Source organism: Coregonus lavaretus (genome assembly GCF_964263955.1).
Source record: "Coregonus lavaretus genome assembly, chromosome: 5".
Lineage (NCBI taxonomy): Eukaryota > Metazoa > Chordata > Actinopteri > Salmoniformes > Salmonidae > Coregonus > Coregonus lavaretus.
In genome coordinates, this window is record NC_139992.1 from 66,892,651 (window position 1) to 67,162,231 (window position 269,581).

Consider the following 269,581-nt stretch of genomic DNA (forward strand, 5'->3'; position numbering starts at 1 on the left):
AACCATATCTGCAGCACTCCACCAATCAGGCCTTTATGGTAGAGTGGCCAGATGGAAGCCACTCCTCAGTAAAAGGCACATGACAGCGCACTTGGAGTTTGCCAAAAGGCACCTAAAGACTCTCAGACCATGAGAAAGATGATTCTCTGGTCTGATGAAACCAAGATTGAACTCTTTGGCCTGAATGCCAAGCGTCACGTCTGGAGGAAACATGGCACCATCTCTACCGTGAAGTATGGTGGTGGCAGCATCATGCTGTGGGGATGTCTTTCAGCGGCAGGGACTGGGAGACAAGTCAGGATCGAGGCAAAGATGAACGGAGCAAAGTACAGAGAGATCCTTGATGAAAACCTGCTCCAGAGCACCCAGGACCTTAGACTGGGGTGAAGGTCCACCTTCCAACAGTACAACGACCCTAAGCACACAGACAAGACAATGCAGGAGTGGCTTCGGGACAAGTCTCTGAATGTCCTTGAGTGGTCCAGCCAGAGCCCGGACTTGAACCCGATTGAACAACTCTGGAGAGACCTGAAAATAGCTGTGCAGCAACACTCCCCATCCAACCTGACAGAGCTTGAGAGGATCTGCAGAGAAGAATGGGAGAAACTCCCCAAATACAGGTGTGTCAAGCTTGTAGCGTCATACCAAATAAATCTTGAGGCTGTAATCGCTGCCAAAGGTGCTTCAACAAAGTACTGAGTTAACATTTAAAGGTTTTGTCATTTAGCAGACGCTCTTATCCAGAGCGACTTACAGGAGCAATTACGGTTAAGTGCCTTGCTTAAGGGCACATCAACAGATTTTTTCACCTAGTCGGCTCAGGGATTAGAACCACCAACCTTTCAGTTACTGGCACAACGCTCTTACCCACTAAGCTACCTGCCGCCTACAGACCCTACGAGTTAAGGGTCTGAATGCTTATGTAAATGTGATATTTCTGTTTTTTTTATTTATAAATTAGCAAAAACTTCTAAAAACCTGTTTTTGCTTTGTCATTATGGGGTGTTGTGTGTAGATTGTTGAGGGAAAATGTAATCGATTTTAGAATAAGGCTGTAACATAACAAAATTTGGAAAAAGTCAAGGGGTCTGAATACTTTCCGCATGCACTGTATGTACACATCAATGTGATATTTGAGACTCTCTCTCTCACCAATTGATTGTACACAATGTATACACATATATTTTGGAGACGTTTATTTTCCGACATTATAAAGAAAATATTTTATAAACAATGGCAACTGCCATGTTGCACTGAGCCTTGCTGTTGGAAAACCACATCAGTGTCCGACTTTCGGCTGTTGCAGATGCACCTCCCCTGACTTCACTCCTCGACTTTCATCTACAGTCGGTTGCTTTTCCTTACCACTCAAACGAGCCCACTGTGTTCAAGTGCTTTTAAAGTTGGAACAATTCTTCAACCAATAAGATTTTAGCTAGCAGGATAAGCTTGCTAACATTGCTAATAATACAGTTAGCTAGCATGCTTAACATTGACAATATGGTCAGACTAGCTACTATCCATATTTATAAGGTTTTAACTCAAACATGTATTTGTTTTAATCTTTTGGTTGAAAAGGTAACAGGTCAGTGTTGAAACATCAAAACTCAGCAACTCTGGTAACAATTATTGGGCTTGTTCGACATTGCAGCCGACAGTGCAGGCAACGACAGTACAGTATGAAGACAGGCAAAAACTGCTTCTCCATTAGAAATCCTCAAACACACTTGTAGGCTTGTTGGCTACCCAGTTAGCAATGAGCACTCGGGAGGCCGGCATCCCTCCAGAGTGGTCGAGCGCCGTTCGACAGCTTTTTTTTCTCCCATCACCACATTCATGGGAACCCGCGAAAGGCCGCTTTATCAAGCGGCAGCCGTGCTCCTGCAGTTCATGTGCCGCTTTATCAAGCGGCAGCCGTGCTCCTGCAGTTCACCGACGATCCTACACCTGCCAGTCGGAGGCAATACGCTTTTCAGAGTGAAGCCAGTGGCGTGCCTACTCCCTTTCCCCACTTACTTTTATAGATTTATAGATTTTTATTATTTAAAGGAATATTTCGGGATTTATCTGTGTACTTCCCCAGAGTATGTCTCTCATTTGTATGTCTCTGTGTCCAGTATGAAGGAAGTTAGAGGTAGTTTTGTGAGCCAATGCTAACTAGCGTTAGCACAATTACTGGAAGTCTATGGGTATCTGCTAGCATGCTAGCAGACACCATAGACTTCCAGTCATTATGCTCACGCTAGTTAGCAATTGTGCTAGCGCTAGTTAGCAACTTCCTTCAAACTGCACACAGAGACATAAAAATGGCATCCTCGAGTTCATCTGACTCTGGTACTGTAAATGATTATGTGTGTGCAAAATATATCAGATGGCCTAACAAGGGCGAGTCCTGGTTCCATGGATCAACAGGTGACGACAAATAAATCCAGTCAAATCAAATTGTATTTTTTATTGACAGGCTTCTCACAGTGCAATGGCAACAAAAGGGACATAGTAATCAAAGTTTCATAGTAATGGAATCAAATAAGTGACATTGTTAAAAATAAAATAAAAAAGACTAAACTACACTGCTCAAAAAAATAAAGGGAACACTTAAACAAAACAATGTAACTCCAAGTCAATCACACTTCTGTGAAATCAAACTGTCCACTTAGGAAGCAACACTGATTGACAATACATTTCACATGCTATTGTGCAAATGGAATAGACAACAGGTGGAAATTATAGGCAATTAGCAAGACACCCCCAATAAAGAAGTGGTTCTGCAGGTGGTGACCACAGACCACTTCTCAGTTCCTATGCTTCCTGGCTGATGTTTTGGTCACTTTTGAATGCTGGCAGTGCTTTCACTCTAGTGGTAGCATGAGACGGAGTCTACAACCCACACAAGTGGCTCAGGTAGTGCAGCTCATCCAGGATGGCACATCAATGCGAGCTGTGGCAAGAAGGTTTGCTGTGTCTGTCAGCGTAGTGTCCAGAGCATGGAGGCGCTACCAGGAGACAGGCCAGTACATCAGGAGACGTGGAGGAGGCTGTAGGAGGGCAACAACCCAGCAGCAGGACCGCTACCTCCGCCTTTGTGCAAGGAGGAGCAGGAGGAGCACTGCCAGAGCCCTGCAAAATAACGTCCAGCAGGCCACAAATGTGAATGTGTCTGCTCAAACGGTCAGAAACAGACTCCATCAGGGTGGTATGAGGGCCCGACGTCCACAGGTGGGGGTTGTGCTTACAGCCCAACACCGTGCAGGACGTTTGGCATTTGCCAGAGAACACCAAGATTGGCAAATTCGCCACTGGCGCCCTGTGCTCTTCACAGATGAAAGCAGGTTCACACTGAGCACATGTGACAGACGTGACAAAGTCTGGAGACGCAGTGGAGAACGTTCTGCTGCCTGCAACATCCTCCAGCATGACTGGTTTGGCGGTGGGTCAGTCATGGTGTGGGGTGGCATTTCTTTGGGGGGCTGCACAGCCCTCCATGTGCTCGCCAGAGGTAGCCTGACTGCCATTAGGTACCGAGATGAGATCCTCAGACCCCTTATGAGACCATATGCTGGTGCAGTTGGCCCTGGGTTCCTCTTAATGCAAGACAATGCTAGACCTCATGTGACTGGAGTGTGTCAGCAGTTCCTGCAAGAGGAAGGCATTGATGCTATGGACTGGACCGCCCGTTCCCCAGACCTGAATCCAATTGAGCACATCTGGGACATCATGTCTCGCTCCATCCACCAACGCCACGTTGCACCACAGACTGTCCAGGACAGTCTGTGGTGCCACCACAGACTGTTCAGTCATTCACTGTTCCCATACGCCACAGCAAAAGTGTGTTATCCGGGGGGAAAAAGCAGTTATTCCCCGTAACACTCCGAAAAACTATTACAGACCATGATGTTTAAGGCTACACCAAAAAGAGATGTTCTTACCTGATTTCCCAGTAGCATTAAAGGTCCTTAGCATGGTAGCAACCTGCGCCACTTCTTCACTCAGTGATCTTATACCACCCAGACCTATAGAAAAAAAGAAGCAGGTAATCACTGTCACACTCCTGAAAACAATTATACACCAAAAAGAGATCTGCAAGTTGTTATGTTCTCACCTGTTTGCCCACTCCTTAGTACCTCAACTTCTTCCCGCAGAGCTCTGTTTTCCTGCTGGAGTATTTGCATTTCTGCCCTGTCTTCCTTCAGTGATTTGTTTTCGTGCCGGAGTCTTTTGATTTCTACCCTGAAAAATTCAACAAAATCAAAAAGGTTAAAAGTTACCCTCGTGGAAAACTACAGGTTGCTTTTTTATACAATTACACACTGTGCAAAACAGGACAGATTAGCATAGTCTCATCTGGGCTAAGTGAATGTGCTACATACTGTACCTCCATGTCTGTCATCCACATGCTGCTGTGGTGAATATGATGCTGGGGATATGATGCTGCTGTGGTGAATATGATGCTGGGGAATATGATGCTTGTCCTAATTGAAAGACAGATTACATGAATAAAGGGGCTTGTTTCTCCTCTGGAATTCCATCAATATTTACCAGGACAGAATATATCCTCCAATGGATTTTTTCAAGAATAACGCTTCACTTACTTGTATTCGGACTCTTGGGCCCCTCGAAGTGGTGTCCGTGTTATAGAGGAGACAACTAATTCTAAGAAGAAAAAAGAATAGGCCTAAGTACATTTGGAAAGTAACCATGAAAGCTGACTATGGTTCAGAAATGGAATGTCACATATAATCATGCATTACATTTTTTTATTTTACATACCAGCTCTAAAGTTCACTGGCACCTCAATGTTTTCATGGTGCAATAGAGGCTCCTGATTCGGTGGCAGTACCAAAAACACATCCTCGGGTCTAACGCCTCGATCACACACCAACAGACACATTGCGCAAAATGGTACGCGGTATCATCTGGATATGTGTGCAACAAAAGTTCAACATTCACCTTCTGCTACCATTTCTGTCAAACCGTCTACGGATCCAGTTTGATGCATACGTTCGATAAATCCAACAAATGCACCACACAGAACGCACTGCAACTGCCTCTGCAACCCAATGCTGCAAGGCAAACGCAACGTTCCACCTGAAATGAATGTACTTCTGGTGTACCAAAATGCAATGGCACTGTCGGTGTGATCGAGGCTTAACAGTCGTCTCGTGCCGAACTGTGCCGTCAAATCAAAGGCACTCCTTCGATATAAGGTTTTATTGACGAAAATGAAAACGTGTCAGTTTGTCACCTTCAACCAGGTTGGAGTAATAACATGTTCAACTACTTAAGACATTGTCTCGAATCTAGGTTGTGCCTTTAGATTTCGAGAAAATGAAAAACTAAGGAATAATCTTTCACTTATATCATTGACTTCTCAAATCCCAAACTCTGGCCTGGTCTGCTTTGCAAGCGTTCCTGGAGCGTGATTTGTAGATCAGTCAGTCAGTCACCATTTATCCACAATGCCTCATGGATTTGACGCTCACGAACACGGCCATTTTCTCTGAGTTTCCCACTTGTATTCATGGGTGCCAGGGGAAGCCAGGCTTCCCCCAAAAAATATCCATGAAAAAAAGAAAAAAACATACAAAGTAATGTCTCTTTGTCTCTCTGTGTTTCATACATTTCCTTCAATTCGCAAGAGGCTGAATGTAGCTCACCAGAGAAAGCATCTGAGCGAACGAAACAGCGCCCCTCTGTCTCAGTAAGTGTAGCCCATCTATCTGATGCTGTCTGGTCAAAAAGAGTATGACATTATTGCAGCCAGTATCATTGAATGCAAGGGAAGCCAGTGAGAATTTGGCCTCCCTTGATATTTAAAAATAATAATAATTGCCAATCAGTGTTGCGCTAAACTGAGTGAGCTTAGCTGTAAATGGTCCTGGTGCACCCAATAAAAAGTGTCAAGGGAAGCCAGTTTGGATTTGGCTTCACACCAATCTCATCACATCAGAAGCCAAACGTCATTGACAGAAATAACGTGAATTGTTGCATCTCCTTGTGTCGTTGACCTCCGGTGGCTAGCTAGCGATTTCCTAAATTAGCCATGGATGGAGATAGCGATTTGGACCTGTGGTTTTACTTAATTTGCGGTACTGGCCAATGATTATAACGGCGATTCTGATCCATCCATAAATTCATACGTTGTGCCCCTGGCCTGAAAGGATGGAAGTTCAACATGTAGCTAGATGTAGTAGGCTAATGTTAAATAGCTGGCCTGGCGCATCATTGCCCGTTAGCCAGGTAGCCAGGTAGCCTACCACAACAAAAACTAAAAGCGTGTACTGTATGACAGTCATAGACTGTTCAGGCATCATGAAAGAGGAGGATTGCATTGGCGTTTCTCTACAAGTAGGGTGAGTCAATATGTTTTTTTCTACTTGCATGCACACACACACACACACACACACACACACACACACACACACACACACACACACACACACACACACACACACACACACACACACACACACACACACACACACACACACACACACACACACACACACACACACACACAAATCAGTGCCATGGACAGCCACATCATATTTAGCTTAAGTTGATTGGACTAAATCGTTTTTGCTATCTTTTGTCACTGTATTAGACTAAGCATAGGTGATTAGACGATGTTGAGATGTTGAAGTTGAAATGGTGCTGGAATAGTGTCTTGGCCATAGGCCTATATATCACTGTGTCAAGGCATATGACCTAACAGGTTATAGAGCAAACAACGCAATTATCACAGCACATACAGTGGCTTGCGAAAGTATTCACCCCCTTCTCATTATTCCTATTTTTTTGCCTTAAAACCTGGAATTAAAATGGATTTGGGGGGGGTTTGTATCATTTAATTTACACAACAAGCCTACCACTTTGAAGATGCACAATATTTTTTCTTGTGAAACAAACAAGAAATAAGACAAAAAAACAGAAAACTTGAGCGTACATAACCATTCACCCCCCAAGTCAATACTTTGTAGAGCCACCTTTTTGCAGCATTTACAGCTGCAAGCCGTGTAGCTCAGTTGGTAGAGCATGGCGCTTGCAATGCCAGGATTGTGGGTTCGTTTCCCACGGGGGGCCAGTATGAAAATGTATACACTAACTGTAAGTCGCTCTGGATAAGAGCGTCTGCTAAATGACTAAAATGTAAGTCTCTTGGGGTATGTCTCTATAAGCTTGGCACATCTAGCCACTGGGATTTTTGCCCATTCTTCAAGGCAAAACTGCTCCAGCTCCTTCAAGTTGGATGGGTTCCGCTGGTGTACAGGAATCTTTAAGTCATACCACAGATTCTCAATTGGATTGAGGTCTGGGCTTGACTAGGCCATTCCAAGACATTTAAATGTTTCCCCTTAAACCACTCAAGTGTTGCTTTAGCAGTATGCTTAGGGTCATTGTCCTGCTGGAAGGTGAACCTCCGTCCCAGTCTCAAATCTCTGGAAGACTGAAACAGGTTTCCCTCAAGAATTTCCCTGTATTTGGCGCCATCCATCATTCCTTTAATTCTGACCAGTTTCCCAGTCCCTGCCGATGAAAAACATCCCCACAGCATGATGCTGCCAACCCCATGGTGTTCTCGGGGTGATGAGAGGTGTTGGGTTTGTGCCAGACATAGCGGTATCCTTGATGGCCAAAAAGCTCAATTTTAGTCTCATCTGACCAGAGTACTTTCTTCCATATGTTTGGGGAGTCTCCCACATGGCTTTTGGGGAACCCCAAACATGTTTGCTTATTTTTTTCTTAAAGCAATGGCTTTTTTCTGGCCACTCTTCTGCAAAGCCCAGCTCTGTGGAGTGTACGGCTTAAAGTGGTCCTATGGACAGATACTCCACTCTCCGCTGTGGAGCTTTGCAGCTCCTTCAGTGTTATCTTTGGTCTCTTTGTTGCCTCTCTGATTAATGCCCTCCTTGCCTGGTCTGTGAGTTTTGGTGGTTGGCCCTCTCTTTGCAGGTTTGTTGTGGTGCCATATTCTTTCAATTTTTTTATAATGGATTTAATGGTGCTCCGTGGGATGTTCAAAGTTTCAGATATTTTTTTATTACCCAATCCTGATCTGTACTTCTCCACAACTTTGTCCCTGACCTGTTTGGAGAGCTCCTTGGTCTTCATGGTGCCGTTTGCTTGGTGGTGCCCCTTGCTTAGTGGTGTTTTAGACTCTGGGGCCTTTCAGAACAGGTGTATATATACTGAGATCATGTGACAGATCATGTGACACTTAGATTGCACACAGGTGGACTTTATTTAACTAATTATGTGACTTCTGAAGGTAATTGGTTGCACCAGATCTTATTTAGGGGCTTCATAGCAAAGGGGGTGAATACATATGCACGCACCACTTTTCCGTTATTTATTTTTTTGAATTTTTTGAAATAAGTTATTTTTTTCATTTCACTTCACCAATTTCTACTATTTTGTGTATTACATGAAATCCAAATAAAAATCCATTTAAATTACAGGTTGTAATGCAACAAAATAGGAAAAATGCCAAGGGGGATGATTACTTTTGCAAGGCACTGTAGGTTGTAATATGGCTTGTTTTTCCTGGCTTCCCCAGTGATTTTACCCACGCACCTCTACTGCTTATAGACTAATTCCAGAGAGGAAGAGGAAGAGAGAGGCCCAACTCAGAGGAAAATCTGTCTCCCTCCAGCAGGTGCTTTTTTTTTAGTTGTTTCGCCCACCAAGCAAGGAGTTTTTGTATGGAGGTCAATAAGAGAGTTTTGAATTTTGTCAACAAAAACATTTATGGTTTATTTGCTACGTGAGGTTTATTTGATCTAATAGAAGTTGTTACGAGTGTACTGATATAAGTAGGACACGTGACATCCCGGCAACTTTGAGAAAAAACACTTTATATCGGAATTGCCTCAAGATGGCTATGCACATTCATGGCATGAGGCTAGTAGCATCTTTTTCCATTGAATACAGGCAGTTACGTCAACAACCCTCAATTAATATTCAAAGAAGGATTACAATATTGAGATGTATCCAAAGAAAGGATAGGCGAGAGCTAGACAGCCCGCCGTGTCACTTTGTGGAGAAAGACTCCAATTGTTAGGGCAGAGAGACATGTATCTTGTCAGTATATCCATAATCTTTGCTAATTACGACTTGGAGGGTCATTCAAGTGAAATGTCCCACTTGGAACTGGGAGCAGAAGAAGATATGGCAGTGGATGCACCGCAACCAGTTGCAAATGTTTTACGTCCATCAAGTGATCTGGATACACTCATTGTGAAGAAGGTGGATTTTGTAGCATAGTTATTAATTGTGTCCAAAAGTGTCCAAGAAGTACAAGAAGGTGGACATCATTGCAGCCGAAAAGTTTTTGGGGCTCCAAGGCTTCACGGCAGAAGCACTGCAAGGACTACTGTCACCAGAAAATGTCCTGCCCTCACAGGATCCTTCTGAGCCTGTGTACGGACCTGATTAGAATTGAGATTTTAACAGAAAAGCGAGTTGATTTAGCTTAGTTTAACTTTCTTTTTGATAGTTTGTATAAATATTTTTTACCCAGCCTTATTTCCTTTTTGGGATCTTTATTATCTACCCGCAGAGTAGATGGCGTAATGCACATCCAATTGTTGCGAAAGCCATTATACCAGAGAAGAAGAAGAAGAACTAGGATCTCCCATAACTCAAATAGCACGTGAACTCGGCACTTCTGTAGGCAACGCTGGGAAGACAATTGCATCAATGCTAGCAACTATAGCCAAATTATATATGGCCTATACTCTCAACTTGGACACAATTGTATATTTTAAAGTCAACAGTTTCAAACTTAGTGTATAAATACCTCATACCAGGCTAGTTGCTGAAGTGTGGGAAAGAGATTAGTGTATGAATGACAATGAAAAAGATTCATAATCTGTTCTCCTACCACATTTAATTTCAAGTGAAACTTTAAAGTGTTCATAAATAATTATTATCACTCATTCAGTCATCTTATCTGTTTTAATGCTAAATGTGTTATGTTATTGACAAAACATTGTAGTGGGATAAATTACATCTGCATTGCTTGCTCTTTGGGGTTTTAGGCTGGGTTTATGTAAAAGCACTTTGTGACATCTGCTGATGTTAAAAGGGCTTTATAAATACATTTGGTTTGATTTGACATAGCCTAGAAACACATTTTTCTGTAGAGTCTACACAAATTGTTTGTACACTGTGTTTAGTGCTGCAACCTGGTCTCAGAGCATTTCATATTATTCTGTACGTAAATCTGTGACACTCCATTTAGTATGATATGTTATGGTTCGTATGGTATGTATTCATTTGTGGATGTCCATCACCCATTTCGTATGACATGTTAAACATTTTCAAAACGTACAATATAATTTTGAATTCTGGCTAGGTAGCTAACGTTAGCTAGGCTAGGGGTTAGGGATTAGGGTTAAGGTTAGGCATTTGGTTAAAGGGTTATGGGAAAGGTTAGCTAAAAGGGTTAAGGTTAGGGCAAGGGTTAGCTAACATGCAAAATAGTTACAAAGTAGCTAAAAAGTAGTAAGCAGTTGAAAAGTTGCTAATTAGCTAAAATGCTAAAGTTGTCCGTGATGAGAGTCAAACTTGCAACCTTTGGGTTACTAGACATTTGTGTTATACAACCACCCATCCACCCTGGCCAACCACCCTACTTTCGTTTTTGCCTTAAGTAACCAGCTGTCGTATGTAACCATACCAACCGTAACATATATTTTACTATGCTACGTCTAGTCTATGAGACCAGACTGAGTGTTTGGGAAGCTTTCAAAACCATAGCCTCATGATTACAACTAAGACTTGCCTTGTTGCCGTGTGTTGCAAATTGCTTTAGTACACTGTCATCTAGTTGGCACTATATGAAGATACATTACTTCCTCAATGTGTGAGAGGCGTTTACTACAGTACTGTATACCTTCTATTGACCAATTCCATGTAGGCATATGGAACAATGGACTCAGAGGAATGAGTTCTGAGTGATCCTAGGTCCATGATGATACACCTGTGTAGTAGCCTATGCATTTCATTGTAAGTAGAAAAACAGACTCCAGGCTGCTACTTGTGAAAATAACTAGCTATGACTCCGTTACACAGCTGGTGGGATAGGTAGCTAGCTGGCACACTGGTAGACAGTTTACTTCGCCCCCGCCTGTCGGGCACTGCTTTCCCGCAGTTCTGTTAACGACAGCGATGGCAGGTGTTCGGCAGCCGTTAGCGAAGGACACTGGGTAAACAGCAGGCGGGATAGGCACAGTAGCTAGCTAGCACACCGGTAGACAGTGGCGTTCGTGCAGGAACAAACCAATGAGATGCAGGAACGCCTCTAATTGCGGGCAGCAATCACACACTATTGGCTGGGTGGGGATGTGCTTCTCAGAAAGAACAGTAGATGATGCTAGTAGCTCACTTACAGCAGGGATGGGTAGAAATACTCAAGATGTTACGGTACTCCTTCATTATGCAGTGAAAAACATCTAGCAATGGCTTTTCAGTGCTGCTTCATGTACTATTGTATACAGAGGAGGTTGTGGTTATTACTGCAAGGAACACGTTATTGCCCATTTCACTGGCACTGCACTTTCATAGCATTGTCATTTAGCCTACATACAGTTGAAGTCGGTAGTTTACATACACCTTTGCCAAATACATTCAAACTCAGTTTTTCACAATTCCTGACATTTAATCCTAGTAAAAATTCCCTGTCTTAGGTCAGTTAGGATCACCACTTTATTTTAAGAATGTGAAATATCAGAATAATAGAGAGAGATAATTATTTATTTCAGCTTTTATTTCTTTCATCACATTCCCAGTGGGTCAGAAGTTTACATACACTCAATTAGTATTTGGTAGCATTGCCTTTAAATTGTTTAACTTGGGTCAAACGTTTCGGGTAGCCTTCCACAAGCTTCCCACAATAAGTTGGGTGAATTTTGGCCCATTACTCCTGACAGAGCTGGTGTAACTGAGTCAGGTTTGTAGGCCTCCTTGCTCGCACAAGCTTTTTCAGTTCTGCCCACAAATGTTCTATAGGATTGAGGTCAGGGCTTTGTGATGGCCACTCCAATACCTTGACTTTGTTGTCCTTAAGCCATTTTGCCACAACTTTGGAAGTATGCTTCGGGTCATTGTCCATTTGGAAGGCCTATTTGCGACCAAGCTTTAACTTCCTGACAGATGTCTTGAGATGTTACTTCAATATATCCACATAATTTTCCTTCCTCATGATGCCATCTATTTTGTGAAGTGCACCAGTCCCTCCTGCAGTAAAGCACCCCCACAGCATGATGCTGCCACCCCTGTGCTTCACGGTTGGGATGGTGTTCTTCGGCTTGCAAGGCACCTCCTTTTTCCTCCAAACATAACGATGGCCATTATGGCCAAACAGTTATGTTTTTGTTTCATCAGACCAGAGGACATTAATCCAAAAAGTACGACCTTTGTCCCCATGTGCAGTTGCAAACCGTAGTCTGGCTTTTTTATGGCGGTTTTGGAGCAGTGGCTTCTTCCTTGCTGAGCAGCCTTTCAGGTTATGTCGATATAGGACTCGTTTTACTGTGTATATAGATAATTTTGTACCTGTTTCCTCCAGCATCTTCACAAGGTCCTTTGCTGTTGTTCTGGGATGGATTTGCACTTTTCGCACCAAAGTACGTTCATCTCTAGGAGACAGAACGCGTCTCCTTCCTGAGCAGTATGACGGCTGCGTGGTCCCATGGTGTTTATACTTGCGTACTATTGTTTGTACAGATGAACGTGGTACCTTCAGGCGTTTGGAAATTGCTTCCAGGAATGAACCAGACTTGTGGAGGTCTACAATTTTTGGCTGATTTCTTTAGATTTTCCCATGATGTCAAGCAAAGAGGCACTGAGTTTGAAGGTAGGCCTTGAAATACATCCACAGGTACACCTCCAATTGACTCAAATGATGTCAATTAGCCTATCAGAAGCTTCTAAAGCCATGACATCATTTTCTGGAGTTTTCCAAGCTGTTTAAAGGCACAGTCAACTTACTGTATTTAAACTTCTGACCCACTGGAATTGTGATACAGTGAATTATAAGTGAAATGTAAAGTGTATGTAAACTTCCGACTTCAACTGTACCCAATTGACATAGGCACTCAAGCAAGTGTTAATGCCTTTCATTGATAAAGGTGTGATACATTGTAGTGTCTACAGTGTGAGTCTACCAGTTTTTATACCAGTACTACCAGCATATGTACCATGATGTAATATTATGTTTTCTGTTAGGGCCCCATTTTTCCTGACCATGTGACCTGAACATAAACACACATCTTTATTCTACTACTGTGAACCAAATGTTTTAAATACATTTTGCCTTTTGTATTTCTCCTCCTTGTTTTATTCAGAGTGACTCTGTTATGTTTTGGTATCACAATTAGCAGTAAAATACTGTCTTGGTAGTGCTTATTAATTTAGCCCCTGACACATTACAAAATCATATAATTATAACTGATGTGTTTATATTCTATGAGAAACAAAGTGCTAATTATTGGTTAGCACTTTAAAAAAAAAAGTTTTAGACAATAATGATGACTGTGCTATTACAAGTATTGTATTTGCCTGTTAAAGATGTGTTTTATGTGTAGTACTATCTAAATGGTCTTTGGTCTAGCTGCCTCCGGGTTGTGTAACATGAGAGGTCTGAATAGATAAAGGATCCCACTCTGCTCTGGCCTATGCTGAATTATGCATCCCTCTCAGGTGAACAGAGGATATCTGGTGTCATTCAGTCACTGTTGTATGTACACTATGTATACAAAAGTATGTGGACACCCCTTCAAATTAGTGGATTCGGCTATTTCAGCCACACCGTTGCTGACAGGTGTATAAAATCAAGCACACAGCCATGCAATATCCATAGACACCTTTCCAACAGGTCAGTTTGTAAAATTTCTGCCCTGCTTGAGCTGCCCCGGTCAACTGTAAGTGCTTTTATTGTGAAGTGGAAACATCTAGGAGCAACAACGGCTCAGCCGCGAAGTGGCTCACAGAACGGGACCGCAGAGTGCTGAACCGTGTAGCGTGTAAAAATTGCCTGTCCTCGATTGCAACACTCACTACCGAGTTCCAAACTGCCTCTGGAAGCAACATCAGCACAATAACTGTTCATGAAATGGGTTTCCATAGCCGAGCAGCCGCACACAAGCCTAAAATCACCATGTGCACTGCCAAGCGTCGGCTGGAGTGATGAATCACCATCTGGCAGTCCAGCGGACTAATCTGGGTTTGGCGGATGCCAGGTCATGTAGTGTATATTGGAGACCTCTGTCATGGTCGTGCATTAGGATGATACCTCTACACTCACAGCAAGCAATGTCTACATTTAAAGTCATGCTGACAGGTACAGTATGGTCAAGTTGAAATATTGACATTGAAAGTATGTGATGTATTGTAAAAAGAGTCTTGAACACAGTAGAATTTCAGTGTGTGTGTGTGTGTGTATGTGTGTGCCCATCAGGTATTTTGTTCAAAGCCAGTCTGTTACCCCAGTCTGTTGAAAGAGACCTCTCAGATTTCATAGAAAGTGAAACCCTGTGGAGTGTACTGACCTGTGTCCTCCCCTCCCCCTACATGTAGCCTGTGTATGTGGACCAGGCCGATACAGTTCCCCAACAATGGAAATTCAATCAACCTGTATAAGTGAGTAGAGCCCCGACCACAAACGCTCTCGTCTCTCTCCAAGCCACAAGTGGCCACGGCCTATAATGAACCGGTTAAGGGAGAACTCCAAGTCAACAATAAGATGAGGGAGGTTCACAATTTCAGAAGTAAGACTGAATAATCCCTCGGCACAGCAGACTGTGAGTATGTTGTTATGTCATTCAATCAAATCAAATTACTATATATTTTTTTATCAGATTGTGAGACTCTATTCTGTATTGTCGATAAATTGTATAGATTTGATTTGAATAGTTTTATATAAACTCATTCATACATTCAATCTATGTAGATGGGGATATGGTATTCGGATCATTGTGTAGAAAAGCATTATGTAACTTGAGATATGCTGTATGGCTATGTCTCTATGTAAAGTACTGAGTGAATATGTTGTAAACATTTATGGAAATGTGTAATTTATATGCATGAGAGCAGCAGGCCCACTGGTACTGAGTGATACAGCCCAGCTCTTTGTTGTCTTTACACCATAAATAAAATAAAACATTATATCCTCTTTCATGTTTCACCTCTGGAAGAGTTGACAACATCCATCCCACCTTTCACAATAATAAGTACTTTAAATAAAAGCACTAGGGATAGTGCCAAAACCTGAGCAAGTTATGAGGTTACCTTAACAAAACATAACCGTTTTAAGTACACGAGTAGTACATTACTGCGTACGATCTTCGTTCAACATTCAAATACTCTCTCGCCTTCGCATCAAAAGTAGGATTTGATAATGTTACGTACAGCACTTGCTAAAAACATTTTCAGTGATTTGAAGAGATAAACAGGCAAAAGCACTCAGCGTCTCTGTGGGGTTTATGATGAATCATGACTATGAGATAATTGAAGGTAACTGAGGACCTATCCACTTAGATTTTTATGACTCATTTATTTCATGTGAACTATTATGATTCCACTGTAGCCTATCTGTGAGGATTGGCCAACATGCTCTTGGAACTTAGTCTACCCTGTGGCTGGTTGGGTCTCTGGTTTATTGATTTAGGTGAGAAATATGTTTCCTTCCTTGCATACTAATATAATACCTTGTGAGAATCATGTGTTTTCTCTCATGTTAGAGGTCGTTCAAACAGTCTGCTATCATTGGGTGCTACTCTTAAAATATAGAAATATCTGAATTATTGAATTCAAGTAACACAGCACTGGAAATGCACAGCAATGTTTGTGCTCTCGCTATGTATTCGCGACTCTCAAGAACAAATAATAAGATTTGTTTTAATGGCCAAAGATTCAAACTCAAAATATATTATTTCCTGCAAGGAAAAGCCATTTGACTCATAATGGATAAGAATAGGGATCTATGGATGAATCACCCTCTTGATACAGTATATGACCATTTAAAACATGACATCCACTTTGTTCAAGTATTGGGTGACCCTTCCCTTTCATTACTACTATGTGAGAGCAGTGTGGCGACTGAGGGAAATGGAAAGTTTAGGTCAGGCTTTGACTAGCTTTGTGGATTGTGAGCATGTGGCTATGAGAGGATTAGACTTGTCTTGATTTGTCTAACTGGGATATAGCTGGATTAGGACAGACATAACAGCATCCCAAATTGCTAGCCTAATGTTGCCCAGACCCAAACAAGTGTTCCTCTTCCTCCTCTGTAGGAAAGAGCCAATCCTCCCACTGTGTGAGATGGCAAAGCTCAGTGCATTCACGCACTCTCTCTGTCCTCGAGTGACCTGGTTAGTATGTCGGGGATGAATTTCTGCCACTTCTGTCTGTCTAATTTGCCTGAGTAATATATTTTGACCTTCCCTGTATTATAAATAATGAGTGTTAATGAAACATGCCCTCTTGTCATCTTCTTTACAGCCACTATCATGTCCCCCTCTCTGTCTGTTTGGATTGTTTAATTCACTTTTATCCTGAATCAGATTATTGCTGTGGTCTTGTTTGCAACAACGTGACCTGATATGAAAAATTATGACGTTGCACACTGTTGGTAATTATATTGGAGCAAATTGTGGCATTGGGGCTGAACTCATGACACTGCATTCTGTAGATTAGGGGATTCAAAAGCCAATCACAATGTAATTTGTGTACATCCCCCCCGACAAAGTCACAGCATGACTTTGTAACGTAACTGTTAACACAATGCAGGGCAATAGTCCTCATGGTTTTTACATGAACTAAAACAAAGCCAAGTCAATTGGGTAATGAATGTTTCTCTAATGTTGCAGATCTAACTCTGTTTTACATGATTAGTTATATTGTGCAAGAGACAAGACGATGGACATATAGCAGTCCAATAGCAAGACATGCATGATTACTAGCTTCTTCTTCTGCTAATGGAAGCCAATCTTGTTGTGTGTCAGCCATGTGTATGGCTGATGGAGCAGAGTGGCAGGATATTGGCAAGTAAATGACAATTGTATGATACTGTGCATGACAGGATCTCCATTGTTAAGCTAGCAGCTGTGTGGCAGTGCACGGAAAAGTAATGCCTCTCCTAAGATTTGTGTTTTCAATATAACTTTGAGTGATCCCTACCATGGCTGAAACTTGAACACTGTAAAGTGTTGTGTTGTATAATGAAATAGACGAGTTATTCTGTAACCAATTCAATCTGGGTTCAGTAATGGTGAAACTGCCATTTGTGATATTATAACAACAAATATTTTTTTCTAAACCCCCACCCCCCCTTTCCTCAGAAATCATTGCACATCATTGCGCGCATGATAGAACAGCAGAGTATGTATTGCATAATTTTTTTCTACAAGATGCTGGATGCTTCTCTTCTCATTTTCATAAACAAAACAAAAACAATAACAAATGTGCTGGGGCAAACAGTGGCGCTGTTTCCCCTAATGCAGATTTTAGGTTTTACATTTCAAATTTTGTATAAGATCTCTGCATTAGTCTTCAATAAAGTGTAATGTCTTGTCTCTGCCACAGAGTGGCAGCCAATACTCTACACACCAGGGGATTGAGCTCTTGCAAACTATGTCACAATGTGACAGACGTGTTCTGCTGCAGTTGCTAGATCAAGCAAATGTATTAACATGTATTGGTTGTTCTTCAATTTAGGTGTTGAGTACAATAAGTTTGCCAATCTTTTGCCAATACAAAGTATCTGTAAAAATGTAACATGTGAAGTTGCACTGTGCCAATATGTTTATCATAGCAGGATTTGACAGACATTTTTATGTTACATATCAGTCTCATGTTATTTCTGTCTGAGTTTGCCTCATAGCCCTTGTGAGTCTCTGGCTGCATTGCACAAAGCCTTTTGGTTTTGTCACATGTATACTCTCCCAGATACAGTAAATACCACACCCATGTCATCATGGCCTCCTGAGAACATGTTGTTTCATGTTCTGTACCTATACATAAGCAGTCATTTCAGGCAACACTCCCCCAATGAATGAGACATATTGCTTTACAGATCTATGTCTAACTGATCTCCGATCAGTGCATAAGCCTGAATTTTACTGTAAATTATACTAAGGGAAATGTATAGATATTGCAATTGGCTATTGGCAAACCATTAACCATAATTTACCCATGGGAATGTAGGTCAATGCTGTTGTGTCATCATGGCTCTTTTTTCACTTCAGACGGTTATTTTTAGCTTCTTTTTTGAGTCTCCGTCGTGGCTTTGGGGGTCTGAGATTGGATGACAGGCGTGACTGTGTGTCAAAGGACAAGCACAGGCTAAATATATGCGCTGTTGCCATGAATGTGGATGTTGTGCTCATCCATGTCCTGTGTGTGTCTGTTTGACAACCGCTGTATTTGCTGTGTATTTGACACCTTAAGATACACAACATGGCCAAAGGTATGTGGACAGCTGCTTGTCAAACATCTCATTCAAAATCATGGGCATTAATATGGAGTTGGTCCCCCCTTTGCTGCCATAACAGCCTCCATTCTTCTGGAAAGGCTTTTCACTAGATGTTGGAACATTGCTGCGGGGACTTGCTTCCATTCAGCCATGAGCATTAGTGAGGTCGGGCACTGATGTTGGGCGATTAGGCCTGGCTCGCAGTCGGTGTTTCAATTCATCCCAAAGGTGTTTGATGGGGTTGAGGTCAGGGCTCTGTGCAGGCCAGTCAAGTTCTTCCACAACGATCTCGACAAACCATTTCTGTACGGACCTCGCTTTGTGCATGAAAAACAGCCCCAGACCATTATTCCTCCTCCACCAAACTTTACATTTGGCACTATACATTAGGGCAGGTAGTATTCTCCTGGCATCCGCCAAACCAAGATTTGTCCGTCAGACTACCAGATGGTGAAGCCTGATTCATCACTCCAGAGAACGCGTTTCCACTGCTCCAGAGTCCAATGGTGGCAAGCTTTACACCACTCCAGTCGATGCTTGGCATTGCACATGGTGATCTTAGGCTTGTGTGTGGCTGCTTGGCCATGGAAACCCATTTCATGAAGCTCTCAACGGACAGTTCTTGTGCTGACGTTGCTTCCAGAGGCAGTTTGGAACTCGGTAGTGAGTGTTGCAACCGAGGACAGAGGATTTTTACGCGCTACGCGCTTCAGCACTCGGCGGTCCCGTTCTGTGAGCTTGTGTGGCCTACCACTTCGTGGCTGAACCGTTGTTGCTCCTAGACATTTCCACTTCACAATAACAGCATTTACAGTTGACCGGGGCAGCTCTAGCAGGACAGACAGTTGACGAACTAACTCGTTGGATAGGTGGAATCCTATGACGGTGCCACGTTGAAAGTCATTGAGCTCTTCTGTAAGGCCATTCTACTGCCAATGTTTGTCTATGGAGATTGCATGGCAGTGTGCTCGATTTTATACACCTTTCAGTAATGGGTGTGGCTGAAATAGCCGAATCCACTAATTCGAAGTGATGTGAAAACAACGTTTATTCAAATTTTTGCCCAGTGGAAAGCTTCTAGTAGATGAGAATAAAGTCATGGATGAATTGCTGACGGTGTAAGTGACGGACAGCTGTGTGTGTGTGGGCAGTCAGAACAGCCATTTATCTGTCCTGTTCCTGTTCCACATAATGATTAGGGGGTGAAGGTCATACCTGACATTCCATTTTAATGATGTGCCTGCTCAGGTAGAATATCCTCCAAATATTTTCTCAACCTCTGTGCAAACTTCCTATTGCATGTCATGTCACACATAGAGCAAAAGACATGATACTAATTCACAAAATATCTTCTTAATAGATTCTTCTTTTGGATTTGAAATAAGTACAGAATGTCACCTTTTATTTGAGGGTATTTTCATACATATCTGTTTCACCGTTTATAAATGAATGCACTTTATGTATCTCGTCCACCCATTTGAAGGTGTCATAAGTATTTGGAGAAATCAACTTATAGTGTATTACATTTAGTCAAAAGTTTAGTATTTGGTCCCATATTCCTAGCACGCAATAACTACATGAAGCTTGTGACTTTACAAACTTCTTGGATACATTTGGGCAGTTTGTTTTTGGTTGTGTTTCAGAGTATATTGTGCCCAATAGAAATGTATGGTAAATGATGTATTGTGTCATTTTGATGAGTGAGAAAGTTGGAGATGTACAAATATCATGCCCCCAAAACATGCTAACCTCTCACCATTACTAATAAGAAGGGAGGTTAGCATTTATTTATTTATTTTATTTTTTTGGGGGGGGGGGGGGGTTATGATATTTATGCCTCTAACTTTCTCACTCATCATTATTCATGATTCATTCATGATTATCTCTCTCGCTCTCAAAATTCAATTCAAAGGGGCTTTATTGGCAAGGGAAACATATGTTTACATTTCCAAAGCAAGTGAAATAAACAAGAAACAAAAGTGAGAAGAAACAAATTTAACAACAAAAAAACTATTATAAATTAACAGTTAACATTGCACTCAAAGGTTTAAAAAAGATAGACATTTCAAGTGTTATATTATCAGCTATGTACACTGTTTTAGCAATGTGCAAGTAGTTGTTGTAGTATTAATAAACAGATATGTATTGGTGGTGTTTACAATGTTCTTTGTGCTCCAATGGTTGCCCTTTTCTCATGGGGGGGGGTCTGCTAATACAGGACTAGTAAAGGCACTACTTTTAATTCTGATTTTTCAGGCGGTGCTGCAGCACCCTCAGCACCCCTACTTTCCGCGGCTATGCTGTCTTCTCTTGGGAGCCAGGTCAGCCCATGGTGACCTCGCTCAATAGCAAGGCTATGCTCACTGAGTCTGTACGTAGTCAAGGATTTTCTTAATTTCAGTCACAGTGCTCAGGTATTTTCAGTTTAGGGCCAGATAGCATTCCAATTTGCTCTTTGTTTTTTGGTTGATTCTTTCCAGTGTGTCAAATGGTTATCTTTTATCTTTCTAATAATTTGGTTGGGTCTAATTGTGTTACTGTCCTGGGGCTCTGTGGGGTCTGTTTGTGTTTGTGAACAGAGCCCCAGAACCAGCTGGCTGAGGGGACTCTTCTCTAGGTTTATCTCTCTGTAGTTGAGGGCTTTGTAGTGGAATGTGTGGGCATGTGAGAGTATGATTTGAAGGAGTCAGGCGCAGGAGGGTAAATCACAGAATACAGAGTTTATTCCGTAGTACACAGTTACGCTGGATAGCGTCAACAGTCCAGTGCGCAAAACAGGCGCACTGGAAAAAATACAGGCACATGTGGAAAATATACCACGGCAATACAAAGTACAGGTAGCTCCACCGAGCTACACTCATCACACATGAAACAATCACCCACAAGGACAAGGGGGCAGAGGGAACACTTATACATGTACAATGAGGGAAAAATGTATTTGATCCCCTGCTGATTTTGTACATTTGCCCACTGACAAAGAAATTATCAGTCTATAATTTTAATGGTAGGTTTATTTAAACAATGAGAGACAGAATAACAACAAAAAAATCCAGAAAAACGCATGTCAAAAATGTTATAAATTGATTTGCATTTTAATGAGGGAAATAAGTATTTGACCCCTCTGCAAATCATGACTTAATACTTGGTGGCAAAACCCTTGTTGGCAATCACAGAGGTCAGATGTTTCTTGTAGTTGGCCACCAGGTTTGCACACATCTCAGGAGGGATTTTGTCCTACTCCTCTTTGCAGATCTTCTCCAAGTCATTAAGGTTTCGAGGCTGACGTTTGGCAACTCGAACCTTCAGCTCCCTCCACAGATTTTCTATGGGATTAAGGTCTGGAGATTTGCTAGGCCACTCCAGGACCTTAATGTGCTTCTTCTTGAGCCACTCCTTTGTTGCCTTGGCCGTGTGTTTTGGGTCATTGTCATGCTGGAATACCCATCCACAACCCATTTTCAATGCCCTGGCTGAGGGAAGGAGGTTCTACATGGCCCCGTCCATCGTCCCTTTGATGCAGTGAAGTTGTCCTGTCCCCTTAGCAGAAAAACACCCCCAAAGCATAATGTTTCCACCTCCATGTTTGACGGTGAGGATGGTGTTCTTGGGGTCATAGGCAGCTTTCCTCCTCCTCCAAACACGGCGAGTTTAGTTGATGCCAAAGAGCTCCATTTTGGTCTCATCTGACCACAACACTTTCACCCAGTTCTCCTCTGAATCATTCAGATGTTCATTGGCAAACTTCAGACGGGCATGTATATGTGCTTTCTTGAGCAGGGGGACCTTGCGGGCGCTGCAGGATTTCAGTCCTTCACGTCGTAGTGTGTTACCAATTGTTTTCTTGGTGACTATGGTCCCAGCTGCCTTGAGATCATTGACAAGATCCTCCCGTGTAGTTCTGGGCTGATTCCTCACCGTTCTCATGATCATTGCAACTCCACGAGGTGAGATCTTGCATGGAGCCCCAGGCCGAGGGAGATTGACAGTTCCTTTGTGTTTCTTCCATTTGCGAATAATCGCACCAACTGTTGTCACCTTCTCACCAAGCTGCTTGGCGATGGTCTTGTAGCCCATTCCAGCCTTGTGTAGGTCTACAATCTTGTCCCTGACATCCTTGGAGAGCTCTTTGGTCTTGGCCATGGTGGAGAGTTTGGAATCTGATTGATTGCTTCTGTGGACAGGTGTCTTTTATAGAGGTAACAAGCTGAGATTAGGAGCACTCCCTTTAAGAGTGTGCTCCTAATCTCAGCTCGTTACCTGTATAAAAGACACCTGGGAGCCAGAAATCTTTCTTATTGAGAGGGGGTCAAATACTTATTTCCCTCATTAAAATGCAAATCAATTTATAACATTTTTGACATGCATTTTTCTGGATTTTTGTTGTTGTTATTCTGTCTCTCACTGTTCAAATAAACCTACCATTAAAATTATAGAGGGATCATTTCTTTGTCAGTGGGCAAACGTACAAAATCAGCAGGGGATCAAATACTTTTTTCCCTCACTGTACTAATGAGGGGAATATGAACCAGGTGTGTGTAATTGACAAGACAAGACAAATGGGATGATGAAATATGGAGCGGCAGTGGCTAGAAGGCCGGTGACGATGAACGCCGAAGCCTGCCCGAACAAGGAGGGGAGGCAGCTTTGGAGGAAGTCGTGACAGGGCATTGCGTCCTTTTAGGTGGTTGTAGAATTTAACAGCCCTTTTCTGGATTTTGATAACTAGTGTGTATAGTCCTAATTCTGCTCTGCATGCATTTTTTTTAATTATTTTTTTGTACGCAAAGTATATTTTTGCAGAATTCTGAATGCAGTCTCAATCGGGTGTTTGTCCCATTTTGTATATTCTTGGTTGGTGAGTGGACACCAGACCTCACAACCATAGAGGGCAATGTTTTCTATAACAGATAGAAGTATTCACTCTCTCTCTCTCTCTCTCTCTCTCTCTCTCTCTCTCTCTCTCTCTCTCTCTCTCTCTCTCTCTCGCTCTCTCGCTCTCTCGCTCCCTCTCAAACATCCAGCCCATGCATAATTCCAGCCTTTCCCATTCTGCCTGCCTGTGTGAATTCAAATTCGTCATTCTTCAAATTGTCAAACTGCCATTTGGTTCTTTCCAGTGAGGAGTTGTCTGTGCTGCTACTAAGCTTTACACAAATTAGAATGTTTAATCCACCCACATCCTTGTTATACACAGGCATCCTTGGTGAGAGAAAGCAATATGCTCTCTGCCTCAGAATTAATTATTCCAACAAAAATTAGTTTCTTCAGGCACACCCTGTCGCAGACCTCCACCACAATACAACTTATTAGATAATACAATCAGGGTTTTTATACAGTATGTGGAACATTGTTTGCTTTGTGGAATATATGTACTGTCCCTGGCCCTGCAGACATTGTAGACCATTTCTGCCACACTCCACTCCCTGAGATCCACAAGCATGTTAGTGTTGTGAGGAACATGTTTCAATTGCAAACCTCAGTAGTAGTATTGAGAAAGTAAGGACTAGGATTCTATTGGAACCTATTCATTCCTAATTTGATTGTTCGGGTAGAGTCGTGGATCCAGTTCGTTATACAGATAACTGCCAAAATAATAGAAACACTTGAGTAAATGAGGGAGACAATGTATATTGAAAGCAGTTGCTTCCACACAGGTGTGGTTCCTGAGTTAATTTATTTATTTAGTTTATTCGGATTTTTCAGGGTGTGCTGCAGCACCCTCAGCACCCCTACGTCCGGCAGCTATGCACAGCTGTCTTTCAAAGTAAAGTAAAAACACACTGGGTACACACTGGTTGAATCAGCGTTGTTTCCATGTCATTTGAACAAAATTACGTTGAACCAACGTGGAATAGACATTGAATTGACGTCCGTGCCCAGTGGAAAGGCATTTTCATAAATGGAGCCTGGTTTGTTGCCATGGCAAACTAAAATGAAGCTCTAGTGAAACATTCTCTGTGGGGAAAATAAATGGTTATAATGGGAAGGTAATTTGGGAGCATGCATCAAGTGAAGCATTACAGGAGGATGGTCTAATTGAATATTCCGGTCCAGGAATGTCTAGGTACCACCAATGTATTTCATCCACTAATTGTGACTTTTGCAAGATTAGGTTATTTTAAATACAAAGAACTAGTCTGTGCTAGTTTATCTACAGTTACCAGATAACTTAGATGTTTCAGCCATAAAGCAGTCTACACCCTGGGTTAAGAGACACACACAATGCTGCATCTCATTTTACCAAATAGTTGTAGTAGTAGTGTAGGGGAGACCGGGGTTCGTTGTCTCTGTGGTTGCTTGTCACAGTGCCCCCACTAAGATTGAAAAATGTGTTGGGAATATGTAGTGTGGAGAGAGTTTGCACATTGGGAAGACGTCGCCGAGACATCAGAATAGAATGTTGATGCCTGGATGACGTATAAACAACGTAGAACTGTAGAATTTAGAATGTAACGTTAGGTATTCTAAATGCATCTGTGAGTCTTGCATCATGTATACATCTGTTGGGCAGAGGTATCTGTGCTATCTGAGTTTGTTGCCTCTCTCTCATGCACACATTTTTTGTCACACAACCATACATGTACACATGCATGTGCAAACACATGTATACACACACAAATTTACACAAAATGTCATATGTTGTTCTCAAGGCATATAATGCTGAATTTTGTCAGGAATCTCGTTCGATCAAAGAAAGGCTATTTCTAACACTCTCTATATGCTATATTGCTTCATTTCCTGTTGCAAAATGAATAAGCTACTAGCAAACATTGTGACAACCAACTCCATACTGTGTGACAACCAACCCTGCGATGGGGCTGGTTGTCACAAGTGGACAGAGTGTGTTTGATGGCTTATAACGCCATGTTGGATTACGATATGAGGATGAAAAGGGTCACTATTTCAACCCAAGACCTTGGTCTTTCTATTGAAGTTTAAAAGAGTCTTGTAAGATAAACTGGTGCTGAGAAATACACACAAGATTAAAAAGTGGGACAGACAACTCCGGTCTCCCCTATAGCACAGATATTTCCTCTTAGGTGTCATCAACATCATCATGTATTGGCCCTGATATAGCAGCAATCACATGATCTCTATTTATATACTGTAACACTAAAGGCCACAAACAGTCCTCAGAATTCCACTCCGACAATCCCATAAGCCCAGTTAACCTACCCTCTCAGGTAGCCTGTTGTTCAGGCTGTTGTGTCTGAGACAGTGGCAGAGCTGTCTCTACAACTCCATGGCTGATGCATGTAGACAAAGCCAGGCTGTCCTCCTGACAAAGACTCCTGTGTTGGCTACACATCTCTCCAGTCATACTTCATCAGGACGGATGGACACTACACTTGTGTCTCCAATTACCATCTCTCAAACACACACACACACACACACACACACACACACACACACACACACACACACACAAGCATGCACATACTGTGCCTGGAGAAGAAGCAGACCTCATGCACGGTCCTTTGTCATCCCACCCCTCCTCTCACATCAGAAATAAAGAAGTTCTGTCTCTTTCTGCCTCTGTCTCTTTCTCCCTCTCCCTCATACAGGGAGGATAGTTGTGAGTCTGGCTGTGTTGAGTCTTGAAAGGCGAGAATGACTGGCTGCCTGTGCCTGCGTGGGCTGGCTGGCTGCTGGCTGCTCCAGGAGGGTCTGGTGATTTGTTCTAGAGGACACCTCCTCCCCCTGTGCTTCAAAGGCCCTAAGCCTAATGGGGGGAAGTGAGGGTCTACAGTGTGCAGTGGATAATTACAGTAGGGGAGAGTTGAGTAAGTTGAACCATTCTTTTTACATTCAGCATCACTCCATCAAGGGAAATATAGTATTTTTTTTCTAACAAAGATATCTACATATTTTGGGATGTTGTGTATCCCTGGAAATGATCAGAATTCATGCAAACATTACAGTTTTCAAAACATAGCTTGTCCAAAAAGTGTTCTCTTGGCACAACTTACTCCGTATATGGTTAAGTTGAACCGCGGCACAGGGTAAGTTAAACAGCCTACAAATTTCTGTACTGAATGAAATATTACCACTACCTTTTTAAAACCATGTATATCTTTATTTCCAAAACATAATTCAACACAATCACAATCGCTTTTTTGTCTTTTAATCATTTTAAGCATCTTTTGACACCGGCTTAACACCTAACAAACACTTTGTAATGTTTTAAACACTTTTAACATAGGCCAGGCTCTGTTACCTCATATCCCAGTGATAATGCCTTGCATTACACCTGGGAGGAAAACACTTCAATTTTCTCAACTTGCCATTGGCTCAACTTACCCCAAGGCAAACATGTTGACTATATTAGCCCACATAACTACAAGGACGCACTTTCATGATAGGTTTAGGAGCTCATATTAAATCTTATAGAGACCCCAACTGATGTGTGGAACAATCTTAAAATGATCTACTTTGATTTAGATACAAGCATCATAAAACCTCTAACACAATACATTTATTTGACTTGGTGGAAATCCTTTTTTTTAACCTAACTTGCTTACGACGTTTTCCATGTGGTTTCTTCCTTCACGGACTCCATGAAATGATGACCTCTTCCTATATTCTTGGTCAAATGATTCATTTTGTGTATGGTTTCCTAGAAACAAGGGTGGCTGAACTTACCTCTTCGGCTCAACTTACCCCACTCTCCCCTAAAGACATAGAGCATCATAGTGGTGCTCCAATGTTCATGCTAATGTAGATGCAAAAAAGAGACCTACGTACAATGACAGTTTTAGCTCAGAATCAATATGGACAAAAACTTCTGCAATGCTTGATGCTAGGTAAGTCACATGAAAGATACAGTGCATTCAGAAAGTATTCAGACCCCCTTTTCTAAATTTTGTTACGTTACAGTCTTTTTCTAGAATGTATCAAATCGTTTTTTTCCCTCAATCTACATGCAATACCCCATAATGACAAAGCAAAAACAGATTTTTAGAAAATTTAACAAATGTATTAAAAATAAATAACATAAATATCACATTTCCATAAGTTTTCAGACCCTATACTCAGTACTTTGTTGAAGCACCTTTTGGCAGCGATTACAGCATTGTGTCTTATTGAGTAAGCTTGCCACACCTGTATTTGGGGAGTTTCTCCCATTCTTCTCTGCAGATCCTCTCAAGCTATGTCAGGTTGGATGGGGAGCGTCGCTGCACAGCTATTTTCAGGTTTCTCCAGAGATGTTGGATCGGGTTCAAGTCCAGGCTCTGGCTGTGCCATTTCAAGGACATTCAGAGACTTGTCCCGAAGCCACTCCTGCGTTGTCTTGGCTGTGTGCTTAGGGTCGTTGTCCTGTTGGAAGGTGAACCTTCACCCCAGTCTGAGGTCCTGAGCGCTCTGGAGCAGGTTTTCATCAAGGATCTCTCTGTACTTTGCTCCGTTCATCTTTCCCTCGATCCTGACTAGTCTCCCAGTCCCTGCCACTGAAAAACATCCCCACAGCATAATAATAATAATAATATGCCATTTAGCAGACGCTTTTATCCAAAGCGACTTATAGTCTTGTGTGCATTCATTTTAACGTATGGGTGGTCCCGGGGATCGAACCCACTACCCTGGCGTTACAAGCGCCATGCTCTACCATTTGAGCTACAGAGGACCACCCACCATGCTTCACCGTGGGGATGATGCCAGGTTTCCTCCAGACGTGACGCTTGGCATTCAGGCCAAAGAGTTCAATCTTGGTTTCATCAGACCAGAGAATCTTGTTTCTCATGGTCTGAGAGTCTTTTAGGTGCCTTTTGGCAAACTGCAAGCGGGCTGATGTGCTGTTTACTGAGGAGTGGCTTCCGTCTGGCCACTCTACCATAAAGGCCTGATTGGTGGAGTGCTGCAGAGATGGTTGTCCTTCTGGAAGGTTCTCCCATCTCCACAGAGAAACTCTGAAGCTCTGTCAGAGTGACCATCTGGTTCTTGGTCACCTCCCTGACCAGGCCCTTCTCCCCGATTGCTTAGTTTGGCTGGGCGGCCAGCTCTAGGAAGAGTCTTGGTGGTTCCAAACTTCTTCCATTTAAGAATGATGGAGGCACTGTGTTCTTGGGGACCTTCAATGCTGCTGAAATGTTTTGGTACCCTTCCCAAGATCTGTGCCGCGACACAATCTTGTCTCTGAGCTCTACGGACAATTCCTTCAACCTCATGGCTTGGTTTTTTCTCTGACATGCACTGTCAACTGTGGGACCTTATATAGACTGGTATGTGCCTTTCCAAATCATGTCCAATCAATAAAATGTACCACAGGTGTACTCCAATCAAGTTGTAGAAACATCTCAAGGATGATCAATGGAAAGAGGATGCACCTGAGCTCAATTTCGAGTCTCATAGCAAAGGGGCTGAATACTTATGTAAATAAGGTATTTCTGTTTTTTATTGTGTGTAGATTGATGAGGAAAATAAATTGAATCCATTTTAGAATAAGGCTGTAACAAAATGTGGAAAAAGTCAAGGGGTCTGAATACTTTTCGAAAGCACTGTATATACTTGCAGCTTAATGTTCTCAGCTTTGATATCCATAAGACATCATTTTTCTGTCTGTGTTATCAACTGTTATCAACTGATCCTGTAATATGTCCACCTTTTTAAGCAGAAAGTTGATAGTATCAGCAGCAAAGACTTGACAGAGATTGCAACAGAGAAAGACTCAATCCAGAAAATAATCGTGCAAGGCAGTTATGCACAAAACGATGTGCCCGAGAGAGGGAGAGAGAGAGAGAGAGACCTGGAATTTGAATTGAACAATCCTCCGAACACAGCCACACATGAGCTGCCTCTGTCCGTCATCTTTTTCAAATGAGTCTTCCCCCAAAGGCTGGCCTTGCCAAGCTGGGAGGAAGACACAAATCCCTGGGCTTCCTATCTGTGGTGCTCAACAGTCTATAGCAGCACAGTGTTCATCTCAATCTGTCTGGCTGATCTGGGTAATCACAATTGGAAATCTGTTGGCACACTGCAAACAACTGACAGACAGATCCAAACTGTTTGATGCATGGTGGTGGTAGGAATGCTTTTCCCCAGGACTTGTTGACAGTGTTTGGTGAATGATAACATAGTGGCTGCACCATGAGTGTAGAATAAGAAATCTTTTAATTGTGCTGAAAAAACAAGCACACATAATACTTATAAAAAACATGTACATGAGTACAGTCATCGAGGATAACATACAATAAAGTCTGGGACTTACAGTATTTTCATTGTGGACCTCTTGATAGTTCAGATGGGTGGGTATATTGTCTGTGTATATTCAAACTGTTGTAGTTTAGAAGCGGAGGACTCATTGACTAGGTAGGTGTATATTTCAAACCTTGACTTGAAATACAAAACAATTAAGTTTATTATTGGACCTCAGATTACATGTTCATTCATTGGTAGCTTCAAGACCGGAACTACTTTCCGACTGCATGACAACCCCATATTACTATGTGCTTGTCATTGGTAGTATACGAGTGCAGTATTATATAACGGGTGGGTCTAATCCTGAATGCTAATTGGTTAAAACTGCATTCCAGCCAGTGTCTATTCCACAAGTTACCACCGGCTAAATCTATGACATTAAAATGCCTATTTACTCTGTTCCATCTGACTGCGCAATCCACTGTCTCATCAGCCCAGCCAGGCACTTTATAAACTTGATCTCCACTATAAAAAGCATCTAGACATTATCTCACAATTCTTTTAGACTAACATTTAGTTTTCAACAGCGGAGATTTGTATAAACCTTGCTGTCTGTCTCTCCGACATTTGCAACATTGTTTCAATATTCAAATTCGATCTCCAGCTGTCCCATAGTAATGAACGTGTCAGGAGTCGGGACGAGACAGACAGACAGGCAGGCAGCATTTCTCAGCCAGTCGAAATCATGAATCAGCTGGCATCATTTTTATGGATATATACCACGAAATGGAAATTGAAAAAAGGTCAAATGAAACGAAGTGCAGTTAGTTTGCAGTCTTTCCAGCTTCAGTTTGAAGTGATTGTGTTAGCTGTGTTGTTGGCTAGCTCCTCTGAACAACAGTGTCCTGATGAGTGAGCACATTTTCTATGCCAGGCGAAATCGCGCCTCATTAGCTCATTGTTATGGATGTATCCAAATAAATGTCACTAGAAAACAGCTCAAACAAATGCAAATGTGGCTACTTTGCTGTTATTCTGGCTGCACTGTTTGACGTGACTGTAAGTTAGCCGTAGTTGGCTAGCTAGCAAGCAAGGCATAAGAACGTTGCCAGTCAGTATGGCAATGGAACATTTACAACGAACGACTGGGTCACGTTCATAGATACAGAGCAAAAAGACTGAACGACTGGGTCGCGTCTCTGGCAACCGAACCAATAGAACGAACGAACCAGCCGGCTTGGTTAGCAACCTTAGATTTGTGGATGGATGAAAAAGTATTGTAATGACCCGGTATTGTGTTCTGTGTTCGTGGGTGTGTTATTGTTCTCATGGGTGCTAGCAGGGGTTAAATATGCCAGGACAGACGGAAAGGTTGGGGGGGTATGATGGGTAATCCCGCAGGGTTTTGAAATGCATAAATAGGGGTTACTGTCTCATCTGTCTCTCTTTCTATTCGGGATCCGGATCTGCTCCTATGAGTCTGCCACTTAACTTCACATTGTGTATTTGTGTACGTTCGGAATTTAGTGGCGTGGGCTGTGGCCTGAACAATAGCCCAGTTTAGGAATAAATCTGTGTTCTGCCCTGCACACCTGGTGTCCGTCTCTTTTTCCTTTATGACCCAGCCCGGGTCATTACATTGCCGTCAGAAGTGCTTTCGAACTACGGGACGGATCGAGATTAGGTGAGTTAGCTGTTTCAGTATAGGCCGTGGTTGGCTTTAGCGTGGCTCGCATCTACGGTCATGATGCTCGGGGCGAGGCGGAAAATGTAAGGAAGAGTCTGACAAAGTGTCCGTTGTGGGCTCGGGGGTACCCGGTCGGGAGGGTCAGGCGGCGACTGCTGTAGAAGAGCTGGAGGCCACATGGCAGAAGTTAAATTGTCAGTCAGCAAGATTGCAGAACTGGCGGGTTTTCCTTCGCACCGCTCGACCAGAGCAGACGTCACGGCGACGGGGATGTCAACGTCACCGGGTGCGGAAATGGCTGGGCCTGCTTATGTAAACCAAGATGGCAGCGCCCTATTGCCATTAGCCATGGTAGCAGCTAAACTACCAAAGTTCAATGGACAAGATAAATGGGACGTTTTTTTCACTCAATTCGAGTTGTTGGCTAGAGCCGAGAGGTGGTCTGACGAGACGAAAGCGTTACAGCTTGCCCTGAGCCTGGCAGAGGAGGCGTTGGAATGCCTGCTAATACTAGCCCCGGACGAGAGGGGCGACTACGGTGCGCTAGTGGAGGCATTGGGGGGCCGTTTCGGCAGCGACGCGCAGCCCAACATGCTGCGGATTGAACTGAGTAACAGAAAGAGACTTCTGGGGGAATCGTTAAAGCCGTTGGCGAGTGGTATTCTGAGCCTGACCCGGCGGGCTTATGCAACTATGCCGATTGGGGTGCAAGATGAGCTGGCATGGGACAGTTTTATTAGAGTGCTCTCTTCCACCGAACTGGGTAAGCATGTTCAAATGTCGGACCCAGCATCTCTGCGGGCTGCAGTGGAGATAGCCAGGAAGAGGGAGCTGATCTGGGGTGAGGGAGTGAGAGTGGAGGTTGCCAGTCAACCAGAGGTGAGAGCAGCGGCGGCCGGGGTGCCGGGGGTCACCAAACCAGAGTGGGTCGACGAGTTGGGCGGGTTAGTCAAGACCGCTTCGCTTGTCATTGAGAGGGGCTCCAGACAACATCGCAGTGTCAGCTCAACTCCCATTGTCTGCTGGGGTTGTGGCCAGCCTGGCCACATTCAGCGGGAGTGTGGCAGATTCTCCCGTCACCAGGGAAATGACAGCGGGTTCTCGCGCAGGGGGCAGTGCGGGCCCACCCCTCCGCCCCCGAACCCACAGTAAGCAGAAGAGGTACCCAGCAGCGCAGGCAAGAGGGTGGGGACCTGCTTCCCCAGGGTGTAGCTGCCACCGTGTTTCCTAGTCCGGTAGTTGTGGTGGGACGTACCACCATTGGGGACTTCTGCAATGTCATCGTCAAGGTAGAGGGGGTGGAATGTTTGGCCCTGGTCGACACGGGCTCTACAGTAACCCTGGTGAGACCAGACATACTACCTGTTGGGGTGCGGGTGGAGCCAACCCTTGTCCAGCTACGGACTGTCACGGGGGAGCTAGCCCCCATGTTAGGGAAGTGTCGGTTGTCTGTGACTGTGGGGGGGAGAACTGTGGGGTGTCCGGTGTGGGTAGCAGCGGTACAGGACCCCTGTATACTGGGAATTGACTTTTTGAAAAACTGTGGGGCTCAGTTGGACTTAGCTTCGGGCACTTTGAGGCTGTCGGGGGGGCCCACAGTGGGAATGTCGCCTTCGGGAGGGCCAGCAGGGGGCAGGGCTGTCCCTCCGTCTTCCTCCAAGCTTGCCGAAACTCCACCGGTCGTCCCGGCTGCTCCCTTGGTCGTTGTGCCATCCCAGCAGCTGTCTCCGGCGGCAACGACCTTCACTCCCCATAATGGTGCAAGCACAGGCATCCCAGTAGCCCAAAACACACTGGCTCCTTCACCCCATCAGCCCGACAGGGGGAAGGAGGAAGTTATCGACGCCGTTGAGGCTGTGTGGCTGAAAAACTGTCAAAGTCTGGATGAGAGACAACAGAGACAGTTAAAGCAGCTGCTGTTTGACTTTAAAGATAGCTTCGCTTGGAGGGAAGATGAGGTAGGGCAAACGCACCTGGTTCAGCACGACATCGACACTGGGGACAACCAACTATTAAAATTCGGCCCCGTCGCATTCCCCTTGCCAAGAGGGAAGCAGCAGCCACAGCTATTGCTGACATGTTGCGGGCTGATTTCATTAAGCCATCAGATAGCCCATGGTCCGCACCGGTCGTCATGGGGCTTAAGAAAGGGGGTAAACTTAGGTTTTGTGCGGACTACAGGGGCCTAAATTCTGTCACCACTAAAGACTCTTACCCCATACCGAGGATCGATGGGTCGCTAGACCACGTCAGAGGGTCCTCGTGGTTCTCTTCCCTTGATCTGCACAGTGGCTACTGCCAGGTGCCCCTCTCGCCTGGGGCACGTGAAAAAACTGCCTTCTCCACGGATAGGGGCCATTGGCAGTTCAAGGTGCTGTGCTTCGGGCTCTGTAATGCTCCTGCCACCTTTGAGAGGCTCATGGACAGAGTGCTGGCGGGGGTTCCGAGAGACGAGTGTGTCGTGTACCTAGACGACATATTGGTGCACGGCACATCGTTTGAGGGGGCACTGGGGGCACTTATGCGAGTGCTGGAGAGGATCTCGGGGGCGGGGCTAAAATTACACCCGGAAAAGTGCCATTTCATGCAAAGGGAGGTGGCGTTCCTGGGTCATCAGCTGGGTGGTGAGGGCATCAGCACGATGCCAGACAAAGTGGAGGCTGTGAGGGGGTGGCCAATTCCAAGGGGAAAAAAAGAGGTTAAGAGCTTCCTGGCATCCTACTATCGTAGGTTTGTGAAAGGGTTTGCGGGGATAGCAGCTCCTTTGAACCACCTTCTCAAGAAGGACACTGTTTTTCAGTGGACCGAAGAGCACCAGCGGGCGTTTGAGGCCCTCAAACGTGCCCTGGTGGAGGCCCCTGTCCTGTCCTCACCAGACCCGAACCGTCCGTTTATCCTGGACACCGACGCAAGCAATGAGGGCTTGGGGCTGTGCTGGCTCAGCGTGGTTCTGACGGGGAGCACGTAGTAGCTTATTACAGCAGAACTTTTGATAAGGCTGAAAAACGCTACTGCGTGACAAGGAGGGAGCTTTTGGCTGTCGTAGCAGCAGTACGCCATTTCAAGTACTACCTGGGGGGCCTGCCGTTTGTGGTGCGGACGGATCACTCCGCCCTGCAGTGGCTTCTCTCCTTCAAGGAGCCAGAGGGTCAGATCGCCCGCTGGTTGGAGGAGCTGCAACCCTACGACTTCCAGGTGGAGCACAGGGCCGGCCTTCACCACAGCAATGCAGACGCCTTGTCCCGCCACCCGTGTGCTGAGGACGGCTGTGGGTACTGCGCCAAACGGGTGGAGCGAGAGAGGGAACTGTGCATGGAGGAGGGAGTCACCGCCACGGTGAGTCAGCTGAGGGTGACAGAGTGCCGGGAGCTTGAGGCTGTGGAAGTCGGGGAGTGGAGGCGTCGCCAGGAGGAGGACGCAGAGCTGCGTCCTGTGCTGGGGTGGGTGGAAGAGAGAAGACGACCGCCGTGGGGGGAAGTAGCCCCTCTATCACCAGTCACCAAAGGACTCTGGGCTAAATTCTCAGTCCTTAGAGTGGCTGAGGGAGTGCTCCAGAGGGGGTGGAAAAAGCCAGCTACTGGAGAAATTACGTGGCAGGTAGTGGTTCCCAAAAGGCTGCAAGGGAGCGTGTTACAGCAGCTTCACGGGGGAGTAGGCGCAGGGCATTTTGGGGTCTCCAAAACGTTAAAGCGCGTACGTAAAGGCTTCTATTGGGCCAGGCACAGGAGGGATGTGGAGGACTTTTGCAGGCAGTGCGACGAGTGTGCTGCTAAGAAAGGACCTCCAGGTCAGTCACACGCCCTCCTACAACAATTCCCAGTAGGGGAGCCCATGGAGAGACTGGGGGTAGACATAGTTGGACCGTTTCCAACCACAGACAGCGGTAACAGGTGGATTCTAACTGCTATGGACTACTTCACCAAGTGGCCAGAGGCTTACGCTCTCCCAGACCAGGAGGCAGAAACAGTAGCTGATGCGTTGGTAGGGGGAATAATCAGTCGGTTTGGGGTGCCACAGTCTATACACAGCGACCAGGGGAGAAACTTTGAGTCACGGGTGTTCTCAGAGTTGTGTAGACGGTTAGGCGCGGAGAAGACGCGCACTACTCCGCTTCACCCCCAGAGTGATGGGCTGGTGGAAAGATTTAACAGAACATTAGCACAACAGCTGGCTATCGTTACCTCAAAACACCAGAGAGATTGGGACACCCACTTACCGTTTATTCTTGTGGCATGTAGGTGGGCTGTTCAAGAATCGACTACGTGCTCCCCAGCGCTACTAATGTTAGGTCGTGAGTTGCGCACACCAGCCGAACTGACGTTTGGCCACCCTCCTGATAACGACGACGGGGTTTTGCCTGGCCCGAACTATGTTCGTCGTCTGCAGAACCGGTTAGAAGCGGCTCACACCTTCGCAAGAGAGCAACTCGAGAACGCAGGAATGCGCCAAAAGCGCCACTATGACTCACGCGCTAGGGGGAGGCACTTTGGAGCGGGAGAACGCGTGTGGCTTCACAACCCCACGCGCAAGAAGGGGAGGTGCCCAAAGCTGGACAGTGCCTGGGTGGGGCCGTGCCTGGTGATAGAGAGAGTGGGGGAGGTGACGTACCGGGTGGAGGTTCCCCCACGGAGCAGGAAGGTGGTGGTCCACCGGGACCGATTGGTGCCCTACAGAGGGAGGAAAACGGTAGGGAATGGAAGTGAGGACTCTGATGTGAGCACACGGGGACAGCCTAGCGAGGAGACTCTAGCGCAACCTGAGCCTGGAACGGGGGCTGCCTCTTCGGAGGGCGCTGGAAATGACATTGGGGCAGATGAGTGTTCTGGGGGTCCACCAGTGAGAGTCAAGGGGAGGCACAAGAGACTGATGCGACCTCCGGGTCGTTTTAAGGATTTTGTTTTGTAACCCTAGGGGCTAGGGTTTAGAAAGGGGGGGGCTATGTAATGACCCGGTATTGTGTTCTGTGTTCGTGGGTGTGTTATCGTTCTCATGGGTGCTAGCAGGGGTTAAATATGCCAGGACAGATGGAAAGGTTGGGGGGGTATGATGGGTAATCCCGCAGGTTTTTGGAATGCTTAAATAGGGGTTACGGTCTCATCTCTCTCTCTTCTGTTTTGGGACCCTTGACTTGACATGTTATATTTGTGTATGTTCGAGGTTTAGCGGCGTGGGCTGTGGCCTGAACAATAGCCCATTCAGGAATAAATCTGTGTTCTGTCTGTACACCTGGTGCCCGTCTCTCTTTTACTTTATGACCCAGCTGGGTCATTACAGTATGATGAACTTCACAGGGTGGTGAAAGTGCAAGTTGATGAGTTTGATGCTCTTTACCAATAAATATCGAGGGTCTTATTCTGGTGACATGATGATCGATGCTTGGCTGCCGTTTGACAAATTGTCCATAATAATCTCACCGTGTACGCTATACTCGCACTGTACCTGCGAGCTGTTGTTTAGAGCGCCAATACCAGAGTGGGCACATACGCTATATAACACAACTGTTTTTGTGACAAAACAATCAGTAGAGTTGAAAATGCGATGGAAACCCATTTAAATTGTATTTTTTATTCAGTACATGGGAATTTAACCGCAAAAGTTATTTTTATGTGCACTAGGTGCGTATCCGCAAGAAGTCAATTAGATGGAAACGCATCTCTGGTGGAAAATGCGAATTGTTGTTGTTTGTCGCCAATTGGATGTAAACCTAGCTATTGTCTTTTGACATCTCATGAGAGAATGGACGGAATAAGGCTATAGGGTCACAGGTTACTAGCACTTTACCCTTTGGTGCTCAATCTTTACCGTCTGCTTACAAGGGAGTCTTTATACCTTACCGTTTACCAGTGGCTAGATTTCTCTTCCACTTGTGGTGCTTGTGATGGGTGAGAGCTCTGTGTTCTCACGTTTGTGTTCTGGAACTGTGGTGGGTGTGATGTGTGGCTCTTCTTCAGGTAAGTCAGTCTCAGTGTACATGTTTGTGTTGCTTGATGTTGCTCTCAGGTGTCTCCTGTTGCGTATGTACTGCTGACCTGATGATGATGCAATGGTGTAGGACCGTGTCTCACTTCTCTGGACCACGACTACAGCTGGACGCCATCCTTGTGGTGTCTCCAAGTGCTGTAGCACCTGGTTCCAGCCATTGAGTGGGTTTCAGCTCTGGGAGTGGTTTCGCACCTCCGTTGTAGTAGTGCTCTTGTCGCTCTTGTAGATGCTGCAGCGTTGTGTGGGCACTTTGTGGTATCGCAGGTTGGAGGACTGTGCTGGAGCTTGGAAGAGTGCTCCTGAGTACTCTACCCATGAGGGTCCATACCTGTCACAGGTGTATTTTTCAATTCAAGGTGGTGATCTGTGGCTGTTTGTTCAGCTTTCTTTAGCACGTGTTTCACTGTTTTGACCATTCTTTCAGCCTGTCCGTTCGATTGTGCGTAGCCAGGGCTTCAGTTTTATACCCGAGGCATTTGCAAAGCTTCTCATTTCAGTGCTTGCAAATGAAATGTGGTCACACATGAGTTCTCTAGCTTTCATTCTGCTGATGACTGTGTGATTTGCATGACTATTCTTATTGTTTTGGGAAATATGATTCTGTCTCCTGCAAGCAAAACTCTGTTTTGTACTGCCACTGTGTGTCCAATTGACCAGTATTGTTGCAGTCTTGGGTCAAGCTGCTTTCTGTGTTGTGGCCAACCTTTGCTGTGGACCTCTTGTATCAGTTGTAGTGTGTTGTCTTTCTGTGTTGCCTCACTGAGCTGTTTCAGCATGTCTTCACTCAGGGCGTCTGTTGCCTCCAGAGTATAGATGATTTTCTCATCTGTGAGTTCATCAGTCTGTGTGTTGACTCGAATCTCCACGACCGCTCGTGACAGCGTGTTTTCTGTGCTGCCACTAAGCTTCACTCAAGTTAGAATGTTTAATCCACCCACATCCTCGAGACCCAGGTATCCTTGGTGAAAGAAAGCAATTTGCTCTCTCCCTCAGCATGAATTATTCTAACAAAAAGTAGTATCTTCAGGCACACCCTGTCGCAGACCTCCACCACAATACAACTTATTAGACAATACAATCAGGGTTTTTATACAGTATGTGGACCATTGTTTGTTTTGTGGAGCATGTACTGTCCCTGGCCCTGCAGACACTGTAGACCATTTCTGCAACACTCCACTTGCTAAAATCCAGAAGCATGTTACCGTTGTGAGGAACATGTTTCAATTGCAAACCTCAGTAGTAAATGAGAAAGTAACTTTGGTGTAATAGCCCTCGTGTTGACTAGGATTCTATTGGAACCTATTCATTCCTAATTGGACTGTTCGGGTAGAGTCGTGGATCCAGTTCGTTATACAGATAACTGCCAAAATAATAGAAACACTTGAGTAAATGAGGGATACAAAGTTAATTAAGCAATTAACATCCCATAATGCTTAGGGTTATGTAAAAATAAAATTGTCTTTCAAAGTAAAGTAAAAACCCACTGGGCACATACTTACTGGTTTAATCAATGTTGTTTCCACGTCATTTCAATAAAATTATGTTGAACCAACGTGGAATAGACATTGAATTGAGGACTGTGCCCAGTGGGAAGACATTTTCATAAATGGAGCCTGGTTGTTGCCATGGCAAACTGAAATGAAGCTCTAGTGAAACATTCTCTGTGGGGAAAATAAATTGTTATAATGGGAACTGTGAAGGTAATTTCCGCAGCATGCATCAAGTGAATCATTATAGGAGGATGGTCTAATTGAATATTCTGGTTTGTGAATGTCTAGGTACCACCATTGTATTTCATCCACTAATTGTAACTTGCAAGATTAGGTTATTTTAAAAACAGTCTGTGCTAGTTTATCTAAAGTTACCAGAGCATTTAATGTTTCAGCCATAAAGCAGTCTACACCCTGAGTTAAGAGACACACACAACACTGCATTTCCTTTGACCAAATAGTTGTAGTAGTAGTTTAGGGGAGGCCTGGATGGTTGTCTCACGGGTTGCTTGTCACAGTGCTTATTACTCCCAATCTAGAGGGCGCTGTGTAATAATTTGAAGATGAAAATGTGTGAATTATTTGAAAGAACTCATCCACCAGGTCAGTTCATGTCAGCAGGACAAAACATTTAGGTGAGGGGAATTTGTGGTTTTCATAGCTGAAGAAAAAAAATATAATTAATAAATGTTTGAATTATGGGAGAATTATGTTGAAAAGCAACCTGGTCTCAGAGCATTTCATATTATTCTGTACGTAAATCTACAATACAAGATCCTCCATTTAGTATGATATGTTACGTTTCATATGATATGTATTAATTTGTAGATGTCCATCACTCATTTCGTATAATATGTTACGAATTATATTTTGTATTATATGTTACGAATTTGCAAAATGTACAATATGTTACGAATTAGCAAAATGTATGATATGTTACGTCGATGAGAATGGGGGCGTGCTCAGTCCTCTTTTTTTTCCTGTAGTCCACAATCTTCTCCTTTGTCTTGATCACGTTGAGGGAGAGGTTGTTATCCTGGCACCACATGGCCAGGTCACTGACCTCCTCCCTATAGGCTGTCTCGTTGGCAAACTTAAGGATGGTTTTGGAGTCGTGCCTGGCCATGCAGTCATGGGTGAACAGGGAGTACAGGAGGGGACTGAGCACGCACCGCTGAGGGGCCCCCGTGTTGAGGATCAGCGTGGCAGATGTGTTGTTACCTACCCTTACCATCTGGTAAGGTTAGGATTAAGATTAGGGTTCAGTTTTGGAGTTAGGTTAAAGGGTTAGTGTTAGGGGAAGGGTTAGCTAAAAGGGTTAAGGTTAGGGGAAGGGTTAGCTAACATGCTAAGTAGTTGCAAAGTAGTTAAAAAGTATTAAGTAGTTGAAAAGTTGCTTAAATGTTCAAGTAGTCCGTGATTAGATTTGAACTCGCAACCTTTGGGTTGCTAGACATTCGCGTTATACGCCGACACATCCACCCCGACCTACCACACTACTTTAGTTTTTTGCCTTAAGTAACCATCTGTCTTATGTAACCATTATAAATATGTATTCACTAACTGTAAGTCGCTCTGGATAAGAGCGTCTGCTAAATGACTAAAATGTAAAAATGTAAAATGTAACATATCATACTAATTTGAGTATTCCGGATTTACATTTACTATGTTACGTCTAGTCTATGAGACCAGGCTGTGAAAAGATGAACAGGAGAGCTACATTCCAAACCTATTTCTGAGTTGCTATGGCAAGCCATGTGGTAACAACTCCATTATAACCACATTGTTCGGGGACATTACCACTGCAAGTATATACAATAAATCCCAAGCTCTATTGTGCTGTTGCTATAAAGACCTCCCTTCCCAATAAACAAAAACACCTTTGGCCGACATATCAAAATGTGTTGGGAATATGTAGTGTGGATAACGTTTGCACATTGGGAAGACGTTGCTGAGACATCAGAATAGAATGTTGATGCCTGGCCGACGTATAAACAACGTAGAACTGTAGAATTTATTATAATAATAATAATATGCCATTTAGCAGACGCTTTTATCCAAAGCGACTTACAGTCATGAATTTAGAATGTAACGTTAGGTATTCTAAATGCATCTGTGAGTCTTGCCAATTAGCAAACGATGTCTAAACTGCATCTTCCTGATGCATCATGTATACATCTGTTGGGCAGAGGTATCTGTGCTGAGTTTGTTGCCTCTCTCTCTCATGCACACATTTTCTGTCACACAACCACACAAAGAAAGGCTTGGCTATTTCTAACACTCTTTATATGCTATATTGCTACTAGCAAACATTGTGACAACCAATCCAATACTGTGTGACAACCAACCCTGCGATGGGGCTGGTTGTCACAAGTGGACAGAGTGTGTTTGATGGCTTATAATGCCATGTTGGATTACGATATGAGGATGAAAAGGGTCACTATTTCAACCCAAGACCTTGGTCTTTCTATTGAAGTTTAAAAGAGTCTTGTAAGATATACTGGTGCTGAAAAATACACACGAGAGTACAACGTGTGACAACCAACTCCGGTCTCCCCTATAGCACAAATATTTCCTCTTAGGTGTTATCAACATCATAATGTATTTGCCCAAAACAACAATTTCAAAGATTTTACTGAGTTACAGTTCATATAAGGGAATCAGTAAATTGAAATAAATTAATTAGGGTTAGGGTGGATTTCACGACTGGGAATACAGATATGCATCTGTTTGTCACAGATACCTTAAAAAAAAGGTAGGGGTGTGAATCAGAAAACCAGTCAGTATCTGGTATGACCAGCATTTGCCTCATGCAGGGCGACACATCTCCTTCGCATAGAGTTGATCAGGCTGTTGATTGTGACCTGTGGAATGTTGTCCCACTCCTCTTCAGTGGCTGTGCGAAGTTGCTGGATATTGGCGGGAACTGGAACACGCTGTCGTAGATGTCGATCCAGAGCATCCCAAACAGGCTCAATGGGTGACATGTCTGGTGAGTTTGCAGGCCATGGAAGAACTGGGACATTTTCAGCTTCCAGGAATTGTGTACCGATCCTTGCGACATGGGGTCATGCTGAAACATGAGGTGACGGCGGCGGATGATTGGCCTCAGGATCTCGTCACCGTATCTCTGTGCATTCAAATTGCAATCGATAAAATGCAATTGTGTTCGTTGTCCATAGCTTATACCTGACCATACCATAACCCCTCCGCCACCATGGGGCACGCTGTTCACAATGTTGACATCAGCAAACCACTCGCCCACAATACGCCATACATCTGCCATCTGCCTGGTACAGTTGAAACCGGTATTCATCCGTGAAGAGCACACTTCTCCAGTGTGCCAGTGGCCATCGAAGGTGAGCATTTGCCCACTGCAGTCGGTTACAACGCCAAACTGCAGTCAGGTCAAGACCCTGGTGAGGACGACGAGCACGCAGATGAGCTTCCCTGAGACTGTTTCAGACAGTGTGTGCAGAAATTCTTCAGTTGTGCAAACCCACAGTTTTACCCAGTCCGGGTGGCTGGTCTCAGACGATGCCACAGGTGAAGAAGCCGGATGTGGAGGTCCTGGGCTGGCGTGCTTACACATGGACTGCGGTTGTTAGGCAGGTTGGACGTACTGACAAATTCTCTCAAACGGCATTGGATGTGGCTTATGATAGAAAAATTTACATTCATTTCTCTGGCAACAGCTCTGGTGGACATTCATGCAGTCAGCATGCCAATTACATGCTCCCTCAAAACTTGAGACATCTGTGGCATTGTGTTATGTGACAAAACTGCACATTTTAGTCTGTCCTTTTATTGTCCCCAGCACAAGGTGCACCTTTATAATGATCATGCTGTTTAATCAGCTTCTTGATATGCCACACCTGTCAGGTGGATGGATTGTCTTGGCAAATGAGAAATGCTCACTTACATGGATGTAAACACATTTTTGCACAACATTTGAGCTAAATAAGCTTTTTGTGCATAGCACTAAAGGCCACAAACAGTCCTCAGACATCCACTCCGACAATCCCATAAGCCCAGTTAACCTTCCCTCTCCCATGCTTGAACGGTGGTAAAGCCCTAGAAGCCAGTTCAATGCAGCATTCAGTCTGTGTCTGAGACAGTGGCAGAGCTGTCTCTGCAGCTCCATGGCTGATACATGTAGACAAAGACAGGCTGTCCTCCTGACAAAGCCTCCTGTCATCCGTCATCAGGACGGACGGACAGTACACTTGGACCAGAGTGTGTCTCCAATTACCATCTCTCACACACACACAAGCATGCACATACTGTGCCTGGAGAAGAAGCAGACCTCATGCACGGTCCTTTGTCATCCCACCCCTCCTCTCACATCAGAAATAAAGAAGTTCTGTCTCTTTCTGCCTCTGTCTCTTTCTCCCTCTCCCTCGTACAGGGAGGATAGTTGTGAGTCTGGCTGTGTGGAGTCTTGACAGGCGAGCATGCCTGGCTGCCTGTGCCTGCGTGGGCTGGCTGGCTGCTGGCTGTTCCAGGAGGTTCTGGTCATTTTTTTTCTAGAGGACACCTCCTCTAGCATCAAAGGCCCTCAGCCTAATGGGGGAAGTGAGGGTCTACAGTATGCAGTGGATAATTACAGAAGGGGAGAGTGGGTTGAGCCATTCTTTACATTCAGCATCACTCCGTCAAGGGAAATATAGTATTTTTTACAACAAAGATATCCCCCTGGAAATGATCAGAATTCATGTAAACATTTTTAAAACATAGCTTGTCCAAAAAAAGTGGACTCTTGGCACAACTTACCGCCTACAATTTTCTGTACTGAATGAAATATTACCACTACCTTTTTAAAAGCATGTCTAGCTTTATTTCCCAAACACAATTCAAAACAATCACAATCGCTTTTTTATCTTTTAATCATTTTAAGCATATTTTTAACACAGACTTAACACCTAAAAAAACACATAGGCTCAATTTACCCCAAGGCAAACATTTCGACTATATTAGCCCACACAGCTACAAGGATGCACTTTCATGCCAGGTTTAGGAGCTCATATTGAAGCTTTTAGAGACCCCAACTGACGTGTAGAACAATCTTAAATCTTAAAAGAACAATCTTAAAATAGTCTACTTTGGTTTACATACAAGCATCATGAAACCTCTAACACAATACTACATTTGCTTGACTTGATGGATATCTGTTTTTTGGACCTAACTTGCTTACCACTTCTTCCATTTTGTTTCTTCTTTCACAGACTCCATGAAATGATGACCTCTTCCTAAATATTTGGTCAAATTAATCATTTTGTGTATGGTTTCCTAGAAACAAGGGGGCTCAACCTACACCTTGGCTCAACTTACCCCACTCTCCCCTAAAGACATAGAGCATCATAGTGGTGCTCCAATGTTCATGCTAATGTAGATGCAAAACAGAGACCTAAGTACAATGACAGCTCAGAATCAATATGGACAAACACTTCTGCAACTCTTGAAGCTAGGTAAATCACATGAAATATATATACTTGCAGCTTAATGTCCTCAGCTTTGATATCCATAAGACATTATTCTGTCTGTGTTTTACTGTTATCAACTGATCCTGTAATAGGCCTGTTGAATATGTCCACCTTTTTAGGCAGAAAGTTGATACTATCATCAGCAAAGACTTGGTAGAGATTGCAATGATGAGCCTGAGAAAGAGAGAGAGAGAGAGGGAGAGAGAGAGACCTGGAATTTGAATTGAACAATCCTCTGAACACAGTCACACATGAGCTGCCTCTGTCCGTCAGCTTTTTCAAATGAGGCTTCTCCCAAAGGCCGGCCTTGCCAAGCTGGGAGGGAGAGATAGAGCTGCGAGCTGCTTCTCACACAAATCCTATCATCTGTGGTGCTCAGCAGTCTACAGCAGCACAGTTTACATCTCAATCTGTCTCGCTGATCTGGGTAATCACAATTGGAAATCACCCCAAACAACTAACAGACAGATCCACACTGTTTGATGCGTGGTGGTGGTAGGAATGCTTTTCCCCAGGCCTTGTTGACAACGTTTAGTGAATGATAACATAGTGGCTGCACCATGAGTGTAGAATGATAAGACATGTTGGAATTGTGCTGATGATTTTAATAATAATAATAATAATTTATATTTATATAGCGCTTTTCATAAGAATCTCAAAGCGCTTAGCTAATTAGCTATTTAGTCAAAACAAGCACACATAATACTTGAAAAAAACATACATGTACAGTGGGGAGAACAAGTATTTGATACACTGCCGATTTTGCAGGTTCTCCTACTTACAAAGCATGTAGAGGTCTGTAATTTTTATCATAGGTACACTTCAACTGTGAGAGACGGAATCTAAAACAAAAATCCAGAAAATCACATTGTATCATTTTTAAGTAATTAATATGCATTTTATTGCATGACATAAGTATTTGATACATCAGAAAAGCAAAACTTAATATTTGGTACAGAAACCTTTGTTTGCAATTACAGAGATCATACGTTTCCTGTAGGTCTTGACCAGATTTGCACACACTGCAGCAGGGATTTTGGCCCACTCCTCCATACAGACCTTCTCCAGATCCTTCTGGTTTCGGGGCTGTCGCTGGGCAATACGGACTTTCAGCTCCCTCCAAAGATTTTCTATTGGGTTCAGGTCTGGAGACTGGCTAGGCCACTCCAGGACCTTGAGATGCTTCTTACGGAGCCACTCCTTAGTTGCCCTGGCTGTGTGTTTCGGGTCGTTGTCATGCTGGAAGACCCAGCCACGACCCATCTTCAATGCTCTTACTGAGGGAAGGAGGTTGTTGGCCAAGATCTCGCGATACATGGCCCCATCCATCCTCCCCTCAATACGGTGCAGTCGTCCTGTCCCCTTTGCAGAAAAGCATCCCCAAAGAATGATGTTTCCACCTCCATGCTTCACGGTTGGGATGGTGTTCTTGGGGTTGTACTCATCCTTCTTCTTCCTCCAAACACGGCGAGTGGAGTTTAGACCAAAAAGCTAAATTTTTGTCTCATCAGACCACATGACCTTCTCCCATTCCTCCTCTGGATCATCCAGATGGTCATTGGCAAACTTCAGACGGGCCTGGACATGCGCTGGCTTGAGCAGGGGGACCTTGCGTGAGCTGCAGGATTTTAATCCATGACGGCGTAGTGTGTTACTAATGGTTTTCTTTGAGACTGTGGTCCCAGCTCTCTTCAGGTCATTGACCAGGTCCTGCCGTGTAGTTCTGGGCTGATCCCTCACCTTCCTCATGATCATTGATGCCCCACAAGGTGAGATCTTGCATGGAGCCCCAGACCGAGGGTGATTGACCGTCATCTTGAACTTCTTCCATTTTCTAATAATTGCGCCAACAGTTGTTGCCTTCTCACCAAGCTGCTTGCCTATTGTCCTGTAGCCCATCCCAGCCTTGTGCAGGTCTACAATTTTATCCCTGATGTCCTTACACAGCTCTCTGGTCTTGGCCATTGTGGAGAGGTTGGAGTCTGTTTGATTGAGTGTGTGGACAGGTGTCTTTTATACAGGTAACGAGTTCAAACAGGTGCAGTTAATACAGGTAATGAGTGGAGAACAGGAGGGTTTCTTAAAGAAAAACTAACAGGTATGTGAGAGCCGGAATTCTTACTGGTTGGTAGGTGATCAAATACTTATGTCATGCAATAAAATGCATATTAATTACTTAAAAATCATACAATGTGATTTTCTGGATTTTTGTTTTAGATTCCGTCTCTCACAGTTGAAGTGTACCTATAATAAAAATTACAGACCTCTACATGCTTTGTAAGTAGGAAAACCTGCAAAATCGGCAGTGTATCAAATACATGTTCTCCCCACTGTACATGAGTAAAGTCATCGAGGATAACATACATTAAAGTCTGGGACATACAGTATTTACATTGTGGTCCTCTTGATAGTTCAGATGGCTATGTGTATTGTCTGTGTATATTCAAACTGTTGTAGTTTTATGACCGGAGGACTCATTGACTAGGTAGGTGTATAGATGACTAGTGAACGAACCATGACTTAAATACAAAACAATGAAGTTTATTAGCAGACCTCAAACTACATGTTCATTCATCGGAAAGCTTCAAGACCGGAACTTCTTTCCGACTGCATGACAACCATGTATTACTACGCACTTGCCATTGGTAGTATAAGTTTGCCGTACTATATACCAGGGTTTCCAAAGCTCTGTCAGGACAGGCCTGATGGAAACATCACATTTGCTGGTAAACTTTACAAATGTCAACAAAACAAAATACGCTAGACAAGGTGGGATCTTTTTGTGTCGGTAAAATTAATTATGTGAGAAATGGCAGTGGAAAAGCTTTTATGCGCAAATATTTATATAATAACCATCATATCGAAGTAAACATGGAGTCACGCGATGACATTCACAGGGTGGTGAAAGTGCAAGTTCATGAGCTTGATGCTCCTTTCCAATAAATATCAAGGGTCTTATTCTGGTGACATGTAGCTATAGCACTTTGAATTAATTATTTTATGTAGTTTCTGTGTTTTCATGTTTTATGTACTGTCTTTTTGGGATAATAAAGTTGTTCTGATTCAGAATCTGAAATGATGATCGATGCTTCACTGCCGTTTGATCAGGGTAATCACAATTGGAAATCTGTTGGCTCACCCCAAACAACTGACAGACAGATCCACACTGTTTGATGCGTGGTGGTGGGAAGGCTCTTCCTCAGGACTGGTTGACAGCGTTTGGTGTATGATAACAGTGGTTGCACCATGAGTGTAGAATGATAAGAAATATTTGAATTGTGCTGCTATTAGTTCAGATGGGTATGTGTATTGTCTGTGTATATTCTAACTTAATGTTATATTACATTTATTTTAGGACAAACTGATTTAATTCAGTTAATTTAATTCAGTCCCAATTGGAATGTTGTTGCAATGGCTGCAAATGCTATTTACTTTTATAAATATGGATGTTTTCCTATTTAAGCATACAGTAGCCAGATTAGATGTTGGAAACCACTTTTTCGGTTGAATGAATTCAGTTGTGCAACTGACTAGGTATCCCCTTTTCCCTTTCCTTTCTACAGTGACCCAACACTGTAAGTGACCTAAATAAACTCAGCAAAATAAGAAACGTCCTCTCACTGTCAACTGTGTTTATTTTCAGCAAACTTAACATGTGTAAATATTTGTATGAACATAACAAGATTCAACAACTGAGACATAAACTGAACAAGTTCCACAGATATGTGACTAACAGAAATGGAATAATGTGTCCCTGAACAAAGGGGGGGTCAAAATCAAAAGTAACAGTCAGTATCTGGTGTGGCCACCAGCTGCATTAAGTACTGCAGTGCATCTCCTCCTCATGGACTGCACCAGATTTGCCAGTTCTTGCTGTGAGATGTTACCCCACTCTTCCACCAAGGCACCTGCAAGTTCCCGGACATTTCTGGGGGGAATGGCCCTAGCCCTCACCCTCCGATCCAACAGGTCCCAGACGTGCTCAATAGGATTGAGATCCGGGCTCTTCGCTGGCCATGGCAGAACACTGACATTCCTGTCTTGCAGGAAATCACGCACAGAACGACCAGTATTGCTGGTGGCATTGTCATGCTGGAGGGTCATGTCAGGATGAGCCTGCAGGATGGGTACCACATGAGGGAGGAGGATGTCTTCCCTGTAACGCACAGCATTGAGATTGCCTGCAATGACAACAAGCTCAGTCCGATGATGCTGTGACACACCGCCCCAGACCATGACGGACCCTCCACCTCCAAATCGATCCCGCTCCAGAGTACAGGCCTCGGTGTAACGCTCATTCCTTCGACGATAAACGCGAATCCGACCATCACCCCTGGTGAGACAAAACTGTGACTCGTCAGTGAAGAGCACTTTTTGCCAGTCCTGTCTGGTCCAGCGACGGTGGGTTTGTGCCCATAGGCGACGTTGTTGCCGGTGATGTCTGGTGAGGACCTGCCTTACAACAGGCCTACAAGCCCTCAGTCCAGCCTCTCTCAGCCTATTGCGGACAGTCTGAGCACTGATGGAGGGATTGTGCGTTCCTGGTGTAACTCGGGCAGTTGTTGTTGCCATCCTGTACCTGTCCGGCAGGTGTGATGTTCGGATGTACCGATCCTGTGCAGGTGTTGTTACACGTGGTCTGCCACTGCGAGGACGATCAGCTCTCCGTCCTGTCTCCCTGTAGCGCTGTCTTAGGCGTCTCACAGTACGGACATTGCAATTTATTGCCCTGGCCACATCTGCAGTCCTCATGCCTCCTTGCAGCATGCCTAAGGCACGTTCACGCAGATGAGCAGGGACCCTGGGCATCTTTCTTTTGGTGTTTTTCAGAGTCAGTAGAAAGGCCTCTTTAGTGTCCTACGTTTTCATAACTGTGACCTTAATTGCCTACCGTCTGTAAGCTGTTAGTGTCTTAATGACCGTTCCACAGGTGCATGTTCATTAATTGTTTATGGTTCATTGAACAAGCATGGGAAGCCGTGTTTAAACCCTTTACAATCTTTTTTTGCTGAGTTTATATATGAGACAAACATAGATATGGACATGTTCCTGAAACCCAGACTCCCAACTCCCGTTAAAATCCTGCACGCTTAATCCTGCCTTCAAACGCAGCACACGTCTATATGCATCAGCATTGATATGTCAGTAAGATATAGCACATAAATATTTTCTTTAACCTATTTGCAAGACGCAATAGAATGAAAGAATGGAGAACAATCTGTGTTATATTCTATGAGCTGCAGTGTTGGGTACAAAAGATCAGTGTCTTTTTGAGGTATGTTAAAGAGGGAAAGCAGGCGTTCTGAGGAAAGTCAGGAAGAAGGCAATAATTTGATCCAGAGGGAGGCTCCTCCTGAAGAGAGCTTCTTTCAATTCTGTTTTTCTTCTCTCTGACTGTTTAGTATTGCTGATCTTCCTTGGCTTAAAGGATTCCAGGCAGGCAACGCACAAAGCTTTACCAGTGAGGGTTGAGTTGCGGGTGCTGTACTGGTTGTTAGAGAGGTTTGGCTCTGTCTGCCGCCCCATTCTCTACCTAATCCCCCAGAGAGCCTGTTGGGAAGCGCTGTCAGGGGTGTATTTCATTTGCAAACAAATGTGAAAACAAAAGAGAGGTATTTCTATGCCCTGTAGTGCTGATTATCAGCTATGAATATATACTCAGCTTTAGCTTATCGCTTTTATACAAAAATATTTTATGTGTGATGTCTAGGGCTGTGTGACAGTCTTGTAATTTGAGGTTATGTTGGGGGGGTTTCTCTGCAAATTCACTATTACCATTACACTTCGTTATCAGTAGCATTTCATTATTATTATTCAAGTTATTACCTCTAAATATTAGTCTAGTATACAAATTAAGAAATGTCAAATTGGAGAGGAATTCCGAAAAAATACAACAAGTCCGGTGCATTTTTCCCTCCACTTTTCAGAACAATTTGTATAACATCACCAACGCTGCTGCGGTCCAATTGTCATACTTGAGTAAAAGTAAAGATATGTTAACAGAAAATGACTCAAGTAAAAGTGAAAGTCATCCAGTAAATACTAATTCAGTAAAAGTCATTTGGTTTTAAAAATTATTAAGTATCAAAAGTAAATGTAATTGCAAAAATATACTTAAGTATCAAAAGTAAATGTATAAATAAAAGTAAAAGTATATAAATTACAAATTCCTTTATATTAAGCAAACCAGACGGCTAAGCATTTAAAATGTAACGAGTACTTTTGAGGGTCAGGGAATATGTATGGAGTAAAAAGTACATTATTTTCATAAGTACAGATACCCCAAAAAACGACTTAAGTAGTACTTTAAAGTATTTTTGCTTAAGTACTTTACACCACTGGGCAATATGTTGAGTTCAAATTGGCTAGAGAGGATGCAGTAATGAGAGATAAATCAAATACAACTAGAAAAATAATATGCTACTGAAAATATTAGGATATAGGTTATGCATCCTATAGGATGAATCATGAAATGAGCTTGGCTACGTTTCATTCAGTTACATCCCATTTAATAAGAGCGGAAACGCAAGACTGGCACCTGTCGTCATTCCTCGCACATATGCTGACCCCCGTTTTTTTTTCTATCTGATTAAAGAGATGAAGTCCAGACAGGCTAGGCCTATTTTAGGAAACTTTTTGAATGGACATAGAGAATTAGTGAACTCATACACGCACACCCACCCACCTAAAATGATCCATCAATCAAATCTCACTGACACAAATCACATTTGTCCTTTCTCTCAGTCTTCTTCACTGTTCCCTTCTTGTGAAATTCATGCATCTCCACCGGCCTATCTCTTCCCCCTCTTTCTAGCTCTTGAATGAGTATGGGAGAACCAGGATGAAAGTAACACTTTGTTTTTTTCCTAATTACTCTGAGATCGATCGAGCTAGACACCATATTTTATGACAAACAACTTATATACAGTATGTCCTCTACCATTAGCAACTGTAATTTCATTTCTAGGGTAAATGAGTTGAAATGAAAAAGACTGAGAACAGAACTACTGCAACGTTACTTTTGTACCTGCCGGCGGGAGTAACACAGTGTTGGGACGGAATTAACAGCTGGCTAGAAGTGCACAATATCTGTCTTATCTCCATGTTTTTGGTTTGTAATGCTCTTTACTTTCAACAAATGTACTATCAGCCATAATTTTATGTTTGTGTCGATTTGAATAATTATTGCTATAGGTTAGACATTTATGAAAATGAACCATGCGTAACCATCGCAATGTTGCACAAACACAATATTTTGCCTTTGTCACGGTTTCGGCCGAGGCTGCTCCTCCTCCTGGTTCGGGCAGGCTTCGGCGGTCGTCGTCCCCGGAGTACTAGCTGCCACCGATCTATGTTTCATGTTCGTTTGGTTTTGTCTTGATGTTGTACACCTGTGTCTTGTTAGTCCTCGTTAGTGTCCTATTTAGTTCTCGTTGTGTGTGTTTGTCTTTGTGTGTGATTGCTCTTCTGTTTTGTGTTGGAGCTACATACTTCCCTCCAGTGTTTTGGAGAGGTTTTTCGCACATGTTAGTGCGCCGTTTGTTTGACGCCTGTGTGCGCCGTTATTTCGCCTTCGGGCTTATTGTGCTTATTTTCTACGTGAATATTGCACTAAAGTCTTTTGGACTGAGCTTCTGCGTCCTGCGCTTGATTCATGCACCACACCCACCTTCAGCACCCCTTGACAGAATCACACACCAAAATGGAATCAGCAGGATCTGCAGTTACGCCTGAGTCGCTCGAGGAGCATGTTCGCGGCCAAGATGACCAGATACGACAACTGGGGACCGCTCTACAGGACGTCATCAACACCCTGCACCGATGGGAGGCCAGCGGGGAACCCACACCTCCACCTACCCTGCCAACCCCATCGGCCGGTCCACCAGTCCCAGGTCCGGAACCCAAGGGGATTCGGCTCTCGCTCCCGAGGGCGTATGACGGAACAGCTGCCGGGTGTCAGGGGTTCCTCCTGCAGGTGGAGCTCTACCTGGCCACTGTACACCCGGTGCCCTCGGGACACGAGAGCGTTTCCGCCCTCATCTCCTGTCTCACGGGCAAGGCGTTGGAGTGGGCTAACGCCGAGTGGAGGAAGATGGACGCCAACACCATCTCCTACGCCGAGTTCTCCCGCCGCTTCAAGGCCGTGTTCGACCATCCACCTGAGGGCAAAGTGGCGGGGGAGTGTCTAGTCCACCTGAGACAGGGGAGGAGGAGCGCACAGGCGTTTGCTCTAGAGTTCCGGACTCTAGCGGCGGACGCAGGGTGAAATGAACGGGCCCTCATCGACCATTTTCGATGTAGCCTACGGGAGGACGTTCAACGTGAGTTGGCCTGCAGGGATACCCATCTCACCTTCGACCAGTTGGTCGATATGTCCATCCGTCTGGACACCCTGCTGGCCACCCGTGGACGTCCCGAGGGGGGTCCGTCCATTCCGCCCTCCGGCACCTCCGAGCCAAGCCCTATGGAGCTCGGGGGTGCCGGCGCTAGAGAAAGAAGGAGGAGGAGCCCGAGGGGGCCTGTCTCCTGCACCAAGTGCGGTCGTGGAGGGCACACTGCGGCCAGGTGCTGGGGAGGGTTCTCCGGGGGAGAAGACAACAGGCCACGCACTGGGGGGGCCTCCCAGGTGAGTAGACGTCCCACTTACCCAGAGCTTTCTGTTGCGCACTTTTGTATACCTGTGTGTTTTCCACAGGTTGCACCTCATTCCCAGCATAAGGCGCTAGTAGATTCAGGCGCAGCTGGGAATTTTGTTGATCGGAAGTTTTGTTTAGATTTAGGGATCCCTCTCCTACCTGTTGACAAACCTTTTCCCGTTCATGCCTTAGATAGCCGCCCGTTGGGGTCGGGGTTGATTAGGGAGATCACAGCACCACTTAGGATGTGTGCGCAGGTGGGTCATGAAGAGACTATACAGCTGTATCTGATCGACTCTCCTGCGTACCCAGTGGTGCTGGGAATTCCCTGGTTAAGCACCCATAACCCTGCTATTTCGTGGCAACAGAGGGCTCTCGATGGGTGGTCTGCTCAGTGCGAGGGGCGATGTCTGGGTGTTTCCGTGGGGGCGACTTCGGTGGAAAGTCCAAACCAAGTGCCCGCACTGCACATTCCGCCTGAATATGGGGATTTAGCTCTCGTGTTTAGTAAAATAAGGGCGACGCAGTTGCCTCCTCATAGACAGGGGGATTGTGCGATTGATCTCCAGGCAGGAGCAGCGCTCCCACGGAGCCACGTGTATCCTTTGTCTCAAGAGGAGAGAAAAGCTATGGAGACTTACATAGCCGAATCTTTGAGACAGGGATACATTCGGCCCTCCACTTCTCCCGCCTCCTCAAGCTTCTTTTTTGTGAAGAAGAAAGATGGAGGGTTGCGCCCGTGCATTGATTACCGTGGTCTCAATCAGATTACTGTGAAATACAGTTATCCACTCCCTCTGATTGCGACCATGACAGAGTCATTGCATGGAGCGCGGTTTTTCACAAAATTGGATCTCAGGAGCGCGTATAACTTGGTGCGCATTAGGGAGGGCGACGAATGGAAGACAGCGTTTAGTACCACGTCAGGTCATTTCGAATATCTCGTCATGCCATATGGGTTGATGAATGCTCCATCAGTCTTCCAATCCTTCGTAGATTACATTTTCCGGGATATGCAGGGACAAGGGGTGGTTGTGTACATTGATGACATTCTGGTGTACTCGTCTACCCGAGCCGAGCATATAACCCTGGTGCATCGTGTATTGAGGAGGCTGTTGGAGCACGACCTATATGTCAAGGCAGAGAAATGTCTGTTTTTCCAGGAGTCGGTCTCCTTTTTGGGTTATCGGTTGTCCGCGTCAGGGGTGAGAATGGAGGTGGATCGTGTGTCCGCTGTGCGTAATTGGCAAACTCCAACCACTGTAAAAGAGGTGCAGCAGTTCTTGGGCTTTGCGAATTACTACCGGAGGTTTATCCGGGGTTTTGGACAGGTGGCAGCTCCCATCACGTCCCTTCTGAAAGGGGGTCCGGTGCGCCTGCAGTGGTTAGCTGATGCGGACAGGGCCTTTAGGAGACTGAAGGACCTGTTTACGTCGGCTCCGGTGCTGGCGCATCCGGATCCCGCATTACCCTTTCAGGTTGAGGTAGACGCGTCTGAGGCTGGTATAGGGGCCGTTCTCTCTCAACGGTCCGGCACGCCACCTAAACTCCGCCCCTGTGCTTTTTACTCAAAAAAGCTCAGCCCGGCGGAGCGTAACTATGACGTTGGGGACAGGGAGCTGTTAGCTGTAGTTCAAGCCCTTAAGGTGTGGAGGCATTGGCTTGAGGGGGCTCAACACCCTTTCCTCATTTTGACTGACCATCGGAACCTGGAGTACATCCGGGCAGCGAGGAGACTGAACCCTCGCCAGGCTCGATGGAGTATGTTTCTCACCAGGTTCGTATTTAAAATCACGTACATCCCTGGGTCCCAGAATGGTAAGGCAGATGCGCTGTCCCGGCAGTATGACACGGAGGAGAGGTCCGTTGAGCCTACTCCCATACTACCGGAGTCTTGCCTTGTGGCACCGGTGGTGTGGGAGGTCGATGCCGAAATTGAGAGAGCGTTGCGTACCGACCCCAGCCCTCCACAGTGTCCTGAGGGTCGGAAGTACGTTCCGCTCGAGATTCGGGATCGACTCATTTACTGGGCTCACACGTCACCCTCCTCTGGACATCCGGGTATTGGCCGGACAGTGCATTGCCTTAGCACTAAATACTGGTGGCCCACTTTGGCTAGGGATGTGAGGGTTTATGTCTCCTCCTGCTCGGTGTGCGCCCAGTGTAAGGCGCCCCGACATCTGCCCAGGGGTAAGTTACAACCCCTGCCCGTTCCACAACGACCATGGTCCCACCTCTCGGTGGATTTTGTGACAGACCTTCCCCTCTCTCAGGGGAATACCACCATCCTGGTCGTTGTGGACCGGTTCTCTAAGGCCTGTCGTCTTCTCCCTATGTCGGGTCTTCCTACTGCCCTACAGACCGCTGAGGCCCTATTTACCCACGTCTTCCGGCATTACGGGGTACCCGAGGATATAGTGTCTGATCGAGGCCCCCAGTTTACCTCCCGTGTTTGGAGAGCGTTCATGGAGCGGTTGGGGGTCTCGGTTAGCCTTACCTCAGGGTACCACCCGGAGAGTAACGGGCAGGTAGAATGTGTCAACCAGGATGTGGGTAGGTTTCTGAGGTCGTATTGCCAGGGCCGGCCGGAGGAGTGGGCACGGTACATTCCCTGGGCCGAGATGGCCCAGAACTCTCTCCGCCACTCCTCTACCAACCTAACCCCCTTCCAATGTGTGTTAGGTTACCAGCCGGTTCTGGCACCTTGGCAGCAGAGCCAGATCGAGGCCCCTGCGGTGGATGATTGGATGAGGCGCTCGGAAGAGACGTGGAATGCTGCCCACGTCCACCTGCAGCGGGCCGTCCTTCGTCACAAGGCGAGCGCCGATCTCCACCGCAGTGAGGGGCCGGTGTACGCACCCGGAGATCGAGTCTGGCTCTCTACCAGAAACCTACCCCTCCGCCTGCCCTGCCGGAAGCTGGGTCGGCGGTTTGTGGGGCCCTTTAAAGTCCTGAGAAGATTGAACGAGGTGTGTTATAGGTTACATCTACCTGTTGAGTATAAGAATATTAACCCCTCGTTCCATGTGTCTCTTCTCAGGCTGGTGGTAGCTGGTCCACTCCAGGACAATGTGATAGGGGAGACTCCTCCGCCCCCACTGGACATCGAGGGGGCTCCGGCGTACACCGTTCGGTCCATCTTGGACTCAAGACGCCGGATGGGGGGTCTCCAGTATCTCGTGGAGTGGGAGGGGTACGGCCCGGAGGAGCGGTGCTGGGTGCCGCGGAGGGACATCCTAGACCCATCTCTCCTGTCGGAGTTCCACCGGGACCATCCCGCGCGCCCTGCTCCGCGTCCTCCTGGTCGTCCCCGAGGCTGCTCCTCCTCCTGGTTCGGGCAGGCTTCGGCGGTCGTCGTCCCCGGAGTACTAGCTGCCACCGATCTATGTTTCATGTTCGTTTGGTTTTGTCTTGATGTTGTACACCTGTGTCTTGTTAGTCCTCGTTAGTGTCCTATTTAGTTCTCGTTGTGTGTGTTTGTCTTTGTGTGTGATTGCTCTTCTGTTTTGTGTTGGAGCTACGTACTTTCCTCCAGTGTTTTGGAGAGGTTTTTCGCACATGTTAGTGCGCCGTTTGTTTGACGCCTGTGTGCGCCGTTATTTTGCCTTCAGGCTTATTGTGCTTATTTTCTACGTGAATATTGCACTAAAGTCTTTTGGACTGAGCTTCTGCGTCCTGCGCTTGATTCATGCACCACACCCACCTTCAGCACCCCTTGACAGCCTTACAATATTAATCGGACTAAAATGATCACATAATAGCTATATTAACCATAATGTTCTCATTTAACTTTAATGGGAATGTAGTAGATGTTTTTCACAATTTTCAATGAGTTCATTCTTAGCCCAACCAATCAGGTGCTCTCCGGCTGTCCTTGTCCTAAGGTTAGGTGAGGTTTGTTGTGGCTGTCTAAAGAAAGCTGAACCATAGACTACTTTCAGGGTGAGGAATCATCTAACATCAAGTTGTAAAATAGTGAACTACTCCTTTAAACATGTATTTTATTTTATTCCAGGTCATCAGTTTACATTGTGTTACCTTCATCCCACCCATCTTTACTGTAACTTCTCCCAGGCTAACACCCAAGACTAGCTTAGTCACTAGATGGGTTACCAAAATGACATATGCTTGGAACCTTAAACAACTAAACACAACTCTAGAAACTAAAAACAGTTCCGGGTACTTACATTGCTCAAAACCACTTTTTGTTGACATCTCAGAGAAACATGGTCAGACTGGGCTGTTTTTTTGCAAGGAGGTCTTCCTCCACATTAGGAACATGCTAACTTCACTACGTCATTCTAGCGTCTGTGTTATCTGAGAAAATGTGTGTGTTACTTTCGCCCCGTGTTACCTTTGTCCTGGCTCTCCCCTATAGACAATGAACAGCAATATAGTTTGAAGCTTATTTCAAGCAATTTAAAAATAATAATAGGCCTAGGCCTATTCGAGGAGAGAAGCATTGATCGATCCTCTTGCTTGTTGAATGGCTATAAAATAGGCTACAGAGTTGGCAATTAACTGGCAAGGAAGTTTAAATGGCAAGAGCGATGTGTACCCTAGCTCTGGTGTGATGTGATCACATTGTCTAAATTGATACCTTGCCGCACTGATGCGTTGCAAACGTAAAAGACAGGCAGAGAGAAATGTATTAATTCACACAACGAACCCACAGACCTGTCAGTTACAGTGTCCCAGATAACAATTTCTGTTGGTAAACAGCTTATTTTCGCTGGCGAAAAGACGCAAAATCCAACCTGTTCCGAAAAAATAATTTACGGATTGTGGAAGAACGATATTACGCAAATGGTGTGAACGGCGTCAAAATTGATTTTTTTCTTTTTAATTATTCGGACGAAAATAACGGACTTGGTGAGAAAGGGACTTTACTGAAAATAGGCCTTTTACACGATTAAATCATAACAGAGGCATTTGTTTATTTTTAAAGAGCGAGTCCAGACAGGCTACTTTAGGAAACTTTCTAAATGGACATATAGGCCTATAGAGAGAATCAGCGAACTCACACACACACCCCGGTAAAAGGACCCGTCAATCAAAGCCACCAGCGTATATCAGAGAAGAGCAAATATTTCTGCTTTCCTTGAAACGTATTCAAAAACCTAGGCTTACCGAAAGTAGGCTATAAGATAATGAATTAACAAGGAAAGTATGAAGGGGAAAGAGACAGCTATGCGATAGTAGCCTATGAAGATGAAATCGACAATCATTAAAATAGAAACAATTACACACACAACATGTCCATAGCCTATTTATCAGCATTGATTAGTCTATAAATTAAGAAAAGATTCTGTATCAAATTATACCATGCCAGGTTGGATTGTATTGGCGCATTGTCCATTCAACACAACATTAGCGCATTATAGGCCTCAGAGCCAGAACAACCTTGTCGACGGCTGTTGAATAATTTATGAATAGTCTGACACATCCAACCCGTTTTAAAAGAAGACCGATTTTATTGATATAATAGCAAGCAATGAACACGTGCATTGTATAAAAGAAAGTCCAAACATTAAAAAAAATGTTTACTGAAGTGCCATAGCCTGTAGGCTAGCGCCTCTACACCCTCGCCCATCTAGCAGATTAGCTGCTCGAGTGTCAAACGACAGTTGGAAAGAGGAGTAGATGTAGACAGACTAAGTTAGCAAAACAATTGCTTATAATCATTAGTAAATACTCCCGCTATTAGGTAGGTAAAGTTTATCTACATGAAAATAAAGTTAATAAAAAATAAATGAATGTAGGCCTATTTAAATTGTTTTGATGGTTATTTTATTTCCATGGCATCTTCATAGCGTCAGTTACACGGTTATTCAATTACGTCACAGCCCTAGTGATGTTACTTATCTCCTCTTCCATGGCAATTAGGATACAGCTGCCTCAGATCTGTTGCAGTGAAATGTTTCTATCCCTTTTGGGACATACTGCACAAAACCTGCTCCAAATTATGTATGGAATGTGTGTGGAATTTATTTGAATACAATTTGAACCAGTAAGTATTTGCAAAAGACCCATCTTGCAGCAGGATTTGATTATTTTTAGGGTATGCTGTTAAGGCGGGGAGCAAGAATAGCACTGTCATCATCACCCCTTGGTTGTCCTCGCCCCCATCTGTCTCTTGCTGCACTGGGACACAAATGTCAGACAGTACATCAGCCATTACATTACAGACATGGCAAGACGTGTCTGGCTTGCCTGTAGGTCAGAGGAAAAGACCACCTGTGTGAGAGATGGCTGCATCCCAAATGGCACCGTATACCCTACATAGTGCACTACTTTTGGTCAAAGAAAATAGGGTGCAATTTGGAATGCACACATGGAGTTAGTATGCTCTAGTGAAGACCTCAGTAGAGTTCAGTGCCAGGGCTCGCTTGGTCACCAAAACAAATCTGCATTATATTTAGAAAGCGTTCAAGTCATTCACCATAACTACAGATGAGATAGATACAGTACACTTCAGAAAGTAAACAGTTCATATATTGTCTTTATGAGTGTGAGGTTTGCAGGATTTCTTTACTGTTGTTTATATCCTCTAGGGAAATGAGCTTTTACAGACAAACCATGAAAGTATGTCAGGAAAGGAAAAGCAAGGGAGTTTGGGCATACAGTAGCAAGGGATTGATTAAAAATGAATGATTAAAAATGAATGACAACAGATTTCCTTATTGATGTCATGTGATGAATATGTATGTGCTGTTTATTTCTCGACTCGATGCAGAAAGCACAATATACATATTTGTATGTTTATTTTAAAAATATCATCATGTAGGCCAAATTAAATATTTAGCTAAAGGCTATTATTACCCTTTATACCCTTATCTAAAAAATATTTGAGTAGGCTACAGAACATTGCGCTTATATTATTTGATCTGTTAACATAACACTACTGGGCCAAATTTGTAAAATGTTTCCACCACTGCAATATTCCACCTTTTATACAAGTAAACAAGGGATAAAAACCCCAAAAACAATGAAACCAGAGGAAATATTTATTTACACTTAATTTTAAGATCAACTCAGTATATCTTGTAGTGATGAAAGTCCTGTATAGAGTATTTGATTTATAGGACTATCCTCCTAGTCACCTTGTCCTTCTAGTGACTGGGTGTGAAGACTGAGGTCTCAACGTTTTGGGATTTGGCACAGATTCCAGTGTGTCCGTGAGTTTGTGCGCACACAGCTGACCTAGTGTCATGCAGAATAACAGAGTCCTCCTCCAGCCATCCACTCAGAGCTATACAGTAGAGCTACCTTCAGCCCTCACAGCTGACTGTGTGTGTACATAGCACTTAGACACTGCACTAGCCAACTACACTACGACCATACATTACGTAGCAATCAGCCTCTCATAGACGGTACTTAGACACTGCACTATCGCAGGAACGAAGCATGTACTGTAAGTGTTGAGTGACCTGAGGCACTAGAGAGAGTGTCATTTGGTACTGTTTATGACTGATAATGTATTACTGATAGTGTGGTGTCAATCACAGTCATACAGTCAGATGTGTGTAATACTGTATAAACGAAGACACGTTGTAGTTTATTTTTCCATATCTAATAGCATCTCACCTCATTGTGATGCACCCCACCGTGGTATCTACTGTATCTGCCTCTTGTCTGCCTGCCCTGTAGAGCTCAATGAACTGAGCAGTAATGCCAGCGAACACACTCACTTCCAGACCAAGAATCAAAGCAGTTCTATTGCAGCAGCGATTGCTGTACAGATGCTGTGAGGAGGCTAGTAAAATAGCTCAATGTGCCGACCAGTCTGGTAGAGAGGCCATGGCTGGACGCGGGCAGTGAAATCCCTCTCTGAGGTGCCAGCTGTGGGCACTCTGTATTAGGCTGAAGTGGTGTTGATGGGCATGCTAATTCCTAACATGAGGGTCAGTTGTAGACCACCAGATGATGGTATCTCTGAAACCCTGGAATTGAAATGGGCAACTAATTCCTTGCTCAGACATTATCTGCAGTGTGCAGGATCATAACTCACTTCACATAAACCAGACAACGGAAAGAGGTGACATTCAGGTAACAGCAATAACACTAGTGACGGAATAGTAATTTCAGTTAATGTAGCTGATGGCAGGGCTATTTAATGAACACTGGCAACATTCTGCGTGATTCTCCAATGATTAAACTGTTGTACTAAAAGCACAGCAAGGAGGTTACATTTGCATTGTAATTTTAGAATGTCAGGAGAACATTAGCATTCAATATAGAACAACAGTTATTTGTAGACAAACATTAAACAAACAAATGGGGTTTTATTAGCTAGAATATGATTATGTTTCACAGCCGTAACATGATCATTACAGAGGAAAAGGCTGCTTCATGCCCATTTTCATGCATTTATAATTTGGTCTGCATCTAACTGTAAGCCAACTGTACAATTATGATAATAAAAAGACAATAATAAAATATAATTAACTAGGTTTTCTAGTAAAAGAAATCCCAGGGTGTTCAGTTAAATCGTGTACAGATTGAGACACTATTTGATGACTAACAGCATGACTTGTAATACATTAAAGAATACATTACATTACAAAAGGAGCAGAAATAAAGTGCTTCTCTCAGGCAAAGGAGATTGCGCCAGAAATACATGAGACAAAGCTATTTGGTGGCTTGTGTGAACTCTCTTAACCCTGTCAGTAGAACTGAACACATTGTGCTTTAACCAAGTGTCTGTTTATAGAAATATAACTTGAAGACATTGTTTCACTAGTCTCTCTTGAAAGGTACAGGAAATGTCAGTCTGTTTATCATCCCAAAATACTTTGCACAGAGCAGTCCTGGACCTTTCTCGTCTCCCTTGCAGATGTATTTTTTGTCACATAGAACATGTCCCTTATACATTTTCCCTCAAGCTCCTCTAGAAAGATGTATATGTCTTTGAAGATGTACATTGTCTTCTGTGCAGTAAATAGTCAACAGAAAAAATGTATATGTATAGGAAGATATGTAAAGACATTCCTGTATGTAAAAGGCAATGAATAAGCTCACGCTACAGTTTCTCTTGAGACCAGTTTAGATATTTTGCTGAGTTTTCATATGTAAGATATTATGCATAGTGTACTTATCTGTCCTCACTGGTAGGCTAATCTAAACATACACTTACGTAATCACTCGTTACCTACATTATGTACCCGAGGTCCTGATCTACTCTATACTAAAGCTGTCTGTAGACAAAAACGAACTCATAGTAGCATAATATCTGCGGGCAGCATGGAAGGCAGCATGGAAGACAGCATGGCGCTTCTCCCATGGAAAGATACTGTCTCTGAAACAGTTCATTATTCCTCCTGTTCTGTGACTGTGTCTTTCTCTTTCCTGGCACGCTTGGCATGTGTTCAGTGATATGTAAAGGCTCTAAGTGTCTGATGGAAGTCACTTCTTCTCTCCAGTGAGGGGCTGGGGATGGGTCCACCTGACAGGCTCTGCTGGCGGAATGGTACTGAGGCTGCTGTTGCCTCCTCTCCACCGCTCTGCATGACTTACCCCTCTGTTATGGATCAGAGAAGACAAAACTCGAAGCCGAACAAAAAGAGCTGCTATGAAAATAACATGTGGCCTAATCAATTCACTGAAAGTTGGCAGAATGTATTCACATTGCCAGTTCCTTTCACTCACTGAGATTGACTGGAAATACACCACCACCTCAGCGCCTCCCTACCCTTTAAGAGTAATCGGACTTGTTGATTGGACATTTACTCAAGCCACGAAGAGAGTCCTGTATCAAATTAATTCAGGCTGTCTCCATGATCAAGAATCATCAGAGAGTGTTGTGTTTCTGAAGGATCTTTTTGCGTTTCAGGCTTCCGTGTAGAGTGGTGGCGGTAGGAATGCGGCAGACGTGGTTCTTTAGGGCAGGTGACATATAGAGAGGCAGGTGTGGGTTACACATGGGGTAGACAGCACTGCAGTGATGCATGGCTGCCATGTCTGGCGTCCACACATCCCCGGCTTTCAGGGATACCAGAGTCAGCCTGGCGCCGCTGCTCTCCAGCTGGGCAAAAGAGGACGAGCAAGAGGAACGAGAGGAGCAAGAGCTCTCCGAGCCTCGGGTGTCTCTTGCAATGTCTGCCTTTAGTATTTACATCACCACTGACCCCATTCAAAACCCCTGGACGACACATCTCATTGGGCCGTTTTCTCTCTAACATTAACTGTCATCATTCAAATGAGCAGCAATTTCCTAGAATCCAGCAGCTCACACTGTGAGGGGTAATTTAAGACTGTAGAAGGGTAGAGATACCTAAAGCATTACATATATGACTGAATGTGTATGGTTTTGCAATATAAAGATGGGTCATGACAGCTGTAGTGGGAGAGCGGACAGTGAGCTATGATGGAATCTGTGATGATGAAACTGCAGTGATCTGATTTATTAGTAGAGTGGCCTGTAAAAGATGGTGGCCTACAGGAAGTATTCACATGTAGATATCTCAGACTTGACATGGAAGGTACGAAGGCCTCACCCTCTAAAAAAGGGGGGCGGGGGGTCTAAAATAAAATCAGCTTGTCACTGTCTGCCCCTTGGACAGAGGTGATCACGTACTGCTGGAGCTGGACTCCAACACAAAAAGGGATTTGACTTGTGGTGAGGAAAGACGTCCTGCGGGCCAGGGGTTTCAGTGGCCTTTCTGTGGGTTTCTATCGACTAAGTTGTTATATTTGTATTTTCTTCACAGACCTGGTAGGTGGCATCTTGGAGCAACTTTGCCTGTGTTGGTTGGGTGGCCTTTAACTTCTACATAATGTTGTTGTTCATAAGCTATTCAAAAGGGATTAATTGATACATGCATAAATTGCACTGTTTGCTACTCTTGTACATCATAGGCATTTTGACTCTTAATAAATGTAGCATTCATTGATTTCAGTCAATAATATGTCAGGAAGTGAAACAGTGGAATCCATATTTGCAGTGTAGAAATAACAATGTTCTTTGCAGATCTGAGTTCTCTTTTCCCATGGGTTCATTATGTGTCAGTATTTGATGATGTTATTTAATGCAAGGACATAATTAGTAGTTAGAAGGAGAGCTGAGGGGGGAGGTTTTGTTCTTGTGCTCTAAGAAAGCATTATTATTGTCCTCACAAAGCAGACATTGTTATGGAGGTCCTTGCTCTGGAGTAATACGCCAATCAGAAGTATTGTCATTTTACATTTTGGATTCAGACAGTAAGCTAATCTTGAGTAATGTAAACTTCATTTTTCTCTGGAAAATACTGGATTTCCCTCTGTAGCCTCATTGACTAAGTAGACAGACTGTCATTCCTTGTTTTGTAATCGCTGATAGCAGTAGCTCTGTCATAGACCACAGCTTAGTTCAATATAGCTTTTGAGCTCTGCATACCAAAAGCGAGGCTCCTGTCTGCCTGTAAACTGTTTCTCCGAAGGTTATTGCTGCCATAGACTACTGAAAGTGTTGAATGGCCAAAATAATTCAACTCACTTGACGAAATGGATGTAAGAACATTATGGTATGACCTCGGACGCCACTATCGGTGCACTAAAGATTTGTTATATTAAGCCCAAAGCAGGACAGAGTCAGGATTGTTGAACTGCGTCCTCCAATCTTAAAAAATCTTGTCCTCACATTTTGTCTCCAGCTTTTACTAAGAAATACGACTCTGCAGGCCAGCAACGTTTAAAATAGTATTGATTTATTTTTGCAGGTAGTTGGCGCCTACATTACTTCACTTTCCTGTTATGTGAGCTCTCAACTGAACATAACATGTCACAAGATATCCCAAGATTGTTGACACATTTCTGGGCCTCAAAGTTTCACACATTCTTAATGAACATTATGGCTGGTCTATGGTTGCAAAAGGCAATGGTAGACATTGAACTTTCTCCTACAGTATAAGAAACCATTTTCTTATGGCGTCAAGTATGTTGAAGCTACCAGGATTTATGGTTTTGGAGTAGGTGAAACCTATCTTATTTTGGGAGGTATCTATACTTGTCCCCCATCCCTCTTCACAGGCTGATAGGTTTACACTAGCATGCCGATCATGACAAAAAATAGGCTAAAATAGATGGTCAGAGACGGTTTTGTCCCAAGACAATCTTTTCCACACAATCCTATGATCCCGAGTGGCGCAGTGGTCTAAGGCACTGCATCGCAGTGCTAGCTGTGCCACTAGAGATCCTGGTTCGTATCCAGGCTCTGTCGCAGCCGGCCGCGACCTGGAGACCCATGGGGCGGCGCACAATTGGCCCAGCGTCGTCCAGGGTAGGGGAGGGAATGGCCGGCAAGGATGTAGCTCAGTTGGTAGAGCATGGCGTTTGCAACGCCAGGGTTGTGGGTTCGATTCCCACGGGGGGCCAGTATGAAAAAATAATAATAATGTATGCACTCACTAACTGTAAGTCGCTCTGGATAAGAGCGTCTGCTAAATGACAAAAAAAAAAAGTCAATGTAAAAAATATATGATGCTGTACTGATCAACAGCATCAACCACCAGCAGAACGATTTATGCCTAGCAGCATGTTTTCATTGTCCTGTTCAGTGATCAACTGTTTATAGACTCAAGTAGGTTTAGCGCACAAATGGGTACTAGTCACTGTTAATTTAAGAGTATACTTCTTTATTTGCGGCTGAAAAGCAGTAGGCCTATCCTTCTGTCACACCCTGATCTGTTTCACCTGTCTTTGTCATTGTCTCCATCCCCCTCCAGGTGTCACCCATCTTCCCCATTATCCCCAGTGTATTTATACCTGTGTTCTCTGTTTGTCTGTTGCCAGTTTGTTTTGTTTCGTCAAGCCTACCAGCGGGTTTCCCCTTGCGCCTGGCTTTCTCAAATTCCTGTTTTCTAGATTTCCCAGTTTTGACCATTCTGCCTGCCCTGAGCCTGCCTGCTGTTCTGTACCTTTTGGACTCTGATCTGGAATACTGACCTCTGCCTGCTCTTGACCTGTCGTTTGCCTGCCCCCTGTTTTTGTAATAAACTTTTGTTACTTCGACACTTTCTGCATCTGGGTCATATCCTGAAACGTGATACCTTCAGATAAAAAATGTGCTTGGAAGTGTTTTTAACTGATTTGACATGTTCCCATTGACTGAGAACTTCACAGCATTTAAAGCTATGAAATAATGTTTGATATAGGGATTCAATATTTGCTTTGCTGTCATAAATCATATGTAAGTGAAATATCATCTCCAGCCTGACTGTCTTTTTGCTGACGGTGTTCTGCAGTTTTCATTCAGTTTGATAAAGTAACATTTGCGGCTGTTCAGAGACCCCACTTTGTTTAATGCATGTTGAATCTGTTTTTAATTGTATTAATGCTGATTAGGCTTCACACCGCCTGTCAATTAAAAAACCTGAAATTATCATGAATGAGGACTTTGCTCTTAATGAGTGCCCCCTGCGTGATTCCAAAGCCTATGCTTTACGGCAGGGTTTCCCAAACTCGATCTTGGGGCACGTTTTCGTTTTTGCCCTAGCACTACACAGCTAATTCAAATAATCAACTAATCATCAAGCTTTGAAATTTGAATCAGCTGTGTAGTGCAAGGGCAAACCCCAAAACCGACTTTGAGAAACCCTGCTTTATGGTGCTTTGATAATGTATGTTCTACAAACCCAAAATCATATTTAGTGCTTCTGTAGTGCAATGTGAAACTGTACATGCATGCTTCCCTAAAACCAGAACACAAGAGCTGAGATGTGCCACCATACCATCACGTCATGAGGTGTCCATGCTGGCGTAGCACCAAGGCTAATGTGCACTATGCATGGAGAGTTAACAGTCTGAGGTGTCAGCGAGTCATTACCGTAACCATGTTTTACAGCACACAGACAAACAGAAATCTGTACTCTCCCACTGTTTAATTTGCCATCCACTGGGATGGCTGTAATTGATTTGAATGATTCTCCTGTGTTGGAGAGGGACTGTCTTATTCACTAGAGCACCTGCACTCATGGTAAATATATCATTGTGAATTCCCTTTGTGCTGGCTGTGTGCTGTCACTGTATAAGAAACAGTTACAATACAGAATGACCTCACCCACTATCCATCCTCACCCACATGCTGTTGATTACAGAACACATTAATAGTCTACTACAGGGTATCCCAAACTCTGTCCTCGGAACCCCAAGGGGTGCACGTTTTGGTTTTTGCCCTAGCACTACACAGCTGATTCAAATAATCAACTACTCATCAAGCTTTGATCATTTGAATCAGCTGTGTAGTGTTAGGGCAACAAAAAAAAACGTGAACCCCTTGGGGTCCCAAGGACCGAGTTTGCGAAACACTAGTCTACCTTCAATGTTAGATTTTAAAGATAATTTGACAGTCATTCATATGGATGTTTGTATACCCTTATTTTATATGAATGGCTGTTGGCAGCATGGCATTTAAAGCAAACATATATCTCTGCTTTCTAAGAATATACTGTAAACTCCTTGTAAGGTCTTCAGCTATATTTAAAACATAGTCGCCCCTTTGCACTTATGTAATGTATGTTTACAGTCGAAATCATGCCATGTGATTGCACTGTTCCAGTTCTAAATGTGCTCTGTAGCTGCAAAATAGATCTGCTTCTCTTAAATCTGTGTCCCCTATTTTAACTGGTGAGGGAGGTCTTGTTATTGTAGCCTCGCAAGCCGCCTGATCTCGCGAGCTTACATGAATGTTCGCTCCGTGCAGCGGTTTGCGAGGCTATTGATATTGTGCAACTCTATGTAATGCACCTCTTTTTTATAAGCATGTTTATAATTGCCCCCATGGCAACTCAATGCTGGTCACAGAGAACACTAGCTGTGTACAGTAAATGATCTACTGGTGATATAGGCTAGTCAAACCATAATATTGTGTAGCAGTGTTTCCCAAACTAGGGGTCACCTGATTTTTTTTTTGTATGGGGTCACGAGAGAAACTCCCCCCTAGTTTGCGCTTGGTTCATAGAACCGGGATTACGTCAGTATCCTCCGATAGAAGCTAATGCGGTTGTAATAAACAGAACATTTTCTGTTTTCTACCTACAGTGGCTCTATCTTCTGAACAGTTTAAGCTACAAAATAAAGATATATGAACGATAACACTCTCAAGAACAGATATGTGTCTTCTGTTTCCCTCTACAATGCCCACAAGCTGCGTAGGACTCATTAGAACAGGCTCTAAATCAGACTGGGGGGAAAAATAACATGATCAATGATGAGGTTTCTTTTCTACACAGAATATCATACAAAAGTATTGCCTGATGATAATCTGAACTTCCCAATACCTTTCTGATGCATTTCAGTCACTTCAAATCATACTTCCTTCAGATTGAAATACTGTCAAAAGTACTGTCAGACTGATTTGTAATAGACTGTCATAGTCCCAATTTAAAAAATCACTTTTGTTACATGGTGGGGCCGCAATAATATTTTTGGGGATCAGAATGGAGTCGCAGGCCAAAAATGTTTGGGAACCCCTGGTGTATAACATAGGCTGTGGGGTAAATGTTATAATTAATGACTGCTGTTCCCTTAGCTGCTGGCAGCGCAGGTGTAACTACCAGGGTAGGACTTCCTGGGGAAGCTGTGAACCCAGAGGAACAGGATTCACTCTGAAGACTCAGATCCCATTGACAGGACCACTGACACAACCCACTGGCACCGGGATTCACTGACACCAGGAGCCACTGACACCAGATCCCACTGATCGTACCAATGGCCATGTACCTGCAGACAGCTGTCTCCAAGCAGCAGGACACCACCTTCTCCAGCGAGGTAGGCAGACACACACAATACACTATGGATATGGTCATACATTTATCAATGTATTCTTCAATTACCAGTTTTAGGTCATATAGACTTACTGACAAACCTTCTAACCTTAGAAGCGTCTAACAATGTAGGAGATAAGATGAAAAAGAAATCATTTATTTTCGATGATTGTCCCAGTGTTTGAATGCTTTGTGTCCATTCTAATGAGCCAAATGCATATTTTTTATTTATTAATTGTGTGTTTCATCACAATTAATAACAGTGGGTCCTGTTAACACTGCCATGTCATGTGTGACTGTATGACCATTACATTTTTAATAAGGTTGCATAATACAGCTATTTACAGTAGATAATTACGACCATGTTTTACAGTAGTCGCTGTCAGGCAAAGAGTCAGAGTGGCGTGATTGTTGTGATAGCCACTGATGACTTTGTGGTGCTATATTAGTGGAAAGTGATGACAGCTGACTAGTGGGAGAGTTCAGTGGCCCTGCAGACCCAAGGAAACACGACTCCTCTCATGGGGCTCAGAGTGGAAATGGGAGCAGACAGGCAACACAATGGGGTATCTGTGCCCCCTGCAGGATCCCATTAGTCATGTTCTAGACCTCAAAGCTGTCAACTGGACTCTGCAGGGCGGGCAAAACAACTATCTGCCTAGACAACATGCTGTGTTGCACCACCCAAAAAGCAACCAACTAGAAAGATTGCTCTGCCATTGTGTAAACAAAATGCCACATGCTGTCTGGAGTCCTACATTGAAATGTGTGTGTGTGTGTGTGTGCGTGGCCTGCAGGCCCGCGTATGTGTGCGTAAACACACTGTAGTCTCAGTAATGGCTGCGCCAGTATTTTCTATTAACTTGCAGAAGTCTGTAATGAAACCCAAGCTCAATAGCCTATTAGGCATCTGTCTGATCTCAGGCCATGTAGAAGTGCAGGCAGCTAATGATGTTCCACTGCTTCATTAGGTCATGGAGGAGTCTGAGGTTTGTTCTGTGCCTGGGGGGCTCGCCAGCATCAGGGCACAATTCGAGAACCAGGAAACTGCAACATTGCACAACGTCTCCCAGTTCCACTTCCACCGCAGAGCTGTGCAGGTACTGTTTTTAATGCAGGCTAATGTCAGACATGCGATGCATGGGGGAACGTGCAGATGTAGTATGACCTAAGCTGGTCTAATTCCAGCCTACCATCCATCCACACCACTGTGTTCCTGCCCGCATAACTTCCCCTGCTGAGTGGAAGTCACTCACTCGGTGAGCAAGCACAAATCTTGGTGAATATTGAATGATTGAAGAGGCTGGGGAGATGCCCTCTACTACATTATCTTTCACCTTGCCGTGCTCCAAAGGCTCAAGTTACAGATGTTAGATTTAATTTGATGTACTGCTAGACAGAGCTGGCCAACATGGAGAAGAATACAGATCCCTGTAGGGTGTCTGTCAAAACCCCTGGATGTCCCACTCACATTGCTACTGCTTTGAATGCCACTGTTTATATAGTTGGGAATCCTCAGTTGAAGTGGCACAAAGGGGCATAAAACAAATGAAGTCTTTTTTTGTCCCTGTATGCATGGTGACAGCTGCTGTGTGTGATTAAGGTGAAACATCCATGGAATCGTCCCTCCTCGTCTGTCATCCTCCCTTTGTCTGTGATTAGTATAATTTGACTGCAGTAGGCCATCTAATTATCAAGCTTCTATCCCATATTGTTCTCAGTGAAACACACTATCTGCTGCAGTTTGAGCATTCATTAAACTCACTGCAGCCGCTTCTAGTGCTGGGCTGTCAATGAGTGGGAGCCATTCTGTCTGTCTGTCTGGTCTGTCTGTGTTTTTGAGTGAGTGCGTGTGTGTACCTGTATGTGACAGCCAATGTCTTCCATCTCACAGGAAGTTCAATTGAACTCTGACGTGACAATGAGGAGCAGTTCCAGGGAAGTCATCCCAGCCTCTCAGCAGGATATTTTCCATCAGGATGAACAGGTACATTTAGATATTTTGGATTACTCTGTTTCATCACACGATAGTAAAGCTGTGCTGACTACCCAGACATGTTTGTCTTAGCTATATGTGTTAACAATTGTAAATCATTGTTTTAATCAGTTGTGAGAAAGAGAAAGAGAAAAACTCTTTATTGACCACAGTCAGTACACTGACAACAAGATAGACCTAGTAGAGAGTGGATTAACTCTAAACAGCTTTATTCTTTCTTCAGATAATTGGCATTACATAACACAGATTCACTTTACATGTCCCCATAAGTTTCAAAGTAGGTGGGGATTTTTCTAATAGACGTGCCTTTCTGATTCAGGTCACACATGAAGAAAACAGCTTTGCCTCCAGCTATGAAAACAACCATAATGATGAAAGAGGTAGGATGTTACTTCATTATATGCTCATTATATTTTACACTATGCACCATTAATAAGATCAATAGCACTGCTCAAATTATTTTAAATGAAATCATATGAAGTAGATGGATGAATCTTTAGGATTCTATTGTTCTGCCCTTTTTGAATTTTTAGAGGAGGAAGGTCCTAGACTTACAACCAAGGAATTAAGAGATCACTTTGAGAGAACCATTGAAGAAGCTGCCCCAAGCAAGCCAATGAAGGTAATTGGACATGGTTAATTAACATGCTTGGTCTTAAACCCATTTTATTTCAATGGACAAAAACATGATCATTTTTGGTTTAGGTTACTGTTCACAAACCCTGCTGCTTTTTATCCCCATTGCTGAAAAAGTTATTAACTTTATTTGAATGGTAATTAGTAGCAATATAGCTAATCTGTAATTACAGCTTGTTAAATAACACTAAGATGTTTTTTCCCTTGTTAAAAAAAGTATAAAAATGATTCTATCAAACCATGTCGGCCACCAATCCCTCAGTTAATAACGATGAGATTGAATATTGACAATTAGTGATAAACAAAGAGTTGGCATGCTATACAAGCTATACATGTAATGTTTGCATTTAAATGTTGTTTCTTAAAACATGTCAGGGACCTCTAATGACCTCAATCATTATTTTCTTCCCAAAAAGATTGGCCGAGCTGACATCAATAGGTCTCAGTGGGCATCAAATATATCACAAAAACAGGTCTCATCAAGTGAGATACAAAATGTATCATCAAATGCAATACAGAATTTCTCTTCAAGTGAGATAAATAATGTCTCATCAAGTGATATATGGGAAGATTCTGCTACTGAAGCGATAGAGGACACATCTGCTATTGCAGTTGACTACGAGGACACAGAATGTTTCCCTCCACCACCTCCAGAAGATTTAGAGTACTTCCCACCTCCACCCCCAGACTTACTGCAGGTCCCATCAGAAAGTCCAGATATGCCAGTAGAGTGCTACTTATCACCTGAGCCCCCGGAATCAGCTTACCCCTCTAAACGTCCACTCAGTAGACAGGAATACTTCAGACAGAGAAACCAAAATGAGTTGAAGCGCCTTTACAAGCATATCCATCCTGAGGTTCGTAAAAACATAGAGATGTATAGTGATGCGGCTGAGTATGAGAACACCCAACAAGAGAGTCAGGAGGAGTTCACAGGGGAGACCAGGTATATATACGACGATAATGGTAGCAGCCCCAACGACTGCATTAGCCCAGAAGAAGAATACCTGGAATGGGATGAGATCCTCAGAGGGGAGGTGCAGTCAATGCGCTGGATGTTTGAGAACAAACCTCTGGATGCCATCAAAGATGATGCCTCAAATGAGGATGGAGACCAAAACATGGAACAGGAGATGATTGTTGGGAGTGATGTAAGAAGCAAAGCTTGGATGTTTGAGACCAAGCACATGGATGCATTGGGATCAGACAACATAGCTTCAACTAAATATAGACACAAATTCAATAAGTTGGACAAAGGAGATGTCCGTGCTGCAGCCTGGTTGTTTGAAAACCAGCCCATGGAGACCCTGAACAAAATGCATGGCGATGAAGAGCTAACCAAAGAGATAGTGTTTACCCAGGAAGATGGCAGCTCTACCATACACATGCTTGAATTTCAGTACATGGAAACTTTAGGTCATACTGAGACCATTGATGACAGTCACCTCCTGAGTCTGAGATCAGTGCTTGAGGAAATAAAGGGAGAAGTGAAGACTATCACAAGCACATTTGAGACTCAGTTTATGTGCGTCCTCATCGGACAGTCAGGCCAGATGTTGGAGATAACATCTATACGCAAAGTGGAGACTGAGAAGGGGGAAACTAAAACATCAACCTGGCTTTTTGAAACCCAAGCCCTGGACATGACTAATAAACCCTCTGCCCCAGTGAAACTTGTGTGTAGCCTGTCCATGGAAGACAACTATAAAGATGTTCACCGGGGTAGATGGTTGTTTGAGACAAAGACTTTAGACTCCATTAACAAAGATGAATGGGAAAGCTCAATGCTGCAAAAGGAAGAGATAATCGGAGCTGATGTTCGAAAACATTGCTTAGCGTTTGAAACTCAGCCAATGGATTCTCTGAAAGATGATGCAAATGCTGGACCCCGGACTATCGGTGGTAATGTTAGATCTGCAAGACACTTCTTTGAGACTAGTCCCAAGGCAGCTTTGAAGGACCTCAATGAGGTAGGGAGGCTCAAAAAGTTAGTGGCAACTGAAGAGAAGGGTGATGTAAGACACCAAAAATTGATGTTTGAGAATGAACGACTAGAGAACATAAGAGACGAGAAGAAGGAGATTATTCGTACTGTGAACTTCGAAAATCTCACTGAAGATCAAGGTACAAGCTACAATGCAGATGTCCATAGGAATTGCATGGTATTTGAGACTCAGGCAATGGATACTTTGAAAGATGATTCAAATGCTAGAGCCTTGTCTAAGGCGGAAATTGTCAGAGGTAATGTCAGATCAGCAAGACATTACTTTGAAACCGCTCCAGCTGACAATTTAAAAGACCTTGCTGAGGTTGGCAAACTACAAAAAATGGTGAGACTTGATGAAGAGAAGGGGGATGTGAGACACCAGAAATGGGTTTTCGAAAGTCAACCCCTGGAGCACATTCAAGAGGAAAAGAAGGAAATAATTCGAACCGTTAACCTGGAGGAAATCGATAAAGTGGATGTCTCAAACTACAAGCAAATATTTGAAACCACAGACTTAACCAGATGGGATGAATCACAAAAGATACTTGTGGAGGGTGTAACATGTGGCTCTGTGAAATCTAACAAACATCTGTTTGAGTCTACACCAATGTATGCCATGCAAGACAGCTCTGGCCATTACCATGAGGTAAAAACAGTGCATCGGGAAGAGGTTGTCAAGGGAGACGTAACTAGCTGCAAATGGATGTTTGAAACAAGCCCCATTGACCAGTCTGATGAAAGTATCACTAATTATCAAGTTATTAAGGGAATATCCAAAGAAGAAGTTGAGTCTGGTGATGTTAAAACTGCCAAGTGGCTGTTTGAAACACAGCCTCTTGATGCAATAAAATACTTCAGCAATATTGAAGACGAGGAAACTACAACTAAGGAAGGTGTTGAGATTATAAAAGGTGATGTTAAAACCGGTAGGTGGTTATTTGAGACTGAACTAATGAATGTCCCATATGAGAAGGATATGTTGAAGAGTGAAAATGAGAGTGAGGAGATACGCAAAGGAGATGTAAAAACCTGCACATGGTTGTTTGAGACACAGGCACTTGACACTATCCGAGATGAAACAGAAACTGTTCTACAAACATGCACTGTGAATCAAGAAGATGTCCAGGGCAAAGATGTACGCATGGCTCGTTTTCTATTTGAGACAGAGAATCTTGAAAACATCACAGGGGAAGGTGAGAGCTTTAAGAGGGTTACTGAGATAGACATTCAGTCAGGAGATGTCAATAGTATGAAGTATATCTTTGAGAATCAGTCCTCTGATATCATGACCTCAACATCTGAGGAGTTCATGCAAAGTCTCAAAACTACACAATCAACTACACAATCAGAGGACATCCAGAAAGGAAATGTGGTGAACTGCAAATGGCTCTTTGAGAACCAATCCATAGATGCCATACGTCATACCCAAGAAGAGGCTCTGGAGACCCGCACTGTGACTGATGTACAAGGAGGTAATGTGGACAAAGGTCGTTTCATTTTTGAGACATACTCCTTGGACAAAATCCAGGAGGTTTCCTCAGAGATAGATATTACAAAGTTGCAGAAAATAACTTGTGAGGAGGAAGAGAAAGGGGATGTGAGGAACTATACCATGATGTTTGAAACTCAGCCTCTTTATGCCATTCAAGACAAAGACGGCCATTATCATGAGGTCACCACTGTCACAAGCGAGGAGATATTGAAGGGTGATGTGATCGGGTCCCGGTGGTTGTTTGAAACCAAGCCTCTTGATTCTATCAGGGATAGAGATGAGGTCTATATCATCAAATCTGTCACACAGGAGGATGTTAAGAAAGGAGATGTTACTTCAGCCAAGTGGAGATTTGAAACACAGCCACTTGATAAGATTGCAGAGGACATAAAAATGTCAGTTAAAACTGTTGAAGATATTCAAGGAGGAGATGTTAGAATGAATAAACAGCGTTTTGAATCTGATGAGCTGTCACAGAAGTCTGTGCGAACAGTTAATGTGAGTGAAATCCAAAAAGGTGATGTCAGGACAGCAAAATGGATGTTTGAAACTCAAACAATGGATAAAATACATAGCCAGAGCGAAGAGAATTTAATAGAAACAGTCATGAAAGAGGAGGTGTTAAGGGGAGATGTTAGACAATCAGTGTGGCTCTTTGAACAGAATCCCCTTGACCATATAAAGGAGATAGATGAGGATGATACAGTAGTTGTTCAAGAGGAAATCCCCAAAGCCGATGTAAAGAAAACAACATGGCTGTTTGAAACAACTCCGTTCCATGACTTTAATGAGAACAGTGTTGAGAAGTCGGAAATCCTGGGTAAAAGTATCAAAGGAACCCTTGAGGAACTTTATAGCCAGAAAATTGTTAATTCAAAAGGAATACTCATTGAAGCAGATGAAATTGGGGACGTTAGAATGGCAAAATACCAGCTAATGAATAAGGATTCTCCAGAGATCCAAAGAGAGGAAATCATCAGCGGGGATCTGAGCAACATTATGATGAATCTTTTGAACTGTCGGGAAAGAATTGAGAGGGGGGTAGTGATAGAGTCAGAAGAGAAGGGTAATATCAGTACAACAGTGCATCAACTGTTCAACCAAGAGAGGGACGTAAATGTGGAAAAGGAGGAAATAGTAAGAGGTGACATCCAGGAAGCTGTAAACAATCTTCTCAAGGAGGGAGGATCTGCTAAACGTGGTATACTCCTTCAAGAGGATGAGAAGGGAGATGTGCGAATGACTATATATTCTCTTCTAAATAAAGAAGAGGACATCGATGTTGAAAAGGAGGATATAATCAAAGGCAATATAAGGAATGCACTCCAAAGACTATCCAACCCAGAAAACCAGGAGCAGACGAGGATAAAGGTGGATGAGAAAGAAAAGGGAAACGTGAACTTTTACTCCACCTGCATTGAATCTGGGGCGCTTGACTATCTCAAACAACTCCAGGTAGAGCCAGATGAGACACCACCTGAAAAGGTAGAGAAAGAGGAGATTATTAGAGGAGATATAAAGGGGACAAAACTCATTCTTGACAGTAATCGAGCACAAATTGAACGTACAGTAGATGAAGAGGACATAGTGCGCGGAGATGTTCACAACTCAGTCAAGGTTTTCATGACTGAACCCACACTCTCACTGGATGGCCTACAGAAAGAGGAAATTGTGAGGGGTGATTTGAAAGCAGCTATGAACTCGCTGTCTCAGTCTGTAAATCAGACAGTGGTTGTAGAGAAAGAGGAGGTGGTAAGAGGTAACATACACAAAGCCCGAAGGCACCTTGAATTGGCCCAAAGACGGCCCAAGGAGGTGGAAAAGCCAGAGATTGTCCGTGGCAACATCAAAGGGGCACTGAGGTCCCTAGAGAAATCTGCAACCTCCAAAATTGAAGTTGCCATCGAAGATTTTGTACCTGGAGACATCAAAGGGACCTTAAAATCCCTGGAGCAGGCAAAGCAAACAGTCAGGGAGATCGAGAAGGAAGAGATTGTAAAGGGTAACATTCATACAGCCAAGCAGTGTTTACAATATGCTTCTAATAACAGGAGGACAGGCCAACAGGAAATTGATGTTCAGGGAAATGTGAGAGGCACTATTGAGCTCTTATTGGAACCACCAGCTTCTCCAAGAATGGCACGGAGACCCAGCTTCGAGGGTGATGTGAAAATGTCCATTAAGTCACTCTACGAGACACATGAGGTGCATGAGACGGGGGAGGAACAAACTCAACCAGAGAAAGAGGAGGTGATAAAGGGTGACGTTAAAGGCACAATCAAATCCTTGCTGGAATCAGCACAGCGTGCAGCTCCTAAAATCAGAGTGGGAGCTAGAAGGGTCAAAGTTCCTGTGGGATCTCCATTGCGCTCACAGCAAGGAAGCCCTCTATTACGTTCACAGCAAGGTAGCCCTGATTGTTCTGTTATAAACAAAACTGAGAGTGAGACACTTAAAAATAGGTCTAAAAGCAATGAAGCACAAAGAAACTTACAAAAAATAAAGACGGCTAATTCAGTCAAAACTGAGAGCTCAACACAAGAGAATCAATCCCTCTCAACTCAAACCACAATCAATACATCTGAATCACAGACTACTCAACAATCAACGAAAGTAATGCAACACACAACCATCACTCAAAACCATGGTATTAAAACTTTGGAGACTAAGTTCCGTAACCTCAATTCAAGTAGAAAGGGTATGATCAGACTAGATAAAACCAAAGTGAAAACAAATGTTCTTACCCCAACACGGACATTGTCTGAGTCTGAACTTTCTCTTCCTCCCCCACCTCCACCATGTGATGATCAATCATCCCTAACCCCAGCCTCCTCTATCAATAGGCTGGACTTGGACCTTCCGCCTCCCCCAACTCCTCCTCCCCCACCACCTGTTGACTCTGAGCCTGATCATTTCCCTCCTCCTCCACCATTACAGGATTTCCTTCCACCCCCACCCTCACAGCATGAACTGGACTCTATGTCATCCCAGACACCTCATCAATCACTAGCAAAAGCCACAAAAGTTACTGTCAAAAAGGTGAAAGGTCCTGCATTGCACCAAGTGTCAAAACTTGAGCCAACCAGTCAGATTCAGAAAATTCAACAGGCAACCTCAGAGAAACATACAACCATAGCCAACAAATCTGTGGTGGAAATCAGCAAAACTCAAATCGAATCAACATCATTTTCATCAAAAACAGTTTCATCTGAAATCCCAAAACCACCAGAATCACCACGACCATTAAAGAAGGTTTATGTCGCCCCTATAAGATTTACTCCTCCACCCTCTCCTCCTCCCTTCATGAAATCCACTAGATTCAAAACTCCATTAATAAAGGCAGAGGAAAAATACAGAAAACAGAAAGTGGGTAGTACACCCCCTGCTACACCGAGTCCCATTTTCATGCATGAGTCAGTCACTGTTGCCCTTGAAATGCTCTCCTCTGAGGAGACCAGTATGGAGCAATCAAACAAGAGCATGATGTTTGGTTTCACTCAAGAGAATGCTGAAAAGACTGTGACCAATGTCAAGGTAGACACACAGTCATCTGATTTTTCCAAGCATGCCCAAATCTCAGATACTCCTTTAAGCACGACTTTGATATCTGCTGTGAATGGGCAAAATCTCCCTGAATCTGCTGTTATTTCTGCAACTAAACACCATATTGTCTCTAATGAGACATCCAAAGTCTCCTCCGTTCAGCACCAGACCACATCTATTTCCTCCACAAAGCAACAGACAGTTACTGCAACTAAACAACAGGTAACGTCAGCATCCACCGAGCAGTCACACTCTGCTGTAAGTAGCTCTCAAGTCCAGATCTCGACCAGTGATGCTAAAAAGGTTGAAAATACAAAAAGAGATGTCAGGAAAGATGTAAAAAACCTCAAAACCAACTCTCAAGTCCAGATCTCAACCAGTGATGCTAAAAAGGTTGAAAATACAAAACAAAATGTAAAAAACCTAAAAACCAACTCTCAAGTCCAGATCTCAACCAGTGATCCTAAAAAGGTTGAAAATACAAAAAGAGATGTCAGGAAAGATGTAAAAAACCTCAAAACCAACTCTCAAGTCCAGATCTCAACCAGTGATGCTAAAAAGGTTGAAAATACAAAACAAAATGTAAAAAACCTAAAAACCAACTCTCAAGTCCAGATCTCAACCAGTGATCCTAAAAAGGTTGAAAATACAAAAAGAGATGTCAGGAAAGATGTAAAAAACCTCAAAACCAACTCTCTAGTCCAGATCTCAACCAGTGATGCTAAAAAGGTTGAAAATACAAAACAAAATGTAAAAAACCTAAAAACCAACTCTCAAGTCCAGATCTCAACCAGTGATCCTAAAAAGGTAGAAGATACAAAAACAGACGCCAAGAAAGATGTCAAAAATCTAAAAACTAAAGATTCCCATAAATCTGAGGACAAGAAGAACAAGGATAATTCTGCATCCCATGGACCCGAAAAGGTTTCTGACCAGCCTACCAAAACAGAAAAGGTAACCCAAGAAACAATTGTCAAAGCAGCCAAATCACCCTCGGAAGACAAAAAAAGTGATAATTCTGTATCACAAGCACCTGAGAAAGTTCCTAGTCAGTCTATCAAAGTAGAAAAGGTAACCTCAGAAACGAATGTCAAAACAGGCAAAAAGAAGGCCAAAGGGCAAGAAAAGCAAGTAGAAGTAAAAGACACGAAACAGCCAGATGAAACTAAGAAGGAAAACATTTCACAGGTGAAGGATGTAAAGGTGGAAGTGAAGATGGAAGTGAAGGATGTCACTAAGGTGAAGGTTTCTAGTGAGCAAACACATCATGAGACTGAGGACAAGGTCAAGGAGGACAACAACCAACCAGCAACTCCAACTCCCGCAAGAAAGAAGAAGAAGAAGAAGAAGAAGAAGAGCTCAAAAGCTAAAGATGCGGCTGCCTCTGCAGAATCAACTAAATCTGTTTCTGAAAGTTCCACTCAAAGTCAGGAGATCACTGTAGTGCAGACACACAAAGCCCATCAAGAGGAGCACATTCAGGTACATAAGGAAGTGATTATCACTGAAAGCAAAGTTCATCAAAGTATCCAGGAACAAGAAACAGTTAAAGTAAAAAAACAAGTCAAGGCATGTCAAAAGAAGAAAGAGGTGACAGCAAACCATCAGATTCAAGAGAAACCAAAGGAGGAATACAGAAATGTTCCAGTGAAAGTGGAAAGTGAAAAAATGACGAGCCAGTCAGCACAAAAGGAACAGTGCTCAACAGGGAGCACTGAGGATTCTCAAAGACGTGAACATGTCCAGAAGTTAATCTCACATATAACAGAGTTAGAGGGAGCTTCAGGACAAATGGATTCTAAATCTGTGAAAACATTGCTCAATACTATTCCAGAGTGGCTCATTGGTTCAGAGGAAAATATTTATTTGGAGGGAACTGCAGTTGAACATAATATACAAAAGCTTACAGAAATTGTTTCATATGTGAAAATACTAGCAAACGCAAAGCTGTTGTGTTTAGAGGGCACCCACACTACTCTGGAGAAGCATGAGAGTGAACCTACTTCTGAAAAGATCATTGTTGGTGGTGCAACAAAAAAAATACGTAAGATAAGTATTAGCTCTTCGAAAGTTGAAAGTCAAAAGAAAGTTGTGGAAAGCAAAAAGACATCACATGAAAGCAAAAAGCAAGAGTTGAGTGCAAAATCTATTGATCATAGAGCACCGTCACCCTTACTACAGATGCGCTCACCCTCACCCAACTTTATTACCATTGAAACTACCCAGAGAACGGACTCACCTCGGAGAATAACCCCATCACCTATCCCAATGCACAGACCAGCCACTCTCCCAACACCTCCCCCTCGCATATTGGAACCTCCTACATCACGCATCAATAGGGCCACACCCTCTCCCACTTTTTCTAGAGCAGAGAACTTGGCACGGATAAAAGATACTACAGCCCAGCTTTCCCGTGGAGTGACGGCACCTCCAGTTCCTCTTCCTATGCAAGTCACAGAAAATACATCTGAGATTGTGGAATCCCCCGCATCATTCCATCAGCAGATCAAAATTGAGGAACAGGCTGAGGAAACTTCAGAAGTGTTAGCCAAGACAATTGTCACTGCCAAAAAACACAAAGACAAAAAACACAAAAAAGAATTATCTGAAGAGGCTCAAAAGGCTGATGTGAAGGTCACAGGTGGAAGATCATTCCATCAAATGGATAAAGAAGACATGGAAGCTTCAGAAATCTCAGAGTCTTTAATGGTGACTACATCAGTGAGAGACAAGAGGGAGTTTTTTGAAGAAGCTCAAAAAGCTGCAGAAAATAAGACCTATGTGCGAAAGGATCCCGTTGACATCCCGGAGCACTTGGGCCAAGACATGGAGGAGCCCAAAACAACAAACCAAGAGAGTAAGGATGAAACACAAAGCACATCTGAGAAGGTCACAGAGAACAGCACTGAAGTAGTGGGATCTACAGAGTCAACTGATAAAGAATTGATGGAAGCTTCAGAAATGTCAGAGTCATCAATAGTGACTAGATCAGTGAGCGACAAGAGAGAGTTTTTTGAAGAGGCACAAAAAGCTGAAATAAATAAGACTTATGTACGAAAATACCCTATTGATATCCTAGAGCACTTAGGTCCAGCCATTATGGAGCCCGAAACAGAAAACCAAGAGAGGAAGGAAGATGTACAAAACACAACTGAGCAAATCACAGAGAAAATCTCTGAAGAAGTGGGATTTATGTGGGAAGACCGGTGGGAGTCAGCTGCCATAGAGGCTATGGAAACTTCTGAATTGTCAGACTCATCAGCAGTGACATCAGTGAGAGACAAGAGAGAGTTTTTTGAAGAGACTCATAAAGCTAAAGTAAATAAGACGTATGTGCGAAAGGATCCCATTGATACCCCTGAGCGCTTGGGTCCAGACATGGAGGAGCTCGAACCAGAAAACCAAGAGAATGAGAAAGAGAACCTTCCAAAGGTTGACTTGTCTGGATTAGTCAACAAATTTGAAACACCAGAAGAGAAAGTTTATGTCAGAAAGCCTATCACAATGAGAGAAAGATGTGGGAGTGAGACGGAATACACAGAGTCTGACATAGAAAATACAGAAACTCAAGAGGAGGAAATGCCTACTTTTGACATCAAGGCTATTAAAAACGTTTTTGAAATGAGTGAGCAAAGTCCATCTTTCAAAGAAGAGAAAAATCAACTGGATGAGCTGGAGTCAAACCTGAGTGAAAACACAACAGACAGTTCAAAACAGGATAACACCCAGGAGACACAGAGGGGCTCCGGGCAGATCTCGCCCATGCCTTCCCAGAAAAAATTGCAACACATGTCAGTAGACCCAACAGACTTTTCTGAAACCAAGTCAGTCACACAGCATTTCTCGAGCTTCGATGAATTCGTCAACAAGACAATTGGATCACTGAGCAGCACAACTGTGTCCCAGCACTCAAAGAGCGTAACAACCCACCGTGCCCCCTTCTCAAATGCTGACATGGTAAAAAAAAAGGTTTCTCAGGTGACGCTGTCTGAAACCCCTGATGAGGCTTTCCACAAAACATGGCCGGAGAGTGAGAGTGTTTTCAAGAGTCTCGGCTACAGTGTCTCGGAGGAGAGAACATCACATGTTGTGTCACATCAAACGAAGACTGTTGTTACTGGTAAAGAGTTGTGCAGCCTGCATGATGGGACTTGAAACTAACAGTAAATAATGGCATGTAAAAATGCCCCCTCTGATTTTCAATAAGACCTAACATATTTACATGTGCCTGCTTTGACATAGAGAGAGATTATAACAAATGATTCAATGAATAAAACATGGCACAAGAACAAGACCTAAGCATGTTACGATGACATGCGGGGAATAGCATCTCACACATACAATATATTGTAATGATCCTATTTAAATGCAACCGTTCTCATTTTTGACCTTCAAAACCAACACAAAGTACAAGATTGGGTCAATACTGTTTGTTATCAGTAAGTAGTGTATTTTTTTATTGCACCAATAATGTGATTGTGCCTGTTTGATGATTTACTATACTACGCATGGTCATGTAATTATGCCTTGATAACATTTCTTAATAACTGAGTCATTGTATGTTGTGATAAAAAAAAAGGCTATAATGATGTTCACTTTTCTCTGGCAGACTCAAGTTCCCAAGTCGGAGCTTTGCACTGTATGTCGGAGGAGGGTCTATCCGATGGAGGCTCTAATAGCGGACAGAAAAAAATTCCATAAATCTTGTTTCTGCTGCGAGCACTGCAGAAATAAATTAAGGTAATGTAAATATCACCCAAACCAAGGTGAATTCAAAGTACTGTAAGTGGATTTTTGCTGTGAACTGGTAAACAGTGCTTGAATGGTTGTGGTCCCAACAGTTTGTTGCTGCACATAAGACACCAATTCTATTGTGCTATGTTTGCAAATTAAGCAGTAAAAGGTTTGACATGTTTGTGGAATCTTGGAATTAATTGTATCCCTTCTTCACACTGTTTTGCATAATAATTTGTTCTGTCTCCTCCAGCCTTGGCAACTATGTCTCTCTCCATGGACATTTGTACTGTTTACCCCACTACAAACAACTATTCAAGTCCAAAGGGAACTACGATAATGGATTTGGTCAGACATTTCCCAATGAAAAGAACGTCAACGAAAGTGGTCGACTCATCACCTCATCAGAGCGACTTGATTGGAGGTATTCACAGAGCAGCATAGGCTCAACAGAAAAATACACCCTTGAAAAAGAATTTATGAAATCAATTGATGAGAACAAAGTAAATAGTAATAAGATATCTGTTGTGTGGCCTCCACAAGCCCAATCCCCACAGAAAACCTTTAAAGTAGAGGAGGACGTAAAGCTGATTAAGCCACAATGGCCTCCGCAGGACAATTCCCAAAAGTCACCCAAACAACAACATAGAAAAGCTATTTCCAGGAGCTTTCTTTGAAAGAGAGCATTCCCACCACAATCATATATGCCACAGAAAACAGAAGAAGCTTCAAGCAGTCGATGGTAAGGCAACCCATGAGGGCAAAGAGACAGTTGGAATTGGGAAAGGTCTGACACTGAAGGACAAAAGGACAAGTGCAGTAGTAATGATGGGAATACATGGTAGAAATGGTGTATATATTTATGGTGTGTGAGAGTGGAAGAAGATGGTTAGGAAAGTACTGAGGGTCAGATGGAAAGAGGAGTAGAATGACAGATGGAAACATGGAATGTTATGGAATGTTATGCTTAGAAATGGCACAGCCTACCTCATTCGTCTTTCAAGTTTGATCATTGAAAACATTAGCTCTAGATTTCACATGGAATTGACTCACATTAGTCATGCTTACTTGATCTCTAAAATATAATGTTGCTGTGTTCAATGGGTCTCAGAAATATTTGACTAATATCTTTAGGGTAATATAGTTTAATTTGTTAAATTTCTGTTCAGTCATCTATCAATTAGTTTAAGTCCATGGAGAGAGTATTGTAGATTTCAAACACAGTCATAATTTTGTCTTGGCTTTTTCTTTCAACATACGGTATCAACATTTTTACATTTACCTTTTTCTAGCACCTGGTGTGCAGCCTATGATCTTGGAAATAATTTCTTTATAATATATATACAGTATATATCCTATTAACTGGTATTAATCATGTTTGTTTTGGACATTTGTATCCTATTTTAAAGAGCAAATATTTTGCAATGCACATTAGATTCTTTAGATTAGACTACCTTGCTTTGTACAAGAGAATTCCTGATACTTTCATCCTGTCAGGCTGGTTACTCAACAACAATTCTTTCAAATGTATTGCTGATCCAAGGGCAATAAAATCATTGAATTGGACATTCTCAATTGCATTATTTTACATTTTACACAACATTCATACTGAATCAGTATAGAAACATACTGTATGACAAACTGTTTTTTTAGAAGTTAAGATTTCTCCATACATACACATTTCGTGAAGCTTAGATTTACACTGTATATACAAAAGTATGTGGTCAACCCTTCAAATTAGTAGATTCGGCTATTTCAGCTACACCCGTTGCTGACAGGTATATAAAATCGAGCACACGGCCATGCAATCTCCATAGACAAACATTGGCAGTAGAATGGCCTTACTGAAGAGCTCAGTGACTTTCAACATGGCACCGTCATAGGATGCCACCTTTCCAACAAGTCAGTTCGTAAAATGTCTGCCCTGCTAGAGCTGCCCCGTTCAACTGTAAGTACTGTTATTGTGAAGTGGAAACGTCTCGGAGCAACAACTGCTCAGCCGCGAAGTGGTAGGCCACACAAGCTCAGTGCTGAAGCGCGTAGCGCGTCTGTCCTCGGTTGCAACACTCACTACCGAGTTCCAAAGTGCCTCTGGAAGCAACGTCAGCACAATAAATGTTAGTCAGGAGCTTCATGAAATGGATTTCCATGGCCGAGCAGCCGCACACAAGCCTAAGATCACCATGCGCAATGCCAAGCGTCGGCTGGAGTGGTGTAAAGCTCGCCACCATTGGACTCTGGAGCAGTGGAAACACATTCTCTGGGTTTGGAGGCTGCCAGGAGAACGCTACCTGTCCGAATGCATAGTGGCAACCGTAAAGTTTGGTGGAATAGGAATAATGGTCTGGGGCTGTTTTCATGGTTCGGGCTAGCACAAAGCGAGGTCCCTTAGTTCCAATGAAGGGAAGTCTTAGAGCTACAGCATACAATGACATTCTAGATGGTTCTGTGCTTCCAACTCTGTGGCAACAGTTTGGGGAAGGCCCTTTCCCCTGTTCAGCATGACAATACCCCTGTGTACAAAGCGAGGTCCATACAGAAAATATTTGTCGAGATCGGTGTGGAAGAACTTGACTGACCTCAACCCAATCGAACACCTTTGAGATTAATTGCAATGCCGACTGCGAGCCAGGCCAAATCGCCCAACATCAGTGCCCGACCTCACTAATGCTCTTGTGGCTGAATGGAAGCAAGTCCCCGCAGCAATGTTCCAACATCTAGTGGAAAGCCTTCCCAGAAGAGTGGAGGGTGTTATAGCAGCAAAGGGGGGACCAACTCCATATTAATGCCCATGATTTTGGAATGAGATGTTCGACGAGCAGGTGTCCACATACTTTTGGTCATGTAGTGCATGTGTAATCAAAATGTAACTGCTGAAGAATCTGCCTATAAACACTTAACTGATCGATAGTGCACTTTACTCCCAGACAGCCCAAATAATATGTTATCTGCTACAGAGGAACTCACATATTATGTCAGCTAATGACAGGTTAAATGTTTGCTGTAGGAAAGTGTGCTTTAACAAGAGCTCCTCCTGTAAATTAACGTGGTCCATACTGTTTTGCACCTTTTACATTCCCTATAATGTTTGTAATCACATTGATTGATTAATTGATTGATTACTAGCCTACTATCATCAAATAATGACTATGTTAAACCTATGATTCAATCCACTCCAGACAATACAGGCTTTAAAGGCATGGGGGTTGTTAAGTTGTTATCCATTTTGGCAGTTAACCTATGTGATTAAGTACAACTTGAAATCAATCCCCAAGTGTGCCTGAAAGTTGTTCAAGGTAAGATGTCACTCCCCTTAAGGAAAAACGACATGATTTCACATCTGGAAAATCACATGTGAAAACGGGTTTTTGGAACACTTCACGTGACATTTCACATGTGAAAACGTGTCTTTGGAATGCTTCATATGTGACATTTTAAATCGTTATGATACACACACACACACAGTGCTTTTAACACAGTGTTTTCATCTTACATATTTGACACACTTGAACATGTATGACTACAGTGTGTATGTTTATTTATACAGTAATTCTTATTCAATGTGTCCTCACCTGGGATTTGAACTCACAGCCTCTTGGTTCACAGAATTCGGATATTTCTGCTACACCGCAGTCTGTGTCGATGGCTGATTTCACCTGTATTCCGACACTTTGGATTTCAAAGTACAGTGCCTTCAGAAAAGTATTCACAACCATTTACTTTTTCCACATTTTGTTGTGTTACAAAGTGGGATTAAAATGGATTTAATTGTCATTTTCAGTCAACAATCTACACACAATACTCTGTAATGTCAAAGTGGAAGGAAAATGATAACATAAAACAAAATATGAAAAATAGAACACTAATATATCTTGATTAGATAAATATTCACCCCCCTAAGACAATACATGTTTAAAACACCTTTGGCAGTGATTACAGCTGTGAGTGTTTTTGTGTAAGTCTCTAAGAGCTTTGCACACCTGGATTGTACAATATTTGCCCGTTATTATTTTTTAAATTCTTTAAGCTCTTGTCAAGTTGGTTGTTGATCATTGCTAGAAAGCCAGATTTTCAATTAGATTTAAGTCAAAACTGTAACTAGGCCACTCAGGAACATTCAATGTCGTCTTGGTAAGCAACTCCAGTGTAGATTTGGCCTAAGTTATTGTCCTGCTGAAAGGTGAATTCGTCTCCCAGTGTCTGTTGGAAAGACTGAACCAGGTTTTCCTCTAGGATTTTGCCTGTACTTAGCTGAATTCCGTTTCTTTTTATCCCCCCAAAAAACTCCCTAAAATACTAACCTAAATGACGGAGTGAAAAGAAGGAAGCCTAAAATATATTCCAAAACATGCATCCTGTTTGCAACAGGGCACTTACTGTAAGTAATACTGCAAAAAATGTGGCAAAGAAATGAACTTTATGTCCTGAATACAAAGAGTTATGTTTGTGGCAAATCCAACACAACACATCACTGAGTACCACTCTTCATATTTTCAAGCATTGTGGTGGCTGCATCATGTTATGGGTATGCTTGTCATCGGCAAGGACTAGTATAATGTTGTTGATCCATCCTCAAGTACAGGGAGTGCATTTAATGATAAATAAAACATGGAACAAAACAAGAGTAGTGTACAGACAGGAACAGAGTAACATAATCAATAACACCTAGGAAAGGAACCAAAGGGAGTGACATATATAGGGGAGGTAATCAGGAAGATGATGGAGTCCAGGTGAGTCTGATGAGGCGCTGGTGCGCGTAACGATGGTGACAGGTGCGCGTAATAAAGAGCAGCCTGGTGACCTAGAGGCCAGAGGGGGAGTATACGTGACAATATCACAACCATTAAACTCTTGTTTTAAAATCACCATTGGCCTCATGGTGAAATCCCTGACCAGTTTCCTTCCTCTCCGGCAACTGACTTAGGAAGGACGCCTGTATCCTTGTAGTGACTGGGTGTACTGATAAACCATCCAAAGTTTAATTCATAACTTTACCATGCTCAAAGGGATATTCAGCGTCTGCTTTTTTTTTTCTCCTACACATCTACCAATCAGTGCCCTTCTTTGTGAGGCATTGAAAACCTCCCTGGTATATGTGGTTGAATCTGTGTGTGAAATTCACTACTCGATTGAGGGACCTTACAGATAAATGAATGTGTGGGGTACAGAGATGGGGTAGTCATTCAAAAATCATGTTAAACCCTATTTTTGAACAAAGAATGAGTCCATGCAACTTATTATGTGTTTTGTTAAGCACATTATTACTCCTGGACTTATTTAGGCTTGCCATAACAAAGGGGTTGAATACTTATTGACTCAAGACATTTCAGGTTTTCATTTTGTATTCATTTAAAAAAGATTCTACCATCAAAATTCCACTTTGACATTATGGGTTATCGTGTGTAGATCAGTGACACAAAATCTCAATTTAATACTTTTTAAATTAAGGCTGTAACACAACAAAATGTTGAAAAGGTAAAGAAGTGTGAATACTTTCTGAAGACACTGTCAATCTCAGTTTGTTTAAAAATACACACAAAAAAATTCTGGAGTAACATTGAAACAGAATAATATGCCCCACCAAGATTAGACAACTTTACAGAAAACCCTCAAATTGTAGAAACAATCAAATGAAATCAATGACGAGAGAATAGTCAGAATAACTGTTAACTAAAATAGCAGTGCAGATGGCACTATTTTGCTATGTGAAGAGATGTGTATTATAGGTAATGAATGTGTAGCGTACTGCTACAGACTTTGTGGTGCAGCATTAAGATCAGCACACGTCAAATCCAGAGGCTGAAATGTCAAATTCCAGGTGGGGTCATGTTTTTTATGAACAGTGTACCACTTACTTTAAAACCACCATATCATTACTTTACTTATAATGGTTTGGGACCATCTGGGACCATCATGTGAGGTCCTGACGACTGGTAAAACAAATATCTTGAGAACGTCTTACAAAAATGCTAACATGGTCCTCACCCTTATGGGAAAAACCACATGAATTTCACATGATCACGTGTTCCACATCTCATGTGATCACGTTATATGTGAAGTGATAACATGACATGTAAAGCAACATGTGATAACATGAAACTAAACATGTGAGCACGTGAAAACATAGAGTGAGTTTTATTAACCTGAGCCGCAGTGCACCTGGCTATGGCCTGTGACGTGATCGGGCAAAAACGCTGAGGGAGGAGCACCCTTCTCAAATCGAACAGTAATCTGCGCCGCTCGTTCATGTTGTCAACAAGGGAGCATGGTGCATCATCCACAAACATACATCTATTTTCCATCAAATATACAGTACCAGTTTTTCTTTATTTTTACTATTTTCTACATTGTAGAATAATAGTGAAGAAATCCAAACTATGAAATAACACATATGGAATCATGTAGTAACCAAAAAGGTGTTAAACAAATCAAAATATATTTTATATTTGTGATTCTTCAAATAGCCACCCTTTGCCTTGATGACAGCTTTGCACACTCTTGGCATTCTCTCAACCAGCTTCCCCTGGAATGCTTTTCCAACAGTCTTGAAAGAGTTCCCACATATGCTGAGCACTTGTTGGCTGCTTTTCCTTCACTCTGCTGTCCGATTCATCCCAAACCATCTCAATTGGGTTGAGGTCGGGGGATTGTGGAGGCCAGGTCATCTGATGCAGCACTCCATCACTCTCCTTCTTGGTCAAATAGCCCTTACACAGCCTGGAGGTGTGTTGGGTCATTGTCCTGTTGAAAAACAAATGACAGTCCCACTAAGCCCAAAGCAGATGGGATGGCGTATCGCTGCAGAATGCTGTGGAGCCATGCTGGTTAAGTGTGCCTTGAATTCTAAATAAATCACAGACAGTGTCACCAGCAAAGCACCCCCACACCATAATACCTTCTCCTGCATGCTTTACGGTGGGAACTACACATGCGGAGATCATCCGTTCACCCACACCGCGTCTCACAAAGACACGGTGGTTGGAACCAAAAATCTCCAATTTGAATTCCAGAGCAAAGGACACATTTCCACCGGTCTAATGTCCATTGCTCGTGTTTCTTGGCCCAAGCAGGTCTCTTCTTCTTATTGGTGTCCTTTAGTAGTGGTTTCTTTGCAGCAATTCGACCATGAAGGCCTGATTTACACAGTCCCCTCTGAACAGTTGATGTTGAGATGTGTTTTTGCCTTGAACTCTGTGAAGCATTTATTTGGGCTGCAATTTCTGAGGCTGGTAACTCTAGTGAACTTATCCTCTGCAGCAGAGGTAACGCTGGTTCTTCCATTCCTGTGTCGGTCCTCATGGTTTTTGCGACTGCACTTAAAGAAACTTGAAACGTTTTTGAAATGTTCCATATTGACTGACCTTCATGTCTTAAAATAATGATGGACTGTCATTTCTCTTTGCTTATTTGAGCTGTTCTTGCCATAGTATGGAATTGGTCTTTTACCAAATAGGGCTATCTTCTGTATACCCCCCTACCTTGTCACAACACAACTGATTGGCTCAAACGCATTAAGAAGGAAAGAAATTCCACAAATTAACTTTTAAGAAGGCACACCTGTTCATTGAAATTCATTCCAGGTGACTACCTCATGAAGCTGGTTGAGAGAATGCCAAGAGTGTGCAAAGCTGTCATCAAGGCCAAGGGTGGCTATTTGAGGAATCTCAAATATAAAATATATTTTTATTTGTTCAACACTTTTTGGTTACTACATGATTCCATATGTGTTATTTCATAGTTTTGATGTCTTCACTATCACTCTACAATGTAAAAATAAAGAAAAGCCCTTGAATGAGTAGGTGTGTCCAAACTTTTGACTGGTAGTGTATGTTAGAATTTTCTAACTAGTTTTCATTGGAAGGCAGTAAAGCATTTTTATCAAAAGCAATCACTTTTGCATGTGAAAATACAGAATCCTACTCATTTCTCCATGTGCTAAATCTACGTCACTTTGGTTTTGAGCCAACTTCGCCGTGGGCTTTGAACGGGGAACCTGGCTCACGCCCAAGAGGCAGCTCGGTTCCAAAACAAATGCAATCACTTTTTAACTTTTCACCCGGTGCAAACTCCTCCCACCGGGGCAACCCATGCCAGATAATCGAATCCCCTCAATATCTCATGTGAAGTCTTACAAAAACACGCTTGCACATGATTTCACATGTGAAATTTCACATGTAGTTTTATGGTATCACATGTTGAAATTTTGCATCCCCATGTTGTCATAATTATTTAACATGAGATCATGTTCTCACGTGGTCACATGTTGTCACATGTTATCACATTAACTTCACATGTGATCACACGGGATCACATGTTCACATGTGGAATTCATGTGGTTTTTCCCATAAGGGTCACACTCAGATTAAAAAATATATCTTTAGAGGATTCAAGAAAGGCAAGATATTTGTGAGACATGCATGTGCTGTGTGGATAGCTCATCATATAGCCAACACCCCTGTCTTAAAATACATGCAACTACCATTTTAAAATAGATTTATGACCAAATGTAGCAGGTCATCCACCCTCTTACACTCCGCTACCTCCTTTGGAATGACTCCATTTGTGGACTCCACCCTGTTGAGCCATTCCATCCACTCCAGTCAATGTGCAAATCCGTTTCTATATTTCAACACCCCCAAACCTTTGCTGTGGTGGTACATGTATCATATATCTGCTTCTTCTTTGAGTTTAGTCTCTACATCAATTGAGCATTATCTAATTGACACATTTTACACAGGCTATTATACTCAATGTTATTATAGCCTAGTAATTTTTACTTCTACAGAGTTTAAGCTCTTTTAATATAGGCTATTAAATCTAGCTGAATATAGGCTATTCTTACTTGTTACAATAGACTATTGTATATGAGTTTTTTTCCCCAGAAGTTTTTCCCATGCTAATCTTTGGCTTTTCGAGCAGTTTCTTGCCTGCCTGCCCTGCAGGTTAAATGACACATTTCTGGCAGGCTGCATTTATGTGTCATTAATCCTGTCTGGGGATGAGCATTGAGCACTGTGTGTGCTGAGAGGTCTGTAATGCGGGTGCCACTGGGGTACAGAGAGGAAATTGAGGATTTGTTTCACCACATTTTTACGCTTAAGGAATAGGAGTGAATATAATTTCCCTCTTATGTAGTTATTTTTTGTTTATAGTCTTGTTATTTCTTTAAACATACAATTATCCAACAGTTTATCCCATAAGCAAGTAGGCTAGCCTAGCCAAGTGGTGTTACAATTAAAGAATTGGGCTATAAAGTCAGTCATTCTGCAAATTCATAACAATTGCTAGTTGAATGGAAATACTCTTATAACGTCAATCTACCTTGCTACAGTATGTAAAGTAGCTTTCTTTCTTTCAAGTGGATTGGCTACAACTCCATCGTATTACTCTCTGATTGGACCGGTCTCTTGTCAATGTATGAGCTCCAACTCAAGGCGCTACGATCTTTTCTCTTCGAGACAAATAACGTTTCACTTTAGGATGCTGGAGGCGCCGCTGTCGCATCAGGACCAGAAGTCTGAATGGGATGGAGACGGTAAAAGAGGTAGGCTCAGCTTGCTTGTTTCTGCCGTCTATTGTATTGTTTTAGAGGCACTTTAATCAGCTGTTTAGTAGCCTATGATGGTGATTTGACTCTCCCATTTATAACAACCATGTAAATGAGTTTACCGTAATATTTACACGGTTGCGTTCACGGTCCCAACCAGCTGATATCAGGCTACTGTTCAAATCGTCTCGAGGTATTTCCTTAATTAACTCCTAAAAATCCCCGGTGTAGCTCTAGCATATGCGTTTTCCTGTGCCATCCGCTGGACGTGAGCCCACTGATAATAGATTTAGGATTTCTGCTCAATTGTGCAGCACTGGGCATCTCTTGTGATATGATGGGAGCTATTTTGATAATTACAGTGGACTAGCCTGCTTCAAAATGAACTGTCCGTGGTTGAAATAGCCTACCACTTTTTGGAAGCACTCACCCCCCTCATAGTACACCTCGTTTTGGCGACTAGAAACTTGGTGTGAAGAATTCTTCTTGCAACTTTTTTGGTAATAACCAAAAGAAACTGGCAGGTTGTCTGCTCTGAGCCCTGTTCTAGGCACTGTTGTCTATGTGGCATGCAGTGTCTGTGTAGTTTCTTCTGATAGCTCTAAAACTCCTGCTGTCCTCTTGGCAATACAGAGGCATATTCATCTTATAGTCCCATCATGTCTGTTATATCTCCCTTCCTATGTACAACCTCCAGAAAGATGAGAAGACTGAAAGACAGGAATGCCTATGGGCCAATGTTAGCCTAGACACAGGTATAGGAGTTACTTCATATAGAGTGTTACCATAAAGTTACATACTCTGTGTCTGTGTACAATACATTATGGCAATTTGGCTAAATTATATTGCGTTGCAGTTGAGTCATTTTAATAGTGTGTTTATTCAATCGTGATGTGCCCTCACACACACAATGCATCCCATATGGCCATGCATATGATTATGCGTTTTAGGCTTTCTATAGCTTAGGTACATGATATACGCTAATTATCTCTGCATGGTTTGTCTGATACTAAAAAGCATAACTGTGATTTGGAACATAACCATGAGAATGAGATAGGCAGCATATCAACAGTGCAAATGCATAGCTCTTCAGTTTCTGTGCTTGATAATACCAATCTAGCACTGGCACAATCTTATTTTGGCAGATTTAGGTGTTTACAGAGAAAATGAAAATGTCAGCCTTTGGAACCAATCACTTTCATTTACGTAGTTTTGTGCTGCTGTCAAAGAGTGCTGTTCCCTTACACGTTGAGAGCCTGTAGGTCTCTCTTCAGTGCCATCAATGTGACTGCCTCCTTTCAACAGACGCTCACAGGCTCATATTCATGTTGAATGTGCTGAATCCTTGGTTTTTGCCTTTTTGACCTCAAATATGTGGTGAATTTGTTCAGCAAATCTATTATATTATATGAGATTCCTCTTGAAGTCTACACCAGAGGGGGACTGCATATTTCAAAATATATAAATGTTCTTCTTTTGGCTTTTCATCCCTGTCAGTCATGTACTGTAGGTTCTGCCTTAACTTTGATGTGGAGTGTGTGGTGTCCAATTCCCTCCAGGTATTGGTTTGGTATCTAACAAATGCTACTGTGCACCTCATCCATCTTCCTTAGAGCTCCACTGTAATAATCTTTGTCATTGCCATTTTGCACTGGATTGGATTACATCCTCCCTTTAGCCTTTCTTTACATTTCTTTGGATTACATCACCCCTTGCCCTTTAGGCATCCATACAAGGGAATCTATTGCTCATACTGGCACACATGCACCCACAAAACATGCAGATCTGCAGGACATAGAGACACAGGTGTGTGAAGAAATCCTGCCGTGCACAGCCGCTATCGTATTCCCATTTCTACCTTATGTTTTAATTACAGCTTTGAATCCAGTTCCTTGACATTGATATATTGATTGCGGCTTCAATAGACGTGGGAGTTAATTGATTCAACTGTTTGCATTGACATACGGTGACATTTGCTGCACCAGAAGGCCAAACAGGGAACCACACAACCATGAATTTGAAATGTATTCCAAGGAATGATTTTCAAAGTGGTTGGGTTCACTACTCCCGCAGAATTTCTAATGCCAAATAAATAATTTAAGTGGGTGAATATTGATATTATTGAATATTGATAATAATGATATTCTTCTTTCCCAAACCAAGGCTAGTATTTGATGAAAGATGGGGGCAAAAGAAAATAAGTATTTTTGCAGGAATGGGTATTTTTGCAGAGCTATAGCAGTTGCCTTCCCCTGTTCCCTTTGGGAGGTGCAGTATATATTTAAAGCCCATTCATGAAGAGGCACTGGAGCTATAATTGTGATTCTCTGAGGGATTTTTTTGGCTCTCAAGGCCGACTGGCATGGTCATTGTGGAATGCGGTGTTCCACAGCTCTTGGTCAAGTGGATCACAGAATCAATGTTATCGGTAGAACGAATCAGTTAGACGGGCATTTGAGTTCTATAGGCGGGCACGTATATTTTCACAGGACCTCCTATGTGTGCCAGTTTCTTTTAAATGGATGTTATAGTAAAGACCATAGGCGGCTCGTGAGTTTCAAGTTTGAGGAAGCTTAGCATTTATCCTACCATTTCTACCAATCTGCATGCCAGTTATGATTATTTTGATGAACATTTTCATGGAACAGTTTAATTTCAATAATAATGTTTTCATTTCTCAAAATCATTGTCACATGGTTAATCATACAAATCTGAAAGAAAATGCTAAAAATCTCAAAGTTAAGGCAGCCTCTGCCTTGCCGTATGGACATATTAGTACACCGTGATCCATTGGAGGCTAAAGAAATGAGCGCATGGAACTCAGAGATAGCCTATAGGCCAATGCAGCAGTAGGCATATAACTTCCATCGTCAGCTAAGGAAAATACATTGGCCTAAAGCAGACAAAAAAAACAGTAGAAAAATCCTGATGAAAATTCAGGTTCTTTCAATCGCATTAATCTCTCTACTCCGCCTGTCTGCCTCCCTTTCTATCTGTCTTGACTTGAGCTATCACTAGTGAAGTACAACGTTGTAGGCTATCAAATCAATCGACTGGGTCCGGACCGAAGCTGTCACTAGCGAACTTGCAACATTGTATCAACTAGCCTATTCCGGGCCCTCAGAGTATCCCATGCCATTGACCTCGGGACAGATAGCTGTTTTTTTATTATGATTCCACTGGATATACAGTTGAAGTCGGAAGTTTACATACAACTTAGCCAAATACATTTAAACTCAGTTTTTCACAATTCCTGACATTTAATCCTAGTAAAAATTCCCTGTCTTAGGTCAGTTAGGATCACCACTTTATTTTAAGAATGTGAAGTGTCAGAATAATAGTAGAGAGAATTATTTATTTCAGCTTTTATTTCTTTCATCACATTCCCAGTGGGTCAGAAGTTTACATACACTCAATTAGTATTTGGTAGCATTGCCTTTAAATTGTTTAACTTGGGTCAAACGTTTCGGGTAGCCTCCCACAAGCTTCCCACAATAAGTTGGGTGAATTTTGGCCCATTCCTCCTGACAGAGCTGGTGTAACCGAATCAGGTTTGTAGGCCTCCTTGCTCGCACACGCTTTTTCAGTTCTGCCCACAAATGTTCAATAGGATTGAGGTCAGGGCTTTGTGATGGCCACTCCAATACCTTGACTTTGTTGTCCTTAAGCCATTTTGCCACAACTTTGGAAGTATGCTTGGGGTCATTGTCCATTTGGAAGACCAATTTGCGACCAAGCTTTAACTTCCTGACTGATGTCTTGAGATGTTGCTTCAATATATCCACATAATTTTCCTTCCTCATGATGCCATCTATTTTGTGAAGTGCACGAGTCCCTCCTGCAGCAAAGCACCCCCACAGCATGATGCTGCCACCCTGTGCTTTACGGTTGGGATGGTGTTCAACCCCCTTTTTCCTCCAAACATAACGATGGTCATTATGGCCAAACAGTTCTATTTTTGTTTCATCAGACCAGAGGACATTTCTCCAAAAAGTACAATCTTTGTCCCCATGTGCAGTTGCAAACCGTAGTCTGGCTTTTTTATGGCGGTTTTGGAGCAGTGGCTTCTTTCTTGCTGAGCGGCCTTTCAGGTTATGTCGATATAGGACTTGTTTTACTGTGGATATAGATACTTTTGTACCTGTTTCCTCCAGCATCTTCACAAGGTCCTTTGCTGTTGTTCTGGGATTGATTTGCACTTTTCGCACCAAAGTACATTTATCTCTAGGAGACAGAACGCATCTCCTTCCTGAGCGGTATGATGGCTGTGTGGTCCCATGGTGTTTATACTTGCGTACTATTGTTTGTACAGATGAACGTCGTACCTTCAGGCGTTTGGAAATTGCTCCCAAGGATGAACCAGACTTGTGGAGGTCTACCATTTTTTTTCTGAGGTCTTGGCTGATTTCTTTTGATTTTCCCATGATGTCAAGCAAAGAGGCACTGAGTTTGAAGGTAGGCCTTGAAATACATCCACAGGTACACCTCCATGTCAATTAGCCTATCAGAAGCTTCTAAAGCCATTACATTATTTTCTGGAATTTTCCAAGCTGTTTAAAGGCACAGTCAACTTAGTGTATGTAAACTTCTGACCCACTGGAATTGTGATACAGTGAATTATAAGTGAAATAATCTGTCTGTAAACAATTGTTGGAAAAATGACTTGTGTCATGCACAAAGTAGATGTCCTAACCGACTTGCCAAAACTATAGTTTGTTAACAATAAATGTGTGGAGTGGTTGAAAAATGAGTTTTAATGACTCCAACCTAAGTGTATGTAAACTTCAACTGTATGCAGTGGTGTAGTGGAGGGTCTTTTTCAGTGGACATTGTGTATACACACTATATAAAAAATACAGAAACCTGTGAATTGTTGACAGCCTAATTTATCTGTTTCAATAGTAGGTCCTACTATTAGCCTACTTGCACAGTACAGCTTGGGTTGGCATGACTGCAAAAGACCAATATGGAATTTATCATTTTAGCTCATTCCAATTATTCATACTCCTTGACTTTTTCCACATTTTGTTGTGTTACAGCCTGCATTCAAAATGGATTACATCAAGATGTTTTGTCACTGGCCTACACACAATAGCCCATAATGTCAAAGTGGAATTATGTTTTTTATATTTTTTTCTCAAATTAATTACAAATGAAAAGCTGAGATGTCTTGAGTCAGTAAGTACTCAACCCATTTGTTATGGCAAGCCTAAATAAATTCAGGAGTAAAGATTTGCTTAAGTCACATAAAATGTTGCATGGGACTCATTCTGGGTGCGATAATAGTGTTTAACTTGAATTTTGAACAACTACCTCATCTCTGTACCCCACACACACAATTAAAGTATCTGTAAGGTCCCTCAGTCGAGCAGTGAATTTCAAACACAGATTCAACCACAAAGACCAGGGTGATTTTCCATTGCCTCACAAAGAAGGGCACCTATTGGTAGATGGGTAAAAAAAAGCACACATTGAATATCCCATTGAGCATGGTGAAGTTATTAATTACACTTTGGATAGTGTATCAATACACACAGTCACTACAAATATACAGGCATCCTTCCTAACTCAGTTGCTAGAGAGGAAGGAAACTGCTCAGAGATTTCACCATGAGGCCATTGGTGACTTTAAAACAGTTACAGTGTTTAATGGCTGTGATAGGAGAAAACTGAGGATCGATCAACAACATTGTATTTACGCCACAATACTGACACCCTGATCTGTTTCACCTGTCTTTGTGATTGTCTCCACCCCCCTCCAGGTGGTGCCCATCTTCCCCATTATCCCCAGTGTATTTATACCTGTGTTCTCTGTTTGTCTGTTGCCAGTTCGTTTTGTTTCGTCAAGCCTACCAGCGTTTTCCCCCGGGGGAGGTAACCCCACTTACCTCCCTGGAACGCTTCGCTGGAGAGTTGGGAACCTGTCAGGCATTTCTCGCTTAGTGTTCGCTAATCATCGAGCTGCAGCCCTCCTCCTTCCCCTCGGAACGCTCTAAGATAGCGTACCTCATCATGCTGATGTCCAGGAGGGCTCTCGCCTGGGCTACGGCAGTGTGGGAACAACAGTCGGCCGTATGCTTCAGTCTGGAGGAGTTCATGCAGGAGGTAAAGAAGGTTTTCGATGCTCCATTGTCCGGGAGAGAGGCTGCCCGGAAGTTACTCCAGCTTCGGCAAGAATCCCACAGTGTGGCAGACTATGCAGTAGATTTCCGCACGTTGGCAGATGAGTGTGTCTGGAACCCGGAAGCGCTGTTCGTCACGTTCCTGTACGGAGTATCAGAGGAAGTAAAGGACGAGCCTGCAGCCCGGGAACTACCAACGGATATCGACTCGCTCATCGCCTTGACCATTTGGATCGATGGGCGACTACAGGAACAAAGGAAGGAGAGGAAATCCGATTCACTCGCCCGCCCAAGGATTCCACCTCGAGCTCCGAGGCTTCCCGGAAGTCCCCGACAGCTCCGTTGCCGAGAGAACCCGAGGCTACATGAGTTCCCCCGAGAGTCTCCGAAGTCTGCCGATTCACCTCTTCCCTAGCCGATGCAACTAGGCAGAGCTAGGCTGTCTCCAGCCGAATGGCAATACAGGCTTCACACGAAGAGTTGCCTGTATTGCGGGACTACTGGTCATTTTGTGTCCACCTGTCCACTAAAACACCAGGCTCACCGGTAGGAGCGAGTACTCTGGTGGGCCATACGGATAACTTTTCCTCTCCCCTTACTCGCACCCCCTTTCATGCCATATTGCTGTGAGGGAACCAGTCAAAATCTCTCCGGGTACTCATCGACTCTGAGGCCGATGAGAGCTTTATGGACGCTACCCTGGCATCCGAGCTGGGCATCCCCACTCAGCCCCTCTCCATTCCCATGGATGTTAGAGTGCTGGACGGGTGCTCTATTGGCTGGGTCACCCACAATACCACCCCCATCAACCCATGAGTATCAGGGAACCACAGCGAGACAATCCAATTCCTGCTAATTAAGTCTCCTCAGGTTCCTGTGGTATTGGGTTTCTCTTGGCTCCAGCGACACAACCCCTTTATTGACTGGTCTACTGGTGCCATCGTGGGCTGGAGCCCGTTCTGCCATGCTCATTGCCTGAAGTCAATGCAGCCTGCCCCGGGACGTCTTCCTGGGGGCTCGGAAGTTGCCTTGGACCTCTCCGCCATTCCCGCGGAGTACCAGGACTTCCAGGAGGTGTTCAGTAAGGCCCGGGCCACTTCGCTTCCGCCGCACCAACCCTATGACTGCGTAATCAACCTTCTCCCAGGCACCACTCTGTCCCGGGGACGAATGAACTCGCTGTCGGGTCCAGAGACCAAGGCAATGGAGACCTACATTGAGGACTCCCTAGCTGCCGGGTTCATCCGTCCTTCTGCCTCCCCCGCCGGGAAAACCCTGCGCCCATGCATCGACTAGTGAGGCCTCAACGACATCACGGTGAAGAACCGCTACCCGCTACCACTCATCTCCTCGGCCTTCGAGCCGCTCTAGGGGGCCAACTTGTTCTCCAAGCTGGATCTACGGAACGCCTACCACCTGTTGCGGATAGGGGAGGGGGACGAGTGGAAGACTGCCTTCAACACGGCCAGCAGTCACTACGAGTATCTGGGCATGCCATTTGGCCTTACCAATGCTCCAGCTGGTTAATGATGTTGTCCGCGACATGTTGAACTGGTTCGTCATCCTCATTTTCTTCCACTCCGCGGGGGGGGGTGCAGATAACCAGATGTTTGTTCCGAAGTGGGCCCACTCCTCCAGGCTGGCCTGCCACCCGGGCTCCCGTCTGACCCTGGCCTTTTTGCGACAACGTTTTTGGTGACCTACCATGGTTCCTGACGTCTCCATGTTCGTCGCTGCCTGCACGATATGTGCGCAGAACAAGACTCCTCGGCAAGCTCCAGCTGGTCTCCTCCAACCTCCTCTGCCTGTTCCTCACCGTCCCTGGTCTCACATATCCCTGGACTTTGTCACTGGTCTTCCCCCATCTGATGGCAACACCGCCATCCTGACAGTTGTGGACCGGTTTTCCAAAGCCGCCCACTTCATTCCTCTCCCCAAGCTACCCTCCGCCAAAGAGATGGCCCAGCTCATGGTGCAGCACGTCTTCTAGATCAATGGACTCCCAGTGGACATAGTCTCCGACCGGGGTCCTCAGTTCTCGTCCCGGTTCTGGAAGGCATTCTGTACACTCATTGGGTCGTCGGCCAGCCTGTCCTCTGGTTTCCACCCTCAGTCCAAAGACCTGGAGACGACTCTGCGCTGCCTGGTCTCTGCCAACCCCACCACCTAGAGCCTTTGAGTGTTCCCTGGGTTATCAGCCCCGGAGCAAGAGGAAGATGTTGGCATACCCTCGGCCCAGATGTTTGTCTGTCGCTGTCGTCGTACCTGGAGGAGAGCCCGGTCGGCTCTTCTCAAGACCACCTCCAGGTATCGACGACAAGTGGACCGCCACCGGATCCCGGCTCCCCGGTATCGTCTCGGGCAGAATGTATGGCTGTCCACCCGAGATCTGCCGCCCCCCCGGGTGGAGTCCCGCAAAATTTCCCCCCGGTTTATCTGCCCTTTCCCCATCTCCAAGATCATTAGCCCCTCTGCTGTTCGTCTTCTGTTGCCCCATACCCTCCGTATACATGCCACTTTTCATGTGTCTAGGATCAAACCCATGTCTCACAGCCCTTTGTCTCCTGTCGCCCATCTTCCCTATTATCCCCAGTGTATTTATACCTGTATTCTCTGTTTGTCTGTTGCCAGTTCATTTTGTTTCGTCAAGCCTACCAGCGTTTTTCCCCTTGCTCCTGTCTTTCTCAAGTTCCTGTTTTCTAGTTTTCCCGGTTTTGACCATTCTGCCTGCTCTGACCCTGAGCCTGCCTGCCGTTCTGTACCTGTTGGACTCTGATCTGGATTACTGACCTCTGCCTGCCCTTGACCTGTTGTTTGCCTGCCCCCTGTTTTTGTAATAAACTTTTGTTACTTCGACACTGTCTTCATCTGGGTCTTCTCCTGAAACGTCTGTTTGCAACACAAAAGTAATACTACAAACAATGTGGCAAAACAATTAACTTTTTATCCTGAATACAAAGTGTTATGTTTAGGGCAAATCCAATACAACACATTACTGAGTACCACTCTCCATATTTTCAACCATAGAGGTGGCTGCATCATGTTATGGGTATGCTTGTAATCGTTAAGGACTGGGGAGTTTTTCAGGACAAAAAAGAAACGGAATGGAGCTAAGCACAGGCAAAATCCTAGAGGAAAACCTGGTTCAGTCTGCTTTCCACCAAACACTGGGAGATGAATTCCCCTTTCAGAAGGACAACAACCTAAAACAAAAGGCCAAATCTACACTGGAGTTGCTTACCAGGAAGACGTTGAATGTTCCTGAGTGTCCGAGTTACAGTTTTGAGTTACAGTGAGGGAAAAAAGTATTTGATCCCCTGCTGATTTTGTATGTTTGCCCACTGACAAAGGAATGATCAGTCTATAATTTTAATGGAGGTTTATTTAAACAGTGAGAGACAGAATAACAACAACAAAATCCAGAAAAACGCATGTCAAAAATGTTATGAATTTATTTGCATTTTAATGAGGGAAATAAGTATTTGACCCCTCTGCAAAACATGACTTAGTACTTGGTGGCAAAACCCTTGTTGGCAATCACAGAGGTCAGATGTTTCTTGTAGTTGGCCACCAGGTTTGCACACATCTCAGGAGGGATTTTGTCCCACTCCTCTTTGCAGATCTTCTCCAAGTCATTAAGGTTTCGAGGCTGACGTTTGGCAACTAGAACCTTCAGCTCCCTCCACAGATTTTCTATGGGATCAAGGTCTGGAGACTGGCTAGGCCACTCCAGGACCTTAATGTGCTTCTTCTTGAGCCACTCCTTTGTTGCCTTGGCCGTGTGTTTTGGGTCATTGTCATGCTGGAATACCCATCCACGACCCATTTTCAATGCCCTGGCTGAGGGAAGGAGGTTCTCACCCAAGATTTGACGGTACTTTGCCCCGTCCATCGTCCCTTTGATGCGGTGAAGTTGTCCTGTCCCCTTAGCAGAAAAATACCCCCTTAGCATAATGTTTCCACCTCCATGTTTGACGGTGGGGATGGTGTTCTTGGGGTCATAGGCAGCATTCCTCCTCCTCCAAACACGGCGAGTTGAGTTGATGCCAAAGAGCTCCATTTTGGTCTCATCTGACCACAACACTTTCACCCAGTTCTCCTCTAAATCATTCAGATGTTCATTGGCAAACTTCAGACGGCCCTGTATATGTGCTTTCTTGAGCAGGGGGACCTTGCAGGCGCTGCAGGATTTCGGTCCTTCACGGCGTAGTGTGTTACCAATTGTTTTCTTGGTGACTATGGTCCCAGCTGCCTTGAGATCATTGACAAGATCCTCCCGTGTAGTTCTGGGATGATTTCTCACTGTTCTCATGATCATTGCAACTCCACAAGGTGAGATATTGCATGGAGCCCCAGGCCGAGGGAGATTGACAGTTATTTTGTGTTTCTTCCATTTGCGAATAATCGCACCAACTGTTGTCACCTTCTCACCAAGCTACTTGGCGATGGTCTTGTAGCCCATTCCAGCCTTGTGTAGGTCTACAATCTTGTCCCTGACATCCTTGGAGAGCTCTTTGGTCTTGGCCATGGTGGAGAGTTTGGAATCTGATTGATTGATTGCTTCTGTGGACAGGTGTCTTTTATACAGGCAACAAGCTGAGATTAGGAGCACTCCCTATAAGAGTGTGCTCCTAATCTCAGCTCGTTACCTGTATAAAAGACACCTGGGAGCCATATATCTTTCTGATTGAGAGCGGGTCAAATACTTATTTCCCTCATTAAAATGCAAATCAATTTATAAAATTTTTGACATGCGTTTTTCTGGATTTCTGGATCTCTCACTGTTCAAATAAACCTACCATTAAAATTATAGACCGATAATTTCTTTGTCAGTGGGCAAACGTACAAAATCAGCAGGGGATCAAATACTTTTTTCCCTCACTGTAAATCTGCTTGAATATCTATGGCAAGACCTTCAAATTGTTGTCTAGCAATGATCAACAACCAATTTGACAGAGCTTGAAGAATTTTGAAAATAATAATGGGAAATGTTGCACAATCCAGGAGTGGAAAGCTCTTAGAGATTTACCCAGAAAGACTCACAGCTATAACCGCTGCCAAAGGTGCTTCTACAAAGTATTGACTCAGGGGTGTGAATACATAATGTATGTAAATGAAATATTTCTGTATTTAATTTCCAATAAATTAGGAACATTTTCTAAAAACATGTTTTCATTTTGCCATTATGGGGTATTGTATATAGATGGGTGAGATTATTATTATTTTGTAATCCATTTTGAATTCAGGCTGTAACACAACAAAATGTGGAATAAGTCAAGGGGTATGAATACACTGTATATACAAAAGTATGATGACTGCCCTTCAAATGAGTGGTTTTGGCTATTTCAGCCACACCCTTTGCTGACAGGTGTATAAAATCTTGCACATGCAATCTCCATAGACAACATTGGCAGTAAAATGGCCTTACTGAAGAGCTCAGTGACTTTCAACGTGGCACTGTCATAGGATGCCACCTTTCCAACAAGTCAGTTCGTCAAATTTCTGCCCTGCTAGAGCTGACCCAGTCATCTGTAAGTGCTGTTATTGGAAAGTGGAAAGGTCTAGGAGCAACAACGGCTCAGCCGTGAGTTGGTAGGCCATACAGAACGGGACCGCCAAGTGCTGAAGCGCGTAGTGCGTGAAAATCGTCTGTCCTCGGTTGCAATACTCACTACTGAGTTCGAAACTGCCTCTGGAAGCAACGTCAGCACAATAACTATTCGTCGGGAGCTTCATGAAATTAGTTTCCATGGACAAGCAGCCGCACACAAACCTAAGATCACCATGCGCAATGCCAAGCGTTGGCTGGAGTGGTGTAAAGCTTGTAGCCATTGGACTGTGGTGCAGTGGAAACGCGTTCTCTGGAGTGATGAATCACGCTTCACCATCTGGCAGTCCAACCGATGAATCTGGGTTTGGCGGATGCCAGGGGAACGCTACCTGTCCGAATGCATAGTGCCAACTGTAAAGTTTGGTGGAGGAGGAATAATGGTCTGGGGTTGTTTTTCTTGGTTCGGGCTAGGCCCCTTAGCGCCAGTGAAGGGAAATCTTAATGCTACAGCATACAATGTAATTCTAGACGATTCTGTGCTTCCAACTTTGTGGCAACAGTTTGGGGAAGGCCCTTTCCTGTTTCAGCATGACAATGCCCTCGTGCACAAAGCGAGGTCCATACAGAAATGGTTTGTCGAGATCGGTGTAGAAGAACTTGACTGGCCTGCACAGAGCCCTGACCTCAACCCCATCGAACACCTTTGGGATGAATTGTAATGCTGACTGCGAGCCAGACCTAATCGCTCAACATCAGTGCCCGACCTCGCTAATGCTCTTGTAGCTGAATGGAAGCAAGTCCCCGCAGCAATGTTCCAACATCTAGAAGAAAGCCTTCCCAGAAGAGTGGAGGGTGTTATAGCAGCAAAGGGGGGACCAACTCCATATTAATGCCCATGATTTTGGAATAAGATGTTCGACGAGGAGGTGTCCATATACTTTTGGTCATTTAGTGTACTTTCTGAAGGCACTGTATATCACTGTTTTGCATCAGATTTTTCACACAGGGCACCTTTCCTTCACTGGTCGGCCTTTTTATGAAATTATTGGCAAAATGTGAGTATACCCACTTCTCCAGGCACCACTACATCACTGGATATGTGGGAGATCATCAGGACAATCAGAAATCAGACATCCCCAAATGGGCACTTTCCTACATTTGCGCTCAGCAGGCAAGGTAGGCCTACTTCTACGCTTGCTCAGGCGCACGCGCTCCCTCAACGTTATCAGGACAGAGAAACCAGACAAATGCTTATTGCTCACATGGAGCTCTCCAAACAAAAGACATTGAAAGAATTGACAAAACTCATAAATGATGCTTATGAAATGAACCAAAACTTGTTTCTCACAAGTGTAACAGGTTGTCAACTCTGCAAACAATATTTCCGCTCCGATAATGACAACAGCGAATGACTGTAAGTAATACATGCATTAATAGAAATGAATGTAACCAAATGATGGAGATTAACTGTACATTTACTAGGCCTACTGGTGACATATGTAATGGGGAATTGATAAAAATAAACAAAGGGCAAACAATTCACACAATGAAACAATGAATGTATAATAACTGGCAGGAGACAGCTGCGCACATTCTGGAGAGCTGAGTGTATGCATTCTGAGAAAGACGCCATATCTTCGCCACACACCCCTCCCCTTCTTCTTGTTGCAACATTTTAAATTATACTCAAGACACATTATCTTCACACATACAGTATTTTAGATACTTTTCACTGAGAGACGCAACTCAATAATCAGCTAAGACAATTGCCACGCGTGCTGCCCAAATTGCGGGCTTCCAAATGAAATGGGCATAGGCTTACCACAGCTATTCTTTTTAAAAAGAAGCGAATGATCCTCTGTGGTGAAGTCATGTTCTCCGGTGAAGTATTTTGAATAATTTTATTTAGACAGGAGTAATTATATTATTTTGGCAAAACATACACTACCAGGCAAAAGTTTTAGAACACCTACTCATTCAAGTGTTTTTCTTTATTTTTTACTATTTTCTACATTGTAGAATAATAGTGAAGACATCAAAACGATGAAATAACACATATGGAATCATGTAGTAACCAAAAAAGTGGAGGCCAGGTCATCTGATGCAGCACTCCATCACTCTCCTTCTTGGTAACGCCGGTCCTGATAGTTTTTCTAATTACACAGGCTATTCCAGCCACCCCTTAAGTCCTCTCAGGATATTTGTCAGAGCTGAACATCTCAGCATGTCTCAAACTGGTTTGCTATGCTTAGATAAGATACACTGAATTTGTGTCTTTCCTGATTACCAGTGGTGTAGTGGTGCCTGGAGAAGTGGGTATATTCAAATTTAGCAAAATAACTAACAAACGGCCCACCCGGCGAAGAAAAGGCGCCCTGTGAGACAAATTCCATTAGAATAAGTGACATACAGTGCATTCGGAAAGTATTCAGACCCCTCGACTTTTTCCACATTTTGTTACGTTACAGCCTTATCCTAAAATTGATTAAATTGTTTTTTTTCCCCCTAATCAATCTACATGCAATACCCCATAATGACAATGCAAAAACAGGTTTTTATAAATGTTTGCTAATTTTTAAAAATGTTTTAACGGAAATATCATATTTACATAAGTATTCAGACCCTTTACTCAGTACTTTGTTGAAGCACCTTTGGCAGAGATTACAGCTTCGAGTCTGCTTGGGTATGACTCTACATGCTTGGCACACTTGAATTTGGGGAGTTTCTCCCATTCTTCTCTGCAGATCCTCTCAAGCTCTGTCAGGTTGGATGCGTAGCATCGCTGCACAGCTATTTTCAGGTCTCTTTTCAGGTCTATTTTCAGAGATTTTAGATCGGGTTCAAGTCCGGGCTCTGGCTGGGCCACTCAAGGACATTCAGAGACTTGTCCTGAAGCCACTCCTGTGTTGTCTTGGCTGTGTGCTTAGAGTTGTTGTCCTGTTGGAAGGTAAACCTTTGCCCCAGTCTGAGGTCCTGAACGCTCTGGAGCAGGTTTTCATCAAGGATCTCTCTGTACTTTGCTCCGTTCATCTTTCCCTCGATCCTGACTAATCTCCCAGTCCCTGCCGCTGAAAAACATCCCCATGATGCTGCCACCACCATGATTCACTGTAGGGATGGTGCCAGGTTTCCTCCAGAGGTGACACTTGGCATTCAGGCCAAAGAGTTCAATCTTGGTTTCATCAGACCAGATAATCTTGTTTCTCATGGTCTGAGAGTCCTTTTCGGTGCCTTTTGGCAAACTCCAAGCGGGCTGTCATGTGCCTTTCACTGAGAAGTGGCTTCCGTCTGGCCACTCTACCATAAAGGCCTGATTGGGGGAGTGCTGCAGAGACGGTTGTCCTTCTGGAAGATTCTCCCATCTCCACAGAGGAACTCTGGAGCTCTGTCAGAGTAACCATCGGGTTCTTGGTCACCTCCCTGACCAAGGTCCTTCTCCCCCGATTGCTCAGTTTGGCCGGGCGGCCAGCTCTAGGAAGAGTCTTGGTGGTTCCAAACTTCTTCCATTTAAGAATGATGGAGGCCACTGTGTTCTTGGGGACCTTCAATGCTGAAGAGATGTTTTGGTACCCTTCCCCAGATCTGTGCCTCGATACAATCCTGTCTCGGAGCTCTACGGACAATTCCTTCGACCTCATGGCTTGGTTTTTGCTCTAACATGCACTGTCAACTGTGGGACCTTATATAGACAGGTGTGTTTCTTTCCAAATCATGTCCAATCAATTGAATTTACCACAGGTGGACTCCAATCAAGTTGTAGAAACATAACATCTCAAGGATGATCAATGGAAACAGGATGCACCTGAGCTCAATTTCGATTCTCATAGCAAAGGGTCTGAATACTTACACTACCAGTCAAAAGTTTGGACACAGCTACTCATTCAAGGGCTTTTCTTTATTTTTACTATTTTTTAAATTGTAGAATAATAGTGAAGACATCATAACTATGAAATAACACATATGGAATCATGTAGTAACCAAAAAAAGTGTTAAACAAATCAGAAATTATATTTGAGATTCTTCAAATAGTCACCCTTTGCCTTGATAATAATAATATGCCATTTAGCAGACGCTTTTATCCAAAGTGACTTACAGTCATGCATGCATTTTTGTGTATGAGTGGTCCCGGGGATCGAACCCACTGCCTCGGCGTTACAAGCACCGTGCTCTACCAGCTGAGCTACAGAGGACCACCTTTGCACCTTGATGACAGCTTTCCACACTCTTGGCATTCTCTCAAGCAGCTTCATGAGGTAGTCACCTGTAATGCATTTCAATTAACAGGTGTGCCTTCTTAAAAGTTAATTTGTGGAATTTCTTTCCTTCTTAATGCGTTTGAGCCAATCAGTTGTGTTGTGACAAGGTGGGTGGGGGGTATACAGAAGATAGCCCTTTTGGTAAAAGACCAAGTCCATATTATGGCAAGAACAGCTCAAATAAGCAAAGAGAAACGACAGTCCACCATTACTTTAAGACATGACGGTCAGTTAATATGGAACATTTCAAGAACTTTTAAAGTTTCTTCAAGTGCAGTCGCAAAAACCATCAAGCGCTATGATGAAACTTTACCTTTTACCTTTTAGTCATTTAGCAGACGCTCTTATCCAGAGCGACTTACAGTTAGTGAGTGCATACATTATTTTTTTCATACTACCACACTTAACCAAACTCATTAATTAATTAAGCCATTACAAACATCAAAGCCTACATTTTCCACTCAGCTAAACATATCATGAATTATATTTTTTACCTTTGCAATTGGTTTATCATTTACAGAACCCCATCACTACTGGCACGGTGTCTTCCAATATCAATCAATCAATTTTATTTTATATAGCCCTTCTTACATCAGCTAATATCTCGAAGTGCTGTACAGAAACCCAGCCTAAAACCCCAAACAGCTAGTAATGCAGGTGTAGAAGCACGGTGGCTAGGAAAAACTCCCTAGAAAGGCAAAACCTAGGAAGAAACCTAGAGAGGAACCAGGCTATGAGGGGTGGCCAGTCCTCTTCTGGCTGTGCCGGGTGGAGATTATAACAGAACCATGCCAAGATGTTCAAAAATGTTCATAAGTGACAAGCATGGTCAAATAATAATCAGGAATAAATCTCAGTTGGCTTTTCATAGCCGATCATTAGAGTTTAAAACAGCAGGTCTAGGACAGGTAGGGGTTCCATAACCGCAGGCAGAACAGTTTAAACTGGAATAGCAGCAAGGCCAGGCGGACTGGGGACAGCAAGGAGTCACCACGGCCGGTAGTCCCGACGTATGGTCCTAGGGCTCAGGTCTCTCAGTTGGCTTTTCATAGCCGATCATTTAGAGTTGAAAACAGCAGGTCTGGGACAGGTAGGGGTTTCGTAGCCGCAGGCAGAACAGTTGAAACTGGAATAGCAGCAAGGCCAGGCGGACTGGGGACAGCAAGGTGTCATCATGCCCGGTAGTCCTGACGTATGGTCCTAGGGCTCAGGTTCTCAGAGAGAAAGAGAGAACGAGAGAATTAGAGAGAGCATACTTAAATTCACACAGGACACTGGATAAGACAGGAGAAGTACTCCAGGTATAACCAACTAACCCCAGCCCCCCGACACATAAACTACTGCAGCATAAATACTGGAGGCTGAGACAGGAGCGGTCCGGAGACACTGTGGCCCCATCCGAAGAAACCCCCGGACAGGGCCAAACAGGAAGGATATAACCCCACCCACTCCGCCAAAGCACAGCCCCCGCACCACTAGAGGGATATCCCCAACCACCAACTTACAATCCTGAGACAAGGCCGAGTATAGCCCACAGAGGTCTCCACCACAGCACAAACCAAGGGGGGGGCGCCAACCCAGACAGGAAGATCACGTCAGTAACTCAACCCACTCAAGTGACGCACCCCTCCCAGGGACGGCATGAAAGAGCACCAGCAAGCCAGTGACTCAGCCCCTGCAACAGGGTTAGAGGCAGAGAACCCCAGTGGAGAGGGGAACCGGCCTGGCAGAGACAGCAAGGGCTGTTCGTTGCTCCAGCCTTTCCGTTCACCTTCACACTCCTGGGCCAGACTACACTCAATCATATGACCTACTGAAGAGATAAGTCTTCAGTAAAGACTTAAAGGTTGAGACCGAGTCTGCGTCTCTCACATGGGTAGGCAGACTGTTCCATAAAAATGGAGATCTATAGGAGAAAGCCCTGCCTCCCGCTGTTTGCTTAGAAATTCTAGGGACAATTAGGAGGCCTGCGTCTTGTGACCGTAGCGTACGTATTGGTATGTACGGCAGGACCAACTCGGAAAGATAGGTAGGAGCAAGCCCATGTAACGCTTTATAGGTTAACAGTAAAACCTTGAAATCAGCCCTTGCCTTAACAGGAAGCCAGTGTAGGGAAGCTAGCACTGGAGTAATATGATCAAATTTCTTGGTTCTAGTCAGGATTCTAGCAGCCGTATTTAGCACTAACTGAAGTTTATTTAGTGCTTTATCCGGGTAGCCGGAAAATAGAGCATTGCAGTAGTCCAATCTAGAAGTAACAAATGCATGGATCAATTTTTCTGCATCATTTTTGGACAGAACATTTCTGATTTTTGCAATGTTACGTAGATGGAAAAAAGCTGTCCTTGAAACAGTCTTGATATGTTCGTCAAAAGAGAGATCAGGGTCAATATGCCCATTCACATGAATGCGCCATTCGGGACAAGCACTACAAAGCCAGCCCGATTGTCTAGCTTGGTGCCTAATGGGTGAGGGTAACCAGAAGTGGTCTTAACTTAAACTGGCTCTCATGAGGACCACCACAGGAATGGAAGACCCAGAGTTACCTCTGCTGCAGAGGATACGTTCATTAGAGTTACCAGCCTCAGAAATTGCAGCCCAAATAAATGCTTCACAGAGTTCAAGTCACAGACACATCTCAACATCAACTGTTCAGAGGGGACTGTATGAATTAGGCCTTCATGGTCGAATTGCTGCAAAGAAACCACTACTAGACACCAATAAGAAGAAGAGACCTGTTTGGGCCAAGAAACACGAGCAATCAACATTAGACCGGTGGAAATGTGTCCTTTGGTCTGGAGTCCAAATTTGAGATTTTTGGTTACAACCGCTGTTTCTTTGTGAGACGCGGTGTGGTTGAACGGATGATCTCCACATTTGTAGTCCCACTGTAAAGCATGGAGGAGGAGGTGTTATGGTGTGGGGGTGCTTTGCTGGTGACACTGTCTGTGATTTATTTAGAATTCAAGGCACACTTAACCAGCATGGCTACCATCTCATCTGGTTTGGGCTTAGTGGGACTATCGTTTGTTTTTCAACAGGACAATGACCCAACACACCTCCAGGCTGTGTAAGGGCTATTTGACCAAGAAGGAGAGTGATGGAGTGCTGCATCAGATGACCTGGCCTCCACAATCCCCCGACCTCAACCCAATTGAGATGGTTTGGGATGAGTTGGACCGCAGAGTGAAGGAAAAGCAGCCAACAAGTGCTCCGCATATGTGGGAACTCCTTCAAGACAGTTGGAAAAGCATTCCAGGTGAAGCTGGTTGAGAGAATGCCAAGAGTGTGCATCAAGGCAATGGGTGGCTACTTTGAAAAATCTCAAATATAAAATAGATTTTGATTTGTTTAACACTTATTTGGTTACTACATGATTCCATAGGTGTCTACGTCTACAACGTAGAAAATAGTAAAGGTGTGTCCAAACTTTTGACTGGTACTGTATGTAAATAAGGGATGCAAAAAATTCTAAAAACCTGTTTTCACTTTGTTATTATGGGGTATGGTGTGTAGATTGATGAGGAAAAACATTTCTTTAATCAATTTTAGAATAAGGCTATAACGTAACAAAATGTGGAAAAAGTCAATGGGTCTGAATACTTTCCGAATGCACTGTATTGCATATATCCTCTATTACACCACTGCTGAGTATAGTTTCAGTAACACATCTTAAGTGCTTTCATGTTTTTGGTATCCAAACAGAAATACAAGTTCTGTAAATGTGGCAAATCCTAGCGGGTTGTCTTTGTGGTTTTCCTGATATTGTCATTTTGATTGTATCGTTCTCTAAATTTGATGTCACTCATTGTGAATCGACTCTCTGAGCTTATGTGGCACATTATCACCTTACTGATTAGCCCTGGTCTCATATCTTGATTCCATAGTTGGACCCAAAACCTGATTAGGAAGTATGCATTGTATCTTCTGATAACATCATCTGCTTAGTTTTTATCTCATCTGTATGCAGGATAGTATTTTGCATTCTCAGTGTTTCATCTATTTTGCGCAATCTACAGTTTCATGGGCAAGTGAAATTTCACTTGAGATGGAATCCCAGATTCCCAGTTTAGCCTTGTGTGGTACTTTGAATCACTGCACAGAACTGTTTTTAGTAATTTTGATTTCAATAACGTTTAAATATTTTAGTACATGTTTTTAAAAATGAAAATGTTGAAATGCAATTATTCATAGGAGATGCCTTATGTATAATATGTTGAGAGGTGTTGGAGTGCATTTAAGTCTTGCTATAAGAATCCATCAGTGCGTGGCTCCTGTTCGTATGAAATACCCATTTACTAAGCCATCCAGGTAAATGGGACCTCAAGATACGTCTAGGAATTCAGATTTTGATTAGGCAGAGTACGCAGGTTTACAATGTTGAAATGTACCATGCTATGTTACTAACAGGACATAACACAACATATACAGTATATAAACCCAGGGAATTTACAAACATAAAAACAAACTGAAAGAAATGTGTTTGAATTGTAGGTTTAGTGTCCTGCCTTTACTTGATTTACAGTGGGGGAAAAAAGTATTTAGTCAGCCACCAATTGTGCAAGTTCTCCCACTTAAAAAGATGAGAGAGGCCTGTAATTTTCATCATAGGTACACGTCAACTATGACAGACAAAATGAGAAAAAAAAATCAGGAAAATCACATTGTAGGATTTCTAATGAATTTATTTGCAAATTATGGTGGAAAATAAGTATTTGGTCAATAACAAAAGTTTCTCAATACTTTGTTATATACCCTTTGTTGGCAATGACACAGGTCAAACATTTTCTGTAAGTCTTCACAAGGTTTTCACACACTGTTGCTGGTATTTTGGCCCATTCCTCCATGCAGATCTCCTCTAGAGCAGTGATGTTTTGGGGCTGTCGCTGGGCAACACGGACTTTCAACTCCCTCCAAAGATTTTCTATGGGGTTGAGATCTGGAGACTGGCTAGGCCACTCCAGGACCTTGAAATGCTTCTTACGAAGCCACTCCTTCGTTGCCCGGGCGGTGTGTTTGGGATCATTGTCATGCTGAAAGACCCAGCCACGTTTCATCTTCAATGCCCTTGCTGATGGAAGGAGGTTTTCACTCAAAATCTCACGATACATGGCCCCATTCATTCTTTCCTTTACACGGATCAGTCGTCCTGGTCCCTTTGCAGAAAAACAGCCCAAAAGCATGATGTTTCCACCCCCATGCTTCACAGTAGGTATGGTGTTCTTTGGATGCAACTCAGCATTCTTTGTCCTCCAAACACGACGAGTTGAGTTTTTACCAAAAAGTTATATTTTGGTTTCATCTGACCATATGACATTCTCCCAATCCTCTTCTGGATCATCCAAATGCACTCTAGCAAACTTCAGACGGGCCTGGACATGTACTGGCTTAAGCAGGGGGACACGTCTGGCACTGCAGGATTTGAGTCCCTGGTGGCGTAGTGTGTTACTGATGGTAGGCTTTGTTACTTTGGTCCCAGCTCTCTGCAGGTCATTAACTAGGTCCCCCCCTGTGGTTCTGGGATTTTTGACCCCACGGGGTGAGATCTTGCGTGGAGCCCCAGATCGAGGGAGATTATCAGTGGTCTTGTATGTCTTCCATTTCCTAATAATTGCTCCCACAGTTGATTTCTTCAAACCAAGCTGCTTACCTATTGCAGATTCAGTCTTCCCAGCCTGGTGCAGGTCTACAATTTTGTTTCTGGTGTCCTTTGACAGCTCTTTGGTCTTGGCCATAGTGGAGTTTGGAGTGTGACTGTTTGAGGTTGTGGACAGGTGTCTTTTATACTGATAACAAGTTCAAACAGGTGCCATTAATACAGGTAACGAGGGGAGGACAGAGGAGCCTCTTAAAGAAGAAGTTACAGGTCTGTGAGAGCCAGAAATCTTGCTTGTTTGTAGGTGACCAAATACTTATTTTCCACCATAATTTGCAAATAAATTCATTAAAAATCCTACAATGTGATTTTCTGGATTTTTTTTCTCAATTTGTCTGTCATAGTTGACGTATACCTATGATGAAAATTACAGGCCTCTCTCATCTTTTTAAGTGGGAGAACTTGCACAATTGGTGGCTGACTAAATACTTTTTTCCCCCACTGTACTTATTTATAGCTGCCCTAATATCTCATCGCAGGGAGAGTGCAATCAATGCTCAGAGAGTTGCATAGTGCTTAAGAGATGGAAAACAAACCCTGTGCCAGCATCCCGCTCCATTTCTGACACCTCCCTGCTACAATATTGGGCAGCGCAATTTATTGGGAGGTACGTGTGGAAGCAGGAGTGGTCTTAAAATCATAGAAATACCTCTCTGTGCACAGCAGAAACAGGCTACGAATATTTCCCAGCATCTAAACAACATTTCAGGCTCACTCGCTCTCAGCTGTTTGTATGGCTGGCTGGCTGCTGCATCCTAGTTTTATGCTCATGTTGTTGTTAGCATTCCAATCCCCCTGCACAGGCCTCATTACTTGTCTCTTCCGTCTTTAACGGAAGGTCTCTGAAGGAAACATTAGCAATCTGGAGCATACACCACAGGTGTTCCTCTCAGTGCATACTGATGAGCTGCTGCTAACTGACTGAAACACTGCACTTGTATACTGCTATTCAAAAGGGCAACAGTTAAAGACATGGTGTTGAGTGTGAACTTTGTTGTTACCAGTAAGTGTCGTATGGGAGAGATGCCTAGTTATCATCCATGGAAACGTTTGGATGGTTGTTTACCTCAGCACTCAAAGTCAGTAAACAAAGCTTGGAGTAGACACTATTTTCCTGGTCCTTATGATTGAATGTCATCCAAGTCTAGATGTATCATTCTTTTGTAATAAGCCACTGTATATGCTGTTTGAAGCCGCAACATGCAAAACATAATTATTGAAATGCGTGGCCTCTCCCCAAAATGGTGTATATTATGTAGAGAGACTTAAATCATTGATCATTGTTTACCTCGCTTTGTTTTTCTATGATTTTAGCTATTCACGAAGATGATTGACAACCAGTTTTAGAAACTGCACGTTAGTATCACTTGCAACCCGTTTATTTAGTAATCACATTTTCCACAGAATTATGTATGCACATTTCCTTCCGTCTCCAGTCAGTGATAAATATGCAAACGTTCATAAAGGATTTAAAGGAAAACAATATGGGAAAGAGCACTTGCAGAATATTGATCTGCCTCCCTCCCTGTCCCAGCTGCCTGATAGGAGAAGAGTGGGTCTGAGGCCTCTTGAGAATTTTACTTGATTTCCCTTGTGACCAGGGCATGTTTTCAGTGATTTCACTAAGCTTTCCCTTCCATTTTGTCAACTAAACCCAACTGAAACCATGACCTTGAGATGACAGGAAGTCTAAAAGCAGCCATGAAAAGTAGGGCTGGGAATTGCCATGGACCTCACGATACGATATTATCACGATACTTAGGTGCCGATACGATATTTATTGCAATTCTCACGATTCTCACAATTCTATATGTATTGCGATTCGATACTACGATGTTATTGCGATTTGATGTTCCAAACATATTGCTCACTATATGTCTGCTGCAGAGAGACAAGAGAGCATGAGAAAACGAGTTTTGATCAGTCATGGAATTAAAAGTGCTGAAAACATGTTGGCTCACTATTTAAAAAGAAGATTGAGAACAAGCTATAGGATAAAAAATACCTAGCCATTTTTGGAGTCAAAGTATCGATATTGTATAATCCAAAATAATATTGCGATATTTAACTGTAGCGATTTTTCTCCCCACCACTGTAATAAATTAGCAATGTGACAAAAAGGCATTCCGTAAGAAAAGCACAGCAAGTGAAATACTATAATAAACCCATTTTAGGGGGTAGATGAGAGAAACACAGATGTTGTTGTTTATGCTCTGTTCTTTCTGCTGGCATTTTAGACATGCTGCTAGAGCCCTGTATGTGGAATAAAGGGCTGTGAAAGACAGGATACATTTTGTGCAGTGCACTGCACACATAATCATGTAAATCTCAGTCTGACGCTTGCTGTCTGGCTGTTTAGGATTAAGCTGGGGAATCCAGCTTGCTTTTCCTCCTTTTTTCCCCCCTCAAAAACCTACCTTTTAATATTGAAGTCCTTTTACACTATCAATAACCTTAGTCATGTGCCTATATATGCCTATATAATTTTCTACTTTTTAAAACATTACTCAAAAGTAAATGTTTCCAGTTTCAGGTGGTATTCTTGTGTAGAATATTAAAGGTGTGCTTCTAATCGGCCTGTTTGTATACACATCTGAACGAAGCAGCTGCCTTATTAAGGATGGAGCCTAGAATATAAGTGATGTCACTAGAGGAGCCCAGTGGGAAAGATAGGACTGAAACTGAAATTATCAAAGGGAAAAATGACAGAAATCAATCAAAATGTTGATCCAAAAAAATTGCATTTGACATTCTATTTGAATACTGTAGGTGCTGTTGACAATTTAATTAACTCCAGGGATTTGTGTAATAAAAAGAAACAGTGTGCCAATACACATGCTGTAGCTTTCTTAATCATTTTTGAGGGGTTGGTAATTTATATTGGACCACAATTAGTGAACTACAGTACTATTTTTCTTTGAGTAACAGCTGAATTCTTGTATAGTGTATGTGTTGTTTCCATTGCAAGAGCTAGGACTACAGCAACCTCATCTATATGTCTTCACAATTGATTACGACACTTCAATAGAATGATAAGTATTTCACAAATTAATTTAAAGGTCAATGGTTGAATTATGCAATCATGCTCATTTAATCTATAACTGATGTCCAGGCAATGATGACAATTACTATTTTTATTTTAATATCCTACCGGCCTTGCTTATAGGAATCTGCGTATGGGTCTTGTTATACAGTGTGCCTTTAGACTTACTAACAGAGCCTTGTTGTAATCCCCTCTAGATTCAACTTTCTCTTGCTGACAATCTGTCTCAGTCAGATGAGCAACTTCCCAGCCCTCACTGTCTGAAAGCTGAATTTAAATCTGATTTATTCTGTCCTCCCAGTGCTCCCATTTTGAAATGCCTCAAAAGTCGATTCACCAAAACTTTACTAAATCCAGGCATCTCAAGAGAATAAATATTTTTCACTGAAAAATCTACTTAACGGATTATACTGTCAATTTGTTTAGTTCCCCTGTAAACAACCAAAATAAATGTGCATTCTCTACAGTTTAAAGCGATTGAATAACATTGACTTGGTTTTTAAATACTTGTCTATAGTGTCATGCCAGTATACTGATGATAATGGTTTATTTTTATGTTTGTCATAGAGCTACAGGAAGTCTATGTGGGATTGGAAGAAGAGCAGTAGCTCTATTGATAGTGTCCTTCTGCTTAGCCTGTTTTATGTTTTGCCTCATCATCAACACAAAATGATGCTTTAGGCAGCTGTATGCAAACAACTCCTCTGTACAATGAACAAAGTAACACAGTTAATTTTGATCTTCCATTGCATAACTGTGCATAGGACGACCCTACATATGTAGGATTTTAATTTGATCGCTCTTTTGTTGCAGAGAGCTTTGTGATTTACATAAATTCACTGAAAACCCACACAGTTATATTAACAGTATTGCACTTTTCATGTAGCCTATTTTTGGCCAGCTAATAGCCCAACCACCGATCAAGCAACATTATGGACTAAACGTTCAAAATCTGTTGCTGCAGGATTATTCTGCTGTGACAATATAGGTCAAATTAAGATCCTACATCTGTATCACCGCAGGGGACTGGGTTGGCGTTTTCAAAGTGGCACTGTACCCACATCTAGAAGTATAGAAATAATTTTTGCTGAGATAGATATTGTTTAGTCCTGTGTAATGATCACATTAGTTCTTGCTGATAGTCAGACTGATATCTTCAACATAGGGTTGTAAAGGGATGGTATAAAACTGGACATTTCGAAGTTTACCAGTAAACTACCAGAATTTCTGTAACTTTCAAGGATTTTATGTAATTTATCACAATACATCTAGTGGGTCTTTTGGGTACTTCATATTATCTCAGGTGTCTGTAATTATGTATGGCCCTCATAAATTATCATAAATGTAAACCATCAATTTAGTGAATACCATTTGTGTTTAATTTGAGAGTTTCAGCATGAAATATCCTTTATATTGTTTTTTCACAAAAAAACTATGTCATTATGTCTTTGATGTACATATTTTAGCGAGTAACTGGTAGCAGTTGTGAAAAAAGTGAATAGTTATTTTCTCTTGAACCATGTGGTCTATCCACTAGAAACTCATGGACAATATGGACACAATTATGAATACTATATAGGAATACATTTTATACTGTAGTATTTTCAGTTTACTATAGTATAAATACTGTAGTAAAAATCAAATATATTTATAAAGGCCTTTTTACATCAGCAGATGTCACAACATGTTTATACAGAAACTCAGCCTAAAGCCCCAAAGAGCAATCAATGCAGATGTAGAAGCACGGTGGCTAGGAAAAACTCCCTAGAAATGCAGGAACCTAGGAAGAAACTTAGAGAGTAACTAGGCTCTGAGGGGTGGCCAGTCCTCTTCTGGCTGTGCCCGGTGGAGATTATAAGAGTACATGGCCATTAAGGCCAGATCGTTCTTCAAGATGTTCAAACGACCATAGATGACCAGCAGGGCAAATAATAATCGCAGTGGTTATAGAGGGTGCAACAGGTCAGCACCTCAGAAGTAAATGTCAGTTGGCTTTTCATAGCTGAGCGTTCAGAGGTCAAGAGGGAGCGAGAGAGCGAGATAGGGAGAGAGAGGGTCGAAACAGCAGGTCTGAGAAAGGGTAGCATGTCCGGTGAACAGGTCAGGGTTCCATAGCTGCAGGCAGAACGGAAGAAACTGACAGAAGAAACTGGAGCAGTAGCATGACCAGGTGGACTGGAGACGGGGACAGCCAGGAGTCATCAGACCATGTAGTCCTGGGGCATGGTCCTAGGGCTCAGGTCCTCCGGGAGGGGAGAGAGAAAGCGAGAGAGAGATGGGAGAATTATAGGGAGCATACTTAAGATCACACAGGATGCCAGATAAGACAGGAGGATTACACCAATTAGGACAGACTGACCCTAGCCCCCCGGCACATAGACTATTGCAGCATAGATACTTGCGACTGAGACGGGGGTCGGGGGACACTGTGGCCCCATCCGACGATACACCCGGACAGGGCCAACCAGGTAGGATATAACCCCACCCACTTTGCCAAAGCACAGCCCCCACACCACCAGCGGGAAATCAACAGACCATCAAATTACTAACCTGACACAAGGCGGAGTATAGCCCACAAAAATCTCCCCCAACGCACAAGCCCGAGGTGGCGCAAAATTGGACAGGAAAATCACGTCAGTGACTCAACCCACTCAAATCGAGTATAGCGGGGAAAAGCCTGGCACGACATGATGCACCCCTCCTAGGGACGGCATGGGAGAGCACTAGCAAGCTAATGACTCAGCCCCTCAGTTAGCCCTCAGAATACCAGTGGAGAGAGGGGAGCCGGCCAGGCAGAGACAGCAAGGGTGGTTCGTCACTCAAGTGCCTTGCCGTTCACCTTCGCACCCCTGGGCCAGATCATAGGACCTACTGAAGAGATTAGTCTTCAGTAAAGACTTAAAGGTCGAGATGAAGTCTCCGTCTCTCACATTGATCGGCAGACCATTCCATAAAAATAGGAGAATGCCCTGCCTTCAGCTGTTTGATTAGAAATTCTAGGAACAATAAGGAGGCCTGCGTCTTCTGACCGTAGCGTACGTGCATTTATGTACGGTATGACCAAATTGGAGAGATCGGTAGGAGCAAGTCCATGTAATGCTTTGAAGGTTAGCAGTATTTTTTATATGTTCGTCATAAGAGAGATCAAGTTCCAAATACCGTAATTGTATTTACTAGTGTTTTTGCGGACTATAGTATGGTATATTGTATTATTTACTGTAGTGTTTTTGCCAACTGTAGTATACTGTAGTATTTACTATAGACTTTTTGGAGATATTACTGTAGTATTTACTAAAGTGTTTTTGTTTGAAAATCGTTGACGTAGAAGTCAGGGGCTTTCTCCTTGAGGAAACCTACTGGAGAAATAGGTAAGACTGGGTTCTGAATGGAGAGTTCAGAGCTTCTGCTCTTTTCTATAACCATAGGGAACACAATATATGGTCTGTACTTGGCATGTAGGTTTTTCAGTTATTGGGGGCACAAATTGGGATATGGGGGAGGGAATTGGCAGGGTAAATGCAAATGAAATGCCTGTACCTCACTAGTCCCTATGAGGTGTCTAGTGATACAGGTTATGGGCTCTATAGGTGATTAGTTGCTGGTAGCGGAGTCGAGGGAACCAGCAGGGTTGGACATGACCACGCTATTATCCTACATGCAGTCTCTGTGGTTCATATGAGCCCCCAAATGAGCTGTCTGTCTCCAGCTCAATGCTTTTCATTCCTGGGAATTAGATTCAATTACAACTAGCCCCTGTCTGTTACCACAGAAAGGGTCAATTTTTCAGAGCTATCTGTCCCATTCCCAGCTAGGTTACAAGGGGCTTTGTCACCAGTACCAACGACTAATCGGTAGGGTGACCTCCATGATAAAGTTTTTTCCCTGGGTCTATTTTGCTGCTGTCCAGCGCTGGGTGACAACAGTACCCCCAAGTGGCACAGCCAATTGTTTAGGCAAACCTTGGCACTGTTTTTTCAACTGAGTTCCACAGTGTTCACAGGTGTTAAAAGTGTTGTCTTCCGTATGTGATATCAATGAAAAGTGTTCCTTCTCCATGTTCAGAAACACGGTTGTCAAGAGTGGTGGAAATGGAAGAAGGACCAATTTCTCCCAGTCCACAAAGTGGCGTCCCGCCCCTTCAGATGGCACTTCACGGGAGTCTCGCTGTCTGCTCTGACCAATGGCACGCATGCGCAGTGTCGCCCTGGATCATGTGAACAGTGACGTCAGGGTACAGGTTACAATTTGTTGTGCGTCCCCCACGCTTCAGCAGCGTCATCCTGTTGACTGTTCCCGAGGCCTCAGTGCCCATTTTGAGGGAGGAAATATCCTCCCGTCTCCAGAAGCAGGCAATTCGAGTTGTTTCTATGTCGAAGATCCGGGACTGCTGGTACAGCTGGTATTCCTGGTTACGAAAAGGGATGGTACTTTGCATCCGACTCTAGACTTACAGTACCAGTCAAAAGTTTTGGTCGAGAGCCTGACCCGATCCCCCAGTACGAAGACCGGGGCCTCACTGCAGTGGCGGTCAGCGTTGGCCTTCTGACGACGCACGGCGCTCTGGAGGTGAACGTGGGCAGCGTCCCACGTCTCCTCCGCGCGCCGAAACCAGTCATCCACCGCAGGAGCCTCGGTCTGGCTCTGGTGCCATGGTGCCAGAACCGGTTGGTAACCTAAAACACATTGGAATGGCGTTAGGTTAGTAGAGGAGTGGCAGAGAGAGTTCTGGGCATATTCTGCCCATAGCAAGAACACCGACCACTCCCCGGGCCGGTCCTGGCAGTAGGACCGCAGGAATCTACCCACATCCTGATTTACCCATTCCACCTGTCCATTAGACTCGGGTTGGAACCCAGAGGTCAGGCTGACCGAGATCCCCAGACGTTCCATGAACGCCTTCCAGACATTGGACGTGAACTGAGGACCTCGGTCGGACACTATATCCTCTGGTACCCCGTAGTGCCGGAAGACGTGTGTAAACAGGGCCTCCGCAGTTTGCAGGGCCGTGGGGAGACCGGACAGAGGAAGGAGGCGGCAGGACTTGGAAAAGCGGTCCACAACGAACAGGATGGTGGTGTTACCTTGGGGAAGATCAGTCAAGAAATCAACACTTAGGTGAGACCATGGTCATTGTGGAACTGGTAAAGTTTGTAACTTACCCGCTGGGAGGTGCCTAGGTGCCTTACTCTGGGCGCACACCGAGACATACACCCTCACGTCCTTAGCCAAGGTAGGCCACCAGTACTTTCCGGTCAGGCAGCACACTGTACGACCGATACATTACATTTTAGTCATTTAGCAGACACTCTTATCCAGAGCGACTTACAGTTAGTGAGTGCATACATTTTTCATACTGGCCCCCCGTGGGAATCGAACCCACAATCCTGGCGTTGCAAGCACCATGCACTACCAACTGAGCTACAGGAGGCTACAGGATACCTGTGTGACCAGAGGAGGGTGACGTGTGTGCCCAGTAGATCAGCCGATCACGGATAAGAGCAGGCACGTACCGCAGCCCAGCTGGACACTGAGGTGGAGATGGATCTGTGCGTAATGCCTGCTCTATATCCGCGTCCATCGCCCATACTACCGGCGCCACAATGCAGGAGGCCGGGAGTATGTGGGTGTTGTCTCTGGGCCTCTCCTCTGTGTCATACAGCCGGGACAGTGCGTCTGCCTTCACGTTCTTCGTACCCGGAATGTATGACAGTGTAAAATCAAACCGGGTGAAGAACAGGGCCCACCTGGCCTGGCGAGGATTCAGCCTCCCCGCTGCCTGGATGTACTCCAGGTTACGGTGGTCCGTCCAGACGAGGAAAGGCTGTTTCGCCCCTTCGAGCCAAAGCTCGGACAACAGCCAACAACTCCCGATCACCAACATCGTAGTTCTGCTCCGCCGGGCTGAGCTTCTTAGAGAAGAAGGCACAGGGGTGGAGCTTGGGTGGCGTACCCGAGCGATGAGATAGGACAGCGCCTATCCCTACCTCGGATGCATCCACCTCCACTACGAACTGTAGTGATGGATCAGGGTGGGCCAGTACCGGGGCTGAGGTGAACAGACCCCGCAGTTTACTGAAGGCCAGGTCAGCCTCAGCAGACCAGCGGAGCCGGGACGGCCCACCCTTCAACAAGGATGTAATGGGAGCTGTGACCTTGCCAAAGCCCCGGATAAACCTCCAATAGTAGTTGGCAAAGCCAAGGAAGCGCTGCACCTCCTTAACCGTGGTTGGAGTCGGCCAATTACGCACGGCTGAAATGCGATCTCCCTCCATCTCCACACCTGAGGTGGTAATGCGGTATCCGAGGAAGAAGACGGACTGCTGGAAAAACATACACTTCTCTGCCTTGGCATAAAGGTTTCCAACAGTCGGGCCAGTACTTTGCGTACCAGGGACACATGCTCGGCGTGCGTGGCGGAATACACCAGGATGTCATCGATGTAGACCACTACACCGCGACCAAGCATGTCCCGAAATACCTAATTCACAAAGGACTGGAAGATGGTTGGAGCATTCATCAAACCGTAGGGCATCACCAGGTATTCATAATGCCCCATGGTTGTGCTGAATGCTGTCTTCCACTCATCCCCCTCCCGAACACGCACCAGGTTGTATGCACTCCTGAGATCTAATTTGGTGAAGAAGCGCGCCCCATGCATTGACTCAATCACTGAAGGAATGAGGGGGAGAGGATAACTAAATCTTATCATCTCCTTGTTCAGTGATTGATAATCAATGCACGGGCGCAGACCGCCGTCTTTCTTCTTCACAAAGAAGAAACTCGAGGAGGCAGGTGAAGTGGAGGGACGTATATACCCCTGGCCCAGGGACTCTGTGACGTATGTTTCCGTAGCCTCCATTTCAGCCTGTGACTGGGGATACACATGAGGTAGGTACAGCGTCTACCCAAAGGTTTATCGCGCAATCCCCCGCCCGATGAGGTAGTAATTTTGTCGCCTGCGTCTTAGAAAACGTGTGCACCAAATCGAGGTATTCGGGGGGAATGCGCATGGTGGAGGTACCGTCTGGACTTGGTTGCACCAACGGAAACACCTAGACACCTATCCTGACATTCTCACAACCACCCCGTTAGAACCCTCTGCGGCTATGAGAAGGTGGGGTTGTGGAGTGCTAGCCAAGGGATACCTAATACCACAGGGAAAGCAGTAGACTCAATAATCGAAAAAGTAACCTGCTCACAATGAGTCTCCTGGGTGATCATGGTGACTGGTACAGTAACTTCCTTAACAAACCCGGACCCTAATGGTCGACTATCAAGTGCTCTGATGGGGAGTGGAATGGATAGGGGAACCAATTAAATGCATTGACGGCGTGAGAATGCCCTGTCCATAAAGTTCCCAGCTGCGCCTGAATCGACTAGCGCCTTACACTGGGGAATTACCATGTGATTGGGAAAGTAGATAGGTAGGGTACAGTGCGCAGCAGAGGGCTCTGAACGAGTGTGGGTGTTTGATACCTGGGGTGATGCGAGGGTGCCCTACCTGCCGCCTCCAGACCCAAAAGAGCGTTGACGATGATGTGTGGTGTACTGTCCCTTCGTGCCACCAGAGTGGCACTGTCGCTGTCATCCTCCGCTCTCTCAGACGGCGGCTCCACCCAGCTCCATTAGCTCGGGATCCGAGTTGTCCGGGGTGGAAACGGGCAGACCCCTACCAGGACGTCCTCTGGCTGCCAGCAGGTTGTCCAAACAGATGGCCATGTCCACCAGTTGCATGAAGGACAACATGGTGTCCCGGCAGGCTAGCTCCCGTCGGACGTCCTCCCGCAGATGGCACCGGAAATGGTCGATCAGGGCCCGCTTGTTCCACCCGGACCCCGCTGCAAGAGTCCGAAACTCCAACGCGAAGTCCTGCGCGGTCCTCGTCCCCTGCCTCAGGTGGACCAGCCGTTCGCCCGCCTCTCGACCTTAGGGCGGGTGATCAAAGACAGCCCAAAAGAGGTGAGCGAACTCCCCGTAGTTCTCCAACGCGGCTCCTCCTTCGTTCCAAACCGCGTTGGCCCACTCCAGGGCTTTCCCCGAGAGGCAAGAAACGAGGACGGACACCTTCTCCCGCTCCGATGGGGCCGGCCTGATGCTGGAGAAGTAGAGCTCCAGTTGGAGGAGGAATCCTTGGCAGAGCGTCGCCGTCCCGTCGAATGCCCGTGGTCGGGATATCTGGATCCCTCCGGGTGCTGGGGTGTAAGTGGCTGTATTCGGTTGGCCAGCTGGTCTCGACAGATCGGGTCCTCTCCTCTCCAGGCGTTGGACGACCTAAAAAACCCGATCCATCGCTTCCCCCAAGCTGGCCAGCATCGTGGAATGCTCCTGGACCCGTGCCACGACTCCAGGCATGCGCTCCTCTCCCGCTGACTCCATAGCAAGGTGGGTGATTCTGTGATGAGTGTGATAGAAGGAGTCAGGCGCAGGAGGGTATATCACTGAATAGAGTTCATTCCGTCATACACAATTGCGCTGGATAGCGACAACAGAAAACAGGGGAAACCATCTACCCTGGCAATACAAGGTACGAGTAGCTCCACCGAGCTACACTACTCTCACAAATAAACAATCACCCACAAGGACAAGGGGGCAGATGGAACACTTATACACAGACTATTGAGGGGATAAGAACCAGGTGTGTGTAATTTACAAGACAAGACAGATGGAATGATGATATATGGAGTGGCAGTGGCTAGTAAGCCGGTGACGACGAACGCCGAAGCCTGCCCGAACAAGGAGGGGAGGCAGCCTCGGCGGATGTCGTGACAGCCTTGATGACAGCTTTGCACACTCTTGCTATTCTCTCAACCAGCTTCACCTGGAATGCTTTTCCAACAGTCTTAAGGAATTCCCACATATGCTGAGCACTTGTTGGCTGCTTTTCCTTCACACTGCCGTCCGAGTCATCCAAAACCATCTCAATTGGGTTGAGGTCGGGGGATTGTGGAGGCCAGGTCATCTGATGCAGCACTCCATCACTCTCCTTCTTGGTCAAATAGCCCTTAAACAGCCTGGAGGTCTGTTGGATCATTGTCCTGTTGAAAACAAAAGCCCAAACCAGATGGGATGGCGTATCGCTGCAGAATGCTGTGGTAGCCATGCTGGTTAAGTGTGCCTTGAATTCTAAATAAATCACAGACAGTCACCAGCAAAGCACCCCCACACCATAACACCTCCTCCTCCATGCTTTACGGTGGGAACAACACATGCGGATATCATCTGTTCACCCACACCGCGTCTCACAAAGACACGGTGGTTTGAACCAAAAATCTCAAATTTGGACTCCAGACCAAAGGACCAATTTCCACTGGGTCTAATGTCCATTGCTCGTGTTTCTTGGCCCAAGCAGGTCTCTTCTTATTGTTGGTGTCCTTTAGTAGTGGTTTCTTTGCAGCAATTCGAGCATAAAGGCCTGATTCACACAGTCCCCTCTGAACAGTTGATGTTGAGATGTGTCAAATCGAATCAAATCGAATTTGATTTGCCACATGCGCCGAATACAACAGTGAAATGCTTACTTACAAGCCCATAACCAACAATGCAGTTTTAAGAAAATAAAAAAAAGTGTTAAGTAAAAAACAGATAAGTAAAAAAATACAAATAGCTAATAATTAAAGAGCAACAGTAAAATAAAAGAACACTAGGGAGGCTATATACAGGGGGTACCGGTACAGAGTCAATGTGCTGGGGCACTGGTTAGTCGAGGTAATTGAGGTAATATGTACATGTGGGTAGAGTTAAAGTGACTATACATAGATAATAAACAGAGTAGCAGCAGCGTAAAAGAGTCCGGGTAGCAATGATTAGCTCTTCAGGAGTCTTATGGCTTGGGGGTAGAAGCTGTTAAGAAGCCTTTTGGACCTAGTCTTGGCGCTCCGGTACCGCTTGCCATGCGGTAGCAGAGAGAACAGTCTATGACTAGGGTGGCTGGACTCTTTGACCATTTTTAGGGCCTTCCTCTGACACCACCTGGTATAGAGGTCCTGGATGGCAGGAAGCTTGGCCCCAGTGATGTACTGGGCCGTATGCACTACCCTCTGTAGTGCCTTTTGGTTGGAGGCTGAGCAGTTGCTATACCAGGCGGTGATGCAACCAGTCAGGATGCTCTCGATGGTGCAGCTGTAGAACTTGTTGAGGATCTGAGGACCCATGCCAAATATTTTCAGTCTGCTGAGGGGGAATAGGCTTTGTCCTGCCCTCTTCACGACTGTCTTGGTGTGTTTGGACCAAGGAACTTGAAGCTCTCATCCTGTTCCATTACAGCCCCGTTGATGAGAATCGGCCAGGTCTCTGACCTCCTCCCTATAGGCTGTCTCATCGTTGTCGGTGATCAGGCCTACCACTGTTGTGTCATCTGCAAACTTAATGATGGTGTTGGAGTTGTGCCTGGCCATGCAGTCATGGGTGAACAGGGAGTACAGGAGGGGACTGAGCACGCACCCCTGAGGGGCCCCCCTGTTGAGGATCAGCGTGGCAGATGTGTTGTTACCTACCCTTACCACCTGGTTCGGCCCGTCAGGAAGTCCAGGATCCAGTTGCAGAGGGAGGTGTTTAGTCCCAGGGTCCTTAGCTTAGTGATGAGCTTTGAGGGCACTATGGTGTTGAACGCTGAGCTCTAGTCAATGAATAGCATTCTCACATAGGTAGTCCTCTTGTCCAGGTGGGAAAGGGCAGTGTGTAGTGCAATAGAGATTGCATAATCTGTGGATCTGTTGGGACGGTATGCAGGTTATCTTAGTGTTCTTGAGCACAGGGACTATGGTGGTCTGCTTGAAACATGTTGGTATTACAGACTCAGTCACGGACAGGTTGATAATGTCAGTGAAGACACTTGCCAGTTGGTTAGCGCATGCTCGGAGTACACGTCCTGGTAATCAGTCTGGCCCTGCGGCCTTTTGAGTGTTGACCTGCTTAAAAGTCTTACTCACAATGGCTACAGAGAGCGTGATCACATAGTCATCCGGAACAGCTGATGCTCTCATGCATGCTTCAGTGTTGCGTTCCTCGAAACGAGCATAGAAGTGATTTAGCTCGTCTGGTAGGCTTGTTTCACTGGGCAGCTCACGGCTGTGCTTCCCTTTGTAGTCTGTAATAGTGTGCAAGCCCTGCCACATCCGAGGAGCGTCGGAGCCGGTGTAGTACGATTAAATCTTAGTCCTGTATTGACTCTTTGCCTGTTTGATGGTTCGTCGGAGGGCATAGCGGGATTTCTTATAAGCGTCCGGTTTAGAGTCCCGCTCCTTGAAAACGGCAGCTCTACCCTTTAGCTCAGTGCGGATGTTGCCTGTAATCCATGGCTTCTGGTTGGGGTATGTACGTACGGTCACTGTGGGGACGACGTAATCGATGCACTTATTGATGAAGCCAGTGACTGATGTGGTGTACTCCTCAATGCTATCGGAAGAATCATGGATCATATTACAGTCTGTGCTAGCAAAACAGTCCTGTAGCTTAGCATCTGCGTCATCTGACCACTTCCTTATTAACCAAGTCACTGGTTCTTCCTGCTTTAGTTTTTGCTCATAAGCAGGAATCAGGAGGATAGAATTATGGTCAGATTTGCCAAATAGAGGGCAAGTGAGAGCTTTGTACGCGTCTCTGTGTGTGGAGTAAAGGTGGTCTAGAATAATGTTTCCTTTGGTTGCACATTTAACATGCTGGACTCTAGGTCGTCCGTTCCTGTGGCGGTCCTCATGAGAGCCAGTTCATCATAGCGCTTGATGGTTTTTGCGACTGCAGTTGAAGAAACTTTCAAAGTTCTTGACATTTTCAGTGTTGACTGACCTTCATGTCTTAAAGTAATGATGGACTGTCGATTCTCTTTGCTTATTTGAGCTGTTCTTGCCATAATATGGACATGGTCTTTTACCAAATAGGGATATCTTCTGTATACCCCCCCTACCTTGTCACAACACAACTGATTGGCTGAAACGCATTAAGAAGGAAAAAATTCCACAAATTAACTTTTAAGAAGGCACACCTGTTAATTGAAATGCATTCCAGGTGACTACCTCATGAAGATTGTTGAGAGAATGACAAGAGTGTGCAAAGCTGTCATCAAGGCAAAGAGTGGCTATTTGAAGAATCTCAAATATAAAATATATTTTGATTTGTTTAACACTTCTTTGGTTTTTACATGATTCCATATGTGTTATTTATAGTTTTGATGTCTTCACTATTATTCTACAATGTAAAAAATAGTAAAAATAAAGAAAAACCCTTTAATTAGTAGGTGTGTCCAAACTTTTGACTTTTGCCCCCAACAAGCATCTCAGAGTCTACAAACTCAGAATGCTCACGAGCTTCCGGCTATTACATCGATTGGCTGGTGGAGGAGGAGTCGAGGCGGCAAGCAGTGTTACACACATCCATGGTACTGTCCCGTATTCAGTCTCTAGGCTTAATAAGAAACCAGAAAAAGAGCTGTCTGACTCCATCTCAGCGCATTCCGTTTCTGGGTCTCATGCTAGACTCATGCTTTTCTATCCCCATGGAGCGTGTCTGGGTTCAAGCTCTGCTTAGCCAAATTTTGGCTGGGTCACAAAGTGTGTTTTCGCCAGTGCCTATGCCTACTTGGGATGATGGCTTCTGTGATGGAAGTCGTTCCTGTGGGGCTATTGTTGATACAGCCCTTCCAGCGCTGAGACTTAGCCGCTTACCTGAACGCATCTCCCAGCCTAATCCAGTCGCGTCAGGTGTCCCTGTCAGGCCTACGGGCCATGGCCCAGTGGTGGGACCCTCTGCTATTGTCAGGGGGCTCACATGGGCTGAGTTGTACCCCGCAAGGTGATCACAACAGACGCATCCCCCCGAGGGTGGGGTGCGCTGTACGAAGGCAACTTGATCCGGTGCTAATAGACACTGGTGCTGAGTGCACTGCAAGTCAATTAGTATCTGGCGCTCAGGTCCTTCCCCCAATATGTTAGTGGTTGGCGTGCATCAACAGATGGGGAGAGACTCTGTCTCTCTCCCTCCTGATCTTGGCTCGCTCCCTATTGCTGGGGAGCAGTGTGCACATGCTTTCGCTTTGGGCGACGCACGTCCCTGGTTGCCTCAACTCGGGTGCAGATCTTTTATCCAGGTGTCGGACCCTCTCTCTCAGGAGTGGTGGCTCTTCCAGGAATGGGATATTTTCGGCAGGGCCGACGTAGATCTTTACGCGTCGCGAGAAAACGCTCAGTGTCGTCTATTTTTCTCGACCAGGGACCCGATTGCCCCATTGGGAACGGACGCTCTGGTGCACCAGGGGCCTCTGACGCTCCTTTACGTGTGAGTGCACCAGGAGGGCTTACCATTGATTCGTGTGGCTCCCCATTGGCCCAGGCAGCATTGGTTCGCCGAGATCATTCGCCTTTTAGGTTGGGACCCGTGAAAACTCCCGTTGCGTAGGGACCTGTTGTTCCTATATGCCTGGCCACTAAGAGGGCCAATCTGATGGCTAGAAGTCTACCTCCGAATGTTATTGCTACCATTCAGTCTGCAAGGGCATCCTCCACGAGAGGGATTTATGCGTATAAGTGGCAAGTGTTTGAGCTCTGGTGCCAAGATAAAGGACTTTTCAGTGCTCATTGCTTTGGCCTCTGCTGAACGTGTTGGGGACCTCCACGCGATATCCGTACACCCTTCCTGTACTCAATTCAAATCAAATTGTATTTGTCACATACACGTGTTTAGCAGATGTTATTGCGGGTGTAGCGAAATGCTTGTGTTTCTAGCTCCGACAGTGCAGTATATCTAAAAAGTAATATCTAACAATTTCACAACATATACCCAATACACACAAATCTAAGTAAAGCAACGGAATTAAGAATATATAAATAAGGATATATGGACGAGCAATGTCAGAGCGGCATAGACTAAGATACAGTAGAATAGTATAGAATACAGTATGTACATATGAGATGAGTAATGCAAGATATGTAAACATTATTAAAGTGACTAGTGTTCCATTTATTAAAGTGGCCAGTGATTTCTAATCTACAGTGAGGGAAAAAAGTATTTGATCCCCTGCTGATTTTGTACGTTTGCCAACTGACAAAGAAATGATCAGTCTATAATTTTAATGGTACGTTTATTTGAACAGTGAGAGACAGAACAACAACAACAAAAAAATCCAGAAAGACGCATGTCAAAAATGTTATAAATTGATTTGCATTTTAATGAGGGAAATAAGTATTTGACCCCCTCTCAATCAGAGAGATTTCTGGCTCCCAGGTGTCTTTTATACGGGTAACGAGCTGAGATTAGGAGCACACTCTTAAAGGGAGTGCTCCTAATCTCATTTTGTTACCTGTATGAAAGACACCTGTCCACAGAAGCAATCAATCAATCAGATTCCAAACTCTCCACCATGGCCAAGACCAAAGAGCTCCCCAAGGATGTCAGGGACAAGATTGTAGACCTACACAAGGCTGGAATGGGCTACAAGACCATCGCCAAGCAGCTTGGTGAGAAGGTGACAACAGTTGGTGTGATTATTCGCAAATGGAAGAAACACAAAAGAACTGTCAATCTCCCTCGGCCTGGGGCTCCATGCAAGATCTCACCTCGTGGAGTTGCAATGATCATGAGAACGGTGAGGAATAAGCCCAGAACTACACGGGAGGATCTTGTCAATGATCTCAAGGCAGCAGGGACCATAGTCACCAAGAAAACAATTGGTAACACACTACGCCGTGAAGGACTGAAATCCTGCAGCGCCCGCAAGGTCCCCCTGCTCAAGAAAGCACATTAACATGCCCGTCTGAAGTTTGCCAATGAACATCTGAATGATTCAGAGGAGAACTGGGTGAAAGTGTTGTGGTCAGATGAGACCAAAATCGAGCTCTTTGGCATCAACTCAACTCTCCGTGTTTGGAGGAGGAGGAATGCTGCCTATGACCCCAAGAACACCATCCTCACCGTCAAACATGGAGGTGGAAACATTATGCTTTGGGGGTGTTTTTCTGCTAAGGGGACAGGACAACTTCACCGCATCAAAGGGACGATGGATGGGGCCATGTACCATAAAATCTTGGGTGAGAACCTCCTTCCCTCAGCCAGGGCATTGAAAATGGGTCGTGGATGGGTATTCCAGCATGACAATGACCCAAAACACACGGCCAAGGCAACAAAGGAGTGGCTCAAGAAGAAGCACATTAAGGTCCTGGAGTGGCCTAGCCAGTCTCCAGACCTTAATCCCATAGAAAATCTGTGGAGGGAGCTGAAGGTTCGAGTTGCCAAATGTCAGCCTCGAAACCTTAATGACTTGGAGAAGATCTGCAAAGAGGAGTGGGACAAAATCCCTCCTGAGATGTGTGCAAACCTGGTGGCCAACTACAAGAAACGTCTGACCTCTGTGATTGCCAACAAGGGTTTTGCCGCCAAGTACTAAGTCATGTTTTGCAGAGGGGTCAAATACTTATTTCCCTCATTAAAATGCAAATCAATTTATAACATTTTTGACATGCGTTTTTCTGGATTTTGTTGTTGTTATTCTGTCTCTCACTGTTCAAATAATCCTACCATTAAAATTATAGACTGATAATTTCTTTTTCAGTGGGCAAACGTACAAAATCAGCAGGGGATCAAATACTTTTTTCCCTCACTGTATGTATATAGGCAGCAGCCTTTAATGTGCTAGTGAAGGATATTTAACAATCTGATGGCCTTGAGATAGAAGCTGTTTTTCAGTCTCTCAGTCCCAGCTTTGATGCACCTGTACTGACTTCGCCTTCTGGCTGAACACGCACCCTTGTGGGGTCCCAGTGTTGAGGATAAGCGAAGTGGAGGTGTTTTGTCCTACCTTCACCACCTGGGGGCGGCCCGTCAGGAAGTCCAGGACCACGTTGCACAGGGCGGGGTTCAGACTCAGGGCCTCGAGCTTAATGATGAGCTTGGAGGGTACTATGGTGTTGAATGCTGAGCTATAGTCAATTAACAGCATTCTTACATAGGTATTCCTCTTGTCCAGATGGGATAGGGCAGTGTGCAGTGTGATGGTGATTGCATCGTCTGTGGATCTATTGGGTCGGTAAGCAAATTGAAGTGGGTCTAGGGTGACAGGTAAGGTAGAGGTGATATGATCCTTGACTAGTCTCTCAAAGCACTTCAGGATGACAGAAGTGAGTGCTACGGGGCGATAGTCATGTAGTTTAGTTACCTTTGCTTTCTTGGGTACAGGGACAATGGTGGCCATCTTGAAGCAAGTGGGGACAGCAGACTGGGATAGGGAGAGATCGAATATGTCCGTAAACACACCAGCCAGCTGGTATGTGCATGCTCTGAGGACACAGCTTGGGATGCCATCTGGGCAGCCTTGCGAGGGTTAACACGCTTAAATGTCTTACTCACGTCGGCCACGGAGAAGGAGAGCCCACAGTCCTTGGTAGCGGGCCGCGTCGGTGGCACTGTATTATCCTCAAAGCGGGCGAAGAAGGTGTTTAGCTTGTCCGGAAGCAAGATGTCGGTGTCGGCGATGTGGTTGGTTTTCCTTTTGTAGTCCGTGATTGTCTGTAGACCCTGCCACATACGTCTCGTGTCTGAGCCGTTGAATTGCAACTCCACTTTGTACCTATACTGGCGTTTTGCCTGTTTGATTGCCTTGCGGAGGGAATAACTACACTGTTTGTATTCTGCCATATTCCCAGTCACCTTGCCATGGTTAAATGCGGTGGTTAGCGATTTCAGTTTTGCGTGAATGCTGCCATCTATCCACGGTTTCTGGTTAGGGTAGGTTTTAATAGTACAACATCTCCTATACACTTCCTGATAAACTCAGTCACTGTGTCAGTATATACGTCGATATTATTCTCTGAAGCTACCCGGAACATATCCCAGTCCGCGTGATCAAAACAATCTTGAAGCGTGGATTCCGATTGGTCAGACCAGTGTTGAATAGTCCTTAGCACGGGTACTTCCTGTTTGAGTTTCTGCCTATAGGAAGGGAGGAGCAAAATGGAGTTGTGGTCAGATTTGCCGAAAGGAGGGCGGGGGAGAGCCTTGTATGCATCCCGGAAGTTGGAGTAGCAGTGTTCGTGTATTTTAAGCAGTGCTAGTACTACAGTCGATGTGTTGATAGAACTTCGGTAGCCTTTTCCTCAAATTTGCTTTATTAAAATCCCCAGCTACAATAAATGCAGCCTCAGGATATGTGGTTTCCAATTTGCATAAAGTCCAGTAAAGTTCTTTGAGGGCCGTCGTGGTATTGGCTTGAGGGGGGATATACACGGCCGTGACTATAACTGAAGAAAATTATCTTGGGAGATAATACGGTTGGCATTTGATTGTGAGGTATTCTAGGTTGGGTGAACAAAAGGACTTGAGTTCCTGTATGTTATCACAGTTACACCATGAGTCGTTTATCATAAAATATACACCTCCGCCCTTCTGCTTCTCTGAGAGATATTTATTCCTGTCTGCTCAATGAACTGAGAACCCAGCTGGCTGGACCGACTCGGACAGTCTATCCCGAGAGAGCCATGTTTCCGTGAAACAGAGTATGTTACAATCCCTGATGTATCTCTGGAAAGAATCCCTCGCCCTGAGCTCATCAACTTTATTATCCAAAGACTGAACATTAGCAAGTAATACAGTGAGGGAAAAAAGTATTTGATCCCCTGCTGATTTTGTACGTTTGCCCACTGACAAAGAAATGATCAGTCTATAATTTTAATGGTAGGTTTATTTGAACAGTGAGAGACAGAATAACAACAAAAAAATCCAGAAAAACGCATGTCAAAAATGTTATAAATTGATTTGCATTATAATGAGGGAAATAAGTATTTGACCCCCTCTCAATCAGAAAGATTTCTGGCTCCCAGGTGTCTTTTATACAGGTAATGAGCTGAGGGAGTGCTCCTAATCTCAGCTTGTTACCTGTATAAAAGGCACCTGTCCACAGAAGCAATCAATCAATCAGATTCCAAACTCTCCACCATGGCCAAGACCAAAGAGCTCTCCAAGGATTTCAGGGACAAGATTGTAGACCTACACAAGGCTGGAATGGGCTACAAGACCATCGCCAAGCAGCTTGGTGAGAAGGTGACAACAGTTGGTGCGATTATTTGCAAATGGAAGAAACACAAAAGAACTGTCAATCTCCCTCGGCTTGGGGCTCCATGCAAGATCTCACCTCGTGGAGTTGCAATGATCATGAGAACGGTGAGGAATCAGCCCAGAACTACACGGGAGGATCTTGTCAACGATATCAAGGCAGCTGGGACCATAGTCACCAAGAAAACAATTGGTAACACACTACGCCGTGAAGGACTGAATTCCTGCAGCGCCCGCAAGGTCCCCCTGCTCAAGAAAGCACATATACAGGGCCGTCTGAAGTTTGCCAATGAACATCTGAATGATTCAGAGGAGAACTGGGTGAAAGTGTTGTGGTCAGATGAGACCAAAATCGAGCTCTTTGGCATCAACTCAACTCGCCGTGTTTGGAGGAGGAGGAATGCTGCCTATGATCCCAAGAACACCATCCCCACCGTCAAACATGGAGGTGGAAACATTATGCTTTGGGAGTGTTTTTCTGCTAAGGGGACAGGACAACTTCACCGCATCAAAGGGACGATGGACGTGGCCATGTACCGTCAAATCTTGGGTGAGTACCTCCTTCCCTCAGCCAGGGCATTGAAAATGGGTCGTGGATGGGTATTCCAGCATGACAATGACCCAAAACACACGGCCAAGGCAACAAAGGAGTGGCTCAAGAAGAAGCACATTAAGGTCCTGGAGTGGCCTAGCCAGTCTCCAGACCTTTAATCCCATAGAAAATCTGTGGAGCGAGCTGAAGGTTCGAGTTGCCAAACGTCAGGCTCGAAACCTTAATGACTTGGAGAAGATCTGCAAAGAGGAGTGGAACAAAATCCCTCCTGAGATGTGTGCAAACCTGGTGGCCAACTACAAGAAACGTCTGACCTCTGTGATTGCCAACAAGGGTTTTGCCACCAAGTACTAAGTCATGTTTTGCAGAGGGGTCAAAAACGTATTTCCCTCATTAAAATGCAAATCAATTTATAAAATTTTTAACATGCGTTTTTCTGGATTTTTTTGTTGTTATTCTGTCTCTCACTGTTCAAATAAACCTACCATTAAAATTATAGACTGATCATGTCTTTGTTAGTGGGCAAACGCAGTAAATCAGCAGGGGATCAAATACTTTTTTCCCTCACTGCACGCCTCCTAAGTCGGACTAGAAGACCGCTCCTAGTACCTATAATATAAATATATAATATGCCATTTAGCAAACGCTTTTATCCAAAGTGACTTACAGTCATGTGTGCATACATTTTTACGTATGAGTGGTCCCGGGGATCGAACCCACTACCCTGGCGTTACACGTGCAATGCTCTACCAATTGAGCTACAGAGGACCACTCTCCTCCGGCGTTGTTTTTGGTCAGCCTCTGGAATCGGTTCAATTGCCCTGGGGGGTGCGGACAAAGGATCCGCTTTGGGAAAGTCATATTCCTGGTCGTAATGCTGGTAGTGCTGGTGAGTTACCGCCGCTCTCATATCCAATAGTTCTTCCCGGCTGTATGTAATAACACAAACAATTTTGTGGGCTAATAACGTAAGAAATAATACATAAAAAACGAAATACTGCAAAGTTTCCTAAGAGCTAGAAGCAAGGCAGCCCTCTCTGTCGGCGCTGGGCGACTCTAAGGTGACTTTGCGTCCAAATGCAGCCTTCGCCCTGAAAGACATGGCTGTGTTGTACAGGTCCTTAACTTTTGAGCTATTACCCTTTTTCGCCTCCTCCTTTTGCTTTTGAAGACAGAGCTTTACACACGTACATTGAACAGACCGTTGATATCCGGTTTTGTGAGTAAACTTTTGTCTGTTTTGCTAATCCAGCTAGCGGCAGGGTGCTCTCTAAGCAGCGTCTCTCCTACTGTATTGTGGAGGCTATCTCCCTGGCATATAGCAGCAAGGGGCAAGGGTTACCTAGTGATGTACGCGCCCACTCCACCAGGGGTCTGGCAGCATCTTGGGCGTTGTTTAAAGGGTTGATTATAGGAGATATTTGTGCTGCGGCGAGTTGGGCATCACCACACACTTTTGTTAGGTTTATCGCTTGGATGTCACTGCTCCCAGTATTGCACACAGTGTGCTTACAGCTGGGACAGGGGAAAGTCACTAGACAGCGCACCATGTGCGCAATACTCAGAATGCTGCATCTGTGGGGTCAGGTCTGGTTTGTCTGCCATGGGCCGTTTCATTTAGTATCCATTGGGGTCGGCTTGGGGCGTGATTATATTTCCCCATAGTGTGTTGTACTGAAGTTGACTGACTGAAAGGGAACGTAACTTTACGTTATGACTATAAGTACTGTTGTCAAGGTAGATGTAGGTGGGTGTGGTGGTGGAATCAGGCGCAGGACGCAGAACGTTAGTCCAACAGACTTTAGTAGATGCACACAAAAACAATCACGAATAAATGCCCTGAGGCGAAAACTCTGCACGTAGGCGAAAATAACGGGCGCACTAACAGGTGCGACAAAACACTCCAAACAATATGGAGAAATAGCTCAACCGAGCAAACAGTAGAATAACAGCCTACCGGCACGACAGTAAAACAATAACACACAACACTAGACAAACACAACGAGAACTTATAGGACACTAATCACACTAAACGATAACAGGTGTAACAACAATCAGACAAAAGCAAACGAACATAGAAACATGCAACGGTGGCAGCTAGTATTCCGGAGACGACGAACGCCGAAGCCTGCCCGAGCAAGGAAGAGAGGCAGCCTCGGCCGAAACCGTGACAGTACCCCCCCCTTGACGCGCGGCTCCAGATGTGCGCCGACTCCGGCCTCGGGGACGACCAGGAGGACGCGGAGCAGGGTGCGTCGGGTGCCCACGATGGAATTCCGTCAGGAGAGACGGGTCCAAAATGTCTCTCCTCGGCACCCAGCACCGTTCCTCCGGGCCGTACCCCTCCCACTCCACTAGATATTGGAGACCCCCCATCCGACGTCTCGAATCCAAGATGGACCGCACGGAGTACGCCGGTGCCCCCTCGATGTCCAATGGGGGCGGAGGAGTCTCCCTGATCTCACTTTCTTGGAGTGGGCCAGCTACCACCGGCCTGAGAAGAGACACATGGAACGAGGGGTTAATACTTTTATACTCAACAGGTAGTTGTAATTTGTAACACACCTCGTTCAACCTTCTCAGGACTTTAAATGGCCCTACAAACCGCCGACCCAGTTTCCGACAGGGCAGGCGGAGGGGCAGGTTTCTGGTAGAGAGCCAGACTCGATCACCAGGTGCGTACACCGGTCCCTCACTGCGGTGGAGATCGGCGCTCGCCTTATGACGACGGAGGGCCCGCTGCAGGTGGACGTGTGCAGCGTTCCATGTCTCCTCCGAGCGCCGCACCCACTCATCCACCGCAGGAGCCTCGATCTGGCTCTGCTGCCAAGGTGCCAGAACCGGCTGGTAACCCAACACACATTGGAAAGGGGTTAGGTTAGTGGAGGAATGGCGTAAGGAATTCTGGGCCATTTCGGCCCAGGGAACGTACCTGGCCCACTCCTCCGGCCGGTCCTGGCAGTATGTTCTAAGAAACCTACCCACATCCTGGTTCACACGTTCCACCTGCCCATTACTCTCCGGGTGGTAACCCGAGGTGAGGCTCACCGAGACCCCCAACCGCTCCATAAAAGCTCTCCAGACTCTGGAGGTAAATTGGGGACCTCGATCAGACACAATATCCTCGGGTACCCCGTAGTGCCGGAACACATGGGTGAATAGTGCTTCGGCGGTTTGCAGGGCAGTAGGAAGGCCCGGCATAGGGAGCAAACGACAGGCCTTAGAAAACCGGTCCACAACGACCAGTATAGTGGTATTCCCCTGTGAAGGAGGAAGGTCAGTGAGGAAATCCACCGAGAGGTGAGACCATGGTCGTTGTGGAACGGGCAGGGGTAGTAACTTACCCCTAGGCAGATGTCTAGGCGCCTTACACTGGGCGCACACCGAGCAGGAGGAACCATAAACCCTCACATCCCTCGCCAACGTGGGCCACCAGTACTTGGCACTAAGACAGTGCACTGTCCGGCCGATACCAGGGTGTCCAGAGGAGGGTGACGTGTGAGCCCAATAGATCAATCGATCCCGAACCTCGAGCGGAACGTACTTCCGACCCTCCGGGCATTGAGGTGGACTAGGGTCGGTGCGTAACGCCCGCTCGAGTTCAGCATCGACCTCCCACACTACCGGTGCCACCAGACAAGACTCCGGCAGTATGGGAGTGGGCTTCACGGACCTCTCCTCCGTGTCATACCGCCGAGACAGTGCGTCTGCCTTACCGTTCTGTGACCCAGGGATGTACGTGATCTTAAATGTGAACCGGGTCAAAAACATATTCCACCTCGCCTGGCGAGGGTTCAGCCTCCTCGCTGCCCGGATGTACTCCAGGTTACGGTGGTCCGTCAAAATGAGGAAAGGGTGTTGAGCCCCCTCAAGCCAGTGCCTCCACACCTTTAGGGCCTGTACCACGGCTAACAGCTCCCTGTCCCCTACGTCATAGTTTCGCTCCGCCGGACTGAGCTTCTTGGAATAAAAAGCACAGGGGCGGAGTTTAGGTGGCGCGCCGGACCGTTGCGAAAGCACGGCTCCTACACCGGCCTCTGACGCGTCCACCTCTACCTGAAATGGCAAAGAGGGATCCGGATGCGCCAGCACCGGGGCCGAGGTAAACAGGTCCTTCAGCCTCCCAAACGCCCTGTCCGCCTCGGCTGACCACTGCAGACGCATCGGACCCCCCTTCAAAAGAGACGTTATGGGAGCTGCCACCTGTCCAAAACCCCGGATAAACCTCCGGTAGTAATTCGCAAACCCCAAAAACTGCTGCACCTCCTTCACAGTGGTTGGCGTTTGCCAATTACGCACGGCTGACACCCGGTCTACCTCCATCTTCACCCCTGACGCAGACAACTGATAACCCAAAAAGGAGACCGACTCCTGGAAGAACAGACACTTCTCTGCCTTGACATACAGGTCATGCTCCAACAGCCTCCGCAACACTCGGCGCACCAGGGCCACATGCTCGACTCGGGTAGGCGAGTACACGAGAATGTCATCTATGTACACGACCACCCCCTGCCCCTGCATGTCCCTGAAGATCTCATCCACTAATGATTGGAAAACTGAAGGAGCGTTCATCAACCCGTATGGCATGACAAGATACTCGTAATGGCCCGAGGTGGTACTAAAGGCTGTCTTCCATTCATTGCCCCCCCTAATGCGCACCAAGTTGTACGCGCTCCTGAGATCTAATTTAGTGAAGAAACGCGCCCCGTGCAATGACTCCGTCATGGTCGCAATCAGCGGGAGTGGATAACTGTACTTCACCGTGATCTGATTGAGACCACGGTAGTCAATGCTCGGGCGTAACCCCCCATCCTTTTTCATCACAAAGAAGAAACTCGAGGACGCAGGGGAAGTGGAGGGCCGTATGTATCCTTGTCTCAGAGATTAGTCTATGTAAGTCTCCATAGCTCTCTTCTCCTCCTGAGACAGAGGATACACATGGCTCCGTGGGAGCGCAACTCCTGCCTGGAGGTCTATCGCACAATCTCCCTGCCTATGGGGAGGCAACTGCGTCGCCCTCGACTTACTGAACACAATAGCCAAATCCCCATACTCAGGGGGAACGTGCAATGCGGGCACCTGGTTTGGACTTTCCACCGAGGTAGCCCCTACGGAAACGCCTAAACATCGACCCACACACTGGGCAGACCACTCCATCAGAGCCCTCTCCTGCCACGAAATAGATGGGTTATGGGTACTCAACCAGGGCATGCCCAGCACCACCGGATACGCAGGCGAGTCGATCAGAAATAGCTGGATCATCTCCTGATGACCCCCCTGCGCACACATCCTAAGTGGCGCCGTGACCTCCCTGATCAAGCCCGCACCCAACGGACGGCTATCTAGGGCATGAACGGGGAAGGGAACGTCAACAGGGAGAAGGGGAATCCCTAAGGCTAAACAAAATTTCTTATCAACAAAATTCCCAGCCGCGCCTGAATCTACCAGCGCCTTATGCTGGAAATGAGGTGCTACCTGTGGAAAACGCACAGGCATACAGAAGTGTGCAACAGAGAGCTCTGGGTGAGTGGGGCGCCTACTCACCTGGAAGGACTCCCCAGTGCGGGACCTGTCGTCTTCTCCCCTAGGAGGCCATCCCCAGCACCTAGCCGCGGTGTGTCCTCCCCGACCACAGTTGGTGCAGGAGATGGACCCCCTCGTCATCCGACCCCTCCTCTCTCTAGCGCCAGCGCCCCCGAGCTCCATGGGGCATGGCTCGGAGGCGCTGGAGGGTGAAATGGACGGACCCCCCTCGGGACGTCCGCGGGTAGCTAGCAGGGTATCCAGCCTGATGGACATGTCGACCAACTGGTCGAACGAGAGGCTGGTGTCCCTACAGGCCAGCTCCCTACGGACGTCCTCACGTAGACTACATCGGTAGTGATCGATGAGGGCCCGCTCATTCCACCCTGCATCCGCCGCTAGAGTACGGAATTCTAAGGCGAACTCCTGGGCACTCCTCTTCCCCTGCCGGAGGCAGAACAGACGCTCCCCCGCCGCTTTCCCCTCCGGGGGATGGTCAAACACCGCCCTGAAGCGGCGGGAGAACTCGTCGTAGGTGATGGTGGTAGCGTCGATTCTCCTCCACTCTGCGTTGGCCCATTCCAACGCCTTACCGGAAAGGCAGGAGATCAGGGCGGACACGCTCTCGTGTCCCGAGGGCGCCGGGTGCACGGTGGCCAGGTAAAGCTCCACCTGGAGAAGGAATCCCTGACACCCGGCAGCGGTCCCATCGTAGGCCCTCGGGAGCGAGAGTCGAACTCCTCTGGGTTCCGGAGCGGGAATGGGCTGACTTGCCGATGGTGCGGGCAGGGAGGATGGTGGTGGAGGTGTCCCTCGGGTCTCCCAGCCTCGGATGGTGGTGATCACCTCCTGCAGTGCGGACCCCATCCGCAGGATCTGGTCATTCTGCTCGCGGACCCGGTCCTCCAGCGTCGCCTGTGCTGCTGCGGCTCCTGCTGATTCCATTCTTATGGTGTGTTATTCTGTCAAGGTAGATGTAGGTGGGTGTGGTGGTGGAATCAGGCGCAGGACGCAGAACGTTAGTCCAACAGACTTTAGTAGATGCACACAAAAACAATCACGAATAAATGCCCTGAGGCGAAAACTCCGCACGTAGGCGAAAATAACGGGCGCACTAACAGGTGCGACAAAACACTCCAAACAATATGGAGAAATAGCTCAACCGAGCAAACAGTAGAATAACAGCCTACCGGCACGACAGTAAAACAATAACACACAACACTAGACAAACACAACGAGAACTTATAGGACACTAATCACACTAAACGATAACAGGTGTAACAACAATCAGACAAAAGCAAACGAACATAGAAACATGCAACGGTGGCAGCTAGTATTCCGGAGACGACGAACGCCGAAGCCTGCCCGAGCAAGGAAGAGAGGCAGCCTCGGCCGAAACCGTGACAACTGTACCCTGAATGAGGGAAAAGAGGTACAACACCTGTTTGGCCCTGCACAGCCCATTCCTGGGCTCGGTGAAGAGCGGTATTAAATTTAAGGAATTAATCCGAACCTCACGCTTATCACCTGTGGAAGACAGGTATTCACATATTTCATTTGCCTTGTCAGGCGTGATTGTATATCCTTCAACCGAAGTCGTAAGAGTGCGACTCCCCAATAGTATGTCGTACCTTGTTTCCCTCCTTCTGGGAACAGTAGTTATAGTCATAATGTTAAGTTTCTGCTAACTGTAGTGTTTTTGCGGACATTTCTGTAGTATTTACTACAGTGTTTTTTAAATAATACTGTAGTATTTACTATGGTATTCTACAGTATACTATAACATTAAAAAGTACTACACATGATCGAGGGATACTACAGTACATAGTATAGTATTCTACAGTATACTACAGTTTACTACAGAATTCTATAGTATTCTATTGTCTATTGTAATTCTATAGTGTTTTGTTATGTGGGCATGGTCAAGAACGTTTTTGATTACTAACTTACGTTTGTCTTGCCACCTTGTGTAGATTTCACCCTATTGACACATTTCTCTACCAACTCAGAGTGTTTGCAGAGGAACTGTGTAGAAGAAAGGGTACCTTCAAAGCAGGACCAATGCTTTCCTAGGCAGTGTTTGTATGATCCTGGCTTGAGGCAATTGGCTTTGTTTGAAACTTTTGAAAACAGACCCCTAACCTCTACTTGGGTGCAAGCAGCAGGCGTGAGGGTCCGAATAACCCTTTTAGTTTCTCTGTTTACACAGCAGTTCAACAAAATATACAATAAAAAATAAAGCAGTGAGCAGCAATGAACGGGGTTCACAGGATGACAGAAAGGACACAAGATCAGTTGGATAACAAAGCAAGCACTCTATCATGTAGGAGCTATCTTCCTTTATGTGCAATCAGTGAAAGCATCACCTCGTTTATCTCTCAATACCACAAGGATGACGCAAGTGAAGTTTAGTCTAGTTTGTGTAAATGATTTAAATCTTAGTTGGTACACTCCACATTAGCATTCTAAAATACTTCAACTATACTCTCACAGCTGTGATACGATGACAAGCAAGCGGCAGGACTTCCGGTTTCTAATTTTCCTGAATAAAATATCCACTTTCACTATGTTCAGACCACATAATATGGCAACAATATGTAATTATACAGATATACAAATCACAATATTTCACATTGTTTGTCTGTATAATATAAATCTAACATTAATTTGCATGAGACAAAGTCCACTTGATCAATAGTTATTTCTCTAGTATCCTATGGTGCCACTGGTGCCAATGACATCTATAGTGCCACAAACTGTTCTGGTGCAGCCATTTTTTAAATTTTTAGTCATTTAGCAGACGCTCTTATCCAGAGCGACTTACAGTTAGTGAATAAATATATATATTTTTTTCATACTGGTCCCCCGTGGGAATCAAACCCACAACCCTGGCGTTGCAAACACCATGCTCTATCAACTGAGCTACATCCCTGCCAGCCATTCCCTCCCCTACCCTGTACAACGCTGGGCCAATTGTGCGCCGCCCATGAGTCTCCCGGTCGCGGACGGCTGCGACAGAGCCTGGATTCGAACCAGGATCTCTAGTGGCACAGTTAGTACTGCGATGCAGTGCCTTAGACCACTGCGCCACTCGAATTTATATTCACACAGCTTCTAAGGACATATACAGTACCAGTCAAAGGTTTGGACACACCTACTCATTCAAGGGTTTTTCTTTATTTTTACTATTTTCTACATTGTAGAATAATAGTGAAGACATCAAAACTATGAAATAACACATATGGAATCATGTAGTAACCAAAAAAGTGTTAATCAAATCAAAATATATTTTATATTTGAGATTCTTCAAAGTAGCCACCCTTTGCCTTGATGACAGCTTTGCACACTCTTGGCATTCTCTCAACCAGATTCACCTTGAATGCTTTTCCAAGAGTCTTGAAGGAGTTCCCACATATGCTGAGCACTTGTTGGCTTCTTTTCCTTCACTCTGCGGTCCAACTCATCCCAAACCATCTCAATTGGGTTGAGGTCGGGGGATTGTGGAGGCCAGGTCATCTGATGCAGCACTCCATCACTCTCCTTCTTGGTCAAATAGCCCTTACACAGCCTGAAGATGTGTTGGGTCATTATCCTGTTGAAAACAAATGATAGTCCCACTAAGCGCAATCCAGATGGGATGGCGTATCGCTGCAGAATGCTGTGGTAGCCATGCTGGTTAAGTGTACCTTGAATTCCAAATAAATCACAGACAGTGTCACCAGCAAAGCACCCCCACACCATCCCACCTCCTCCTCCATGCTTCACGGTAGGAACCACACATGCAGAGATTATCCATTCACCCACACTGCATCTCACAAAGACATAGCGGTTGGAACCAAAAATCTCAAATTTGGACTCATCAGACCAAAGGACAGTTTTCTACCAGTCTAATGTCCATTGCTCGTGTTTCTTGGCACAAGCGAGTCTCTTCTTCTTATTGGTGTCCTTTAGTAGTGGTTTACTTTCAGCAATTCGACCATGAAGGCCTGATTCACGCAGTCTTCTCTGAACAGTTGATGTTGAGATGTGTCTGTTACTTGAACAGTGTGAAGCATTTATTTGGGCTGCAATTTCAGAGGCTGGTAACTCTAATGAACTTATCCTCTGCAGCAGAGGTAACTCTGGGTCTTCCTTTCCTGTGGCAGTCCTCATGAGAGCCAGTTTCATCATAGCGCTTGATGGTTTTTGCGACTGCACTTGAAGAAACTTTCAAAGTTCTTGAAATATTCCGGATTGACTGACCTTCATATCTTAAAGTAATGATGGTCTGTCATTTCTGTTTGCTTATTTGAGCTGTTCTTGCCATAATATGGACTTGGTCTTTTACCAAATAGGTCTATCTTCTGTTTACCAACCCTACCTTGTCACAACACAACTGATTGGCTCAAACGCATTAAGAAGGAAAGAAATTCCACAAATTAACTTTTAACAAGGCACACCTGTTAATTGAAATGCATTACAGGTGACTACCTCATGAAGCTGGTTGAGAGAATGCCAAGAGTGTGCAAAGCTGTCATCAAGGCAAAGGTTGGCTACTTTGAAGAATCTCAAATATAAAATATATTTAACATTTTTTTGTTAGTACATGATTCCATATGTGTTATTTCATAGTTTTGATGTCTTCACTTTTATTCTACAATGTAGAAAATAGTAAAAATAAGGAAAAACCCTGGAATGAGTAAGTGTGTCTAAACGTTTGACTGGTATTGTACATTAGGTTTACATATAAAATTTCATGGCCCGCCTTACACAGGAAGCGGCACAGGTCCTAATCCAGGCACTTGTCATCTCCCGTCTGGATTACTGCAACTCGCTGTTGGCTGGGCTCCCTGCCTGTGCCATTAAACCCCTACAACTCATCCAGAATGCCGCAGCCCGTCTGGTGTTCAACCTTCCCAAGTTCTCTTACGTCACCCCGCTCCTCCGCACACTCCACTGGCTTCCAGTTGAAGCTCGCATCTGTTACAAGACCATGGTGCTTGCCTATGGAGTTGTGAGGGGAACGGCACCTCTGTACCTTCAGGCTCTGATCAGTCCCTACACCCAAACGAGGGCATTGCGTTCATCCACCTCTGGCCTGCTGGCTCCCCTTCCTCTGCGGAAGCATAGTTCCCGCTCAGCCCAGTCAAAACTGTTCGCTGCTCTGGCACCCCAATGGTGGAACAAGCTCCCTCACGACGCCAGGACAGCGGAGTCACTCACCACCTTCCGGAGACATTTGAAACCCCACCTCTTTAAGGAATACCTGGGATAGGATAAAGTAATCCTTCTACCCCCCCGCCCCCCCCCTAAAAAAATAAAAATAATAATAATAATAAAACAATTGTAAAGTGGTTATCCCACTGGCTATAGGGTGAATGCACCAACTTGTAAGTCGCTCTGGATAAGAGCGTCTGCTAAATGACGTAAATGTAAATGTAATGTCCATCGGTTCAGTTCTTATATCTCTGGTGTGATATGGTGCCATCTAGTAGTGTAGCATGGCCCACGTTGAGTGCAGCAACTAATCATTCTCAAATTCATAAGAGTCTATGTACCAAATCTGGAGTCAATCTGATTTATGGTTCATGAGAATATTCTTTAAGTATTTTTAGCATTAGCATATGTGCTAATGTGCATCTGTAGGTACAGTGCAGCCATATTTGAATGCAACAACAATTATTTCTCAAAACCATTAAAGACTGAGTCTAAATACAAAATCTGGAGTGAATCTGACCTATGGTTCATGAGGAGGAGATGATTGCAGATGATTTTGAGGATGTGTTACTGTACATATGCAAATAATTAGTTGTTAATAGTTTAATTGTTTGAGATATAAATACCAAATTCAGTGTGGTTCATCTTAGGGACGTCCATGATATTGATGACAAGTTTCAAGTTGATAGGACACTGTGGAGTGGATGTACAGTGCTTTAAATGGAGACTTAAAATTGGATTTCCTGATTTATCAATAACTCAGCCTTCTCTCAAACAATCCATTAGCTTTTCTCAAACTGGTGTTATTATTTGGACGTTTTTCAAAGGTTTTCAAAAATGTCCAAGATGGAGGAAAATCTATCCTGATGGACCTTATGGATCCTTGAATCAAATGTGTTCAACATGAGGAAAGACACCTACATACAAAGTTTCAAGTCTCTAGATGAAACGGGGCAGCAGATATGAGGGTTTAAGTGAGACTGCTTATAACAGCGCCATATAGACCAATATGTGCCATTTCTTTTTGACCAAGTTACTCATGGCCAGCTTCGCTGTGAACTCCTAAATATTCCAAAAACTAAATTGGTCATCCGAAAATGGAGTCACTCCGAGAATGTAATCACATTGTCAAATAGTGGTTTACTCATTGTTTAATCTCTATTCCTATTGGTAAACAAAACATTTCTTTGTACTTTTTTTCTCCCCAATTGGTAGTTACAGTCTTGTCCCATCGCTGCAACTCCCATACGGACTCGGGAGAGGCGAAGGCCGAGAGCCATGCGTCCTCCGAAACACGGCCCTGCCAAGCCACACTGCTTCTTGACATACTGCTCGCTTAACCTGGAAGCCAGCCGCACCAATGTGTCGGAGGAAACACTGTACAACTGGTGACCAAAGTCAGCGTGCATGCGCCCGGCCCATCACAGGAGTCGCTAGAGCGTGATGGGACAAGGACATCCCGGCTGGCCAAACCCTCCCCTAACCCGGACGACACTGGGCCAATTGTGCGCCTCCTCATGGGTCTCCCGGGCGCGGCCGGCTGCAACACAGCCTGAGATCGAACCGGGGTCTGTAATGACGCCTCTAGCATTGCGATGCAGTGCCTTAGACCGCTGCGCCTCTCGGGAGGCCCCCCTGTTGATAAACTTTTGTTCCCTCTGTAGACGTTCAGACCATCAACACACCACTTCAACCAAGTTATTGCAGTGGGCCATTTTCATTGCTCTGAGATTAGGTCTAAGACACTTTGCCAATCTCAATCAGTTGATATAGGACAGTAATCACACAGAGCACCTTTTGATGGCACTAAAAACCTACCTTTATCACTACTACAGTGGGCACTGTGAATGTGACACTGTTGCAGTCAGTGACGTGCCAGAGCCTGTATGTACTCTCTGTACTGTAATTGATATTCTCAATGATCCCTAGCGAGTTGCCGATACAGAGGCTTGGCATGTCTCAGAGGGGATGACAGGAGTTTTGGTCAGGTGACATATGATGTGCTTTAAAGCCAACATCATCTCAGTTGTTTAAGTGGTTACCCATACAGAATGCACAGTGCCTTCAGAAAGTAAAATTTAACCCTTGACTTATTCCACATTTTGTTGTGTTACAGCCTGAATTAAAAATTGATTAAATTGATGTTTCTTCTCACAAATCTACACACAACACCTCATAACGACAAAGTGAACACATGTTTTTAGACATTTTAGCTAATTTATTGAAAATTAAATACAGAAATATCTAATTTACCTATGTATTCACACCCCTGCGTCAATACTTTGTAGATACACCTTTGGCAATGATTACAGCTGGGTAAGTCTCTTTCTGGGTAAGTCTCTAAGAGTTTTCCACACCTGTATTGTGCATAAATTTGCCCATTTATTATTTTCAAAATTCTTCAAGTTCTGTCAAATTGTTGATCATTGCTAGACAACCATTTTCAGGTCTTGCTATAGATTTTCAAGTAGATTTAAGTCAAAACTGTAACTCGAACATTCACTGTCTTCTTGGTAAGTAACTCCAGTGCATATTTGGCCTTGTGTTTTAGGTTATTGTCCTGCTAATATGTGAATTAATCTCCCAGTGTCTGGTGCAAAGCCAAAGCCTTTAACGACTACAAGCATACCCATAACATGATGCAGCCACCACTATGCTTGAAAATATGGAGAGTGGTACTCGGTAAGGTGTTGTATTGGATTTGCCCCAAACATAACACTTTTTATTCAGGACAAAATGTTAATTGCTTTGCCAAATTATTTGCAGTGTTACTTTACTGCCTTGTTGCAAACAGGATGCATGTTTTGGAATATTTTGATTCTGTACCGGCTTCCTTCTTTTCACTTTGTCATTTAGGTTAGTAACTACAATGTTGTTGATCCATCCTCAGTTTTCTCCTATCACAGCCATTAAACGCTATAACTGTTTTAAAGTCAACATTGGCCTCTTGATGAAATCCCTGAGCGATTTCCTTCCTCTTTGCCAACTGAGTTAGGAAGGACGCCTGTATCTTTGTAGTGACTAGGTGTATTGATACACCATCCAAAGTGTAATTAATAACTTCACCATGCTCAATGATCATGTTAAACACTATTATTGTACACAGAATGAGTCCATGCAGCTTATTATGTGACTTGTTAAGCACATTTTTACTCCTGAATTTATTTAGGCTTGGCATAACAAAGGGGTTGAATACTTATTGACTCAAGACATTTCAGCTTTTCATTTTTAATTAATTTGTACAAATTTCGAAAAACATAATTCCACTTTGACATTATGGGGTATTGTGTGTAGCCCAGTGACAAAAAAATCTAAATTGAATCCATTTTAAATTCAGGCTGTAACACAACAAAATGTGGAAAAAGTCAAGGGGTGTGAATATTTTCTGAAGGCATTGTATATCCTGCAGTGTGGGAGCTGTCACAGTCAGGGTTGCTTGAAACATATATTTTTGTACAGGCGTGAGTGAAAGACTGATTGCTGCTATGAGGGCCAGTGGGGATGTTACTGAAGAAAAGACGTCCCTGCGCCACATGATCACTCCCCTCTAGTGTTCGTCAAGTGTGGCTGTGCATTGACATGTTTTTTGTCTTTAGTAAAATCCACACTCCAGTTGTATCTTTTAAGCCCTATATTAGCATGTCAATTATGTCGAATGTAAACGTAATGTATATTATTTATCCAATTTCTCTTGAGCTTTTTACATGATTAAAAAACCTGAGCAGAAAGATTGATGTCCACAGAATTTGTTTGGCAACACCTCTCAATACTGAGACAATTTCACACAGGAGAGAAGAAAATCCAAAAGGTACTGATGAGTTGAGGTTATGTTTATTGATGGGTGGCTGGCTATATCACAGACAGAAACCTCTATCGGTCTTGTCAAGCTGCAAGAGTAAATGGCTCTCCCGTTAGGCCAGTTTAATGAGAAAATGTGATTGGTATTAGCTGGGACCTGGAGTAGCTATTGATTTGTCGTGGGAGACTGTAGACTTGCAGTCAGAAGAATGTGTTGTTTCAGGTCTGTCCACAGAAAATCTTAAGTAATGTGTTAGGCTGGGATGTTCTAATCTAAAACATGTGGAATACAATCACTGCACAGCGTTAACCACACTAGAACAGCTACTCACCCAATGATCAGAAAGCCATGTAGTCATTAACAGGCTGTGTACATTAAACAGGCTGAGTGTGTACATTGTTGATCTGCCCCTGTGGTGTGGTGTTTATCCCTCATCATAACGCTATCCTATTTTCAGCTATTCTCTCAAGGTAGGCCAGTAATTGCATCAATTAGCAGGGATAATGAAACAAAAACACAACAATAGATAATGGTGGCATTTTCAAAGATGGAGACAGAGAAAAATGCACTGGATGTTCCAGCTCCATTAACACCCATTTTAGCCCTGGATTAAAGAGCGTCTCGCGGAGGGTCTTGATGCCTGGACCAGGGTAATATTGGTCAGGAGTGGATGAAAGGATCAGAGGTAGAGCGAGAAAGAGGAAGAGAGTCAGAGAGCAAGGCAGCCCTGCAGTGATGGAAACTGATGAAGATTGAACAGCCTGTAGTCTGGTGAAGAGGCCGCTCCACAGACAGTGAAAGTCGCAGCAGCAGAACAGACCTGCTTTTGGGAAATCAAAGGAATTTTAATCAAGGGATTGATTTGTCGTGGGAGACTGTGTGTCTTTTTATCTCTTAACTATGATAAGGTATGGTGCTAATGGACGTGGAAGAAGGCCGCTGTAGACACAGGCAGTGGAAGAACGAGCAGGGTGTGGATCTATTGGAAACTAAGGGAATATATATATTTATCACTCTGGTGTCTGCCTGAGATGTCATTAGTCAGAGCAATTCAATTCAGCCATATACTTTTAGGGAAAGGGGGAAGGGATAGGGGACACCTAGTCAGTTGCAAAAGTTAATTCATTCAACCGAAATGTGTCTTCCGCATTTAACCCAACCCTTCTGAATCAGAGAGGTGCGGGGGGCTGCCTTAATCGACGTCCACGCCATCGGTGCCCCAGGGAGCAGCCTTGCTCTTATTTGATGTATGCATGCTGGGTTCCAATTGGAGGAAAGAAGTATAGCAGCAATAATGAGATTTTGCAGATTATTTTGTTCTGTTCAGATGAAAGACAGATTTCTTCCTCTGGGTTTGGTGTTCTTCTCAGAAGCTGCATGTGACTATGTCAGTGGGTGTTCCCTGTCTGGGTCCTCCTGAGGGTGGTGGGTGGGTGCTCCATATGGGTATGGAAATGGTTGGTTTGATATTTCTGAGACTCACACGTTAAACTAAATGACACCTGTAGAATAGTATTTGCTACTAAGAAAGATATTTGCTTTACTGAGTCTTGCATAGCACATATACACACACCGGCCAGTTTATTAGGTACATCACCCCATTCACGAAAATGGTTCGCGCCAACAAACAGTGAGTCACGTGGCCATGGCTTGCTAAATAAAGCTTTGAGCCATTCAGTTACTGTTCGATTGAACGTTAGAATGGGCAAAACAAGTGACCTAAGCGACTTTGAGTGAGGTATGATCGTCAGTGCCAGACGCACCGGTTCCAGTATCTCAGAAACGGCAAGCCGTCCTGGGCTATTCACGCACGACAGGGTTTACCGAGAATGGTGCGACAAACAAAAAACATCCATTCAGCGGCAGTCTATGGGCAAAAACAGCTTGTTGATGAGAGCGATCGAAGGAGAATGGCAAGAATTGTGCAAGCTAACAGGGGGGCCACAAACAGACAAATAACGGCGCAGCACATTTACATAAACATTTTAGTAAGCAGTGGTGTGCAGAACGGCATCTCGGAACACACAACTCGTCGATCCTTGTCACAGATGGGCTATTGCAGCAGACGACCACACCGGGTTCCACTCCTATCAGCTAAAAACAAGAACAAGCGGTTCCAGTGGGCATGCGGTCACCAATACTGGACAATTGAGGAGTGGAAAAACATTGCCTGGAACATGACAGTGAGTTCAGTTTACTTGAGTGGCCTGCACATTCCCCAGACCTCAACCAATAGAGCATCTTTGGAATGATATGGAACGGGCTGTTCACAGCATGAATGGAACGGGCTGTTCGCAGCTGTCCAATTTGCAGCAACTGCTTGATGCTATCGAGTCAGCATGGACCAACATCTCTGGAACGTTTCCGACACCTTGTAGAATACCCTGAAGAATTCAGGCTGTTCTGGAGGCAAAGGGAGTCCGACCCTGTACCAGATGGGTGTACCTAATAAACTGAGTGTATATGTTGCAGATATTACAGACTCAAAAGTAGCAACAGTTGATGTTAAAATGGCAGAAATATGTCTTAAATCTAATCATACAAAAGTACTGAGACATATTTACACTCGTACCCGTATACGGGTTGAAAATGGCTGAATTGGACACTGATAAGCACCTAAATCGGAATGCAGTGGCTATACAGCAGAGTTCCCCAACTGGCGGCCAGGGTGGTTTTATTCCCCCCCCCCCCCCCCCCCCCTGAGCAAAAAAAAAATATTGTAAAAATACCAGGAAGTGATTTAAATTTTCTAAATCTGTTCCCAAGTATTCCCATGCATAATAGAGAGACACATGATCATATACAAATGTAAGCAAAGTTTGAAATTATTATGTTTTAGTCAAATATTATATCTGTTTGGGCTTCTTGATGTCAATTTGCAGTCTACAAATTATTTGTAATTATGTTCCGGCACCCCACCATCCGCTCAAGAAAGAAATCAGCTTGTGGCTGAATCTAGTTAATGATCCCTGCTGCAGGGCTAGCGTTATGGACAGACCTTAGGTGGCCTTGGCCGCCCTACCGTACCTCCTTGCCCGTCCAAATAAAATATTGAATTATTGATAATTTATTTGACCAATACGCACACCGACAGAAAGATGCATCAATCTCAGATAAATCCGAGCGAAACAGCATCCCTCTGTCTCAGTATGTGTAGACCATGTATCTGATCTTGTCTGGACAAAAATAGTATACAGTGGGGGAAAAAAAGTATTTAGTCAGCCACCAATTGTGCAAGTTCTCCCACTTAAAAAGATGAGAGAGGCCTGTAATTTTCATCATAGGTACACGTCAACTATGACAGACAAATTGAGAAGAAAAAATCCAGAAAATCACATTGTAGGATTTTTAATGAATTTATTTGCAAATTATGGTGGAAAATAAGTATTTGGTCACCTACAAACAAGCAAGATTTCTGGCTCTCACAGACCTGTAACTTCTTCTTTAAGAGGCTCCTCTGTCCTCCACTCGTTACCTGTATTAATGGCACCTGTTTGAACTTGTTATCAGTATAAAAGACACCTGTCCACAACCTCAAACAGTCACACTCCAAACTCCACTATGGCCAAGACCAAAGAGCTGTCAAAGGACACCAGAAACAAAATTGTAGACCTGCACCAGGCTGGGAAGACTGAATCTGCAATAGGTAAGCAGCTTGGTTTGAAGAAATCAACTGTGGGAGCAATTATTAGGAAATGGAAGACATACAAGACCACTGATAATCTCCCTCGATCTGGGGCTCCACGCAAGATCTCACCCCGTGGGGTCAAAATGATCACAAGAACGGTGAGCAAAAATCCCAGAACCACACGGGGGGACCTAGTGAATGACCTGCAGAGAGCTGGGACCAAAGTAACAAAGCCTACCATCAGTAACACACTACGCCGCAAGGGACTCAAATCCTGCAGTGCCAGACGTGTCCCCCTGCTTAAGCCAGTACATGTCCAGGCCCGTCTGAAGTTTGCTAGAGTGCATTTGGATGATCCAGAAGAGGATTGGGAGAATGTCATATGGTCAGATGAAACCAAAATAGAACTTTTTGTTAAAAACTCAACTCGTCGTGTTTGGAGGACAAAGAATGCTGAGTTGCATCCAAAGAACACCATACCTACTGTGAAGCATGGGGGTGGAAACATCATGCTTTGGGGCTGTTTTTCTGCAAAGGGACCAGGACGACTGATCCGTGTAAAGGAAAGAATGAAGGGGGCCATGTATCCTGAGATTTTGAGTGAAAACCTCCTTCCATCAGCAAGGGCATTGAAGATGAAACGTGGCTGGGTCTTTCAGCATGACAATGATCCCAAACTCACCGCCCGGGCAACAAAGGAGTGGCTTCGTAAGAAGCATTTCAAGGTCCTGGAGTGGCCTAGCCAGTCTCCAGATCTCAACCCCATAGAAAATCTTTGGAGGGAGTTGAAAGTCCGTGTTGCCCAGCGACAGCCCCAAAACATCACTGCTCTAGAGGAGATCTGCATGGAGGAATGGGCCAAAATACCAGCAACAGTGTGTGAAAACCTTGTGAAGACTTACAGAAAACGTTTGACCTGTGTCATTGCCAACAAAGGGTATATAACAAAGTATTGAGAAACTTTTGTTATTGACCAAATACTTATTTTCCACCATAATTTGCAAATAAATTCATTAAAAATCCTACAATGTGATTTTCTGGAATTCTTTTTCACATTTTGTCTGTCATAGTTGACGTGTACCTATGATGAAAATTACAGGCCTCTCTCATCTTTTTAAGTGGGAGAACTTGCACAATTGGTGGCTGACTAAATACTTTTTTTCCCCACTGTAAAATCAAATCATATCAAATGCTTACTTACAAGCCCTTAACCAACAATGCAGTTTTAAGTAAAAAATAGATAAGTAAAAAATAATCATAATTAAAGAGCAGCTGTAAAATAACACTAGCGAGTCTATATGCAGGGGGTACCGGTACAAAGTCAATGTGCATGGGGCACAGGTTAGTCGAGGTAATTGAGGTAATATGTACATGTAGGTAGAGTTAAAGTGACTATGCATAGATAATAAACAAAGAGTATCAGCAGCGTTAAAGAGGGGGAACAATGCAAATAGTCTGGGTACCCATTTGATTAGCTGTTCAGGAGTCTTATGGCTTGGGGGTAGAAGCTTAAGAAGCCTTTTGGACCTATACTTGGGGCTCCGGTACTGCTTGCCGTGCGGTAGCAGAGAGAACAGTCTATGACTGGGGTGGCTGGAGTCTTTGACAATTTTTAGGGCCTTCGTCTGACACCGCCTGGTATAGAGGTCCTGGATGGCAGGAAGCTTGGCCCCAGTGATGTACTGGGCCGTACGCACTACCCTCTGCAGTGCCTTGCGGTCAGAGGCCGAGCAGTTGGCATACCAGGCAGTGATGCAACCAGTCAGGATGCTCTCAATGGTGCAGCTGTATAACTTTTTGAAGATCTGAGGACCCATGCCAAATCTTTTCAGTCTCCTGAGGGGGAATAGGCTCTGTCGTACCCTCTTCACGACTGTCTTGGTGTGTTTGGACCATGATAGTTTGTTGGTGATGTGGACACCAAGGAACTTGAAGCTCTCAACCTGCTCCACTACAGCCCCGTCGATGAGAATGGAGGCGTGTTCGGTCCTCTTTTTCCTGTAGTCCACAATCAGCTCCTTTGTCTTGATCACATTGAGGGAGAGGTTGTTATCCTGGCACCACACGGCCAGGTCTCTGACCTCCTCCCAATAGGCTGTTCATCGTTGTCGGTGATCAGGCCTACCACTATTGTGTCGTCGGCAAACTTAATGATGGTGTTGGAGTCGTGCCTGGCCATGCAGTCATGGGTGAACAGGGAGTACAGGAGGGGACTGAGCACGCACCGCTGAGGGGCCCCCGTGTTGAGGATCAGTGTGGCAGATGTGTTGTTACCTACCCTTACCACCTGGGGGCGGCCCGTCAGGAAATCCAGGATCCAGTTGCAGAGAGAGGTGTTTAGTCCCAGGGTCCTTAGCTTAGTGATGAGTTTTGAGGGCACTATGGTGTTGAACGCTGAGCTGTAGTTAATGAATAGCATTCTCACGTAGGTGTTCCTTTTGCCCAGGTGGGAAAGGGCAGTGTGTAGTGCAATATAGATTGCATCATCTGTGGATCTGTTGGGGCGGTATGCAAATTGGAGTGGGTCTAGAGTTTCTGGGATAATGGTGTTGATGTGAGTCATGACCAGCCTTTCAAAGCACTTCATGGCTACAGACGTGAGTGCTATGGGTCGGTAGTCATTTAGGCAGGTTACCTTATTGCAAAGGGACTATGGTGGTCTGCTTGAAACATGTTGGTATTATAGACTTAAGTCAGGGACAGGTTGAAAATGTCAGTGAAGACACTTGCCAGTTGGTCAGCGCATGCTCGGAGTACACGTCCTGGAAATCCATCTGGCCTTGTGAATGTTGACCTGTTTAAAGGTCTTACTCACACCGGCTATGGAGAGCGTGATCACACAGTCATCCGGAACAGCTGATGCTCTCACGCATGCTTCAGTGTTGCTTGCCTCGAAGCGAGTGTAGAAGTTATTTAGCTCGTCTGGTAGGCTCGTGTCACTGGGCAGCTCGCGGCTGTGCTTCCCTTTGTAGTCTGTAATAGTTTGCAAGCCCTACCACATCCGTCAAGCATCGGAGCCGGTGTAGTACGATTCAATCTTAGTCCAGTATTGACGCTTCGCCTGTTTGATGGTTCGTCGGAGGGTATAGCAGGATTTCTTATAAGCGTCCGGGTTAGAGTCCCGCTCCATGAAAGCGGCAGCTCTACCCTTTAGCTCAGTGCGGATGTTGCCTGTAATCCATGGCTTCTGGTTGGGGTATGTACGTACGGTTGCTGTGGGGACGACGTCATCGATGCACCTATTGATGAAGCCAGTGAATCCCGGAACATATTCCAGTCTGTGCTAGCAAAACAGTCCTGTAGCTTAGCATCTGCGTCATCTGACCACTTCTTTATTTTCCGAGTTACTGGTGCTTCCTGCTTTAGTTTTTGCTTGTAAGCAGGAATCAGGAGGATAGAGTTATGGTCAGATTTGGCACTCTCTTTGTGGAGTAAAGGTGGTCTAGAGTTTTTTCCCTCTGGTTGCACATTTAACATGCTGGTAGAAATGTAAGTTTCCCTGCATTAAAGTCCCCAGCCACTAGGAGCGCCACCTCTGGATGAGCATTTTCCTGTTTGCTTATGGCCTTATACAGCTCATTGAGTGCGGTCTTAGTGCCAGCATCGGTTTGTGGTGGTAAATAGACAGATTACATTTTTTTACATTTACATCATTTAGCAGAGCGACTTACAAATTGGTGCATTCACCTTATAGCCAGTGGGATAACCACTTTACAATATGTGTTTATTTTTTTTGGGGGGGGGTGGGGTAAGGGGGGGTAGAAGGATTACTTTATCCTATCCCAGGTATTCCTTAAAGAGGTGGGGTTTCAAGTGTCTCCGGAAGGTGGTGAGTGACTCCGCTGTCCTGGCGTCGTGAGGGAGCTTGTTCCACCATTGGGGTGCCAGAGCAGCGAACAGTTTTGACTGGGCTGAGTGGGAACTGTGCTTCCGCAGAGGTAGGGGGGCCAGCAGGCCAGAGGTGGATGAACGCAATGCCCTCGTTTGGGTGTAGGGACTGATCAGAGACTGAAGGTACGGATGTGCCGTTCCCCTCACAGCTCCATAGGCAAGCACCATGGTCTTGTAGCAGATACAAGCTTCAACTGGAAGCCAGTGGAGTGTGCGGAGGAGCGGGGTGACGTGAGAGAACTTGGGAAGGTTGAACACCAGACGGGCTGCGGCATTCTGGATGAGTTGTAGGGGTTTAATGGCACAGGCAGGGAGCCCAGCCATCAGCGAGTTGCAGTAATCCAGACGGGAGATGACAAGTGCCTGGATTAGGACCTGTGCCGCTTCCTGTGTAAAGCAGGGTCGTACTCTCCGAATGTTGTAGAGCATGAACCTACAGGATCGGGTCACCGCCTTGATGTTAGCGGAGAACGACAGGGTGTTGTCCAGGGTCACGCCAAGGCTCTTTGCACTCTGGGAGGAGGACACAACGGAGTTGTCAACCGGGATGGCGAGATCATGGAACGGGCAGTCCTTCCCCGGGAGGAAAAGCAGCTCCGTCTTGCCGAGTTTCAGCTTGAGGTGGTGATCCGTCATCCACACTGATATGTCTGCCAGACATGCAGAGATGCGATTCGCCACCTGGTTATCAGAAGGGGGAAAGGAGAAGATTAGTTGTGTGTCGTCTGTGTAGCAATGATAGGAGAGGCCATGTGAGGATATGACAGAGCCAAGTGACTTGGTGTATAGCGAGAATAGGAGAGGGCCTAGAACTGAGCCCTGGGGGACACCAATGGTGAGAGCACGTGGTGCGGAGACAGATTCTCGCCACGCCACATGGTAGGAGCGACCTGTCAGGTAGGACGCAATCCAAGAGTGAGCCGCGCCGGAGATGCCCAACTCGGAGAGGGTGGAGAGGAGGATCTGATGGTTCACAGTATCAAAGGCAGCAGACAGGTCTAGAAGGACAATAGCAGAGGAGAGAGAGTTAGCTTTAGCAGTGCGGAGAGCCTCCGTGACACAGAGAAGAGCAGTCTCAGTTGAATGACCAGTCTTGAAACCTGACTGGTTTGGATCAAGAAGATCATTCTGAGAGAGATAGCAAGAGAGTTGGCTAAAGACGGCACACTCAAGAGTTTTGGAGAGAAAAGAAAGAAGGGATACTGGTCTGTAGTTGTTGACATCGGAGGGATCGAGTGTAGGTTTGTTGAGAAGGGGTGCAACTCTCGCTCTCTTGAAGACGGAAGGGACATAGCCAGCGGTCAAGAATGAGTTGATGAGCGAGGTGAGGTAAGGGAGAAGGTCTCCGGAGATCGTCTGGAGAAGGGAGGAGGGGATAGGGTCAAGCGGGCAGGTTGTTGGGCGGCCGGCCGTCACAAGTCGCAAGATTTCATCTGGAGAGAGAGGGGAGAAAGAAGTCAAAGCATAGAGTAGGGCAGTGTGAGCAGGACCAGCAGTGTCATTTGACTTAACAAACGAGGATCGGATGTCGTCAACCTTCTTTTCAAAATGGTTGATGAAGTCATCCACAGAGAGGGGGGGAGGAGGATTCAGCAGGGAGGAGAAGGTGGCAAAGAGCTTCCTAGGGTTAGAGGCAGATGCTTGGAATTTAGAGTGGTAGAAAGTGGCTTTAGCAGCAGAAACAGAGGAAGAAAATGTAGAGAGGAGGGAGTGAAAAGATGCCAGGTCTACAGGGAGTCTAGTTTTCCTCAATTTCCGCTCGGCTGCCCGGAGCCCTGTTCTGGGAGCTCGCTATGAGTCGTCAAGCCACGGAGCAGGAGGGGAGGACCGAGCCGGCCGGGAGGATAGGGGACATAGAGAGTCAAAGGATGCAGAAAGGGAGGAGAGGAGGGTTGAGGAGGCAGAATCAGGAGATTGGAGGGAGAAGGATTGAGCAGAAGGAAGAGATGATAGGATGGAAGAGGAGAGAGTAGCGGGAGAGAGACAGCGAAGGTTGCGATGGCGCATTACCATCTGAGTAGGGGCAGAGTGAGTAGTGTTGGAGGAGAGCGAGAGAGAAAAAGATACAAAGTAGTGGTCGGAGACTTGGAGGGGAGTTGCAGTGAGATTAGTAGAAGAACAGCATCTAGTAAAGATGAGGTCAAGCGTATTGCCTGCCTTGTGAGTAGGGGGGGACGGTGAGAGGGTGAGGTCAAAAGAGGAGAGGAGTGGAAAGAAGGAGGCAGAGAGAAATGAGTCAAAGGTAGACGTAGGGAGGTTAATGTCACCCAGAACTGTGAGGGGTGAGCCATCCTCAGGAAAGGATCTTATCAAGGCGTCAAGCTCATTGATGAACTCTCCAAGGGAACCTGGAGGGCGATAAATGATAAGGATGTTAAACTTGAATGGGCTAGTGACTGTGACAGCATGGAATTCAAATGAGGAGATAGACAGATGGGTCAGGGGAAAAAGAGAGAATGTCCACTTGGGAGAGATGAGGATTCCTGTGCCACCACCCCGCTGACCAGATGCTCTCGGGGTATGCGAGAACACATGGTCAGACGAGGAGAGAGCAGTAGGAGTAGCAGTGTTTTCAGTGGTAATCCATGTTTCCGTCAGTGCTGAGATGAACTCTGCCTTGTTGGCCGCAGAACGGCAGTTCCAGAGGCTGCCGGAGACCTGGAACTCCACGTGGGTCGTGCGTGCAGGGACCACCAGGTTAGAGTGGCAGCAGCCACGCGGTGTGAGGCGTTTGTATAGCCTGTGCGGAGAGGAGAGAACAGGGATAGACAGACGCATAGTTGACAGGCTACAGAAAATGGCTACAATAATGCAAAGGAGATCGGAATGAAATGAACTAAACATCTGGGAAAGCGAGAGAGCGGGGCCTCCCTCACTTACGTTTCACTGAAACACCCAAATATAACTCTCCCAACTTCCACCTCAGAAACTATAATTGTTGTAAACTACAGCGGTTCAATGTTTTCTAGGAATAGACTAACTTAGTTTATTCAGCTAGCTAACTTGGTACAGTATTCTTCCGTGAATACCGTCCAGGGCACCGAATCCTATGACGCCACAGCCAACTAGCATGCCAGCCTCCAACAACACGGTTTAGCACCAATACTCGGCCACAACAAACCACCAGTGTGTCAACACGCCAAACAGATCATTTGTGTCCGTGTCTAACGTTGTGTAAAGTTCTGGGTTAGTCCCGACAGCTTGAGCGAGTCCGTCGTCAACTTATTCAGCCAGTTAGTTAGCTAGAATAGTTAGCATACTAGCTAGCCATTGTTTTCTGCCAACAAAAAAAAACCTCCTCCCACGGCACGAACACACAGAGAGAGCCAAGCTAACGTTAACTAGTCACCCATGTCCCGAAATCCCTTGAACGACTCTGGTTACCAGTATGTAAAAACAAAACACAAATGTAGGTTATAACTTACCCCTAGCAGCTACTGTTAGCTAGCCAAGTGCAAAGCAAGCCACTGAATCGACTCAGCCAGTTCGCGTCTGTTCGCTAAGTCGTTCCAGCTATTGTTTAGTTAGCTATCCAGGTAGCAACAAGCTAGCTACATTTCGAGCACAGTAGCACTAACTACCTAACGTTAACACTTCAGACAATGAGGTTAGAAAAACAGCTGAATGGTAGGCAGCTAGCTGGCATAATTACAGGTACTCTCAAGTGTGAAACAACTATCCACAGTTGCTAATAGTTACCAGTAGCTACCCGCTAGCTAGTCCAGGTAGTGGGTTAGCTAGCCTCGTGCTTCACCGGGCTCAGTTGAATACAATAATTACCTACAATAATTACATACAATAACCTACGATAACTACAATAACCTACGATAACTACCTACAATACCTAACTACAATCTAAATACATAGTTTAAGCTTTACTCGACACCATATAAGCCATATAAGCCAAGCTTACCTCCCGCCAGAGAGAGACACAACCTCACCCGACGACTTCCAGTCCAGTTCCAGATACGAAAAATATAGATGAAAACTCTCTTGGTAAATAGTGTGGTCTACAGCTTATCATGAGATACTCTACCTCAAGCAAGCAAAACCTTGAGACTTCCTTAATATTAGATTTTGTGCACCAGCTGTTGTTTACAAATATACACAGACCGCCACCCCTTGTCTTACCGGAGGCAGCTGTTCTATCTTGCCAATGCAGCGTATTTCCTGCCAGCTGTATGTTATCCATGTCGTCATCAGACTCAACTCGGTGAAACATAAGATATTACAGTTTTTAATCTCCGTTTGTAGGATAGCGGTGATCGTAGTTTGTCTATTTTGTTATCCAATGATTGTACATTGGCTAATAGGACTGATGGTAGAGGCAGATTACCCGCTCGCCGTCGGATCCTTACAAGGCACCCCGACCTACGTCTCCGGTATCCCCGTCTCTTTCTCATGCGAATGACGGGGATTTGGGCCATGTTGGGTGTCTGAAGAAAATCCTCTGTGTCCGACTCGTTAAAGAAAAAATCTTTGTCCAGTACGAGGTGAGTAATCACTGTCCTGATATCCAGAAGCTCTTTTCGGCCATAAGAGACGGTGGCAAAAACATTATGTACAAAATAAGTTACAAAAACGCGTAAAAACACACACAATAGCACAATTGGTTAGGAGCCCGTAAAACGGCAGCCATCTGGCATGTCTTACTATTTTTAGCCAAACAGCATCAGATACATGGGATGAATATAGTAAGACGGGGGGAGCTGTTTCTCTCGCTTGGATGCTTTGTCTGGTGAGATAGTTTCACCAGAGAGGAAGAGGCGAAGCGAGAAGGCTCACTCTCACCAAAATCTGTCCGGAATAAGCCCAATGCATTTCCATAGGCTTAATATGCAGAGCTAAGCTTGTCGCCTGCCTTCCCGCTTTTGGGACAACGACTCCCATTGTTAGGGCAGAGACATGAGCATCTTGTCATTATATACAGATCTCTGGTTTCAGGCTGCCACTTGCGAATTGGAAAGGAAAGTTGGCGTGTGCACAGTTTACTGTTCGGATGCTAGCTTTCACTAAAGTAAATGTATGTTTTGCCAAATTTATATAATTGCTCCTGTCTAAATAAACTAATTCATAATACTTCACCAGAAAGCATGACTTAGCCACAGAGGATCATTAGCTTATTAAATTGTTTTAATAGCTGTGGATTGTTTCAAATCACAAGCGTGTAGGCCTATGCCTATTTGGGAAGCCCGCGTGGCAATAGGCCTAGCTGACTATTGAGTTGCGACTGTCAGTGAAAAGCATCTAAAATACAGTGTCTTCGGAAAGTGTTCAGACCCCTTGACCTTTTACACATTTTGTTACATTACAGCCTTATTCTAAAATTGATTAAATATTTTTACAAATCCTCAGCAATCTACACACAATACCCCATAATGACAAAGCGAAAACAGGTTTTGAGAAATGTTTGCTAACGTATTAAAAATATTTTAAAAAATACCATATTTACATACAGTGAGGGAAAAAAGTATTTGATCCCCTGCTGATTTTGTATGTTTGCCCACTGACAAAGAAATGATCAGTCTATAATTTTAATGGTAGGTTTATTTGAACAGTGAGAGACAGAATAACAACAAAAAAATCCTGAAAAACGCATGTCAGAAATGTTATAAATTGATTTGCATTTTAATGAGGGAAATAAGTATTTGACCCCCTCTCAATCAGAAAGATTTCTGGCTCCCAGGTGTCTTTTATACAGGTAACGAGCTGAGATTAGGAGCACACTCTTAAAGGGAGTGCTCCTAATCTCAGCTTGTTACCTGTATAAAAGACACCTGTCCACAGAAGCAATCAATCAATCAGATTCCAAACTCTCCACCATGGACAAGACCAAAGAGCTCTCCAAGGATGTCAGGGACAAGATTGTAGACCTACACAAGGCTGGAATGGGCTACAAGACCATCGCCAAGCAGCTTGGTGAGAAGGTGACAACAGTTGGTGCGATTATTCGCAAATGGAGGAAACACAAAATACCTGTCAATCTCCCTCGGCCTGGGGCTCCATGCAAGATCTCACCTCGTGGAGTAGCAATGATCATGAGAACTGTGAGGAATCAGCCCAGAACTACACGGGAGGATCTTGTCAATGATCTCAAGGCAGCTGGGACCATAGTCACCAAGAAAACAATTGATAACACACTACGCCGTGAAGGACTGAAATCCTGCAGCGCCCGCAAGGTCCCCCTGCTCAAGAAAGCACATATACAGGCCCGTCTGAAGTTTGCCAATGAACATCTGAATGATTCAGAGGAGAACTGGGTGAAAGTGTTGTGGTCAGATGAGACCAAAATCGAGCTCTTTGGCATCAACTCAACTCAACTCAACTCTTCCCTCAGCCAGGGCATTGAAAATGGGTCGTGGATGGGTATTCCAGCATGACAATGACCCAAAACACACGGCCAAGGCAACAAAGGAGTGGCTCAAAAAGAAGCACATTAAGGTCCTGGAGTGGCCTAGCCAGTCTCCAGACCTTAATCCCATAGAAAATCTGTGGAGGGAGCTGAAGGCTCGAGTTGCCAAACGTCAGGCTCGAAACCTTAATGACTTGGAGAAGATCTGCAAAGAGGAGTGGGACAAAATCCCTCCTGAGCTATGTGCAAACCTGGTGGCCAACTACAAGAAACGTCTGACCTCTGTGATTGCCAACAAGGGTTTTGCCACCAAGTACTAAGTCATGTTTTGCAGAGGGGTCAAATTCTTATTTCCGTCATTAAAATGCAAATCAATTTATTACATTTTTGACATGCGTTTTTCTGGATTTTTTTGTTGTTATTCTGTCTCTCACTGTTCAAATAAACCTACCATTAAAATTATAGACTGATCATGTCTTTGTCAGTGGGCAAAAGTACAAAATCAGCAGGGGATCAAATACTTTTTTCCCTCACTGTAAGTATTCAGACCCTTTGCGATGAGACTCGAAAATTGAGCTCAGGTGCATCCTGTTTCCGTTGATCATCCTTGAGATGTTTCTACAACTTGATCGGAGTCTACCTGTGGTAAATTCAATTGATTGGACATGATTTGGAAAGGCACACACCTGTCTATATAAGGTCCCACAGTTGGCAATGCATGTCAGAACAAAAACCAAGCCATGAGGTTGAAGGAATTGTCCATAGAGCTCCGAGACAGGATTGTTTCGAGGCACAGATCTGGGGAAGGGTAGCAAAACATTTCTTCAGCATTGAAGGTCCCCAAGAAAACAGTGGCCTCCATCATTCTTAAATGGAAGAAGTTTGGAACCACCAAGACTCTTCCTAGAGCTGGCCGCCCGGCCAAACTGAGCAATCGGGGGAGAAGGGCCTTGGTCAGGGAGGTGACCAAGAATCTGATGGTCACTCTGACAGAGCTCTAGAGTTCCTCTGTGGAGATGGGAGAACCTTCCAGAAGGACAACCAAATCTGCAGCACTCCACCAATCAGGCCTTTATGGTAGAGTGGCCAGACGGAAGCCACACCTCAGTAAAAGGCACAGCCCGCTTGGAGTTTGCGAAAAGGCACCTAAAGACTCTCAGACCATGAGAAACAAGATTATCTGGACTGATGAAACCAAGATTGAACTCTTTTGCCTGAATGCCAAGCGTCACGTCTGGAGGAAAACTGGCACCATCCCTACGGTGAAGCATGGTGGTGGCAGCACCATACTGTGGGGATGTTTTTCAGCGGCAGGGTCTGTGACACTAGTCAGGACCTCAGACTAGGGCGAAGGTTCACCTTCCAACAGGACAATGACCCTAAGCACACAGCCAAGACAACGCAGGAGTGGCTTCGGGACAAGTCTCTGAATGTCCTTGAGTGGCCCAGCCAGAGCCCGGACTTGAACCCGATCGAACATCTCTGGAGAGACCTGAAAATAGCTGTGCAGCAACGCTCCCCATCCAACCTGACAGAATTTGAGAGGATCTGCAGAGAAGAATGGGAGAAACTCCCCAAATACAGGTGTGCCAAGCTTGTAGTGTCATACACAAGAAGACTCGAGGCTGTAATCACTGCCAAAGGTGCTTCAACAAATACTGAGTAAAGGGTCTGAATACTTATGTAAATGTGATATTTCAGTTTTCTAAAAACCTGTTTTTGCTTTGTCATTGTGGGGTATTTTGTGTAGATTGATGAGGGGGGAAAAACAATTTAATACATTTTAGAATAAGGCTGTAACGTAACAAAATGTTGAAGAAGTCAAAGGGTCTGAATACTTTCCGAATGCACTGTGTGTGTGAAGATAATGTGTCATGAGTATAATTTTAAATGGTAAGACAAGAAGACGGGCAGGGGTGTGTGGCTAAGATATGGCACACCTCTCTCCAGAAAGCATATACTCAGATCTCCAGAATGCGCTCAGCTGCCTCCCGGCAGTTATTACGCATTCATTGTGTGAATTGTTTGCCTCTTTGATTGTTTTATAAATTCTCCATTACATATGTCACCAGTAGGCCTAGTAAATGTACAGTTAATCACCGTCATTTGGTTACGTTAATTTCTGTTATTAATTAGACTACAGTCATTTACCTCTCCCATTCTCGGAGTGGAAACATTTGCAGAGTTCACAACCTGCTACACTTGTGAGAAAGAAGTTTTGGTTTGTTTCATAATCATCATTTATGAGTTTTGTAAATGTTTTCATAGTTTTTTGTTTGGAGTTCTCCACTTGAGCAATGAGCATGTGTCTGGTTTCTCTGTCCTAGTAATGTTGAGGGAGTGCGTGCACCTGAGCACGCATAGAAATACCTGGGCTGCTGTGCACAAATGTAGGAAAGTGCCCATTTGGGGATATCTGAGTTCTGATTGTCTTAACTCACCAAGTCCACCACTAATAAACTGAGCTTCTCACTCATTTTTCTTCACCTCACACAGTAAGTCAAGTCTTTTTATTTATTTATTTTTACATCCATTGCGTTGTTTGGATTCAGTCTCGTGTCAGGTGAACTGTTGTGTCCTCACCTTTAGTCTAATAATTTTCCCACCATCTCCAATCTCTTCCCTTTTAATTGCTATTATGTTTATGCATATGCTTTCCATATTTCTTTTGTAAGAAACATTTCAATTCAGCCCTATCCATATAGGCCAATTCCCACGAGTGTAAGGGGTTTTAATAATTGCTCATGGAAATACAACACATGGACATTTTGGGCCACATCTCGGAAAAAAAGGGCTCCTTTTTCATTTCTTGGTCAATGTTGAGGTGTATCATGCCTGTATGTCACGCCCTGACTCTGGGGACTCTTATTTGTTGAGCCAGGGTGTGATTTTCTATGTTTGTGATCTGGGTTTCAAGCCCAGGTTGGGGCAAGGAGATGATGGAAGGACTGAGAGGTGACCTGACGGTGCTGATCAACCCTGGCTATCAGCTTAGCCTAAGTGTAATTAAAAGTTTCCTGAATACCATCCACTGTAAGGCTGGGAATTGCCAGGGACCTCACAATACAATATTATAACGATTCTTAGGTGCCGATACGATGTGTTGCGATTCTCACGATCTATATGTATTGCGATTTGATATTGCGATTTGATGTTCCAAACAAATTGCTCACTATACAGTATTTCTGCTGCAGAGAGACAAGAAAGAGCACGAGAACTAGTTTTGATCAGTCAGGGAAATAGAAGTACTGAAAACATGTTGGCTCATTATTTAAAAAGAAGATGGAGAACAAGCTATAGGATGAAAAATACCAGTTTTGGTGCAAGTACAGCCGACTAGCGCTAACTGACGCAACCTGCAGTAGCAAAAAAAAAAAAAACTTGGAGTCAAATATCGATATAAAAATATATCATCCAAAAATATTGCAATATGTAACTGTATCAAAAAAAAATTCCCCCCCGTCGCTAATCCACTGGCTTCAAGGGGATCTAGTCAAGTGGTCTAAAGCCACAGAATTAACCAATGGGGTACAAATGGCTTAAGTGACAAATGTCAGTGTCTTTTCAACCAAAAATACGTATTTTCAACGTCTTTTAAATGTCTTCTGCTCATAGGGAGCTTAGATTTAAATATATTTGACAGAACATAGGCTACATGGTGTTCCTACTTGTTTTAATGTCCATTCTTGAGAGCGTCTTTGCACTAATGATGTCTGACAGGCTTTTGTGGGGACATTTTGAAACTGAAGGTTAATGGATGTGTATCCTAGAGCTCTGAGAGGACCAGGTAGTATCTCTTTCTGCTGCTCTGCTGCTCTTTGAATTCAGAAACCGTATCCACAGTTACCTATTTCTCACTATAATTGGTGTCCAGGAAGCTATCGTTTCAGGACTTTTAGACAAAATAATGACTGATGTCCCTAATTGAAGACAATGACACATAAAATCACATTTTGTTGCTTATAAGTCATTATTATTGATCATATGTTATGAAAGAAGTGGAAATGCACGTTTATGTATGAATGTATTAATTTATGTATTAATGCAAAGCTATGCAAATCTGTTTAGTTTATTGTTTATCCCTCTATTTGGCATGGGCAAATGTAATTTAGTTTTCAGTCAATAATTGCTGGAACACTTAAGATGACTGAGAAGGATGTTAATTTGGACTTGAGTACTTAATTGCCTAAAGAACCTGTCAATGTATTTCAATTTTTAAGCCCTCGTGTCCAGCAGTGTTTTGGAAGGGAGAGTTAAGTGAATGAAGTGTAGCAGAAAAATGCTGGTGAAATCTGTTTTTTCTGCTACACTGAGTTGGGCTTCCAAAGCAGGCTTATTAAGGGTATTACAGTTTTTCTCAATCGCATACAAGCATTTTTGGGATCTGTGTTGAAACGTATCTATAGCAGAACAACAATGGTCAAATGCTCAAATACATTTACAGAACTTCTGATAATTTTATTGCCTTTGTACCCGAGTTCCATATCTTAGACCCCCATTTACAAAACTTTAAATAGAAATGTCATCAGTGAATACAAAATTCACTGCTAAGTGTTTTCTTCACAGAATATGAACACATTGTTTTCATCAGAAGAGAAATGTGTACAATTGTGTTCACTGTTTTCAGCAGTCAGTAAATACTAGTGCACAAAAAGTATATCACCAAATCCGTGTCATACCATGTAAAATATAGGCAAAGATCTAGGCAATGGGGAATGTCTGATTGTTATGATTTTTTACATGCAGAGATCCAGAAAATGAAGTTGGGTTACTCCTAAGTCATCAACTCCAACATTGTGACCTTCCAACATAGAGCTTTGCTTTGGTGTGGATTGAGGCCTATAAATTCATATCAGTTGTGTTCCTCCATTGTATTCACCTTTCCTTATTTCTATTGTTTGATTGTGTTTCTATGTGCCAATGGAAAGTCTACAAAACTATGCGCAAACCAACCAATGTATTGAATACATGGAATTGGATTGTGATGAATGAATCCTGCACACAATGTGCTTATTTTTTAAAATCAGGAATAATATTTAATTTGATGTGTATGAAATTGTTTGGTGAAATATGCATAAAAGGACAGTAATTGCCCATAATTCTGTGCCTTTGGATAGTTGTACTTCCAATTTTGATCATTAGGATTTAGTGACTGCAAAGAAAATGTATTGATCTAATGGGATTTTAAAAGAGAAGTATTAGTGTGTTAATCTTTTTGCAGACAGCTGTGTTCTTTTTATGAATGTATTTGAAATGTTGAAGTTATAATATAGTTGTGATGGATGTATTTATGTTTTGAGAAGGTAACTACATTTTGAAAACACATTTACTGTTTTGCAAAAGGCCACAGAGTTCTGTGTCTTGTGGTCTCTGTTTTGAAAATCGACAACATTGTTCCAAAAAATGCTTGTACGCAATTGAGAAACTGTAATGCCATGCATTAACATCAAGTGCCAAGCTACAGTGGTACACAAACTATGCATATTATTCACACTAATCTTTACAGTTTATGTGGGAAGGTGAATTGAGATGTTCTTGATTTGCTGTCTAATATGTTGCTAGGTGAAATTAAAGGGATAGGGATTACTCACATATTTCACAGAGTAGCAAATCCACTATTGTCATTGTATTTTTCCACCATAATAAGGTGTCAGGTTATTAGGAACATTCAACCCCACAAACTCAATTTCCACCTTCATTTTCTGTAATGAGCACAGATATTTGGTTATACTGGGGAAAATTGACTGGTAAGCACAACTGTGTCAACACTGGATTGGAGTAATATGGAGTTCGTTTCATTAATGGCCCAGGGTGTACACTTCTGAAAAGTGAGAGGTGATCACTGCATGATTGGTCAATTTACCTCTGACCTGGGGCATATGGTTCATGGGAGATATATACGACCATAGGCCACCTGTCACATTTACACTGAGTGTTTAAGTGTGACAGGCCACCTATGGCTATGGCCCCTTAGATTGCTATTGGCCTTTTGGGGATTTGCGAATCAGACACCGTCAGCTAAAGGGGACTGTGCTTCAGCGGGGCTCAGAATGATTATTCTCTACTTCGGCCTTTGAGTGTGAATAGAATAATTCCTCTCAGTTAACAAACATTGTCCTACACCTTTTCAGCCGCTAGTGAAATCCAGGGCTGCAATGGCATGTCATCTCTCAGCTGTCTGGGCTCACCCAACGAACTGCTCACCAGGATTACTCTCTCTCACTCACACACACTCACTCACTCACTCACACACACACACAGATAATGATTATACTCTGTACTTTAGGACAGTCTTGTGCTGCTGCTGTTTGGTCTTCAATAAGTTCTCCTCTCAACTCTGGCAGGTGCTTGAGAGGGCATTATGTAAACATCCACCCTGGTGAATAATCTAGCAGTTTGCTATTTACCTACTGATGTGATGCTGAGAGAGAAGCTGTACTGTCTTCTCATTGCCACTTTCTCTCAATCTAGATCTGGAGCTGAGAAACATGCCATGAGTCAGAGTATTGCAGTTCTGTATCTGAGAGGTCTTAGAGCAAACCAGCCAGGAACCTGACATCAAAAGAGTGCACACAAGGTACCAAATGAATATTATTAAGAAAAGTGTAAACACTGTTTATTGTGTGTAACCTCCATGTCTGAATTGCGGTTCCATTTCACTAGTCATTAACTGTCTGCGTCAATATCTGTAGAATGACTCATTCTTTTGGCAAAGTTAAATATTGAAATGTGGCCTAGTGGAAATGCTGGGTTGTTGGATAACAACATAATTTACAGCTGATGTCTTCCAACTAACAAATACAATCTGTGTTGTCTCGTATGGTCAAAGCATGTATTTTCATTGACAGAAGGCTTTCATACAAAGAGCTTTCATGGCAATCAGATGACACATGTTGAAATGCACAACAGCACACAAACTCTTGATGATATCTTCAATATGGGAGGATAAGATGACAGGCCCGATGGGTATATGAGTAAACACATTGCCTTTCACAGAACCATCTCAATTCGTTAATTCTCTTGAGCTGGATTGTCAAATCCATTGATAAGTGAATAAATATAAACACTGACGAGTGGATTTGATGCCTGTCAATGCTGTCAACCATGGAAACATCCTAATATCCCATAGAGGAGCATGCATCAGTACGTTTACATTTTACAGTACCTTGGCTAAAAGAGAAGCGAGATGCTGCCACAGTTTTGAAAATAAACCATTTATAGCAATTACAGAGCATGTTCTGTAATTAGTGTCAATTAAGATTTGGACGAGAGGACAATATCAACCTTAGTGTATTCTTTAATTATGTATTCATTTAGTAGTCAATATTACAAACTTAGGCTAAAGTCTACCTACCTTGTAATATGATTTAGAATCGCCTGATGATGAACAGTGTATAGTATGGGCCAAGAACAGATGCTTATGCAGAGTTGACCTTCAAATTGTGACATTAGTGCATCTGTGCAACAGAGTGGAAAGGTTACTCATGTACTGGCATCAGTGTAAATTCAAGATGCATTATATCCTCCTTCATTTTGTAATACAGTGGAATTACCACTAGGCAATGAACAGACCAGCTCCCATTGCACACAATTATTGTTTCCCATCGTGAAACATTGAAATTATGTTATTGAGTTAAAGGCTATGTGGTGAACATTTTCCACTAGTGATATTTTAATTGCCTTATAATGCCTAATGTTCTTTAATTAACATGCTGAATTAATGAAGTTTCAATAATAATGAATTGCATTGCTAATTCATATATCAATGGTCTGGCTAACCCTTAAGGTCTTCTATAATTAATTTGTGACCATTTAGCAATAACGTGATAGCACATAAATTATTTTTATTGAAAGAAAAAATAACACATGTTATGTGTTTGTGGTAAAGAGTCTGACGAATTAGTCTGTGGTGAATTTGCCTTGATCTGATAATTCTCTCAAGTATGAATATACATTCTGCCTGAGGATCATGTTGGAGTTTGATCTCTGCTTCAAATAAGGAACTATTTGCATTCATCACAACATCAATTACTTTTTAGCTTGTGATCTATAATACCTGCAATGAGCTCCGATTTCCCTGTTTCTGTAAATAGTGGGGAGAACAAGTATTTGATACACTGCCGATTTTGCAGGTTTTCCTACTTACAAAGCATGTAGAGGTCTGTAAAATATCATAGGTACACTTCAACTGTGAGAGACGGAATCTAAAACAAAAATCCAGAAAATCACATTGTATGATTTTTAAGAAATTAATTTGCATTTTATTGCATGACATAAGTATTTGATCACCTACCAACTGTCACACCCTGGCTCTGGAACTCTATTTGTTGAGCCAGGGTGTGTTTATTCTATGTGTTCTGTTTCTATGTTGGGTGTTCTAGGTTGTGTTTTTCTATGTTGGCCTGAGTGACTCCCAATCAGAGGCAACGAGTGTCAGCTGTTTGCTGGTTGTCTCTGATTGGGAGCCATATTTAAACTGTCGGTTTTCCTTTTTTGTTTTGTGGGTTCTTGTTTCGAGTTGGTTGTGTTATACCGTGTACTGTCACGATTCCGTCTTTTGTTGTTTTGATATCGTTTCACTTAATAAATGAGTATGTTTGCCTGCAACGCTGCGCCTTGGTCTACTCCTTACCCTGACGATCGTGACAGAAGAACCCACCATACCAGGACCAAGCAGCGTGTCCAGGAACAGGCAGCCTGGACGTGGGAGCAGCGTCGGAGGGTCGAGAGGCAACCCCAAAAAAAATTTAGGGGGGGGGGCACACGGCAGGGGCGACTGGGCAGCAGGAGGCTGCCACAGGGCGATTAGGTGAGGAGGCCACCAGGTTAAGGGGGCTACTGGCGAAGAGGGAGCAGGAGTTAGTGTTGCAGAGGATGGAGCTATTAGAGGCGATTAGGGAAAGGGTGAGAAATGAGGCACGGCGAGAGGAACTCGGTAGGCAGCTGAGGGAGCGGAGGGTTATGATGAAACCCAGTCCCGCTCCTCACACCAAGCAAATGGTGTGCGTCACCAGTCCGGTCCGGCCCGTTCCTGCTTCCCGCACTAAGTGTACGGTGCACGTCGCCAGCCCGGCCCGGCTCGTTCCTGCTTCCCGCACTAAGTGTACGGTGCGCGTCGCCAGCCCAGCCCGGCCTGTTCCTGCCTCTCGCACCAAACCTACGATGTGCGTCGCCAGCCCGGCCCGGCCTGTTCCTGCCCCTCGCACTAAGCCTACGGTGTGCGTCGCCAGCCCAGCCCGGCCTGTCCCTGCTCCACGCACCAAGCCTACGGGGTGCGTCGCCAGCCCAGCCCGGCCTGTCCCTGCTCCACGCACCAAGCCTACGGGGTGCGTCGCCAGCCCAGCCCGGCCTGTCCCTGCTCCACGCACCAAGCCTACGGTGTGCGTCGCCAGCCCAGCCCGGCCTGTCCCTGCTCCACGCACCAAGCCTACGGGGTGCGTCGCCAGCCCAGCCCGGCCTGTTCCTGCTCCACGCACCAAGCCTACGGTGTGCGTCGCCAGTCCAGCCCGGCCTGTTCCTGCCCCTCGCACTAAGCCTACGGTGTGCGTCGCCAGCCCAGCCCGGCCTGTCCCTGCTCCACGCACCAAGCCTACGGGGTGCGTCGCCAGCCCAGCCCGGCCTGTCCCTGCTCCACGCACCAAGCCTACGGGGTGCGTCACCAGCCCAGCCCGGCCTGTCCCTGCTCCACGCACCAAGCCTACGGGGTGCGTCGCCAGCCCAGCCCGGCCTGTCCCTGCTCCACGCACCAAGCCTACGGGGTGCGTCGCCAGCCCAGCCCGGCCTGTCCCTGCTCCACGCACCAAGCCTACGGGGTGCGTCGCCAGCCCAGCCCGGCCTGTCCCTGCTCCACGCACCAAACCTACGGTGTGCGTCGCCAGCCCGGCCCGGCCTGTTCCTGCCACTCGCACCAAACCTACGGTGTGCGTCGCCAGCCCGGCCCGGCCTGTTCCTGCCACTCGCACCAAACCTACGGTGCGCGTCGCCAGCCCGGCCCGGCCTGTTCCTGCCACTCGCACCAAACCTACGGTGCGCGTCGCCAGCCCGGCCCGGCCTGTTCCTGCCACTCGCACCAAGCCAGGGGTGCGAGTCGCCAGCCCGGCCCGGCCTGTTCCTGCCACTCGCACCAAGCCAGGGGTGCGAGTCGTCAGCCTGGTCCAGCCTGTTCCTGCCACTCGTACCAAGCCAGGGGTGCGAGTCGTCAGCCTGGTCCAGAACGTTCCTGCTACTCGCACCAAGCCAGGGGTGCGAGTCGTCAGCCTGGTCCAGCCCGTTCCTGCTACTCGCACCAAGCCAGGGGAGCAAGTCGTCAGTCCGGTGAGGCCCGTTCCGGTTCCACGCACCAAGCCAGGGGTGCGAGTCGTCAGTCCGGTGAGGCCCGTTCCGGCTCCACGCACCAAGCCAGGGGTGCGAGTCGTCAGTCCGGTGAGGCCCGTTCCGGCTCCACGCACCAAGCCAGGGGTGCGAGTCGTCAGTCCGGTGAGGCCCGTTCCGGCTCCACGCACAAAGCCAGGGGTGCGAGTCGTCAGCCCGGTCCGGCCAGTTGCTACTCCACGCACCAAGCCAGGGGTGCGCATCGTCAGGCCGGTCCGGTCCATTCCTGCTCCACGCACCAAGCCAGGGGTGTGTATTGTCAGCCCGGTTCGGCCAGGTGCTACTCCACGCACCAAGCCAGGGGTGCGCATCGTCAGCCCGGTCCGGTCCGTTCCTGCTCCACGCACCAAGCCAGGGGTGCGTGTCGTCAGTCCGGCTCCGGCCAGCGGGGCTAGACCGGACCAGGGGCGCTATGGGGGGTTGATTGGAGGGTGGTGGGCAAGGCCGGAGCCAGAACCGCCGCCGAGGAGGTATGCCCACCCAGCCCTCCCCTGTTTAGCTCTTATTGAGGCGCGGTCGCAGTCCGCGCCTTTAGGGGGGGGTACTGTCACACCCTGGCTCTGGAACTCTATTTGTTGAGCCAGGGTGTGTTTATTCTATGTGTTCTGTTTCTATGTTGGGTGTTCTAGGTTGTGTTTTTCTATGTTGGCCTGAGTGACTCCCAATCAGAGGCAACGAGTGTCAGCTGTTTGCTGGTTGTCTCTGATTGGGAGCCATATTTAAACTGTCGGTTTTCCTTTGTGTTTTGTGGGTTCTTGTTTCGAGTTGGTTGTGTTATACCGTGTACTGTCACGTTTCCGTCTTTTGTTGTTTTGATATCGTTTCGCTTAATAAATGAGTATGTTTGCCTGCAACGCTGCGCCTTGGTCTACTCCTTACCCTGACGATCGTGACACCAACTAGTAAGAATTCCGGCTCTCACAGACCTGTTAGTTTTTCTTTAAGAAGCCCTCCTGTTCTCCACTCATTACCTGTATTAACTGCACCTGTTTGAACTCGTTACCTGTATAAAAGACACCTGTCCACACACTCAATCAAACAGACTCCAACCTCTCCACAATGGCCAAGACCAGAGAGCTGTGTAAGGACATCAGGGATAAAATTGTAGACCTGCACAAGGCTGGGATGGGCTACAGGACAATCGGCAAGCAGCTTGGTGAGAAGGCAACAACTGTTGGCGCAATTATTAGAAAATTGAAGAAGTTCAAGATGACGGTCAATCACCCTCGGTCTGGGGCTCTATGCAAGATCTCACCTCGTGTGGCATCAATGATCATGAGGAAGGTGAGGGATCAGCCCAGAACTACACGGCAGGACCTGGTCAATGACCTGAAGAGAGCTGGGACCACAGTCTCAAAGAAAACCATTAGTAACACACTACGCCGTCATGGATTAAAATCCTGCAGCGCACGCAAGGTCCCCTTGCTCAAGCCAGTGCATGTCCAGGCCCGTCTGAAGTTTGCCAATTACCATCTGGATGATCCAGAGGAGGAATGGGAGAAGGTCATGTGGTCTGATGAGACAAAAATAGAGCTTTTTCGTCTAAACTCCACTCGCCATGTTTGGAGGAAGAAGAAGGATGAGTACAACCCCAAGAACACCATCCCAACCGTGAAGCATGGAGGTGGAAACATCATTCTTTGGGGATGCTTTTCTGCAAAGGGGACAGGACGACTGCACCGTATTGAGGGGAGGATGGATGGGGCCATGTATCGCGAGATCTTGGCCAACAACCTCCTTCCCTCAGTAAGAGCATTGAAGATGGGTCGTGGCTGGGTCTTCCAGCATGACAACGACCCGAAACACACAGCCAGGGCAACTAAGGAGTGGCTCTGTAAGAAGCATCTCAAGGTCCTGGAGTGGCCTAGCCAGTCTCCAGACCTGAACCCAATAGAACATCTTTGGAGGGAGCTGAAAGTCCGTATTGCCCAGAGACAGCCCCGAAACCTGAAGGATCTGGAGAAGGTCTGTATGGAGGAGTGGGCCAAAATCCCTGCTGCAGTGTGTGCAAACCTGGTCAAGACCTACAGGAAACGTATGATCTCTGTAATTGCAAACAAAGGTTTCTGTACCAAATATTAAGTTCTGCTCTTCTGATGTATCAAATACTTATGTCATGCAATAAAATACAAATTAATTACTTAAAAATCATACAATGTGATTTTCTGGATTTTTGTTTTAGATTCCGTCTCTCACAGTTGAAGTGTACCTATGATAAAAATTACAGACCTCTACATGCTTTGTAAGTAGGAAAACCTGCAAAATCGGCAGTGTATCAAATACTTGTTCTCCCCAATGTAGCTCTTTAGTCCACTGGATTGATTTACATGCATTTTCGGTGAAAACTGTGAATCTCCTGGAACAATTCATAGGATAATGTTTGACTGCTCACCACAAAGACTCAGGTCTACAGATGAGGCTTTATATTTAATTTATGTGTAGTAACTTTTCTAAATGATATACATTAGGCCTACTAATATAAATCATGTAAATTGATACTACTTTATATTTTGTAAAAATCTGAATAATGTTTGTGAGGCTCAGTACAAATCAACCCAGTGTCACTCAAACCTGGCAATGAAACTCTGATGAATAACTTTGACCTTAAGGAATGACTATGATAATACAGTGTAATCAATGCAGCCTATAGAGCAGGATAAAAGGTCAACAGTAGCTAGGTTTCCATCCAATTGGCAACAGATCTTCATGCGACTGTTCTAAAATAAGCAGATTTTCCCAGCTGTGGTGTGTTTCCACCAAACGGACTTGTTGCCGATAACAATCAGTGCGTGATGACGTAGTGCACACAAAATGTACTTTTTCGCTTACGTTTTAATATACCCAAAACAAATTCTGTGTGTTTCCATCGTATTTTCAACTCTACCGATAGTTTTGTCACAAAAACTGTTGCGTTAAATAGCAAATGTGCCTACAGCTCGCAGGTAGGCTGCGGGTAGGCTGTGCAGGTAGGGTGGTCTACATGATGAGATTATTATGGATAAGCGCGAGAATATTTGTATTTGTCAAACAGCAGTCAAGCATCAATCATCATGTCTCCAGAATAATACCCTCAATATTTATTGGAAAGGAGCATCAAGATCACCGTTCACCACCCTGTGAAGTTCATCATAACTTATTTCATCTGTAGCCTAATAAACTGCTTGGTTTCCCGAGTCATAGTGGGAGGACCACACACCATATAATTGCGTGACTCCAAGTTTACTTCGATGTGATGGTTATTATATCAATATTTGCACATAAAGGCATTTCCACCACCATTTCTCGCATAATACATTTTTCCGATACAAAAAGATCCCACCAGGTCGAACGAACAAATTATTTTATAAAATTGTACCGAAACTACCTGTTTCCATCACAGCTGTCGCAATTTTTTTTTTTATACAGTATGACTTTACTTGCATAAAAACTGTGTATGGAAACATGGTTAGTGTTTTCGAGATTTGCAAAGGCCTTTTGAAGAATATTCAAAACTGTATTCAAATTCCATGTGCAATTAGTGTCTCTTCCATAATTATTGTCATTAAGGTAACATTTCCTCAACAGAAATATTGATTATCCACATTTTGTGTAGTTACGAGTTGAATCCTAGTGTCTAATGTTGCTTGGAAATCTTCTACCAGTGCATGATTTACATTACTGTTCAAGTCCAGTTAGGATTCAGCCCTACAGTTTATGAATGGTCATATTCCATCTGTCTTTTCTCTAGACAAAGGTGTCAGGACAATTGAGTGATGGCCCAATCAGCTAGGAAAGGCTTCTGTGCGGCAGTGGTTCTCCTCAAGCCCAAGTAAAGCTCAGCTAAAGGAGCCACCGGAGCTGCTAAATTAATGACCTTTTTACCACAGCCTTCCTCATTTTAATTAATCATTATCACCAATCAATCGGGTCTGAATTATAGAGGGTAATTAAGAAGACGCACAATTAACACAGGCCTCAGGGACTCCTTGTAGCTAGAGGGTGGATAAAGCTTGGTTGCCCACAAATGTGTCCTTTAGCCTAAGCCTACAAGAATGACTAGTTCAAGGGTTCATTTGTGGGATGTGGCTTACTGCTGTAATGAATTAATTATAGAGAGAAAGAATGGAGCTATATTTATTACATGTTAGTCATTTAGCAGACGCTCTTATCCAGAGCAATTAGGGTTAAGTGCCTTGCTCAAGGGCACATCAACAGATTTTTCACTTAGTCAGCTCGGGGATTCAAACCAGCAACCTTTCGGTTACTGGCACAAGCTCTTAATCGCTATTAGTCTGGTGCTGCTGTCCTTACATATTGCGTTTTGCAAAGTCACAATATCTCTCTACTTCATCTCCCTTACAAACAACAAAAAAACATGTCAAATTTGCAGTTTCACATGTGAAAATCGTATATTCACATGTGAGGAGAATAACATGTTTTCACCTCACATGTGAATGTGCAGTTTCGCATGTGAAATTTGCGGTTTCACATGTGAAAAACATTCCAGTGAAAATCTCACTTTCACATGTGGAATTGCAAGTTCACATGTGAAAATCAAATTGCAGTTTCACATGTGAAAATCGCATATTCACATGTGAGGAGAATAACATGTTTTCACCTCACATGTGAATGTGCAGTTTCACATGTGAAAAACATTCACGTGGAAATCTCACTTTCACATGTGCAATTGCAAGTTCACGTGTGAAAATCAAATTGCAGTTTCACATGTGAAAATCGCATATTCACATGTGAGGAGAATAACATGTTTTCACCTCACATGTGAAATATGCGGTTTCACATGTGAAAAACATTCACGTGAAAATCTCACTTTCACATGTGCAATTGCAAGTTCACGTGTGAAAATCAAATTGCAGTTTCACAAGTAAGAACTCCACATGTGAATCTCACATTTGCAGTTTCATATGTGGAAAAACGTGATTGTTTTTCACATGAACTTGCAATTCCACATGTGAAAGTGAGATTTTAACATGAAAGTTTATCATATTTGAAACTGCAATTTTGATTTATACATGTGATTGTTTTTCTCATGTGAACTTGCAATTCCAGTGAAAATCTCACTTTCACATGAAATCAAATGTTATTTGTCACATGCACCGAATACAGCTGGTATACCCTTTACCGTGAAATTCTTGCTTACGAGCCCTTCCCAACAATGCACGAGGAATAAAATAAAATACACAAGAATGGAGCTATACTGTATACAGGGAGTACCAGATCAATGTGCAGAGGTATGAGGTACAGAATTTGAGGTAGATACTGTATGTACATGAAGGCAGGGTAAAGTGACTAGGCATCAGGATATACAGTATAATAATATGAGTAAAATAAAGAACAGTGTAAAATTGAGAATGTGTGTATGTACAGTATATGTGTTGTGTCGGTCTGCGTGTGTGTGTGCAAAGTGTATGTGTGTGGGAGTGTCAATGTAGTGTGAGTGGGTGTGTACTGTATATGGTTTGTGTATATATATAGTCTAGTGAGTGTGCGTAGGGTCAGTGCAAGATAGTTTGGGTACCATTAATTTATTAATTATTTAGCAGCCTGGCTATTTAGCAGTCTTATGGCTTGGGGGTAGAAGCTGTCTCGGAGCCTGTTGGTCCAAGAGCCGATGCTCCGGTACCGTTTGCCGGACAGTAGCAGAGTGAACAGTCTATGGCTTGGGTGGCTGCAGTCTTTGGCAATTTTTATTGCCTTCCTCTGACACCGCCTGATGTAGAGGTCCTGGATGGCCGGGAGCTCGGCCCCAGTGATGTACTAGGCTGTCCGCACCACCCTCTGTAACGTTTTGCGGTCAAGGGCAGTGCATTTGCCATACCAAGCGGTGATTCAGCCAGTCAAGATGCTCTTGATGGTGCAGCTGTAGAACCTTTTGCCAAATCTTTTCAGCCTCCTGAGGGGGAAGAGGCACTGCCGTGCGCTCTTAATGAGTGTGTGTGGACCATGTTAGTTCCTTAGTGATTTGGACGCCAAGGAACTTGAAGCTCTCGACCCGCTCCACAACAACCCTCTTTCTCCTATAGACCACGATCAGCTCCTTGGTCTTAGAGACGTTGAGGGAGAGGTTGTTGTTCTGGCACCACACTGCTATGTCTCTGACCTCCTCCCTGTAGGCTGACTCATCTCCGTCGGTGATCAGGCCTACCACCATCGTGTCGTCAGCAAACTTGATGGTGTTGGAGTCGTGCGTGGCCACGCAGTCTTGGGTGAAAAGTGAGTACAGGAGGGGACTAAGCACACAACCCTGAGAGGCCTCCGTGTTGAGGGTGGCGGATGTGTTGTTGCCTACCCTCACCACAGGGGGCTTTCACGCAAGGCACAGTGTTATATTCCTCGAAGCAAGCCCTATGGGCTCCCGAGTGGCGCAGCGGTCTAAGGCACTGCATCTCAGTGCTTGAGGTGTCACTACAGACCCCCTGGTTTGATTCTAGGCTGTATCACAACCGGCCGTGATTGGGAGTCCCATAGGGCGGCGCACAATTGGCCCAGCGTCGTCCGGGTTTGGCCGGTGTAGGCCGTCATTGTAAATAAGAATTTGTTCTTAACTGACTTGCCTAGTTAAATAAAGGTTAAATAAAAATAAATACAAAAAAGCCATTTAGCTTGTTTGGGAGTTCTGCAATGCTGGGCAACTCATGGCTGGGTTTCCCTTTGTAATCCGTTATCGTCTGCAAGCCCTGCCACATACAACGAGCGTCGGAACCGGTGTAATAGGATTCCACCTTCCTCCTATATTGTCCTTTTGCATGTTTGATGTCTCGTCGGAGGTCGTAGCGGGCTTTCTTATATGCGTCCATGTCCATGTCCCATTCCTTGTAAGCGGTAGCTCTAGCCTTTAGCCCAGCGCGGATAATGCCTGTAATCCATGGTTTTTGGTTTGGATATGTTCTTATAGTCACTGTGGGAACAACATCATCTATGCACTTATTGATGAAGCCCGTGGCTGTTGAGGTAAACTCCTCAATGCTATCGGCTGAGTCCCAGAACATATCCCAATCTGTACTAGCAAAACAGTCTTGTAGCCTCGCGTCTGCTTCCTCCAACCACTTCCGTTTGGGCTTTTTTTTGTAAACAGGAAGCAGGAGAACGGAGTCATGGTCAGATTTGCCGAAGGGAGGACGAGGGAATTGCAAGTTCACATGTGGGGTTGAAATAATGTGAAAAGATGGCGTTAATATGTTGCAATGTTTCCACCGGTAGAATTAGGGTGACCACATCTACAAATCTCAAATGCGGGACAAGGAAACGATTTTACGGGACATTCGCGGAACAGTGGACAGAATAAATTGATTAATGGATCACGTTCAAATGGTGACATAGTTCTGCTGTATGAGGGTCACTGTCTGTTAAAAGGGCAATCCTTAGTTACTACATAAATTTTGTGATTTATAAATGAATGATATGTACCCATTCATTCTTGAATATAACATATAAATGCCTCATGATCTTTTTTCAACAAAATAAATGTAAACAATAGCCTAAAAACATGGTTAAAGCTATCATTTTGACATCATGGATGATCAGTCCTTGCATCCATAGCATAGTATATGGATTTGAAAGTGGTTGCATTTCTCCAGCCCCATCCCTCAACTTGTTAGTGATACTGTAGTGGGGAGAACACTTTGTTAATGTTTCAATTAATTATTGCTGCTTTGAACACCTTTAAGTAATAGTGTTATTATATGGGGCAATCCTCTAGTGATTGAGTTACTTTTGTTACATTAATATCAAGCAAAACTTCTGAAGTCGAGAACAAAATTCTTAGCATTCCGAACAAAAATAATGATATTGAAAGCAAAACATAAACGCAAAAGTATTGATATTAAAACAGAATATTGCAAGGAAATAATTTCAAAACGCAATAACAAATTAATTGTAAATGGATGCAAAGAAATTTTTTGCGATTAGGCTAAATAAAATGCCTCCCTCTTTCCTGCAATGTTCCCTATATTTGGTTATGTTACCCTGGCCTTTGCTTTTGCTGCCTTTTTTTTTCTTTTCAGTTGCACATTTTGGCCCGTTCATTCCAGCAACATAGCACCCTGCATCCATCCCACTGCTGGTTTGCCTCTGAAGCTAAGCATGGTTGGTCCTGGTCAGTCCCTGGATGGGAGACCAGCTGTAGCTGTAAGTGGTGAAAAGAAATGTTTGACACTAACATGTGTCCGAAAATCACGTGTCTGACCCATGTCAAGATTAAAAAATCACAATAATAAAAACATGTTTTTTTCACTTTATTTTTTTATTATATATATATATTTTTAAGGGCTGTCTTATATTCCTATGATAACTCAATGTTTTTTTATGAGGCACTTGCAGCCAGGCATTTTGTGATTGACAGACTCGTATGTTTATTGGAGCTCATTCATTTTTGCAGTAGCTAAAGGCTCTGCATGTAGATGTGAGAGAGAAATCGTTTTTCACTCGGTAACTGTATGACGCTGCTTTTGCATTTACTGTGCCAAGTACAGAGCCAACATGGACAGTCTCTTAAAATCACTGAGGTATAACGTTTATGGTGGACAAAAACTCTTAGCTAAGCTATTGGTGGTTTAAGCAAAGTAGATGCAATTCAATGAAACTACAAGTGCATCATATTGGGAGTTGTTGATTAGCAAAAACATTATGCTAGAAGCACTTTGCTGACCAGTAAGACAATCCACAGTGACGAAAATTATGTTTACATTACAAATCAATACCTACATTTATTTGCCAAAGACTACTGTGATAATGAATGGAGATGAATTCTCCATCCCAAGCATAATTCATACCTAGCATTACAAGTTTATCACTAAGTAGTAGCGTTAAATGGTAGCAACCGCCATAAGATCAACCAAGGGTCAAGCCCATTACTGAGGTTAATAGTTGTCCAGAAAGCATTAAATAGCTAAAACTGCTACAGCGGCTCACATGATGTAATGGTATTATAAGAGAAAATTGCTGCTGGCTCAGCGCAGTGCAGTTGGTATTTTGCAGAGCATTTAGGAAATGTCTGGGGTTTGATGTGTACCATATCTTTACTGTTGGAGTTGCTTGTGTAACATTAAAGATAATTGTCATTGACAGCATCTACTTTCTTTGTTTTCTGAGTGCCTCACAGCTAAAGGCAATGCTGAAGAGGAGCAGCAAGAAGACCATAGACCATGACAAGATGAATAGTCTTAAAACTTAAGTGAAAGAATAAACAAACAAAGATATTTGAAATCACCAACATCTATTCATGTCTGTTGAACTCCTCAGGCACTATCTTTTTCATTTTTTACTGAAGGAATGCTAGGGTTATACTTTTATCCCTCATCCAAGAGAAAATGGAGTGAAACACATGGATTTGGATGTACCATTTACCGTGTCCTCCCTCACATCCCTTTCCATTCATCACTTGAGAACGTGTGTCCATTGAACTGAATATGGGGGCTGAACAAAGCTCGAGACGTTATGAGGTCCCTGTGATGCGGTGAACATAAATCACTGTTTGTTGACGTGCCACCGAGAACAAAAATAGTATTGATTTTATATAAAACATTTTAGCTAGCAGTGTTTCGCTCCATGAATGGAATGAATAGCTTTCAAATGATCTCTGGAAAAATATTTTTTCAAGGCCATGCACTCTTTTAAAGGATTATGTATGCCTGTGGTGCTAAAGTAGTTGGACTGTTGGAGGGACAGTATTTTTCCCATTCCTGGGGCACTGCCTCATCACATGCCCCAAATGCAACTGCCCATCTCTCTACTGCTGGCATAGGAGTTGGAGCTGTTCCAGCTTTCCCACTCTGCAAAAAGTTTCCACATCATTTCAACCCCAAAATGTAATGTGATGACATTGAATCAATGTGGAAAACTGATTGGATTTGCAAAAAGTCATCAACGTAAGGGAATTTCATATTTTTTTCACCCCTTTTAACCTAAATCCAATGACAGGGTGACATTTTTGGTTGATTTCACATTGAATCAACCAAAATCTCAACCAAATGTAAATCCAAACTAGACTTTGAACTGATGTCTCTGTCCAGTGGGCTGCCTTGGTTGCTGTGGCCATCTGTTAATAAAGAGGAGCCAATCAATCAAAAGACCGACCAGTGAAATAACATGATTAGTGTACTTTATGTAAATTATACTGTACCTTGCCATTATTACAGTGCATTTGGGAAGTACAATATTTGAATTGATGTGTTCATATTAACATATATTGTACAACCAATCACATTATTATGCAACTCTGGCTGTGAAGCTTTAAACTCTGGCTAAAAGTGTCCAACTTTCCACATCTAAGCAAACTTTAGGTCCCATTTCCTGTCCCCTAACTCACACATTATTTCACAGTACTGTGATTTGGCTGTAAGTGAAGTTTCACCAAAAGTGCTTTGAATTTAAGCAGGGATACATTTCAGCCTGCATCACTGTCACGATCGTCAGGGAGAGAAGTAGACCAATGCGCAGCGTGTTGAGCGAACATGTTTACTTTATTAAATTCAAGCACGAACAAAACAACAAACGACTCGTGAAGTCCACGGTGACAATGACCGAACACGGAACAAAAACCCATAAACACAAAGGGAAAACATACAGTTTAAATATGGCTCCCAATCAGAGACAACCAGCCAACAGCTGACACTCGTTGCCTCTGATTGGGAGTCACTCAGGCAAAACATAGAAATAGACGAACTAGAACCCCCAACATAGAAACACACCACATAGAACAAACACACCCTGGCTCAACAACTAGAGTCCCATAGCCAGGGTGTGACAGTACCCCCCCCTAATCTCGACCGTCCGACGCTGACACTGCTTACGCCGTTGCTCCTCTCTCCGTCGCCTCTCAACTGTCTCACTCCATGGCCGGCGATCCATCCCGGCCAGGATCTCCTCCCAGGTCCAGGACCCCTGCCCGTCCAAAATCTGTTCCCACGTCCAGGCTGCCGATTCCTGGACACGCTGCTTGGTCCTGGTATGGTGGGTTTTTCTGTCACGATCGTCAGGGAGAGAAGTAGACCAATGCGCAGCGTGTTGAGCGAACATGTTTACTTTATTAAATTCAAGCACGAACAAAACAACAAACGACTCGTGAAGTCCACGGTGACAATGACCGAACACGGAACAAAAACCCACAAACACAAAGGGAAAACATACAGTTTAAATATGGCTCCCAATCAGAGACAACCAGCCAACAGCTGACACTCGTTGCCTCTGATTGGGAGTCACTCAGGCAAAACATAGAAATAGACGAACTAGAACCCCCAACATAGAAACACACCACATAGAACAAACACACCCTGGCTCAACAACTAGAGTCCCATAGCCAGGGTGTGACAATCACCTCATTTTACCCTGCAATGCTTTAGGAGCTGGGTCCTTACAGATGTCGGATCTTAACTTGATCACTCTTTTTTTGCGGATAATTTCCCTGGAATTTTCCAGGAAATTCAAATGAGCCTCGTGATTGGCTAAAAATGAGCAGTTCGCTTTCTCTCTATTTGGGGGCAGTCGAGTCATTGGGATCCGGGTTTGCTATCTTAAAATAATGTTCTCTCTCGCTCAAACGCTGTAGGCCTAGGTCCTATTACTGCAACATTCAAATGTTCAAAAATGTATCTGAAATGCAGCCATACACATCAACAACCATCATTTTATATAGCTTAATAACACAAGATAGATATTGGTCTCCACTAGGCTATGACATACAAGTGTCTAGTGTATCCTAAGGTTACAGTGGGGAAAAAAAGTATTTAGTCAGCCATCAATTGTGCAAGTTCTCCCACTTAAAAAGATGAGAGAGGCCTGTAATTTTCATCATAGGTACACGTCAACTATGACAGACAAAATGAGAAAAAAAATTCCAGAAAATCACATTGTAGGATTTTTTATGAATTTATTTGCAAATTATGGTGGAAAATAAGTATTTGGTCAATAACAAAAGTTTCTCAATACTTTGTTATATACCCTTTGTTGGCAATGACACAGGTCAAACGTTTTCTGTAAGTCTTCACAAGGTTTTCACACACTGTTGCTGGTATTTTGGCCCATTCCTCCAAGCAGATCTCCTCTAGAGCAGTGATGTTTTGGGGCTGTCGCTGGGCAACACGGACTTTCAACTCCCTCCAAAGATTTTCTATGGGGTTGAGATATGGAGACTGGCTAGGCCACTCCAGGACCTTGAAATGCTTCTTACGAAGCCACTCCTTCGTTGCCCGGGCGGTGTGTTTGGGATCATTGTCATGCTGAAAGACCCAGCCACGTTTCATCTTCAATGCCCTTGCTGATGGAAGGAGGTTTTCACTCAAAATATCACGATACATGGCCCCATTCTTTCCTTTACATGGATCAGTCGTCCTGGTCCCTTTGCAGAAAAACAGCCCCAAAGCATGATGTTTCCACCCCCATGCTTCACAGTAGGTATGGTGTTCTTTGGATGCAACTCAGCATTCTTTGTCCTCCAAACACGACGAGTTGAGTTTTTACCAAAAAGTTATATTTTGGTTTCATCTGACCATATGACATTCTCCCAATTCTCTTCTGGATCATCCAAATGCACTCTAGCAATCTTCAGACGGGCCTGGACATGTACTGGCTTAAGCAGGGGGACACGTCTGGCACTGCAGGATTTGAGTCCCTGGCAGCGTAGTGTGTTACTGATGGTAGGCTTTGTTACTTTGGTCCCAGCTCTCTGCAGGTCATTCACTAGGTCCCCCCGTGTGGTTCTGGGATTTTTGCTCACCGTTCTTGTGATCATTTTGACCCCACGGGGTGAGATCTTGCGTGGAGCCCCAGATCGAGGGAGATTATCAGTGGTCTTGTATGTCTTCCATTTCCTAATAATTGCTCCCACAGTTGATTTCTTCAAACCAAGCTGCTTACCTATTGCAGATTCAGTCTTCCCAGCCTGGTGCAGGTCTACAATTTTGTTTCTGGTGTCCTTTGACAGCTCTTTGGTGTTGGCCATAGTGGAGTTTGGAGTGTGACTGTTTGAGGTTGTGGAAAGGTGTCTTTTATACTGATAACAAGTTCAAACAGGTGCCATTAATACAGGTAACGAGTGGAGGACAGAGGAGCCTCTTAAAGAAGAAGTTACAGGTCTGTGAGAGCCAGAAATCTTGCTTGTTTGTAGGTGACCAAATACTTATTTGGTCACCTACAAAAATGCTCATTTTGTCTGTCATAGTTGACGTGTACCTATGATGAAAATTACAGGCCTCTCTCATCTTTTTAAGTGGGAGAACATGCACAATTAGTGGCTGACTAAATACTTTTTTCCCCACTGTATGTATGAACTGTCAAAATTGAGTTCAGTCGTGGCCTGGGTTTGTCTAGGGGTTAGGTCCGCTGCCTTCAGTGTCGGCATGGGTTCCATTCCGGCCCATCTGGCACAAATAACGCAATCTCCCAATTGACTTGCTGTAATAACACATTTCAAATATGGACAGTCCAGGCTTATTATACCCCCGATCTTGATAAGAAATGACCATACAAGATACGTTTGGATAACATAAATAGTAAACAAAAAAATAACAGTACAGCAACATTTAGTTTCCATTCATACAAAGTGTCAGTGTCACGATTGTCTGAAGGAGGAGACCAATGCGCAGCGTTGCGAGTGAACATGATGACTTTATTAACTTAAAGCAACCACGAAGAAAACAACAAATGACGATACGTGAAGTTCTAAACTGAAATACGACTAACAGCAACAAAGAAACAATAACCCACAACACAAAGGAGAAAACATACAGAATATATATGGCTCCCAATCAGAGATAACGAGCCGACAGCTGACACTCGTTACCTCCGATTGGGAGTCATCGACCAATCACCACATGACACAAACAAAATGAAACTCACCCATCCCCAACACCACCAAATGAAATACACCCAAACACATGAAAATGAACAACCCTGGCTCAATATAAACGTCCATAGAGCCAGAGTGTCACAGTACCCCCCCCTAAAGGTGCGAACTCCGGGCGCACCAACATCAGGACTAGGGGAGGGTCTGGGTGGGCGTCTGTCCATGGTGGCGGCTCTGGCCCCGGTCGTGATCCCCACCCCACCACAGTCACAACCTGCTTCGGTAGCCTCCTCCTAATGACCACCCTCCACCTAACCCCACCTGGACTAAGGGGCAACCCCGGACTAAGGGGCAGCATCGGCCTAAGGGGCAGCACCGGGATAAGGGGCAGCACCGGGATAAGGGGCAGCACCGGGCTAAGGGACAGCACCGGACTAAGGGGCAGCACCGGACTACGGGGCAGTACCGGACTAAAGGGCAGTACAGGACTAAGGGGCAGCACCGGGCTAAGGGGCAGTACCGGACTCAGGGGCAGCACCGGACTAAGGGGCAGCACCGGGCTAAAGGGCAGCACCGGACTAAGGGGCAGCACCGGGCTAAGGGGCAGTACCTGACTAGATGGCGGATCCTGGCTGGCTGGCTCTGGCGGATCCTGGCGGGACGGCTCTGGCGGATCCTGGCGGGACGGCTCTGGCGGATCCTGGCGGGACGGCTCTGGCGGATCCAGGCTGGACGGCTCTGGCGGATCCTGGCGGGACGGCTCTGGCGGATCCTGGCTGGACGGCTCTGGCGGATCCTGGCTGGACGGCTCTGGCGGATCCTGGCTGGACGGCTCTGGCGGATCCTGGCTGGACGGCTCTGGCGGATCCTGGCTGGACGGCTCTGGCGGATCCTGGCTGGACGGCTCTGGCGGATCCTGGCTGGACGGCTCTGGCGGATCCTGGCTGGACGGCTCTGGCGGATCCTGGCTGGACGGCTCTGGTGGATCCTGGCTGGACGGCTCTGGCGGATCCTGGCTGGACGGTTCTGGCGGATCCTGGCTGGACAGCTCTGGCGGATCCTGGCTGGACGGCTCTGGCGGATCCTGGCTGGACGGCTCTGGCGGATCCTGGCTGGCTGACGGATCTGGCGGATCCTGGCGGGCTGACGGATCTGGCTGCTCATGGCTGGCTGACGGATCTGGCTGCTCATGGCTGGCTGACGGATCTGGCTGCTCATGGCTGGCTGACGGATCTGGCTGCTCATGGCTGGCTGACGGGTCTGGCTGCTCATGGCTGGCTGACGGGTCTGGCTGCTCATGGCTGGCTGACGGATCTGGCTGCTCATGGCTGGCTGACGGATCTGGCTGCTCATGGCTGGCTGACGGGTCTGGCTGCTCATGGCTGGCTGACGGATCTGGCTGCTCATGGCTGGCTGACGGATCTGGCTGCTCATGGCTGGCTGACGGATCTGGCTGCTCATGGCTGGCTGACGGATCTGGCTGCTCATGGCTGGCTGACGGGTCTGGCTGCTCATGGCTGGCTGACGGATCTGGCTGCTCATGGCTGGCTGACGGGTCTGGCTGCTCATGGCTGGCTGACGGGTCTGGCTGCTCATGGCTGGTTGACAGATCTGGCTGCTCATGGCTGGCTGATGGTGCTGGCTGGGAGGCTGGCGGTGGAGGCGGACCCCAGCCTCGGATTGCAGTCATCACCTCCAGCAGGGCGGCTCCCATCTGCAGGAGCTGCTCTTTCTGGTTCCGAACCTGAGCTTCCAGTCTGATATGGGCTGCGTCGGCTCCTGCTGATTCCATAGCAGGTGTATGATTCTGTCTGGCGGAAGGCTCTAGCGGCTCCTGTCTGGCGGAAGGCACTAGCGGCTCCGATCTGGCGGACGGCTCTGAAGGCTCATGGCAGACGGGCGGCTTTGCAGGCTCAGTACAGACGGGCGGCTTATGCAGCGCTTGACAGACGGGCAGTTCAGACGCCATAGGGCCGACAGGCAGTTCAGGCGCCGTTGGGCAGACGGCCAGTTCAGGCGCCGTTGGGCAGACGGCAGACTCTGGCCGACTGGTGACGCACCCCGTAGGATTCGTGCGTGGAGCAGGAACAGGCCGGGCTGGGCTGGCGACGCGCACCTTATCCCTGGTGCGAGTGGCCGGAACAGGCCGGGCCGGGCTGGCGACGCACATCGTGGACCTGGTGCGTGGAGTAGGAACAGACCGGTCCGTACCGGGAACACCCACCACTGGCCTTAACTGGGGATCAAGAACGGACCGGACCAGACTGGGAACACACTTCAGTCTCTCATGCCGTGCCACAACAACTTCCCTCCCTCTACTCGCCAATGGCTCCCGTAATCCGATAGCCTTCTCTCCAGCTCTACCTGTGGCAGCCTCCTGCTGCCCAGGCGCCCAAGCCATGTGCCCCCCCCCAAAAAAATTTTGGGGAGTAACCACGGGCTTCCAGCCTCGACTCCGCGCTTCCTCTTCATACCACCTCCTCTCGGCTGCAGCTGCCTCCAGCTCTTCACGAGGGCGGTGATATTCCTCCTCATACCACCTCCTCTCGGCTGCAGCTGCCTCCAGCTCTTCACGAGGGCGGTGATATTCCTCCGGTTGTGCCCAAGGACCCTTTCCAGCCCGAATCTCCTCCCATGTCCAAAAGTCCTTAGGAGGCTTCCATAAATCCTGCGTAGGTAGGTCCTGTTGCCGCTTGTTACGCCGCTTGGTCCTCTTGTGGTGGGTTATTCTGTCACGATTGTCTGAAGGAGGAGACCAATGCGCAGCGTTGCGAGTGAACATGATGACTTTATTAACTTAAAGCAACCACGAAGAAAACAACAAATGACGATACGTGAAGTTCTAAACTGAAATACGACTAACAGCAACAAAGAAACAATAACCCACAACACAAAGGAGAAAACATACAGAATATATATGGCTCCCAATCAGAGATAACGAGCCGACAGCTGACACTCGTTACCTCCGATTGGGAGTCATCGACCAATCACCACATGACACAAACAAAATGAAACTCACCCATCCCCAACACCACCAAATGAAATACACCCAAACACATGAAAATGAACAACCCTGGCTCAATATAAACGTCCATAGAGCCAGAGTGTCACAGTCAGATAAATTGCCACAGTAGATTGGCCGTGGTAAATTAGAAAAATACATTATTTCTGTTGTACAGAATGCATGTCAAATAGATAAATCGCCCTTAGTCTGTTCAAAAAGGACTAAGTTGTTCCCATGACAATACTAACCAGAGGGCGAACATATCTTGAAAGACTTTGGTTGCAAGTAGGACTAAGTCAGAGAGGAAGAGGCCAAACGAGAGGGCTCACTCTCGCCAAAATAAATCCAGAATAAGCCCAATGTGTTTCTATGGGCTTAATATGCAGACCTAAGCTTGTCGCCTGCCTTCCTGCCATTGGGACGACTACCATTGTTCGGGCGGAGACATGAGCATCTCATCATTATGCACAGATCTCTGACTAAGGTAACATCGACGTCATCTTTTAGGGAGAGGAAGATGTGACCAATAATGGTTGCAATTGAGATCAGCAGTGCGGGTGAATTTAGCGCATATTGATGGTTTAACAAGACATCAATTGGCGATAATCTAGTGCCATCGATGGTTGCAATAGGCACTTGTTAAATTATTATATAGAGTACCACAGTATGAGTCATAATATCCATAAAACCTAGCGGTCAAACAGGGAAATGGTTCCAATCGTTTTTCCACCATTCATTTTTCCCATAGAGGATTTTAGAAACACTTAAAATAAGGGCTGTGTTTTGTGTAGGCTTACCCTGGCATGACGTTTTGATAACAGTGTAAATCTCTCTAGGACAAGGTGACTTTTAGAAAACTACTTAAGTACTAGTTACAAATTTTGTTTGGTAATTCTTTATACCTTATGGTAAACTGTGAAAGCAAACAAAAAGGATAACAACTTAGTGCAATTGATTTGACATTAATTTATTATTAAAGCCTGCCAGCACCATCTTGCAGATGTCCCCCTGCACAGGTAGTCTCCAATGGAGACTGACATCAAACAAAGTCCATTGGCTGTACAGTTTCAATAATGGTAATTCAATGTTGACATATCTATTAATGTGCACAATTTCGTAAAAAGGTATATGGTACTCGAGACGTTGGAATCATTTTACAATTTCAATAGCATTAATGAACATTTATTTCACATGATCATTTCAAGTACATGTGATGGTAAATGCATTCTAAGAAGATTTACACCAAGTGTGATGTTTATTTTTCACTCAGAATGAACAGGTAAGTGAAACAACAATCAATACCAAAATGTCACTATCAATCATGTTACTTGTATGCAAATCAGACATTTTAGCTAACCCTAACCCTTTTCCTAACCTTAACCTACCTCTCCTAACCTGCTACATTAATTATCCTAACCTGCTACGAATTGTTTTTTTGTTGACAAAAGCTCTGTCCCTTCTAGACAGAACCGGATTTACCCTCCATCCTCCTTCTCTTCCGAGCCTCTCCACAATTTTAACAGCAGAATTATATCTTAGAAATACAATATCTTACTCCAGAAATATATAATATTACAAAGGCAGAAGGTAATTAAAGTGCAACTTAACTCTGATCATGTCTGGCTGAGAACCCAAGAACAAAAAAAAATCAGCAGGAATGAGGTGCGCTTCACTTCAAGAGCTGTGGAGCAGATACAACTGGGTTTGACAGACAACTTTGAGAGCCAGTGGACTTAAGAGTTTTGATGACAAGCTACACTATATACAGTTGAAGTCGGAAGTTTACATACACCTTAGCCAAATACATTTAAACTCAGTTTTTCACAATTCCTGACATTTAATCCTAGTAAAAATTCCCTGTCTTAGGTCAGTTAGGATCACCACTTTATTTTAAGAATGTGAAATGTCAGAATAATAGTAGAGTGATTTATTTCAGCTTTTATTTCTTTCATCACATTCCCAGTTGGTCAGAAGTTTACATGCACTCAATTAGTATTTGGTAGCATTGCCTTTAAATTGTTTAACTTGGGTCAAACGTTTTGGGTAGCCTTCCACAAGCTTCCCACAATAAGTTGGGTGAATTTTGGCCCATTCCTCCTGACAGAGATGGTGTAACTGAGTCAGCTTTGTTGGCCTCCTTGCTCGCACACGCTTTTTCAATTCTGCCCACACATTTTCTGTAGGATTGAGGACAGGGCTTTGTGATGGCCACTCCAATACCTTGACTTTGTTGTCCTTAAGCCATTTTGCCACAACTTTGGAAGTATGCTTGGGGTCATTGTCCATTTGGAAGACCCATTTGCGACTAAGCTTTAACTTCCTGACTGATGTCTTGAGATGTTGCTTTAATATTTCCACATAATTTTCCTTCCTCATGATGCCATCTATTTTGTGAAGTGCACCAGTCCCTCCTGGCGGTTTTAGAGCAGTGGCTTCTTCCTTGCTGAGTGGCCATTCAGGTTATGTCGATATAGGACTTGTTTTACTTTTGTACCTGTTTCCTCCAGCATCTTCACAAGGTCCTTTGCTGTTCTGGGATTGATTTGCACTTTTCGCACCAAAGTACGTTCACCTCTAGGAGACAGAACGCATCTCGTTACTGAGCAGTATGACGTCTGCGTGGTCCCATGGTGATTATACTTGCGTACTATTGTTTGTACAGATGAACGTGGTACCTTCAGGCGTTTGGAAATTGCTCCCAAGGATGAACCAGACTTGTGGAGGTCTACAATATTTTTTTCTGAGGTCTTGGCTGATTTCTTTAGATTTTCCCATGATGTCAAGCAAAGAGGCACTGAGTTTGAAGGTAGGCCTTGAAATACATCCACAGGTACACCTCCAATTGACTCAAATGATGTCAATTAGCCTATCAGAAGCTTCTAAAACCATTACATCATTTTCTGAAATTTTCCAAGCTGTTTAAAGGCTCAGTCAATTTAGTGAATGTAAACTTCTGACCCACTGGAATTGGGATTATAGTGAATTATAAGTGAAATAATCTGTCTGTAAACAATTGTTGGAAGAATTACTTGTGTCATGCACAAAGTAGATGTCCTAACCGACTTGCCAAAACTATAGATTGTTAACAAGAAATGTGTGGAGTGGTTGAAAAACTAGTTTTAATGACTCCAACCTAAGTGCATGTAAACTTCAACTGTATACAAAAGTATGTGGACACCCCTTCAAATTAGTGGATTCGGCTATTTCAGCCACACCCTTTACTGACAGGTGTATAAAATCTAGCACACAGCCATGCAATCTCCATAGACAAACATTGGCAGTATAATGGCCTTACTGAAGAGCTCTGACTTTCAACGTGGCACCATCATAGGATACCACCTTTCCAACAAGTCAGTTCGTCAAATATCTGCCCTGCTAGAGCTGGCACGGTCAACTGTAAGTGCTGTTATTGTGAAGTGGAAACGTCTAGGAGCAACAACTGCTTAGCTGCGAAGTGGTAGGCCACACAAGCTCACAGAACGGGACCGGCGAGTGCTGAATTGTCTGTTTCCGGTTGCAACACTCACTACCGAGTTCCAAAATGCCTCTGGAAGCAACATCAGCACAAGAACTGTTTGTCGGGAGCTTCATGAAATGGGTTTCCATGGCCGAGCAGCCACACACAAGCCTAAGATCACAATGCGCAATGCCAAGCGTCGGCTGGAGTGGTGTAAAGCTTGCCGCCATTGGGCTGTGGAGCAGTGGAAACGCATTCTCTGGAGTGATGAATCAAGCATCACCATCTGGCAGTCCGACGGACAAATCTGGGTTTCTTGTGGATGCCAGGAGAACGCTACCTGCCCAAATGCATAGTGCCAACTGTAAAGTTTTGTGGAGGAGGAATAATGGTCTGGGGAGTTTTTCTTGGTTCGGGCTAGGCCTCTTAGTTCCAGTGAAGGGAAATCTTAACGCTACAGCATACAATTACATTCTAGACAATTCTATGCTTCCAACTTTGTGGCAACAGTTTGGGGAAGGCCCTTTTCTGTTTCAGCATGACAATGTCCCTGTGCACAAAGCGAGTTCCATACAGAAATAGTTTGAGATCGGTGTGGAAGAATTTGACTGGCCTGCACAGAGCCCTGACCTCAACCCCACCTTTGGGATGAATTGGAACGCCGACTGCGAGCCAGTCCTAATCACCCAACATCAGTGCCCGACATCACTAATGCTCTTGTGGCTGAATGGAATGTAATGTATTTTGAATACATTTCATTGGTCAAGGGGTTGTGAAACGTTCATACAGACGTAGAGGAACATATAAAATAATATGAAAATCACCAAATTTGGTTAGGAGGTTTTCACCTGACAGCGACGATGTAATAATATCAATCTATGTAACTGAAGTGATTTGGTAAAATGTAACAGAGTAAAAAGTAAGTTACTTCCTTCAGAAATTCCTTGAGTAAAAGTACAATTACTGCCCACAGAGAGTAACTAGAAAAGTACTAGTTTCTCTAAATATTCAAAGGTCAGTAGTGGGATGGATTCGAACCCATGGCATATGTGTGCTGTTTTCAGCAGCAGTACCCGCAGGACCACACAGGCGCTGATAAACATTAATTTATTTTGCCTAATGCTTGCCTTGAACATATAATAAAACAATTGAGCTAAAAAAAAGGCTTTTTCCCTAACAACAAATACATCTACCCTCAACAAATATTGTCCATTTATTATAATCCACATAAGAATCCACACGAGAAACGCTGTAGCCTGCACGTAGCTTACATAGGCTACTTGAACTGTGACGCACAGTGGACAAGTTATTGTATAGCATACAAACCCCACTTCCAGCTTCCCCCTAGCAGTGCTTCTAAATATTAAATATCCTTTCAAATCCTCCTGCTGCAGGATTATTTTCCTCCTGCGACGACATGGGTCACATTAAGATCCGACATCTGTACATCATCCCACAGCAGCCCAAACTTAGTTGGAGCTCCGGTTCCTCCAGAGAGAAACTTGTCCTCTGTCAGTGTCCTGCGATGTGACAGTGAGGAATGGCCCCTGAGCTGCGGACTCACAATCCTGCAGCCCCCCTGCCTCTCTGGAATGGCTCTGTTGTGGCCTCGCAGCTCTCACTGCTGATCCATCATCTCTCTGACACAGCACACACACACACACATAAAAAGTTAGAGGGCAAATTTAATGGAGCATTTGGAAATGTGTCATCTAAAACAGAGACAAAAAAAATGTGTCATACTGTCTCATTGTCAGCCCCCAACTTTCTATGATAATGCCCTTCAATTATCTCTAATGAGTCATTCCATGTTTTCAAAAGTGCAATAGTGTAAGTGAATATTATTTTACCCACAAACATAGCAGAGCAAGCCTGGAATGAGAGGGGTTGATTTGAGAGAGGGGAGTGGACAGGGGAGGGGGAGGGAAATGGGGAGGCATGTAACTGTAAAAGTGTCTCATCTTCATAGGCTGGTGATTAATGGAGACAAAAGGTCTGAGCAGGTGACAGACTGACTTGCGGTGGCCCACTGTAATTGTGTTTGCTTCACAGCTTTGCCTGGAATCATACATTATAGAAGGAAAGCTGTTTGCATGAAAAGGGTCAAGGAAAATAAAGCAGGTTTTATTACATGGGAATGGCAGAGGGAAAAGGCCTTCTTCTGCCATTCTGTTTTTGATCCCTAGCCCCTAAAACATATTGACTCAAAGCATATTTCATCACAGCATTTGGGAGAGAGTGAGAAATTAAAAGGTAGAGGAGAGGAACACTTTGAGAAGGCTGCAGGCACACACACATAACAAGTGTGTGAAGCAGGATCATTGCAGTCGCGTGATTGGGGCCAAGTTTTCTCTCTGTGCTGTAACATATACTGTATTTGTCTATAAAAAGTGTATTAAAATCACACCTCTTGATTTGTGATCTCAGTCACTAAAGAATTACCTACTTTTGTTCAATTTCCTATATACCAGTTGCTCATCACTAATACTGATTATTGCTTGCGAGTTTAGATTTGGAGAGTTTTTAATAGTTTATGACAGGGAGCTTTATGTGAGTCAAACCTTTATTGAATGTGAACTGGGTATTATAGTACCGGTATTCTTTTCGACTTTGTTTTGAAATACACCTCTAGTCATTATTGCCCTTTAAGTGCTTGCATGTCTTAATGTCTATTGCTTATTGCCGAAGGCTGGCTACTGGTCTGTATAATATCCATGTGCCATAAACAAGTATCCATGTGCCAAGATTAATCACAAAGGTTCTGTAATGGCTTATCCTCTGTGAATGGCAGCTTTTATCCCACACCAAGGGGAATTGTATCTTAGCAGAAAAACATTGATAGAATAAAAGATAAGAGTTATGCTTAAGATAAAATAAGACTTATCATTCTAAGATAATTCTAATCTAGAGTAACTTTAACTTTGTACTGAATTTTCTGCTTGAGTATGCAACATACAAATCAATTGGTTTCTATGACACAAATGCCAGGAAATGCAGAATGATATAGTATGATGCATAAGTTGTTGAAACATATGGACCCTTCGCACATACAGTGAGGGGAAAAAAGTATTTGATCCCCTGCTGATTTTGTACGTTTGCCCACTGACAAAGACATGATCAGTCTATAATTTTAATGGTAGGTTTATTTGAACAGTGAGAGACTGAATAACAACAAAAAAATCCAGAAAAACGCATTTCAAAAATGTTATCAATTGATTTGCATTTTAATGAGGGAAATAAGTATTTGGCCCCTCTGTAAAGCATGACTTAGTACTTGGTGGCAAAACCCTTGTTGGCAATCACAGAGGTCAGACGTTTCTTGTAGTTGGCCACCAGGTTTGCACACATCTCAGGAGGGATTTTGTCCCACTCCTCTTTGCAGATCTTCTCCAAGTCATTAAGGTTTCGAGGCTGACGTTTGGCAACTCGAACCTTCAGCTCCCTCCACAGATTTTCTATGGGATTAAGGTCTGGAGACTGGCTAGGCCACTCCAGGACCTTAATGTGCTTCTTCTTGAGCCACTCCTTTGTTGCCTTGGCCGTGTGTTTTGGGTCATTGTCATGCCGGAATACCGATCCACGACCCGTTATCAATGCCCTGGCTGAGGAAAGGAGGTTCTCACCCAAGATTTGACGGTACATGGCCCCGTCCATCGTCCCTTTGATGCGGTGAAGTTGTCCTGTCCCCTTAGTAGAAAAACACCCCCAAAGCATAATGTTTCCACCTCCATGTTTGACGGTGGGGATGGTGTTCTTGGGGTCATAGGCAGCATTCCTCCTCCTCCAAACACGGAGAGTTGAGTTGATGCCAAAGAGCTCCATTTTGGTCTCATCTGACCACAACACTTTCACGCAGTTCTCTGAATCATTCAGATGTTCATTGGCAAACTTCAGACGGCCCTGTATATGTGCTTTCTTGAGCAGGGGGACCTTGCGGGCGCTGCAGGATTTCAGTCCTTCACGGCGTAGTGTGTTACCAATTGTTTTCTTGGTGACTATGATCCCAGCTGCCTTGAGATCATTGACAAGATCCTCCTGTGTAGTTCTGGGCTGATTCCTCACCGTTCTCATGATCATTGCAACTCCACGAGGTGAGATCTTGCATGGAGCCCCAGGCCGAAGGAGATTGACAGTTCTTTTGTGTTTCTTCCATTTGCGAATAATCGCACCAACTGTTGTCACCTTCTCACCAAGCTGCTTGGCGATGGTCTTGTAGCCCATTCCAGCCTTGTGTAGGTCTACAATCTTGTCCCTGACATCCTTGGAGAGCTCTTTGGTCTTGGCCATGGTGGAGAGTTTGGAATCTGATTGATTGATTGCTTCTGTGGACAGGTGTCTTTTATACAGGTAACAAGCTGAGATTAGGAGCACTCCCTTTAAGAGTGTGCTCCTAATCTCAGCTCGTTACCTGTATAAAAGACACCTGGGAGCCAGAAATCTTTCTGATTGAGAGGGGGTCAAATACTTATTTCCCTCATTAAAATGCAAATCAATTTATTTTGACATGCGTTTTTCTGGATTTTTTTGTTGTTATTCTGTCTCTCACTGTTCAAATAAACCTACCATTAAAATTATAGACTGATCATTTCTTTGTCAGTGGGCAAATGTAAAAAATCAGCAGGGGATCATACTTTTTTCCCTCACTGTAATCACTGTTTTGTGTATGGAAATTATGGGGAAATCATATTGTCATGGTAATATGTATCTCAAACTTGATGTATTATAGTAAACTACAATGTGATAAATGTTTCATAAAATCATTTCAACCTATTTTTATGTACTGTTTCATATTTTCAATAATGAGTCGGGTATAATTTATTTTGGCCATGCATTTAGAGGCTGGAAGGGGAGACGTTGTAAGCCTTTAACGGTGTGCAGAGATGAGTAACTTTGGTTAATAGAACCTTAATTACCTTCCCTCCCATCTCCAGGTTCCATGGCTGCTCTTATTCTGCCTGACGATGCATCCTGCCTGGGTTTATCAACTACACATTAGCTGACCCCAATGAACCTGTGTATGAGCAGCCCATTAGGCCATTGATTAACCAAGATTGCCCAATCACATCAATAGATCTTTGATTTGTGCCTTTGTCAGACATGCGCTCTTAAATGGACTTAGTTGGTAGTCTAATGTCCAGATGTGATCATCTGTTGTCTGTCAGTATGTGATCATCTTTACCCTGCACTTTGTGTGTACTCTTCTGTGATCATCAATTGGAGTTGATATTATAATGATGGCTTGAATTGCTTTAAGGCAATATGGCAACTGTATAACAACACACTGTGCCTTTGGTGGCATGTTTTAATAACGGGTTGACGTTTTTTGGGATGAGTCTTGTCTTGGAAGCAGAACGATTTCCGCTAAATGGGCCAGCTGCAAAGTCAAAATTGTCTATAGTGTAAAAATGTGCTTTTTGGTCTTCATTTAAAGTTAGGGTTAGGCATTAGGGTTAGCAGTGTGGTTAAGGTTGAACATTTTATGAATTTGTGGCTATGCCGGCTAGTGATCGCTCTGCAGAGCTGCCTCTTGAACAAGATTCATGACAAAAAAATGCTAACTCGCATTTTAATCACAGTCTCTTTGCCAGAGGAAGTTGTGTCATACTGATATTCACTTTGATGAAATGGTGGTGGCTACATCTTATCATACCTATCATCTTCTGGGTTCTTTGTGTTCTCCCCTCTCAAATATTCCCTTTGATGATACTAATGGGAGAACCAGAATCAAACAAGTGCACAATTCCACTTTCAAAGTTCTGTCTGACATTCCGCCTATTCAGCTAATGAGAAGGTGTTCTTCAGTATCACAAACCTTTGTCTATGTTTCTTTCATCTCTTATTGGGGTGTGTCTGGATGATGTAGGGTTGTAGTTGGTCTTTGTTCACCTTTAATGACCAATTGTTTATGAGTGAAAGGACAACCTAATCAGTGAGCTCTCCTGAACATTTTTCATTTTGGTTTTCAAATTATATGCAGTTAAATTGTTTTTAATGGGGTAGAAAATCTATAGGAATGTTAATTTAGAACAAATTACAGAAATATGTGGTTAAAACATGTTTAAAGTAATGTGTTTTAAAAGTCACACTGTCACAGTCCAATGAAAAGGCTCTGAATACAACATCAACTGTGAGTTTTCTGAAAATAATTGAGGGCGCTAAATGGAGAAAGAAAAACAAATGCAAATATAGCTGCAAGCAGCCATGCCGGGGTTCAAGCTTTGGCCCCACAGTGCCACCATCAGGACAGATTGGACACATCACCCTTGGATATGCTTCTTACCACGTTTGCCAAATATCAGAACTCAAAACCAAACAGATCATGCAATATACTTTTGATGGATTTTGGACAATTGTTTAAGATGTTGACTACTTTAAACGTATTCTACTCCAGAACCGCTTGACCGATTGGCACCAAATGGGGTATATAGCATCTTTATACAACGGGTGGGTCTTAATCCTGAATGCTGATTGGTTCAAACTGAATTCCAGCCAGTGTCTATTCCACAAGTTACCACCGGGTAAATCTATGATGTTAAAATGCCTATTTACTCTGTTCCATCTGACTGCGCAATCTACTGTGTCATCAGCCCAGCCAAGCAATTTATAAACTTGATCTCCACTATAAAAAGCATCTAGACATTTTCTCACATTTCTTTTAGACTAACATTTAGTTTTCAACAGCGGAGAATTGTATAAACCTTGCTGTCTGTCTCTCCGACATTTGCAACATTGTTTCAATTTTTAAAATTTGATCTCCAGCTGTCGCATAGGAATGAACGTGTCGGGATGAGACAGGCAGGCAGCATTTCTCAGCCAATCGAAATCATGAATCAGCTGGTATCCTTTTTATGGATATATACAAAAATGTCAATTGAAAAAAGGTCAAACGAAACGAAGTGCAGCTAGTTTGCAGTCTTTCCAGCTTCAGTTTTAAGTGATTGTGTTAGCTGTGTTGTTGGCTAGCTCCTCTGAACAACAGTGTCCTGACGAGTGATTACATTTTCTATGCCATGCGAAATCGCGCCACATTAGCTCATTGTTATGGATGTATCCCAATAAATGTCACTAGAAAACAGCTTAAACAAATGCAAATGCAGCTACTTTGCTGTTATTCTGGCTGCACTTTTTGACGTGACTGTAAATTAGCCGTAGTTGACTAGCTAGCAAGCAAGGAATAAGAACGTTGCCAGCCAGTATGGCAATGGAACATTTAGAACGAACGACTGGGTTGCGTCCATAGGTACAGAACAAAAAGACTGAACGACTGGGTCGCGTCTCTAGCAACCGAACCGAAAGAACGAATGACCAGCCGGCTTGGGTAGTAACCCTAGATTTGTGTCGGAACTATATCTTATAAATAAAGTTTAATGAAAATATGTCAATCATTATTTTAATGTTGTAACCTGTTGTATAAAAGTGATAATGCCCTTGAAGCCGGTGTTTGGAGGATATATTGGCACGGTTTGCCGGCCCGAGACGAAAAAACACCCGTGCCAATATATCCTCCAAACACCGGCTTCATGGGCATTATCACTTAAATAGACCCACACAATATTTCCCAAGTCTCTAGTTAAAACAACATGGCCGTTATAAGCCAATGAACTTGCATGAATGGTTGCTCATGTCCAACAGCGCCACCATGAGGCCAAACAGAACCATGCTCTACAGGTTAGCTAGACTCACATTGCTAAGCATGTGTGCCAAATCCGCTGAGTCAAATAGATCAAGAGATATAAATATGTGCCTGTTATAGCGCCACCATGTGGTGGATCTTATTGTTCTTGCATACAGTGGGGAAAAAAAGTATTTAGTCAGCCACCAATTGTGCAAGTTCTCCCACTTAAAAAGATGAGAGGCCTGTAATTTTCATCATAGGTACACGTCAACTATGACAGACAAAATGAGAAAAGAAAATCCTGAAAATCACATTGTAGGATTTTTAATGAATTTATTTGCTAATTATGGTGGAAAATAAGTATTTGGTCAATAACAAAAGTTTCTCAATACTTTGTTATATACCCTTTGTTGGCAATGACACAGGTCAAACGTTTTCTGTAAGTCTTCACAAGGTTTTCACACACTGTTGCTGGTATTTTGGCCCATTCCTCCATGCAGATCTCCTCTAGAGCAGTGATGTTTTGGGGCTGTCGCTGGGCAACACGGACTTTCAACTCCCTCCAAAGATTTTCTATGGGGTTGAGATCTGGAGACTGGCTAGGCCACTCCAGGACCTTGAAATGCTTCTTACGAAGCCACTCCTTCGTTGCCCGGGCGGTGTGTTTGGGATCATTGTCATGCTGAAAGACCCAGCCACGTTTCATCTTCAATGCCCTTGCTGATGGAAGGAGGTTTTCACTCAAAATCTCACGATACATGGCCCCATTCATTCTTTCCTTTACATGGATCAGTCGTCCTGGTCCCTTTGCAGAAAAACAGCCCCAAAGCATGATGTTTCCACCCCCATGCTTCACAGTAGGTATGGTGTTCTTTGGATGCAACTCAGCATTCTTTGTCCTCCAAACACGACGAGTTGAGTTTTTACCAAAAAGTTATATTTTGGTTTCATCTGACCATATGACATTCTCCCAATCCTCTTCTGGATCATCCAAATGCACTTTAGCAAACTTCAGACGGGCCTGGACATGTACTGGCTTAAGCAGGGGGACACGTCTGGCACTGCAGGATTTGAGTCCCTGGTGGCGTAGTGTGTTACTGATGGTAGGCTTTGTTACTTTGGTCCCAGCTCTCTGCAGGTCATTCACTAGGTCCCCCCGTGTGGTTCTGGGATTTTTGCTCACCGTTCTTGTGATCATTTTGACCCCACGGGGTGAGATCTTGCGTGGAGCCCCAGATCGAGGGAGATTATCAGTGGTCTTGTATGTCTTCCATTTCCTAATAATTGCTCCCACAGTTGATTTCTTCAAACCAAGCTGCTTACCTATTGCAGATTCAGTCTTCCCAGCCTGGTGCAGGTCTACAATTTTGTTTCTGGTGTCCTTTGACAGCTCTTTGGTCTTGGCCATAGTGGAGTTTGGAGTGTGACTGTTTGAGGTTGTGGACAGGTGTCTTTTATACTGATAACAAGTTCAAACAGGTGCCATTAATATAGGTAACGAGTGGAGGACAGAGGAGCCTCTTAAAGAAGAAGTTACAGGTCTGTGAGAGCCAGAAATCTTGCTTGTTTGTAGGTGACCAAATACTTATTTTCCACCATAATTTGCAAATAAATTCATTAAAAATCCTACAATGTGATTTTCTGGAGAAAAAAAATATAATTTTGTCTGTCATAGTTGACGTGTACCTATGATGAAAATTACAGGCCTCTCATCTTTTTAAGTGGGAGAACTTGCACAATTGGTGGCTGACTAAATACTTTTTTCCCCCACTGTATGTTTAGTCTTGATAGTGTTTGGAACATATGTATCATATTCTGTTTCAATACAAATAATCATGTCTGATTTATGCATTTATGTGCCAGGTCACACCCACATGAATGTTTATTAGTCAGTAGCAGCTACAGTATGAATACCCTTCATCTACCCTGATTGAAGTGGATTTAACAAGTGACATCAATAAGGGATCATAGCTTTCACCTAATGTTTCGTACACTCAGTGTATATCAGTTTTGCACCGAACTGTCAAAATGAAGACCGGAATTGACGTGTTAATGAAAAAAACACTTAAGTGCCAGTTTAGTGTCAGTACTTGTTAATTTTTTTATTAAAATGTTCCTCTGATAAACTGTCCTGGAGTACATGGATTAACTGTATGTTAAGAATATTGTGTTAATCAATGGCAAGCAGTGTAAATGCATTTACATAACAGATATATACTCTCTACATTAATATTTGCTTTCATAATTATCCAAGCACATCATTGGACATCTAAGCACATCATTGGACATTGAGAATTGTAGATAATTCAGATAAATTTACCCGACTGCTGAGAGGATCATTGCCTGCTGTGAAAGCCCTTGAGCCTCCCTCTGCTCAACCTCCTGATGGGAGACATTATGAATGCGGAACATGATAACCTTACTGTGAAATTGTAATCAATTTGGCACATATGGATTTTAGGCCTCTCTGTCCATACAGAACATGTTGAAGTCTTGTTATTGAGGAGATAAGAAGGCAGGGAGAAGCTAAACATTTCTCTCAGATACAATTTTCCCCACCTTTGATATTTTACTACACATCACAGTTTTGAAATGTTTGTTTTCTCACTGTCTTTGACATCTTAATTGTATACACTTTTAGTTCAACTCAATTTGATTGATTGATTTCTTTATTGATTGCATGGCAATTCACATACTGTAGCTATATTAATGGACAAGATAACAAGACGGTCATGGTAGTGTTGCACAAGCACAATGAAGCCTCTAGAGTTGTTCCTCTGTAAAAGACTGGACTGATTACAGTAGTCCTCACACCCTTTCTCTTGATTGGACTGTGTGTTCCCCTCTGTTGTGGCAGAGCTCCAATACTGTATGTGATCAGGAAAGAACACCAGCATAAAGACCAATCAGCAGAAGCACCATCTGCCATGTTAATGACAGTGCCTTGGCATGTTTGGTTGGAGAGATCTCTTCTCTTCTCAAACATTCCCTCATTACATGTGCTCAGGCTCGCGTAGGGATCCCGACCTGCTGCTACAGGAGAGAGGAGCAGATGATAAGGGCTGTCTGATTTAAAAACACACACAGAAACACGGCTTCAGCAACACCTGCCTCACTGAAGTCGTTGACCTCTCACTGAAGAGACAAGATGGTTTTACTCTGCACTGTGACAGTGTACCGTGTTTATAGTGTGCAGCAGTATGCAAATCTCTCCATCATTGCTATGTTTTGTGGTAAGTGCTATCGTTTTAACTGTCAAATATTTCTCTGGATTTTCAATTTAAGACTTTTTGCTCTTTATAAGTACATAACCTCCTCTATAAGTAGGCCTTATGATTTTGCTTGCTCTGGACTCCAGAGATGTCACACCCTGATCTGTTTCACCTGTCTTTGTGATTGTCTCCACCCCCCTCCAGATGTCGCCCATCTTCCCCATTATCCCCAGTGTATTTATACCTGTGTTCTCTGTTTGTCTGTTGCCAGTTTGTTTTGTCTCGTCAAGCCTACCAGCGGTTTCCCCCTTGCGCCTGTCTTTCTCAAGTTCCTGTTTTCTAGTTTTCCCAGTTTTGACCGTTCTGGCTGGTCTGACCCTTAGTCTGCCTGCTGTTCTGTGCCTTTTGGACTCTGATCTGGATTACTGACCTCTGCCTGCCCTTGACCTGTTGTTTGCCTGCCCCCTGTTTTCGTAATAAACTTTTGTTACTTCGACACTGTCTGCATCTGGGTCTTCTCCTGAAACGTGATAAGAGAAATGACATGATACTGTATATCCCTAGTTGATATTGGCTGCTAACATGAATGACATTCAGCTCCAAATGCAGGTGTAAAATGCATTTTATTTCTGTAGCCTATCTTGCATTTTGAAAATGCATCACTGTTTATGGCTGTAATTACAGGCTACATTTGCGCAGGGACTGTGAGTGCATGTTCGTGTGTGCACATGTGCGTGCGCGGGGGTCGCAAGTTTTGTACCACTCCTTTTTGGGGGTCGCAGGTCAAAAAGTTTGCAAACCATTTTACATTTATTTAGCAGACACTCTTATCCAGAGCGACTTACAGTTAGTGAGTGCATACATTTTTCATACTGGCCCCCCCGTGGGAATCGAACCCACAACCCTGGCGTTGCAAGCGCCATGCTCTACCAACTGAGCTACAGGAGGCTACGGGATACATGATAGTGGCAACAAATGGAGTTGGGTTGTGCAAAAAATGGTGATGTAGATTTGTTTTTGCTATTGCTTGATCTATTTTAAATGTAAGAACATGTTGCAGATTGAAACTTTAATTGGTGACTATGGAAACAAGTACAAATGTAATGAACAATGTTTTCAATATCCAACTTTATCCTCTGCAATACTTTTTACAGTAGGTAATAATCTGTAGTCAGGTGGTCATTACCAGGTTATGATGAGGTCTTAACGATGACCAGTAGGCTACATAATATAGTGGTCAGAACTATGACTAGCTGGTCAGATAGAGGTCACAATTATGACCAACTGGTCGTATGGTGGTCAGAAAAAGACGTCATATTCTGGTCAGAAAAAATATGTTTAAAAAAACTTCATTTTTCAACAAATTTGCAACCAGAATAAGTCGTCATCAAAATACATCATACTGACGTCTTTTCAACCAGGTTTTGCCCACTGGGTCTGACAGTTTGACAAGAACATGTGGTAGGTAGCTAACTAACTTGTTAATTGTTTACAAGCAATTAATGAATGTACTAGAAAGCTAAATACATAATTTTACACCCCAGTAGACAGCTTGTAGTTGTTGAAATGAAATGAATGAGAAACTAGTGACGAATGAATGAAGGACAATAACATGAGCTTAGTAATGAGGAGAATGTATCTTGTGGAGTTTCACTGAAGGTCTGCTACTCTGTCTATGAGTACAGTGTAAAAGCTCAATGAAGAAAAGCTATCCTGCATGTTTTTAAAGGCGGTATTCATATGTTATCTATTCATCTCTGTAAATATTGTCTGACCAGTAGTATGCACTCATTACTCTTTCATACTCATTAATTTACCATATCTGGAAAGAACCCTGCATTCATTCACTCATTGTACTGTTTAATAAAATAAAAAACATTTCTCTGTATCGCTGTCTCAGATATTTTGAGAACCAATACATAGAATTTCTAATGATCCATTTCTTTACTCATTTATCATAATGTCATGATAATTACAAATGAGAATATAAAAAAACTCAGCTAATCCTACATTCATTGTCAGTAATATCTAACCTCGTCCCCAGGCTAATTGCTACCCCATATATCAACAGAGAGATCCGGCTGGTGGATGAGAGTACCTGCTATGAGTAACTAGACCAGGAAAAAGGGCCCTTCAAGTCAGCCTATTCAGTCATACAGTGGGATTCCCTACAGCCCTAGTGCATGAATAAAACATTCCAGGACAAAGTGGGTAACATAATTATAATATTTTCCATTTCCTACTACATCAGCCCATTATTTCCGTACAGTGGGGATCACCTACACAGTATGTCATCTCCATGTCCTGTCACTGGCTACAGTCCAATACACATTGTAGTATGCTAGTATGCACATTGGAACTGCTGTGGCTAGCCAAAAAGGCCTTGTTTTGAAAGCTGGATCATCTTATCCTTTGAGGCTTTAAAAGTGTTACACTATGATTTTGAACATTCAAAGCAACTGGGAAATGTCCATGGCAGGCATTGTCACCTTAGCTTGCTACATAACTTCTGAGTGATAGGAAGCACGAGCACCACCTCCAATCAGTCTAATTATACCCTAATTAGAGACAAGAATACAATCTCTGACCTGCCCTTCCATACAGAGCATACTGCTGCTTGGTATTCGGCCGCATGTAGGCACTTTGGCCATGTCAGAAAGAGTGGAATCAATAATGGTTGACAGATCTTGGTATTTAATGAACAGGAGCCTGATAATCGACTCTTCTCCATTAACACCTACAACAATGGCACCGTAATGATTCAAGGCCTAGAAGCTGCAATTATCCTCTATATATACACATGAGTTTACATCACTGAAAGAGCTAGCAGCACCTTGAAAGAGAATGGCACTCTAACTGCTACACTTCAATCAGAATATAGAATAATGAGAAATCCGTTAATTCCAAAAGTCCCCCCAGCCTCATATCTAATCAAGCCACCCTAGCAGACATGGAGAGTGACAACATGTCCCTACTGTCCCAGGCTTTTGGGAGTATCTCCCTACTGGAGGTAGAGGTGAATGAGCTTTGTGGTGGGGTGACAGTTCTGAGGCAGGATAAGGAGAAGCTGAGAGAGAAACTAGAAACGGTCGAGAGCATCATAAGGGAAGAGGTAGCTGGCATCAGGGAGGAGCTACAAAGGGAGTTATCAGCAGTCATATAATTGCTACAACTCAGAGACACCACCATCCACACTCTAACATGCTGACCAGACCGGCTCCGCGTGTGAGTATCCTTGCACCATCATGCACGTGTTGATTTTGTCTATCCCCACCAGATGCGTTCATGACACACAGGTTAAAATACCAAAACCAACTGTGAACCAACTATATTAATTTGGGGACATGTTGAAACACAACTGAAGCATTCATGGACATTTAGCTAGCTTGCTGTTGCTAGCTAATTTGTCCTGGAAAATAAACATTGGGTTGTTATTTTACCTGAAAAGCATATGGTCCTTTTTTGTTGCTGGATCTTTACCCATCTTGAGTCATACAAAATCATGTGTTCTCTACTCCGACAATTAATCCACAGATAAAAAGGGGAAACCTAGTTTGTTTTTCTCCTCATTCATTCCTCTTCTTCTTCTGTGGATTTTATATGGCGGTTGGCAACCAACTTTAAGGTGCATTACCACCAGCAACTGGACTGGAGTGTTGACCTCGTTCATCTTTCAATCACCCACGTGGGTATATGCTCCTAAAAACCAATGAGGAGATGGGAGAGGCGGGACTTGCAAGCAGTTTGAATGAAATGATTGAATAACATGTATGCATACATTTATTTTGCAACGCTCACGCACGGAATGCGGGCAGTCTGGTCAGCATGTAAGAGAACAACTGGAGCCTACCACAACCCTCACTACCACACCCTCACATCCCCTCATTGGCAGTACCACTGCTTCTCATCAGCACAAGAGATCAGTAACTAGACCCAGGACAACTCCTCCTCCCACACCAGCACTGACTAGACCTCCCCAAGATCCTCACATCCCAGCCCCAGAGCACCAGCGCCAGCAGAGCCATGCTGGGAACCTCAGGAGAGAGGAAGACAACGAAGGCCACCTGTGTTCCCCACTCCATCGAAAGAACATCACTCCAGACACCACAGCCCACAACAGCAGCACACAGGCAGAGCACCCTATGGCCTTTTATGTGAGTCCAATGGGACATTTCTCAGAGAGAAACTGCTATTCCCTGGCATTTCAGTCAGAAGGCTATGGTGCCCAACAACAGTAAGTGCCTTGAAAAGTCTGTCAAGCAACAAATTAAATGGGGCCAAAGATATTATAATTCACACACGTACTAATGATTTGATGGTAATGCGGGGACAATGCAGCAAGTGGCAGCCAGAGCTGCAGAGAGATTTCCTAACACTAAAATCACTGTCCACCCTGTTGCCACGTGGCAATGTGGTCTTCCACATTATTCAGAGCAACAACGCTGAGCTGTCTAGAGGCTTTGCTCTCTTGAACAAAGTTTACCTAGCGAACCACCGTGACAATTACCCCAGCTGATGTACGACCTAGTACACTTGAACAAGCAGTGTGTCAAGGTGTTTGCTAGGAAACTGAAAGAAACTGCTCTGGGACAAAGCAAAAAAATAAGAGGAACCCTTCCATATATCCTCCAAGATCCTGACCACCAGCTCCCACCCAGAGAGACCAGCACCAACCTACACCACTGGGCCACATCCAGAGAGGCCAGCTCTACCCTGCACCAACAGGCCCCTTCCAGAGATGCCAGCTCCACCCTACACCATCAGGTCCCATCCAGAGAGGCCAGCTCCATCCTGCACCATTGGGCCCCTTCCAGAGAGGCCCAGCTCCACCCTACACCATCGGGCCCCTTCCAGAGAGGCCAACACCACCCTGAACCATCGGGCCCCTTCCAGAGTAGACAGCAACCCCCACCCCACTACCTCCCATGCTAACAGGACAACACCCCAATCAGAAGACACCAACAGTCCAGCAAAACAGCTATGCAGAAGTGGCACGAATAAAGCTAAACCAGATAAGGCATCTGCTGAACATAATCTGCTAAAAAATCTGTTCTTATCAGAAATATAATTATTAGAAATACAACCTATTTACATTATGAGTTCAGTTTTATATAAGCTACCCAGGAAAGGGTTAAAGTTACTGTAGCTCATATAAATATACAGTATGTAGACTCAGAAACAGAAATCATGACATTAGTAGTTTGCTAATCTTAGATAATATGAACATATTACCCATTACTGAGACTCACTTATACAGCACCTTTGATGATACAGCAGTAGGAATACAAGGATATAACATCTATAGAAAAGACAGGAATATCTACGGGGGATGTATTGCTGTATATATTCAGAGCCATATTCCTGTAAAGCTCAGAGAGGATCTCATGACAAATGAAGTAGAAGTGCTGTGGTTGCAGGTTCACCTGCCTCATCTGAAGCCTCTTCTTTTAGGGTGCTGCTACAGGCCACCAAGTGCAAACTGTCAGTATCTGTGTGTGTGATGTTAGATAAGGTCTCTGATGCTAACAGAGACATTTATTTTCTTGGTGACCTGAACATTGACTGGTTATGATCTAGTTGTACTCTCAAGAGGATGCTTCTTACTGTGACTAATACCTGTAACATGACTCAGGTTATCACTCAGGTTATCACCTGTAACATCCACTTCTATTGATCATATCAGCGATATCAGTTTCCATTGGCTGTAGGGACCATAACATTGTGGCAATAACAAGGAAAGCCAAAGTACCAAAGGCAGAGCCTAAAGTTACTTACAGTCCATTCGGAAAGTATTCAGACCCCTTCCCCTTTTCAACATTTTGTTACGTTACAGCCTTATTCTAAAATGGATTAAATAAATAAAAATCCTCATCAAACTACACACAATAACCTATAATGACAAAGTGAAAACAGGTTTTTTACATAAGTATTCAGACCCTTCGCTATGAGACTCGAAATTGAGCTCAGGTGCATCCTGTTTCCATTGATCATCCTTGAGATGTTTCTACAACTTGATTGGAGTCCACCTGTGGTAAATTCAATTGATTGGACATGATTTGGAAAGGCACACACCTGTCTATATAAGGTCACACAGTTGACAGTGCATGTCAGAGCAAAAACCAAGCCATGAGGTTGAAGCAATTGTCCGTAGAGCTCTGAGACAGGATTGTGTCGAGGCACAGATCTGGGGATGGGTAGCAAAAAATGTCTGCAGCATTGAAGGTCCCCAAGAACACAGTGGCCTCCATCACTAAATGGAAGAAGTTTGGAACCACCAAGACTCTTCCTAGAGCTGACCGCCTGGCCAAACTGAGCAATCGGGGGAGAAGGGCCTTGGTCAGGGAGGTGACCAAGAACCCTATAGTCACTCTGATAGAGCTCCAGAGTTTCTCTGTGGAGATGGGAGAACCTTCCAGAAGGACAACCATCTCTGCAGCACTCCACCAATACGGTCTTTATGGTAGAGTGGCCAGATGGAAGCCACTCCTCAGTAAAAGGCACATGACAGACCGCTTGGAGTTTGCCAAAAGGCACCTAAATGACTCTCAGACCATGAAAAATAAGATTCTCTGGTCTGATGAAACCAATATTGAACTCTTTGGCCTGAATGTCAAGCATCACGTCTGGAGGAAACCTGGTACCTCCCTATGGTGAAGCATGGTGGTGGCAGCATCATGCTGTGGGGATTTTTTTCAGCGGCAGGGACTGGGAGACTAGTTAGGATCGAGGGAAAGATGAACGGAGCAAAGTACAGAGAGATCCTTGATGAAAACCTGCTCCAGAGCACTCAGGACCTCAGACTGGGGCGAAGGTTCACCTTCCAACAGGACAACAACTTTAAGCGCACAGCCAAGACAACGCAGGAGTGGCTTCAGGACAAGTCTCTGAATGTCCTTGAGTGGCCCAGCCAGAGCCCGGACTTGAACTCGATCGAATATCTCTGGAGAGACCTGAAAATAGCTGTGCAGCGATGCTCCCCATCCAACCTGACAGAGCTTGAGAGGATCTGCAGAGAAGAATGGGAGAAACTCCCCAAATACAGGTGTGCCAAGCTTGTAGCGTCATACCCAAGAAGACTCAAGGCTGTAATCGCTGCCAAAGGTGCTTCAACAAAGTACTGAGTAAAGGGTCTGAATACTTATGTAAATGTCATATTATTATTATTTTTATACATTTGCAAACATTTCTACAAACCTGTTTTTGCTTTGTCATTATGGGGTATTATGTGTAGATTAATGAGGGAAAACAACTACTTAATCTATTTTAGAATAAGGCTGTAACGTAACAAAATGTGGAAAAAGTCAAAGGGTCTGAATTCATTGCCCGAATGCACTGTATAAGAGATCATACAAAATGTTCTCAGAACTCTTTTGTTGAAGATATACAAAATGTGTTGGCTGATGTTTATAAGGAGGAGAATCTAGATGCAGCACTTAGAATATTTGTAAAATTATTGTTGTGGAAATTCAACACAGGGACACTCGAAGTCAATATTAAATTAATCACTCTTTATTGTCAGCAAGCTGAAGAGGTCACAGTCAAACTTAGATGCATAAAGTACCGGTCTGAAGTGAGCTCTGTCGGGGCAGTCCCGTTACTTCTCTTATATACTGCTTACACAGACAAGTTATATTTGCATGATTTACATTACTCATAATTAATTAATCATTAACGTTTGGTTCATGCATGTGACCGACCAATACCTCACGAGGCTTCTTCTCTCCAAGCTGAGACCTTGAAACTGAGACACCCCCTTCGGTTCTCAAAACAATGTTCTGGGTGTACTGCCAAATTGCATTATACTGATAGTGAGGATTCCTCCCAGGCAAGCTCAGTCAGTCACTCGAATTGGTTATTAGAAAAGCACAAACATAACATTTTCCTTCACATTATTCTTGCCAATTTTTGACAAACATGCACCTGTTAAGAAACTAACTGTGAGAACTGTTAGAGCCCCCTGGATCGATGATTAATTGAAAAATTGTATTATGCAAAAAAGGTGGTAAACAATAAAATAATAAATTAAATTACCAAAACAAGTTAAATGGAGCCCCTGAAAGGATATTATGGTCAGAAAACTCAATTAATCTCCTTCATTCATTGAAGTTTATGGGTAATTTATAACAAACCTTTTGATATAGCAAATCATTTCAATGACTATTTCACCAGTAAAGTGGACAAACTGAGAAGTGAAATGACAACATTGAACAGTGAACCTTGAATATTTGTGTTTTGAAGATCAAATAATGAAAAAGAAGGATTGCCATTTTGAATTTGGTCAAGTTTGTGTGGGAGAGGTGGATATTTTTTTTGTTATCCATCAATAATGATAAGCCACCCGGTATAGACAACCTATATGGGAAACTATTGAGAATGGTAGCAGATTGTATTGCCACCCCTATTTGCCATGTCTTTAACCAAAGCCTAAAGGAGTGTGTGTGTCCACAGGTGTGGAAGGAAGCTAAAGTAATTCCACTACCTACAAATATTAAAGCACCCTTTGCTGGCTCTAACAGCCGTCTAATCAGTTTGCTGCCTGTTCTTTTTACTATGTATGCTGATGATTGCACACTCTACACATCAGTATCAGTGAGCTCTCTGAGACTCTTAGCAAGGAGTTACAGTCAGTGTGAGAATGGGTAATTAACAATAAACTGGTCTTAAATACATCTAAAACCAAAAGCATTGAATTTGGTTCAAAACATTATCTTAGACCAAAACCTCAACTGGAGTTGTGCATAAAGGGTGTGACCATTCAAGAAGTTGAAGAAGCTGAACTCTTAGGAGTAACATTGGTGTGGTCAGTTATCATGGTGAAATCATATTGACAAAGTTGTTGTGAAGATGGGGAGAGGTATGTCTTTTATGAAAAGATGTTCTGCATTTTTGACACAAAGATCAACTGTATTAGTTGTTCAGGCTCTGATCTTGTCCCATCTTGATTACTGTCCAGTAATACGGGCAGGTGCAGCAAAGAAAGACCTAGCAGAGCTGCAGCTGGCTCAAAAAAGGGCAGCACACCTTGCCCTTAACTACACACACAGAACTAATATTAACAACATGCATGATAGTCTTTCATGGTTGAGGGTTGAGGAGAAATTGACTACTTCTCTTCTAGACTTTTTAAGAAACATTTGTGTGTTGAAAATGCATAACCACTTGTATAATCTATTTGCATACACTTAAAAAATACATACATATGGTACCCAAACCAAAAACAGATTTAATGCGTCGCTCAGTTATGTATGTCATCCTGGAATGCTCTGCCACCAGAGGTTACTCAGGTAAAAAGTAAACAAAGAATGGCGCCGGAGGAGATGGCTGCTGTTTTAAGGGCTCCTAAAGAATTATGCTATTGTGTGTTTTTCCACGTTATTTCTAACTTATTTTGTACATAATGTTTCTGCCACCGTCTCTTATGACCAAAAAGAGCTTCTGGATATCAGGACAGCGATTACTCACCTCGTACTGGACAAAGATTGTTTCTTTAACGAGTCGGACGCAAAGGATTTTCTTCAGACACGCGACAAGGCCCAAATCCCCGTCATTCGCATGAGAAAGAGACAGAAATATCGGGGACGTAGGTCGGGGTGCCTTGTAAGGATCCGACAGTGAGTGGGTAATCTGCTTCTACCATCAGTCCTATTAGCCAATGTACAATCATTGGATAACAAAATAGACTAACTACGATCACAGATATCCTACCAACGGGACATTAAAAACAGTAATATCTTATGTTTCACCGAGTCGTGGCTGAACGACGACATGGATAACATACAGCTGGCGGGATATACGCTGCATCGGCAAGATAGAACAGCTACCTCCGGTAAGACAAGGGGTGGCGGTCTGTGTATACTTGTAAACAACAGCTGGTGCACGAAATCTAATATAAAGGAAGTCTCAAGGTTTTGCTCACCTGAGGTAGAGTATCTCATGATAAGCTGTAGACCACACTATTTATCAAGAGAGTTTTCATCTATATTTTTCGAAGCTGTCTATTTACCACCACAAACCGATGCTGGCACTAAGACCGCACTCAATGAGCTGTATAAGGTCATAAGGAAACAGGAAAATGCTCATCCAGAGGCAGCGCTCCTAGTGGCCTGGGACTTTAATGCAGGGAAACTTAAATCAGTTTTACCTAATTTCTACCAGCATGGTAAATGTGCAACCAGAGGGGAAAAAAACTCTAGACCACCTTTACTCCACACACAGAGACTTTGCCCTCCATTTGGCAAATCTGACCATAACTCTATCCTCTTGATTCCTGCTTACAAGCAAAAACTAAAGCAGGAAGATCAGTGGCTCGGTCAATGAAGATGTGGTCAGATGACGCAGATGCTAAGCTACAGGACTGTTTTGCTAGCACAGACTGGAATATGTTCCGGGATTTTTCCGATGGCATTGAGGAGTACACCACATCAGTCACTGGCTTCATCAATAAGTGCATCGATGAAGTCGTCCCCACAGTGACCGTACGTACATACCCCAACCAGAAGCCATGGATTACAGGCAACATCCGCACTGAGCTAAAGGGTAGAGCTGCCGCTTTCAAGGAGCGGGTCTCTAACCCGGACGCTTATAAGAAATCCTGCTATACCCTCCGACGAACCTTCAAACAGGCGAAGCGTCAATACTGGACTAAGATTGAATCGTACTACACTGGCTCCGATGCTCGACAGATGTGGTAGGGCTTGCAAACTATTAAAGACTACAAAGGGAAGCACAGCTGCGAGCTGCCCAGTGACACGAGCCTACCAGACGAGGTAAATTACTTCTATGCTCGCTTCGAGGCAAGCAACACTGAAACATGCGTGAGAGCAGCAGCTGTTCCGGACGACTGTGTGATCACGCTCTCCATAGCCGATGTGAGTAAGACCTTTAAACAGGTCAGACGGATTACCAGGACGTGTACTCCGAGCATGCGCTGACCAACTGGCAAGTGTCTTCACTGACATTTTCAACCTGTCCCTGACTGAGTCTGTAATACCAACATGTTTCAAGCAGACCACCATAGTCCCCGTCACCTCCCTCTGCAACTGGATCCTGGACTTCCTGACGGGCCTCCCCCAGGTGGTAAGGGTATGTAACAACACATCTGCCATGCAGATCCTCAACACGGGGGCCCCTCAGGGGTGCGTGCTCAGTCCCCTCTTGTACTCCCTGTTCACCCATGACTGCATGGCCAGGCACGACTCCAACAACCTCATTAAGTTTGCTGACGACACAACAGTGGTAGGCCTGATCACCGACAACGATGAGATAGCCTATAGGGAGGAGGTCAGAGACCTGGCCGTGTGGTGCCAGGATAACAACCTCTCCCTCAACGTGATCAAGACAAGGGAGATGATTGTGGACTACAGGAAAAAGAGGACAGAACATGCCCACATTCTCATCAACGGGGCTGTGGTGGAGCAGGTTGAGAGCTTCAAGTTCCTTGGTGTCCATATCACCAACAAACTATCATGGTCCAAACACACCAAGACAGTCATGAAGAGGGCACGACAAAGCCTATTCCCCCTCAGGGAATAGCTAATTAATGATGGGTTATGCATAATAAGCTTCTAACTTATAGCCTCTGTCTCTTGCGCAATATGCACGTACCTGTGCTCCACTGGCCTCTCTCCTTAAACAATGCTCCTTTAGCTCTTGGAGTCCCATGCAAGAAAAGCTAGACTAGAATAGCTTGCTGGACATTTTTTTTTTGCATTTCTTATACCAATAGACTATTCAACTTTTGTTTGTTGAATGTTAAATACAGCAGCCAATAGAACTCACAGGTAGTTTGAAAGAAGAAGATGGTGGTAGGCTATAGCAGTTATTTATTCAGACCAATAACCATTCAATCTTCGTGATGAGAAGTGAAAGCCTTCTGCATCTAATTCTAGTCCTATATTATTCAAGGATGTCATTAGAATGATGAAGATAAGGACAACAAAACTTATTTCATTTAGCCTAACTGTTGAAAGCGAGGAAGGAATGAAGCAACAATAGAGAGAGAGAGGTGGTAGGCTAATAACATTATGGGAAATTTTATGTAAGGTATATATGCGTCAGTCTACTAATTATACAAAAATGTAAATACAATTTGCTAGCCTATACTTGTAACTTTGTAGGCCCCATGTGCTGCACCAGAATCGCATGTTCTCTCCCTGCTTTATCATGGTTTGAACGATGTGCGACTATTCCAGTCCGTATAGTGCAGTATAATACAATACAGCATAGTAATACAGTTAAAATTAAAAAAGATTAGCCTACTGGAGATAGTTTAATTTATTTACCCAAGAGAGCATATAGCTAGCTACATCTATGGGCTTTTATGTTTTTCTGTCATGCGTAATTTGCAGTAGCCTACAGTGAGGGAAAAAAGTATTTGATCCCCTGCTGATTCTGTACGTTTGCCCACTGACAAAGACATGATCAGTCTATAATTTTAATGGTAGGTTTATTTGAACAGTGAGAGATAGAATAACAACAACAAAATCCAGAAAAACGCATGTCAAAAATGTTATAAATTGATTTGCATTTTAATGAGGGAAATAAGTATTTGACCCCTCTGCAAAACATGACTTAGTACTTGGTGGCAAAACCTTGTTGGCAATCACAGAGGTCAGACGTTTCTTGTAGTTGGCCACCAGGTTTGCACACATCTCAGGAGGGATTTTGTCCCACTCCTCTTTGCAGATCTTCTCCAAGTCATTAAGGTTTCGAGCCTGACGTTTGGCAACTCGAACCTTCAGCTCCCTCCACAGATTTTCTATGGGATTAAGGTCTGGAGACTGGCTAGGCCATTCCAGGCCCTTAATGTGTTTCTTCTTGAGCCACGCCTTTGTTGCCTTGGCCGTGTGTTTTGGGTCATTGTCATGCTGGAATACCCATCCACGACCCATTTTCAATGCCCTGGCTGAGGGAAGGAGGTTCTCACCCAAGATTTGACGGTACATGGCCCCGTCCATCGTCCCTTTGATGCGGTGAAGTTGTCCTGTCCCCTTAGCAGAAAAACATCCCCAAAGCATAATGTTTCCACCTCCATGTTTGACGGTGGGAATGGTGTTCTTGGGGTCATAGGCAGCATTCCTCCTCCTCCAAACACGGCGAGTTGAGTTGATGCCAAAGAGCTTGATTTTGGTCTCATCTGACCACAACACTTTCACCCAGTTCTCCTCTGAATCATTCAGATGTTCATTGGCAAACTTCAGACGGGCCTGTATATGTGCTTTCTTGAGCAGGGGGACCTTGCGGGCGCTGCAGGATTTCAGTCCTTCACGGCGTAGTGTGTTACCAATTGTTTTCTTGGTGACTATGGTCCCAGCTGCCTTGAGATCATTGACAAGATCCTCCCGTGTAGTTCTGGGCTGATTCCTCACCGTTCTCATGATCATTGCAACTCCACGAGGTGAGATCTTGCATGGAGCCCCAGGCCGAGGGAGATTGACAGTTCTTTTGTGTTTCTTCCATTTGCGAATAATCGCACCAACTGTTGTCACCTTCTCACCAAGCTGCTTGGCGATGGTTTTGTAGCCCATTCCAGCCTTGTGTAGGTCTACAATCTTGTCCCTGACATCCTTGGAGAGCTCTTTGATCTTGGCCATGGTGGAGAGTTTGGAATCTGATTGATTGATTGCTTCTGTGGACAGGTGTCTTTTATACAGGTAACAAGCTGAGATTAGGAGCACTCCCTTTAAGAGTGTGCTCCTAATCTCAGCTCGTTACCTGTTTAAAAGACACCTGGGAGCCAGATATCTTTCTGATTGAGAGGGGGTCAAATACTTATTTCCCACATTAAAATGCAAATCAATTTATAACATTTTTGACGTGCGTTTTTCTGTCTCTCACTGTTCAAATAAACCTACCGTTAAAATTATAGGCTGATCATTTCTTTGTCAGTGGGCAAACGTACAAAATCAGCAGGGGATCAAATACTTTTTTCCCTCACTGTATATCATATATGTAGGCTATTGGATAAAGGCACAATCAGTTTGGCTTTTTTGGGCTTGGGTTCATTAAATGTCTTTCATGTAGGGCTCATAAAATGTATTTAATATATGGCTCATCATGCTCAGGTAGCATCAGGCTTGAATTTTTGAGCAAAGCTCTAATCAAATCCAGACATAGGCCTATTTATAGTATATGCTTTATAATGCGTTTGATTGAGTATTCTGATTTGGGCAAAAAATACCGGGTTAGCCGGGAGAAAAGTGATTTATTCTCGGGATGGAACATTTGTAAAATATCGGGAAAATATTCAACCCTAATATCCATATCGCCCGTAGGCTACACCACTGCTGACGTCCTTACCTCCAAGCGTTTATTCAAATTGGATGTATAATCTTTGGATGCCGACAGCAGTTGCACCATTGGAAGACATAGCTTGGACTGTAGCCTACAAAATCCTATTCGTGTTTTTTTCCCAGGATCCATCAAACGCATTTGGTGTGTCATCATAGTGGTCTCTGACTTGTGGTCAGACTTGCTCAGGCAGAACAAACTTAAACTTGTGCCTTTTTTCAATGCATTTGAATGTCATTGAGAAAACAGAAAGGTGTCAACAACAACAAAATCGCAAACATCCTTTCTGAACTTAAAAGTAATCCTAGAAGTAATCATCTAGTTTTTCAAAAGTACCTGCAATCTGATTACATTATGGATGAGGATGAGACCCAGATGCAGACACAGGAGGCAGATGGTTCGAGTCTCTGATATTTATGAATAGACAAGGGGCAGGCAAGAGGCAGGTCGAGGACAGGCAGAAGTTCGTAAACCAGGTCAGAGTCAGATAGGTACAGGACGGCAGGCAGGCTCGAGGTCAGGGCAGGCAGAATGGTATGGCAGGTGGGCTCAGGGTCAGGCAGAAATGGTTGGAACCGGGAGGACTAGAAAACAGGCACTGGAAAAACAGGCGCATGGAAAAGACACTGGTACGCTTGACGAGACAAGACGAACTGGCAACAGACAAACAGAAAACACTGGTATAAATACACAGGGGATAATGGGGATAAATGGGAGACACCTGGTGGGGGGTGGAGACAAGCACAAGACAGGTTAAACAGATCAGGGCGTGACAATTTTTGCTGCTAATGTAACGGATTACAGTTAGTTTTCTTGTAATCAGTTACATGTACTCCCAACCCTGTGTGCAACTGTGGCAAAATTGGTTTGACTTTGGATAGCCTATCTCCGGGGCTAGTTAGGGACCTTCAATAATTTACACAATGTAAATTAGACAATATTTTCATGTTGCACACCTTTTAGTTTTCTTATTAAATGCTTTCAATATATGTATATTAATTTCTACAATTTAAAGTTAGTTTTAGTTTTTGAAGCATTGCAGTTATAAGCTATTGGAATTTTAACATATTGTTGCATGTACTGTACATTGTGTACCGATGGTCCCTACCTAGCACCATAGGGATATCCAAAGTCAACCCAAATTTACCATGGGCATTACGATTGGGTCACGTGCAGCTGCACTCCGAATTGATGATTACTTGTGTGCTACTAGCTGTGGGCATGTGGGCAGGATTGAAACAAACCCAACCTTCATTTACGTTGTGATGCAGTCACGACCACAAGTCTCACAAAACTTTGTTTTGGACGAGACTGACTTTATGATCAAGATTATCTTATTTACACTTTGTAGTCAATATCGAAATGAGAAGTTGGTTTTTAGGGGCCATTGCTCTAACTACTAGTGAGAACCTAAAGTCAAGGCTGGCATATTAACATCTGGAAGTTTGGCAAATAGTGATTTTTGCATGATTTCCTTTGCACAAAAGCAATATTCTGCAAATTAAGTGGTCACGTCGCTCAGAGCAGAAACTGTGTTTGCTTGGCATTTCAGGAGTGATTGTCATAAAGTTGACATTTCCAGGAAGATTAATATTTGCATAGTATCTTGATAGTGTACATTTGTCAACAACCTTCTAGCTGTGATGTGTTATTGCACAGGAAATCATTTGGCCATAATGTACATTTCCCCACTCACATTTGAGCCATGCTCATTTAGACAAACATTCAGCTCATGATATTTTGACTTGGGTCTGTGGGTAGACTAATGCATATTAGTGAAATTGAGCTTGAAAAACAATAAATAAAGGGCTTTATAAATAGCCATTCATGAACACCAATGTCACACCATAAACCTGGAGAATATATAAGAAACAACAGTATTTCTATGTGCCATCTGTGAACGCATTCTGTATGATGTGTCTAGATTATGTTCACTTCCCTGAATTCAGACACTAGAAGCATGTTGTCTCCAATGCCTTTTATGATGCTTTGTCCCTGCTCTTACTCATGTCCAACACTCATCTTCACCCCTAGTGAGCCAGCCATCTGTAATAGAATACCAATAATGGGTTTAGTTTCACTTTGGCAGTACTGTCCCTGAAGATAACATAGCAATTAATGTGCAGGAAGAGAGAGAACCAGGGATTCCGTTCTCTCCTCATCCTAAAGCTGTCAGCTTCTGACAGATGTCGTTTACGCCAATTACATTTCAAAAGAGAATTTATTGCGGTAATTTGCAACGGCATCTGTAGTTGTTTGTGTACGGTGGGATGTTTTTCCCCTCCTCAGAATAGGGGAACCATCACCATTCTCAGACGTGGTTCATGGGCATTTACCACAGCAGCTGCTGTCTCCCAGACACCAGGGTCAATCAATTCCTATGAATGCCCATCCATGTGGTAGGCCCACCATTTGTAAAACAGCTTGTTGTGGCTTTATTATTCCTGATTCTTGTGACTAATCAATTTGGATATTTAAGCTCTGCATATCAGCTACCCAACTTTATCAGGAGTTATCGTTAGCCTGTTTGCAATGTGTTTACACAGCGCGCGGGAAATGCTAAAATATTTTCTTTTTCGCTATGACCAGCTTGTCAAAAATTGACAGATACAAACTTGAAACCACTGATCATGACAGTGGGGTGAGACTCCTGCACAACAGTTATGATTGTCCATTCCATATTGTCCATTTTACTTTGACCTGTCCTGTTTTTAGGTTGTGTTGTTTGTTAACATGACAGAGCATTTTATATTTGATTGAGCACCATTTAGGTTAGGCTATTTGATTGGAGAAACCTGCATGTAAAAAGTGTCCATCTCATTACGTTGTCATACATTTTATCTCCAGCCTGTAGGCTACAGAAAAGGCCACATGCTCTTTCTACCATATCATATATCTGCTACATGATTTATGTTAGAATATTTTTTTGACGGAACGTTGGTGGAGTGCCGCAGCGATGCGTCTCTCCAACAGCACCCTGGAGAGGCACGCTGGGAATGGACAAGCAAAATATTTTGCTCCCCTGCCTTTGACAAAGTGGGCACTGCTTATCACAGGGTGGCATCAGAGCTCACCTAAAAAGCCCATATGCCACTGGTTGAGAGAAATTGTCATTGTTTTTGGGCAGAATTACAGTGGGGGAAAAAAGTATTTAGTCAGCCACCAATTGTGCAAGTTCTCCCACTTAAAAAGATGAGAGAGGCCTGTAATTTTCATCATAGGTACACGTCAACTATGACAGACAAATTGAGAGAAAAAAAATCCAGAAAATCACATTGTAGGATTTTTAATGAATTTATTTGCAAATTATGGTGGAAAATAAGTATTTGGTCACCTACAAACAAGCAAGATTTCTGGCTCTCACAGACCTGTAACTTCTTCTTTAAGAGGCTCCTCTGTCCTCCACTCGTTACCTGTATTAATGGCACCTGTTTGAACTTGTTATCAGTATAAAAGACACCTGTCCACAACCTCAAACAGTCACACTCCAAACTCCACTATGGCCAAGACCAAAGAGCTGTCAAAGGACACCAGAAACAAAATTGTAGACCTGCACCAGGCTGGGAAGACTGAATCTGCAATAGGTAAGCAGCTTGGTTTGAAGAAATCAACTGTGGGAGCAATTATTAGGAAATGGAAGACATACAAGACCACTGATAATCTCCCTCGATCTCGGGCTCCACGCAAGATCTCACCCCGTGGGGTCAAAATGATCACAAGAACGGTGAGCAAAAATCCCAGAACCACACGGGGGGACCTAGTGAATGACCTGCAGAGAGCTGGGACCAAAGTAACAAAGCCTACCATCAGTAACACATTACGCCGCCAGGGACTCAAATCCTGCAGTGCCAGACGTGTCCCCCTGCTTAAGCCAGTACATGTCCAGGCCCGTCTGAAGTTTGCTAGAGTGCATTTGGATGATCCAGAAGAGGATTGGGAGAATGTCATATGGTCAGATGAAACCAAAATATAACTTTTTGGTAAAAACTCAACTCGTCGTGTTTGGAGGACAAAGAATGCTGAGTTGCATCCAAAGAACACATTTACATTTCAGTCATTTAGCAGACGCTCTTATCCAGAGCGACTTACAGGAGCAATTAGGGTTAAGTGCCTTGCTTAAGGGCACATCGACAGATTTTTCACCTAGTCGGCTCAGGGATTAGAACCAGCGACCTTTCGGTTACTGGCACAACGCTCTTACCCACTAAGCTACCTGCCGCCCCAGACCAAAGCAATTGGAACTTAAACTGTTACAGTGAATGCATGGAAGGATGTGGGTTTGAGAGTGAAAAGAAACACAGATTTGTTAAAAACAAATTATGAAAATAAAGAGTAAAGCGGAGTGGTTTGTAATATGGCAGATCATATGAAGAGGGTGGACTTGAAGGGAAAGGTTGAGAGAAGGGGGAAGTCCTTGAGCTGTCTGCGTGGGCTAGATCACCGGTCCATCATGCTGAGGATCATCTCAGGGGTGAGATCTCCGTTGGACGCAACCTCTGCTACAGGCAGCGCCACCCCTGCCTCTGCGTCCTCTGACTGCTCAACCACCAACTCTATGGCAGCCTGCTCAGCCTCTGGCTCATTCTTCACTATGATGTTCTCTATGGCACCATACCTACTGTGAAGCATGGGGGTGGAAACATCATGCTTTGGGGCTGTTTTTCTGCAAAGGGACCAGGACGACTGATCCATGTAAAGGAAAGAATGAATGGGGCCATGTATCGTGAGATTTTGAGTGAAAACCTCCTTCCATCAGCAAGGGCATTGAAGATGAAACGTGGCTGGGTCTTTCAGCATGACAATGATCCCAAACACACCGCCCGTGCAACGAAGGAGTGGCTTCGTAAGAAGCATTTCAAGGTCCTGGAGTGGCCTAGCCAGTCTCCAGATCTCAACCCCATAGAAAATCTTTGGAGGGAGTTGAAAGTCCGTGTTGCCCAGTGACAGCCCCAAAACATCACTGCTCTAGAGGAGATCTGCATGGAGGAATGGGCCAAAATACCAGCAACAGTGTGTGAAAACCTTGTGAAGATTTACAGAAAATGTTTGACCTGTGTCATTGCCAACAAATGGTATATAACAAAGTATTGAGAAACTTTTGTTATTGACCAAATACTTATTTTCCACCATAATTTGCAAATAAATTCATTGAAAATCCTACAATGTGATTATCTGGATTTTTTTTCCTCATTTTGTCTGTCATAGTTGACGTGTACCTATGATGAAAATTACAGGCCTCTCTCATCTTTTTAAGTGGGAGAACTTGCACAATTGGTGGCTGTGACACTCTGGCTCCATGGACTTTATTATTGAGCCAGGGTTGTTCATTTTCCTTGGTTGGGTGTATTTCTATGTTGGGTATTCTGGTTGTTTCATTTCTATGTGTGGTGATTGTTAGTGTTTATTCAGGTGACTCCCAATCGGAGGTAACGAGTGACAGCTGTCGGCTCGTTATCTCTGATTGGGAGCCATATTTATACTGTGGGGTTTCACCTTGGTTTTGTGGGTTTTTGTTTCCTTGATCCTGTTTTGTCAGTGTCAGATTTGGACTTCACTTTCGTCATTTTGGTTTGTTGTTTTGATCGTGGTATCTTTAATTTAATAAAGTCTACGATGTTCGCTCAACACGCTGCGCCTTGGTCAATTCCTTACGACGATCGTGACAGAAAAACCCACCTGGATTAATGGGCACCGTACACTTAGTGCGAGGGGCCGAGAGGCAACCCCAAAAAGTTTTTGGGGGGGGGCACATGGCTTGGGCGACTGAGCAGCAGGAGGCTGCCACAAGGCGGATTCAGGAGGCCACCAGGCCAGGGGTACACCGCCCTGTACGTCCTGTGCGGATGCCTCACACAGAGTGTGTGAGGGTAGGCATTCAGCCAGGACGGGTGGTGGCCGCTATTCACTCCAGGCCTCCTATCCGTCTCCACAGCCCGGTTCGGCCTGTTCCTGCTCCACGCACCAGGGATACGGTGCGCTTCGCCAGCCCAGCCCGGCCTATTCCTGCTCCACGCACCAGGGATACGGTGCGCTTCGCCAGCCCGGCCCGGCCTGTTCCGGCCACCCGCACCAGGGAGACGGTGCGCGTCGCCAGCCCAGCCCGGCCTGTTCCTGCTCCCCGCACTAGGCCTTATGAGAGTCCCCAGGGTCCAGCATGCCCTGTTCCGGCTCTCCGCACTAGCCCTTATGTGCGTCCCCAGGGTCCAGCATACCCTGTTGCTGCTCTCCGCACTAGACATTATGAGAGTCCCCAGGGTCCAGCATGCCCTGTTCCGGCTCTCCGCACTAGCCCTTATGTGCGTCCCCAGGGTCCAGCATACCCTGTTGCTGCTTCCCGCACTAGCCCTGAGATGCGTGTCCTCAGCCCGGTACCTCCAGTTCCGGCACCACGCATCAGGCCTACGGTGCGTCCCCAGGGCCAAGCATGCCCTGTTGCTTCTCCCCGCACTAGCCCTGAGATGCGTGTCCTCAGCCCGGTACCTCCTGTTCCGGCACCACGCACCAGGCCTACGATGCGCCTCAGACGGCCAGAGTCTGCCGTCTGCCCAACGGGGCCTGAACTGTCCGTCTGCCCAACGCCGCCTGAACTGCCCGTCTGCCCAACGGCGCCTGAACTGCCCGTCTGCCCAACGCCGTCTGAACTGTCCGTCTGCCAAGCGCCGCAGGAGCTGCCCGTCGGTACTGAGCCTGCAAAGCCGCCCGTCTGCCATGAGCCTTCAGAGCCGTCCGCCAGACCGGAGCCGCTAGAGCTCTCCGCCAGACAGGAGCAGCCAGAGCCTTCCGCCAGACAGGATCAGCCAGAGCCTTCCGCCAGACAGGATCAGCCAGAGCCTTCCGCCAGACAGGATCAGCCAGAGCCTTCCGCCAGACAGGATCAGCCAGAGCCTTCCGCCAGACAGGATCAGCCAGAGCCTTCCGCCAGACAGGATCAGCCAGAGCCTTCCGCCAGACAGGATCAGCCAGAGCCTTCTGCCAGACAGGATCAGCCAGAGCCTTCTGCCAGACAGGATCAGCCAGAGCCTTCCGCCAGCCAGGATCCGCCAGAGCCGTCCAGCCAGGATCCGCCAGAGCCGTCCAGCCAGGATCCGCCAGAGCCAGCTAGTCAGGTACTGTCCCTTAGCCCGGTGCGGCCCCTTAGTCCAGGGCTGCCCCTTAGTCCGGTGCTGCCCCTTAGTCCGGTGCTGCCCCTTAGTCCGGTGCCGCCCCTTAATCCAGTGGGGTTTAGTTGGGGGGTGGTCATGAGGAAGGGAATACGGAAGCGGATAGTGACTAAGGTGGGGTGGGGACCACGACCTGGGCCAGAGCCGCCACCATGGACAGACGCCCACCCAGACCCTCCCCTAGACTGTATGCTGGTGCGCCCGGAGTGCGCACCTTTAGGGGGGGGTACTGTGACACTCTGGCTCCATGGACTTTATTATTGAGCCAGGGTTGTTCATTTTCCTTGGTTGGGTGTATTTCTATGTTGGGTATTCTGGTTGTTTCATTTCTATGTGTGGTGATTGTTAGTGTTTATTCAGGTGACTCCCAATCGGAGGTAACGAGTGACAGCTGTCGGCTCGTTATCTCTGATTGGGAGCCATATTTATACTGTGGGGTTTCACCTTGGTTTTGTGGGTTTTTGTTTCCTTGATCCTGTTTTGTCAGTGTCAGATTTGGACTTCACTTTCGTCATTTTGGTTTGTTGTTTTGATCGTGGTATCTTTAATTTAATAAAGTCTACGATGTTCGCTCAACACGCTGCGCCTTGGTCAATTCCTTACGACGATCGTGACAGTGGCTGACTAAATACTTTTTTTCCCTACTGTATGTGAGGTTTTATGTGTTGTTGTTGGAGGTTCACAGTGGCGATTTTAGCATGTAAATCTTGGTGGGGCAAACTCAAAGAAAATGTGGGGGATGCTTGCCAGCAAAGCCACTACACAACACGAAACAATACATTAATTGCACTATAACGGTGACAAACGTTGCCCACAAACTGTTATGGCCTACATAAAGCTGTCCCAACAGCAGAGCTTTCTTTTCAGCACCATGGAGTGAATCCTTACCACCTGGCTATCGTCAGAGCCTTGTCTGGCAGCGAAACAGTTCATTCAGCCTCATTTACTGCCTTTAAAAAAACCATAGCTGATATGGATGACTTCCTTAAACAAATGTGGTTTCTACTGACAATTGAGATGTACAAACTATGGCATAAGAGGACGACGAGCGGATAAGAGGCAATCCGTAATTTCGATTAAGACATTAATGAGCGAGCTAGGACGGACGTAAATATAACTATTTGTTCAGCACTTTTGAAATGTACAGCGACAGAATTCAGTTCAGCGACAGAACATTTTGTCTCTAATATTTTGGTTTAAAGACTCAGGTCACACAAAATGAAATGAAAATATACCACATTACTTCTACTACATTTCTGGTTTTAGAAACATTAAAAAGCATGGTCATCTGTTATTTTTAGGTTTTTTATGTAATTATGGCTGGTAAAATATTTTGGCTGGTAAGAAATCTGAGTGATTGGTATACAATGCATTCGGAAAGTATTCAGACCCCTTCACTTTTTCCACATTATATTACGTTACAGCCTTATTCTAAGATGGATTAAATTGGGGGGTTTTCATCAGCAATCTACACACAATATCCCATAATGACAAAGCAATAACATGTTTTTAGAAATGTTTGCAAATGTATTAGAAATAAAAACTGAAATATCACATTTACATACGTTTTCAGAACCTTTACTCAGTATTTTGTTGAAGCACCTTTGGCAATGGTTACAGCCTCGAGTCTTCTTGGGTATGACGCTACAAGCTTGGTACACCTGTATGAAAAAAAATAATGAAAAAAATAAAATAATGTATGCACTCACTAACTGTAAGTCGCTCTGGATAAGAGCGTCTACTAAATGACTAAAATGTAAATGTAAATGTATTTGGGGAGTATCTCCCATTCTTCTCTGCAGATCCTTTCAAGCTCTGTCAGGTTGGATGGAGAGAAACCCCCCAAATACAGTCCAGGCTCTGGCTGGGCCACTCAAGTATATTCAGAGACTTGTACCGAAGTCACTCCTGCGTTGTCTTGGCTATGTGCTTAGGGTTGCTGTCCTGTTGGAAGGTAAACCTTCGTCCCAGTCTGAGGTCTTGAGCGCTCTGGAGCAGGTTTTCATCAAGGATCTCGCTGTACTTTGCTCAGTTCCTCTTTCACTCGATCCTGACTAGTCTCCCAGTCCCTGCCGCTGAAAAACATCCCCACAGCATGATGCTGCCACCACCATGATTCAGCGTAGGGATGGTATTGGCCAGGTGATGAGCGGTGCCTGGTTTCCTCCAGACGTGACGCTTGGCATTCAGGCCAAAGAGTTCAATCTTGTGTCATCAGAACAGAAAATCTTGTTTCTCATGGTCTGAGTCCTTTAGGTGCATTTTGGCAAACTCCAAGTGGGCTGTTATGTGCCTTTTCCTGAGGAGTGGCTTCCGTCTGGCCACTCTACAATAAAGGCCTGATTGGTGGAGTGCTGCAGAGATGGTTGTCCTTCTGGAAGGTTCTCCCATCTCAACAGAGGAACTCTGGAGCTCTGTCAGAGTGACCATCGGGTTCTTGGTCACCTCCCTGACCAAGGCCCTTCTCCCACGATTGCTCAGTTTGGCCGGGCGGTCAGCTCTAGGAAGAGTCTTGGTGGTTCCAAACTTCTTCCATTTAAGAATGATGGAGGCCACTGTGTTCATGGGGACCTTCAATGATGCAGACATTTTTTGGTACCCTTCCCCAAATCTGTGCCTCGACACAATCCTGTCTCGGAGCTCTATGGACAATTCCTTTGACCTCATGGCTAGGTTTTTGCTCTGACATGCACTGTCAACTGTGGGACCTTATATAGACAGGTGTGTGCCTTTCCAAATCATGTCCAATCAATTGAATTTACCACAGGTGGACTCCAATCAAGTTGTAGAAACATCTCAAGGATGATCAATGGAAACAGGATGCACCTGAGCTCAATTTCGAGTCTCATAGCGAAGGGTCTGAATACTTATGTAAATAAGGTATTTTATTATTATTTTTTTTATACATTTGCTAAAATTTCTAAGAACCTGTTTTTGCTTTGTCATTATGGGGTATTGTGTGTAGATTGATGAGGAAATGTTTTTATTTAATCCATTATAGAATAAGGCTGTAACGTAACAAAATGTGCAAAAAGTGAAGGGGTCTGAATACTTTCCGAATGCACTGTATATTTTCATCTACCTTCCACAGCGGCTGGTGGACCAAACAGTTTATTTTAGGACCTGGATATACAGGTAACTGCCAAAATAAAGGAAACGCCAACATAAAGTGTCTTAATAGGGTGTTGGGCCACCATGAGCCAGAACAGCGTCAATGCAACTTGGCATAGATTCTACAAGTGTCTGGACCTCTATTGGAGTGATGAGACACCATTCTTCCACAATAAAATCCATCATTTGGTGTTTTGTTGATGGTGGTGGAAAAGGCTGTCTCAGGCGCCGTTCAAGAATCTCCCATAACTGTTTGATTGGGTTGAGATCTGGTCACTGCGACGGCCATGGCATTGCTTCAATATACTTTGTATCGCTTATTTACTCAAGTGTTTCCATTATTTTGGCAGTTACCTGTACCTCCCATTGCCCAAATTTGATACGTTTTCTATAGAGTACCACAGTATGAGTCATAATACCCATAAAACATAGCGGTCAAACAGGGAAATGGTTCCAATTGTTTTTCCTCCATTCTTTTTTTTTTGAAACACTTAAAATAAGGGCTTTGTTTTATTTTTTCATTTAATTTTTTTATTTTTTGGGGGGTAGACTTACTCTGGCGTGACATTTTGCTAACTGTGTAAATCGCTCATGGACAAGGGGATTTTTATAAATATATTTGCCTGTATTTGCTCCCCCCCCAAAAAAAATATTTTTTTAAAATGCTAATTAGCTGATAATTTGGCTATCATAAAGAATTACAAATGCCATGATCTGGACGAGAATGTCGAATCAAGGCAAAGGTAAGAATCTCTGGATTAACTGTTTTATGTTAGTTAAATGTAGTAATGAACAAATTGGCAAAATGTCTTTAAATTGACAATTCTGTGAATTGTCTTGTGCAAGTTTTAAATTGACATACAACCTGCTAGCAAAGGTGTCAGCTAGAGATGACGTGCAGGAGCTTGCAGGGATTTGTAGTTTTGCAGGATGTCTACTTTTATGCTAATTAGCATTTTTGAATCTGAGAGTAAATAGAGCCGAATATATTGATAAAAGTCACCTTGTCGGAGAGAGATTTACATGGTTATCAAAACGTCACGCCATGTTAAGCCTACACAAAACACAGCCCTTATTTTAAGTGTTTCTAAAATCCCCTATGGGAAAAAAGAATGGTGGAAAAACGATTGGAACCATTTCCCTGTTTGACCGCTAGGTTTTATGGGTATTATGACACCTCCACTGTGAGGCGCTATGGAGGTATTGGTTTCACCATGAGGCTAGAGGCAGGGTGTCAAAGGATTATAAAGTAAATTGTGACCCACCAGCTCAAATCCATTTTATGTAGAAAATTTTGAAATTGTGTTTTTTCATTGGATTAAAGTAGAGACTCAGAGCTACAAAATGGTATATCATACACTATAGTTGAGGAACAATGGGAAAGTAATTTTGCTTTGAAAGTTGATCACTTTTGCATGGTCATCTGTTATTTTTAGTTTTTTTATGTAATTATGGCTGGTAAAATATTTTGGCTGGTAAGAAATCTGAGTGAAATCACTTTTGATAAAATGGCCTTTGAATCTTTTGGTACTAATACTAGAGCCCTTCTTTGTCTACACCCATTCAGCATCGTTCACACCCTCTTAAGCTTTAGCCCCACCCATCTCTTTAAGGGTTGATCTGAGCATTCTGTAATAACAACATAAGTCAAGCACCCAAGCTAACTTGCTAGCTACTTCCAGACACAAATGGCAGAACAGCTCACTGAACATTACTCGCCCTAGCAGAGCTGGTTAGGCTGTTATGTTATCCAGAGCGTTGGTGACTGCAACTGTGCTGTCAGATTGTCCTTTCATAAAAATTCAGAAGTTGTCCCTGCCGGAGCGTTCAGCGCGCACACCGCCGGACGCTCTGGCCGATGAGAAGGGTTGATCCGAACGTTTTGACCTCATAACGGCAGTCAAGCACCCAAGCTAACTGGCTAGCTACTTCCAGACACATAATGAGAGAACACCCCACTCTGACCAATTTACTCGCCTTGGCAGAGCTGGTTAGGCTGTTTTCATGTTATCTAGAGCCTTGGTGACTTTTAACTGTTCTGCTGGCAACAATTTAATGACGCTTTTTTTGCCGACGTTTACTGACACCAGCCATATTCAACTGGTGTTGAGTGTTCGTAAATTAATCAGTTATTCTGCGCTCTGGCAAACTCAGACGAGAGAGCTCTGAAATGGGAGTAACGTTAGATGGCCAGACTGAATTTACAAACGCACCCGAAATAATAATAAGGTCATACACGTAATATTAGCGAGCCAGCCAGCTAATGTTAGCTAACTAGGTAAACAATTAACCATAATCAAAATTAATGACGTTACTACCCTGCATGAATCTGCAGGTAGCTAACCAACCAGGTTCAATGTTAGCTAGCTGACATTAGGCTATAACTAGCTAAGCAAATGAGATACGAATAATAAGGTCATACATGTAACGTTAGCTAGCGAGCCAGTCAGCCAGCTAAAGTTAGTTTACATTCAAACGGCTCTCCTGTGAAGTAGTGACCCGCGACATACGCCTAGTTTCCTGAAACGGGTCACACTTGTTCCATAAAGTGAAATGGTAAGTTGAGTTTCTGTTAAAAGTACAACGGTATTAACCCTAGTAGGTGCATGGCTTGGAAAATATTGCTCTTTAGAAGTCAGATCAATTCATTCATGTTGATGTGATTTTAGCATGGTTTTTAATTTGAAATGAGCAGTTGCTTATTATCTCAGCCATCTTATTGAACAAAAAATATAAATGCAACAATTTCAAAGATTTTACTGAGTTACAGTTCATATAAGGCAATCAGTCAATTGAAATAAATTCATTAAGCCCTAGTCTATGGATTTCACCAGGGGTGCAACTTTGGAGGGGACATTATTTATTAGGGGTGTAACGATCCATCTACTACATCGATGTATCGATTTATATTCCTATGATCCAACTACATCGATCTGTGCTCGGCGAGTTGGCCTTTTGGACAACATATATCAATCTAACATCGTTTTAAAATGTAATAAATCGATTGTATCGATACTAGGAAATAACCCATTGGATTTAAGCACGTCAGACTTTATATGGATGTTTTTTCTTAGCACTTTTAATGATAAAGGCTTTAAACATTATTCGATTCAGTCTGCCTATCCGTGACGTCATCGCCCCGCGCCAGCAGCAGCGCAAAGGCGCAGAGACAACAAAACATAGCATGGCGGACGACAGAGGAGAAGCCGACGAGCGAGAAATTATCAAGCCACCATTGCGGTCCAGTGTGTGGAAACACTTTGGCTTTTGCAAAGACGGAGATGTTTTAAATAAGTCGCTCGCTGTTTGTAGGATATGTAAAGGTCAAGTAAAGTACAACGGCAACACGACAAATCTCTCCAACCACCTACTAAGGCGCCATGGGATTTCACACAACACCGACCGTCCAGGCACCTCTTGCAGCGTTCCCGCTGCTACAGCAGCGAAAGGTAAAGTCAACTCTGCAGAAGCCTCAGGTCTCGCCTGCATGTTTAGTCAGAGACTAGGCCAAAACTCAGCTCGGGCGAAAAACATCACGGCAACAATTGCCAAGTTTATCTGCAAAGACATGCGACCCTACAGTGTGGTTGAAAATCCGGGATTCCGTGAAATGATTCAAACATTGGAGCCAAGGTACACAATACCAAGCCGACCACACTTCTCAGAAAAGGTTATTCCTGCATTGTACGAAAGTACTAAGAATGATGTGAAGCTGTCGCTTTCTCAAGCTGAACGAGTAGCGATAACGACAGATGGCTGGACGTCATGCTCAAATCAAGGGTATGTGACAATTACCTCTCATCACATTGATCCGGAGTGGAAAATGAAGACCTTTGTTCTGCTAACCAGAGTTTTAAATGAAGCCCATACTGGTAAAAATATTGGCGCGTTACTGCGTGAAGCCTGCATGGAGTGGAAAATCTACGACAAGAATCCTGCCATCGTCACAGATAACGCCAGGAATATGATTGTGGCCGGTGCAGAAGCCCAGTTCAGTCCACACATTACCTGCTTCGCACATACACTCAACCTTGCCTCGCAGAAGGGTTTGGGGGTGGACCGTGCTTCCAGGTTGTTGGGGAAAGTGCGAAAAATTGTTGGATATTTTCACCGCAGCCCGATTGCATGTCACGCCCTACAGGAAAAACAAACTCTGATGGATTTACCAAAACATAAACTGATCCAAGACATAATCACCAGATGGAACAGTTCATTCGAAATGCTTGAACGTTTTTCGGAACAACAGCCAGCTATAATGGCAACTCTGATGTCCAAGGATCTACGAAAGGGGGTCACAGATGTAGGCACGCTGAGTGAGAGTGATATTGCCAACATGGATGACATTGTTCAGTTGATGGGTCCTGTCAAAATGGCAACCACTGTGATGTGTGAAGAAGACCAGCCAACTCTCTCTGTAATTGCTCCTCTTCAAGCAAAACTGCTGAAACACCTACAGCCATGCGAAGACGACTCAACCCTGGTTGCAGAGATTAAGAGGGTGATGGCCAGTGACCTCTCCACACGCTACAGAGGCACCCAAGATGCTCTCAACATAGGTAATTAATTTGGAGTCTTAATTAAAATCAACTTGGTTAATATTTTAGGTTATTAGACTGTATTAATTTGTAAAATGCCACACCTTTGCGTTTTCAAGTTTGAATTTGAGTTGTTTTTTCATATGGAAAAGTAAACAAGATATCTGCAATACAATTCTTAGTTCATGGTGGCTTTACATCATCACTGTGCCACATTTCTTTTAAACATACTAAAGTTTAATCTTCTGATTATTTTGTGTATGAGGAGGTGGTCATCACTTGCAATTTCAGGTCAACTTAATTTAATAATGCAATGAATGCAATATTCTTGTTCTTTAAACAGCATCAGCGTTGGACCCGCGATTTAAAGAACTGCCCTACCTGGAAAAAGAGGACAGAGAACAGGTCTACACAAAACTGGTTTTTGAGGCAGAAGTGTCCCACCAGGTAACTCTTCTCTCCTCTTTCCTCTGCTCTTTTCTCTTCTCCCCTTTCATTTGTCCTCTCTCAAATCTCATCTGTTCTTTATCTTCCTCTAAATTTATGTGTGCAGTATTACAGAGCAGAAATTTGAACAGTTCACACATTCTTACATCAATAGATGCAAGCAATAGGAAATCAGGAGGAAGACGAGGGAAGCTCAAGCACAAAGCTGTCAGGATTCAATGAAGAGACCACAGGTGTGTTTCATGTGATACCAATAAAATATTGTTGTTGTTTTGTATTAATGAGAAACATGACTATATTTTGAAATATATTTCTTATATTGTAGCTCCAAATGAGTCACCTCCTTGTAAGAAGAAAGCCTTAGATGCGCTGTTTGGCGATTCCTTCACCCAAAGAGAAAGAAAATCCACAAGCGAGACAGCCAGAGCAGAGGTGTTAAGGTACCGAGCAAAAGATGCGTTGCCTTTGACTGAAAATGCCATGAAGTGGTGGAGATCTCAGGAGAAAGAGCTACCTGTACTTTCCACCCTTGCTAAACGGTACCTGTGCATTCCAGGCACCAGTGTGCCAGCAGAACGAGTTTTTAGTACTGCTGGCGACATAGTGAACGCACAGAGAAGTGTTCTGCGGCCAGATCATGTTGATCAGTTGATATTTTTGAAAAAAAATCTGTAGTCATTGAAGAGTAGCCTAGTAGGTTACACTTGATCTTTTGTTGAATATTGTTTGTTTATTAAAATGAGAGTAGTAGCAGGTTCATCCACTGCTCATTCAACCTGAAGAAATGTTGGTTGCACTTTATTTTTGATATTAATACTGTATTTGTATTGTAATGTTGAAAAACAAAAGCAGAAGGTAAACGTACTGTTAATTCAACCTGAAGAGATGTTGGTTGCACTTTATTTTTGATATTAATATTGAATATTTTCATGTTGAAAAACAAAAGCAGAAGTAGCATGTAAACCTACTCCCTATTCAACCTGAAGAGATGTTGGTTGCACTTTATTTTTGATATTAATATTGTAATATTTTTATGTTGAAAAACAAAAGCAGAAGTAGCAGGTAAACCTACTGTTAATTCAACCTGAAGAGATGTTGGTTGCACTTTATTTTTGATATTAATATTGAATATTTTCATGTTGAAAAACAAAAGCAGAAGTAGCAGGTAAACCTACTGTTAATTCAACCTGAAGAGATGTTGGTTGCACTTTATTTTTGATATTAATATTGTAATATTTTTATGTTGAAAAACAAAAGCAGAAGTAGCAGGTAAACCTACTGTTAATTCAACCTGAAGAGATGTTGGTTGCACTTTATTTTTGATATTAATATTGAATATTTTCATGTTGAAAAACAAAATCAGAAGTAGCAGGTAAACCTACTGTTAATTCAACCTGAAGAGATGTTGGTTGCACTTTATTTTTGATATTAATATTGAATATTTTCATGTTGAAAAACAAAAGCAGAAGTAGCAGGTAAACCTACTCTTTATTCAACCTGAAGAGATGTTGGTTGCACTTTATTTTTGATATTAATATTGTAATATTTTTATGTTGAAAAACAAAAGCAGAAGTAGCAGGTAAACCTACTGTTAATTCAACCTGAAAAGATGTTGGTTGCACTTTATTTTTGATATTAATATTGAATATTTTCATGTTGAAAAACAAAAGCAGAAGTAGCAGGTAAACCTACTCTTTATTCAACCTGAAGAGATGTTGGTTGCACTTTATTTTTTATATTAATATTGTAATATTTTTATGTTGAAAAACAAAAGCAGAAGTAGCAGGTAAACCTACTGTTGAAATGTTGGTTGCACTTACTGTACTTTTATTGAAAATGTATTGAATATTGAAAATGAGATCAGACAATTTTAACTTCCTGTTAATTCAACCTAAAGTGTTGTTTGCACTTTATTCAAATAAAATGTGAATGCATTTGCCATTCATTGTTGTTTACTTGTTTATTTATATTCATAATTAATTGATACCTGATTCCATTACAAGAAACAGGAATCTAGGAAACTTCACCTGCACTGTCCAGTATCCAGGTATTTATTTCAGTCACACCGGTTGAATTTTTGGCTAAAAGGTTACTGAATCGATTTCAAGTCACTGAATCGTTTCGGATCGTATCGTTCTAAATGAACCAATATCGTCCTTGAATCGTATCGACAACCACGAATCGTGATACAAATCGAATCGTTGTTAAAACGAATCGTTACACCCCTATTATTTATATTTTTTTATTCAGTCATATAAACACTCCAAACAGCCTACCCGACCCCTCGGAGGCGTCCGCATGGTCCTAAAGCACACCTGCTTGTTTTGTATCACATTCCAATGATAAAACTGTGGGGGACAGAAATGCAATTTCAGAATGTGGGGGGTCCTTGGCTGGGGGGTCCTGGGCTGGTCTGTGGTTGTGAGGCTGGTTGGACGTACTGCCATATTCTCTAAAACTATGAACATTAAATTCTCTGGCAACAGCTCTGGTGGACATTCCTGCAGTCAGCATGCCAATTGCACACTCCCTCAAAACTTGAGAAGTCTGTGACATTGTGTTGTGTGACAAAACTGCACATTTTAGAGTGGCCTTTCATTTTCCCCAGCACAAGGTGCACCTGTATAATGATCATGCTGTTTAATCAGCTTCTTGATATGGCACACCTGTCAGGTGGATGGATTATTCAAAATGGGAGAGAAATAAGCTTTTTGTGCATATGGAACATTTCTGGGATCTTTTATTTCAGCTCATGAAACATGGGACCAACACTTTACATGTTGCGTTCATATTTTTGTTCAGTATATTTAGTGGTGAGCTTTATGATTTATATAAATATATTCAAGAAAGTGCTGTAAATAGCATACCCAGCTAGCACATTTGGTTCCTTGGAAGTTGTGGGAACGTACGTTTTTGGTTTCCCATTGGTTATGGGAACAAAGCCATACGTTTCCTGACCGGTAAAACATATATATTTTCTAACATTCTGAGAATGGAAGTGAAAACTATGCCTGTTCTGGGAATTTACATTTTTAGGGAGGTTCTGAGTACGTTTTACTATGGTTCCCTGAGTTTTCCTGGAAGGTCTTATTAACGTTCTAAGAATGGAAATTATAGGTTATTTGAAGGTAATAACGTTCTGAGAACATGTTTTGATAAGACTTTTAATAGCACTGCTAGCTTAGGTTAAGTGTTTTGAACTCCAACCATATATAGGACACATGGAAATTAATTTGCTTCAGGCATTAATCATGCAAACACATTTTGTTTTTATTGTGGCAAGGCATCAGTGATATTAGAACCTAGAATCTTCTGTTCCTTATCCATGAAATGAGTCCACTACGCCACCAGGATGGTGATAGCATGCCATGTTTTTTAAACTCATACGAAGCTGTTCATTTTAGTCTATTCAAACAGACCCCATTTCAAAGGAAGCACTCATTAAGATCAGGTGTGGCCAATTAGTGGGCACGGCCAACACACTTGAACACGCTTAACAAGATAGAGGATAGAGAGAGTTTTGTTGATGCTGAAAACTGGGGCGGCAGGTAGCTTAGTGGTTAAGAGTGTCGTGCCAGTAACCGAAAGGTCGCTGGTTCTAATCCCCGAACCGACTAAGTACAAAATCTGTTGGTGCCCTTGAGCAAGGCACCTAACCCTAATTGCTCTGGATAAGAGCGTCTGCTAAATGATCTAAATAACATTCTTAGAATGTTTTCTTGTGGTATTTATGGAAAGTTATCTTAATGTTCTGAGAACATGATTTAAATAGAACCTGCAGAAAATGTATGTTGAAGTATGGAAATTCCCACAGAAGAACGTTGTTTAACGTTTTCTGAACAATTTAAGAACATGACTTTAAATAGAACCATGAAGAAACCTGTAGGAAACGTTATGCTGAAGTACTGAAATTCCCACCTAAGAAACATATGGTTCTCAGAAGGTTATGTGTTAGCTGAGTAATGTCTTCACATATAACCATCTGTCATCATCCTGTTGTAATTATAGAAATGTAGTTATTATGGCATCCAGTGCTTGTCTCTTCATTAAGTTGAGCAGTGCATGGTGGGTAATTGCACAGGGCACTAGTAATGATGAAAAAGTTAGCTGTTAATTTCTCTAGCATGCTGTTGTTTTCCCCTGCAGTAATGTGCCACAGTTCCCTGCAGTGGTCTGGGCTCCCTCTTGTCAGGCCAGCGGTGCATTACACTGAGACAATACTGTATATAGGCCTACACTGCTACAAACAGCCTTCACTGGAGCCCAGTTATTACAAAGTAAGATCAAAAGAAAGTTTGAATTGTGCCACATAAATGTTCCCTTGTTGTAAAGCCATTCAGGGCAGACAGAATAATAATAATATGCCATTTAGCAGATGCTTTTATCCAAAGCGACTTACAGTCATGTGTGCATACATTTTTACGTATGGGTGGCCCCGGGGATCGAAACCACTACCCTGGCGTTACAAGCGCCATGCTCTACCAATTGAGCTACAGAGGACCACAGAAGAGTGCGATGGAGAGGTGTACTGTCAAGGTGTGCTCTACTATTACTAAATAGGATGTCCATGACACCTCCTCTTTTGGCTGAGTGCATTTTTGGACACAGTAGGCCCTGGGGGAGGAGAACAAAGATCAGTGGGCAGCAGCACCTGTGCAGAGTTTGGCTGTTGGCCTCATCCCAGCAGGGATCCAGCTCTGTGTTTGGAAGCAGGTCTTCACAGAGCAGCTCAACCCTGGTGGAAGGAGAACAGGAGATACAGTATGTCACAGGCATCTGATACCAGAGGGTTAGGGGGGTTGATATGGGGTTGATAGGTTCCCTGCAGGCCTGGGAGTTAGGATCTTTGACTCATCTCTCCAGACAGACAGAGCAGTCTCTATCCCACCTGTCCTCATCATTACTCCCCCAGCACACAGCTCCACACCACCACCTGTCTCACTGTGCAGCCTGAGAGATGAGCCTTATCGTTTCAGGCGTGCCTAATGATTTATTTACAGCCTCTGCTGTGCCATGCTTAAAATTAGCAACAACAGCTTTCCCACAAAGTGGGTCTTGATAGGATCTCCTAGAAAGCTGCATGTTCTGCCTAGCATCGGAGCTGAATAAGTGATGCTGCTGGGGAGGGAATTTAATAGCCCCACTCATTCCACTTAAAGAGGATTGTATCTGTGGGTCCTTTGTAGTTGTGTGTAGAAGCTTATTTAAGAGGATTACGATTTATTCACAGTGTGGCGTCGAATGACTAACTGACAGACTTTGATTTAAGCCAAGCCATGCCCCTGCTCTGTGTGTATTTTGGAATACGTGAATAAATACGGCAAGTATGAATAGGTATGTCCAATACTGTAGACTTATCTTTTGTGCACTGCAGTCAGATGGTACCTGACCCCCAAACTGTTCAGACATGTTTTTATGTTTCACTCTTGTTTTCCTTTGAAGATCTGCCTTATGCAAGGTCCTTCTAAAGAACAGACCTTCTGATAGGTGTGTTTCTGGGCATGCTCAGCCAATGAACCTCTTAAGGATCTGACCATTTTTTTCAATTTTCGCCTAAAATGACATACAGTTGAAGTCGGAAGTTTACATACACTTAGGTTAGAGTCATTAAAACTCGTTTTTCAACCACTCCACAAATTTCTTGTTAACAAACTATAGTTTCAGCAAGTTGGTTAGGACATCTACTATGTGCATGACACAAGTAATTTTTCCAACAATTGTTAACAGACAGATTATTTCACTTATAATTCACTGTATCACAATTCCAGTGGGTCAGAAGTTTACATACACTAAGTTGACTGTGCCTTTAAACAGCTTGGAAAATTCCAGAAAATGATGTCATGGCTTTAGAAGCTTCTGATAGGCTAATTGACATCATTTGAGTCAATTGGAGATGTACCTGTGGATGTATTTCGAGGCCTACCTTCAAACTCAGTGCCTCTTTGCTTGACATTATGGGAAAATCAAAAGAGATCAGCCAAGACCTCAGAAAAATAATTGTAGACCTCCACAAGTCTGGTTCCTCCTTGGGAGCAATTTCCAAATGCCTGAAGGTACCACGTTCATCTGTGCAAACAATAGTATGCAAGTATAAACATCATGGGACCACGCAGCCGTCATACCGCTCAGGAAGGAGACGCGTTCTGTCTCCTACAGATGAACGTACTTTGGTGCGAAAAGTGCAAATCAATCCCAGAACAACAGCAAAGGACCTTGTGAAGATGCTGGAGGAAACAGGTACAAAAGTATCTATATCCACAGTAAAACAAGTCCTATATCGACATAACCTGGAAGGCCGCTCAGCAAGGAAGAAGCCACTGCTCCAAAACCGCCATAAAAAAGACAGACTACGGTTTACAACTGCACATGGGGACAAAGATCGTACTTTTTGGAGAAATGTCCTCTGGTCTGATGAAACAAAAATATAACTGTTTGGCCATAATGACCATCGTTAGGTTTGGAGGAAAAAGGGGGTTGCTTGCAAGCCGAAGAACACCATCCCAACCGTGAAGAACGGGGGTGGCAGCATCATGCTGTGGGGGTGCTTTGCTGCAGGAGGGACTGGTGCACTTCACAAAATAGATGGCATCATGAGGAAGGAAAATTATGTGGATATATTGAAGCAACATCTCAAGACATCAGTCAGGAAGTTAAAGCTTGGTCGCAAATGGGTCTTCCAAATGGACAATGACCCCAAGCATACTTCCAAAGTTGTGGAAAAATGGCTTAAGAACAACAAAGTCAAGGTATTGGAGTGGCCATCACAAAGCCCTGACCTCAATCCTATAGAACATTTGTGGGCAGAACTGAAAAAGCGTGTGCGAGCAAGGAGGCCTACAAACCTGACTCAGTTACACCAGCTCTGTCAGGAGGAATGGGCTAAAATTCACCCGACTTATTGTGGGAAGCTTGTGGAAGGCTACCCGAAACGTTTGACCCAAGTTAAACAATTTAAAGGCAATGATACCAAATACTAATTGAGTGTATGTAAACTTCTGACCCACAGGGAATGTGATGAAATAAATAAAAGCTGAAATAAATAATTCTCTCTACTATTATTCTGACATTTCACATTCTTAAAATAAAGTGGTGATCCTAACTGACCTAAGACAGGGAATTTTTACTAGGATTAAATGTCAGGAATTGTGAAAAACTGAGTTTAAATGTATTTGGCTAAGGTGTATGTAAACCTCCGACTTCAACTGTACCCAAATCTAACTGCCTGTAGCTCAGGACCTGAAGCAAGGATATGCATATTATTGATACCATTTGAAAGGAAACACTTTGAAGTTTGTAGAAATTTGAAATTAATGTAGAAGAATATAACACATTAGATCTGGTAAAAGATAATACAAACCAAAAAACATGCGTTTTCTTTGTTCCATTTTTTTCATTATCTTTGAAATGCAAGAGAAAGGCCACAATATAATATTGCAGTTTAGGCGCAATTTAGCAGTGTGTGCGCAAAGATTCAGATTGATCCAGTGAAGCATTGCAATACTGGACTATTTTGTATCAAGTCTGCCCAAATGTGCCGAATTGGTCAATTGATACATTTTCAAGTACATAACTATAGAGAACATACAAAAATGATATGGTAATACAAAATGTAAGTTTACACACTCGCAGGAATGTCATACATGATGGATCATTAGCTTATACACTAACCTTCACACATCTAGATGGCAGGGTAGGGTTGGGTGTGGAGCCAAAGACAGCAGGGGTTCTAACTGTAGAACCCAGTTCCTACATTTGAATATAAAAATGGATTTAATCAAACAAAACTATGCTACATTTAATCTCTGGGACCCTTAGGATGACAAATCAGAGTAAGATTACTGAATGTAAGTACATTATTTACCTTCAGAGGTGACTGTATCAAACCAGTTGCGTGATACGTTTTTTGTTGTTGTGCACTCTCCTCAAACAATAGCATGGTATTTTTTCACTGTAATAGCTACTGTAAATTGGACAGTGCAGTTAGATTAACAAGAATTTAAGCGTTCTGCCCATTTAAGACAAGTCTATGTCCTGGAAAGTTTGCTGTTACTTACAACAGTCATGCTAATTACATTAGCGCACGTTAGCTCAACCGTCCCGTATACGGGACACTGATCCCGTAGAGGTAAAATCTTCTCTAGATGTTGTGTCCAACTATTTGATTGCTGAGGCTGTGAATTGACTACTGTACTGGGCTCTCAAGTGAACATATTATATTACAGTCTCTCTTTGTGTGGTTGGTCTTAGCCTCCTGCTGCTTGTCAGCATGGGTAGCGGAGGTGGTTCAACGTAACTAACCTAACACCTGAAGATGAGTTACCTTGGCTGAGACCTAGGCTTTAGCTCGGTGTGCTAACCTGGTCTTAGCATTTTATTCGGATCCACATTAGTTGTTGCTGGAGCAGAAGCTACTCTTCCTGGGGTCCACACAAAGCATAAAACATGACATAATACAAAACATCGATAGACAGGAACAGTTCAAGGACTGAACTACACAAACAGTTACATACATGGCTGACAGTTACCCAAACATCAGTACATATACATCTGCCTAAGAGTTATTTAGGTCAGATAGGGGAGAGGCGTTGTGCTGTTGTATTTGTTTTTTAAAGTTAATTATGCTGTTTACTTGAGTAATTTGAGATGGAAGGGAGTTCCATGTAATCATGGCTCTGTATAATACTGTGCATTGCCTTGAATTCGTTCTGGATTTGGGGACTGTCTTGAGTCATGCAGACGGTTAGGTTGTTGCTTGTGACTCCCATCACCCAGTTGATGTGTATCAGCAGCTGGGGTGGCTGCAGAGAGGAGAAGGTCACTGACAGGAGTGGAAGTGTTGTGGAGATATTTGAAACCCAGTCAGTAAGTTACACATTTCCTCCCTTGGTTTCCTTTTCCATTTAGAGGTTCTAGTTAACCTTACACTTGCTAATTGATACGGTTGTCCTGTTTTTGTACTTCATTTTACAGAAACTTACAAGCAGTGTTTGAAATGCGCTGGTGCTCGCATGTACAGTACAGAGAACCGGCACCTCTCATATTTTTTACTACTTGAGTACCGTCACTTTTTATGGAATACTGGCTCTAAAATAGGAACCAACCCTGGTGGGGTGGAATCACGGTGAGTATCGGCACCTTTTCCATTCTGCTTCAAGCAGTGCTTACAAGTCCCATAACAAGCATGTTGATGGGTTTGTTATTAGTTCAGACTAATAGCCCTTGTTATGGCAGGCCTTTAAGCATGAATATTGCACCATAAAGAGGGGTTCCATTCTGGAGTGTACCAGCCTCAACTGAAATGCTGACTAATTCACCTCAGGGCTTTAGGTGTGGCAGAGATGCAGCACAGCGGAGTGCCAAGCTTTTAAACTGTCATAAACTCTCCTCCAAGATGAATATTGCCTGTGAGACTTGAATTCTCTCTGTATGACATAATGTAACAGTGATGCCAATTTTATGAGCTTGTTTGTCTTTTCTCAATCTTTTGCAATCTATTTAATTTAGCTTTATGGGGCTTCGCTAGTTTAATTGCCTGGTATACTTTCGCTCTTGTTTTCCTTGCTGTAAGCATAAAATATGTAAATTACAATATTTCCCTAATATAAAAGTGATAGAGCAACAAATAAGAGAGGAGGGTTCATTTTTGAAGGCTGTGAAATTGATAATTTGATTCACACCATATCTGCATGTCATTAGTTTTGCATCCCTTCCTCTGAGTGCATGGTAGAGGTCTTCTCGGGTCCACAAAGTTGGACCCAGACCCGAACGGAACTGAGGACAATCAGACCCAGACCCAAACGGACCTGATCATTTTAAAAAAGGAGGACCTGGACCCGAACGGACCCGAGAACAATCAGACCCGATTGGAGCCGAGTAACAAAAAAAATATGTTTATCAGCAAAGTTGCTCTTCTGGTTAATGAATAGGTCTTTATAGATGGGTTGGTTGTTTAGCAACAAAACTGACGCGTGCGCAACTATGGGGCAAAACAGATGGGATCTGCTTAGATTGTTGACAACATGTAAGCTATATTTAGTCTCCAATGTTTATCGAAAACACACTTTTGCACAATGAGCACTTGTTGTCTCACAAATACATCGTTACAGTTGTTGGTTAGCTGGCTAGAGAACTTTAGTCATATTAGCATTGACTTGAAATCCGTCAAAACACCTCAAAACAAGACATGGTATCGAGAACAAGATGAAACTAGCTGAAACGAGCCACTTACGATTCACCACATGGCAGCTTCTTGTCAATCTTGCTAGCAATCTGGCCATCCAGAATCACAACAACACGCTGACTTCTGCCCCATGGAAGCGCGCACATTGTTTTCATGACGTTGTCAGCTAACCCATCTACAGTGGGGAGAACAAGTATTTGATACACTGCCGATTTTGCAGGTTTTCCTACTTACAAAGCATGTAGAGGTCTGTAATTTCTCATAGGTACACTTCAACTGTGAGAGACGGAATATAAAACAAAAATCCAGAAAATCACATTGTATGATTTTTAAGTAATTAATTTGCATTTTATTGCATGACATAAGTATTTGATACATCAGAAAAGCAGGTCTTAATATTTGGTACAGAAACCTTTGTTTGCAATTACAGAGATCATACGTTTCCTGTAGGTCTTGACCAGGTTTGCACACACTGCAGCAGGGATTTTGGCCCACTCCTCCATACAGACCTTCTCCAGATCATTCCAGTTTTGGGGCTGTCGCTGGGCAATACGGACTTTCAGCACCCTCCAAAGATTTTCTATTGGGTTCAGGTCTGGAGACTGGCTAGGCCACTCCAGGACCTTGAGATGCTTCTTACGGAGCCACTCCTTAGTTGCCCTGGCTGTGTGTTTCGGGTCGTTGTCATGCTGGAAGACCCAGCCACGACCCATCTTCAATGCTCTTACTGAGGGAAGGAGGTTGTTGGCCAAGATCTCGCGATACATGGCCCCATCCATCCTCCCCTCAATACGGTGCAGTCGTCCTGTCCCATTTGCAGAAAAGCATCCCCAAAGAATGATGTTTCCACCTCCATGCTTCACGGTTGGGATGGTGTTCTTGGGTTTGTACTCATCCTTCTTCTTCTTCCAAACACGGCGAGTGGAGTTTAGACCAAAAAGCTCTATTTTTGTCTCATTAGACCACATGACCTTCTCCCATTCCTCCTCTGGATCATCCAGATGGTCATTGGCAAACTTCAGACGGGCCTGGACATGCACTGGCTTGAGCAGGGGGACCTTGCGTGCGCTGCAGGATTTTAATCCATGACGGCGTAGTGTGTTACTAATGGTTTTCTTTGAGACTGTGGTCCCAGCTCTCTTCAGGTCATTGACCAGGTCCTGACGTGTAGTTCTGGGCTGATCCCTCACCTTCCTCATGATCATTGATGCCCCACGAGGTAAGATCTTGCATGGAGCCCCAGACCGAGGGTGATTGACCGTCATCTTGAATTTCTTCCATTTTCTAATAATTGCGCCAACAGTTGTTGCCTTCTCACCAAGCTGCTTGTCTATTGTCCTGTAGCCCATCCCAGCTTTGTGCAGGTCTACAATTTTATCCCTGATGTCCTTACACAGCTCTCTGGTCTTGGACATTGTGGAGAGGTTGGAGTCTGTTTGATTGAGTGTGTGGACAGGCGTCTTTTATACAGGTAACGAGTTCAAACAGGTGCAGTTAATACAGGTAATGAGTGGAGAACAGGAGGGCTTCTTAAAGAAAAACTAACAGGTCTGTGAGAGCCGGAATTCTTACTGGTTGGTAGGTGATCAAATACTTAATGTGATGCAATAAAATGCAAATTAATTATTAAAAAATCATACAATGTGATTTTCTGGATTTTTGTTTTAGATTCCGTCTCTCACAGTTGAAGTGTACCTATGATAAAAATTACAGACCTCTACATGTTTTGTAAGTAGGAAAACCTGCAAAATCGGCAGTGTATCAAATACTTGTTCTCCCCACTGTATATGTTGGCTAGGCCTTCTATAAGTCAATAAATTCACCTTATTAGCGTCAAATAAATATACTATAGGATATGCAGGCCGTGGTCGGGTCCATTTGGTTCTACGTTCTCAGGTATTCGGGTTTGGGTGGACCCGTGAAGACCTCTAGTGCATGGAGGGGGCAAACAGAGAGATCATCATGTTACCCAGAGGTGTAGTGTAATATGAAACAGTGGAACATGGAGCTAGATGTCATTTTAAGATTATACATATTTTTCGAGATGTCCATGTACACTCAAGAAAACATAAACCACTACATGCTCTATTGATCCCCTTAAACTTCACGTTTTTCCAAAGTTTGATGACAAATAACCTACCGTCCAGTCCATTGTCGGAACGTACAGTACACTGACAGATACACAAAGATAAAACTACCGTCAAATTGCAGCTCAAAGCACCACCAATAGCTTGCCAGCACAGTCAGCTGTGTCACTTTCTTCAGAACCACATTCAGCTCTCTGACAAAATGTATTCCACACCAAAGCCATTTATCTCACCAGGAACAATAGATTTCACAAGGTCTGTCTATATTGGAACATTTGTAGACTGTGATGGAATAGGCTGTGGAATAAGTTCTACAGGCACTTGTTTGTGATTTGATAGTATGGCTGCAATAGGAAGTTTAGGATCCTGGTTTCCTATCTCGCTAAATTCATTTGGAATGCCTCTAGTACTGTTCATAAAATGTGGTTAGGTTTTAATGATAGTTGCATGAAAACTTTTAGCCCTCTGTACAGTGAGGGAAAAAATTATTTGATCCCCTTCTGATTTTGTACGTTTGCCCACTAACAAAGAAATGATCAGTCTATCATTTTAATGGTAGGTTTATTTGAACAGTGAGAGACAGAATAACAAAAACAAAATCCAGAAAAAACGCATGTCAAAAATTGTATGAATTGATTAGCATTTTAATGAGGGAAATAAGTATTTGACCCCTCTGCAAAACATGACTTAGTACTTGGTAGCAAAACCCTTGTTGGCAATCACAGAGGTCAGACGTTTCTTGTAGTTGGCCACCAGGTTTGCACACATCTCAGGAGGGATTTTGTCCCTCTCCTCTTTGCAGATCTTCTCAAAGTCATTACGGTTTCGAGGCTGACGTTTGGCAACTCAAACCTTCAGCTCCCTCCACAGATTTTCTATGGGATTAAGGTCTGGAGACTGGCTAGGCCACTCCAGGACCTTAATGTGCTTCTTCTTGAGCCACTCCTTTGTTGCCTTGGCCGTGTGTTTTGGGTCATTGTCATGCTGGAATACCCATCCACGACCAATGTTCAATGCCCTGGCTGAGGGAAGGAGGTTCTCACCCAAGATTTGACGGTACATGGCCCCGTCCATCGTCCCTTTGATGCGGTGAAGTTGTCCTTTCCCCTTAGCAGAAAAACACCCCCAAAGCATAATGTTTCCACCTCCATGTTTGACGGTGGGGATGGTGTTCTTGGGGTCATAGGCAGCATTCCTCCTCCTCCAAACACGGCGAGTTGAGTTGATGCCAAAGAGCTCCATTTTGGTCTCATCTGACCACAACACTTTCACCCAGTTCTCCTCTGAATCATTCAGATGTTCATTGGCAAACTTCAGACGGGCATGTATATGTGCTTTCTTGAGCAGGGGGACCTTGCGGGCACTGCAGGATTTCAGTCCTTCATGGCGTAGTGTGTTACCAATTGTTTTCTTGGTGACTATGGTCCCAGCTGCCTTGAGATCATTGACAAGATCCTCCCGTGTAGTTCTGGGCTGATTCCTCACCGTTCTCATGATCATTGCAACTCCACGAGGTGAGATCTTGCATGGAGCCCCAGGCCGAGGGAGATTGACAGTTATTTTGTGTTTCTTCCATTTGCGAATAATCGCACCAACTGTTGCCACCTTCTCACCAAGCTGCTTGGCGATGGTCTTGTAGCCCATTCCAGCCTTGTGTAGGTCTACAATCTTGTCCCTGACATCCTTGGAGAGCTCTTTGATCTTGGCCATGGTGGAGAGTTTGGAATCTGATTGATTGATTGCTTCTGTGGACAGGTGTCTTTTATACAGGTAACAAACTGAGATTAGGAGCACTCCCTTTAAGAGTGTGCTCCTAATCTCAGCTCGTTACCTGTATAAAAGACACCTGAGAGCCAGAAATCTTTCTGATTGAGAGGGGGTCAAATACTTATTTCCCTCATTAAAATGCAAATCAATTTATAACATTTTTGACATGCATTTTTCTGGATTTTGTTGTTGTTATTCTGTCTCTCACTGTTCAAATAAACCTACCATTAAAATTATAGACTGATCATTTCTTTGTCAGTGGGCAAATGTACAAAATCAGCAGGGGATCAAATACTTTTTTCCCTCACTGTATACATATATTGTTGCATTCTTCTTCTTTGATGACTAAGATAACAAATGACTGCACCATTGTGGGGGAAAGCACAGTATTTTTTAAAACCTCCAGCTTTGGGCTGGATTTGTCAATGTGTAGTTCATACTGTACATGAATAATCTATGAGCAGAATTACTGTTTACCTCAATTAGCCACGAAATCCCTAGTTTGAAAGTGACTGTTTTCTTGAAGCTCTGCCGCGCCATGTTCCCTACATTTCCCCCCACATGGGCCAGCCCCTAGCAATTCGAGTTCTAGCCAATGAGCTTTAGCACCTGGCATTTGAGTGAAAGCTAGCAAGAGGCCTGCCCAGCATTATCCAATGAGGTTGCAGGACGGGCCCAACGGCTCAGTGGACACAGCAGAGAGAGCAAGAGAGAGCAATGACATTGTGCACATACAGTGCATCAGGAAAGTATTCAGACCCCTTGACTTTTTCCACATGTTGTTACGTTACAGCCTTATTCTAAAATGGATTAAAAACAAAAACAGGTTTTTTGATTTTTTTGCAAAAAAAACGGAAATATAACATTTACATAAGTTTTCATACCCTTTAATCAGTACTTTGTTGAAGCACCTTTGGCAGCAATTACAGCCTCGAGTCTTCTTGGTTATGATGCTACAAGCTTGGCACACCTGTATTTGGGGATCTTCTCTGCAGATCCTCTAAAGCTCTGTCAGGTTGGATTGGGAGCGTCGCTGCACAGCTATTGTCAGGTCTCTCCAGAGATGTTCGATCGGGTTCAAGTCCGGGCTCTGGCTGGGCTGCTCAAGGACATTAAGAGACTTGTCCTGAAGCCACTCCTGCATTGTCTTGGCTGTGTGTTTATGGTTGTTGTCCTGTTGGAAGGTGAACCTTCACCCTAGTCTGAGGTCCTGAGTGCTCTGGAGCAGGTTTTCATCAAGGATCTCTCTGTACTTTGCTCTATTCATCTTTCCCTCGATACTGACTAGTCTCTGAGTCCCTGCCGCTGAAAAACATCCCCACAGCATGATGCTGCCACCACCATGCTTCACCATAGGGATGGTGTCAGGTTTCCTCCAGACGTGATGCTTGGCATTCAGGCCAAAGTGTTCAATCTTGGTTTCATCAGACCAGAGAATCTATTTTGTCATTTTCTGAGAGTCCTTTAGGTGCCTTTTGGCAAACTCCAAGCGGTCTGTCATGTGCCTTTTACTGAGGAGTGGCTTCCGTCTGGCCACTCTACCATAAAGGCCTGATTGGTGGAGTGCTGCAGAGATGGTTGTCCTTCTGGAAGGTTCTCCCATCTCCACAGAGGAACTCTGGAGCTTGGTCACCTCCCTGACCAAGGCCCTTCTCCCCCAATTGCTCAGTTTGGCCGGGCAGCCAGCTCTAGGAGGAGTCTTGGTGATGGAGGCCACTGTGTTCTTGGGGACCTTCAATGCTGTAGTAATTTTTTGGTACCCTTCCCCAGATCTGTGCCTCGACATAATCCTGTCTCGGTGCTCTACGGACAATTCCTTCGACCTCATGGCTTGGTTTTTACTCTGACATGCACTGTCAACTGTTGGACCTTATATAGACAGGTGTGTGCCTTTCCAAATCATGTTCAATCAATTGAATTTACCACAGGTGGACTCCAATCAAGTTGTAGAAACATCTCAAGGATGATCAATGGAAACAGGATGCACCTGAGCTCAATTTCGAGTCACATAGCAAAGGGTCTGAATACTTATGTAAATAAGGTATTTCTGTTTTTTATTTTGAATAAATTTGCTAATATTTCAAGAAACTTGTTTTCGCTTTGTCATTATGGGGCAATTTTCGGGGACCACTTTTGGCTTGTGAGCCCTACTTTCAGAACTACTGGCTAAAAAGCATACAAAAGTACCAGAGAATCTCTTTAAAACACACCACATGCTGTGCTGCACCATGTCAACTTCCATATAGTTTTTCTCACATCTTTTCTCTGCCAGGCTGTCTCGCTATCAGTATTTCATACCAGTATTCATCCAATTATGTGTTATCATGAGAAAACACAGAGCCATGTCTCAGTCCAGTAGTCTTATCAACACAATTTATATTCGACATTCTGAAGAGAAATTATAAATACTGTAGGAATCCAACCCTGAGAAAGACCTTCATACATTGTGTTACGTCAGGAGAGCTGTATCATGTTTTGAAAATGTAAAGCAACAGCCAGGCTCACAGGGAATTATGATACACAATATTAGAATGGGGGATAGAGGAATAGCTGAAAAACATACTCATGAAAACCGGTGCTGTATATAATTTACAGTCTTGTTCGATTGACAAAGTACTTGGAATAGTCTTTCAAGTTAAGGAAAAGTAGTTTCTGTAGGTCCATTGAAAAAAGTGATTGTGAGAAGAAAGGTGGTCAAGAAAGATTTGGGTGTAACCTTTCCCTGTAATGTGTGGATCAGTTAATAGAATCTGGCACCTATTAGGCCAGAGACGTGGTTATTGCAAAAACATTTGAAAGTTGTGTCCATAAATCTGCATGGGGCTATAAATCAAGTAATTTCTTGTTGTGTACAAAGGACTATATAATAGCCCTTTTTACAAACCAGTGTTCAAAACACTCCACCTGCAGCCTGGGAGAAAGGCATGTCACTTTGTGATGAATGGTTGCCTTTGTATTGCGCTCCTAACACAGATTTGCCCCTTGTTATAAAATAAATCATGAACATTGAGTCTATTTTCATTGCTTTGACTAATTATTTCACAATTTTTCTACAATCCCCAAGGTTTGATAGGTTGCTTTCCCTCTGTTTCTTTATGCGTCTGTGAGGTGTAGTCCAGTTCAATATAATTAAAGCGCCTGCAGCAATGTGTGTGTCTGTGTCTTAACAGGAAAGAGATAAGGTCAGTTGTCTTTTTCTTATAGTGTCCTCTCTGACAGACAGTCAGCCACCTGGTCCAGTCATATAGCAGACATTATGATTGGCTCTCTGCATGACATCCAGCATTATGGAGATAGTTGGAGTAATAAGGTCTGGCTGGCTGCCCAGGGGGCTGCAACACGCTACAGTAATCTAAACAGAGACTAATACACTGACACAGACCTGACAAACATAGAGCAGCAGAAAACATACAAATGCATACAAACAGGGGAAAATGCAATGCCAGAGAATCTACTATACAAGCCTTTCTGTTATTAGTTTTTTTGAACTCCCTGCAAAGTCGTATTGATGCCTGTTATGGTGATGGAAGCAAAATTGTCCAGGTTTTATTGGATGACATGAAATGCTATGATGAAAAACCCTGTTAAGAAATCTAGAATGAGATGACACAGACTCTGATCCACCAGTAGATCTGTCTGGCTCAGGTCTGGTTGAATAAATACTATTACCACTGGAATTGGCATACATTTTGCTAGGTTTTCACAGTACAGTAAGTTCTTCCATGGTCATTTCCCGAAAAATGCTGTTAAGGCACATTTACTTATTTTTTCCATTATGTCCCCATCTCCAAAAACTTAGAGTCTATGACTGAGCTATGAATGTAAAATAGCAACCTTTTATTGCCACTTTACTTAATCAACTTAAAATGGCAATGTGTCACCGGTAGGCATTGCTTAGTGAAGTGCACTGGCGCTGGAACACAAAATTACACTGTAGGACTGTTAAAGTGAGTCTTTAAGAGCTGTTCAGATCATTCTGTCTAAGTGCTGCTGGGTACTCTCTCTCTCTCTCTCTCTCTCTCTCTCTCTCTCTCTCTCTCAGCTTCATGCTCCCTAGGTTACCCCCTTTTTGCTGTTGACTTCAGCATGCTGCCATGGCAACTAAAAGCCTCTGTCTCTCAATCAAGCTGGATTTGATTTTAGAAATTCTAAATGTGGATAGATCCCTTCAATTGTAGAAATGATGTGTGTATTCAAAAACACTCTATCATGGCTAATATTATGAACACAATGTAATTTGCCTGCTGAGTACCTGTATCGTGCTTGGAAGTTGCCATGAGTATGGGCTACAGTCACTCAGGCTCTCTACATCTGCTGGCAAGGAGCTATTTCATGGCTGGACTACTAATGCTACCCTGCACAGTTCAGCCTGAGATGCATTGGATATTACTCTCATTGAATTAGGTCTAGCATTGCACATTGTAGCGCCATCTTACTGTAACCAAGCACATCTATCAGTGAATTATTAACTAATTGAAAAGACAATAGTTTTGCTGTTGCAACAAATCACTGACAGCAGAATCAGGGACAATTTAATGTAAGATTTTAATGCACAGGGGCCAAATGTAGCTGGGAATTCATGAAACATAACTTTAAAAAGGGTTCAGTGCATGCATGTGTGTCGGGGAGCATTGCAGGCAGATCTTTGCGTTAACTTTTCAGGTCGACGAGAGATGAGGTGTACTTATTCTATGTTTTATAGCCTACTGGCCAAGAAATAATGGAATTTACAGGCTGAAAATAATCGGGGCCGTAACACATTAAAGAAAATCAATTACAGGTCAACATCTAAATATTGCTCCCAGAGTTGATCAAAGCTCAGAACGCTTATATTCTTGATCTGGCTAATCGCCCCTGCCTCTTTGCGAACGAGTGGAATCATGAACAGTGGTTTGTTTGTTATGTTCGCCTGCGTCCCCTGGATTTGCCTCCCACGTGCCCTTTTAGCAGCACATTCACCACTCTCTCAAATGGCTAATTCCTCCGTCTCGCGGCACAGGCTGAGGGCCTGAGACGTGAAACAAACTACCCATCGGCTCAAGTAGAAACGCTGCTGACAGTGTGTTTGCAAGATTACGTACAAAAGGCAATTTTAAAACCGTCCCGCGACTCCTGTCGTGTCTACAGACATCCCCCAAACAAACAAAAAACGACTCTCGGAGAACGAGCACACAACTGGTAATACAATAGATACATCGAAAAATCATGGTCATTAATATGGAGTTGGTCCCCCCTTTGCTGCTATAACAGCCTCCACTCTTCTGAGAAGGCTTTCCACTAGATGTTGGAACATTGTTGCGGGGACTTGAAACAGGAAAGGGCCTTCCCCAAACTGTTGCCACAAAGTTGGAAGCACAGAATCGTCTAAAATGTCATTGTACCCTGTAGCGTTAAGCTTTCCCTTCACTGGAACTAAGGGGCCTAGCCCGAACCATGAAAAACAGCTCCAGAATATTATTCCTCCTCCACCAAACTGTACAGTTGGCAATATGCAATGGGGCAGGTAGCGTTCTCCTGGCAGCCGCCAAAGCCAGATTAGTCCGTCAGACTGCCAGATGGTGAAGCGTGATTCTTCACTCCAGAGAACGCGTTTCCACTGCTCCAGAGTCCAATGGCGGCGAGCATTACACCACTCCAGCCAACGCTTGGCATTGCACATGGTGATCTTAGGCTTGTGTGTGGCTGTTCGGCCATGGAAACCCATTACATGAAGCTCCCAACAAACAGTTATTGTGCTGACGTTGCTTCCAGAGGACGTTTGGAACTCGGTAGTGAGTGTTGCAACTGAGGACAGTCAATTTTTACACGCTACGCGTGTCAGCTCTCAACAGTCCTACTCTGTGAGCTTGTGTGGTCTACCACATCGCAGTTGAGCTGTTGTTGCTCTTAGATGTTTCCACTTCACAATAACAGTACTTATAGTTGCCCGAGGCAGCTCTAGCAGGGCAGAAATTTGACGAACTGACTTGTTGGAAAGGTGGCATCCTATGACGGTGCCACGTTGAAAGTCACTGACCCCTTCAGTAAGGCCATTCTACTGCCAATATTTGTCTATGGAGATTGCATGGCTGTGTGCTCAATTTTATACACCTGTCAGCAACAGGTGTGGCTGAAAAAGCCAAATCCACTAATTTGAAGGAGTGTCCATATCCTTTTGTATATATAATGTATGTCAGTCAGGTGGCTAGCTGCCAGCAGACTTCGATTGCATTAACGTTGAAGGGCTCTGGCTAGTATTAGGCTACTCAGCCAGCAAGAAGGATGAAGTAAGAAGCTAACGTTATACAGAGCCTACCTCAGCAGGAGCAAAAAATTGGCTACTAAGTTCTCATAATAACTTTGCATTACAGAGAGTAGGCTAGTGAGAGACAGTGATGTGGCGGTAAGTGGTGAGACTGAGGCAGGCTGCAATGCATGCAGGAGGAAGCAGAGATTCAGAAAATCAACCTGCAATAGAGCATGCTTGGAAATATGATAATGATGGGCGTGGTTTTGAGTGGTTTTGAGCAAAGATAAATTCGTAATTTTACTCAACAAGCTTGTTCAAATTCAGCTCACTTCGAGCCGAGTTTGTTGAGTAACAAACGTTAACACATTAGCTCAAATTCTTGTCCTTTTGAAGTCCACTCAACTCGCAGAATAACACTGAGTAAGCAATTGGTTAAGTTGGCTTTTTAACAGTGTAGGCCACTTTTTTCAATAAATTAGATGTATTTAATGTAAACAGGCTGAAGAACTCAGTTAATAGAATAGTGTCTCCACAGAGAAATAACACATTTGGAACACATTGAGAGTGCCTTAGACTGATGCTTTGCTACTGCTAGCTTTCTCAATCTCAAGAAAATCGTGAGCAGACAACTAGACAATAGGAAATCAGGGGGAGAGAGGGAGATTCAGAGTGTATTTTTCACAGTGAAAGAAGAGAATGAGAAATGATTTAGGGGAAAGAATGGAGGTACAGTAATGACTGTGTGATTGAGGTATAGTGAGGATAAGGCTTTGAGATTGAAGGGGTTTTCTGACGGTAATGGCTGCCAAAAAGGAAATATGTACTGTCTGGGGTTCTACCAGTGGTGAGACCAATTAAAAACAATTTGTCTGAAACAGACAAGGAGTATATTGAAGAGTACAGCATGCACAGTACATTATATGTGAACACACTCCATCCACTGGTTTTAATCACCATCACTATCTACTGATATGAATCACAAGAGGCTAAAGTTAACTCTAAAATAATTAAAATAAGTTTGGAATGTTTTTACAGTACTTGATCATTATGTAAAACAAAAGTTGTTCCTAAAGCTTTGTCACGATCGTCAGAGTGAGTGGACCAAGGCGCAGCGTGATGAACGAACATACTTTATTTAAAGAGAGTAAACACTCGAACAAAACAATAAACGATACCGTGACGTCCAAAGGTTAAACACAACAACACGGAATAACCCAAAAGGAACAAACCAACTGGAACAAGATCCCACAACTATTGTGGGAAAACAGCCTGTATAAATATGGCTCCCAATCAGAGACAACCAGCAACAGCTGACACTCGTTGCCTCTGATTGGGAACCACTCTGGCCAACACAGAAATACAAAACTAGAATCCCGACATAGAAACACAACACATAGAATATACACACCCTGGCTCAACATATAGAGTCCCAGAGCCAGGGTGTGACAGTACCCCCCCCTAAAGGCGCGGACTGCGACCGCGCCTCAACATAGACCAAACAGGGGAGGGCTGGGTGGGCATTCCTCCTCGGAGGCGGTTCCGGCTCCGGGCTCGCCCACCACCCTCCAATCATCCCCCCGTAGCGCCCCTGGTCCGGTCTGGCCCCGCTGGCTGGAGCTGGACTGGGCATCGTAGGAGCGGATTGCTTAAGCTCCGGTGTGGAGCAGCTGACCGGTACCTGACCAGGCACCGGTGACCCAGGCACGGGTTGTGCCGGACTGACGACGCGCACCCCTGGCTTGGTGCGTGGAGCAGGAACGGGCCGGACCGGGCTGACGATGCGCACCCCTGGCTTGGTGCGTGGAGCAGCAACGGGCCGGACCGGGCTGACGATGCGCACCCCTGGCTTGGTGCGTGGAGCAGGAACGGGCCGGACCGGGCTGACGATGCGCACCCCTGGCTTGGTGCGTGGAGCAGGAACGGGCCGGACCGGGCTGACGATGCGCACCCCAGGCTTGGTGCGTGGAGCAGGAACGGGCCGGACCGGGCTGACGATGCGCACCCCAGGCTTGGTGCGTGGAGCAGGAACGGGCCGGACCGGGCTGACGATGCGCACCCCTGGCTTGGTGCGTGGAGCAGGAACGGGCCGGACCGGGCTGACGATGAGCACCCCTGGCTTGGTGCGTGGAGCAGGAACGGGCCGGACCGGGCTGACGACTCGCACCCCTGGCTTGGTGCGTGGAGCAGGAACGGGCCGGACCGGGCTGACGATGCGCACCCCTGGCTTGGTGCGTGGAGCAGGAACGGGCCGGACCGGGCTGACGACTCGCACCCCTGGCTTGGTGCGTGGAGCAGGAACGGGCCGGACCGGGCTGACGACTCGCACCCCTGGCTTGGTGCGTGGAGCAGGAACGGGCCGGACCGGGCTGACGACTCGCACCCCTGGCTTGGTGCGTGGAGCAGGAACGGGCCGGACCGGGCTGACGATGCGCACCCCTGGCTTGGTGCGAGGAGCAGGAACAGGCCGGACCGGGCTGGCGACGCACACCGTAGGCTTGGTGCGAGTGGCAGGAACAGGCCGGGCCGGGCTGGCGACGCGCACCGTAGGCTTGGTGCTTGGAGCAGGAACATGCCGGGCCGGGCTGGCGACGCGCACCGTAGGCTTGGTGCGAGTGGCAGGAACAGGCCGGGCCGGGCTGGCGACGCACACCGTAGGCTTGGTGCGAGGAGCAGGAACAGGCCGGGCCGGGCTGGCGACGCGCACCGTAGGCTTGGTGCGAGTGGCAGGAACAGGCCGGGCCGGGCTGGCGATGCGCACCGTAGGCTTGGTGCGGGGAGCAGGAACAGGCCGGGCCGGGCTGGCGACGCGCACCGTAGGCTTGGTGCGTGGAGCAGGAACAGGCCGGGCCGGGCTGGCGACGCGCACCGTAGGCTTGGTGCGAGTGTCAGGAACAGGCCGGGCCGGGCTGGCGACGCGCACCGTAGGCTTGGTGCGAAGGACAGGAACAGGCCGGGCCGGGCTGGCGACGCGAACCGTAGGCTTGGTGCGAGGAACAGGAACAGGCCGGACCGTACTGGGAACACACACCACTGGCCTTAAACGGGGATCAGGAACGGGCCGGACCGGACTGGCAATACACCTCAGTACCTCTCGCCGTGCCTCTACAACTTCCTTCCCTCCTCTCACCAATGGCTCCCGTAACCCGGTGGCCTTCTCTCCTCGTCTCCCATTTCGCCCTGTGGCAGCCTCCTGCTGCCCAGTCGCCCATGCCGTGTGCCCCCCCCCTAAAAAATTTCTGGGGTTGCCTCTCGTCCGTCCGACGACGACACTGTTGACGCCGTTGCTGCTCTCTCGCCAGGGCCTTAATCTTAGCCCATGGCCCTTTGCCCCCGAGCATGTCCTCCCAGGACCACGATTTGCCCACCTGGGCCATCGCCAACCTCTCCAGCTCCTTTCCCGGCGCTTCCTCCCATGTCCAGGCTGCCTGCTCCTGGACACGCTGCTTGGTCCTGGTATGGTGGGATCTTCTGTCACGATCGTCAGAGTGAGTGGACCAAGGCGCAGCGTGATGAACGAACATACTTTATTTAAAGAGAGTAAACACTCGAACAAAACAATAAACGATACCGTGACGTCCAAAGGTTAAACACAACAACACGGAATAACCCAAAAGGAACAAACCAACTGGAACAAGATCCCACAACTATTGTGGGAAAACAGCCTGTATAAATATGGCTCCCAATCAGAGACAACCAGCAACAGCTGACACTCGTTGCCTCTGATTGGGAACCACTCTGGCCAACACAGAAATACAAAACTAGAATCCCGACATAGAAACACAACACATAGAATATACACACCCTGGCTCAACATATAGAGTCCCAGAGCCAGGGTGTGACAAGCTTTTGTACTTTCTACATGGAATTGGTTCTTTTACAGTTTGAAACCAGTTGAAACCAGTTTTTGACGGACTTGCTTTAATATAATAAAATATATTTTTCATTGTGTGATAAAGCTGTTGATTCCCGTGCCTATGGTAGAATACTGCACTACTGTGCCGCACACCAACGACTGTAAGGGAGCACACCACAATCTCACCATCTTCCACTTATGCCTTAGCTATATGTCATGAGGCTCACAGACAGATTTTATCCAGGTGGTATCTGAGATCCAGGTGGTACTGGTACTCCCTGTATACAGCTCCATTCTCGTGTATTTTATTTTATTCCTCATGTTGCTATTTTAAATCTGCATTGTTGGGAAGGGCTTGTGAGAAAGCATTTCACGGTAAAGTCTACACCAGTTCAATTCGGCGCATGTGACAAATACGTTTTGATTTGATTTGAGACTTTAATTTAGTCAGGTCAATGTGTTTGACTGATGGCTGGACTTTGTCTCTGTTTATAGGTAGAGATATGTCAAGATGTTATCAGAATACAGGTTTTCACCCATCACACAGGCTTGGATTTGCCTGAATGAAACCAACCTGTGACCAACCTGGGGTTCTAAAGCATTGATTATGCCTTGATATGCTATCACCTATGATGCCCGGTGTGGGTTGGAAAGAATATCACAAATGTAAGAAAATCCCCTTATGCGCTATAGTACCAACCACCTGTTCTAATGCATAGATACAAAAGGACACCACAGTCTAGTACCGCCACACTGTCTAGACATCTCTGAATTGCCCCAAAATATGAGGGGGTTATACAATATATGGGTGTGAGATTTCAGTAGGCTCAGTAATAGCACAATGATAGCAGTGTATTATTCTCCCCATAGATGATAACATTTCCACTCCAGGGGAAAAACGTATTACTGAGCGATGTTCCCCTTCACCAGCATATCTGTGTCATAGAGTGCAGTCAGACAGAGCACTGCCAAAACCAGAGCTGCTCTGGACCAGGGAGACAGAGAGCTCACACCATCAGTACCTCTATTATATCTGTCATATTATTTTCAACCTGTCTTATCTTTAAAGGGACATTTGTCCATGTAAGTTTAATGTGGAGGATTACTGTGGACACATGGTGGACTGAGATGAATCTGTTCTCAAACATTAAGTATTGACTTACACTGTAGTCATTTAATCAGTTTGATACCAAGGGGGCTTTTTAACCCCAGGTTTTGTTTCCATGGAGAATAACCGCAGATGCAAATTGCGAGGGGCTCATTCTGGAGCATTTGCTATCATAAATAGCATGCAGGGATGTGTCCTCAGCTCACTGCAGTGTCATAAAACAGGTGCTTGCCAAGGTCGCTTATCATATGCAGGAGCATAACAAAGTGCCTGTAATGTCTCTGTCTGAGGAAAAGATTTACAGCAAGAATTAAACAGACAAGCATTTTGAAGTAAACACCTTCCTTATACCGCCTCAGTCCAGCTCTGAAATAATAAACAGTTATGTCAGAAGATATTTGTTCTGGTTCTTTTTTTCCCTCCCTTTCTCTTTTTGATGGATAAAAAGTAGATCAGACAAATCGTTTAGAAGATATGCCTACTGGCTTGTAAAATGGTTTTTAGTGACAGATGGACAAAAAGATCAAATCAGATCAATGATGTTGATTCTGCTTTCTCTTTTGTTGCTTCCGTGTCCCCAGTATAGTACAGTACTCTAATAATGATATGGCTTTCATAAGACGTAAATCTGATAAGTCCTTTAATGTGCCACGTTCAATGTCACTATTTTAATATGCTTTTGTACTACAGATTTCATTTCAAAATGTGCATCTCAGTTATTGTTATAGCTACCATAGGCATAAGTATTCTATGTGGTCTTGTTTAATATATACAGTCCATTATGTTAATACGTTTGAAATTGGAAATGTGTGCAGTAGAGTCTTACCATTTACTACCTCTGGCCCGCCATTGCAGTGTTTTATAAAGCATAAGGGTGTGTCTAGCTATAAAGTGTGTAGCTCTATGCCAAGTATCCTGTGTGTAGCCAAAGCACTAACAACATGCACTTTGTTTTAGTCTGTAATAGACACTAATTGCCCAATTATGCCAACTCCAGAGATTTCTAAACTTACCACTACCACTAATTAATAAGAATATGATCTTTCTTACTTTACCAACAACATGTAGTGTCAGTTTTTTGTGTTTGGTGAAGGTTTTACAGGCTTGGTGTCAGAGTTATATTAATACGCTGAATGGGGATGCACTCTTTCTAGGACCGATAGGGGAAGATTGTGGCACTATTGGCAGTATTTAACCATTTCCTAAATGTGTAAGGCCTTGTGTGAGAGATACTGATTAAATCAGACTGCATTCCTGTACAATTTGAGTAGATTCTCTCACAGGACTTCGGATACAGAAATGTATAGACTTTTCAATTATCCAAAAGATCAAAATACTTTTTTAATGTCCCTGAGCTGGTTTTTGAGCAGCTGAGAACTCATACAATTCTGTGTTAGCATTTTATTTTATGGTGCACCCCACTGTGTGAAAGCTGAGCTTAGTCTAGAGGCAGTACAAATATATAACTCTTGTCAAAAGCTGTTGGTTATAACTGCTGAGTACTGATTTTAGAGAAACTCTAACACTACTTGATAAAACTTGTTATTATTTTATTTAGCAGACCGGTGTGCTTTCTGAACCAATCAAGACCTATCTGTTTGTTCTGGTGTTAACATATTATTTCTCTATTTTTCAGATGTAAATGGAGAAGCAGAAGTGTCAAGAAGAAAAACAGGACATCTGCACGGTTTCAAACGGGATTTGCATTAAAAGGCAAACAACGACATCCCATCACTTCTCTCTAAAGCAATCCATTACTGACAATTAATGTCAAGCAGCACATCAGTGCAGCGTTATGCTGCCTTGCTGGAAGAAACACTGCTAATGGAAACAAAGCCTTTTAAGATTCAATACATTAAATACATATAAATGCAGCAGAATGCCTTCAAAAGTCTCATGCTTGTACGTGTTCACAGTCGTTTGCTGGGCAAGTGCTCTTTGGTACTTGGGTATATCCCGCCCGACATCCTCCTATGTCAGTGGGCAGATGTCTTTGCCTATCCGGAAGACTGTGAAAACCCTTAAGAACACAACGTTCAGCAACATCCGGACGCGAACGCTGAACCCACACGCCTTCGACTTTGTCATCAACGAGCCTAAGAAATGTGAGACCAACACGCCCTTCCTGGTCATCCTTATCAGCACCACACACAAAGAGTTTGATGCCCGTCAGGCCATCCGGGAGACCTGGGGCGATGAGAGCACCTACAGCGACATCCGCATCATCACCCTCTTCCTGCTGGGCCGCAACACGGACGCCGTCCTCAACCAGATGGTGGAGCAGGAGAGCCAGATCTTCCACGACATTGTGGTGGAGGACTTCATAGACTCGTACCACAACCTCACCCTCAAGACCCTGATGGGCATGCGCTGGGTGGCCACCTTCTGCTCCCAGGCCCAGTACGTCATGAAGACAGACAGTGACATCTTCGTCAACATGGACAATCTGGTCTACAAGCTTCTGAAGCCCACCACCAAGCCCAAGAGGAGGTACTTCACGGGCTACGTCATCAATGGAGGTCCCATCAGAGACATGCGCAGTAAGTGGTACATGCCCAGAGACCTGTACCCCGAGGCTAAGTACCCGCCCTTCTGCTCGGGCACGGGGTACGTGTTCTCAGTGGACGTGGCTGAGCTGATCTATAAGACCTCGCTGCACACCAGACTGCTCCACCTGGAGGATGTGTATGTGGGACTGTGTCTGAGGAAGCTGGGCATCCATCCCTATCAGAACAGTGGCTTCAATCACTGGAAAATGGCCTACAGCCTGTGTAGGTACCGTCGTGTTATCACTGTCCACCAGATTTCACCGGAAGAAATGCACCGGATCTGGAACGACATGTCCAGCAAGAAACACCTCAGATGCTAGCATCTGTGGACAACTTGGACCCTTCTTCTGTTTTCTCTCAACCTGGTGTTCTAACAAAGTTGTTTTCATTTTCTGACAACATTAGTTCTCTATAGGCTACTAGTATACTTGTACTGAATCCACTGTAGCTGTTGGGTGCATGAGGCTTGTAAAGTGCATGTTCTCATTCAAACACACACTAGTCATTTTGTAATCTCTGGTTTAGAATTCCAACTATAGACTTCAACAACTCATTTTGATGAATATTTACTCTGTACATTTCCAAGTGAAACCAGAGAGGTATTATTGAAAGAGAAAACGATGTACAGTGGGGAGAACAAGTATTTGATACACTGCCGATTCTGCAGGTTTTCCTACTTACAAAGCATGTAGAGGTCTGTAATTTTTATCATAGGTACACTTCAACTGTGAGAGACGGAATCTAAAACAAAAATCCAGAAAATCACATTGTATGATTTTTAAGCAATTAATTTGCATTTTATTGCATGACATAAGTATTTGATACATCAGAAAAGCATAACTTAATATTTGGTACAGAAACCTTTGTTTGCAATTACAGAGATCATATGTTTCCTGTAGGTCTTGACCAGGTTTGCACACACTGCAGCAGGGATTTTGGCCCACTCCTCCATACAGACCTCCAGATCCTTCAGGTTTCGGGGCTGTCGCTGGGCAATACGGACTGTCAGCTCCCTCCAAAGATTTGCTATTGGGTTCAGGTCTGGAGACTGGCTAGGCCACTCCAGGACCTTGAGATGCTTCTTATGGAGCCACTCCTTAGTTGCCCTGGCTGTGTGTTTCAGGTCATTGTCATGCTGGAAGACCCAGCCACAACCCATCTTCAATGCTCTTACTGAGGGAAGGAGGTTGTTGGCCAAGATCTCGTGATACATGGCCCCATCCATCCTCCCCTCAATATGGTGCAGTCGTCCTGTCCCCTTTGCAGAAAAGCATCCCCAAAGAATGATGTTTCCACCTCCATGCTTCATGGTTGGGATGGTGTTCTTGGGGTTGTACTCATCCTTCTTCTTCCTCCAAACACGGCGAGTGGAGTTTAGACCAAAAAGCTCTATATTTGTCTCATCAGACCACATGACCTTCTCCCATTCCTCCTCTGGATCATCCAGATGGTCATTGGCAAACTTCAGACGGGCCTGGACATGCACTGGCTTGAGCAGGGGGACCTTGCGTGCGCTGCAGGATTTTAATCCATGACGGCGTAGTGTGTTACTAATGGTTTTCTTTGAGACTGTGGTCCCAGCTCTCTTCAGGTCATTGACCAGGTCCTGCCGTGTAGTTCTGGGCTGATCCCTCACCTTCCTCATGATCATTGATGCCCCACGAGGTGAGATATTGCATGGAGCCCCAGACCGAGGGTGATTGACCGTCATCTTGAACTTCTTCCATTTTCTAATAATTGCGCCAACAGTTGTTGCCTTCTCACCAAGCTGCTTGCCTCTTGTCCTGTAGCTCATCCCAGCCTTTTGCAGGTCTACAATTTTATCCCTGATGTCCTTACACAGCTCTCTGGTCTTGGCCATTGTGAAGAGGTTGGAGTCTGTTTGATTGAGTGTGTGGACAGGTGTCTTTTATACAGGTAACGAGTTCAAACAGGTGCAGTTAATACAGGTAATGAGTGGAGAACAGGAGGGCTTCTTAAAGAAAAACTAACAGGTCTGTGAGAGCCGGAATTCTTACTGGTTGGTAGGTGATCAAATACTTATGTCATGCAATAAAATGCAAATTAATTACTTAAAAATCATACAATGTGATTTTCTGGATTTTTGTTTTAGATTCCGTCTCTCACAGTTGAAGTGTACCTATGATAAAAATTACAGACCTCTACATGCTTTGTAAGTAGGAAAACCTGCAAAATCGGCAGTATATCAAATACTTGTTCTCCCCACTGTATATGTCAGTGTAAATCTCTATCTACTTTATGCCAAGTTCTCATGCTGTTTTGGGGGATGGTACTTCCTTACAGCGGGACAAAGCCTCACCCACATCATGTTTCATCCCTCCTACCAGGCTTATGGATGGTCAACAGTTGTAGGCTACACTACAGTACATACAATTTTAAATAGCAAATAATGCTGCAACAATGACAACAACAATATCTTTATTCTGCAAACGTAGACCATGTGCGAATGTCATTGGTTATTTTCTATTGTTGCCATTTAATAAGAAATGAATACATCTCTGCTGGATGTACTTTAACGCTAGTGGTAGTGATGGTCATTATTACCCAGTGTTCAAAGCTACATGTGGGTCAAAGAGATGCTATAAATGTGATTTTGCCTGGATATCTTTGTTTACATATTGGTGTAAATGTAACTGCCTCTTTTTCTGGAAAGAGCTTTTTACATTTAGATGTAATTTATCATTTTTACTCTCAAAATTATTTTCTTACAGTGTACTTTAAGAATTTAATGGTGTCATGCTACATGCTTCTGATCAAACAGGCTACTATTACTGTACTGTACGTAGAGAGCGGATTCATTAACACGACCAAGTATCAACAGACATTACATTTCATCTTGTGCAAGTGACAATTTACATAGTAACTATTATCTAAATTCCTACGTGAATGTATTATCATGTGTATTTGGCATATCTTTACTGAAGCACTGCTAAAGAAGTAATGGGAAATTATTATATTTTATAGAACTTGGTTGGCTGTTATGGCCCAAATGTCATTTTCAAGTGTTCTTTTTATTTTTTTTAGTATTTAGTATTATAAGCTATTGTGACATTTGACTGTGAAAGCATAAAGTTCTATCCTGAAGGAGGTTGTTGTGATATACAGTATGTTTTTTACATAAAAAAAATATTCATACTTGAAAAGTAATGAAAACTATTCAATGCCTTGTATACTTGTTGATCCTTAAGTGAAAGGGGATACCTACTCAATTGCACAACTGAATGCATTCAACCGAAATGTGTCTTCCGCATTTTTTATTTTTTTTTATTTCACCTTTATTTAACCAGGTAAGCCAGTTGAGAACAAGTTCTCATTTACAACTGCGACCTGGCCAAGATAAAGCATAGCAGTGCGATAAAAACAACAACACAGAGTTACATATGGGGTAAAAAAAACATAAAGTCAAAAAATACAACAGAAAATATATATACAGTGTGTGCAAATGTAGCAAGTTATGGAGGTAAGGCATTTAACCCTACCACTCTGAATCAGAGAGGTGCAAGGGGCTGCCTTAATTTACGTCCGGGGAGCAGTTGTTGGGGGTTAACTGCCTTGCTCAAGGGCAGAAGAGCAGATTTTTCCCACCTTGCCAGCTCAAACCAGCAACCTTTTGGTTACTGGCCAAATGCTCTTAACCGCTAGGCTATCTGCCACATTCATGTTGATTACATTTGTTTGGGGATTAGATTTGTTGAATTTCTGCTACTTGTATGGATTTTCATGTTCATCAAATGTTATATTCATCAACAAACTCGAGTATCATCCATAAAATTACATCCAGCAGAAAATATTTTCATAGTTCCATGTAAAAGTGTGCATTTGTAACATTTGGGATTTTCAGTGGATCAAGCCAGTTCAACTCACTTTAGGTACAGTTGAAGTCGGAAGTTTACATACACCTTAGCCAAATACATATAAACTCAGTTTTTATTTTTATTTTTATATATATATATATTTTATATATATTTTGTAGGGGGGGGTAGAAGGATTACTTTTATACTATCCCAGGTATTCCTTAAAGAGGTAGGGTTTCAAGTGTCTCCGTAAGGTGGTCAATGACTCCGCTGTCCTGGTGTCGTGAGGGAGCTTGTTCCACCATTGGGGTGCCAGAGCAGCGAACAGTTTTGACTGGGGGTGACGTGAGAGAACTTGGGAAGGTTGAACACCAGACGGGCTGCAGCGTTCTGGATGAGTTGTAGGGGTTTAATGGCACAGGCAGGGAGCCCAGCCAACAGCGAGTTGCAGTAATCCAGACGGGAGATGACAAGTGCATGGATTAGGACCTGTGCCGCTTCCTGTGTAAAGTAGGGTCATACTCTGCGAATGTTGTAGAGCATGAACCTACAGGATCGGGTCACCGCTTTGATGTTAGCAGAGAACGACAGGGTGTTGTCCAGGGTCACGCCAACGTTCTCTACACTCTGGGAGGAGGACACAATGGAGTTGTCAACCGTGATGGCGAGATCATGGAGCGGGCAGTCCTTCCCCGGGAAGAAGAGCAGCTCCGTCTTGCCGAGGTTCAGCTTGAGGTGGTGATCTGTCATCCACACTGATATGTCTGCCAGACATGCAGAGATGCGATTCGCCACCTGGTTATCAGAAGGGGGAAAGGAGAAGATGAATTGTGTGTCGTCTGCGTAGCAATGATAGGAGAGACCATGTGAGGATATGACAGAGCCAAGTGACTTGGTGTATTGAGAGAATAGGAGAGGGCCTAGAACTGAGCCTGGGGGACACCAGTGGTGAGAGAACGTGGTGCTGAGACAGATTCTCGCCACGCCACCTGGTAGGAGCGACCTGTCAGGTAGGACGCAATCCAAGAGTGAGCCGCGCCGGAGATGCCCAACTCGGAGAGTGTGGAGAGGAGGATCTGATGGTTCACAGTATCAAAGGCAGCAGATAGGTCTAGTAGGATGAGAGCAGAGGAGAGAGAGTTAGCTTTAGCAGTGCGGAGAGCCTCCGTGACACAGAGAAGAGCAGTCTCAGTTGAATGACCAGTCTTGAAACCTGACTGGTTTGGATCAAGAAGGTCATTCTGTGAGAGATAGCAGGAGAGTTGGCTATAGACGGCACGCTCAAGAGTTTTGGAGAGAAAAGAAAGAAGGGATACTGGTCTGTAGTTGTTGACATCGGAGGGATGGAGTGTAGGTTATTTGAGGAGGGGTGCAACTCTCGCTTTCTTGAAGATGGAAGGGACATAGCCAGCGGACAAGGATGAGTTGATGAGCGAGGTGAGGTAAGGGAGAAGGTCTCCGGAAATGGTCTGGAGAAGAGAGGAGGGGATAGGGTCAAGCGGGCAGGTAGTTGGGCGGCCGGCCGTCACAAGTCGCAAGATTTCATCTGGAGAGAGAGGGGAGAAAGAAGTCAAAGCATAGGGTAGGGCAGTGTGAGCAGGACCAGCGGTGTCATTTGACTTAATAAATGAGGATCGGATGTTGTCAACCTTCTTTTCAAAATGGTTGACGAAGTCATCCACAGAGAGGGAGGAGGGAGGGGGAGGAGGATTCAGCAGGGAAGAGATTTCTTTCAGCTTTTATTTCTTTCATCACATTCCCAGTGGGTCAGAAGTTTACATACACTCAATTAGTATTTGGTAGCATTGCCTTTAAATTGTTTAACTTGAGTCAAACGTTTCAGGTAGCCATCCACAAGCTTCCCACAATAAGTTGGGTGAATTTTGGCCCATTCCTCCTGACAGAGCTGGTGTAACTGAGTCAGGTTTGTAGGCCTCACTCGCACACGCTTTTTCAGTTCTGCCCACACATTTTCTATAGGATTGAGGTCAGGGCTTTGTGATGACCACTCCAATACCTTGACTTTGTTGTCCTTAAGCCATTTTGCCACAACTTTGGAAGTATGCTTGGGGTCATTGTCCATTTGGAAGACCCATTTGCGACCAAGCTTTAACTTCCTGACTGATGTCTTGAGATGTTACTTCAATATATCCACATCATTTTCCTTCCTCATGATGCCATCTATTTTGTGAAGTGCACCAGTCCCTCCTGCAGCAAAGCACCCCCACAGCATGATGCTGCCACCCCCGTGCTTCACGGTTGGGATGGTGTTCTTCAGCTTGCAAGCGACCCCCTTTTTCCTCCAAACATAATGGCCAAACAGTTCTATTTTTGTTTCATCAGACCAGAGGACATTTCTCCAAAAAGTACGATCTTTGTCCCCATGTGCAGTTGCAAACCGTAGTCTGGCTTTTTTATGGCGGTTTTGGAGCAGTGGCTTCTTCCTTGCTGAGCGGCCTTTCAGGTTATGTCGATATAGGACTCGTTTTACTGTGGATATAGATACTTTTGTACCTGTTTCCTCCAGCATCTTCACAAGGTCCTTTGCTGTTGTTCTGGGATTGATTTGCACTTTTTGCACCAAAGTACGTATGACGGCTGCGTGGCCCCATTTTCGCACCAAAGTACGTTCATCTCTAGGAGACAGAACGCATCTCCTTCCTGAGCGGTATGACAGCTGCGTGGTCCCATGGTGTTTATACTTGCGTACTATTGTTTGTACAGATGAACGTAGTACCTTCAGGCATTTGGAAATTGCTCCCAAGGATGAACCTGACTTGTGGAGGTCTACACATTTTTTTCTGAGGTCTTGGCTGATTTCTTTTGATTTTCCCATGATGTCAAGCAAAGAG

The 269,581-nt window shown here is 44.2% G+C and overlaps 3 protein-coding genes and 1 long non-coding RNA gene across 4 annotated transcripts; all 4 read left to right on the plus strand.

Moving 5' to 3' along the window:
* Positions 1–68,570: 68,570 nt before the first annotated feature.
* On the plus strand, positions 68,571–77,706 carry LOC311129324 (xin actin-binding repeat-containing protein 2-like; the record flags this gene model as incomplete). Its single annotated transcript, XM_084161600.1, has 6 exons — positions 68,571–68,630; positions 69,598–69,726; positions 69,815–69,885; positions 71,815–73,228; positions 73,568–77,144; positions 77,675–77,706. 6 exons carry the CDS (start codon positions 68,571–68,573, stop codon positions 77,704–77,706), a joined length of 5,283 nt encoding a protein of 1,760 aa, XP_084017726.1.
* Positions 77,707–78,172: 466 nt separating this feature from the next.
* On the plus strand, positions 78,173–210,531 carry LOC311129325 (uncharacterized protein; the record flags this gene model as incomplete). Its single annotated transcript, XM_084161601.1, has 5 exons — positions 78,173–78,271; positions 78,986–80,012; positions 80,241–81,271; positions 208,583–208,711; positions 210,247–210,531. 5 exons carry the CDS (start codon positions 78,173–78,175, stop codon positions 210,529–210,531), a joined length of 2,571 nt encoding a protein of 856 aa, XP_084017727.1.
* A 23,880-nt stretch (positions 210,532–234,411) lies between these two features.
* LOC311129188 lies at positions 234,412–235,306 on the plus strand. Its single transcript, XR_014613266.1, has 3 exons — positions 234,412–234,715; positions 235,038–235,141; positions 235,296–235,306. It is a non-coding gene; the product is annotated as an uncharacterized lncRNA (long non-coding RNA).
* Positions 235,307–262,241: 26,935 nt separating this feature from the next.
* On the plus strand, positions 262,242–263,234 carry b3galt1b (UDP-Gal:betaGlcNAc beta 1,3-galactosyltransferase, polypeptide 1b; the record flags this gene model as incomplete). The annotated part of the gene is made up of 1 exon (XM_084161687.1): positions 262,242–263,234. Exon 1 carries the CDS (start codon positions 262,245–262,247, stop codon positions 263,232–263,234), a length of 990 nt encoding a protein of 329 aa, XP_084017813.1. The 5' UTR covers positions 262,242–262,244.
* Positions 263,235–269,581: the final 6,347 nt, after the last annotated feature.